General features: G+C 50.2%; 19 protein-coding genes and 1 long non-coding RNA gene across 43 annotated transcripts in view; 8 read left to right on the plus strand and 12 right to left on the minus strand.

The window, feature by feature from the left end:
* Positions 1–18,160: 18,160 nt before the first annotated feature.
* Positions 18,161–18,566, plus strand: LOC118724480 (28S ribosomal protein S33, mitochondrial-like). The gene has a single exon (XM_036447769.2). The coding sequence runs from the start codon at positions 18,226–18,228 to the stop codon at positions 18,544–18,546; it is 321 nt and encodes a 106-aa protein (XP_036303662.1). The 5' UTR covers positions 18,161–18,225; the 3' UTR covers positions 18,547–18,566.
* A 2,460-nt stretch (positions 18,567–21,026) lies between these two features.
* On the plus strand, positions 21,027–28,312 carry ZNF683 (zinc finger protein 683). Its single transcript, XM_036447760.2, is given in 6 exon segments — positions 21,027–21,321; positions 22,183–22,324; positions 22,327–22,386; positions 24,430–25,115; positions 26,557–26,685; positions 27,896–28,312. Coding segments are annotated over 6 exon segments (1,542 nt in total). The 5' UTR covers positions 21,027–21,120; the 3' UTR covers positions 28,220–28,312.
* A 1,775-nt stretch (positions 28,313–30,087) lies between these two features.
* CRYBG2 (crystallin beta-gamma domain containing 2) lies at positions 30,088–60,299 on the plus strand. The gene is made up of 23 exons (XM_036447772.2): positions 30,088–30,227; positions 32,683–32,752; positions 34,730–35,463; positions 41,284–43,789; positions 44,173–44,220; positions 44,310–44,422; positions 44,589–44,718; positions 46,619–46,758; positions 47,557–47,683; positions 47,884–47,919; positions 48,283–48,419; positions 48,554–48,680; positions 48,985–49,124; positions 49,428–49,554; positions 50,548–50,580; positions 50,687–50,799; positions 52,010–52,139; positions 55,834–55,973; positions 56,403–56,526; positions 58,168–58,326; positions 59,818–59,977; positions 60,074–60,173; positions 60,209–60,299. Exons 1-22 carry the CDS (start codon positions 30,121–30,123, stop codon positions 60,160–60,162), a joined length of 5,490 nt encoding a protein of 1,829 aa, XP_036303665.1. The 5' UTR covers positions 30,088–30,120; the 3' UTR covers positions 60,163–60,173; positions 60,209–60,299.
* Positions 60,300–60,798: 499 nt separating this feature from the next.
* LOC118724479 (CAMPATH-1 antigen-like) lies at positions 60,799–62,719 on the minus strand. The gene is made up of 2 exons (XM_036447768.2): positions 62,568–62,719; positions 60,799–61,292 (listed from the first exon to the last, which is right to left on the minus strand). Exons 1-2 carry the CDS (start codon positions 62,619–62,621, stop codon positions 60,999–61,001), a joined length of 348 nt encoding a protein of 115 aa, XP_036303661.1. The 5' UTR covers positions 62,622–62,719; the 3' UTR covers positions 60,799–60,998.
* A 15,653-nt stretch (positions 62,720–78,372) lies between these two features.
* Positions 78,373–80,098, minus strand: LOC123652630 (translation initiation factor IF-2-like). Its single transcript, XM_045583842.1, has 2 exons — positions 80,001–80,098; positions 78,373–78,834 (listed from the first exon to the last, which is right to left on the minus strand). The coding sequence occupies exons 1-2, from the start codon at positions 80,052–80,054 to the stop codon at positions 78,373–78,375; spliced, it is 516 nt and encodes a 171-aa protein (XP_045439798.1). The 5' UTR covers positions 80,055–80,098.
* A 7,066-nt stretch (positions 80,099–87,164) lies between these two features.
* On the plus strand, positions 87,165–106,672 carry UBXN11 (UBX domain protein 11). 5 transcript variants are annotated; one of them, XM_036447757.2, is made up of 15 exons: positions 87,166–87,276; positions 91,086–91,188; positions 92,102–92,130; positions 92,713–92,811; positions 93,980–94,077; positions 94,531–94,585; positions 94,900–94,976; positions 96,822–96,936; positions 103,055–103,269; positions 103,455–103,532; positions 104,509–104,623; positions 104,747–104,850; positions 106,111–106,184; positions 106,254–106,394; positions 106,482–106,672. In XM_036447757.2, exons 2-15 carry the CDS (start codon positions 91,118–91,120, stop codon positions 106,657–106,659), a joined length of 1,449 nt encoding a protein of 482 aa, XP_036303650.1. In that variant the 5' UTR covers positions 87,166–87,276; positions 91,086–91,117; the 3' UTR covers positions 106,660–106,672. The 5 variants fall into 5 exon arrangements, with proteins under 5 accessions (XP_045440947.1, XP_045440948.1, XP_036303650.1 ...); XM_045584991.1 differs by having other exon boundaries at positions 87,165–87,276; positions 92,105–92,130; positions 106,254–106,672; XM_045584990.1 differs by having other exon boundaries at positions 106,254–106,672.
* Positions 106,673–107,375: 703 nt separating this feature from the next.
* Positions 107,376–108,846, minus strand: SH3BGRL3 (SH3 domain binding glutamate rich protein like 3). The gene is made up of 3 exons (XM_036447770.2): positions 108,682–108,846; positions 107,928–108,095; positions 107,376–107,825 (listed from the first exon to the last, which is right to left on the minus strand). Exons 1-3 carry the CDS (start codon positions 108,727–108,729, stop codon positions 107,760–107,762), a joined length of 282 nt encoding a protein of 93 aa, XP_036303663.1. The 5' UTR covers positions 108,730–108,846; the 3' UTR covers positions 107,376–107,759.
* A 1,330-nt stretch (positions 108,847–110,176) lies between these two features.
* On the minus strand, positions 110,177–143,383 carry CEP85 (centrosomal protein 85). 7 transcript variants are annotated; one of them, XM_036447741.2, is made up of 14 exons: positions 143,245–143,383; positions 136,477–136,554; positions 131,475–131,627; positions 126,541–127,235; positions 125,637–125,770; positions 125,105–125,222; positions 122,721–122,906; positions 117,914–118,066; positions 117,561–117,712; positions 116,178–116,289; positions 115,235–115,285; positions 113,842–113,949; positions 112,222–112,447; positions 110,177–111,853 (listed from the first exon to the last, which is right to left on the minus strand). In XM_036447741.2, exons 2-14 carry the CDS (start codon positions 136,529–136,531, stop codon positions 111,693–111,695), a joined length of 2,304 nt encoding a protein of 767 aa, XP_036303634.1. In that variant the 5' UTR covers positions 136,532–136,554; positions 143,245–143,383; the 3' UTR covers positions 110,177–111,692. The 7 variants fall into 7 exon arrangements, with proteins under 7 accessions (XP_036303634.1, XP_036303635.1, XP_045440944.1 ...); XM_036447742.2 differs by lacking the exon at positions 131,475–131,627; XM_045584988.1 differs by lacking the exon at positions 136,477–136,554 and having other exon boundaries at positions 143,245–143,376.
* Positions 120,535–122,694, minus strand: LOC123652746. Its single transcript, XR_006742234.1, has 2 exons — positions 120,870–122,694; positions 120,535–120,631 (listed from the first exon to the last, which is right to left on the minus strand). It is a non-coding gene; the product is annotated as an uncharacterized LOC123652746 (long non-coding RNA).
* A 3,918-nt stretch (positions 143,384–147,301) lies between the features above and the next one.
* Positions 147,302–156,067, minus strand: CATSPER4 (cation channel sperm associated 4). Its single transcript, XM_036447762.2, has 11 exons — positions 155,957–156,067; positions 155,183–155,257; positions 154,584–154,727; positions 153,690–153,791; positions 151,712–151,809; positions 151,423–151,543; positions 151,107–151,240; positions 149,656–149,837; positions 148,776–148,977; positions 148,316–148,481; positions 147,302–147,748 (listed from the first exon to the last, which is right to left on the minus strand). Exons 1-11 carry the CDS (start codon positions 156,002–156,004, stop codon positions 147,698–147,700), a joined length of 1,323 nt encoding a protein of 440 aa, XP_036303655.1. The 5' UTR covers positions 156,005–156,067; the 3' UTR covers positions 147,302–147,697.
* A 104-nt stretch (positions 156,068–156,171) lies between these two features.
* CNKSR1 (connector enhancer of kinase suppressor of Ras 1) lies at positions 156,172–166,974 on the minus strand. Of its 8 annotated transcripts, none has more exons than XM_045584994.1 (23): positions 166,827–166,969; positions 166,403–166,520; positions 163,779–163,938; positions 163,495–163,676; positions 162,727–162,811; positions 162,298–162,339; positions 162,079–162,183; positions 161,236–161,295; positions 161,056–161,124; positions 160,603–160,704; positions 160,436–160,524; positions 160,263–160,336; positions 160,017–160,117; positions 159,911–159,941; positions 159,379–159,551; positions 158,524–158,597; positions 158,288–158,359; positions 157,752–157,825; positions 157,536–157,597; positions 157,354–157,453; positions 157,074–157,255; positions 156,532–156,862; positions 156,172–156,470 (listed from the first exon to the last, which is right to left on the minus strand). In XM_045584994.1, exons 1-22 carry the CDS (start codon positions 166,876–166,878, stop codon positions 156,587–156,589), a joined length of 2,283 nt encoding a protein of 760 aa, XP_045440950.1. In that variant the 5' UTR covers positions 166,879–166,969; the 3' UTR covers positions 156,172–156,470; positions 156,532–156,586. The 8 variants fall into 8 exon arrangements, with proteins under 8 accessions (XP_045440950.1, XP_045440951.1, XP_045440953.1 ...); XM_045584995.1 differs by having other exon boundaries at positions 156,532–156,847; positions 166,827–166,968; XM_045584997.1 differs by having other exon boundaries at positions 166,403–166,557; positions 166,827–166,964.
* Positions 166,975–171,395: 4,421 nt separating this feature from the next.
* On the plus strand, positions 171,396–171,943 carry ZNF593OS (ZNF593 opposite strand). The gene is made up of 2 exons (XM_045583843.1): positions 171,396–171,440; positions 171,716–171,943. Exons 1-2 carry the CDS (start codon positions 171,396–171,398, stop codon positions 171,860–171,862), a joined length of 192 nt encoding a protein of 63 aa, XP_045439799.1. The 3' UTR covers positions 171,863–171,943.
* A 226-nt stretch (positions 171,944–172,169) lies between these two features.
* ZNF593 (zinc finger protein 593) lies at positions 172,170–173,306 on the minus strand. The gene is made up of 3 exons (XM_036447767.2): positions 173,030–173,306; positions 172,550–172,612; positions 172,170–172,460 (listed from the first exon to the last, which is right to left on the minus strand). The coding sequence occupies exons 1-3, from the start codon at positions 173,227–173,229 to the stop codon at positions 172,319–172,321; spliced, it is 405 nt and encodes a 134-aa protein (XP_036303660.1). The 5' UTR covers positions 173,230–173,306; the 3' UTR covers positions 172,170–172,318.
* A 647-nt stretch (positions 173,307–173,953) lies between these two features.
* On the plus strand, positions 173,954–178,872 carry CUNH1orf232 (chromosome unknown C1orf232 homolog). The gene is made up of 4 exons (XM_036447766.2): positions 173,954–174,929; positions 176,647–176,736; positions 176,846–176,943; positions 178,210–178,872. The coding sequence occupies exons 1-4, from the start codon at positions 174,846–174,848 to the stop codon at positions 178,532–178,534; spliced, it is 597 nt and encodes a 198-aa protein (XP_036303659.1). The 5' UTR covers positions 173,954–174,845; the 3' UTR covers positions 178,535–178,872.
* A 1,099-nt stretch (positions 178,873–179,971) lies between these two features.
* FAM110D (family with sequence similarity 110 member D) lies at positions 179,972–183,594 on the minus strand. Of its 2 annotated transcripts, none has more exons than XM_036447764.2 (2): positions 182,914–183,594; positions 179,972–181,096 (listed from the first exon to the last, which is right to left on the minus strand). In XM_036447764.2, the coding sequence occupies exon 2, from the start codon at positions 181,000–181,002 to the stop codon at positions 180,193–180,195; it is 810 nt and encodes a 269-aa protein (XP_036303657.1). In that variant the 5' UTR covers positions 181,003–181,096; positions 182,914–183,594; the 3' UTR covers positions 179,972–180,192. The 2 variants fall into 2 exon arrangements, with proteins under 2 accessions (XP_036303657.1, XP_036303658.1); XM_036447765.2 differs by lacking the exon at positions 182,914–183,594 and adding an exon at positions 181,225–181,251.
* Positions 183,595–197,077: 13,483 nt separating this feature from the next.
* Positions 197,078–208,350, minus strand: PDIK1L (PDLIM1 interacting kinase 1 like). 3 transcript variants are annotated; one of them, XM_036444784.2, is made up of 3 exons: positions 208,226–208,350; positions 205,274–205,575; positions 197,078–199,422 (listed from the first exon to the last, which is right to left on the minus strand). In XM_036444784.2, exons 2-3 carry the CDS (start codon positions 205,556–205,558, stop codon positions 198,682–198,684), a joined length of 1,026 nt encoding a protein of 341 aa, XP_036300677.1. In that variant the 5' UTR covers positions 205,559–205,575; positions 208,226–208,350; the 3' UTR covers positions 197,078–198,681. The 3 variants fall into 3 exon arrangements, with proteins under 3 accessions (XP_036300677.1, XP_036300676.1, XP_045440956.1); XM_036444783.2 differs by lacking the exon at positions 208,226–208,350 and adding an exon at positions 207,699–207,855; XM_045585000.1 differs by lacking the exon at positions 208,226–208,350 and adding an exon at positions 207,204–207,649.
* Positions 208,351–222,856: 14,506 nt separating this feature from the next.
* Positions 222,857–223,414, minus strand: LOC118723149 (cleavage and polyadenylation specificity factor subunit 5-like; the record flags this gene model as incomplete). The annotated part of the gene is made up of 1 exon (XM_036445190.1): positions 222,857–223,414. A coding segment is annotated over one exon (558 nt), but the record flags the coding sequence as incomplete, so codon positions are not given.
* An 11,143-nt stretch (positions 223,415–234,557) lies between these two features.
* Positions 234,558–248,802, plus strand: TRIM63 (tripartite motif containing 63). Of its 3 annotated transcripts, none has more exons than XM_036444781.2 (9): positions 234,566–235,392; positions 236,305–236,477; positions 239,496–239,661; positions 240,408–240,503; positions 242,102–242,335; positions 243,065–243,087; positions 243,674–243,798; positions 246,460–246,528; positions 248,306–248,802. In XM_036444781.2, the coding sequence occupies exons 1-9, from the start codon at positions 235,234–235,236 to the stop codon at positions 248,314–248,316; spliced, it is 1,056 nt and encodes a 351-aa protein (XP_036300674.1). In that variant the 5' UTR covers positions 234,566–235,233; the 3' UTR covers positions 248,317–248,802. The 3 variants fall into 3 exon arrangements, with proteins under 3 accessions (XP_036300675.1, XP_036300674.1, XP_036300673.1); XM_036444780.2 differs by having other exon boundaries at positions 234,571–235,392; positions 239,493–239,661; XM_036444782.2 differs by lacking the exons at positions 243,674–243,798; positions 246,460–246,528; positions 248,306–248,802 and adding an exon at positions 243,352–243,614 and having other exon boundaries at positions 234,558–235,392; positions 239,493–239,661.
* Positions 248,803–253,694: 4,892 nt separating this feature from the next.
* Positions 253,695–263,109, plus strand: SLC30A2 (solute carrier family 30 member 2). Of its 2 annotated transcripts, XM_045585001.1 has the most exons (9): positions 253,695–254,071; positions 254,746–254,960; positions 256,327–256,473; positions 257,042–257,195; positions 259,041–259,245; positions 259,891–259,996; positions 261,424–261,558; positions 262,015–262,167; positions 262,228–263,109. In XM_045585001.1, the coding sequence occupies exons 1-8, from the start codon at positions 254,022–254,024 to the stop codon at positions 262,158–262,160; spliced, it is 1,158 nt and encodes a 385-aa protein (XP_045440957.1). In that variant the 5' UTR covers positions 253,695–254,021; the 3' UTR covers positions 262,161–262,167; positions 262,228–263,109. The 2 variants fall into 2 exon arrangements, with proteins under 2 accessions (XP_045440957.1, XP_036302080.1); XM_036446187.2 differs by having other exon boundaries at positions 253,697–254,071; positions 262,015–263,109.
* A 1,115-nt stretch (positions 263,110–264,224) lies between these two features.
* Positions 264,225–276,644, minus strand: part of EXTL1 (exostosin like glycosyltransferase 1) — a 14,559-nt gene continuing 2,139 nt past the window's right edge. Inside the window, exons 2-12 of the mRNA XM_036446186.2 lie at positions 272,550–272,640; positions 272,148–272,255; positions 270,958–271,077; positions 270,338–270,470; positions 270,108–270,214; positions 269,009–269,098; positions 268,335–268,421; positions 267,868–268,028; positions 266,477–266,648; positions 266,147–266,331; positions 264,225–266,099 (exon numbers count right to left, since the gene is read on the minus strand). Of these exons, the coding sequence (XP_036302079.1) occupies positions 266,155–266,331; positions 266,477–266,648; positions 267,868–268,028; positions 268,335–268,421; positions 269,009–269,098; positions 270,108–270,214; positions 270,338–270,470; positions 270,958–271,077; positions 272,148–272,255; positions 272,550–272,640 (1,246 nt within the window). The 3' untranslated portion in view covers positions 264,225–266,099; positions 266,147–266,154. The remainder of the gene's footprint in view (positions 266,100–266,146; positions 266,332–266,476; positions 266,649–267,867; positions 268,029–268,334; positions 268,422–269,008; positions 269,099–270,107; positions 270,215–270,337; positions 270,471–270,957; positions 271,078–272,147; positions 272,256–272,549; positions 272,641–276,644) is intronic.

The following is a 276,644-nucleotide window of genomic DNA, read 5'->3' on the forward strand; positions in this document are numbered from 1 at the left end:
AGAGATAGAAACATCAATGACGAGAGAGAACTATTGATCAGGTGCCTCCCGCAAGTCCCACACCTGGGACCGAACCCGAAACCCCCTGATTCATTGACTGATGCTCAACCACTGAGCCATGCCGGCTAAGCTAGTTACATCTTAATGTAAATAATTACTATTATATATATATTGTGCACATACTTGTCTCTATTATCTAGGACCTGCTGGATCATTTGTCCCCTGAGGACTGGGACCATACATGTGTTATTTCTTTCTGCATCATCTCCCACATCTTTACTGGTACCTAGTTCAGTGCCTGGCTCACAGAAGGTACTCAAGAAGTGTTTCCTGAATAGGTTTTAATTAAAATAAACATTGCTACAATAGTCATAATACTTATTTCCTAGGCTATTTCTCATGAGTCTTAACAATACAAACTCAGTAGGGGGTGAGGACCTCATAAATTGTATATGTAGAGTCAAAGGATTCTTTAAGAAGAAACACATGGTTCCTAATACAACGGACTCTTTATCCCCAATGGATTGCTTCCATGTGGGAGATGAGAACACCTGACCACACCTTCTGCCTCTCTTGGGTCCCTGTCTCAGTGAAAACTTGTTAGGTACCCACTGTTATCCAGTCATGGTGCAAACTCACAAGTTTGGTGGAGGAACCAGATAAATAATATGTGTTAAGTAGCATAATGTCAAAAATTTACCCCCAAAGAAGTAAAGAAGAAACACTCTGCCTTCCAAGAAATTACAGTCTATTTAGGAAGACAAGACCTGATATAGTTAAGCTTTGCAAGTTCTTGTGTATTTTTTTTTTTAAAGTAATATCTACGTAAAGGATGGGGGGAAGGGGACACTTTTTAGACAAGGCAAAGATGTCTAATATCAACACAAATAATATCTTCTCTTAAAGTAATTGGTCAAGTTCCTCTTGTGTAGGTTTATATCTCCAAAAAAGAAAGAGATTAAAGAGGTCTTAGTAATAATAATTACTCATTAAACTCATTGAGCACTTTCTCTGTGGCAGACAATGTTCTAAACGTTGGGAATACATTAAAAAACAATACAGCCCAGCTGGTGTGGCTCAGTAGTTGAGTGTCCAACCATGAACCAAGAGATCGCTGGTTTGATTCCCAGTCAGGGCACATGCCCAGGCTGTGGACTTGATCCCAAATAAGGAGTGAGTGGAAGACAGCCAATTGATTATGTTTTTCTCTCATGAATGTTTCTACCTATCTACCCTTTCCTTCCTCTCTCTTTCAAAAAAAATAAAAAATAAATAATAGTAATAATAATAATAGTAGTAGTAGGAGTAGTAGTAATTAATTAATTAAAAAACATTTTAAAAAATATATATTTTATTGATTTTTCACAGAGAGGAAGAGAGAGGGATAGAGAGCCAGAAACATCGATGAGAGAGAATCATCGATCAGCTGCCTCCTGCACATGGGGATGTGCACGCAACCAAGGTACATGCCCTTGACCGGAATCGAACCCGGGACCCTTCAATCCGCAGGCCGACGCTCTATCCACTGAGCCAAACCGGTTTCGGCTAAAAAACATTTTAAAAAATACAAACAAAAATTTGGTTTCCTCTGCAGGACTGTTGAAAGTCTTTAGTATGGCATTATGCTCTGATTCATCAGGAAGGGAATCCAGTGTGTGCAGTGTTCCCATTCACTCATTTGTTGATTCACTCAGTCACCTAACAAATATTCATTGAGCATCTTATGTGTTCAGGTGGCACTGTTTGAAGCTCTAGGGATACATCAGTGAATAAAACATATGAAATCCCTGCCCTCATAGAGCTTACATTCCAGAGAAGAGAAACAGACAACAAACAAATAAGTAAAATGTATAGTATATACAGTTTTAGCCTGTTAATTTGTGCTATGATCTCAAGAAAGGCACCTGGTTTTACCCTTTAAGGACAAAATAACAGAATTGGATTAGTTGTTAGACAAATGTTTCTTCCACTTCTGACATTCTAAAGCCATCGTGTGTGTGTGTGTGTGTGTGTGTGTGTGTGTGTGTAAGATAGAGACAGAGAGAGAGACAGAGAGAGAGAGACAGAGAGAGAGAGGAAAGAAAGAAGAAAGAGAGGTCCCTTTACTAATTACACGGAGAAACAATCAGGTTTTACCTCATGCTGTCATCTTCATCCCCCTCTAAGGACTAGGGCTTCCTTCTTTGAGTAGAATTGTGTGCCTCTCACCTCTTAGGCCTGTTGAATGGGCAGAAGGAGGATGAGCCAAGGGAGTCCCCTTCCTTCTTTCCCGTCGTGCTCCCCATGCGGGCCTTGCTTCACAGAGCAAGATGCTGGGCACTTGCCTTCACCAATAATGGCTTCATTACATTGAAAAGAGAAGAGAGTGACCTCAGTGAAATAGACTTCCTGACCCCAGCTAACCTCTGACCCTCACCCTGACAGCCTCTAAATCTTTTCCTTCTGACACATCCCCACAAGGTGCAGGCAAGAGGAGGAACTGATGAGCCTGCGATCGCCCACTGACCAGGGACTGTGACTTCCAGGTGTCCTCTCACAGTGGAACGTGTCGTGCCCAACCATCCTTTCCCTCATGGCTGCTGACCTTCTCAGTGATCCTCACTGTGACGCTACTTGGGCCCGTGGGTCACAGCTCATCCAGCTGTCACTCACCTGGTGCCCATTTGTGTGTGTCCAGTGATTGTCATGTCCCATGGAGGCAGGAGGCAGGGTGTCTAACCAAATGCTGTCATTTCTTAAATGCTGTTTTAGTCTAGCTCTGTAACCTATCTTCCCTGACGGGGCGCGAACTGTGTACCTAGAGTCCATTATAAACCAGGCATGCGCTAAGTGCTCTGTGAGTGTTGCCTCTTTCTGTCCTCAACTGTACTGGAGAGGAACTGAGACTCACAAATCACAAAGGGTGCATTGCAGTCCAGCTCACTCCAGTAGTCTTCTTTACTTTTTTTTTTTTTTTTTTTTTTTTAGAGTTAAAGTAATTAATGCATGTGGTTTAAAAAATCAATCAGTATTGAAAGAATTATAATGAAAAACAGCAGTCTCCTGACCACACCACCTCCTCCACTCCCATGAGGCAAATACTCTGAGTCATTTCTTCTGGAGGATATTTCCATATCACACACACACACACACAAAGAAAAAGAAAGAAAGAAAGAAAGAAAGAAAGAAAGAAAGAAAGAAAGAAAGAAAGAAAGAAAGAAAGGAAGGAAGGAAGAAAGAAAGGAAGGAAGAAAGAAAGAAAGAAAAAGAAAAAGAAAAGAAAGGCATGTACCTATGTTCCTTGATTTATCCATTTTAGATATCTATTGATTTCCTGTTATGGTAAGACAGGACTTACCTCTCTTACAGGGTCACCCCTGCCCCCCTCCCAGTACAGTTAAATCACCATTTCCAGTTAAGCTGATAACCAATGCTTACACTGTCATGACTACAGAAATATTCACTGCATTGCCAAGTAGTATCATAGGAAAACATTCTCTCCTTACACTGTATTTTCTTTTCCTGCCTTTCTCTCTTTCCTGAAATTTTTGTTATTGAAATACCCTGTTATTTTCAAGGACTTTATCATATTATCGGTTCCACTAAGCCCTCTTTTCCCCCAGAACCCTTTTCCTGAGGCCCTCCCTCCTGGTTACCCTCTGGGCTTGCTACCCAGCTACCACTCTGGGGCTTCCTCTCTCTACAGTGGTTAGGGCCATTGTTTCCTGGATCCCAGGTCAACCTCTTTCGTGGTTCTCCCTTGAGGAACACATCCTAAGAAAGGGCGCACGGGAGGGAAACTTTCTGGATCTTATAAGTCTGAGCATGTTTTCTTGTTTGTTTTTATCCTTACTCTTTTTGATGGTTTCAAAGCCAAGCTCTTTACCATTCTGCTATGTTGACTCCTAGCAAGATGAAGAAAGACATTTGACTTGCTTTGAAGTGAAGATGCTTTTTTTTTCTCTTCAAATTCTCAGGTGCAAACACAGAGTTATCAGAAAAATAAAAATGAATAAAAATTACAATAGTTATCCCAGCCAGCATGGCTTAGTGGTTGAACATCCACCTATGAAGGCTCCTGGATTTGATTCTGGTCAGGGGCACATGCCTGGGTTGTGGGCTTGATCCCCAATATGGGGCATGCAGGAGGCAGCCAATCAATGATTTTCTGTCATCATTGATGTTTCTATCTCTCTCTCCTTCTCCCTTCCTCTCTGAAATCAATAAAAAATATATATATTTTAATTTATAATAGTTAATGCTTTTTTTTTTTTTAAATAGAGGCAAAGTTTATTGAGGGAAGCCAGTACTGAAAAGGTGCAGCTGAGGTTCCAAGGCCAGGCCAGTGTCCAGAGCTTCCTTCCCACATTACAGTCTGGTGTTAAAGTCTACTAGTCCATGTGTAGAGTCCCACGTGGCCATTAGCCATTTGGGTGCAGTGGAGCATGTCTCCTCTTAATGCCTTTTGAAGATTCATCATGTGCCAGGCACTGCTTAATGCTTTAAATAGATAACTTATCTTACTTAATCCTCACACCAAATTTATGAGATAGGCATGGTTATGTTCCAATCTTACAGAAAAAGCTGAGCACAGAGGGGTTCACTAACTTGGTGAAGGTCACAGAGTAAGTAATAAAGACAGGATTCAAACACTGATAGAATCAGCATTCAAGATTCCATAATCTACACTTCTTCCATTTAAAGAGCCTTGGTCAGCATGCTAACCTGTTACTGTTCTGATTAAACCTAAGGAGTACCTGATTTACCGGCACCTTCCAGAGGAAAAGCAAACAGAGAGGAAGGGAGAGATATAGAAACACCAATAATGAGAGAGAATCATCAATAGGCTGCTTCCTGCATGCGCACGCACTAGAGTTTGAGCCCACCACCCAGGCATATGCCCTGACCAGAAATCCAACCTGGGACCCTGTAGTCTGCAGGCCAACCATCTATCCACTGAGCCAAACCAGCTAGGGCTACTATTCATTCTTTTTTTAGTTGGTCCGAAGGTTGTGGGTTATTGTTAAACTGATTAACATTCTTTTTTAAAAATTTTATTGATTATGATATCACATAATTGTTCTCATCCCCCCATTTCCATTCCAAACCCCTCCCCACATATGCCCCCCCCCCCCTGGTATTCATGGCCACTGGCTAGGCCCATATGCATGCACACAAGTCCTTTGGCTGATCTCTCCTCTTTACCCCCACCCTCCCCTACTTTCCCTCTGAGGTTTGAGAGTCTGATTGCTGCTTCTCTTTCTCTGGGTCTGTTTTTGTTCATTAGTTTATGTTGTTCATTATTTCCTCTAGATGTGTGAGATCATGTGATCTAAGAAATACCCTTGTAAGAACCAAAACTGAGAGAAGCCATTACTATTCATTCTTTAGGCTCCAACATAGATGCCACTTTGTTCAGGGATCTCTTTGCCTCCACTCACTCACTTACCCCAACACCTTCTCCCATGTTCTTATATACCCTGCACTTCTACATTGCAGTATTTGCCCCACTTTATTATATTTATCTATTTGTCATTCTCTCCCACTGGCTACTAGAATGTAATCTCCATGAGGCCAGGGACTACATCTGTCTCGTTTATTGTTTGCCCAGCACATACCACAAAGCTTGGAATAGAGTAATCGCTTATGAACTTTTTGTTGAATGAATAAATGATTGACTTGCCACCAGTGCGTGGTTGATGGTGACTAAAATTAGAACCAGGTTTTCTTTCTCAGTCCAAGAATTCTTTTTACAATCTTCTGAACCTAAGCTAATGCCTGCCCCTAACCGTACTGTACGCACCCGTCCCCACTTAATTCCCCAGAATCTTAGATTGTTTATCTGGAAGGAATGTTCGAGCTCACCTGACTTAACCCTTTCATTCCATAGATAAGAAAACTGAGATGCGCAGAGGTTAAGTGTTTGCCCAAGGCTATGCTGCAAGTTGTGGCCATCCTTTCTGACTACCAGATTGGTGCTTTCCACTGAGTTCACTTCAGAGCGCAGGGACTCCCAGCCTTTGTCTTGGGGGTGGGGTAATAGTCAATAATAGTCAACAATCTTACCCAAGTCCCTGCTTCCATGCTCTCTAGCACAGTGTTTTTCAACCTTTTTTGGGCAAAGGCACACTTGTTTCATGAAAAAAATCACGAGGCACACCACCATTAGAAAATGTTAAAAAATTTAACTCTGTGCCTATATTGACTATATATAAAGTAATTCTCTTGAATAGGAATCAAATAAACACAAAGAAAGTATTTTATAATTACTTTATTATGAAATATTAAGTAAACAAAATAGTGAAAAATTATAAAATTCTTGTCTTGTCTGCACCTACGGCACACCAGGCAACATCTCGCGGCACACTAGTGTGCCACGGAACAGTGGTTGAAAAACGCTGCTCTAGCACTCAAAATTTAATAAGCAATTACTCTATTCCAGACACCAAGGAACTATGCTGAGACCTCTCCCAGGTACAAGCTTCAGGCAGAGTTGGATGGAGGCGTGTGCACGCTTGTTGGGGGAGGATGCAGACATGAAAACCATGCTGTGCAGCTTGGCCCCACTGCTGTGGGGTCCCTTGAGGCTCCCACTGTGACAACACCACTCCCTCTGCCCCTGAAGCTGACCTTTGGGGCCAGAGATCAATAACCTGGGCTTTGACTTCAGTCCCCTTTAGCCCTCCAGTGAGGATAGGCTGCTCCGAAGAGCTAGCAGGACTCAGGGTCATTAAGTAACTGTCACTCTTCCTCAGCCCCACTTGGGGCACTGATGGGGGAGGGGCTGTGGAGGCACCCAGGTGTGGTTGATTTGCCCCTTTCCACCAGAGGAGGATCGACCTCATGTCTCCTTGATCCCCGCTTCCTCTTCTTACTCAAGATTTCCTCTTGACCTTTCTGTTCCCTCCTATATCCTTTGCACTGAGCCCCAACGCCCCTCACTGAACACCCAACCTCCTCTACGAGGCCCCATCCTCTTTGCTGCACTCCTCCCTCCCTCCCTGAAACCCTATATTTCTCTTAGCCCAATCTTCTTCCATGCGCACCTCCCCCCAGCCCAACTTGTGCTATCTAATCTGGAGGTATTTTACACTTTTTCACTCAAGGCAGGAGACAGGAATTCCTCATTCACCATTTCTATATAACTCCCAAGTAACTTCTCAGTCCCATGTCCTGCCCCTCCTCCCCAAGCCCCTAAGACCATAATGTTAACAAAATCCTGTTTCAGAAACACACTCACCCCCATCCCCACCTCACACCTTCTCACCAATCTTCCAGGTGCTCTGCCTACCATTTCTTCCCCTCATCCACATATGCACCTCAGTGCCCCAGCCAATCAATTTTGATTGATTAATTAGGGAGGAGGAGGAAGGAGAATCAGCGAAAGAATCTAGGCCTATTGTTAGTCAAAGCTAAAGGTCCAGGAGGGAGGGGTATTGATTGTGGGGAAGATCAGGGGATAGTCACTGTGAAGCTGAGGGTGAGGTGGTCAGTGTGGGGGAGGATGGATACAGTGGCTCTGAGGGTTGGAAGGAGAGGTGTAGTGGGGCTGATAGGAATGAGAAGGCATCAATCCGCAGGAGTTTGGCATTAGGTTTGGGTCTCCAAGGCTACCCGCAGTAGGAAATTTACCAGCCCATTATTCCTCCCAGCTCAGAGGAGCCCTGGGTCCTGGGTCTTCCCGTGTCCAGCAGGGGGCGCTCTGTTTCCACATTCTCCTCTCCTCACCCATTAGGCCAAGTTTCTTTGTTCGAAAATATTGCTTGAGTACCACTGTGTACTAGGCTCTGTGCACCAGACACTGTGCCACGAACTGCAAAAATGCAAGCATTGATCAGACAGACAGACAGACAGACAGGCAAGGTTTCAGGCTTTGTGGTGCTTTCCAGGTAGTGAATAGTAAATCATTATCGTGGTTTAATTCAAGGGATGGGAGATCAGAAAAAGCCCTCCTGAGGAACTTAAAGGGAGACTTAACAGATGCCTAAATCTTGACCCGGTGAGGATGTGGAAAAGAGGTGTGCAGGGGCTGTGTTTCAGGCAGAGGGGACAACATGCAGCAACAGGCAGGAAAGATGAGGCCCCCTCAGAGGGAAGGGAGAGCCGGCCTGTGTCTGATTCAGCTTTGGTCAGAGGTTTAACCCTTTCTATAGTGGAGCGCACACGGCTGGAGCCTTCACAGTTCCCCCCAGGGTTTTACTTTCTTGATAAGTGCTATTATTATTATTATTATTATTATTATTATTTGAGAAGAGAAGGAGAACCAGCAGGTTTTTGGGACCTTTCTAGAGTAAACCAAACTTGGGAGAGAGAATTCCTGTTCACCCCCTTCCTAAACTCTGTATGTTTTGTCCAGAAGGAGTGGAACAGAAGATTTAGTTTAAGCTCTAGGGCCTCTCCCAAGAATATGGGGGGGGGAAACCAAGTCCTATGCTCACGCATTTTGATAAAATGTGCAAAAAATGAGATATTTTAACCACAGTTTGAAATTTGAAATACCAGCAACTGGTGTGCCAGGCAATTAATGAAGACAAATATGTTTTATGATGTTTGTGGTATTTTTTCAGCTTTTAAAATTTGTGATTTTTCATCATGTCTTTTCCTGTTCTTAATAAACATTCACTTGGGGTACACATTTTATATTTATAACCATGCATTCCTTTTCTTTTTCTTAATTTTAATTTTAATTTTTATTTATTTATTTATTTTTTTAAAGTGTTATCTTAGTGGATTTTATTTTTTTTATTTATTTTTTTAAACATATTTTATTGATTTTGTACAGAGAGGAAGGGAGAGAGATAGTTAGAAACATCGATGAGAGAGTCATCAGCTGCCTCTTGCACACCCCCTACTGGGGATATGCCCGCAACCAAGGTACATGCCCTTGACCGGAATCGAACCCGGGACCTTTCAGTCCCCAAGCCGACGCTCTATCCATTGAGCCAAACCGGTCTCGGCTCTTTTTCTTAATTTTTAAAAATATATATATTTTATTGATTTTTTTACAGAGAGGAGGAGAGAGGGATAGATAGCTAGAAATGTCGATGAGAGAGAAACATCGACCAGCTGCCTCTTGCACACCCCCTACCGGGGATGTGCCCGCAACCAATGTACATGCCCTTGACCGGAATCAAACCCGGGACCCTTCAGTCCGCAGACCAATGCTCTACCGTTTTCGGCTTTTTCTTAATTTTTTTTGTGTTGATTGATTTGAGAGAGAAACATCAATTTGTTGTTCCACTTATTTATGCATTTATTGACTGATGCTTGTATGTGGATCAAATCCACACCTTGGTGCATCTGGCATGGTGCTCCAATCAGCTGAGCTACCTAGCCAGGGTTTATATTCCTTTTTTCTTAAAGAGGACTTCCTAAATTCTAAAAGCTCCAGGCCCCATTAGACCTGGGTCTGCCCAAGTGGGATTCCAGACCCTGTCCACTGGCTTCAGCCCTTAACCTGCTGGTGGTCTCTTCCTCTCTCTTTGATCAGTTTCTCCTCCCCTGGTGGGTGCTGATGGGTAATGGAGACGCCAAGGGGATAAGGAGCCCTGTAGCTCCTGTGGAGAAGCATGTTGAGGACGATAGAGAGTTGGAGCTGTGCCTTCTCAGCCCCTCCTGAGTTTGTCCCCGGAAGAGCCACCTGGGACTATCCAGGATATTTAGGCTGGACTAGGAGTACGTGTGGGTGCTGCCGTCCTTAGCTCATCCCTTCATGCTGACCCATCCAGCAGCTCTGAAGGGCCTTGGCGGCTTTGATGTCTACGTGTCAGGCCTGAGTCAGAAGCATCTCCACAAACAAGGGGAGAAGGTGCACTTGACCTGCTGAGTGTTCTGAGATGTGGGCTGGAGGTGTGTGAGAAGGGTTGGAATGATGTCATTTCTCAGCACAGATCATCTGACAGAGGGGTGCATCCCTGTCAGGCACTCGATAATACCGATCCCTCAGACCCACATGGAAGAGCCTCGGCTCTGAGGCTGGGAGGCCTTGTGATCTTGAACGGGGCTACGTTTTATAAAAGACACCCCCACACACCACTCAACCTCTGGGGGTTTCCTGGAAACGGGGTGGTGGTGAGAGTGGCCACAGGTTCCCCTCAGGGGCTATTTTGGAAGGTAACACCTTCCCTCTGCTTACCACAACCTCCTCCGAGCACCTCCCCACCTCCTAGCACCCACAGCTGCTGCCAGCTGGCAGAGGGAAGCTACAAGACCAGAAGCTGAGCTAGTCTGATGAGGAGAAGCCAGCGATGGTGGAGAGAGGTGGGCAACAAGGCCCCTGCATGGCACACCCAAGTGGGCACAAGGTAAGGGGTTCAAGGTCAGTAGGCTTTGGTGCCACAAAAGCAGCCCCATTGCCACAGGATCCCCTGCCCAAGAGTCTGTCTCTAAGGGGGCACTGAATGACAGGTTTTTAAGATGCATAGGAGCTGCTCTTCCTCACACCCATTTTAAGTCATAGAAACCAAGGAAGTGACTTGAAGAAGCTCCCAAAGCAAGTGAGTGACAGAACTGGGCTAAAATCCAGCTCTCCCAGCTCTACCCTGTCTTCCCACAATCCCAATTTTTCCTTGTCCAGGAATCCCTGGTATCCAGAATTTTCCCAAATGTTTCCTGAGACTTCGTGGAATATTCTAGAAACACAATTTCTTTTGTTGTTGTTGTTGTTGTTGTTGTGTGTGTGTTTAATATTTTTATTGATTTCAGAGAGTAAAAGAGAGGGAGAGAGAGATGAGAGAATCATCTACAGGCTGTCTTCTGCACACCCCCAACTGGGGATCGAGCCCACAACCCAGGCACGTGCCCTGACCAGAATCTAACTGTGACCTCTTGGTTCATAGATCGAGGCTCAACTGAGCCATGCTGGCAGGGCTAGAAACACAATTTCCAATAACATTTATTGGAAAATACATGTATAATAAAAACTAAATACATTTCTATGATTGGTCTTGTTATGACGTAATTATTTAATAAATGGTATGCTGTCCCAAGTGCTGTGTATGCCCCAACTGTGATGGCTGAAATCACCACCACATTCTCTTTGAGGCCACACTTCCCAGGAGTGCCTCCCAGGCAGTGACTGAGCAGGCAAGGCCAGGAATGCAGGGTCATCCCAGGAGGTGAGGGAGTCCTCTGGTGGGCAGTTCTTGGTAGAGGAATCCCCACCGGTTCTGCTGCAATTTTTTTTAGAATTGCAGTCTAAGCCTTTTCTGCCCAACCTCCATTTCTTCCTCTGTCTTCCATGAGGTGTCACCTACACCATGATCTGACAGCATTCTTAGCTTCCTCTGGCTCCTTGTCCATTTTCTTCCCCTCCCAGGTATTTCCCCCAATAAACCCCTCCCACATCTAATCCCCTCTTAAAAAAAAAAAAAAAAAAAAAAAAAAAAAAAATATATATATATATATATATATATATATATATATATATATATATATATATATATTTTACAGAGAGGAAGGGAGAAGGATAGAGAGTTAGAAACATCAATGAGAGAGAAACATCGATCAGCTGTCTCCTGCACACTTCCTATTGGGGATGTGCCCACAACCCAGGCATGTGCCCTGACCAGAATCTAACTGTGACCTCTAGGATCGAGGCTTGGTTCATAGATTGAAGTTCATAGATTGAGCCACGCTGGCAGGGCTAGAAACACAATTTCTAATAACATTGACTGGAATCGAAACTGGGACCTTTCAATCCCCAGGCCAATGCTCTATCCAGTGAGCCAAACTGGTTAGGGCCTCTAATCCTCTCTTAACATTTGCTTCTCAGAGGACCTGAATTAACACATCAAGAATTCCTGCAAGAGTCAGTGTGGCTCAGTGTTTGAGCGTCTACCTATGAACCAAGAGGTCACAGTTCAATTCGCAGTCTTGGGCATAGGCCTGGTTTCAGGCTCCATCACCAGTGTGGGGACTGTGGGAGGCTGGGAATGAATAATTCTCTCTCATCATTGATGTTTCTGTCTCTCCATCCTTCTCCCTTCCTCTCTGAAATCAATAAATATATATTTCAAAAGAAAGAATTCCTATAAGAGATTAATCAATGAACTTATATGCATAGCCCATGGACAGATAATAGTGTGGAAAGGCCAGAGAGAGGATGGAAGGGAGGTGAAGGAGGACAAGGGGGAGGGGGAGGGACATCTGTAATCATTTCAAAAATAAGAATAAATTTTTAAAACAGAATTCCTACACTATTCATGAACTATACTTCAATGCATAAATGCATTCTTTTATTTCAATAGACAGTCTTCAATTTCATATTAATGAATTCATCAACCACATATTGAATTGACTTAAGATATTTGATAATTTTACTGTTTTACAACTTGTCTTTTTATTTCAGCATGTGATACTCAATGCTTATTGTCTATTCAAAATAAGAATCAGGCTATAGCCTGTTTGGCTCAGTGGAGAAAGCATCGGCCTGCAGACTGAAGGGTCCCAGGTTTGACTCCGGCTGAGGCACATGCCCAGGTTGCGGGCTTGATCCTCCCCAGTAGGGGGCGTGCAGGAGGCAGTCGATCAATGATTCTTTCTCATCATTGATGTTTCTCTCTCTCTCTCTCCCTTTCCCTTCCTCTCTGAAATCAGTATATTTCTCACTAACCCCCCTGCCGGCCTCATCGTAAGCAGCCATATTGTGAGGGTGTGACAGTCAATTTGCATATTACCTCTTTATTATATAGGCTAGTTGACATACAATATTAGTTTCAGGTATACAACATAGTGATTCTACTTCTTTGCTTGTTTTTATTTGTCCTTTATTATTGAGTTGTGAGAGTTGTTTATATATTCTGGATACAAGTTATTTGTGAGATATATGATTTGGCAATATTTTCTTCCGTTCTATAGGTTGTCTTTTCACTAAAAAAAAAAATAATAATTGAGGTGAAATTCACATAACATAAAGCCAGCCATTTAAAGTGAACAATTCGTTGGGGTGGTAAACACAGAATACAATATACAGATGATGTATTGTAGAATTATATGCCTGAAATCTGTATGATTTGTTGTTTGCCTCAGTCTCCATCCTTCCATGTGAATGCTGACACCAAGGCTGAGTGTTCTGTACCATCTGCACCAAATTTATTTCTGGACCAGCCGATGTTGTTAACTGCATTGCTGCTGTAAGTGTTTGAGTTGGTGCTACCTGGTTACCTTTACCGAGTATTTGTTTGTTCATCTGTTAAACCGGGTTTGGCTCCATGGATAGAGCATTGGCCTGAGACTGAAGGGTTCCGGGTTTGATTCCCATCAGGAGCACATGCCTGGGTTGTAGGTTCCATCCCTTAGTAGGCAGGAGGCAACCAATCAATGATTCTCTCTCATCATTGATGTTTCTTTGTTTGTTTGTTTGTTTAAATTTCTTTATTGATTAAGGTATCACATATTTGACCTCATCCCCCCATTCCCATCCCACACCCCTCCCCACACATGCCCCCCACCCCCTGTTGTTCCCGACCACTGGTGAGGCTCATATGTATGCACACAAGTCCTTTGGTTGATCTCTCCCTTTTATACTTCCCTCCCCTCCCCTCCCTCTGAGGTCATCATTGATGTTTATATATCTCTCTCCCTCTCCCCTTTTCTCTGAAATAAATAAAAATATATATTTAAAAAACAACAACAAAAACACACACAGCTGAAGCCGGTTTGGCTCAGTGGATAGAGCATTGGCCTGTGGACTGAAGGGTCCCGGGTTCAATTCCGGTCAAGGGCATGTACATTGGTTGTGGGCACATCCCCGGTGGGGGGTGTGCAAGAGGCAGCTGGTCGATGTATCTCTCTCATCGATGTTTCTAGCTCTCTATCCCTCTCCCTTCCTCTCTGTGAAAAATCAATAAAATACATATTTTTAAAAAACACACAAACACACACACACACCCACACACACACACACACAAAACAACAACAAATACGAGGACATTAATAATTTTGACCATGGAAGATTTTGAGAAAGATTAGATAATTATAAAGACATTTGGCATGCAGGAGGCACTTAAGAAACCTATCCTTTGCTTGTTTTGCTGGCTGTATAGTATTCTATCACATGGCTATACATAATGTGTATCATTCCTCTAATGGTGGATGTATATGTGGACTTCAAATGTTTCCTCTTTCACACAAAGCTAGAAAAAGCATCCATGTGCATGGTATGCCATGTTGCATGGTAGTTAGGAGTATATTAGCTCCAGTGAGTTTGAATCCCAGCTATTGCGATCTCTTTTTACCTCCTATCTTCTTAGAATGGTAGAGATGAGAGGATGGATGGGATGACCTCAGAACTCCTTTGAGGACATATCTGCAAAATTTTCCACAGGACTGGAAAGTCAAGGGGTGCTTGCAGGGGAAGATGCAAGAGTCTTTTTTTTTTTTCTTTAAAAAAAATATTTTATTGATTTTTTACAGAGAGGAACAAAGAGGGATAGAGAGTTAGAAACATCTTCAGCTGCCTCTTGCACATCCCCCATCGGGGATGTGCCCGCAACCAAGGCACATGACCTTGACCGGAATCGAACTCCCGTGAATCGAACTCCCGTCAGTCCGCAGGCCACGCTCTACCACTGAGCCAAACTGGTTTCGGCGGAAGATGCAAGAGTCTTGAGGCCCCTTCTGCAAATGTGCGAGCAGGCTCACCCTATCTCAGGATCTCTCCACCCTAGGGTGTGAAGCCAAAGGCCAACTCATTGCATCTGACAGACTGACAGATGGAGAGAAGAGATAAGTGGGTGTCAGGCAGAGGGAGGGAGGCGTCAACCACAGAGCAAAGTGAGGTGAAAGCGCTGTGGACTGAGCCGAGCTCCCCACCCTCAGCCCTGCCCTTAGAGTGCACACACAGCCCCTCAACCCAGGACCCCCTCCTGGACTCCTTCTCTGGTGCCCTTCAGAAATATCCATGCAACAGAGCCCCATGACCTACACACAAAGCTGGCTGGCTGGTAGTGCAGCTGGCTGGCCTCAAGACTGGCCTGGCAGCCGTAGCTGGTTTGGCTCAGTGGAAAGAGCATCAGCCTGTGGACTGAAGTGTCCCGGGATCGATTCCGTCAAGGACACATGCTCAGGCTGTGGGCTCCATCACCAGTAGAGGGCGTGCAGCAGGCAGCTGATCCAGGATTCTCCTTGATGTTTCTCTCTCTCCATCTCCTTCCCTCTCTCTCTGAAATCAATTAAAAAAAAAAAAAAAAAAAAAAAAAGACAAAAAAGACTGGTGTGACAGAAGCTATAGGTTGGAGAGTTTTTGAGGTTTCAAAAAGGAAGTCGGGCTTCTGCCGGTAGTCTTATTCCTTCTCTTGATTACTGACCAAGCCAGCCTGACACCCTTGGCTCTACTTTGCTTCCTGAATCCGCACCCAAAAATAACACGCCCTGATGCTTGTACACACTTTCTATTTCAGCAACTTCCAGCAAGCCGTCTGATAACTGTAAGGATTGTAAGTTCCAAGGTCTGGATCATGTTCCTATGGGCTATGCTCCCAACAACCAGTCCAATGCCAGATACATAACTGGCAATCAAAAAATGTGGGAAAGGCCGAAACCGGTTTGGCTCAGTGAATAGAGCGTTGGCCTGCGGACTGAAAGGTCCCAGGTTTGATTCCAGTCAAGGGCATGTACCTTGCTTTCGGGCACATCCCCGGTAGGGGATGTGGAAGAGGCAGCTGATAGATGTTTCTCTCATCAATGTTTCTAACTCTCTATCCCTCTCTCTTCCTCTCTGTAAGAAATCAATAAAATATATATTTAAAAAAAGAATGCTTATCATGAATAAATACTAAATTAAAAAAAAAATGTGTGAATGGCCCCATCTAGTTTGGCTTGGTGATTAGAGCATCAGCCCCTAGATTGAAGGATTCCGGGTTCAATTCTGGTCAAGGGCACATACCTCAGCTGCAGGCTAGATCCCTGGCCCTGTTTAGGGCTTGTGGGAGGCAACCAATTGATGTGTCCCTCTCATATCGATGTTTCTCTCTCTCTCTCTCTCTCTCTCTCTCTCTCTCTCTCTCTCTCTCTCTCTCCCCCCCCCCCCTCCCCCCGTTTAGGGCTTGTGGGAGGAGGCAACCAATTGATGTGTCCCTCTCATATCGATGTTTCTCTCTCTCTCTCTCTCTCTCTCTCTCTCTCTCTCTCTCTCTCCCCCCCCCTCCCCCCGTTTAGGGCTTGTGGGAGGAGGCAACCAATTGATGTGTCCCTCTCATATCGATGTTTCTCTCTCTCTCTCTCTCTCTCTCTCTCTCTCTCTCTCTCTCTCTCTCTCTCCCTTCCACTCTAAAAAATCAATGGGAAAGAATATCCTTGGGTGAGGATTATCAAAAATATATATAAATAAATAAAAGAAAGAAAAATGTGAACAAGCCAATGAGTGAATGACAGGCTCTTGAAGTGCTTGCAGGGGTGCCCGATGCTCATTCCACTTGTTTGCTTCCTCAGTCCTTACCATGGGTTTCTGTCTCTCTTGACTTTCCCGGGGGTCCTTTGGCTCCTGAAGGGAATTCAGACCCTACGCTACCACAGTTGTGACCCTTTTTACTTCTTCATCGGCACCCCTCCAGCAGCTCTTCCCCGAGCTCCCTTCCCCTCTGGGGATGTCATAGCCCCAAATGAGGTTATGTGAGTCAATCACTTTCCTTCTCAGAGTGTCAGTTTTCTTGCCTGCAAAGCAGGGATCACGTTTTGCAGGGTCCTTGTGCTAAGTGAGTTCAGCAAAGCATGTCGCAGTGCTTTGCAGGGCTCCTGGCACATGGTGAGGGTGGAATGCTTAGAGCAATTATGATAGCAGCGTGAAGACTGGGGAAGACTGCATTGGGTGAGACCAATGGTCTCCAACCAGGCGTTATTGAACAAAGCAATAAAATGAAAGGTAGTTCATCTCTAAAAGAGTATGCTGCCTAGATTCTGGTCTTCCAAAGTGAGCCAGAAAAATCCATCACAATGTAAACACTTTTACAAAGTTGACTTGCAGATACTTGCCTGCCTAGGCAGAGATTGATGTCCAATATTAACAATATAGCCGCAGCCCGACTGGCTCAGTGGGTAGAGGTCAGCCTGTGAATTGAAGGGTCCTAAGTTTGATTCAAGCCAAGGGCACATGCCTGGGTTGTGGGCTTGATCTCCAGTAAGGGGTGGGCAGAAGGCAGCCGATCAATGATTTTCTCTCTTCGTTGATGTTTCTATCTCTCTTTCCTTCTCCCTTCATCTCTGAAATCAATAAAGAAATCTATTTAAACACACACACAGCCGAAACCGGTTTGGCTCAGTGGATAGAGCGTTGGTCTGCAGACTGAAAGGTCCCGGGTTCGATTCTGGTCAAGGGCATGTACCTTGGTTGCGGGCACATCCCCGGTATGGGGTGTGCAGGAGGCAGCTGGTCGATGTTTCTCTCTCATCAATGTTTTTAGCTCTCTATCCCTCTCCATTCTTCTCTGTGGAAAATCAATAAAATATATATATTTTAAAACACACACACACACACACACACACACACCAATATAACCCACATTCGTCAAGTGCTTGCTATGGACCAGAGCTTGATGTGAATTATCTTGAGGAATCTTCTAAAGAACCCTGTGAGGTAAAAATGATCATTACCCCCATTTGACAGATGAGAAGAGAAGGACAGAGAAGTTAAATGACTTGCCATAAGGTCATAGAGCTGGGGTTAAACCCAGCAGAGTTAATATTCCTCACCACTCTGCATATTACCTCTTACTGGAGGTCCTTTCCAGTCCTGTGTGGAACAGAGAAAAACTGGAGTCCACCAATAGAGGAACGCTATCTATTACGTCCACTCCTGCAAAAGAGTACTACAGAGTCAAGAAAAAGCAGGAGGCAGCCCTAGCTGGTTTGGCTAAGTGGATAGAGCATCGGCCTGCAGAGTGAAGGTTTTCGGGCTCAATTCTGGTCAATGGCACATGACAGGTTGCAGGCTTGATCCCCAGTAGAGGGTGTGCAGGAGTCAGTCTATCAATGATTTTTCTTTCATCATTGATGTTTCTATCTCCCTCTTCATCTCCCTTTCTCTCTGATATATATGTACACACAGGAAAAACAGGAGGCAGATATGTTCTGGCATGAAATTATGGCCATGGTAGATTGTTGAATAGGAAAAGCTGAAGAACAATATGCATCACATAATCCATTTTTATTTAAAGCAAAATCAAAAAGTCCATCTACAGCTTTCCGGTAGAAGGATGAGTGGGAGAGGAAGGTCACCACTCGGGACTCTTCCTCCTTGCTGCCCCAGAAATGTCTTCCCTTTCACAATATGCCTTGCGCATGACTTGTCTGAGTGCCCGGCTATTTGGTGAAGTTGCCAGGCCTACTGATTCCAAGTCCATGAAAGTGGTGAAGCTGTTTAGTGAGCAGCCTTTGGCCAAGAGGAAGGAGTCATATCACTGGTATCCAAATCACAACACTTATTACACGCTCATGGGAATACTGCGTTTTTATGGCCTCTACAGAGATGAGCGTCAGGACTTCATGGATGAGCAGAGATGTCTGAGGAAACTTCGTGGAAAGGGGAAACCAAGGAAAGGAGAAGGAAAAAGAGCAGGAAAAAAGAAATAGTTTTTTTCAGTGCAGAGAAAAACGTCCTCCTCTGCAACTGGGAGGAGAAGCGAGAGTATTCTCTTTGCCCATGTTGGATGACTGTAGGCTTCCTAAGCTAAGAGGAACACAAATGCTCCATGTTGAAGTCTGATCCAGTTAAAGTGTGACTGGTTTCTTGAACACATTCTAATTCTGCAAAGTTATTTTGGCCTTGGTTTTGTAATCTGAGGTTTACCTCATTCCTTAAAGAAATGAATGCAGCCCAGCCAGTGTGGCTCAGTGGTTGAGCATTGACCAAGGAGCCAAGAAGTCATTGATTGGATTCCTGGGGATAAGCTCAATCCCCGTTGGGGGCATGCAGGAGGCAGCAGATTAATAATGTTAATCAGCTTAACAATAACCCACAACCTTCAAACCAACTAGCAGATTAATAATGTTCTCTCATGTTTCTCTCCCTCTCCCTTCCTCTTTCTCTAAAAATCAATAAAAACATTTTTTAAATGTAAAAAAAAAAGTCCATCTACAGACCTGTTTATAGGTTCATAGACAAATGTCTGGAAGAATAAACACAAAACAATTCCTTTGACCACTGGGAAATTGTGAAGGAGGGGAGCTTCCATGTTTTGAAATCCCTATTTGTTTTATATGTTCATGACTCACAAGCATGCATTTTTCTGTGTTCTTGAATTATCTCTTGGGGCCTCCACTCTCTATCTGGATTAGAGAAAGGATTTCCAGGAGAGAGAGATCAGAAATGGGACGGGGAGGAAGACATGTTTGTTGCCTCCTATCTTCTCTCTCTGTGAGATCAGATTCCTGCTGTTTTCTCTGTCTCACCCAGGATCCTTCTGTTGCCTGCTCTCGTCTCTGCCTGTTCCTGTCCCTGCTGTCACCTATCTTCCCTGTCATCATCACTGTCCATCTCTGTTTCAGTTGGACCCCGTCCCCAGAAGGACCAGCTCCAGCCTCTGAGCCCTGTCTGTCCCTCTCTTGCTCAGGGTTCTCTGAGAACCAGATAGCAACCCCCTACTCCTCCTCGCTCTCACGTGCTGAAATTTCAGTGGCCCAAAAACCAGCATGCTCAATCAATGACAGACACATCCATTCGGACGGAGTAGATCTCTATGCTGGTCGTTTTATTACTCAGTCTACACATAAAGTACCTCTGACCCCTGGTCATAACTTGGTGTCCCTGAAAGGGTACTTAGCCACCAACTGAGAACCACTGACTTAGAACTGACACGTGATGTGGAAACAGGAAGGGATGCTCAATACCTGCCTAACCAAAACCAAAAGCAAAGCAAACGAAACGCCATCACGGTGCCCTCTAGAGTTGCTACGTGTAGATAAAGGCTGGTGGGCGGCCCAGGGCCCCAGCCTGCCAGCCTGCCCCCCTCTTCCTATTTGCGGCATATAAATAGGAAGTCAAAGGTAGCACCTTCCCATCATCTCTTGCAGCCATTGGGGCTTCAGTCACAGGCAGCGGCTGGGCAGCCACCAGCCCACCTCCTCCCCTCCCCAGCCACAGGGATGCAGAGCCAGGTGAAGAGCTGACGCAGGAGGCCCCTCCTCTGGGGGCTTCTCTGAGGCCTGGGCAGGGTTGGAAGGAGTCGGGGAAAGGGAAGGAGTCTGAGTTTTGGTGGGTGCTGGGGTGCTCAGGAGCCCGTGGGGTAAGGAGGGAAGGGTGGTTACTGAGGGGAAGGGGAAGGGCCGAGGGAGATGTTGTGGACTGAGGTGGTCCCTTGCTTCGTGACCATCAGTGAAAGATGGCAGAGAAGTAAGTAGACCGCTGAGCAGACAGCTGAGCTCAGGGCATGTTGCTGGCAGGCCAGTCAGGGGCCGGAGCCGCTCTTGGCCACTCTCTGAGACAGACCCTGGTGAGAGAGCTGGGCAGCAGGCTGGGGGGCAGGATCTGGGACCCCTCAGCTGCCCAGAAAAGCTGTGTGGGTGAGTGGATGCAGGGCTCTGCTTGGTGGACAGTTTCCCTTGGCGGGAGCCTGTGGTGGGGAGTCTGCAATCCCGATCCCCTCCCAGCATGGAGGAGAGTGGCTTCCCAGTTTCCTGTGGCCCCAAGCAGTCTGGAATGTTCCCTCAGATCTCTGAGCTCACTTGGGAACAAACTTCATAAAGACCTTCCTCTCTCCTTTGTTCCCCAGGAATGGGAATCAGTCCGGCTCTGCTCCTCATCTCTGATTGGCTACAGGAGCCAGGAGCACATCATTGGCTTCTATTTCTTTTCTTTTTTTAAATATATATTTTTTATTGATTTTTTTCGCAGAGAGGAAGAGAGAGGGACAGAGAGTTAGAAACATAGATGAGAGAGAATTATCAATCAGCTGCCTCTTGCATACCCCCTACTGGGGATGTACCCACAACCAAGGTACATGCCCTTGACTGGAATCGAATCTGGGACCTTTCAGTCCGCAGACCAATGCTCTATCCACTGAGTCAAACCGGTTTTGGCCATCATTGGCTTCTAAATGTCAGCACTAGAGAGTCCTTACACATCAAATAGTTCAACCCGCCCATTGTGCAGATAGGGAAACTGAGGCCAGGAGGGCCGTGACTGGCTCAAAGCCACTCGATGGTGTAATGGGAAAGCCAGCCCTTGAAGCCATGCCATCTGGAGGACCTTTGCTGCTCACCTGTGACGGACTTGTCTTCCCAGCAGGTAGTGGAGGTATGAAGGGGGGACCTGCTGCAGAATTGGGTTGTCACAAGACCGAGTCCCTGAGGAGCCCGGGGAGCTCCCTGTCCCCCAGCCTGGCCTTCCAGTCCCGCCAAGACGACCAGGTAAGGTGGAGTCGCAGCCCTGCTTATGGAGGGAGGGACGTCGGGAGGAAGTGGGGAAATTTGAAGGGACCTGGGTTCCCATGGTCCCCTGGTCCTGAGCACCCCTACCCCAGCACATCATGGGGACGGACCCTTGAGGTGCCAGACACCCTCTCCCCTGCCCCGGGGGCCAGACTCTCCTGTGGGCCATGAGAAAGAGGCGGGGCCACTTGGAGGCTGGGCTGTATGATTGTGGCCTTGGCTTTAGGGCCCATCTTGTGGGGTTTGCAATCTTCTTTGTTGTTGTTAATACTCACTGAGGATAATTTTTCATTGATTTTTAGAGAGAGTGGAAGGGAGGGGAAGAGACAGAGAGAGAGAGAAACATTGATGTGAGAGAGACACATTGATTGGTTGCTTCCCACACTCATCCCAACTGGGGCCTGGGACTGAGCCTGCAACCTAGGTACATGCCCTTAACTGGAATAGAATCTGAGACCCTTCAGTCTGCGGGCAGAGGCTCTAACCTCTGAGCAAAACTGGCTGGGGGAGGGGGGTACAGTCTTGATGAGGATTTTCTTCAAGTTGTCCTTGGCTCCATTCCCAACAGAGTAGATGGTCTGAGACTTGGTGGGACCAGGGAGGTTAGGAAGAGAGGTTGGTAAGGGCTTTAGGAGCAGAGAGAAGGCCTTTCTGGGTAGGCATGAAAGTCCCGGGGGAAAGGAACTCTGAGTGAGGGAAAGGGCAGCCATTTGAGTGACAGATATGGTGAGGGTGAGTGGTGCTTAGCTTCTCCTCCTGCTCTGGAAACCAAACGAGGGGTGGGATCATCCAAGGAACCCAGGAGTCACAGCCCCGAACCCCTTACTCCCTGCCCTCCAGGTCTTCCCAGCCTGCAGGCCGCTTCCAGACACAGTGGACACCCACGGCCCATCCTGAGCCAGCTGGCTGTGCCCCCTGCCACTGTCACCAGCCAGGTCTGCCCTGCTGGCCTGCCCCCAGAGCCTGGATCTCTACCGATGTCCCTGCAGCCGACACCCTCGGGCACAGCCTCACAGGGCCTCGGGGAGGACGCCCTGAACACCAGTAAGTCCAGGCCCCAGGGCTGCACTTGGTGGAGGCTGAGGTGGGGCACTGTTAGGCTTCAGAGTGGGAGGGGCAGGGAACCCGGTGTCACTGGGAAGGACAGAGCCTCAGGGACACTTGACTAGCACACTTTGGCCTGGAGTTCTGACCTAGGGGTGCAGGGGGCTCTCAGGCGGTGACACCTGAGCCAGAGGAGGTGGGCAGTGGGATCAGGTGTAGGCTGTGAGGATGGCACTCGCCTACCTCTTTGAGCTAGGGGAGTCTTTTTAAAAAATATATATTTTATTGATTTTTCACAGAGAGGAAGGGAGAGGGAGAGTTAGAAACACTGAGGAAAGTGAAAAATCAACCAGCTGCCTCCTGCACAGCCCCCACTGGGGATGTGCCTGCAACCAAGGTACATGCTCTTGACCGGAATCAAACTTGGGACCTTTCAGTTCACAGGCCAACGCTCTATCCACTGAGCCACACTGGTTAGGGCGCTAGAGGAGTCTTTGTCACGAGTGAGGAGCACTGCCTGGGAGGTGGGTGGAGTCCTGGTGCTGCTCTTTTAGCTCAAAGACCTGGGAACATCCCTGAGGCCAGTTTCTTCTACAAAAGTCAGCTGTCACTGTCTCTGTGTTCTAGGCTTGTTGCATTTTATTTTATTTTTAAATATATAATTTTTATTGATTTCAGAGAGGAGGGGAGAGGGAGACAGAATCATCAGTGATGAGAGAGAATCATTGATTGGCTGCCTCCTGCACGACCCCCACCAGGAATTGAGCCCACAACATGGACAAGTGCCCTTGACTGGAATCAAACCAGGACCTTTCAGTCCGCAGGCCGACGCTCTATCCACTGAGCCAAACCAGCCAGGGCGGCTTGTTGCATTTTAATACACCATCCCCCTAGGCCACTGTGACCTGGAGGGCAGGGACTGCGTGGCTGTGTCCTTTGTCACCTACCCCACCCCCTGCCAGAGCACAGAGGAAACAGCTCCGGATAACGTTGGTTGAGTGAATGAATGAGAATTCAAGCAGACAAAAGATATATATTGTTTTGACTTCACATCACTCCTGATTAGCTCCTACCTCACTGTCTGTGGCATCTCACTGCCCTTGCAAAGCTCTTCTTGACCTTCCTCCTAAATATTCACCTGTTCCAGAACTCAGTCCAGAGCCCTCTTCTCTCCCTTCCCCTCCTCACCACTCCCCTTCCTTTCCTCCTCCTCCCCTTCTCTCCTCCTCTCCTCCTCTCCACTCTTCTCTTCCCTCTGCTCTCCTGTTCTCTTTAGAGTGGCACTGTGTGCTAGAACCTCCTGCCATGATGGAAATGTTCTATGCCTGTGCTGCCTGATATCATACGTCACACCTACTGAGCTTTAAAAAAAATAAAATAAAATATATATATATATGTATATTTGATTTTTTTACAAAGTAAGGGAGAGGATAGAGAGTCAGAAACATCGATGAGAGAGAAACATCAATCAGCTGCCTCCTGCACCCCTCCACCCTCCACCCCCACTGGGGATGTGCCCGCAACCAAGGTACATGCCCTTGACCGGGATCGAACCTGGGACCTTTCAGTCCGCAGGCCGATGCTCTATCCACTGAGCCAAACCAGTTCCAGCCCTATTGAGCTTTTCTAATGTGGCTAGTGCCACCGAGGAGCTGAATTTTTATTGCCTTTATTGTAATTAATTTCAATGTGGACACGTCTCAGGTGTCCATTTTGGACACAGCGGCCCTAGTGTCATCCTCAGGTGATATCCTCTGGGCCCTGGCACCTAAATGTATGTCTCCCACTCCGGCCTCGCCTAGAAACCAACGGCCCACTGGGCTGCTCCCCGTGGCTGTCTCACAGGCGTCTCCCATGTTTCCTCTCCCTAACATGGTCCCGCCCTGCACCCACACCAGCCGCTTTTCCTGATAGGGGACTGCAGACAGGACAGTGCAGCGAGGGGAAGGTCCTGCCCGGTCACCAGCCCAGGGGGCAGGCTCGGCGGGAGCAGGGCTTCGGCCCGGCATCTGGGCCCCTGACTGGCTTCCCTCCTCTTCTCAGAGCGCCAGCCACCAGGGCCACCGGCCAGCTCCACCGATGACGACAAACTCACACCCACATCTCCTCGGAGCAGGGATGAGATGGGGAGCCAGCAGAGAAGCCCGGATGAGGAGGCCCCCTGCCCACCCTTCTCTCCTCACAGCAGCTCTTCCCCGACTCTCTGGCAGAGCGGAAAGTGCTCCGGCTCCCTGGCCTTCTGCTCCCGCCCCCCACCCATCCCCATCTCCCACCAACTCGCGTTCTGCCTCCACTCCCTCTGCCCTGCATACCCCTTTCTCCTGCCCCCACCATATCTGCTCACCTATGGGGCCCCACCTTCTGTCCAATGTCACCCTGTCTTCATGTTGCCCCAAGATACCTCCTACCCCACCAGGGCTGTGCCCAGTGTGCTGATGAGTGTCTGTGAGCCTGGGCACCACAGCCCCTGTCCGGAGACCCTGTGCCCCTACCCAGGGGCCTCTCGAGACTCTGGTCAAACCGTACTGTCCCAGGCCCGGATTCCAGGCCCTGGAGCTGCCAGGACCTACTCGCCAGGGCGGGAGCACGCTGGCAGGGCGGCGCCAGCAAAGCGGGCCCCCCTGGGCTCTGGAGCGGCCCTGCCTTACCCGCTGAGGAAAGAGAACGGCAAAATCCTGTACGAATGCAACGTGTGCAGCAAGAGCTTCGGGCAGCTCTCCAACCTCAAGGTATCGGCCCCCTGGGCTCCGCTGCCCGCCCTCCACCCCCCAGCATCTTTTAATTTAATGGTGGATTTAGGCCTTGATCTCCGTCTCTCAGCATCTAGTGCAAAGCCCTTTCCTGGACAGCCGTGCCTTCTAGATTCCCAGCGAAGTCTCCTCGTGCTTGTTTGTTTGTTGTTCAGTGGGCAAAGGAGTAGATCTCAGTGAGTCCCACAGAACTGAGGACCAGCCTTTTTCAAGTGGGATCCCACAAACCAGCGCCCAGTGCCTTTGGCATCCACCAGGGGGCGACCATGGGCACCCCTCCATGTCAGCGAAGACGGGCAGCTAGGCATGAGCTGGCGCTGCTGAGGTTGAGGAAAGGTTATGATCATTGGGGGGAGATGTCTTCTCCATCCTCTAGCCTAGGGGTGTCGAACTCAATCAGAGAAGGGGCCAAAATCTAAAATCCAGCCTAAATTGCGGGCCGAATGGTTTACTGAACAGTCATAAACTGTCATTGTGATGGAAACGCAGCGGAGTGCAGTGATGACAGCGCGGGTGTGGGCCACATTGCAAGGCCTGGTGGGACGGATTTGGCCCGCGGGCCTTGTGTTTGACACATGTGCTCTAGCCCCATGGTTGGCAAACTGCGGCTCGCGAGCCACATGCGGCTCTTTGGCCCCTTGAATGTGGCTCTTCCATAAAGTACCATGGCCTGAAGAAGTGGCGTTAGAAGAAGTTTAAGTTTAAAAAATGTGGCTCTCAAAACAAACTTCAATAGTTGTGCTGTTGATATTTGGCTCTGTGGACTGAGTTTGCCGACCACTGCTCTAGGGTGTGAGTTCCTAAACATTAATGAGCCGCAAACTACCACAAGAGCTAGTGAACATGCAGCCAGGGACTCTAATTCAGGTGGTCAGCGTGGGCCTGAGAATCTACATTTTTTAATTTTTCAATATATTTTATTAATCTGTTACAGAGAGGAAAGGAGAGGGATAGAGAGTGAGAAACATCGATGAGAGAGAAGCATTGACCAGCTGCCTCTTGCACACCCACCTCCTACTGGGGATGTGCCCGCAACCCAGGTACATGCCCTTGACCAGAATCGAACCCGGGACCTTTCAGTCTGCAGGCCAATGCTCTATCCACTGAGCCAAACCGGTTTCGGCAGAATCTACATTTTTAATGTACTTCCGGGTGATGCTGATGCTGCTGGCCTGTGGAGCACACTTTGGGAAGCACTGCCCTTACCTGGCCTTCTGACCACTGCCTCAGGGCTACAGGAGGAGGGGGTGTCTGAGAGATGGAAGAGAGGCCCCAAGGGGGGGTGACAGAGAGGAGCGGGGACTGAGAGGCCTCGATGCTGGGATGAGCTCCTGTGGAGATGCGGGTGGAGGCTCAGAGAGGCCCCCAGGCCCAGCGGGGCCCTGGGCTGTTGGCAGCATTTCTCCCCCGCCTGGCTCAGGTCCATCTGCGTGTGCACAGCGGGGAGCGCCCGTTCCAGTGTGCCCTGTGCCGGAAAAGCTTCACCCAGCTCGCCCACCTGCAGAAGCACCGCCTGGTGCACACCGGGGAGCGGCCCCACAAGTGCCTGGTGAGCCCCTTCCCCCCTCCTGCCCTCCTGCAGGCCAGTGAGGGAGGAGTTCCAGACGGGGGGGGGGGGGGGGGGGTGGGGGGGGGTGGGGGGGGAGGGCTGCAGCCTCCATTCCCAATCCTCCTGAGCAAGCGGAGACCGCACAGGAGGTCAGGGTGGGGGCAGGGAAGGAGGTGGAGGAGGATGAAAATGACCCCTCTTCGCCTGGAAGGGCCAGGAAGTGCCATTGGAGGTCACTCTGGGGGTCTGGGGTTGGGAATAGAGGTGCAAGTCTGTGCGGGAGGATGATACAGTTGGGGGTGGATACCTATTACCTTCTTTCCAGCGTTGCTGTTCTCCAGCGTCATGGCATCATGTCCTCACTGCCCTTGGGTGGTCAGAAGGGCGGGGACTCCTCCCCTGTTTGACACACACAGAAATGAAAGCAGCATAGTGGCTCCGAGTCTGAGCTGCGTGGGTTCAAATCCTCGCTCTGCCTCCAGCTTGCCGTGTGGCCTCTGGCCGGTGGCTTCCCTCCGCGGAGCCTCTGCTTTCTCGCTGTCTTCTAGGAGATGCCCTGGGACTTAGTCCCGCTTCCTCAGGGTCCCGGGGAAGACGACCGAGGCTGATTCCTAGCCTGTGGCTGCTCCCAGTAAACGTTAATTATACCCAAGGAAGCGGCAGCCGCTCACAAAGGGTGCATGTGATTATCTCGTTCAGTCCATCCTACCGAGGAGGTTAAGTGTTCATAGTCACATGTTACCAACAAGGCGAGCGAGGCTCAGAAAGGGGACGTCGCCTCGACAAGCTCATGCAGGGAATAAAGGAACCAGAAAAGAACAATAAAAATGTGCCAGACACTGGGGGGTCCCAGGGTGGAATCCTGGGGCGGTGTGTGTGTGTGGGGAGAGCTTCAGAGTCTGTATTCCAGTAAGGTGACCAGATGTCCCGCTTTTGGAGGGAAAGTCTCGATTTCTAACAAATTGTCCCGCGTCCCTCAGCATTTTAAAAAAAGTCCCGATTTTTTCCCAAAAAATCGGGACTTTTTTAAAAACGCCGAGGGACGCGGGACAATTTGTTAAAAAAATCTTTCAAGAATCGGGACTGTCCCGCCCAAAGCGGGACGTCTGGTCACCTTTTTACAGGGAAGCACGGAGGGAGTAGGGAAGGGAAGCAGAGAGCCTGAGCCAGCGGGGTGGGCAGGACTGATGCCAGTGCACGTTCCCCTCAGATGTGCCACAAGCGCTTCAGCAGCTCCAGCAACCTCAAGACCCACCTGTGCCTGCACCCAGGGGCCCGGCCCTCCCCGTGCAGCGTCTGCCCAAGTCGCTTCACCCAGAACATGCACCTGCAGCTGCACCACCGGCTGCACGCTCCACTGCCCTGCAGCCTGGCTCATGCCCGCCTACCGCTGGCATCGCTCACCTGCCTGGCCGGGTGGCACCCAGGGGCGCTAGATCTTGTGATGGTGCCATCAGAGAGGCAGGTGGGCCAGGAAGCCGACGAGATGAAGGTGTGCTCAGCATCTCAGGGAAAGCAGGGGCAGCCGGCCTGAGGAGTGGCGTCAGGACTGCTCTGGGGAGGGGCGGGGGCAGATGATTAAAGGATTTTGTCTATAACCAAGTGAGGCCTCTTGAGCTTCACCAGTGGAGGGAGAAGCCACTGTGTAGTTGCCAGATTCCACAACTCCCCCTGGGGCGGGTCAGGGCAGGCACCCTGGAGTAGGTGCCTGCAGTCACTGCCTCGGGCTTGGGTTTGGGTTCTGTTCCCTCTTGAGACCAGGCCCTTCATCTCAGCTCACTGATGGATAGTCCAGCCTCCCAGGCCTCTGCCAGGTGCAGGCTGTGCTGCCAAGAAGGGGCACGTTGCTCTCTCCTCTGTCCAGATGTCTGTCTGCAGCTTCCAACCACCTCTTTTTTTAAAAAAAATTATTTTATTTTATTGATTATGTTATCACATAATTGTCCTCATCCCCCCATTCCCATCCCAAACCCCTCCCTACATATGCCCCCACCCCCGTTGTCCATGGCCACTGGCCAGGCACACAAGTCCTTTGGTTGATCTCTTCCCCTTTACCCCCACCCTCCCCTACTTTCCCTCTGAGGTTTGAGAGTCTGATCGCTGCTTCTCTTTCTCTGGGTCTGTTTTTGTTCATTGTTTACGTTGTTCATAATTTCCTCTAGATGTGTGAGATCATGTGATCTAAGAAATACCCTTGTAAGAACCTAAACTGAGACAAACCATAATGGTTATGCTGAGAGGCAAATGAATCAGTCTGTAGTGAGTTCCCTTCTGGGCCAACAGTTCTTTTGAGTCCCAATTTCAATGTCAAACAGTTCCTTATGTGTACAAGTCAGCCATGCTATTTCAGATCTGGTTGGTGTTCCTACCACCTCTTGTCTTAGTTTTAGGAGGCCATGGTGCCCCTCAGCTGGCTGCTCCCTGCCATGCATGGCCTGTGCATGCCAGGATTGAGCCCCCTGGGTGGGTGGATGGGCAGGAACACAGGATGTCAGTGTCCACCATGCCCCAGAAGCACGATGCCCCGGGTCACCACAGAGGGCAGAGGGCTGAGGAGGTGCTGGGCTCAGGGAGGGGGTAGAGGCCCTGCAAGGACTACAGGCAGAGAAGAACTGCAGAGAGAGGCTGGGGACCTGGGACCCTCCTGGTGGCCTTCCTGAGGTCCTAGAGGATCCCCTCAAAGGTGCAAGGTGTCCCCTACCCGCACTCGAGAGGTACAGAGGCAGCAGCAGATGGCGAGGCAGCAGCTGGGCGGCAGAAGGTCCAGGCCATGTCACAGTGAACAGGAGCTGCTATTAAACAACAGCTGAACCTCCTCCAGGAGAGCGGCTTCCCCGCGGGGCTGGTGGAGATGATGGCTGTGTCTGTCCCAGGACAGAGACGTCCCACAGGGAGCCACCATGGCAGACAAGGGCAGGGTCGGCTTTGCCACCCAGTCACCGCTCTGCCCCCCCCAACCCCCCACACCCAGGTGACAGCCACTGGGTAAAGCCCCGCCCAGCCGACGAGACCCGCCCCCTCCAGCACAGGCCCCGCCCCCGCGCTCTAGCTCCTCCTTCGTGGGGGCGGGACAGAGCCTTCTCCCGGCCCCGCCTCCCGGCCCCGCCCACCCCGATCCCCATCCCCGCCCACCCCGTGCAGACCCGGCGTGGGGAATGGCTGTCTCTGTGGCCCCGGCGCCTCCAAGGGACCCCAGGGCGCGGGCAGGGCCTGGGGAAGAGGGGGTCCGTCGCCGGGGTCCGGGAGGCCCCTACTGTCCCCGGGCGCGGGCACCTGGGTGGGTCCCCGCGGCCCGCCGGTGGGCGGGCGGGCGGCCCGCTGTTTGCTCTGGGGCAGGGCCGGAGTGGGCGGTTCTCCCTGGAGCGGATCCGGGTGGGCCCGGCGGCCTGGAGCCGGCAGGTGCCCGACGTCCCGAGCCCGGGCCTGGCCCTGGCCATGGCCGCGCGGCGCGAGGGCCTGGGGGCCCGCCTGGCCCGCCGCCTGGCCGCGCTGGGGGTGCGCAGGGGGAAGCGGACCCCGGAGGAGGCAGGAGCCCGGGATAGGTGAGGGCTGGGGAGGGCCGCGTGGGTGCCCTGGCGTGTGTGTGTGTGTGTGTGTGTGTGTGTGTGCGCGCGCGCCGCGTGTGTGTGTCTGAGATTGTAGCAGATATATATATATTTTTTTTAAATAAATTTTATTGATTTTTTACAGAGGAAAGGAGAGAGATAGAGTTAGAAACATCAATGAGAGAGAGTCATCGATCAGCTGCCTCTTGCACACACCCCACTGGGGATGTGCCCGCAACCAAGGTACATGCCCTTGACCGGAATGGAACCCGGGACCCTTCAGTCCCCAAGCCGACGCTCTATCCATTGAGCCAAACCGGTCTCGGCAATTGTAGCAGATATTAAAGTAAGCATATGTGAGATGTGAGTGGTGTCCCGGAGCATAAAAATGGGTCGATTTTGGATCTGTAAATGCGAAGACGGTCTTTCTAAAGTCCCCGTGCTCTTTGGAAACCTTAAAAACAACTTTTGTGACTTCCTGAAGCCAGGCCGGCCGCCTGCAGACCGTTTCTTTACGGAGGAGATGAAAGGCAAACGCAGTCAGTCCTTCCGCCTGTGTGGACTTTGCTTCTCACCCGGCAGGCCAGTCCCTCTGGCTTCCGGGCCTTTGCTGGGAGCGGGACCGGCTCCTGGGCTGTCCGAGGCTGCCCTGCACTTGCCCTGGTGCCGCGGAGAGGGTTTCCATCACCCCAGGTGGCAGTAGCAGTCAGCCTCCCTCTGCCACCTGCTTACCGCCTCCCTTGAGAGATCTCATTGAGCCCGACGGCAGCGCCATGAGACAGGTCTTCAGTGAGATCCAGACCTGGAAGTGGGGTTTCAGAGAGGCAGAGTGCCCTGTCCACCGCGCGGCTGGGGAGTGGTGGGGCTGGAGTGCCCGCTCGGGCCGTCTGACGCCAGAACTCACATCCTGAAGCCCCCGCCGCGCTGTGGCCTTGGGAGCCTGAAGGCCCGCAAGCCAGGGGGCCGGCTCTGTCCCAGCCGCGGTGCCCCTGGCCACGTGACCGGAACAAATGAGTCCGCCTCCCCGAGCCCACTCACTGGCCGCTGACGTTTGAATGGCGGGAGAAAGGCTCTGCCTGGCTGGGAGCGGGAATCGAGGACCCCAGGAGCTCCCGGGCCTGTGTCCCCGGAGCGGGTGCGGTGTTTGTGTGTCTGTGCTGTTCAGTTACCCGGCAATTTGTTCTGATCTTATCACCACACAACTGTTTCCAGCGCACCTGGGAGGAATGGGGGCGTGGTGGAGGCAGAGGGAGTGCGGCTCTGTCACCCCGGAGAGAGAGGGGAGGGGCAGGGAGGGCCTCGCCACCCTGTGCTGGGAAGCCCGGGTGACCTGGGGGGGGGGGGGTGCCCACACCCTGCGAGTGCCATGCCCCAGCCCGCAGGAAGACACACCCTCCCCCTTGCCCTGCCTGGCAGAGCCCTGCCCACAGGCCCAGGTGGCGCTGCTGCCCCCTTCCCCACTGGGAGGAGGGGGGTTGGGGTGGAGGTGATTCAGGATGTGGAGGGCAGGGGCGGGGCTGCGGAGGCTCCTGCAGCAGAGTGATGACACATCCCGCGAACGCACCTTATTCATTCTCACCAGCTGTGAGAAGGGGACTGAGCACACGCCTCTGATCCCTGCCCGTTTCCTGGGGTGGGGGTCAGAGTGCATGCAGGAGGCAGCCAAGGCACATCCTCATCTTGCCCCCCCCTCTTCCCTGTTAGTGTGGGGATGTCCAACCAGCCTTTGACGTGGGAGGGTCCTCGTGTCTTACTTCCAAGGCTCGTTAGTCTTGTGAGTCTAGGATTCGCCTCTCTGGCCTCAGTTTCCTTACCTGAAAAATGGGAGCACTAATACCCACCTTTAAATATATATATATATATATATATATATATATATATATATATATATATATATATATATATAATTGATTTTTACACAAAGAGGAAGAGAGAGGGATAGAGAGTTAGAAACATCGATGAGAGAGAATCATCCATCAGCTGCCTCCTGCACACCCCCAACAATGTGCCCACAACCAAGGTACATGCCCTTGACCGGAATTGAACCTGAGACCTTTCAGTCCGCAGGCCGATGCTCTATCCATTGGGCCAAACTGGTTTCAGCTAATACCCACCTTTTAAGGTTATTTGGAGGCTTAAAGGAGATCACGTAGGCACAATACCCGGTGCTAAGCCTGGTATAGGGAGTGCTTCAGCAATGGCGAGCTTTTGCATTATCGGGGCGCTGTCCCTTTTCTGTATTCTGGCCCTGATACAGGCCACGTCCCCATTCTCCTCCAAGCCCATCCCTCTGTCTGTCTTTGGGGGTGGAGTGACAGTTTGGGAGGGAGCAGAGAGGAGGCTGCTGTACAAGCTTCCCCTCCCCCAGATTTTAGGAGCTCATCCAGGCTGTGGGCTCAGAGAAGCGGAGGAGAAGGCCACCTCATTCCCTCCCCCTGTGCTTCCTTTCCAGGCCCTGGGGTGGCCAGAGTTGCCCTGACCTGGCCCAAGGCCAGGGCAGCACTAACAATGTCAGCCTCAAGGTAGGAGAGAATGCAGAGGGGAGGCCGGGAAGCGGGTGGGGGGGGAGGGGCGGGTCCTGAGAACCTTGACTCCTAAGCCAGGCAACTGGAGTTCTCTCATCCTCCCTTTGTCACTTGTTCACGGGTGAACCTGGGCAGATCACTCCGCACCTCTGAACCTCAGTTTCTCCATCTGCAAAATGGGGACCACAGTACCTCCCGGGGCTGCTGTGAGAAACGAGACGATGGGTGGAGAACATCCAGCATGGGGTCTGGGTGCTCAGGAAACATGAGCTTCCTAGTGCCGGGCCCCTGGGAGGCATGTAGGGTCTCTGTCTATTCCCAGGACCCCCTTTTCCACTTCCTGCTCTAGCTAGACCTCCCTCCCATCTTTTGTCCTTTTTAATGGGTTCTTTTTTTTTTTTTTTTTTTTTAATATATTTTATTGATTTTTAACAGAGAGAAAGGGAGAGATAGAGAGCTAGAAACGTGGATAAGAGAGAAACATCGACCAGCTGCCTCCTGCACACCCCCTACTGGGGATGTGCCCGCAACCAAGGTACATGCCCTTGACTGGAATCGAACCTGGGACCCTTCAGTCTGCAGACCGACGCTCTATCCACTGAGCCAAACCGGCTTCGGCTCTTTTGTCCTTTTTAAAAATATATATATTTTATTGATTTTTTACAGAGAAGAAGGGAGAGGGATATAAAGTTAGAAACATCGATGAGAGAGAAACATCGATCAGCTGCCTCCTGCACACCTCCCACTGGGGATGTGCCCGCTACCAAGGTACATGCTTTTGACTGGAATCGAACCCGGGACCCTTGAGTCCGTAGGCTGACGCTCTATCCACTGAGCCACACCGGTTTTGGCATCTTTTGTCCTTTTAACCCACTTTCTGGCATGGACCCTCCCAGGGGTGATGCTGGGCCAGTGACTTAACCTCTGGCCACAGTTTTCCCGTCTGAGCCACAGATTGGGCAGCACCGGTGTCCTCCCCTTGGAACTGGCGCAAGCAGCGGGTGTCTGTCTATGGTCCTGAACCCCATTCGTAATTACTAACACGTAATTGGGTACTCGTTATGTGCCGGTGCTCTGCACAGATTATCTCATGAAATCGCAGCACTCCCAGCAAGCAGGTGCTGTTATTATCACGCCCATTTCACACCTGGGGAGACTGAGAGGAAGGAGGAAGAGGCATTGCAGCTAGGAAGTAGCAGAGCTGGGGTTCAAGCCCGGGCCGCCTCGCTCCAGGCCCCCCCAGGAAACCCTGTCCTCTTCTGTCTCTTGAGGGGTCAGCCCTGGCTGCACCTATTCACTGCTGAGTAAATGGAGACATTTGGGACCCAGGGTCCCAGCTAGAAGGAATGTTGACCCAGACTTGGCTTCTCTGGTGCCAGAGCATAAATCCCTCCTTGAACTGGCTTTTGGGGGGTAAGGGGACAAAGGGGGCAGTGTCCTTATGGGACTGGGATCCTGGGCCTGTCCTCTTATCCCCACAGCCAGACTTGGCCCCAGGGGAACAGCAGACACAGGTCAGGCTTGTCCCATTTCAGGGGAACCCTCTTCCCCGACTCCCTCATGTCCCAGCTATTAATACATCTCTATGCCCCCGTGTGCCTGGGATCTCAGGTGGGAGGGTCCTGGGGAGGTGGCTGCAGGCAGAGGCCGTGGGCGCTAGAGGCAGGCATGCCTACCAGCCCTCACCCAGGGCAGCTGGGGAAGCGGCAGTTGACCTGAGAGTGGGGCCCTCATGTGTGACTTTATTCATGTCGATGTCTCCTCTGGGTCGCCTTCCTCCCTGCAGAGTGGGAGCTGTGAGGTGAGTGTGGAAGGGCCCTCCTGAGCTCTGCCCCTTTGCCCAGCTCTCAGGGCCCTGGCAGCCTCTCCCGGCAGCTCTGCTTCTCCCGTGCAAGGAGGGCAGTCAGGGTGGTCAGGGTGCCTGGAGGGCAGGGGCGATGCTGTCACCGGGCCCCTGCCTCTGCTTTCCCGCAGACCCGAGCCCAGAGCCGCTCAGAGTGGGACCTTCAGGAGGGGCGCCGAGGCTCCTGGCTTTGGAAGCGACGACACAGCTCCGGAGGCCTCGCTCAGCCCCTGGGCCGCCTGCAGAGGCCGGCTGTGGGCAGCGCCTCCGACATGGCCACCTCTACCTCCATGGAGCCGGAGAGCCCAGCACTGGCCGCAGACCCTGCTGGTGCCAGGCCCCCCTCACGCCCAGTGCCAGTGCCTGGACACTCGGAACAGGGAACCCCAGACTGCACTTGCCTGCAACCCCCACACGTGGCCCCAGAGGCCCCCCTGGATCCCGAGCCGCCCCGCAGCGGGGAAGACACGCCGCCCCGCCCAGCATCCTTTCCCAAGGCAGAGGGGGCAAAGGGCAAGCCTGCCACTCCGGGGCCAGCGCCGCCAGGGCCAGCCCAGAGCCTACCGGAGCGTCCCTCTGCCTCTGCCAGGAGGACCTGCTACCACATCACTGTCATCCTGCAGGGGCGTGGGCTGACACCTGGGGAGGCGGATGGGGAGCCCAAACCGGCCCAACCAGCTCTTCACCCCTTCTGCCCTGAGGAATTCAGGGCCCGGCTGAGTCCTCCCCAGGGGCCCCGCCCCATCACGGGGTGCCCAGCCGACCCGCCCCAGGAGCCCCGGCTAAGAGCCCCACGGCATCAGAAGAGCACGGCCTGGCAGCAGGAGATCCAGGCCCCCTGGACACCTGGGTCCCAGCACACACGGTGAGTCCACGGGGCGGCCGAGGGAGGAACAGCTAGCCTGGCTGCCCTTTCTGGGGTCTCTGCCTCATCTCCGGACTTCCTCAGCTCCAGGCCCATTCATTCGGCTCCCTGAGCGTGAACGGACTCGGCCATCCCCTCTCCCCTCACCTTGCCTTCCTCTCCCTTCCCTCACCCATTCACCCCTTCCTGAACCCACTGCTGCTCTCCTCCCCCGTCCCTCTGAGGAGGGGGAGATCCTTCATGAAGAGGCTGGGAGAGGGGTCACCTTCTCCTCAGCAGCACCCACCACCCCCTGCTTCTGTTCAGGTGACCACAGAAGCCACCTGGGAATAGGCACTAGCCAAGGTGCTGGGTGTCCTGGGGCAAATTGCTTACCCTCTCTGGTCCCCGGGTTGTCCAGCAGATTTGGTAGCTGGAGAGGAGGTAGTTACAGGATCTTGCTTTGAACTCTAGAGAGACGGGCTGCCAAAATAGCAGGGATGCTTATTAATAACACCTCAGCCGCAGCGATAATTACCGACTGGGCTTGTGTCAGCGGCCACAGGAACGGGCACTGAGATTCCCAAGCCTTGGTTTTTATTTGTTTTGAAATGATTCTCCCAAATCTGCGTGGTGGGCTCAGAAGTGAAAGAGTGGATTCCCTAAAGCTCACCTGAGAAGGGGTGAATACGGCCCTGGGCCTCAGAGAGGGCTCTGGAAAGTTCCTAATGATGGCGGTGGCTGTGATTTATGGGTTTGTTTTGTAAACATAATCCTAATTCGTTCTCACAACAGCCCTGTGGAGTAGGACTATTCCTGCTCCACACCCCAATCCCTGATTGCAGCAGGGGACTAAGGCTCAGAGAGCTTCTAACACTCGCTCAAAGTCCACTAGAAAGCCAGGGCCTGAATTTGAATGAATTTCTCCATCCTGCCTCTCTCAGCGGCCTTGTTGGCCCTGTGCAGACAGGAGGGTTGAGTGTGGTTGCTGTGCGGACTGCAGGGTTTTCTCTGACCCCGTGGAGGTGGATTTGGCAGCATTGTGCCAGGGATGCCCAGGCCTCTGGGTGGGAGGCTGGGTAACTGGTCCTGTGGCAAGGAAGAGGGAGATGTGGGATCCTGGCTGGCTCCGATCTGCTCGGTGATCCAGTGACCCAGCTGGGGGAGAGGGCTGCACAGTGAGGGAAGGGGTGGGAGAGAAAGGCTTGCAGAGAGGGCAGAAGCGTAGGTTTAGCTGGGGGGCTGCGGCTGTGCCTGCCACTCCCCGGCTGGTTTGGGTCCAGGTGGATAATGACAGACTCTGGTGGAAGGCTAGGGTTCCCTTAGACAGGAGGAGGCAGACTTCCAGGAACATCACCCTTCTACGTGCCCAGGGTGTCTACAGGGGGTGAGAGGCGGGACACAGTTGGGACTGCCAGTGGGAATGCCTGTGCATTCGCGGTTGAGTCTGTGCTTGACTGTAGCCTGTGAGTTGACTGTGTGCGTGTATGTGAATGTGTGCTCATGCCATCCTGTCTGCGGCTTGTGCGTTGCTGTGTCTCTTGCGTGTTTGGAGCTCTGTGTGTTTGTGTGTTTGACTGTGTCAGTCAACATACTAGTAAGTGTCTGTGTTTTTGTGCCTGTGCTGTTCTCTGGGTCGGTGCTGGTGGCTGGCTGTGTGTCAGTGCGTGCCTGTGTGACGCAGCATGTGTTTGTGGGACGTGGGCCTGTAGACTGGTTTGGCCTAGTTTGGGGGTGACTCACAGGTAAGCGGGGAGAATACAGGACTTGTTGGGTTAGACAAGGCTCTTTCCCACACTCCCCTCCACTCCTTCCTCAGCCTCTCCCTTCCCAGCCCCACACCTTGTGCGGAGGTCACAGGTTACCCTGCCAACAAGTTCACTTCTGATATGGGGCCCTGAGAAGAGAGGGAATGCGCACTTCTGCCGGCCTAGGAAAGGCATCGTGGGTCACTGGGGTGTGTCTTCAAAGCCAGGACAAAAAGGGGGATTCCAGCATAGTTTGAGGAACATTCTAGCAGTCATGACTGTCCAGGGATCAGTCAGGCCAACTGTCAGATGGTGACCTCCCTACCCCTGGAGGTATGCAAGCAGAGGCGAATGACCACATGCTTGTGGCATGAGTGTCTATCAGGGGTGTTGTCCAGGGGCTGGGCTGGGTTGAGAGAGACATTGCATTCTGATTATTGGGAAGTCATTGACAATCTCTAATTTGACTATCAATGGCTTCCTTTGAAGAGGATTTCCTGTTCCTTTGCCAAAGCCTATGGGGCCTTCCAAACGTGGTTCCTGTTTTTATGTTAATTTGTTGACCCCTGGACTCCCTGGGCTCTTCATGGGAAAGTTGGCTTTGGGTGAACCTAATCAGAGACTAGGGCATCACCTAACACAATTAGCGCTGAATGAATGAATATGTGAATGAGTGAATGAACGAATAAATGACTTAGAACCCAGGCTTTGCCCCTTACTATTAATGCCATCAGGGACAGGGAATCTCAGCAAATGGCAGTTGCTATTATTGTTATTCAGAAATGGAGAGGAGGCCCAGGGGGGTCCCATGAGGGGGTGAAGCTCCAGGTGGGGGGAAATCCCAGCAAGGAGGACAGGGGTTCTGTTAGATGACTGTTTCCCAAAGTGTGGTACACGCACCCCCAGGGGTACGGGAAGAGTTTGGTGGGGATACGCATTGCACCGGAGTTTGGTGGGGATATGCACTGCACCATGCTTAGCTGCGCCTAATTCTATGTTCTCATGAGTACGAGGGGTACTCAGCGTTGTGAAAATTATAGAAGGGATACACGTATGTCAAAAGTTTGGGAAACACTGTAGTTAATGAAAGGGGGGCTCGTTAGGGAGAGGGTCAGGGCCTCAGTGAAGGGAGGTGGGCTTCTGACTGTCCTGCTCTCAGGAGTTCTGCCTGGGGAAAGGATTGGGGCTCCATCTCGGCCACCCCCTTTCCCATACACAAGGCTTTTCCGGGGCCACTCAGACCCTGTCCCGGGCCAGGCCACATGCTGTCATCGCTACCAGCGGCCCCTGAGTCAGGCCAGGCTTCCCGAGGCCTCAGCCCCTTTCATCTCTGCCCCCCATAAAACCTGAGTCACTGCCCGGGCCACAGGACAGGGTCAAAGTCCTGGGTTCCACCAGCTTCGCAGAGAGGAAGACAGAGATGGGGGAGGAAAGCTGGCGGCATGAGTCCACTTCTGGCCTTAACTCCCATTCTGGTGGCCTAAGGGGTACCTGGTGCAGGGGAGGAGCAGACCTGAAGACAGGTTGGGCCTGAGGCTGGGGATGGACAGATTGACTTCACTGGTCCCTGGGGCCCGAGAATGGGATTGCCCTGGTCAGTGTGACTTGGAAGTCAGAGTCGGGGCTGGATGGCCCCTCCAGGCCTGGGTAAGTCCCTTTAAAAGCACATTTCCAAACCATTGCGTCTCAGTTGACTGGGTAAATACATTAGGGAATTTTGTATGGTGATTAAGCACCCAGGGCTGGCATTCAAGTCTTGCCTCTGCTACTGTGTAACTCTGGTCAAGTTTCTTAACCCCTCTGAACGTTCCCCCTGCCCTCATCTGCTAAACAGGAATGTTTGTTCATCATTTATTAATACCTTATTCTTTAGACGTTGTCAAATGCATGCAGTTCTTTTGAGGATTCCGCAGGACAACGAACGTAAAGGAGTTAGCAAGGTGTTTGGCTCAGAGCAAGCCCTCAACAGATGGCTGTTGTTGCTGTCACTAATAAAACAGGTTCCCCAGAGAGTTTCTAGGGAGCTTAGAAGTCTCCCCAGACAGCTGTTATTATCACCCCCGATTTAATAAAGGAGGCAATGGAGACCCAGAGATCAAGGGGGTTCAGCAAAGAAATAAGACCTTAAAAGAGTGACGGTGAGCTGTGCTCTGCGGAGAGGGCCGTAGGCATAGCCGGGTGTGCTCAAAGCCTGGGCCTCGGGAGCAGGCGGGAAGAGGCCTAGACATGGACTTAGCTATCACCTCAAATCCCGGCTTGCAATTGTGCAGGTGCCTCACCCTGGGCCTGTCCCTCCTCTTCTCTGACCCTTGGTTTCCTCATGTGTACAACGAGGGAAACACTCACAGAGGAGATCATGGAGGGAGAGTGCATGCAGTCCCAAGTGCTGGGTCCCAAGGAGTTTCATTGAGAAAAATAGCGTTCCCACAAGGTCACCCACATGCTGGTGCAGGCACACATGCACACCTGCTGGTGTTCTCTCACAGTTCTCCAAGGGGACACCGCAAAGCTTATGAGCCAGCATTTTAGTTTATAAGAGGAGTTTCTGTTCTTTCTCTCTTATTTTGTCCTGACAATAACCCTATGAAGCACATACTCTTATTATAACACTCGAGGCCCTGTCCCAATTATGCCCCAATTAATTGATTATCTGTCTAGACTTAGTGGGACAAATGCAGGCGACCGGGAGTCAGCAATCACGGCCTATCCCTTGGTACTTCAATGTCTGGACAGCTGAGCCGAACCAGAACACATGACACACAGACAGAATGAGTATGCAATCACCCAGGGTTTAGTTACCTACTCCTAGTGGGTCCTAGGCTCCGGCAAAGGCCACCTAGCGATGCACACTGACGGACAGATGATGAAAACAGAGACAGGCAGGTGGCCGCAGCTGGTTCAGGCTCACACAGCAGGGCAATCAGGGGCTTGTCTCTCAGAGTGACATGGAGTCCTCCTCTTATCAGGCAGGAGACCTCAACTGGAGATGATCTTTGGGTTATCTAGACCGCAGTAAACAACTTGTGTCCTTACCAGTGTAGGCCAGACGCTGAGCCTTATGTTGGGAGCAGGGGATTTACACTTTAAGGGTGCAGAGGTTTTACATCAAGTTATTGGGGTGTTCATTAATTTTGGAAGTTACAGAGTATGGGGGGTTTCATACAGCAAACATTTCATACAATCATTATTTCAGCCAAAACCGGTTTGGCTCAGTGGTAGAGCGTCGGTCTACGGACTGAAAGGTCCCAGGTTCGATTCTGGTCAAGGGCATGTACCTTGGTTGCGGGCACATCCCCAGTAGGGGGTGTGCAAGAGGCAGCTGGTCGATGTTTCTCTCTCATCGACGTTTCTAGCTCTCTATATCTCTCCCTTCCTCTCTGTAAAAAAATCAATAAAATATAAAAAATAATAATTATTTCATACATTAGAGGGGTTACATTATTATAACAGGCCTGATGCATGAAAATCATAGGCCTTCCTTCCCCCGGCTGCCGGCACTGGCTTTCCTCTGGCACCTGGGACCCGGGCTTTGCCTGCAGCCCCGGCTTTGTCCGGAAGGACGTCTGGTCTAATTAGCATATTACACTTTTTTATTATCATAGATTTTGTGGCTGGGAGCCCTGACGCCTGAACCGGAAGCGTGGCCACTCAAGGTGATCTAGCTAGTGAGTGGCAGAGCCGGGGGAGACCAGCTCTACTCAAGGCCAAAGTCCATCTTTCCTTCGCTTCCCCTACAGTGGCAGGAGCAGGGTCAGAACCACTGCCTGGTTTTGAGCTTCCTGGTTTTCCAGTTTGGGGCTCCTGGAGGACTAGCGTCCCAGCCCCCTCCACAGACTGGTGGGCCAGACCCATCCAGGCTCAGGCCCCAGCTTCACCCATGGGAGGACGGTGGCATAGGGGGCCACCTGAGCGTGGGGAGAGGGCTCAGAGTATCATGCCCATTTTACAGATGAAGAAACAAAGGTCCGAAAGGTGACAACGTCTTGCCTGAGGTTAGCCAGCCTGGCCTTGGCAGAGGTAGCTGTTCTGTGCTACAGAGAGCCACCCTCACACCCTTGACCCTGTCTCTCTCTTTTCCCGGCACCCCCTGCAGGGAGCTGGGCCACAGGGAGCCAAGGACACGTCACGACAGGCTGCGGGGGCCCAACATGGAGGAGGCGGGTGGGCCCCCGGCTCAGGCCGAGGCCCGGGTGGTGAGTGCCAGGCTGACGTGGCGACAGCGGCCCCTGGCCGAGGAGGAGGCGAGGCATCACTTCCACAAGGTGTCCCTGGTGTCGGAGGCCCGGATGGAAGGCCCCCCGGAGGAGGCGTTTGAGCACAGCCCCCGAGGAGAGAGAGTCAACGGCTTCGCTGCGAGGAGAGAAGAGGCTGTGAATCACCAAGGCCCCCATACGCCGCCGGGGGCCGGTTCCAAGAGCTGCCAGAGCCACGGGCCCATCTTCTCCAGGAAGTACACGCTGCCCCCCAAGGAGAAAAGGCTGGTGAGGAGGCTCCGAGAGGCTGCGGACCAGGTGGATGGCAACCCCCAAGGCCCGAGGACCGAGCCGCCGAGCCTGGGAGCCAGGGCCAGGACGGAGCTCCTGGTGCCCCTGCCCGGGCCCCGGGAGCCCAGCCCCCACCCGTGCGCGGACCGCGAGGAGCGGCGGGTGACGCGCACTGTGCGGACCACCGTGGTGGTGGGTGGGCACGTGGACCGGAGGGTGACCAGCTCTGTGACCCTGGAGCCCGTGCTCGCGGGCGAGGCTCTGCCCAGGGGCCGGCACGCCATCCGGGCGGTGGTGGTGAGCCACCGGGCCGAGGGCTCGCCCAGCCGCAGCCAGGCCCTGGAGCTGCTCAGCAGCCGGCTCCCCAGGCCCGTGGCTTCCGCGTCCAGGAGTCCAGGTCTGGGCAGCTCAGAGGGCACCGCCCCGGGGCAGCTGCCTGAGATGGGGACCACAGAGCCAAAAGGCAGACCTGCCCTGGCCCCTGCGGGCATCCCTGAGGATGCTCACCCACCTCAGAACCAAGAGGCCCCCGCAGCCCATCCAGACCAAGACCAGGCCCATAAGGCCCTGAGGGTGCAGGGGGCCTCCAGCCCCACCCAGCTCCCTCTCCACACCTCTCAGGACCATGTGTTAGTACCCTCTCCTCCCAGAATCCAGATCCATCCCCCCTCCCTGGACCCAGACCACCTTCCTGAGCAGCCTACTCTTGACCACCCCAGGGCCCAGCCTCCTCTCGACCCCAGGGGACCCCAGGCCCTGCCCTCTGTGAAAGGGGAAGAGCTCCTGGACTCCCCTGATGCCACCGTCATGCCCAGGGTCCGGAGTGAGGTCGTTATGGCCTCTGGAGACCCCACGACCCCTACAAGACGACAGGCTGTCTCTAGCCCAGGCAGTCTTTCTGCTCCATCTTCCCCAAGGAACAAGGTCGCTCAGGACTCTGAAAACGCTCCTGTCTTCTCCCTCCCCCAGAAAGAGGTAGTGCGGGGCCCTGATGTTCCCGCGGACCCCTGCCCCACCCAGAGAGAGGCGGTGCAGTCTCCTAGTGCTCCCGCGGCCTCACCCCCCAAACCAGCCAAGGTGGTCCAGGGCCCAGAAGACAGGCCTAGCACCCAAAGAGAGGTTGTCCAGGGTAGTGAAGGCAGCTTCGGTGCTTCCCTCACCAAGGAAGCGTCTGTTCAAGGCCTGACTGCCCCTACTATCCCGTTCCCCCAGGAGGATGAGGTGGTCCAGGGCCTCGACTCATCTCCCACCCAAAAAAAGGTTGTCCAGGGTCCTGCTGTTCTCCCTGCCCCCTCCTCCCCAGTGGGCAAGGTGCTCCCCAGCCCAGGAGGCCCCCCTGCCCCAGTGCCAATGGAAGCGGAGGCCAGCCCAGAGTCCCGGCCTATCCCCGACTCCACCGAAGACAAGATGCTCCCGGAGCCGTCAAGGGAGGAGGAGGAGCTGGCTCTGGCGGCTGACCTGGAGATGTTCCTGGACACCCTGCGGAGCATGGAGACCCCCGAAATCCTCCGCACCCACCGGCTGCCCCGGACCCCCCGCACCTCCTACCTGGCCATGTATGCCACGCTGCCCCCTATCGAGGAGGACCAGCCCAGGCCTTGGGTGCTGGGACCCTGCCCCCAGGAGGTGCCGGAACTGGGAGAAAAGGAGGAGCAGGAGGAGCACGAGGAGGAGGAAGAGGAGGAGGAGGAGGAGGAGGAGGAGCCAGAGAACCCCTACCTGAGCGACGACGAGAAGCTCCAGCGCAGGCAGGAGAAAGCTGGGCCCGGGCCCTCCCGGGACTTCCTCCCCGCCAGGCGCCCCCAGGCCGCTCACTCTCCCCTGGAGATGATGAAGAAGCACGTCACGGATGCCAAGGGCTCCCACCCGGAGCCAGGCCCAGAGCGGCAGGCGGGCACGAGGCCCACCTCCCGTCTCGAAGGCAGCCTTTTCTTTGGGGGAATGGTGTCTGCCACCAAGGAGGCCCCCGCCTCGGAACCGCCAGGCTCAAAACTGTCCGCCCTGCCTCCCCATGGTGCACCGGGACTCAGCAAGGCGCCAGGACAGCTGCCCCTGCTCTGCAGGGAGAGGTCTCCGCCAGAGGAGCCCCCAGGCGCCAGGCCCCCCGAGGGCTGGGTGAGTGAGGCCGTGGGTGGCCAGGGAGGGTGCCAGGCCGCACCAGGATTTGGATGGCATGAGGACCATGGTACTGGGAGGCAGAGTCTTCAGACGCAGACATTTGGGCCTGAGGTATGGCTTAGTGTGACCCTGTGCAAGCCACGTCTCTCTGGGCCTCAGTTTCCCTGTCCAAACAGAGGACCTTAATGGCTGCAATCTCTTGGAAGCCGGAGAAGGGGAGCGAAGGGGGGCCAGCTCGCGGACAGGGTGGGTTGGGACAAGTGCGGTGCCCTCTGTGGGGTGGAGGCCAGCAGGGAGAATGTGGGATGCCGGAGACGGCAGGTGGTGGGAGGCAGGAAGCAGACAACCTATGAGACTTCTCATCACTGCCTCCATTCCAGAGCCGGGCCTCGAAGACCCAGGGCAAGCTGAACACCAGGCCAGGAAAGGTAGGGGGTGGAGGGCAAGCGCGTGGGAGGGGCAGCAGGAGGTGGGAGCACAACACAGAGCCTGAGGACCCCATCTGCGTTCTGTCCAGGTGATCCTCTTCTCGGAGCCCGGCTGCCAAGGCAGCAGCAGGGAGGTTTGGGAAGACACCGCTGACGCCTCGGGCTGGGCCCCCGTGGCCTCCGTCAGAGTGGTCCGAGGCTGGTGAGTGCAGGGTGCCCGGGCAGGAGGGGCCTGCCCGGGAACCTGGGGCAGCAAGCACAGCGAGAAGTGCTCAGGCCAACCTGGCAGAACCCCCCTGAGCTACCCGGAGATCCTGCCTGGCGGGGACATCCTCGCCACCCAGTGACCCGGGTCTCTGTGCCCACAGCTGGGTGCTGTATGAAGAGCCGGAGTTCCGGGGCCGGAAGCTGGTCCTGCCGGAAGGAGATGTGGACCTCAGAGACGAGGGGCCCACATGGAGCATCCAAAGCATCGGCTCCCTCAGGAGGGTTGTCCGGGTGAGTGGGCTGGGGTTGGGAGCCAGAGGTGGCCCTGTTTCCCCTGGGCCCCCGGGCCAGGAGGAGGGAGTTGAAAACTCGCCTATAGATGCCAGACCTTGGTGCCAACTGGGGAGTGCAGGCCTGGCTGGGGAGGCAGAGGCAGGCAGGGGCAAGCCCCAGCTTGGGGAAGCAGCCCGAGGAAGACTGAGCTGCCTCTGGAGAAGGGCTCGCTAGAATAGCAAAACAGGTGGGGGTGGAGATGGTGCTCCCCGACCCCCAGAGCTCTTAGGCCACAGTAAGACCCAAGGGGCCCTGTTCATTCACTGGCTCAAGGATGCTTGATGATGCCTGCTGTGTGCCAGCCTCCAGGCCAGGCAATGAAGGGTGGAGGAGACTGACCTCTGCCCTGCAGGACTCAGGGTCAGGCTAGGGTCTCAGCGTGGGGTTCGAAGCAGGAAAGTATGATCGGATTAGCAGTTTATAAACGCCCCTCTGGCTGCCAGGACAGAAGAGGCTGGATGGGATCCCAGCGGCAGGCAGACCAGGAAGGGTGGTGATTTCCAGCCCAGGAGCCCTTCTGAGTTTTGAGGGAGGGGCGTGCGGTTTGCAAAGGCAGCGTCAATCTCACAGTTTCTTATCTGTAAAGTGATAGTTCACAAACTACCAAAGTTACGTTTGACAGAACCATCTTGGCTGCTAGGGAGAACCAGAAGAGAAAGCAGGGCCAGTCAGATGTTTGTTTTGTTCTAAAATATATTTTTATTGATTTCAGAGAGGAAGGGAGAGGGAGAGAGATAAAAACATCAATGATGGGAGAGAATTATTGACTGGCTGCCTCCTGCACACCTCCCGCTGGGGATCGTGACCTGACCGGGAATTGAACCATGACCTCCTGGTTCATACATCGATGCTCAAGCACTGAGCCATGCTGGCTCGGATGTTTTGTTTTGTTTTTAATGAGAGGAAGAATAACTCTGAGTCCAGAGCTGTTGCAGCCCTCCTGGTTAGAGAATACGAGAGCTGATGGTTCTTAACTAGGGCAGTCGTACTTAACCATGCAAAGGAGAGGCGTTTTCAAAGGCTCTCCAGAAACACAGAAATGTTTGTGGACAATTTATTGTGATCTTCTCACAATAAAGCCATCCTTGTGTGGGAGGTAATGAGCTACAAGAGAAAAAACAGGGGCTTTGAAGTCGGGAGGACCTGGATTCCTTTGTTAATCCAGCACTGGACACCTAGAAGGTGCTCTGCTCTTGGCCCTACTACCTATAGGTTGTGTCCCTCGGGCAAGCTGCTCAACTCCACTGAGCCTCACTCTCCTAGTCTGCGAATGGAGTAATAACTCCCTCTGAGAGGAGTAAGTGAGAGGGGGCAGGACGTGCCCCAAGCACAGTGCCTTGCACTCAGGAGGTGCTTCATAAACACCTGGAAAGGAGTGAGTCCATGGAGACGGTCCTGTGAGGACGAAACACCCAGAATGCAGAGAGGACCTGCTGCTCGCTGGGAGGAGGGCAGGCAGAGCAGGTCTGAACAGAGGCTGGGATCGTACATAAAACAGTGGTCAGAGTCAGACCTCTGGAAGCAGCTGTCCACCCGCCTGTCCCTCCGCCAGGCCGGAAGCCAGGTTACCCAGAGGGAAGGCGGGTGGAGGGCACGGTACTTGGCAGGCTCTTGCTGAGAACTTTGGTCTCAGATCCCCAAGGTTCAGGGCGGGACCAGCAAGGGCTTTGGTCTTGGTTGTCTGGGAAACCTTAAGAATACATCCCGACTACCTCCGGGCTTCTGGGGAGACAGTCACAAAGTTTTCCCAGAAGCCCCCTGGAGCCCGGGCTGGGCAGACTTGGGGAAGCAGGTAGAGAAGGGGGTAGTCTCAGAGGGGTGGCATTTTACCCTTCATTTTTCCACCCCTCTTTTGCAGAGCTACGTTACCCCGGAGATCAGCCTATACTCCGAGGAGGGTCTGCAGGGGGAGCAGGTGAGGCTCACTCAGTCCTTGGAAGATGCCCACAGCCTGGAGAGGCCCCTGCCGGTGGCATCCGCCTCCGTGTCTGCAGGACTGTGAGTCTGGGCTGTTCTGCAATCCCTTCACTTACCATTCGCTGTGCTGGGTGCTGGGGACACAGAAGCAAAAGGATGCAGTTTCTGGCCTCAAGGAGTGCTCAGTCTGCTGGTGGGGACAGGGAAGGAAGCAGACAGCGGCAATTCAGGGTCCCAGGATAGGGAGCGCGGAGCTGTGGGAGCACAGAGGAGCACTGGACCAGCCTGAGGGCACAGGAGCCTTCCAGGAGGAGGAGACACCTGTGCTGGAAGGAGTCGGCTCAGAGAATAGGTCCCTGAGGGCAGGGGTTGTGCAGGTACCGTCCACTCGGAGTCCTTCCTGCCTGGCATGGGATGGATGCCCTAAATATCTGCTGATCGAGTGAACACGGGACAGAGTATCTCTAGAAACAGGAAGAACACTCGCAAAGGCCCAGAGGTGAGCGATCTAAGCTTTGAAAGTTCAGTGTGGTCAGAGGAAGCAGCAAGCGGAGCTGTGAGGCCCAGGAGGAAGGTAGGGGACAGGCGGAAGGGCCGCTCTGTGCAGCTGGGCTGTATTGCGGGGCCAACAGGAAGTTACGGGGACCTTCAGCAGGTCTGTGCCCTGGAAAGAACCCCCAGCTGCTGTGTGCAGGCCAGAGGAAGAGACGCTGATGGAGTGGCTGCTGCGCGAGATTATGGGGCCTGAAGTGTCCCCCGGAATCCCCTGGACAGAGGCCTCTCCCCCCAAACCTCCTCCTCCTCTCTCAGCCTTCCCTCCCACCCACCAGCCTGGGTCCCTGGGTATCTGGGGTTCAGCCACCTCTCTGCCTCCCCCAGGTGGCTGCTGTACCCCAAACCCTTCTTTGAAGACACCCCCTGCATCCTGGAGCCTGGAGAGTATCCCACCTCCAAGGACTGGGGGGCATCAGACCCCAGCGTGGGCTCCCTGAAGCCCCTGAGTTTGGTAAGGAACAGGTGGTCCGGGTCTGAGGGAAAGGCAGGGCCTGGCAGCTCCTCCTGGAAATGGGATGGGAGGTGGGATTACCCCAAGAGGTGGGGGTTTGGCCATTTTTAGGGGTCTCAGGATCAAGCAAATCCTAGGCTCCCAGCCCCATCTGCCTTCCCCTGCCTCTGGGCTGTGGCTCAGCCCTGTCTCCTCTGCAGGGCTGCCCGAGAGTGGAGAAGCCAGGGGAGCCCAAGGTAAGAGTCTGGGCTTCTGGGTCACAAGGGCCTTTGGGTGGGTGGTGTGTGTGTGTGTGTGTGTGTGTGTGTGTGTGTGTGCGCGGTGGTTCCTGTGGCCTGAGCGGGAGGACAGGAGCGGAGGGTCCTGGGAGCCAGAAGCTGGGGTGTGGAGGATGGAACCTGGTGGATTCACTGGGCAGTGGCTTTTGGTGGGTAAGAACCAGGTCAGAGGTCTGAGAAGAGACAGGAGTCAGGGCCTGGAGCTCCGGGACGGAGTGGGAGGGCGTGGCTAGGGGCTGATGCAGCGCAGAGCCATCGGGCTGGCTGGGTGTGTTTGGGTTCAGATCACTCTGCACCGACACCGCCATCCCTTTCCCCAAGGCTGTGGTGTACGGGGCCCCGGGCTTCCAAGGCCAGAGCTGGGAAGTGAGCCGAGACATCTACAACCTGCAGCAGCCAGAGGACAGCCACAGCCCCCAGCTGGCCTCTGTGGGGTCCCTGCGAGTTCTTGGAGGCTGGTGAGGACCCAGGACCCTTCCTTCCACCTTATCCTCCCCGCTCGCCCCTACCCTGGGAGTGTGGGTGATCTGGGCCGCCTGGGAGTGGGTCTGTCTGTGACTGGCTCTGTCTGTCTGCTCCCGCCCTCCCCAAGCTGGGTTGGCTACGAGAAGGAAGGCTTCCGGGGCCACCAGTACCTGCTGGAGGAGGGGGAGTACCCTGACTGGTCACACTGGGGAGGCTATGACGAGACGCTGACTTCCCTCCGGGTCATCCGGACGGTAAGCAAGGGCAACTGGGCCATCCCTCCGCTTCCAGCCACAGCCATACCCTCCCCACTGACACCCCGTCCCCTGTCTCTGCCCCTGCACCCCTTCCCCCTTTCAATTCGTGGGGAGAAGAACCCATGTCTCTCCCTGTTCTCCAGAGCCTGAGTGTCCCGCAGGTCTAGCTCTCCCTCCTGTTGCTCCCCCGCTCCCTCCCAGGCCACACCTCACCCCATCCCCGGGGGTCTGGCCCCTGAGGGCGGGAACCCGGGGGTTCAGGGGGCGGGCGGGCGGCAGACGCTGACTGTCCCGGGCCCAGGACTTCGCGGACCCGGCCGTGGTGCTGTTCGAGGCCGTGGACTTCGAGGGCCGCGGCGTGGAGGTGAGCGCCGCGCTGCCGGACGTGGCGCTGGCGGGACACGGCCCCCGCACGCAGGCCGTCCACGTGCTCAGCGGCGTGTGAGTGACAGACGGCGGGCGGGGCGGGGCCGGGGGCGGTGCGGTGGCGGTGCCGGTGGCGGTGCCGGGGGCGGGAGGGGGGGGGCCGGGGAGCAGGGCGGGGCCGGGGCGGGAGGGGGGGGGGCCGGGGAGCAGGGCGGGGCCGGGGCGGGAGGGGGGGGGCCGGGGAGCAGGGCGGGGCCGGGGCGGGAGGCGGGGCCGGGGCAGGAGGGGGGGGCCGGGAGCGGGGCGGGGCCGGGGCCGGGGCGGGGCGGGGAGCAGGGCGGGGCCGGCTCCACGCCGCTGACCCCGGTCCTCCCGCAGGTGGGTGGCCTACCAGGAGGTGGGCTTCTCCGGGGAGCAGTACGTGCTGGAGAAGGGCGTGTACCGCAACTGCGACGACTGGGGCGCGGGCAGCAGCGCCCTGGCCTCGCTGCAGCCGGTGCTGCAGGTGCGTGGCGAAGGCTGAAGGCTGGGCCCGGGGAGGGCGGTGCTGGGTGTCTAGGATGCGCCCACCTCCGCTCTGGCACCGGAGAGGGGACCCTGCTCCCAGCTGTGCGGAGGGGGCGGGGCCTCTGGGAAGGGAGGGGGGGGTCTCTGGAGAGGGGCGGGGCTAATGCAGATTTCAAACTTGGGATAGCTAAGGCTGGGTTTGGGAATTTATTGTATTTTTATTATTTTAAAAATAAAAATGTACTATATTTTATTGATTTTTTTTATAGAGAGGAAGGGAGAGGGATAGAGAGTTAGAAACATCAATGAGAGAGAAACATTGATCAGCTGCCTCCTGCACACCTCCTACTGGGGATGTGCCCGCAACCAAGGTACATGCCCTTGACCAGGAATTGAACCTGGGACCTTTCAGTCCGCAGGCCGACGCTCTGTCCACTGAGCCAAACTGGTTAGGGCTATTTTATTTTATTTTTTAAAAATATATTTTATTGATTTTTTACAGAGAGGAAGAGAGAGGGATAGAGAGTTAGAAACATCGATGAGAGAGAAACATCGATCAGCTGCCCCCTACACACCCCCCACTGAGGATGCGCCCGCAACCATGGTACATGCCCTTGATTGGAATCGAACCTGGGACCTTTCAGTCCGCAGGTTGACGCTCTGTCCACTGAGCCAAACTGGTTTCGGCAGGGCTATTTTATTTTTTAATTTTTATTGATTTCAGAGAGAAAGGGAGAGGGAGAGACAGACATCAATGATGAGAGAGAATCATTGCCGGGCTGCCTCCTGCGCGCCCCACACTGGGAATGAAGCCCGTTACCCAGGCATGTGCCCTGACGGGGAATCCGACCTTGACCTCCTGGTTCATAGGTTAACCCCCAACCATCGAGCCACACCAGCCGAGCTGGCGTTCAGACTTTTGAAACCAGAGGGACTGAGGCTGGCGGCTGGCACCCTTCTTAAGTATTGAAACTTTGGTCTCTCCCTTCAGGTCGAGGAGGAAAATCTGCACTTCATCTCTAAGGTGAGGCGCTGGTGGGGCCCAATCCCTCCTCTTCCCTCATTTCCAACCTCTCTCCCTGTTCCCGGTTCAGTCCACTCACTCCAGGCCCCTCCTTCACTCTCGTCAGATCCAGCTTTTCTCCGGCCCGGACTTCCTGGGAGACCACATCTCCTTCGAGGATGACCAGGCCTCTCTGCCCGCCTCTTTCCAGCCCCAGTCGTGCAGGGTCCAGGGCGGCAGGTGAGGGGGTGGGGGAGGGGGAGGAGGAGGCTCGGAGGTGCTGGGGTGAGTGCGGAGACAGGACGAACCTGCCCGTGGAAATCCAGGCAGGAGGAAGAGGGTCTTTGTTTCAAACCATGTCCTTACTCTCTGGCTTCCTTGAAATTAGCTATTCTGTCCTGAAGCACTCAATCTTAAACAAAGCAAAATGAAGTTTTAATGGAAATGTAAAACTACTAGGTAGTATAGTGTAAAGAATCTCAATCTTGATTCATCCATCCCTCTGCTTTTTTTTTGCTTTTTTTTTTTTTTTAGTAAATATACATTCATAAATTTATATAAAACTTTCTATATCATTTTATATATCTTTAAGAGATCATCCTCATTCCTTTTTACTGCTATGTTATACTCCACATTCTTTTTAAAAATACATATTTTATTGATTTTTTAAAGAGAGGGAGAGGGATAGAGTTAGAAACATCAATCAGCTGCCTCCTGCACACCCCCTACTGGGGATGTGCCCACAACCAAGGTACATGCCCTTGACCGGAATCGAACCTGGGACCTTTCAGTCCGCAGGCTGAGGCTCTATCCACTGAGCCAAACCAGTTTCGGCTCCACATTCTTTTTTTTTTAAATAGATTTCAGAGAGGAAGGGAGGGGGATAGATAAAAAACATCAATCATGAGAGAGAATGATTGATTGGCTGCCCCCACATGCCCCACACTGGGCATTAAGCCCGCAACCTGGGCATGTGCCCTTGACCAGAATTGAATCCGGGACCCTTCAGTCCATAGGCCGACGCTCTGTCCACTGAGCCACACCAGCTATACTCCACATTCTTAGCATATTCAACCAATCCCCTACTCATGGACATTTGGGCTGCCCCCACTTTTTGCCATTGCAAACAGTGCTGTAATGAGTGGTCGTGTTTCCATGTGTCATTTTATGTTTTTGGAGGGGGTCCTTGGGATAGATCCTAAGAAATAAGATTACTGGGTAATTGTATATGTAGTTTTGCTTGATGTTACCAAATTTTCCTTCTTAGGGGCAGGATAATTTCAGTCCTTTTTAAAGTCTGACCTTATCACTGCTGCTGCAGTGCCTGCCCACCCTTGGCTTCCCCTGGGTCAGGGGGTCACGACTAAGCCTGCACCCACTCTGCCGTATCTCGGGGGCCTGGACAGGCTCCAATCCCCCCACTCACGTCCCCCACCCTCCCCTTTCCCAGCTGGATCCTGTTTGATGAGAAGAACTTTGAGGGCGACCAGCACATTCTCTCCGAGGGCGAGTTCCCCACGCTCACAGCCATGGGCTGTCTGGCCTCCACGGTCCTGGGCTCCCTGCGGAAGGTCCCCCTGGTGAGTGCCCTGTTCCGTGTTAGGGGAGGGGTTGCTGCTGGGGGTGTCCCAGGCCTCTTCTCACTGTGCGGGGGGCTGTTGGGGCTTGAATCCTGTCTTCCCCAGAACTTCCCCAGGTCCCCTAACCCCAGGGCTTACTAGAGATTTTCCGAGTACCTGCCAAGATAGGTCCTGGGAACAATGACATAAATGAGACACAGCCCACCTTCAAGAAACCCAGGACCTCAAGATGGCTCTGCTGCCATGCAGAGAGCAGAGGGGTGGGTCAAGGCAGTGCGTTAGGATAGTATTGTAACTGTTATAAGGCAGGGGTGGGTCAAGACAGTAAGCCAGAATACATCGTGATGTCCTGGGCCACGGGAGGGCTGGAGAGAAGTGGCATGGAGAGTAGGACGTGGTGACCAGCCCTGGGGGGCCCAGCAGTGGCAGCAGGAGCCCAGCACTGAGGTCCACTGAACACACACCGTCCCCAAGCCCACGTTCCACTGAGCACACATCGTCCTCAGAGCCCACGTTCCACTGAACACACACCGTCCCCAAGCCCACGTTCCACTGAGCACACATCGTCCTCAGAGCCCACGTTCCACTGAGCACACACCGTCCCCAAGCCCACGTTCCACTGAGCACACATCATCCTCAGAGCCCACTTTCCACTGAACACACACCGTCCTCAGAGCCCACGTTCCACTGAACACACACCGTCCTCCAAGCCCACGTTCCACTGAATACACACCGTCCTCAGAGCCCATGTTCCACTGAACACACACCGTCCTCAGAGCCCACGTTCCACTGAACACACACCGTCCCCAGAGCCCACGTTCCACTGAACACACACCGTCCTCCAAGCCCACGTCCCACTGAACACACACCGTCCTCAGAGCCCATGTTCCACTGAGCACACACCATCCCCAGAGCCCACGTTCCACTGAACACACACCGTCCTCCAAGCCTACATTCCACTGAACACACACCGTCCCCAGAGCCCATGTTCCACTGAACACACACCGTCCTCCAAGCCCATGTTCCACTGAACACACACCGTCCCCTGAGCCCACGTCCCACTGAACACACACTGTCCTCCAAGCCCACGTCCCACTGAGCACACACCGTCCCCAGAGCCCATGTTCCACTGAAAAGCCCATGTTCCACTGAACACACATGTCCCACTGAACACACATCGTCCTAAAAGCCCACGTTCCACTGAACACACACCGTCCTCAGAGCCCACGTCCCACTGAACACACACCATCCTCAGAGCCCACATTCCACTGAGCACACACCGTCCCCAGAGCCCACGTTCCACTGAACACACACCGTCCCCAGAGCCCACGTTCCACTGAACACACACCGTCCTCCAAGCCCACGTTCCACTGAACACACACCGTCCTCAGAGCCCACGTTCCACTGAACACACACTGTCCTCAGAGCCCATGTTCCACTGAACACACACCGTCCTCAGATCCCACGTTCCACTGAGCACACACCGTCCCCAGAGCCCACGTTCCACTGAACACACACCGTCCTCAGAGCCCACGTCCCACTGAACACACACCGTCCACTGAAAAGCCCACGTTCCACTGAACACACACCGTCCTCAGAGCCCACGTTCCACTGAGCACACACCGTCCCCAGGGCCCACGTTCCACTGAACACACACCATCCACTGAAAAGCCCACGTTCCACTGAACACACACCGTCCCCAGAGCCCACGTTCCACTGAACACACACCGTCCTCAGAGCCCACGTCCCACTGAGCACACACCGTCCACTGAAAAGCCCACGTTCCACTGAACACACACCGTCCTCAGAGCCCACGTTCCACTGAGCACACACCGTCCCCAAAGCCCACATTCCACTGAACACACACCGTCCTCAGAGCCCACGTTCCACTGAGCACACACCGTCCCCAAAGCCCACGTTCCACTGAACACACACCATCCTCAGAGCCCACGTTCCACTGAACACACACCGTCCCCAGAGCCCACGTTCCACTGAACACACACCGTCCTCCAAGCCCATGTCCCACTGAACGCACACCGTCCTCCAAGCCCATGTCCCACTGAGCACACACCGTCCCCAGAGCCCACGTTCCACTGAACACACACCGTCCTCAGAGCCCACGTTCCACTGAACACACACCGTCCTCAGAGCCCACGTTCCACTGAGCACACACCGTCCTCAGAGCCCACGTTCCACTGAGCACACACCGTCCTCAGAGCCCACGTTCCACTGAGCACACACCGTCCTCAGAGCCCACGTTCCACTGAGCACACACCGTCCTCAGAGCCCATGTTCCACTGAGCACACACTGTCCCCAAAGCCCACGTTCCACTGAACACACACCGTCCCCAAAGCCCACGTTCCACTGAACACACACCGTCCCCAGAGCCCGCGTTCCACTGAACACACACCGTCCTCCAAGCCCATGTCCCACTGAGCACACACCGTCCCCAGAGCCCATGTTCCACTGAGCACACACCGTCCCCAAAGCTCATATTCCACTGAACACACACTGTCCCCAGAGCCCACGTTCCACTGAACACACACCGTCCTCAGAGCCCACGTTCCCGCCTTTTTTTTTAATTTTTATTTTTTAATATATATATTTTATTGATTTTTACAGAGAGGAAGAGAGAGGGATAGAGAGTTGGAAATATCGATGAGAGAGAATCATCGATCAGCTGCCTCTTGCACATCCCCTACTGGGGATGTGCCCGCAACCAAGATACAAGCCCTTGACCGGAATCGAACCTTGGACCTTTCAGTCCGCAGACCGACGCTCTACCACTGAGCCAAACTGGTTTCGGCCGTTCCTGGCTTTTTAAAAAAGGCTTTCAGCCCGGCTGGCATGGCTCAGTGGTTGAGTGTCGACCTATGAACAAGGCAGTCGTGGTTTTATTCCCAGTCAGGGCAAATGCCCAGGTTGTGGGCTCAATCCCCAGTGTGAGGCATGCAGGAGGCAGCTGGTCAATGATTCTCTCTCATCACTGATGTTTCTATTTCTCTCTCCCTCTCCCTTCCTCTCTTGCATATATATATTTTAAAGTTTTCCATATACTAAGGCACCACCACCCTATACGGTGTGTGACTATTCCCATCTCCCTTTTCCAGATGTGAAAACTGAGGCACAGAGAGGTCGTGTGACTTGCTCCAGGTCACACAGCTGGTAACAGGCAGAGCCAGGTTCTCACTGAGGCAGCCCAACTCCTGAGTCCAAGCTCTTTACAACTATTCTCTGGGCTCTGAAGGCAGTTGGACCCGGTTCTGAAGCCCAGCTTCGGGGGTTTAATCTTCTCCAGCCTCAGTTTCCCCTCTGCTGAGCAGGGATATGATAACAGGCCCCACCTTATGGGGTTGTTGAGAAGTTAGAATGAGGTCAGGTACAGTGCTTAGCATAGAATCGGGCATGAGGTAAGCCTCAAATACATGAGAACTACTGTGATCAACAGTATGATTAGTATATTAGTCTTTGACATGCCATTTACTGGGGAGAAGGGCTGAGGGGCATGGGGAGGCCTAGTTTGGCACAGGCTGCATCTGAGAGTCTGGGGGACCAGCCGGCGCTGTGCAGGAGTCAGGAGCCCTGTGGGCGCAGCTCAGCGGGAAGAAGGCCTGAGCACCCCTCTGGGAATCAGGGGGCTGAGACTGGGGCCGGGCCGCCGTGGTCTCACCCTTCCCAATGCCTGGCCCCCAGCACTTTTCCGAGCCGTCCATCTTCCTGTACGGACTGGAGTGCTTCGAGGGGAAGGAGATCGAGCTCACTGGCGAGGTGCGGAGTCTGCAGGCCGAGGGCTTCAACAACCACGTGCTGTCCGTGCGGATCCAGGGGGGCACGTGAGTGGGCTGTGGGGGGGGCAGGGGCTGGGGCTGTTAGTAAGTGAGGGCTGGTTCCAGGCTTCTTCCCTGAGGGGACTCAGAGGGACCCAGCCAGGAGGGAGGGAGGGGGTCACTGGTCCTCAGGCTTGGACCCCAGCCCAGTGGGGAAGGGGCTCGTCAGGACCCTCCTCTGCCTTGCGAACCTCCATCCTCTTCCCAGCCTCCCCCTCTCGCCCTGGGACCCCAACGCCAGGCGGAGGAGACCCAGCAGGAGAGGAAGGGAGGTGGAGGAAGTTCTGACATTCGTGCCTTCTTTTCCACCTTTCTGTCTGTGTCTGTGTGTCTGTCTGTCTGTCTGTGTGTCTGTCTGTGTGTCTGTCTGTCTGTCTGTCTGTCTGTGTGTGTCTGTCTGTCTGTCTGCCTGTCTCTGGCACTTGCTGGGCCCAGCTGGGTGCTGTGTGAGCACAGCGACTTCCGGGGCCGCCAGTGGCTGGTGGGCAGCTGCGAGATCACGAACTGGCTGACCTACAGTGGGACTCAGAGGGTGGGCTCCCTCTACCCCATCAAGCAGGTGGGTACACGCCAGGCTGAGTGTGTCCATCTGGGTGTGTGTCTGTGTGTTTCCCAAACTCAGCATTTTGATGCTTTTGTCACACTTTTCGCCACATCGTCATTCCTCTTGAACCATTATCTTCTTAATATTTTTTTCTAAATGAGCATCATTTGTTGCTACTCTATCCTTATCCTAAGGAATAATAGTCATAAAATCATGGGTTTGATGTGGATGGTTGATTTTTTATTAATAGGAAACATAATAAATACATTACCATTAAAATTTTTTTTACTGCCATTACATTTTTTTTTAGAATATGTTTTTACTGATTTCAGAGAGGAAGGGAGAGGGAGAGAGAGATAGAAACATCAGTGATGAGAGAGAATCATTGATCAGCTGCCTCCTGCATGCTCCCTACTGGGGATTGAGCCCACAACCTGGGCATATGCCCTTGACAGGAGTCGAACCTGGGACCCTTTAGTCTGCTGGCTGAAGCTCTGTCCACTGAGCCAAACCAGCTAGGGTTGCCATTACATTTTTAACCATTAAGTTTATCCATGTAGGAGTAAAAATTATCTCATGTAGTAAGCACACCTCACTTTGGACAATGCTGATTCCACATGTTTGGCCATGTGTCTGATTTCTTACCTGTGCGTTAATGTGGAGGCATGGCCCTGGGATGTGTGTGTGTGTGTGTGTGTGTGTGTGTGTGTACACGTGCTGTCAGAGGGTATTTCTGTGTCTGGACAGTCATTTGTGTCCATGTGTCTGTGTCGGTGACCTGTGGTTTGTGTGTTTATGACTCCATGTGTCTGTGGCCTGTTGAGAGTGTGTGTGTGGTCCCTGCATTCACCGGCTCTTAGCATATCAGTGCTGGGAGAAACCTCAGAGGTTTTCTCCAACGCCCGCATTGTACCGCTGGGAAAGCAAGGCCCGGAGAAGTGGACAGGGATTTGCTCTGCAATCTTGGGCAAGCTCTGTACTTCCTGGACCTCAGTTTCATCGTTAAAACAGGGTAACACATACGATGGAGCTGATTTGAGGAATGAAGAAAAATAATGTACGTAAAGTTCTTAGCACAGTGCTTGAGATTAGATGTGATTCTCATTACTGTTACGGCCCTCACCAGTGTCCGAGGTCCCAGCCGGTTAGGGGCAGAGCCTGACCTGACACTGACAGTGCGGTGTCTGCCGCGCCACGGCCCCTCTTTGGCGTGGGGGTGGGGTGCACTTCTGAACACCTCCATGCACCCATCCTTTCAGCAAACATGGGTGCCGGGTGCGGAGGCGGCTGGGGGACCCGTGCACTGGTTAGGATGTGTGAGTTTGCATGGCTCTGAGGATCTGTGTGTTTGTCTCTGCTGCAAACTTCTGTGCAACCACGTGGACCCTGGGTGCATCTGCCAGCGTGTCCCTCTGCACCCGTCTGTGGGTGTCTGTGGACACGGAACTGTATGGGTGTGGGTGTGTGCTCTGGATGGGGCTTTGGTGTTTGTGTGGAAACAAGGGCCGACTTAAAGGAGGGCCAGGGGTGGTGCAGGGGCAGGAATGCGGGCTTTGGGCTTGGGGTGCTGGGGGGTCCAGAATTATGGGTGTTGGGAGCCCAGGTGGGAGCATCTGTGCCCGGGAGCCCTGACTCTCAGCTCCCTCCCCTCCCCAGCGCCGGGCTTATTTCCGCCTCTGGAACATGGCCCTGGGGGGCTTCCTGGCAGTGCCAGACCACGTGGAAGACATGAAGGCGGGCCGTGTGGTGGTTTCTGAACCTGGAACTGGAGGTAGCTGCGTCTGGTACTACGAAGATGGGCTGCTGAAGAACCAGGTACCGGTTTGGTGGCTGAGAGAGGGACTCCAGGGCCCCGGGCATTCACACTCACCGTGGGGAGTGCCGGCCCAGCCAGGAACAGGACCCTGTGGGTCAGAGAGACCCTCAGACACCAAGAAGGTCTGGAGAATGCAGGCTGTGCATCCACCCCTGGGCCATTTATTCTCTCCTCTGGTCTTGGTCCATCATCTGTAAAACAGGGGCCTTGAACCACATGCTTCTGAGGGACTTCCCGGCTCTGAAATCCTGTGACCGAACTTGGGTCCTGGTAGTAATGGTAGATTCACTCTACAAACATCTCCTGAGCACTGTTGGCTGTTGTCATTTTTTATTTGACAGCCTGAGGGAAAAGAGGTCAGTGGCCCTGACTAAATAGTCAGGTACGGCACGTTTCAAAACTCCTTGCGACACAGTGGGTGAAAATGGCTGCAATAGAGAACCAGTAAGCGAGTAAAAGGAACAGGCAATGACAGTGGCTCTGACAAGGAGACCCCTTTCCGGGCGATGATGTCTGAAGAGGCAGCCATGCAGGTCCCCAGGGAAGGGTGTTCCTAGCAGAGGGAACTGTCCGTGCAAAGGCCCTGAGGTAGGAACATGCCCAGCATTTTCGGGGACTCGCAAGACCACCAGAGGGACTGGAGTGAAGGGAGGGAGGAAGGAAGTAGCAGATGATGTCAGAAAGGTATCCTCACGGGCTCTTAAAAGGGTTTGTCTTTGACTTAGAATGAAAGGGAACACTGGCTCTGTACCCGGTGCCATGCTAAGCCCTTCACATGCATCCCTCTTAAAAAAAAAAAAAAAAAAAAAAAAAATATATATATATATATATATATATATATATATATATATATATATAATTGATTTTTTTTTTTTTTTTACTGAGAGGAAGGGAGAGGGACAGAGAATTAGAAACATCAATGAGAGAGAGTCATCCATCAGCTGCCTCCTGCACAACCCCCCACTGGGGATGTGCCTGCAATCCAGGTACATGCCCTTGACCGGAATCGAACCTGGGACCCTTCAGTCCGCAGCCCGACACTCTATCCACTGAGCCAAACTGGTTAGGGCGACATGCTTCCCTCTTTAATCCTCAGAGGGTACTGTGGGCAGATTCCATCTGACTCTCCATTTAACAGGGTAGGAGAGCTGAGTACAGAGAATTTAGGTAAGTGGCTGAAAGTCACACAGCCCATCAGTGTGTCTGGCGAGGCTCGTCTGGTGCGAAGGCCTGTGTCTTGGGAGTCAGTCACGGGAGGTTTCCTGGAGGAACTCATAGTTTTCCAGCCCTTGTATGACTTCTCACCCTCACAACAACCCGCCCTCAGGGATTCCCATCTCCACGGAAACCAACGTTTAGGAGGATTGAGAGATTTGCGCAGGACCACAGTCCATAGGGATTTAGAGCTGGGTCTGTCGGGGGTGTCTTTCTTTGGGGGGCGGGGGTCCCTGTGGAGAGGAACAGTGCCTGATGCCCTCCTGGGGCCTCAGGTGGCCCCCACCATGAGCCTGCAGGTGATCGGGCCCCCCAGCCCGGGCTCCAAGGTGGTGCTGTGGGCCGAGAGCCGTCTGCCCCGCCAGACCTGGAGCATCAACGAACTGGGCCACATCTGCAGCCAGATGTTTGAGGGTCGGATCCTGGATGTGAAGGGTAAGGTGGGGGTGTGCGTGGGAGGAGGCACCTGAGGGCCAAGGAGTCCCCAGCTTGCTCTGACCATCTCTCTCCCCATCTCTCACTCCTCCCCAGGCGGCCGGGGCTACGACCGGGACCACGTGGTGCTGTGGGAGCCGACCAAGGACAGGGCTTCCCAGATCTGGACTGTTCATGTGCTCTGATACTCTACCCTTCCCCCCCCCCCCCCCCCCCCCCCCCCCCGCCTCCCCCAGCTCTGGAGGCTTTCTCCGGGATGGAATGTTTTTATAAGTGTGTTGTTGTTGTTGTTGTTGTGTAACATGAGTCGTTTTCTAATATCCTCCTGGGCGTCCTCCTGTCTGTGCACTTGGTATCTGCGAATGGGGTGAGAATTCCTTCACCTGCCTTGGTCTCCCTACATCCAGGCTGCCTTCTTCCCTCCCAGCTCATCGGGGCTCGGGTGTAAGGCCTCCCTCTGCCACCAGAGGGAGCCCTGGGTCCAGACTTACTAACTGGTGAGCGTAGTCTTTTCTGCAGTCACTCCAATGATTTAGCCCCCTCTGAGCCCGGTCTGGCACTGGGCTGGGGGGGACATACACATGACCAAGCCCCTGGGCCCCACCCTCAGGGAACTCACAGGTCCAGGGGAAGGTTCTGATGATGAAATGTCAGGTCTCTGCAAGGTGATCCTAAGGGGAGGAGCCTCAGGATCAGGGAAGCTGGAGTGGGAGCTCCCTGGCACCACCCCCTGCTGAGGGGGGCATGCGTGGCTCCTCCGTGCTGTTGCAGATCTGGAGTTTGGGGGCCCTTGATGTCAGTGACCACACATAGGACCCAGCTCCAGGTACACGACAACTTTATTGACCCCCAGCTGTGTGATGCTAACAGTACCTCCCTCTGTAGGCCATTGCCCCCAAGCCACTTTCTGTCAATTTCCTCAACTGGTGACCTCTGTATCAACCCCTCCCAAGGACTGGGGATGGGGAGTTTCTCTCGCCATGTCTCAGAGGACACAGGGCTAGGGCTGCGGCCTGCCACCTCAGCTGAAGTGGAGGAACTGGATGAGGGTGTTGGTCAAGAAGATGAGCACACTGCCACTGCCCAGGCCGCTGAGTGCTGGGGCTCCGCCCTTGATGTTCTTGATGGTGTGGATGGTGGTAGTGGAGGAGATTAAGGATCTGGCGGAGGTGGCGGAGGTGGCAGAGGTGGCAGATTTGGCAGAGGCGGCAGAGTTGGCGGAGGTGGCAGATTTGGTGGAGGTGGTGGGTTGGGTGGTGGTAGTGGTGGCATGGGTAGTAGTTGCGGAACTGTTTTGCAAGATTCCACTCTGTATCTGCAAGAGAAGTGGGGCAAGCTCAGGGGGCTTTTGAACCTCACGTTTGTTTAGAGACAGAGATTCCCCTACCCAATGCAATAGTGGTCACTTCTCTGTCCCATGATCATGACGTCTGTCACCGGTTCCCATGGAGACAGTTGGCTGCTTCCTGCCTTGATACAGTCCCTAGCCCACCTCCCACAGAACCTTCCTGTCATCTCCAGACCCCCAGTTCCTCCAGCTGCCTTCTCCCCTCCCAGCTCATCTGGGACTCCGGTGTAAGGCATCCCTTTACCACCAGAGGAAGCGCTGTGTCCAGACTTACTAACTGGTGAGTGTAGTCTTTTCTGCAGTCACTCCAATGATTTAGCCCCCTTGACCTTACCAGTTGGGCCAGAGGCTTAACCTATCTGAGCCTCAGTTTGCTCGTATTCTGAATGGGGAGAAGAGCGCATTACAGTGGAAGGGGTGGAGGGGTGGGGGGTGTCACATGGGAAGGCACCTGCCAAAGTGTGGGTGGGTGGATGGAAGGATGGGGAGAGTACAATTTCCTGCCCGAGGACGTGGCCAGATGGTGATCAAACTGTTCTCAATGCTTGATCAAGCTGCAGCTAAAGCTGCTCTCGATGGAGATGAAGCTGTTTTCGATGGTGCTCAAGCTGTTCTTGATGCTTCATCAAGCTGCTCTGGATCAAGAACTCGATGGCTCCCAGCTCTTACACTGACCAGAGCCCTCTGGGCGCGGGAAGCTGCTAAAGCTGCTGCTGGAAGAGCAGGGCTTTGAGACGTCGCCCATTTCCGGAGTGGGTGACTTCTCCCTTCTCTCCGTTCAGAACACCTAGCCTTCTCTCCCTGGGGGCTCCCCGCCACCTCCCAAAAGGATCGGGTTCCACACGGTCATTTCCTGGCCCCTTCCAATCAAACCACTGCCCCAGGTTCCTTGTGGGCTGATGCCACCCTCACTCGGGGCTGTCTTTCCAGGCCTCTAAGTTCACCAGGACTCCACAGCGCCCCTCGGGTGCGTCAGGGTTCCTGGCACCCTGAGCGTGCTCCCAGCCTCGGGGACAGGCTTCTGTTGGGGGCAGCCTCAAGGAAGTCTGAACACAGCCAGGAGGGCTGGGAGGTAGGGAGCCAGACCCCCTTGGTCCTTGGTTTGCCCCCTGGACCCTTTCTGCCTCTGTTCCCCCGGGAGAAGACGGGGTGCCCAGGAGTCTGTGGACACCTGCTTCCTCCGACGCAAGCAGGTCTGGGGAATCTTGGGCAGTGGTGCCAAGGGCTGGGTGCTGCTCTTACCTGGATCATAATCAGGAAGATGGTGGTGACTAGGAGGAAGTAGAAGCCCTTCATCTTGGGAGGATCTTGGTAGCAGCTTTTGGAAATGAGCACAGTGCTGCCTGGTGCGCTGTTTTTGAACCAGAGAGGCGGGGTGAAAGGGAGAGGAAGGAGGGCCTAAGGGGGGGAAGGGGGTTGTTGCTTCCTTTTTTTTTTTTTTTTTTCTTACAGATTTCAGGGTTGAGGACACTGGCCCTAGGTTCTAGGACCCTGGTGGACGATGCATTCTGGGTTGGGACCCAGACCCATCTGAAGGGATAGGAGGTGGACAAACAAGGGGCAGCTGTGGGGCAGTAAGCTGGGGCTCCGGGCTTGGAGCAATGCCTACTGGGGATGGAACCCTAGTTTAATTACCTATCAACTCTGGAACCCTAGGCCAGAAACTGTACCTTTCTGAGCTTTTAGCAAAAGAACAGCCATAGGATTAAGTGCAATATAACCCATTTAAATGTGTGAACACATAGTAAATAGTATATACTTAAGAAAAAAAATCCCTAGCCAGTTTGGCTCAGTGGATAGAGCATCAGCCTGTGGACTGAAGGGTCCCGGGTTTGATTCTGGTCAAGGGCATGTACCTGGTTGCAGGCTCCTCCTCAGCCGGGCATACAGAAGACAACCAATTGATGTGTTTCTCTCACATTGATATGGCTCCCTGTCTTTCCCTCTCTCTAAAAAATCAATGGAAAAATGTCCTCATGAGGTGAGGATTAAAAATAAAAGTAATAAGATTGGGGCAGGGTTAAGGAGCTAAAAGAGAAGAGGTTGGGATAGATTTAGATTGAGAGGTAAGGTTGTATGTGGCTCCATAGGTGCAGAACATTAACATTTGGGACGGGGTGGGAGGGTAGATTTCTGTGAAAACAGAGGAGCTTGGTGTTAGTAACCTGGGGATCCAGCTTTCAGTGGGCCCATTTCCTTTCAGCTTCACATTTCTCATTTCAAATAGGAAGACTATAGCGAACATTTCAGAAGTTTCTTCAGACCTAGCATTTTGTGATTTGGGTAAAGAATATAGCACATAGCCCAAACTGGTTTGGCTCAGTGGATAGAGCGTTGGCCTGCAGACTGAAGGGTCCCAGGTTCGATTCCGGTCAAGGGCATGTACCTTGGTTGTGGGCACATCCCCAGTGGGGACTGTACAGGAGGCAGCTGATTGATGTTTCTCTCTCATCGGTGTTTCTAACTCTCTATCCCTCTCCTTTCCTCTCTGTAAAAAAATCAATTATATATATATATATACACACACACACATACACACACACACACAGCGTATTTTTCTGGTGTATAAGACGATTCCCCAATTTTACAGTTAAAACATATTCGCTGTATAAGACTACCCCCCACTTCAAAGAAAAGACTTACTTTGCTGTCAAGATCTGCAGGTAATTTTTGTGTCCTTCCGAAACGCCAATCTGCTGGGAACCCAGAGACCTCGGAAAGATATTCAGAACCCTTTAAATTAGGGAATAGAGAACTAGAGGTCAGACAAATAAATATTAGATGAGGTCAGACTCTCATTTTCTTAACTTTGTTTTTGGGAAACATCTTTTTAAAAATAACAACGTGGCAAAGTTATGATACATTTAGTTTACATAATCATCCCAAGAAGTAGGCTTTTATTAGGATCTCTATGACAGATACAGAAACTGAGGCTCAGAAAAGGGCAGTCGCTTCAGCAGGAACAGCCAGCTAGCATGTGACAGAGCCCAGCCTCCTAGACTTAAGTTATGCTGACCCATAGTATAGTCTCATCTATAGCTATTATTATTTTCCAAATTTCTACAATGGAAATGCTTCCTGTCATAATAAGTCTCGAACTTACCCCAATAAACGTTATTAAAAAATAAAATAAGCCGAAACTGGTTTGGCTCAATGGATAGAGCGTTGGCTTGGGGACTGAAAGGTCCCGGGTTCGATTCCGGTCAAGGGCATGTACCTTGGTTGTGGGCATATCCCCAGTAGGTGGTGTGCAAGAGGCAGCTGATCGATGACTCTCTCATCAATGTTTCTAACTCTCTCTCTCCCTTCCTCTCTGTACAAAATCAATAAAATATATTAAAAATAAATAAATAAAATAAAATAAAATAAAATAAAATGGCCTGCCAGGCTAGAGGGCTCCCATCTGTCTCACACACACTAGATGCTTGCTGAGTGCCTGCTTCAGGATCTCTCAGGGTCCTGGGTAGGAGGAAGGTACGTGGTAAAGCCTGATGCCTAGGTATCTGCCAATTCATGCTCCCTAGTCTTACTGTGCGGGAAGCACTGAACAGAACACAGCAGGTCTCACGAGGCCAGAGCACTTCCCTTACCAGCATAGTTTTTTTGTTTGTTTGTTTGTTTGTTTTTTTCTGCATCAGATTGGTTTAATGGATATTTACTAAACATTTTATCCCAAAAGCAGAGGAATATACATTCTTCTCAAGTGCCCATGCAACATTCCTTTTTTTTTTTAATATATATTTTTTATTGATTTTTTACATAAAGGAGGAGAGAGGGATAGAGAGCTAGAAACGTCGATGAGAGAGAAACATCGACCAGCTGCTTCTTGCACACCCCGTACCGGGGATGTGCCCGCAACCAAGGTACATGCCCTTGACCGGAATCGAACCCGGGACCTTTCAGTCCACAGACCGACCCTCTACCACTGAGCCAAATCGGTTTCGGCCAACATTCTTCTCCACCCCCCCCCCCCCCCCCCAGAAAAAAACACACTCTATTTCAAGAACAAGGAATTCTACCTAATACTTCTGGCTATTTTAATTTTGACACCTGAGATACTTCTACTCATGCAAGTCATATCTTACATCCTCCCAATAAGACAATGAATGCGAATAACATTCATTGTACCATAATTTCACTCTTACAATATTCATTCATTTTAATAATGGTGGTTCTCTATTATTTGAATTAGCATTATCATCACTTTATAACATTTGATTCCCATCCATCACTTCATATCATTTGATTAAAAAAATTATGTGATCAATGTAAGACTACACAAGAATATATAGAAATTGTTATGTAATCACTGACTTTACTACCTGCATAGTCTTAAGCAAGTCACTTTATCTGTGCTTCAGTTTTCTCTTCTGGAAATCTCATAATGTTGGCATTGGGCACTTGAAAGGCACTCATCAATTGGTAGCTAGCTTCTTTCAGCCTCCAATTGGTGTGTCAAGAAGGCCTCAAAGAGCCTGCCCTTCCCTGAATGCAGTAGACTAGAAAGTCAAATCCTATATAATAAAAGTTTAATATGCTAAGTGTCCAGTCATCCAGTTGGCCATTCAACCAAAGCATGCTATGCTAATGATATGCTAAGGCCACTCAACTGCTTGCTATGATGTGCACTGACCATCAGGGGGCAGATGCTCAGACCTCTAGGTTAGCTTGCTGTTGGGATCTGGCCCAGCAGGACTGAGTGAGGCTAGCTGGACACAGCCTGGAGACTTCCTGTGGTCCCTCCCCGACTGGCCAACCTCCTGTGTCCCTCCTTGGCCCCAATGTGCACCATTGGGGTCCCTTGGCCTGGCCTGTGCCCTCTCACAATCCAGGACCCCTCCCAAGGGGGGGGGGGCGGTCAGAGAGCCAGTTTCAGTCCAATAGTGGAACAACCGGTTGCTATGATGTGCACTAACCACCAGGAGGCAGATGCTCAATGCAGGAGCTGCCCTCTGGTGATCAGTGCACTCCCACAGGGGCAGCACCACCCAACCAGATGCCAGGCTTATGGCTGCGGAGCTCCTGGCCCTGCAGCAGCACTAAGAATGTCCAACTGCTGCTTCCTGTGGGGATTAGGCCTAAGCCATCAGTCGGACATCCCCCAAGGGCTCCTGGACTGTGAGAGGGTGCAGGCCAGACTGAGGGCCCCCACCCTACCTCTCACTGCACGAATTTCGTGCACCAGGCCCCTAGTGGGAAAATATTTGAAAACGCCATCTTAGCCACACAGAGAAAGGGCTTTGGTGGCTGAGCCCATGTCATGGGTGCCTGAGATCAGAAGTCACAGAATCCCAGACCATCACAACTGAAGGTTGAGGGACAAAGATGATGGCAGTGAAAACTTACGCTGCATGGGTGTTGGGACAGGTACCTTGGATGAATCCTCTCATTTGATCCTCATGGAAACTCTGTAAAGTGGGTATTATTATCTCCATTATATAGAGTAAGAAACTAAGCTGAGTCACTTGCCCAAGTGCACGCAAGGCAAGAGCCGGCCCACAGCCTAGGTTACCGGATCCAACCGGCATCACAGGTCCTGGAGGTAGGCTAGGAGGTTTTAAGAGAAATAAAGACAAGAGAAAGCGGGGCTTCAGGAGGACTGCTAGTCCATGATGAGACTGCAGTAACTTTATTAGTTGCAAGCGTACATTTATGCGGCTTTTCTGGGCATTTCTCCAAGTGCCCCTTTCCCAGGACAAGGCAGCCCGACAGCTCCTCAAGACATTCTTGGAAAAGATACATAGAGTAAGCATCTGGCTAGATATCGTTGAGAACAGCCTAGCTGAGAACATCCAGATAAGTCGTGCATCACGCGCACTCTCTAACAATGGGGCTATGGTCTGCCCTGTCCTTGGATGACCCTGAAGGCTTAGGGGAGAGCAGGTAGGCGTCCCTACCCTATGCTCCATCCTTGCCCTCGGGCCCCACGGAACACGGCTTCCCACAGCTCCCCCTTTTTAATTTATTACAACTTAAGCGGGATGCTGTCCTTCTCTTGATGTAGCTGAAGTAGGCGGATGTCTATGGCTAACTTGTACATTTGCTTACAGATTAATCTTATACAGAAAGGCAACAACATGCATAAAAGTACCAGGAAACTTGCTTCTGCAATTAGGCCTATTACTCCATGAATGAAAGCACTTATAGTTGGGATGTTGTCCCGTAGCCGGGACACAAACTCCGAGGCTTCTCTGGCTATATCTATATCAAGCTTTGGTGCATTCAGCAAATTTTGGATTTCTCCATGCAACATTCTCAAATCAAGGGAGGTGTTTGCATCATGCCATATACCCTGAAGATGCCTTTTGACATTTCCCCATGGAAACCTAGAATCATTATATTCTTTTGGGGTTATGCAAATCCATGAGAATGCGGCGTGGCATTTTAGAGAGCTTTTCACCTCCAAGCTTACAATTTCATCGCCTAGGATTTGTACTGCATTATAGAGAGCGTTCACCCTTTGCTCTATTTTCTTGTCCCAGTTCTCTTGGGTTTGTAGTGCTTGCGTTACATTGTAAGCCAGGTTGTTCACATAGTCTGCTGTCTGAATGGAAGTTGTTAATGATATGGCAGATGCAGTGGCAGAAGCAATTAAAGTGATTAAGGCAGTGATACCCGCTATTAACAATCCTACAAATCTTTTCGTTCAGCCTAAGGCTTTTCTACTGTCTGAAGCACAGCAAGCCCCGTGTCAGAGTACCACTCTTGGGTGGTGTTAACTGGCAGGAGGACAAATACAGGTTGATATAAGATTAACAAGGAAGGGGTAGTGCTATTAATGCAATTGGTTAGACTGCAATTATTACAGGCGAGGCTGGTTATTCCAGTTTCATTATCTAGACTAATACTAAAATTACCCAGTAACAAGGCATAAGGTTCAGGTACACATGCAGATACGCTCACATTCCAGCTGCTCCCCGAGCCACTAATGACTCCCCTTTGTGGCTGCACCGTCACATTCTCCTTCCCGACAGTGATATAGTCCATGGCAGCCACCATTTTCCACAAATCTCTTTGGTAAGTAATATTGTCCATTGTCCAAAGTCCAGTCACTAAGTTCTTTGGCCGAAGATTGCTGTTCGTCTCGGCCCAATCGCGTAGGGACCTGCGGCAGACCGTTTCATTCGCATGACATGTCCGCCATATCAGCCCAAGGTCATTTGTAGATGGCCCCAGAGGCCCACAAGGTTTGACTCCCTGTGGGTATGTCCCAGGACCACGGCGTGCTGTGGTGCCATTTTTAGCAATGTATCTAATAATAGCTATCCATACTCCAGTGGATACCTGCAGAGTGATTGGTATCGATATCAGACAGCCTCTGGACCATGGTGCAGCCTTCTTTATCCTCAAAGGAAAAACACACTGGTGTCCCTTTGGTAACTCCTTGATAATTGTACCCTTCTGCCCAGGCTGGGGAAATGTGGCCCGAGGACATAAGCCCCAAGACCTTGGTGTCATTAACATAAACAGGAATGTTCTTATCCTCCCAGGTTGCTGGATGCAGCAGCGGTGGGTTGGGTACATACGCCCAGTAAACAGCAGCATGCACAGCCATCAATCGCGATAGTAGCCATAGGAAGGAAACCAACTGCGCAACCACACGGATCTCTGGCAGCTTGTCACGGTGAAGGGAAACTCTCCATCGCCGGCCCCCACGCTGCCTCTTCTTCTGACACATCAGGCCGTTCAGCTGGGCTCGCAGCCGCGCGATTTTGCTTTGAGGCATGTCGAACCCACCGCTCTGGCAACCACCACGGGTTATCGTCTCCTGTAGGGAAAACACAAACATAGCCTTGACCCCGAATTAGTACTGGATCCGGCCCATGCAATTCCCTAGTCAGTGGATCTCTCCAGTATACATCTGGAAAGCGCTTTGGTGTGGGCTCCCAAAACCGCTGAGCCGCTGTCTGGCCGTCTTTGTCCATTTGCAAAAAGTTTAAAATAAAGATTATATGATTAAGTAAATTCCTGGGGGTGTGGGTATAATACTCCCCCTTTTTAATTTTAAAAAGCTGATTTTTGAGTTCTTGATGAGCTGGCTCCACAATGCCTTGCCCTGTGGGTTGTAAGGAATGCCATGTTTAAGGGAGATTCTAAAAGTTGTGCAGAACTGCTGAATATTTTTTACTGCAGTAGGCAGGTGCATTATCAGTCTTAATCTGCTGTGGAATACCCAAAATGGAAAAACAATATAATAAATGATCTATGCAATGCTTGGCTCCCTCACCTGTCTGAGGTGATGCTAGGATAAAGTGAGAGAAGGTATGTAAAGTTACATGAACATATTTCTGCTTCCCAAAGGAGGGAACATGCGTAACATCCATATGCCATAACTGATTGGGCTTTAAACCTCGGGGGTTGACCCCAAAATGAGGTACAGGTAAGAGCTGTGGACACTGAGGATAATTTGCCTGGCGGCCTCACGTGAGATCTTAAATTGCCATCGAAGCCCTTGTGCTGACTGATGATGTAGCGCATGAGAGTCTTTTGCTGCCTGGACTGGATCAGTGATGGCTAGGAAACAGCCCTGCGTTTGACCGTCCGCAAGCTCATTACCTTCCTCTAAAGGTCCTGCTAGCTGAGAGTGACCCCGAATATGCCCTATAAAGCAAGCTCGTTTGCAAGAGCGTAAAACTTCTTGAATCTCCTGAAACAATTGCTGTATTGTCTCATTGGCAGCAGCAATATGGGGTACTGTCTCTATTAGGTTTAGAGCTAACACAGCATACTGGCTGTCTGAGTAGATATTGATAGGTTGAGGATATATTGTCAAAGCCTGCTTGATGGCGAATAATTCTACCTGCTGAGCTGAGGTATAAGTAGTATTCCAAGAGCGCTGGCAATCAAAGGTAGTGACTGCCGCAGTCCCATTTGATGACCCATCAATGAAAACTAACAACGCCTGGGGAATGGGCTGAGCTTTTACAATTGAAGGAAAGATGAACGTTGCTCTAGAAGCAAAGTGAATAATTTTATCAGGAGGGTAATGGTGCAATATTTTTCCCGTGTAATGAGCCAAGGCTAGAGGAAAAGAATTAGTCATGTTTAGCAACCAGTCAAGTTGTTTGTCTGTATAAGGAATAGCAAAAGCAGCTGGTTCTTGTCCAAGGTATAAAATGCTACATTTCCTTCCCTGCTGTATCCTTTCGGCCACAAGCTCATAAAACGGTGGCAAAACTTTAGAAGGGGTGGCGGCTCCATGTAACCACTGAAGCACCCCGTGCTGATATAGGACACCTGTTGGGGTAAGGGCAGTTGCCAAAATTAAAAGCTGCCAAGGTTCATTGTGTGAACAGTAAGTTAGCTGGGAGTTAGTAATGGCCTGTTCAACCTTTTGTAATCTCTGCCTAGCCTCCTTAGTGAGCTGCCTTGGCGAAGTAGGATGAGAATCACCTTCGAGTATGTCAAATAGTGGCTTTAGCTCTCCTGTTGTGAGTCCTAAGGTAGGACGAATCCAATTTATGTCCCCTAACAACTTTTGAAAATCATTCAAAGTCCTACGGTCTGCCATTCTAATTCTGATTCGCTGCGGCGCGAAATGTCTGGGGTATAATGTATAGCCCAAGTATCCATATGGATGCTGTAATTGCACCTTTTCATTAGCCACTTGCAGACCATTCTGCCTTAATCCTTCCTGCATATGCCCATAGGCTGCTGTCAACTCTTCATGCTGTTCATGAGCTAGTAAGATATCGTCCATATAATGGATGATATATACCCCTGGATGGTTCTGCCTAGTCTTTGCTATAGCTATTTGGACAAACTTCTGGCATAAAGTTGGACTATTAGCCATGCCCTGATGATATCTAGTCATTGGCTCTTTCAAATTAGCAGACTGTACACTAAAAGCAAATCTCTGGCAATCCTTTGGGTGCAGAGGGATAGTATAAAAACAGTCTTTTAAATCCACAATTATTTTAAAGGTTTGAGCTGGTATGGCCATAGGTGATGGCAATCCGGGCTGTAGCGCCCCCATCATAAACATGGTTTCATTAACTTTTCTTAGGTCCTGTAATAGTCTCCATTTCCCTGACTTCTTCTTAATGACAAATATAGGTGAGTTCCAGGGAGAATTGGAGGGCTCAATATGCCCAGATTGTAACTGCTCCTGCACCAGTTGCAGGGCTGCCTGTAGTTTCTCCTGAGTCAGAGGCCATTGATCTACCCCTACTGGGTCATCAGACTTCCATTGAATCTTATCAGCATGAATAGCAGGAGAATCAATGGCCTCTGCTAGAAATGTCCCAGGCCTGCTCTGTCTAGCTTCCACTTAGGGAGGATAGGTTGGGTTATATCTTGCCCTTCTTTACCAAGGCCTTGATCAGGAGCAGTCCTTGATTCATCAGCTGATTTGTCACAGTAGCATTTGGACTCCAAAGATACATACCCATTTTCTCCATAATGTCACGTCCTCACAGGTTAACGGGCAGAAACGGTACTACACAAGGCTGGAAACTACCCGACACCCCCTCTTTATTCTTCCAATTCAGTATTCTGCTACTTTGCTGGGGCAATTGACTCTGCCCTATCCCTTGTAGGAATGTACTGGTATCTTGTAATGGCCATGCGGCAGGCCAATGATCAGCCGAGATTACTGAAACGTCCGCGCCAGTATCTAGGAGTCCAGTGAATCTTTTCCCATCTATCCATAATTCTAGCTCTGGCCTCTCCTTTTTTACCTCCTTTATCCAATAAGCATCAGAAGATCCAAACCCACTGGTACCTCTTCCCCATCGGCTCTGTAGTAAAATCTGTTAAGGTATAAATAAGAGCTTGTATTTCTACTGAAATATGAGGTTTGAAGGATCTTTGCTCCTTTGCTGTAGTATATCTAGCCTTTTTAGAACTGGATCTATATGTAAAAATGGTTAATACTTGAGATAAAAAATTTATTTTAATGTGGTAGTTAATACTATTCCTTGTGTTAGAAATAAATCAAGTCCCTAAGCCAGGGTTCCTTGTAGAATATAAAATATTAAGTATTTTGACTTCTATGTAGAAAGGTGTGTACACCGACCTTCCTCTTGGGCAACTTGTAGTAATGTACAGGTGCTGACTGCTATCATGGTAAGGTATCTTTACTTTAAAAATAAAGCAAATTTACTTTTGAATTCATAAGCTATAAATGTTGCCTTGCCTTTAGCTTAATTAAAATGTAGGTGGCCATATACAGTTAGGATTCAATTATTTATAAAACATTGGCTTCTCATGTAACTTAATTTATATGATATTGATTATATTGCAAAAGCTAATTTATAAAGTAACTTAAGTAGGTATCTTTAATTTTAAAAAAAATGGCAAATAAACTTATTCAGTAAAACTTATAGGTTTGATACTTTATTGGTCTGATCTAAAAGCCTGGCTTTTGTCTTTCTTGAAATTCTACTGCTGTTGAAAAATTTGGCTATATTTAAGAAATATATTGTTTTTGCCTTTCTTACAGGTGAAAACTTTTATAATATTTAATATATTTCTATTAATTTTTATTTGATAAGGCTTTCCATGCAATTTTAAGTATATTAGATCTGCTTTAAAAAGTTTTCCTATAAGAAAAGAGAATAAATTTCTTGCATTACTCCGGGCCCTTGGAGCTTTCCAAGAATCATCTCTGTTAATGCCTTGAAATTTTAACATGGAAAAAACCATCAAATAAATATCTATATATGATTTAAATATTTTAATATTAAAATATTTGTTATTATTTGTTATTATTATCTATTATTATCTTAAGATATCAATTAGATTTAGACTAGTTTTTGTATAGAAAATTTTGGCTGAGATCATAGAATTAATCCTCTTTTTAATTAGACCAATAATAAGCAACTTATTTTGAATTCCTAATTATTAGAGGAAATATAATATTTTATTTTCTTTTTTTTTTTTTTTTTTTTTTCCATAAAGTGTTTCCATTTTTAATTTTTTTGCTTTGATAAATCAATTGCTTCACAAAAATCCCTTTTCAAGACAACAATCCAAGAAAACATAGTTACAGTATTCACGTTTTAAAGATTGTCATTCATAGACCAAACATAACTAAAACAAAGGAAGATTGCTGAGTCATTTCTGTCACTAACTGCCAAAAACGGGCCTGTCACACCTTCCAGGTATGTCTAAGTTTGAAAAGAAAAAAAAAAAATGTGCTTCAGCACTTTTCACACAGGTCAGAGTCAAGTCACCCAAGGGTGACACAGAACCGATTCCTTCGCATATGGAGTAAGTGCTGGAACGTAACTTGCCATCTGGAACCGAAGGCTGGAAGCTGGGTTAGTCCATCAGTTGGAGTTGTCTGGGTGCAGCAAAGCCGGCCAGCTATCTGCTCAACAGCTGAGCAGCAGGGACAACATGCTTACCTGGGATCTCAAAACATTCAAAAGCATCCTTCCTAAGGAAAGAACTGGACAACAAAGGATCTGTCTGTTACAGTGAAAATTCAGTGAAGAGGTACTTTCACAGGTTCTCTCCGATGCCTGGAAAACGGGTGTTGATAAGGAGGAAAATGACAACCAGGGCACCGGGCAGTTGTTTTATGACCCAAACAGCCATGCAGGTGGTTAAATGGGGAGGATGTTAATAAAACCACTGGCTGCGCCTGTCCATGAATATTTTATTTTCTTAAAAATAAGTTTTTATGCTTTAAGTATTTAATCACTACAACTCTATAATTTTTTATAATTTAATTTGTACTTTGAACTTTTAAAGCTGGCAAGTTAAATATATTTAGTAGTTCTTAGATTAATAACACTTTATATTTCTAAGAAAAATACAAGACATAATCAATTAATAGATTCAATTCTGTCCTCTAGGTTTTTTATGAGGCAAATTTAAACTTTAATTTTTATTTGCCAGTGGCTCTGGGAAACTAGGTTTTGTTTATTTGACTGTAAATTATCACATTCTTTAAGATGGCTACTGGCAGGACACTATATTAACTGTCTGCTGGGGGAAGGGCCTTTACCCTTTCCTCCCTCAACAAAGGATGTAGCCAGTTACCTGGACTACTTAGACCTTTAGTATTAATGCATTATTTATTCATCTATATTTTAATAATTTCTTTGAGATTCTAGAATCAATTATAATTATTTTAAGGTATTTACTTTGGATAAATTCTATGACAGAGACAAATTTATTTATTTTCTTGAAGGCCTTAAAAGTTAACTTTTCAATAAGGTTCACTAGCATTTTGAAAACTACTCTTTATTATGGAAATGCAAATCTTGTTGCTGGAATTAACTTGAATTTCTTTCAAGAAGATTTTTTCGCTGTTTTTCTCAGGAAAAAGAATCAGTTCTGGGTTTTTCATTTCTGTAGCTCTTGTAAAGAGTTAAAGCTAGTTCAAGACTTATCTAATATCCGAAATCTGACATGCGCGCATTCTGTCTTATACTAGCTTTCTCTTTACATGTGTACAGATATCCCAGACGCATTTCTAAATTTTCAAAACTTTTTTATGGCGAGAAAGGAAACTTATAATTTATTATAGTAGGAGAGCGGCTTCTATATTGGATCGCCTCATGCCTCTCCCTTCCCCCACATCATGCTTACTTCAGGGGAAGCATCAGTAATAGATCTGGCTGAATTTCTTTTCATGCTTAAAAGATAGACAGATCTCAATTTTTTTTTCTTCCTTTTTGGCTTTCTGAAATAACAACTAATACCCAATTTGGCCAAGATTTGCATTTCCCTGTGAGTTCTCTTATAATTTTTAAACAAGGCATTAAGCAGTCTTATTGCAAGTAATCTTAATGTGGGAGAGCAGACGGCCCTTCCCTCTCCAGCTGCCTTTGAATTTATCCGCATCAGAGGCAGTTTCAGCAGTGGAGTTCCACTTACTACAGATTTTAAATTCCATACATATACTAAGATTCTAATTTCAACAATAAACAACATTATTTTGTGATCACATAGACTTCGACATTCACTCTAAAGAGCACTTTTACTTTGTCCCATGCTTTACACAGGCACCGTGAGACAAAAGCATGCTGTGCAGGACCTGTATAAAAAGATCCCTGCTCTGTTCTTGCCCCATTTTATTACTCCTGAATTTAAGAAAAACCCAATCCGCCGTTACTCACTGTTCCGTCGCGACCTTTACCCACGGCGACCTTCCTACTCGTCCCAGTGTCTCCAGGTCCCTGTTCACGGGCGCCAGTTACCGGATCCAGCCGGCATCACAGGTCCTGGAGGTAGGCTAGGAGGTTTTAAGAGAAATAAAGACAAGAGAAAGCGGGGCTTCAGGAGGACTGCTAGTCCATGATGAGACTGCAGCAACTTTATTAGTTGCAAGCGTACATTTATGCAGCTTTCCTGGGCATTTCTCCAAGTGCCCCTTTCCCAGGACAAGGCAGCCCGACAGCTCCTCAAGACATTCTTGGAAAAGATACATAGAGCAAGCATCTGGCTAGATATCGTTGAGAACAGCCTAGCTGAGAACATCCAGATAAGTCGTGCATCACGCGCACTCCCTAACAATGGGGCTATGGTCTGCCCTGTCCTTGGTTGACCCTGAAGGCTTAGGGGAGAGCAGGTAGGCGTCCCTACCCTATGCTCCATCCTTGCCCTCGGGCCCCACGGAACACGGCTTCCCACACTACGTTCCCTGTTCTTCGCTACATCGTTGCTCTAATCTAACCCCTTAATTTTATAGATGAGGTTCGGGGAAGGGACTTGTCTCACGCGAACTTTCACACAAAGGAACTATAACAGTTGCGTCCCTTCTGAGTCCCGTCTGGTCAAGAAATTTTCAAAGAAGTTCAGATTTAAGAAACATTTATTCAGCACCTGCATCATTTCAATTCATACTCAAAACAGCCCCCTCCAAATCCTGTGCGGATTAGAGGGGGAAACAGGCTCAGAGGGATAATTCACCCCCAAGTCAGTTCAGCAAAAACCGCGGCACGGGTACCCGCCTGCGTCCCCGCTGGTCGCGCAGAGACCCCGCCCCCTCGGATCAGCCAATGAGAAGCAGAGGAGCCTGGTCGCCTGGGAAACCGCGGGACAACAAGATGGCGGTGCCGCGGGGCGGCTCCTCGGCCCTGCCTGGTGAGTCCCGCCCGCCCGGGGCCGTTTTGCCCGCGGAGTACTCCACGCATTCCGGGGCCTGGCCCCAGAGAACCGCGGGCCCAGAGCCCAGCGGGCCGGCTTCCCCTGCGGGCTCCCTGCGTCCTGGGATCGGATTGGGGTCCCACCCACCATGGCCACGCGTGGAGGGGGCGACGCGGCCCCAGGGCGGGGTTAGGTGATGAAATTGGTCTCTCCGAGAGCACTGTAAAAAATGGAAACCCAAATGTCCATCAATGAATGAACGAATGAATGAATGAACAAATATGGTATGTCCCTATAATGGAATATTATTTGGGGGTCTGGGGTGCAGCTTGCCGGGCCGGCAGGCTCTGGGGGCACCCGGACTTGGGGGAGCCAACAAGGGCATGTAGTGATGAAAGATGTCAGTCAGGCACAGTCTTGACTCGGGCCCCAAAGGTGTATAGAGGCTCAGAACACAGCTTTTCCCTCAAAGCCCAAGCCTTAAGGGGGAAGCAGTGCAACCTTTAGGCTTCCCAGGGAGGGCGGGGAAGACACAGTTTGCCCCCCGGGAAGTCTCCAGGTGACATGGGATCCCTATCTTCAGGGATCCCAGGTCTGAATAGGAGACACAGCCCCAGGGGCAGGGGGCCCCAGACTGATGGAAAGATGTAGTCAGGGTACTCCTATAATCCTGGGAAATCTTAGCTGGAGACATTGTTGGATTGGCCTGGAGTGAGAGTGGAAAAAGGGAAGTCAGTTGTGGGCCATTGTGACTGCCCCAAAGAAGGACAGTGAAAGCCGCACTAGAATGGCCAACAGTGGGCATAGGAAGGAGGAGTTATGTGTGATAAACATTGGAGGTTTACCTTCAGGATTTGGTAAAATCCTGGGATTGAGAGAAGGAAGGAGAGAAAAATGTTGTGGTTGGATGGTGAGGTCCCATTAAGAGGGGGAAAGATGTTGGGTTTGGCTTGGGGACCAGGTCCCCCACCCTCCCCCATTTTTAAAAAATATATTTTTATTGATTTCAGAGAGGAAGAGGGAGAGATGGAGACATCAATGATGAGAGAGAATCATTGATCCGCTGTCTCCTGTATGCCCCACACTGGGGATCGATCCCAAAAGCCAGGCTTGTGTTCATAAGTGAATGATCCCTTAACTGGGATGGAACCAGGGACCCTTTAGTCTACACCACATGTGTCAAACACAAGGTCCGCGGGCCAAATCCGTCCCGCCAGGCCTTGCAATGTGGCCCGCACCGCGCTGTCATCACTGCACTCCGCTGTGTTTCCATCACAGTGACAGTTTATGACTGTTCAGTAAACCATTCGGCCCGAGATTTAGGCTGGATTTTAGATTTTGGCCCCTTCTCTGATTGAGTTCGACACCCCTAGTCTACACAGACTGTTGCTCTATCCACAGAGCCACATCGTTGAGGGCCCCTCCCCCCCCCATGGTTGATTTATTGAGATATAAAATATAAATTTCAATAGTTTTTAGTATATTCGTAGGATTGTGCAACCATCACCCCAATGAATTTTAGAACTTTTCATCGGCCAAAAAGGACACCCTGTATGTACCCTTTAGCAGTTACCTTCCATATACTCCACAGCAGCCCCCAGCCAGAGGCCAACACTGATCTGATAGGTCACTATATGAAGTGCACATTCTGGACATTTCATATAAACCGAACCATAAAAATATGTAGTCTTTTGTGATTGACTTCTTCCCCTCAGCATAATGTATTCAAGGCCCACTCACTTTGTAGCATGTATTTCATTCGTTTTTATTATTATTCATTGATTTCAGAGGGGAAGGCAGAGGGAGAGAGAGAGAAACATCAGCGATGAGAGAGAATCATTGATTGACTGCCTCCTGCACGCCCCACTCTGGAGATGGAACCCGCAACCCCCGCTTGAGCACACTGCCATTGCCCAGGCCGCTGAGTGCTCGGGCCGGCCTTGATTTTCTTGGTGGCGTGGGTGGTGGTAGTGGAGGTGATGGAGGAGGTGGCAGAGGTGGCGGATCAAGCGGAGTTGGCGGAGGCGGCGGAGGTGGCAGATCTGACGAATTTGGCGGGTTTGGGGGAGGCGGCGGAGGTGGCGGATCTGGCGAATTTGGCGGGTTTGGGGGAGGCGGCGGAGGTGGCTGACCTGGCAAATTTGGCGGGTTTGGGGGAGGCGGCGGAAGCGGCGGAGGTGGCTGATCTGGCGAATTTGGCGGGTTTGGCGGAGTTGGCAGAGGCGGCAGAGGTGGCGGATCTGGCGAATTTGGCGGGTTTGGCGGAGTGGGCAGAGGCGGCGGAGGTGGCGGATCTGGCGAATTTGGCGGGTTTGGGGGAGGCGGCGGAGGTGGCGGATCTGGCGAATTTGGCGGGTTTGGCGGAGTTGGCAGAGGCGGCAGAGGTGGCGGATCTGGCGAATTTGGCGGGTTTGGCGGTGGCACTGGTGGTAGGTGCGGAACTGTTTTCCAAGATTCCACTCTGTATCTGCAAGAGAAGTGGGGCAAGCTCAGGGGACTTTTGAACATCACGTTTGTTTAGAGACAGAGATTCCGCTACCCAATGCAATAGTGGTCACTTCTCTGTCCCATGATCATGACGCCTGTCACCGGTTTAGCTGCTTCCTGCCTTGACACAGTCCTTAGCCCGCCTTCCACAGAACCGTCCTGTCATCTCCAGACCCCCAGCTCCTCCAGCATGTGGAAGACAGGGGAGGCCGTGGCCCCCAGCCCTCCTGACCTTACCAGTTGGGCCAGAGGCTTAACCTATCTGAGCCTCAGTTTGCTCGTATTCTGAATGGGGAGAAGAGCGCATTACAGTGGAAGGGGTGGAGGGGTGGGGGGTGTGACATGGGAAGGCACCTGCCAAAGTGTGGGTGGGTGGATGGAAGGATGGGGAGAGTACAATTTCCTGCCCGAGGACGTGGCCAGATGGTGATCAAACTGTTCTCAATGCTTGATCAAGCTGCAGCTAAAGCTGCTCTCGATGGAGATGAAGCTGTTTTCGATGGTGCTCAAGCTGTTCTTGATGCTTCATCAAGCTGCTCTGGATCAAGAACTCGATGGCTCCCAGCTCTTACACTGACCAGAGCCCTCTGGGCGCGGGAAGCTGCTAAAGCTGCTGCTGGAAGAGCAGGGCTTTGAGACGTCGCCCATTTCCGGAGTGGGTGACTTCTCCCTTCTCTCCGTTCAGAACACCTAGCCTTCTCTCCCTGGGGGCTCCCCGCCACCTCCCAAAAGGATCGGGTTCCACACGGTCATTTCCTGGCCCCTTCCAATCAAACCACTGCCCCAGGTTCCTTGTGGGCTGATGCCACCCTCACTCGGGGCTGTCTTTCCAGGCCTCTAAGTTCACCAGGACTCCACAGCGCCCCTCGGGTGCGTCAGGGTTCCTGGCACCCTGAGCGTGCTCCCAGCCTCGGGGACAGGCTTCTGTTGGGGGCAGCCTCAAGGAAGTCTGAACACAGCCAGGAGGGCTGGGAGGCAGGGAGCCAGACCCCCCTTGGTCCTTGGTTTGCCCCCTGGACCCTTTCTGCCTCTGTTCCCCCGGGAGAAGACGGGGTGCCCAGGAGTCTGTGGACACCTGCTTCCTCCGACGCAAGCAGGTCTGGGGAATCTTGGGCAGTGGTGCCAAGGGCTGGGTGCTGCTCTTACCTGGATCATAATCAGGAAGATGGTGGTGACTAGGAGGAAGTAGAAGCCCTTCATCTTGGGAGGATCTTGGTGGCAGCTTTTGGAAATGAGCACAGTGCTGCCTGGTGCGCTGTTTTTGAACCAGAGAGGCGGGGTGAAAGGGAGAGGAAGGAGGGCCTAGGGCGGGAAGGGGATGTTTTCTTTTCTTTTTTTTTCTTACAGATTTCAGGGTTGAGGACAGTGGCCCTAGGTTCTAGGACCCTGGCAGACGACGCATTCTGGGTTGGGACCCAGACCCATCTGAAGGGATAGGAGGTGGACAAACAAGGGGCAGCTGTGGGGCAGTAAGCAGGGGCTCCAGGCTTGGAGCAATGCCTACTGGGGATTGAACCCTAGTTTAATTACCTATCAACTCTGGAACCCTAGGCCAGAAACTGTACCTTTCTGAGCTTTTAGCAAAAGAACAGCCATAGGATTAAATGTAATATAACCCATTTAAACATGTGAACACAGTAAATAGTATATACTTAAAAAAATTTTTTTAGCCAGTTTGGCTCAGTGGATAGAGCATCAGCCTGTGGACTGAAGGGTCCCGGGTTCGATTCTGGTCAAGGGCATGTACCTGGTTGCAGGCTCCTCCTCGGCCGGGCATGCAGAAGGCAACCAATTGATGTGTTTCTCTCACATTGATATGGCTCCCTGTCTTTCCCTCTCTCTAAAAAATCAATGGAAAAATGTCCTCATGAGGTGAGGATTAAAAATAAAAGTAATAAGATTGGGGCAGGGTTAAGGAGCTAAAAGAGAAGAGGTTGGGATAGATTTAGATTGAGAGGTAAGGTTGTATGTGGCTCCATAGGTGCAGAACATTAACATTTGGGACGGGGTGGGAGGGTAGATTTCTGTGAAAACAGAGGAGCCTGGTGTTAGTAACCTGGGGATCCAGCTTTCAGTGGGCCCATTTCCTTTCAGCCTCACATTTCTCATTTCAAATAGGAAGACTATAGCGAACATTTCAGAAGTTTCTTCAGACCTAGCATTTTGTGATTTGGGCAAAGAATATAGCACATAGCCCAAACTGGTTTGGCTCAGTGGATAGAGCGTTGGCCTGCGGACTGAAGGGTCCCAGGTTCGATTCCGGTCAAGGGCATGTACCTTGGTTGTGGGCACATCCCCAGTGGGGACTGTACAGGAGGCAGCTGATTGATGTTTCTCTCTCATCGGTGTTTCTAACTCTCTATCCCTCTCCTTTCCTCTCTGTAAAAAAATCAATTATATATATATATATATATATATATATATATATATATATATATATTAAAAGAATATAGCACATGGGTTGTTTGTGTCAATCTAGGATGGATGGAAGGGGTGGCTAGCGGAGGGACAAGCAGATAACTAAACTGACTTGTCCAACTGACTTGCCCAACATAATAAATGGTAGAGCTAGTCTCATTTGAACTTGAATCCAGATCTCTTGAAACTACATTCATGTATGTAACCTATGGGGCTGCTTAAGTGTCTTGATTCCCTGTAAATTTCCATCCTGGAGGATCTAGATGTTGGCTCTGTAGCCCAATCTCCTTCTCTTAGTCTGTTTGGTGCCTAATTTGCATACCAATTCGTAAAAGAAAACCCCCTCTCACTTCCCTTTGGGCCTTCTGTTGCAAACCTCCTATTGCAAGCCTTGGAGAAACCTGAGTAGGACCTTAAGGGCATCTAGCCCTGGCTACAAAGAACTGAGAATCCACTGGTGGGAGGAAGTCAAGAAGTGCAGAGGGAGGGGGCAGAGCTTTCTATAAATGTATGGGACTAGAGATAGAAAAACTATTGTTCAAGATCCACTAAGAAAAGGTAAAGTCCCTCACCCCCAACTAGGCTTTGGGTTGGGTCCATGAAATACATCGGAGGAGTGAGAGTGAATAGGAAACAACAGCCCAGTCCTCACAGAAACGATAATACAAACAATTACATGGAAGATCCAGACAATGGAATTGCCAACTAAACTTTTACATAGCAATGCTCAGTATATTCAAAGATACATAAGACAAGATTGAGAACTGGAAATTGTTGAAAGGAACCAAATGGAATTTCTAGAACATAAAAACACAATAGTAGAAATTAAGAACTCAGTAACCAAGGTTTATCATCAGATTGGACACAGATGAAGAGAGAATTCGTGAACTGGAAGCTAGATCCCGAGACAATGTTATAGCATAATGTATTTCTTAAGTGCCTGCGGTGTGTCAGGTACTGGTCTAGGCAATGGGTACAAGGAAGGGAACAAAAAGGCGGAGTTCCTGTGCTTATGGAACAGACATTCAAATGGGGGAAGACAAATAAAAAATTGTGGCAATTCGGGTTTCAGTAAATGCTATGAAGAAGTCAAGAGGGAAAGGTAAGAAAAGGGAAATGAGAGAACACTTTCTAGGTAAATGTTTGTGTGTTGAGACCTGCAGAACGAGAGGGACCTAAGCATGTAAAACACTCAGCCCACTCCCTGTTCCAGATTCACGGTGTTCCTTGATGACTGTCCCCAAGGCCCGTCGCAGTGCCACGAAGGGCAGGTGCTCCGTGTGGCCTTGAGCTCAGTGATGGAATGAAATACTACAAGCGTGAAGGGAGGGGAAGGGGGTGACAGCGTATCTTACAGGATGATCTGCTTGCATTCTTTTTTTTAAATATATTTTTTATTTTTATTTTTTTTAAATATATTTATTGATTTTTTACAGAGAGGGAGAGAGAGGGATAGAGAGTTAGAAACATCGATGAGAGAGAGACATCGATCAGCTGCCTCTTGCACATCCCCTACTGTGGATGTGCCCGCAACCAAGGTACATGCCCTTGACCGGAATTGAACCCGGGACCTTTCAGTCTGCATGCCGACGCTGTATCCACTGAGCCAAACCAGTTTTGGCATGAAGGTACTTTTAAAAAATATATATTTTTATTGACTTCAGAGAGGAAGGGAGAGGAAGAAATAGAAACATCAATGAAGAGAGGGATTCGTTGATTGGCTGTCTCTTGCAACCCAGGCATTGTGCCCTTGACTGGAATCAAACCCGAGACCAACTTGGTCCGCAGGGTGATGCTCTCTCCACTGAGTCAAAGCAGCCAGGGCCCCAATAAACTCTTTAGTCCCAAAGGGGTCATGACTGATAAAGATCTTTAGGAAATTACCTAAAAGAAAAGTGGACTATGTCTATTCTGAAGAGAAGGGACTTCTAACTCCAGGGCTGGGGTCTCCTACAGGTGGGAAAACAGGCCTGGAAAGATCCTCATTTAGGACCTCTCTTTTCCCAGTCCAGGACCTCCCCACCATTGTCAGGCAGAGGGCATCCTCTGTGGGACGGAATGAAGAGGCCAGTGGCCACCATCCTAGAGTCAAGGGAATCCTGGGTGAACTTGGAAGCTGGACAGATGGCCCTCCAATGTCCTCCCGAAACGCCAATCTGCTGGGAACCCAGAGACCTTGGAACGATATTCAAAACCCTTTAAATTGGGGAATAGAGAAATAGAGGTCAGACAAATAAATATTAGATGAGGTTAGACTCTCATTTTCTTAACTTTGTTTTTGGGAAACACCTTTTTAAAAATAATAACATGGCAAAGTTATGATACATTTAGTTTACATAATCATCCCAAGAAGTAGGCTTTTATTAGGATCTCTATGACAGATACAGAAACTGGCAGAAAAGGGCAGTCGCTTCAGCAGGAACAGCCAGCTAGCATGTGACAGAGCCCAGCCTCCTAGACTTAAGTTATGCTGACCCATAGTATAGTCTCATCTATAGCTATTATTGTTTTCCAAATTTCTACAATGAAAACGCATACTTTCATAATAAGGCTCCAACTTCCCCTAATAAACGTTATTAATAAAATAAAATAAAATGGCCTGCCAGGCTAGAGGGCTCCCATCTGTCTCACACACACTAGATACTTGCTGAGTGCCTGCTGCAGGACCTCACAGGGTCCTGGGTAGGAGGAAGGTACGTGGTAAAGCCTGATGCCTAGGTATCTGCCAATTCATGCTTCCCACTCTTACTGGGCAGGAAGCACTGAACAGAACACAGCAGGTAGGTCTCGCGAGGCCAGCGCGCCTCCCTTCCCCCCTCATCCCCCGCACCAGTTCCCATGATGTTGTCCTCGCTGAAGGAACACAGCAAGGTGACAATATAAAGCTGCTAATCCCCTGACCATGGCTCCAACCCACCCAGAAACGCTTGGCCCCAGATGACCTCTTAGCTCATACATCAAGCCTCAGAGAATTTTCTGGGAGCAGCTCAGCAGTAAGAGAGCTCTCCCAGGTCCAACTTCCGGTCACACTTTCTACTGAACCCCTTCTTTGGCACGGGCACGTACCAGCTACAACTTGGCTTGCCTTTGCCTGCCTGTTCCAGACTCTAGAGACAGGCAGTTCTGGGTCTTAATCTACTTCTGATGCTTTCTACCTGCGTAGTCTTTTTTAAAAAAAAATTTATTTCAGAGAAGAGGGAGAGGGAGAGAGAGATAGAAACATCAATGATAAGACAGAATCATTGATTGGCTGCCTCCTGCATGCTCCACACTGGGGATCCAGACATGAGCCCAGGAATCCAACTGTGACCTCCTGACTCTCAATGACTGAGCCATGCAGGTGAGGCCTACCTACATAGTTTTTTGTTTTGTTTTGTTTTCTGCATCAGGTCGGTTTAATGGATATTTACTAAACATTTTATCCCAAAAGCAACAGAATATACATTCTTCTCAAGTGCCCATGCAACACTTTTTTCCAGATAAAAACACACTGTCTTGCCGAAACCCGTTTGGCTCAGTGGTGGAGCGTCGGCCTGCAGACTGAAAGGTCCTATGTTCGATTCTGGTCAAAGGCATGTACTTTGGTTGCGGACACATCCCCAGTACAGGGTGTGCAAGAGGCAACTAATCTATGATTCTCACGATGTTTCTAACTCTCTATCCCTCTCTCTTCCTCTCTGTAAAAAATCAATAAAATATATTAATAAAAACAAACAAACAAACAAACAAAAAACACTGTCTTCATTCCAAGAACAAGAAATTCTACCTAATACTTCTGGCTATTTTAATTTTGACACCTGAGATACTTCTACTCATGCAAGTCATATCTTACATCCTCCCAATAAGACAAGGAATGTGAATAACATTCATTGTGCCATAATTTCACTCTTACAATGTTCATTCATTTTAATAATGGTGGTTCTCTATTAGAGTTAGCATTATCATCACTTTATAACATTTGATTCCTATCCATCACTTCATATCATTTGATTAAAAAAATTATGTGATCAATGTAAGACTACAAGAATATATAGAAATTGTTATGTAATCACTAAGTTATTAGACTTTACTACCTGCATAGTCTTAAGCAAGTCACTTTATTTATCTGTGCTTCAGTTTTCTCTTCTGGAAATCTCATAATGTTGGCATTGGGCACTTGAAAGGCACTCATCAATTGGTAGCTAGCTTCTTTCAGCCTCCAATTGGTGTGTCAAGAAGGCCTCAAAGAGCCTGCCCTTCCCTGAATGCAGTAGACTAGAAAGTCAAATCCTATATAATAAAAGTTTAATATGTTAAGTGTCCAGTCATCCAGTCAGCCATTCAACCAATCAAAGCATGATATGCTAATGATATGCTAAGGCCACTCAACTGCTTGCTATGATGTGCATTGACCATCACGGGGCAGATGCTCAGACCTCTAGGTTAGCTTGCTGCTGGGATCTGGCCCAGCAGGACTGAGTGAGGCTAGCTAGACACAGCCTGGAGACCTCCTGTGGTCCCTCCCAAACTGGCCAACCTCCTGTGTCCCTCCTTGGCCCCAATGTGCACCAGTGGGGTCCCTCGGCCTGGCCTGTGCCCTCTCACCATCCAGAACCCCTGGGGTGGAGTGATCAGAGAGCCAGTTTCAGTCCAATAGTGGAATGACCGGTTGCTATGATGTGCACTAACCACCAGGAGGCAGATGCTCAATGCAGGAGCTGCCCTCTGGTGATCAGTGCACTCCCACAGGGACAGCACCACTCAACCAGATGCCAGGCTTACAGCTGCGGAGCTCCTGGCCCTGCAGCAGCACTAAGAATGTCCAACTGCTGCTTCCTGTGGGGATTAGGCCTAAGCCATCAGTCGGACATCCCCCAAGGGCTCCTGGACTGTGAGAGGGTGCAGGCCAGACTGAGGGCCCCCACCATACCCCCCACTGCACGAATTTCGTGCACCAGGCCCCTAGTGGGAAAATATTTAAAAACGCCATCTTAGCCACACAGAGAAAGGGCTTTGGTGGCTGAGCCCATGTCATGGGTGCCTGAGATCAGAAGTCACAGAATCCCAGACCATCACAACTGAAGGTTGAGGGACAAAGATGATGGCAGTGAAAACTTACGCTGCATGGGTGTTGGGACAGGTACCTTGGATGAATCCTCTCATTTGATCCTCATGGAAACTCTGTAAAGTGGGTATTATTATCCCCATTATATAGAGCAGTGTTTTTCAACCTTTTTTGGGCAAAGGCACACTTGTTTCATGAAAAAAATCACGAGGCACACCACCATTAGAAAATGTTAAAAAATTTAACTCTGTGCCTATATTGACTATATATAAAGTAATTCTCTTGAATAGGAATCAAATAATCACAAAGAAAGTATTTTATAATTACTTTATTATGAAATATTAAGTAAACAAAATAGTGAAAAATTATAAAATTCTTGTCTTGTCTGCACCTATGGCACACCAGGCAAGTGTGCTGCGGAACAGCGGTTGAAAAACGCTGATATAGAGTAAGAAACTAAGCTAAGTCACTTGCCCAAGGGCACGCAAGGCAAGAGCCGGCCCACAGCCTATGTTCCCTGCTCTTCGCTACATGGTTGCTCTAATCTAACCCCTTAATTTTATAGATGAGGTTCGGGGAAGGGACTTGTCTCACGCGAACTTTCACACAAAGGAACTATAACAGTTGCTTCCCTTCTGAGTCCCGTCTGGTCAAGAAATTTTCAAAGAAGTTCAGATTTAAGAAACATTTATTCAGCACCTGCATCATTTCAATTCATACTCAGAACAGCCCCCTCCAAATCCTGTGCGGATTAGAGGGGGAAACAGGCTCAGAGGGATAATTCACCCCCAAGTCAGTTCAGCAAAAATCGCGGCACGGGTGCCCGCCTGCGTCCCCGCTGGTCGCGCAGAGACCCCGCCCCCTCGGATCAGCCAATGGGAAGCAGAGGAGCCTGGTCGCCTGGGAAACCGCGGGACAACAAGATGGCGGTGCCGCGGGGCGGCTCCTCGGCCCTGCCTGGTGAGTCCCGCCCGCCCGGGGCCGTTTTGCCCGCGGAGTACTCCACGCATTCCGGGGCCTGGCCCCAGAGAACCGAGGGCCCAGAGCCCAGCGGGCCGGCTCCCCCCGCAGGCCCCCTGCGTCCTGGGATCGGATTGGGGTCCCACCCACCATGGCCACGCGTGGAGGGGGCGACGCGGCCCCAGGGCGGGGTTAGGTGATGAAATTGGTCTCTCCGAGAGCACTGTAAAAAATGGAAACCCAAATGTCCATCAATGAATGAACGAATGAACGAATGAATGAATGAACAAATATGGTATGTCCCTATAATGGAATATTATTTGGGGGTCTGGGGTGCAGCTTGCCGGGCCGGCAGGCTCTGGGGGCACCCGGACTTGGGGGAGCCAGCAAGGGCATGTAGTGATGAAAGATGTCAGTCAAGCACAGTCTTGACTCGGGCCCCAAAGGTGTATAGAGGCTCAGAACACAGCTTTTCCCTCAAAGCCCAAGCATTAAGGGGGAAGCAGTGCAACCTTTAGGCGTCCCAGGGAGGGCGGGGAAGACACAGTTTGCCCCCCGGGAAGTCCCCAGGTGACATGGGATCCCTATCTTCAGGGATCCCAGGTCTGAGGGAATAGGAGACACAGCCCCAGGGCAGGGGGCCCCAGACTGATGGAAAGATGTAGTCTGGGGACTCCTATAATCCTGGGAAAACTTAGCTGGAGACATTGTTGGATTGGCCTGGAGTGAGAGTGGAAAAAGGGAAGTCAGTTGTGGGCCATTGTGACTGCCCCAAAGAAGGACAGTGAAAGCCGCACTAGAATGGCCAACAGTGGGCATAGGAAGGAGGAGTTATGTGTGATAAACACTGGAGGTTTACCTTCAGGATTTGGTAAAATCCTGGGATTGAGAGAAGGAAGGAGAGAAAAATGTTGTGGTTGGATAGTGAGGTCCCATTAAGAAGGGGAAAGATGTTGGGTTTGGCTTGGGGACCAGGTCCCCCGCCCTCCCCCATTTTTAAAAAATATATTTTTATTGATTTCAGAGAGGAAGAGGGAGAGATGGAGACATCAATGATGAGAGAGAATCATTGATCCGCTGTCTCCTGTATGCCCCACACTGGGGATCGATCCCAAAAGCCAGGCTTGTGTTCGTAAATGAATGATCCCTTAACCGGATCGAACCCCGGACCCTTCAGTTCACAGGCTGATGCTCTATCACCCACAGAGCCACACCGTTGAGCGTCTCCCCCACCCCCGTTTTTTTTCCGATGGTTGATTTATTGAGATATAAAATATAAATTTGAATAGTTTTTAGTATATTCATAGGATTGTGCAACCATCACCCCAATGAATTTTAGAACTTTTCATCGGCCAAAAAGGACACCCTGTATATACCCTTTAGCAGTTATCTTCCATATACTCCACAGCAGCCCCCAGCCAGAGACCACCACTGATCTGATAGGTCACTATATGAAGTGCACATTCTGGATATTTCATATAAACGGAACCATAAAAATATGTAGTCTTTTGTTATTGACTTCTTCCCCTCAGGATAATGTATTCAGGGCACATTCACTTTGTAGCATGTACTTCATTCCTTTTTTTTTTTTTTTTTTTTAATTGATTTCAGAGAGGAAGGCAGAGGGAGAGAGAGAAACATCAGCGATGACAGAGAATCATTGATTGGCTGCCTCCTGCACTCCCCACACTGGAGATGGAACCCGCAACCCCGGCATGCATTCATGGGTGAATGTTCAACCACTGAGCCATGCCGGCCGGGCCACATTCCTTTTTTTAAATTGTCAAGTAATATCCCGCCGAAACCGGTTTGGCTCAGTGGGAGAGCGTCGGTCTGCGGACTGAAGGGTCCCGGGTTCGATTCCCGTCAAGGGCATGTACATTGGTTGTGGGCACATCCCCGGTAGGGGGTGTGCAGGAGGCAGCTGGTCGATGTTTCTCTCTCATCGACGTTTCTAGCTCTCTATCTTTCTCCCTTCCTCCTATCTGTAAAATATCAATAAAATATATTTTTAAAAAATTGTCAAATAATATCCCATTATAAAGTTATACCACGTTTATCTATTCATTGATGGATGGACATTTGGGTTTCCTCTTTTTAGCTACTCGAAACAATGCTGCTATGAACAGGTATACAAGTTTTTGTGGGCACATAAGTTTTCATTTCTCTTGGGTATATGCCAGGGGTGGAATTGCTAGGCCATAAGGTAAGTGTGTTGGATCTTAAGAAATGCATCCTGTTTTCCACAACAACTGCACCCTTTTACAGCCCAACAAATTACAATCCAATTACCCTGTGTCCTCAACAAGACTTAGTTTCTGTCTTATTTTATTTTACTTTTTCCAACACCATTTATTGCCTCTATGCCCTCTTCCACCTCTACCCCTCCAATTTCTGTCTTTTGACTAGTTTCTTTTGAGGGGGTCATGGTGATGCGAATTTGGAGAAGGAAGGGATAAGCAGGTCTGGTGGGAGATGATGCAGGCCTGTGCATAGGGCTCGTTAGAATAATGAAAATGCTCTAAAATTGGTTGTGATGAGAACTCTGTGATTGTATGTTATTTTTTAATCCCACGGGTAACCCTCCCTGATACTATTCTCACCCTCCACTTTATACCAAAGGAACCAAGGTTGGGGTTACACGGGTGAATGAGAACCTGTCTAGAGCCTGGATCTTTTATTTTTTTAATTTTAAAAAAATTTATTGATTGATTTTAGAGAGGGGGAGAGAGAGATACACACAAACTCATTGATTTGTGTCCCATTTATGTATGCATTCACTGGTTGCTTCTTGTATGTGCGCTGACTAGGGATCGAACTTGCAACCTTGGTGCATTGGGATGACACTCTAACTAACTGAGCTACCTGGCCAGGGCCAGCAGCCTGGCTTCTTGACCTCCCTGCCATGTGGACTGTGTCTGGTTGAATCCTGCCCTGGGGTTGCCCCTCTCTGGCTCTGAGGAGTAGCACCTGGGCTCTGACGGGAGGGGAGGGGACACCTAAACTGTGTGTTGACCAGCTCCTTGATGGCTGGACAGAAGCCCCAGGCGTCTTGGGCAGTCTCATGACTGGACTCTAAGTTTGGGCAAGTCCCAGGCTTCTGGCACATTTCTGCAGCCTACTCCACCCCCAGTGACAGAGGCCCTGGGTTCCCAGCAGAGCGCGGGACACCTGGAGGAGCAGGTGGATGTTCATCCCCGGGATCCTGAGGCCCCGCTGCCTCTGGAACCTTCAGCAGGAGTGGTGGGAAGAAGTGGGCTGATACTCCCTGGGAAGGTAACCAAGGAAGAGAAAGTCTCAGGCCACTTCCTGGTCCTGAGGGAGGGCTGACTTTTTTCTTTTTTCTTTTTCCTTTGTTAATCCTCACATAAGGATATTTCCTCCTTTGCTGTTGTAGAGAGAGTGGAAGGGAGGGAAGCAGGGAGAGAAAGTGAGAAACAGATATAAGAGACACACATGACTGGTTGCTTCCTTGAGGGATTGAACCTACAGCCCAGGCATGTGCCCTTGACTGGGAATAGAACCCTTGACCCTTTGGTCTGACTTCTTTTTTTTTTTTTTTTTTTTTTTTTTTTAATATAGTTGATTTTTTACAGAGAGGAAGAGAGAGGAATAGAGAGTCAGAAACATCGATGAGAGAGAATCATCGACCAGCTGCCTCTTGCACACCCGCTACTGGGGATGTGCCTGCAACCAAGATACATGCCTTTGTCCGGAATCAAACCTGAGACCTTTCAGTCTGCAGGCCAAAACTCTATCCCCTGAGCCAAACCGGTTTCGGCTGGTCTGACTTCTTTCTTTCTACTCAGGGAGTTCCTGACAACTAAAATCTAGAAGAACTATGAGCACACCTTTGTCCTCCCTTGGCAAGACCCGGAAAGTGCCCCTGCTGTCGGAGAATGGGAATTCAGGGTAGGAGGCTGGCCTCCGAGTCCTTTGTGTTCGTGCCCCCGCCTCTTCCTTGCTCCTCCCTGGACAAGAAAAATGACTCCTAGTGTCTTGGGGAGAGCACTGAGGATTCACGTAGCTTTCCCCGACTACCTTATCCTTCTCTAGCTTCTGAGAGGCTCTCCGTAGTCAAGCACACACTGGGCTGTGCCCTCTAGTAAGGTTTGGGCTCCATGCGAGTAGCTTAGCATCCATCTTCTTATTCATGCGCATTAATTGTGCAAACACTGGTGGTGCACCTGTTCTGGGCCCTGGCATGTGGTGGGCTCTCAGTAAAGGGAACACTTTACATCTGTCTAGCATTTTCATCTTTCCAGAGAGGAAGGGAGTTGGGGAGAGAGACAGAAACATCAATGATGAGAATCACTGATTGGCTGCCTCCTGCCCACCCCTTACTGGGGATAGAGCTCATAACCTGGTGTGTGCCCTGACCGGCAATTCCTCCTGGTTCATAGGTCGATGATCAGCCACTGGCCAAACCAAATACTTTTTAAAAAAACTTTGTTGCTGTTATGAACACCACTTGGATCATTCGTAGTGCCAGGGGATTCAGAGAGGTTGAGTGACAGGCCTGGGGTCCCACACCATTTCAAAGCAGAGCTGGGGCTGGGCTCCTTGACTTTGGGACCCTGTCTTCCACCCAAGACTCTGCCCTCCAGCTCCCCTGTCCTCCGCTGGGAGGAGGTGGATTCCCTGAAGCCTGCTCGTCCCAGTGCCAGGATGGGACTGGGGGGTGGACGTCCTCAGGAGGCAGAGGCCCACCCTCCATCTCCTTCGTGCTTGGCTGGGGGCCTGGTGCCCAGGGCCTCTCCCCTGATGACATTCCAGGGGGTCCTAACGTGTCTGTCTTCCTTCTCCTTCCTGCCCGGATCCCCAGGAGGCGAGGGGTAAAGCTCTACGGAAACGGTGAGTGAGGGCTCTGCCCTGGTGTCTTCCTCCCCACCTCTCCTTATGGACGGGCAGATGGAGAGAAAGCACCTGGGTATTCTGTCAGCCAGAGCAGCTGGCCCAGCCTCAGTTTCACCTGCAGCTCCCACCCCTGAGGACAGGGCTTCCTCTTGGCAGCTCCCGGAGGCGGCCCCACACCCCCAGCGGAGATGTCATCCCTAACATTTGAACCCCTCCTCCATCTTGGGGTTGACTGTTGTGTGCTGAGAACCCAGAGGGGGCCAATCCCCAGCCCTCCTCCCCCTCCAAACAGCCTCCTCCAGCCCATGACACCCATTTCTCCCGGAACCCCTGTCCTCACATCCCTGCTCTGACTCCTGCAGGCTGAGAGCTTTGCATCTCAACCCCACTCTTGTTCCCACCATGGCCCCCAGGAGCCTCTAAGGAGAGGCCTGTTCTCATTGGATTCGTGCTCGCCAAGGTCCCATTTTCTATCCTCGTTTGTTTGGGGCAACAGAATACAGGCTGCTGCATGTTGGCCAGGGCCCCAGCTTGCTCTGGGCCTTCGCCCCAGCAGTGACCTGGGCTCTGTGTCTGCAGAAGATTCAGTGAACGTGCTGAGTGATGGACAAGACTCGGAGGAAAACTTCTCCATCCCTTCCTGCTATGGTGGCATAGGAGCTCCTGTGGGTAGGCAAGGTGAGAGCAGAGGCCCAAAGGGGTCTGGGTTCCCAGCAGCAGGCAAGGGCCCCAGAGGAGAGAGGCCCAGAGGGACATTTCTGGCTGACCATGGCCATGGGCCTGCCCCCCCCCCCCCCCATCCAGGGCCGGGTTTGGCATAAAGCTAATTGGGCCCCACTCTTGGCTCAGGAGGTGTGACCACGCCCCAGGCCAGGCTGTGGCTAGTGCCTCTGGAGTGAGCCTGGCTGGAGTCAAGCGCAATGTCAGTGCCCAGGATCCAGGGTCGGAGGAGTGAAGGGCCTGTGGGTGAAGGTCTGCCTTCAGCTCTCTGCGTCCTGCTTTGCAGGGCTCTGGGCAAGGCCCAGTCCCCTAGGTGGCCCTCCTGGCTGGGCCCACACCGCCCCACAGGGCTTGGTGACCCTGCGATCATGCAGGTGCCTAGAGGGGGACGGGGCCCAGCAGGGGAACTTTCCAGAGGAGGTAGGATGGATGGGGCCTGGCAGAGGGGAGGCCTGCAGACAGGAGGAGCTGGGCGGAGCACTGGGCAGGGGCAGGGCGGAGCTGGGAGCGGAGGAGCGGGGATGCGGGTAGAGTTCTCCACTAGCTGTGCGTCTCAGATAAGCTTCTTCCTTCTCTGCATCTCCATCCCCTCCTCTGTGACCTGGCCCGGGGACACCCAGGTCAGCGTGTTGAGGTGAGGATTCGCTGAGGGGATCCCAGTGAATAAATGGTAGGAGGGGCGATGAGATGGAAGAGGAGGCAGAGAGAGCCTGGCCCCACCCCCAAAGCCAGTGTCCTCCCCACTGGGACTCAGGAGTGGTCACAGCGAGCAGCTCCTCCACTGCTCTCCGGTTCCTTCTCACCAGCATCTGTGTCCTCAGGGCTCACCTGTCCTCTCTCCACTCTGCACAGAGCAGTCCACACAATTTGTGCTCCCTCCTCAGGGCACCCGCTCGCACCATTGGACAGTTTACTGACTCTCTGTGCCTCAGTTTCCTCCAGCAGCACTTCCTCGGGGGCATGTTGGAAGGATTGGACGAGTTGACAGGAGTGTTTAGAGTGGACCCCCCTATCTGGGCGGCAGCTGTTGCTACTATTATTTCCATTCCTGGGGCTCCCCCTCCCAGGACCCCCACACCTCAGCCTCGGCTCTCGCCGTGGCTCCAGGACTCTGTCTGATTGGCAGCTACCGGGTCCCACAATGAGGAGCTGCTGACCATGGCAAGGAAGGTGCAGGACCTGGAGGAGCGGGTGAAGACCCAGGCTGACCAGATGCTGTCCAAGGTGGGACCCCAGTGGGGGCACGGCCGGGGTCCAGTCTGAAGTGGGCGTCCACTGAGGCTACTACTATTGCAGTGGGTCAGGGTGGGTGGGTTCCAGAACCATCTCCACACCGAACTGCCCCGTCGAGGGCCTGGCGTGGCCTGAGACCGATGGGTCCCTGTGACCTGAGGAGAGAGGCCAGGGGTGTTCCCCACAGCGGGGCGAGGCCCGCAGGCCTCGGAGTTCGGGGCACACCTTCCCCTACCTCGGTGGCACCTCACGGGTCATCTGAGGTGCGGGAGCAGTGGTTATGGCAGAGGGGGCAGGGCTTTCAGCTCCCTGGTGCCCCACAGAGGGACACACTCCAGATCTCCCCTCGGGAAGGGGCTCCCTTGGGCCCTTGGAACCACCAGGCCTGCCTGTCCCTCCCCCCCCCCCCGCCCCCGATCCCAGCTCCCCGTCTTGTCGCTGCAGGATGAGAGAATACAGTCCCTTGAGCAGCTGGTGACGATCCTCGAGGAGCAGAAGGGTAAGAGGCTCTCTCAGTGGCTGATCCCGTGGCACCTGCCCTGGGCCGGTGGCCCCTGGGCACCCGAGCTCCACGGCATCCGGTGGTGGGGATGGTGCCCTCCGACCTGGGACTGAGTCCCCCGAGGGCAGGCGCAGCCTCAGGAGCCTCGCTTCAGGAGGGGCGGCCTCCTCGGGGTCAGGAGGGCCTCCCTCGTCGGGGTCGGGGAGAGGGGACCCCCGGAGTCTTCAGATGACCCTCAGGGTAGAGCTGGCCCAGGCAGCCTGGCCGCCTCCATGCTGGGGCAGCGGAACCCCTCCCCATCTCTCCTGAAGGCAAGATGTCCCTGCAGCGGCAGGAGGAGCTGGAGACGGCATGCGAGCAGCTGCGGCGGCAGGTCCAGGAGATGGAGGTGAGAGGCGGGAGATGGAGGTGAGAGGCGGGAGATGGAGGTGAGAGGCGGGAGATGGAGGTGAGAGGCGGGAGATGGAGGTGAGAGGTGGCGGCCAGGGCAGTCCGCCCCTCAGGATCGGGGTCAGAGCCCACCTCTCCGGCCCCCTGGCCGCACCCTGCACCGAGCCCTGCTCTGGGGTCCCCCATGGGGCTAACCCGGAGCTGACAGAGCCAGAAAGGTGTCCGGAGTGGGGCACACTCCTTCCGCCTGGGCTTCCCCTTCAGTTTCACCTTGAACCACACTTCCCTCCGGCCACGGCCCTGCCTCTGGTTCTCCGACCACATTGAGCAATTTCTCACCTCAGGGCCGTGGCCCAAGCCAATCCCTCTGCCTGCAGTATTGCCCACCTTCCCCTGGCGAGTCCACTCATCCTCCCTCCAATCAAGGCAGGGCCTCCCAGGAGCCCCTCTCCCACTGGGCAGGGCCGGCTCCGCGTCCCCTGCTTCCTTAGGCCCCATCTCTCTCCTCCCTCCCCCAGGGGGCTTCCACCCTCCTGTCCTTGCCGTCCGCCCAGGACCTAGCATGACACCTGGCCATGTGTGTCTGCTGAACTGAACGTGGCATCTCAGCCACCCTTGTCGCTTGCCTTGCCCCATTCATCTAGCAGGGCTCACAGGAGGGACCCACGTTTCAGGGAGGGTCCTGGGGGCAGGCTTTGTCAGTGCCTGTCACTCCCGCTGGCCCACCAGAAGCTCCTCCTGGGGTCCAACCTCTCCCTCCCCCTCTCCCTCTCCATGTAGGTTGGCTTCCAAAGCCCTGACCTAACTTAAGGCCACAGCAGCAAGCCCACTGCCGAGCCAGCTGAGCGCCCGTCCCGGGCCTGCTCACGCCTGGCTGTGGGCTCCTCTGAGGTATCACAGCCCCTCTGGTCATATCATTCACACGTTTATTGCTTCCTTAACTTAAAGAACTCATACAAAGTACCTCCTGTTTCCCAGCCACTGGGAAGTAGATGTGGTCCCGCCCTCATGAGGCTGAAAGTGTGGAAGGGAGAGACAGAAGCAAGGACACGGGAAGACACACAAGAGCACAGACATGATGACACTCTCAGTGGGTGGCACAACAGCGATTTGGTCCACCCTGCGGGTGACATTGGGCAAGAGATCTAGAGGTTGTGAGGGGGCATCAGGGGAAGAGTCCAGGCTGAAGACATGAGCAGCTCCCTCCCCCCCTCCCCCATAGGAACTTGGCTTCTGGTGGGTGTTAGCCATCTCAGTGGGGACGGTTGGCAACGTGGAACCAAAGAGGAACCGCCTGTGTTACAAGAGGTGGAGACGGAAGTGTGCCCACTGGCCTGGCACTGAGCAGGCTGTTGGGAGCTGCACCTGAGCCATGGGCTGAGGAGGGAGAGGGGGATGAAGAACCAGCAGCAGGAAGTGTAGACAGTTCACCAGTTTTCCTGTGGGGAGTTGTGAGAGCCAGCCGCAGGGAGGCTGTATGCGGGTGGTGCACCCTCCCGTCCTCAGAGCAGGTGTCCCTGCCCCTCCTCCCACCCAGCCAGCTCCGCCTGGCTCCCGCCGCCCTCCTGGCTGCCCCGGAGTCCCTGTGCCGGGCGCTGTGCGGGTACTGAGTCCTCCTCACAAGCTCATGGGGCAGGTGCTGTCCTCTCCGCTGTGTAAGGAGGAGCCGGAGGCCCTAGGGGGTGAAGTGGCCCCAATTTACAGCCACAAAGTTGCCAAGACCCTGAGCCCACCCCCTCTGCCCAGCGGGCTCTGGGAGCGGAGGCCTGAGGCTGGGGACTGGGCCGAGCCGCCTCTCTCCCGGAAAGGGGCCGAGCTGACAGGCCCCCGCCTCTCCCCGCAGCGCTTCCTCGGGGACTACGGTCTGCAGTGGGTGGGCGAGCCCAGGGAGCACGAGGACTTGAGCAGCTCAGAGGATGACGAGGAGTGGATGATAGCCAAGAAGTTCTGGAAGCCAGGTAGAGTGGGGGGTCACCCAGCCCCTCCAATAAAGGGAGCTCTCCAGCAGCTTCCTTTCGGCCAGAAGCCATCTCGTTCCAGCCCCGCTGCCTTGCACAGATGCCTGGGACAGCCACACCTGCCACTGCCCCCGACAGGCAGGACGGGCCTCGGCCCCATCACTAACCCGAACCTGCAGCCGGCTCCTCCTCTGGTCTCCCCTCACACGCTGCCTGTTCAGCTTTCACAGGCCCAGAGACATAAGATGCAGTGAGACCTCATTTTCCTCAAGCATCGTGGTTTACAAAAGGTCATCCATCCAAAAGTTGTTGCTTTTAAAAGCCATCTCTCTGCATTGGATGCTGGCCCTCAATTCCAGGCTCAGCCCCCTCTTTGGGCTGCCTTTCCGGAATCATTTACAGGCAGACCTGCTTCTGTGGGACTCACCACTTTTGTTTTTAAATATATTTTATAGATTTTTTACAGAGAGGATGGAAGAGGGATAGAGAGTCAGAAACATTGATGAGAGAGAAACATCGACCAGCTGCCTCTTGCACACTCCCGACTAGGGATGCACCTGCAACCAATGCACATGCCCTTGACCGGAATCAAACCTGGGACCTGTCAGTCTGCAGGCTAAAGCTCTATTCACTGAGCCAAACTGGTTTCAGCCACTCTTTTATTTTTTTAATTGATTTGAGAGAGACAGGGAGAGAGAAACATGGATTTGTTTATGTCACTTACTTATGCATTCATTGGTTAATCCTTGGTGTGTTGGGATGCCACTCGAGCCAAATGAGCTACCCCACCAGGAAACCACTTTTTATTTTATAAATATTTTATATATATACACCAGTATAAATTTAAATTTTAGAGGAGGGAGAGGGATAGAGAGATAGAAACATTGGTGAGGAACATCCATCAGTTGCCTCCTGCTGGGATTGAGCTGGCGACCTGGGCATGTGCCCGGACTGGGAATTGAACCGGTGACCTCTTGGTTCATGGTTGATGCTCAGCCACTGACCCACACTGGCCATGGCGCCACTTTTTATTTTTAATTCGATTGCTAATAGCTAGAGAGATTTGGGGTCGTAGAACGAACTGACTGTTTCTGAAAGCCGGGTCTGTTCTCTTCAAAGAGTGGGCGGTTGTTGCCTCCATTCAGCTCTTCTGCCAGAGGAGCAGCTTTTGCTCCTGGGATTCTGCTCCTGGCTTCGCTCCACCCTCCCCTCCACTGCCCGGTCCCCAGATGCCAGCCTGCTCCTCCCCTGGGCCCCTCGGATCCACAAAGCTGGCTCTTGAGGGCCCTGATGCTCTGGTTCTCCCTCAGTAGGTTGGACACCATGTCCTATGGGCCTGGGCTCGTCTCAGGGAAGAGGGCCCAGCAGGGGGGAAGCCTTGGGAGAGCTTGGCCTGGGGCTGGATGATTCACCCTTCCCACCAGCGCTGAGCCTCAAATGGATGCTTGCCTGAGCTTCAGGTATTGGTGCTCCGGGGTATTCGGAGACATGAAAGGGACAGGCCTGCTCTGGTCACAACAGGTATTGAGCCTCAGGGCTGAGCACTCCATGAACTCTGAGCTCACCATCCCTTCCCTGACCCCCTCTGAGCTCCTCACCCCTTCCCTGACCCCCTATGATCAGTGCCCCCACCTTACCCCCCACTGACCTCCTCATCCCCCACACCCAGTCATGCCCTCCTACACTCCCCTCCCCCTGCCAGCTACCTCCTCTGCCTACCACCCTTTCTCCCAAACCTCAGCCTTTGTTTATGTAAAACCTCCCTCCCCTGCTCAGGCAGCACAGACTCCATGGCTGCAGCAGCCTGGCTTGTCCTTGGGCAGCCTTTGAGCCCCTGGAAATGGCCTTACCTAGACCCCAGGCAGCCTACTCTCCTCCCACCCTCACTTCCCCTTCAGGCCAGTGCTGTGTCCCTTGAGGTGCCTTGTTCCCACTTCTCCCCTCTGAGGCTCAGCTTAAACAAGTGCCGCGGAGTGCCTGCTCTGTGCCAGGCTCTGTGCCGCCTGCAGTGGCCCACGGGCACGTGGGAAGGGGCTGTGCATTAGCGTCCTCCTCTGTAGAATGACTGACGTCTAGGCCACCGAGAGCATCGATGCCACAGTGCGTGTGATTGCTCTGCAGGCTGACCCTTGGCAGATGGACAATGACCATGAGCCGTTGTTGCTTAGCTTTGCGATGCCCCGGAGAGGTCAGCACCGTGCTTTGCCCATGGGGCTGGCATGTGCACATGCATGTGATTGGTGTGTGGTCCCCAGGTGCCCAGGTCTGGGTGATCGGAGCAACGGCGACGCTCAGCAGGGGGGGCCAGCGATTTGGGGGTGGCCCTGGCAGAGTGGGGAATGTGGGTAAAGTCCCCAGAGCAGGGCGTGACTTGCAGGTTTGTGGAAATAGTGGGTCCATTTCCGGTTCCCCAGTCTGAGGTGGAGAATGGGACATGCTGGGCACCGCCTTGTCTTTCATGGCAGCAGATGGTCCTCCCAGCGAAGGTGCAGAGAACCCGCTCAGGGCAGGCCCACCGCGCACCTGCTAATGGCGCCAGGGTCTGCCCCCCTTCCTCTGGGCTCTCTAGCTTGGAGAGTGGCACTTACCAATGCCATCGTCACTGATTGGCGCCCTGTCTCCACTCAAGTATGGACCCAGGGAGGGCAGGACTCTGGGCCTAACAGGTTCTCTGAGCTGCTGCTTGCGCAGCCCCTCTTGGTCAGGCCCAGGGCTGGATGCTCTAGCCTGGGTACAAGAAGTGTTTGGGCCCTGGCCGGTGTGGCTCAGTTGGTTGGAAAGTCCTCCTACACACCAAAAGGTCACGGGTTCGATTCCTGGTCAGGGCACATATCCTGGTTCAGGTTTGAGCCCCAGTCAGGGCACCTGCTAGAGGCAACTGATTGATGTTTCACTCTCACATTGGTGTTTCCTTCTCTTTCCCCCTCTCTCAAATCAGTAAAAACATGCCCTTGGGTGAAGATTTTAAAAAAAAGTGTTTGGTGTGGTTGGAAAGTCAAACAAATTACAACAGCCTGTGGCACCTGTGGCCAGGGCCAGGGAGTGGCTCTGGGGCTTCAGGAACCCGGAGCACCGGCCGGCCTCAGGGGAAGGGGCTTCCGGCAAGGCTGCTCAGAGTGGGTGGTGAAAGAGCAGCCCCAGCCCAGCGATGAGCAAGAGGATGGGGGCTAGTGACACAACCACACCTGCCAGCACTTCCTCAAACAGCCCGTGCAGCGGGGCTGTCATTGTTCTCATTTTACAGAAGAGGAAACTGAGGCCCAGAGAGGTGGGCCCACTGCCCAGGGCCACGCAGCTTGGAGGCAGTAGCCCTGGCCCTGGGGCTCCAGAGCAGGAAGCGAGACCATCGAGAGAGCAGTCCGGGAGCCCAGGCTCTGCCGTCCCCAGAGTTGGACCCAGGAGTTTGAATTGCTCTCCATGCCTGCCTACTCCCCTTTTTATTATAATAAAACCACGGGCCCTCGAAGCTGGGTGAGGCCTCAGGGATGACCTTGCTGCACCTCTCCTTGGAAAGGGACCCCAAGTGAGCAGTGTCTGAAGAACCACATTGACAGGCAGCGTGTGGTCACTGAGAACAAAGGCTTAGCGACACCTGATCTTGCAAGCTGCATGGCCCCGGGCATGGTGGCTTCCGAGGCCCAGCTTCCTCGTCTGCAGAACAGGAGTGGCACACCTGCCTCTGGTGCTTGCTATGACGTGAACACCGAGTCATTATCATCTCGGGAGACAGTTGGACTTTGTGGGTAGGATGAGGATTCCTCTTATCTGCCCATTCCATGCAGAGGAAAGCTGCCGCTCAGAGGGGAAATGCCTCACCTGACCTCTGACCCGCCTTATCCCTGGTCACCTGGCTGCACCGGGCCAGGCTTCTGCCTGCTTGGGTTGGTTCTGACGGGCTCTTCCTGCCTCACCCTCTCAGCCCTGCTTTGCCCAAAGCGGTGATTCCTCCTTAGGGACTCCGTGCCTCACCTGCAGTGTTTCACCCAGCACCGCCCTGCCACCTGCTTTCACTTCTCCACTCACAGCCACGGGCTGACACCTGTCGGGCTGATTTTCTCAGCAAACTTTCCCCCCCACACTATTATTATTATTATTACAAATGTTTTTTATTGATTTTAGATTGAGAAAGGGAGAGAATGAGAGGGATAGAAACATTAATTCTAGAGAGAATCATTGACTGGCTGCCTCCTGCACACTCCCTACTGGGGATCCAGCCCAAAACCTGGGCATGTGCCCTGACTAGGAATCCAACCATAACCTCCTGGTTCATGGGTTGATGCTCAGCTTTTGAGCCACACCGGCAGGACTCCCTCTCATATCTTCTTGGCACCACCCCCCTGGGCTTCTGCCTGCCTCTTCCCCTGCAAACACCCCATGTCCTGTCAGCTCCCAGAAAGAGCCCCCTGGCCCCAGGAGGCGCTGGACTCTCAGGCAGCAGATCTGACGGCCCTCCTGGCCCTGCTCACGGGGTCTGCTTGGGCCAAGTCGGCTTGGCCTCACCTTTCCAGGCCTCGCTTTCCCCACCGGTAAGAATGCAGGGACCAGGGCAGACCTTGAAGCCAAGCTTTTCTGTTGTTATTTTTAAGTTTACCATTGTGTTCTGAAAGTAGTTGTTAAAGGGAAACGGTGTCCTGACATGGTTCTGGCTCAGACCAGGGATGTCGGTTCTGTGACTTTTCCCGGGAGCTCAGGGCCTCCGGGACCAGCCAGGGCAGTGCAGCCCCTCTAGCAGTAGAGAAGAGGGGGGGGGGGGGGAGGACAGCAGGAGCCTCCTGTTTCAGCAGCACAAAGGCAACAGGAAATGGCCACCCACATCTGTACTTCCCCCGGTGTAGCCACTGTAGTACTGTGGGGAAAGGAATCAGGTCTCCAGAGCCCTGACCCACATCCTGTGGCGGGGTGGCTGTCCTGGTGAAAAACAGCTTCCAAGAAGGCCCAAACAGTTTGGTGAGGATTACACGCTAGTAGATGGCTTCCTGGGGAAGGACTGAAAACAGGCCCCTGCCTTCTGCCCTTTCTGCTCTGGCATCTGTCCCGGGCGTCCCACCACCCCTTCTGCACCCCCTGCAGCTTATGCACGGCTGTCTACGCAGCACAGTTTTTCAGAACAGGAGGCCAGAGCTTCTGTCAGCTTCTCAGAGGGTCTGTGACCCAGAAATAGTTGCACACCCAAGATCTGTCCCACATCTGTTCCGCCCAGCAGCTGTTCGGACATCTTCCTTAGTAGCCATCTGTCCTTTCTGCGACCTCTTTCTCCTGATAGTGCAGGTGGGTGAGAGAAACAGCCTCTAGAGTCAGCCCCTCCTCTCACTTTCCTGAGGGCCTGGGGCAAGTCATTTTTTATTTTATGTTTTATCTCTGTGGGCCTGTTTCCTCGTGTGTAAAACGGAGATAACCCCTGCCTCATACCCTCTGGGTTGGCCGGAGGTCCGTTTTCTGCCAGATGGAGTAGGTAACAATAGCTAACGTGGGCAGCGTGCTTGTTCCCAGCTAGCCCTTACATGGTCATCTTCTTGGAATCCAGCTGCTAACCCAGCACCTGACACAGATCAAATCCTGCTCTTGCCTCTTCCTCTGTGCACCCCTAAGCATGCCATTAATCTTCTCTAGCCCTCAGCTTCTTCATCTGAAAAATGGACTGATTATAGCCCTACAGCACAGGGTTGGAGGAAGAGAGAATGGGATAATGGATATTAAGCCCCCAGCACAAAGTCTGCACTCAATAGCCCAGCCGATATGGCTCAGTGGTTGAGCGTCTACCTATGACCCAGGTCACGGTTCGACTCCTGGTCAGGGCACATGCCTAGGTTGCAGGCTCAATCCCCAGTGTAGGGTGTGTAGGAGGCAGCCAATCAATGATTCTCTCTCATCATTGATGTTTCTCTCTCTCTCCCCCTCTTCCTTCCTCTCAGAAATCAATAATGATAATAAAAAGTATGTGTTCAATAGAAGATAGCTATTAATATCATCCAGTGTTAGCTGTCCTTCCTCCTCCTCAGGTGATCACTTAAGGAGATGCTAAAGCCACTGCTCATTATGGGAGAGGGCATGGAAGCCAGGGCTGCTAGGGCACATGGCAGCCAAGAAGAAAGGCTCATAGGTGTCTGTCCTCTACCAGCGGACTCAGTGGTGCCCCATGAAGTGGACTATGACAGGCTGCTGGCCAGCCTGAGGAATCTCGGTGAGCTGGTGGAAGACGGTGACACCCAGGTGGAGCCAATGCCCAAAGGATCACAGGCCCATGGTCTTGAGCCCATCCCACTGAAGCTGTACCGGAATGGCATAATGATATTTGATGGGCCCTTCCGGCCATTCCGTGATCCCTCCACACAGGTAAGAGCTGGGGGAAGGGAAGACAGGCCTCTGGTGCTCCCCACTCTGCTCATCCTTAGTTGGAGATGGCGGGGCCCAGTTTATCCCTACGGGTACTCAGTCCTATGCAAAACTTGCAGAGTTCCTATCCCACCTCTGCTAAATGAGCCTGAGGCCCAGTCCTTACCTTTCCTCTCCCCCAATAGGGCTGCCTCCGAGACATATTGGACGGCTCCTTCCCTGCAGAGCTCCAGCGCCTGTACCCTGATGGGGTCCCCTTTAAGGTGATGAGCTGCTCCTCAAACCAGTCAGCTACTCCCTAGGTGGGGACGTTGGAGGTGGTGGGGATAAGCAGTTTCCTCAGGCATCATCCAGTCTGAGGTTTGAAGCAGTTGCCCCCTGAAAGCAGTTGCCCCCCTTCAGAGGACCCGATCTGATGAGCTTCAGGAAAGTGAGCCTGAAGCCGGGAGTGGGGCTGAAGGGAGTGGGGCTGCTGCCATGGCCACAGCTGACATAGCAGCAGCCAAGACAGCCTGTAGCTGAGCAGCAGGCAGCGCCCCCCCTGCTGGCACTCTGAAGGCACAGCCCTCCACCACCGCCCCTCCTCCAGCATTTGGGACAACTTGATTGCCTGGAGTTCCTGAGGAGTCTGTGCTCCCCCTAGAGGCTCCGGGAGCCATCTGATTGGGATGGAAGGTAGTGCCATTGTGGGGCGAGGGGCAGGGCAGAGGAATACATTGGGGCTAAAGCACATGAGATGGAGCTGGTCCCTGCTGGTGTGTGATTGGGGCACATGAGGCAACGTCCTAGAGGGTGGTGTGTTAGTTGCACCATGAGAGCATGTGAGGGAGTGTGGACCACCATGGCTTGGAAAATAGTGGGAGTCATGGTTGGGGGGCCTTGTCAAGACAGGGGATCAGGAGGTGCCTTCCTGGGGAGGTGAGATGTGCAATGATGGGGTCTGCACTGCAAACTACAGGCAGCAAGAGCTTTGCCCTCTCCTAACACCCTCATCCCTCCCCTCCCTGCAGGCTCCCGAAGGGGCTTTCTGAGGAGGTTGTCAGGACTGTGGTTCCAGGGAGGGCTTGCAGGAAGGGCCCATGTACGCAATAGCATGAACTACAACTCTCTTGCTGTCCCAGAGGTTGCATCAGACTCTCCCTTGGGCCTATTCCTGGGGCCTGGGGCAAGCAGGGGTGGGGGTGGAGCCAGTACTGAAGATCTGGTCCTGCCGCCGCTGTCTCCCTTCCTTCTCGTCAGGTGAGTGACCTGCGCAATCAGGTTTACCCAGAGGATGGGCTGGACCCATTCCCAGGAGAGGACCGAGTGACAGGCATGCAGAGGATTCGAAAGGCCCCACTCATGGAGCACACAGGTGAGGCTGGCCCTGAGGCTGAGCCAGGTGGCAGGGGTGCTGACAGGACAAGGTCCAGCTGGCCGCCTCCGTCATCACTCACAGCCCCTCCCTGTTACAAGGCTCTCACTGCCCTCCCCACAGATTCCAGAATGACCCCTGAGAAGTTTCTGAGCAGGCTCCCCAAACTTGTGATCCGTCAAGGCGAGGTGATTGATATCCGGGGCCCCATCCGGGATGCCTTGCAGGTGAGGCCAGCCCTAGCTCCCCCAGTCTCCCTCTCCCTTTTTTAAAGGCAAGATTTCCTTTTGTTTTTTATAAGTTGATTTTAGAGAGAGGGAGAGAAACATTAATCCATCGCCTTTAGCATGCGCCTCAACGGAGCCACACTGGCCAGGGCACCTCCCCATCTTCTTAGGGGCTTTACCATCAACCCTGGCCCTGCCTATCACACAGTGTTTGTGTGGAGGCCCAGCCTTGGGGGTCCCTGAGGAGGGTCTAGGTGGAGAGATGGGTGTCTCAGATCTGTCCCACTGTCTTCTAGAAACGAGTGGTGAGGGCTCAGGACTGGGACTGAGAGCAGCTGGGTTGGCAAGGGTGTGGCTGTAAGAAGGGGGAAAGTCAGCATCTAGGCTGGAGGTGGGCCCAAGGCCTAGGCCGCCCCCTCAAGTTCCAGCCCAGAATAGCCTGGAGAGCCCTCTGGGCCCTTACACTGCTCATCTTCCTCCTCACTCCCCAGCTGCTGCTCCTCCCTGCCTCCACCTGTGACAGGCAGCAAACCTGTTTCCAGGACTCTACCTCGTTTGCCCCACACTGCCAAGTCCTATCTGAACTTCTCCAGGGTCCATCCTTCTCTCCCTTCCCAGGCCCCCCATCTTAGTCTAGGCTCCAGAATGCCTCTCCCCCTCAACTGCAGTGGTCTAACCTCCCGCGTCCACTCCTGACCTGCCAAACATCCTCCCCTAACCAGCCTCCTTTTAAAAATGTAAACTGGATCTTGGCTTTGTATTGAACCCTCTGGTGGTTCTTGGGTAAGTCCTGTCTTTTTACTCCCCCCCTGCTCCCACTCCCCACTCCTAACCTTCTCTTCCTTCCAGTCCAACCTATTCCCAGCTTCCGTTCCACAAAGTGGCACTTCCCCAAAGTATCTCCTCTCAGTCTTCCCTGTCTGGGACCTTCCCATGCTGCCTGGAATACCCTTTCCATCTCGTAGGACTCCTCCTCTTCCTCCAGCCATTCCCCTGACCCACCGGCCTCAGCATCCAGCCTGGTCATCATGAGTGTGGGGTTCTGTTCCCTCCACTGCACTTAGGGACCTCAAGTCTTCTTTGTCCTAAAGCTTCCGTTCCATCGCCTCTGCCTGCCCTCTCCTCCACACAGAACACCCACCTCTCCCGGAGGCTCACTGGTTTAATGAATTCCCCGTCACAAACAAGTCCCCTCTAAGGGTGGGGTGGGGTGTGACTGGCAGGACTCAGGGCTCTGTCCACTCCACCGATGCCTTCCAGAACTGCTGCCCGTGGCCTCAACCGGTCCAGGAGGTCGTGGTGGAGACGCCTGCCTTGGCTGCTGAGCGTGAGAGGTGAGGGCAGAGGGGAGGGGAGAACCTGGGGGTTGGGCTGTGGGGCACTGAAGGCCTTTGGGCCCGCAGGAGCCAGGAGTACCCCGAGTCGCCTGTGCCCCCGTTCTCCATGCTGCGCATCAAATCTGAGAACGGCGAGCAGGCCTTCCTGCTAATGATGCAGCCTGAGGACACCATCAGGGATGTGAAAGCCCTGCTAGCGGAGGCCAGGTGGGTGCAGGGCCGGGACAGAGGGTGCAACGGGCCTCTGGTCCCAGGCCCCACGACCTGGCCTGATGTATTCTGCCCGGTCCCCAGGGGCATGGACCCAAATGCCTTTGAGATCTTCAGTGCGTTCCCGCCCAAAGTCTACCGCGAGGATCAGCTCACGCTGCAGGAGGCCGGACTGGTGCCCAACGCAAATCTGCTACTGCGGCCCAGCCGGGCCCCGCCGCCGCCTGCCAATGGACCCCAACACAACCCCCAACCCAAATAAAGCGCCCGGCCCAACACCAGCTGCTTCCCGAGGCCCCTCTGCCTGGGGCCGCCAGGCGCCAGGGAAGGCTGGGGCCCAGCTGGGCGGGGGAGGGGGCGGCGCCGACCTGCCCTCTCGGTAACTTGAGCCCCAGCTGGCAGGCCTGGCGGCTGGGTCTTTGTCCTCTAGGTTCCTCTTTCTCCACAGAAGGGTTAAGCGGATCCAGCGGAGGGAAGGCGGGCCCAGCTGGGGCAGCCAGCAGATCCCTGTACACAGATACGCACAGAACCACAAGCAGGTGGGGACACTGCAACACTGTGCACAAAGCACGGCCCCCAAACTGGCCGAACTACAGCTGTGTACCCGTTCCCATGACACACCCACACTAAGCCAACCTGCTGGAACACAGGCAGACAGCCACATGGCCCCGCCACATTATTGACAGACATGCAAATGTGCGGTACACACCAAGACACAGGTGTGTCACGGGCCATCACATGCATATGAGCTGGAAGGGGCCCCACCCAGTTTCCAGAAACCATTGGTCCACACTGATACGTGTGTGTTGGACACGTATCCAAACACATGCATTATCACACACAAGTGCCACACGGGGGTACAGCTCAACCGACCTGCCCTGCCCACAGCAGCACAGCCTCAGCCGCCTCACACCCACCGGCCTTGCTCAGAGCGGGAACTCGGGATGTCTAGGCAACACCAAACAGACAAGGCACCAATGGAACGGGACATTTAATTGTCTCTAGGGTGCTCCCAGGTTGGGGATTGCGGGGCCTTTGGCAGAGCCCAGGCTAATGGAACCAACCAAGATGCCCATTAGCCAGTGCCAGGCAGGGTGGCAGTCCCAGGGCCAGGTGGAGACAGCCAGCACTTGGGCTGTTGCTTAAGACAATTTCTGAAACTGCCGGGTCAGGAACGCTGCCTCTGAATGCGGAGAGGGGGCTACAGTTAAAGGGAGGAGGAGAGGCTTGGGTTGGGGGACAGGGCTCCAAGGTCAGAGGTTAGGAATGACAGGGAGTTGGTCACGAGGTCCTTCATGGCCCACAATGGCTGGGGGCTGGGGAATGCGGGGAGGGAATGCAGTTGGCGGGCTTGGGCTTGGCTCAGGCCAATTTCAGGAACTCCTGCAGCGTGTTTTGTTCCACCGCCTCCACAAACAGCTCATAGTCCTGGGGGAGGGATGAGAGAGGTGGTCACCTGAGTGCTGGCGCTGTCTCAGGTCTGGCTCTGCCACCTATAACACCCCCCAACCCCTACCCCCAGGCCCATACCCCACAGTACTGATCTCCATTAACAATCTGGGGTGGGGTGGCCTTGGGGTTGCCCGCCAAGGCTCGCATCTCATCCCGTAGGGCGTTGTCCTGGGAGATGTCCACTAGCTGGTACTGGATACGCTTCCCATCCAGGATGCGGGTTACTTCGCTCTGCTGGGATTTGATCTAGGGGCAGAAGGTGGGTGGGGGTTATGAGCAAGCTGGAGGGCTTGGGGTGGAGGAAAGGAACCCTGGGCAGACAGGGAGTGTGGCGAGGAGCTTCTGTCCCCCTGTCCTGACCACTGGGACTTTTGAGGACGAGCCAGGCTTGCGGTGCTATAGGGGGAGAGGGACCACCAACCATGGAGAGGGAAGTCAGAATGCAGGGAAGCGGGATCAAGCTGGGGGGTGGGGGGGAGGTAGAGCTAGGAGCTCAGCGGTGGGGAGGCAGTGTAGGCCTGGGTAGAGGCTGGGAAGGGACCACCCCTTCCCAGGTCCACGCATGGTGAGAGAGAAGGGGGGACACCCGGAAGGGGGTGCAGAGAATGGGCGTTCGAGTGACGGAGGGCGGGCGCGGGCAGCTCATGCTGGGGCTGCTGAGGCCCCAGGATGCGCGATGAAGGCTCTCATGTCGGGGCCGTGAGAGCTCAAGGTGGGAGCGGAGCCAGGAGGCCGTGCCGGAGCCTCGCGGCCCCCGCCCTCGCCCTGGGGGCGGTCCCGGCGCCCCCGCTCCATCCCCCCCCCCCCGAGTGGGCCCCCGGCAAACACTCACTTCGCGTGACCCGGTGACCGACGTGCTGTAGACTCGCAGGCCGCTCATGCTGGGGAGGACGGCGGCGGGCGGCGGGCGGCGGAGGGCGGCGGTGGCTGCAGCTGCACGGCCGGGAGACGCGGCGCTGGGGAGCGGTTTCCTTCCTGCTCAGCCCGGAGTCAGCGGCTCCGGACCAATGAGCGGCGCGGGCGGGGGCGGGGCGGGGCGGGGCGGGCCTGCGCCACCCCGCCCCGCTCAGCGCACGTCCCCTCCCTCCCCCTCGGGGCTGGGTGCTCGGGACCCCAGTCCCACGCCGGACTGGCCCTTTCTCTCATCGGGACGGTGTGAGGCTGGGGAGGCCGGGAGGGCAGGGGCGAGGGTTCGGCAAAGGCCGCCTCCACAGCCTCACCGGGGGTTGCCGCACCCAACCACCCATCCCCGGTGCCACGACAGCACAGCGCGGCTCCGGGCTTTCAACTTTGAAGGCTGTGCTCAAACCTCAAGTTCCCAAGCTAGGGGACCTGGCTCCCAGGGGCCCTTCCACCAAGTCCACCAGGAGACACCCAAATATGGCTAACCCCTCAGGACAGGAGGCACACCAAGCAGCGACAGCCCCTGCTTTGCCCAAAGTTCCTCTCCACGCTTGCAGGTTCAGACCGGGAAGGGAGGCGGCAGGAGACAGGGCCACGCCCTCAGGGAGCCAGATGGAGGCCAAGAGGCTGCTAGTTCTGGAAAGTCAGTGTCAGGACTCCTGTTAAAGACCCACAGCTGCCCCGGCGAGCTCCGTCTGTCTGAGTGGATGGAGCGTCAGCCTGCAGACTGAAGGGACCCAGGTTTGATTCCTGTCAAGAGCACCCGCCTGGGCTGTGGGCTCCATCATCAGTGGGGGCGTGCAGGAGGTAGGTGATTCATGATTCTCTCCCATCACTGATGTTTTTCTCTCTCCCTCTCCATTCCTCTCTGAAATCAATACAAATATTAAAAAAAAAGGATCCAGTTGATCTTGAGATAACCCAGCTCAACCCCAACTGGAGCTGCAGATGGCACTCTGAAACCACTACTACTTCAGGAAAAATTCAGGGGGCTCAGAGGGAGCGGACTCCAGCAACCAACCCAACTTTAGAGACTGCTATCTGCCTGGGCTTGGGCATGTTGCCCCTGAGCAGTCTCCCCAGCAGGCAATCCTAGCACCCTGAAGCAAACAGCGCCCTGCCTCTGGGGAAGCCACTTCCTCATGGTGGCAGTTGACTTCCTCTCTCAGAGGATCACTGATTCCTTACAACGGCAAATTTGTTCTATGATTCACGGCAGCTTTGCTCAACAGAAAGTTGTGTGGGAAGAGATCTAATTTTTCCCGTAGAACAATAGAGAAGTAGAGATACAGACACGAGGCTGGGCCTGCCAACGGTCCCTCCTTGCTGTCTGGGAACTTGGCTAAACTCCCAGCTTTGACTTCAACAAGCCAAAATAAGGGGTGGAGCAAGGGGCCGTGGTGATGGAAGGCAATGGAAAACTGGAGTCTGTAAATTTTTATTTTGTAATCAAAATAGGCAATACAAACCAGGTGAAATAACAATTCATATAAATAACTGCTTATAAACTTTATGAGGAAAAATACCCGTGAGCATGGTGACTGGGCTTCCAGCACAGGGTGGAGACCAAGGAGGTGGTTCTGCTTTCAGGAGCGGAGGCAGGAGCCCAGAGGCTAAGGGGATGGCTGGGTGGGGCTGCTCTGAATGGAAGGGATAAGTCACTCCATAAATAAAACACAACTTGTAAAAACACTTAAGGAGTCTCATTCAGACCCAGGAGTGAGGTCTAGGATATTGCCCTGGCAGCACAAAGCTGAGCGAGAATCTCATGGTTGCTGTTTGAGGCTCCTATAACTGTTCGGTGCTCCCCATACCTACACATGGCCTCCACTTGGCTGGGCTCCAGCTCTTACGGGGCCTGGGCCCAGCTGGGTAATCAGATACAAACAACTGTGAGATAGATGCTCCTTAAATGAGGAGGCAAGAGAAAACCGAAAGCAGAGTTCCGAGGCCCCAGAGAAACAGACAAAAAAACCCAGAAAACACTGAAAACTAGACCTTAAAGCTAACCTGTACTGGGTACTCCAAACTCTCAAGGAGCCCAGAGCATTAACAGGAGCTCCCCCAACAAAGAGGCACAAATTAGGGCTGGGCATTGGCTCCAGGCCCAGGGTGAGGGGATGAGCAGCTTGACAGTTGCCTGTGGTATTTTGGGGGAAATCCTGCCTAAACACAGAATCACAGGGAAGAGTTTGCACTCAAAATTCAAGGGGGCTACCTGGGTGGCTGAAAACCAAGAAGGGAGCCAAGGCCATAGGGCAGCTGCAGAGTGGGGTCTCCTATAAAATGGCACAGATGACGGAGCCCTGGCTATAATCCTTGGCCTCCAATTATGTGGGCACTATGCTAACAACTAGATCACCCTGAGGTGTCTGTGACAAGAGCCCTGAGAAAGCAGTGGGACTGGGCCTAAGCAAGCCCAGAAAGCCAGCTCAGCTCCCAGGAAGGCTGGCACTGGGGCCTGAGAATTCTTAAATGGCCATTGTTACTGTACTCTGCCTTTCCAGGCCCCTCTAATGAACTCTGGGCAACAGCAGGACCAAGGTATGGAGTGGGAATGAATGTGGATCCACCCCAAAGGATGGAGAAGGGAAGTGAGCAGCCTGTTTGTCTTTGACATCAGCCTGGGGCTGGGAATAGTCTGTGAAGACTTATCAGGTGACCTGCAAAAGTTAATTAGTAACTCAGCCTCACAGAATGAGTCAAGATGGCAGGACAAATGCAATCCAACAAGGCAAAGCCAGTGTGTGACAGGGCAGGCACAGTTCCCTAGTCAGCCCCTGGCCCCAGATCAGGCTCTTACCTCCCTTCTACACCTTCTCTCTGGGAATAGCAGCAAACAGGAGGCAAGAGATTGTCAGGGCAGGGCCTGCTGGACTGGGCTCTTGGCACACCAGATTCTTTCTTGGGGAATACAACCTGACCCACGCCCAGCAATCCTCATTGCGTGACACAGTTTTCTCCCATGTCCTGGGCATATCTATCTGACATGGTGGTCCTTAAATCCTCAATGTCATGGCGCAGCTGTTGAACTTCTTCTAGTTTCCTCCTGATTACATCCGGCTTCTGTAAATCTAGTGGAGTCCCAGGGTGCTGTGCAGCTGGGGAGGAGAGCATTTTGAGAGAATGTCAGTCAAGGGAAGCTTTCAGGTGGAGGGAGTAAGGCCCATGGTCTTGAGACACAGCACTTTAAAACAGCAGCTGGGGATAGTGGGCTGAAAACTTGCTGCCTAAGGGCCACTTTTTGTTTGTCTCGTACCCAGGGACACCCGCTCCCCCCAAAGATGCCTATATCCAAAACAGATTTTCTGAACGTCTACTTTACAAAACACAAACTCTCGGAGGGCACTGATCAAGCCTCCATAGCCCTGTTGCCACGTTACCATAAAGATGGGAAAGGTGGATGAGGATGAGAAGAGAATGAAAGCCATTTCCCTCTCCTGGGTCCCAGACTGGTCTGAGGACTCACAGTGAATGCCCAGGAGCAAGGAGAGATTGGGGTCGTGGCCCTGGGCCCTCTGGGTCACAATGCTACAGACAGCTTGCAGATCTTGAAGACAACTGGCCAACTCCTGGTGCAGCTCAAATGCTAGCTGGGCCATGTCTGGTGAAGATGGGCACCCTGGTTGAGCTTGGCGCAGGTGTTCCTGGAGCGTCAGATTCTTTTCAATCAGGTCCTGATTCTGTGCTGAAAGCTGAGTGGATAGATGGGCAAGAATATTAACTCAGGCCCAGAGAAAGGCAGTGTATTTGTATCTGATAGTGGATATACATGTGAAGGGTGTGAGTCAGGTGATGTCCCTCCTCCCCATTCCTACTTATAGACTTAGCATTTCCACTTCCTTCTCCATATCAGGCCTACTTCCTCCTGTAGGCAGGCCAGGCCCACAGGACTCCCGAATTGGAGAGGAAACCACTCCCTAGAAGACTCTGAGTCATCAGCGTCCAGGTTTCTGGTCAGGAACCAGAGAAGATACTCCCGCCCCTCGGAACTCTATCTGAAGCCAGTCCCTCAGCCAACACTGTTAGCCAGGCTATTAGAGAAGGCTTAATGTGAACTGTGAAATCTGAGGAGACACTGGTTTCAATCTCTCCCTGCCACCCTGATAAAAGTGGCCACCAGCCAGTCTGATCAGAGGGTGTCAGAGAAATAAAAGGAGCAATAAAGACATGACAGTTAGTGGACACTGGGTGGGGAGCTAGAGAGGCTAGGAACCTGGAGTACAGTGTTGTAATTTATCCTTCCTTTTCGGACCTTCACCTCAGTGGAGTTGGGCTCACTACACAGACCAGTTACTCACGTATTACCTGTGTCTCTTTCCTTCTCTCATCCTGAACAGCTTTACCCACTCTGCTTCCCTCCCTATTTCTATTCTATTTTAAAAACTCTGAACAATTCCCCTTCCGATTCCAGCCCTTCACCCACAGTGAGCCATGTGACAATCCTTGCAATGGCAGACTCCTTCCTACGTACTTGGCCATTGATCTCGGTTGCCCCCCGGTTGATAGCTGTTTACTCCATGAGGACCACCAACCCTCAGTCTTTTTTTTTTTTTTAATATCTTTCATCCACAAACTTTTTTTTTAAAAATATATTTTATTGATTTTTCACAGAGAGGAAGAGAGAGGGACAGATAGTTAGAAACACTGATGAGAGAGAAACATCAATCAGCTGCCTCCTGCACACCTCTTACTGGGGATGTGCCCACAACCCATGTATATGCCCTTGACCAGAATCGAACCTGGGACCTTTCAGTCCGCAAGCCAACGCTCTATACACTGAGCCAAACCGGTTTCGGCCAACCCTCAGTCTTCTTGAACCCTTCCCTTCCCAACCCCATAAATCTGTGGCTGTAGAAAGACAAAGGGAAGAGTGACTTTCCACATACAAAAAAGCATTTCTGGGTAATTATGGCCACTTTAAGACAGGCTTAGGACCTTTAATATAAAAGATGATGCAATGTCCCTTCTTAGTCCTCTGCCAAAAAAAATAAAACCCTCAGGCACCTTTCAAACATGGGAGCTCATGTGGGGGTAGGGTGGTAAGGGTACACAGAGAGTACCAGAAGGACTAGCTGATGCTGCTCACCTCTTTCACAGCTGTGCGAAGCTGCTGCAAGGCTGTCTCCCTCTGCTGGGCCTCCTCTTTCAGGGCTTGGCTGGTTCCTTCTTCCTGAGCCACTTGCTGCTCTAGGCTCTAAATTCCATGGCAAAGAGTGATGGGAGAGCACACAGGGGTAACAAGTCTGGTTCAGACCATATCACATCTGGCCTGGACTATATAGTAAAGCCCTACCCTGCCTACACACTGCTCTAAGGGATTATGTTAGAACAGCCCTGATTGAAACCCTCCTACAGCCAGTGACCATGTACAAAGTAAGAGGCTAGTTCCTCAGCGGGGCATTCTAGGCCAGTCAAGCCCTTACCTACTTTCATAGCTGTATCTCTTTTACCCTCCACACGATCTCCACTTTAGCCACACCGAATAACTGGCTATCCTTCATCCCCAAAAGCTCCAGCTTCAATACTGTTGCCCACTCCTCTTCTCCTTCACCCAGACTTTTCTGTTCTGCCTGTCACCCAGGAAACCTCCTCCAAGGCCACCCAAGCTTTCCTCAATGTGCAAATCAGATTCACCTTGCTACTCATACCTCCCTCAGAGATCATGAGTGCTTTTGTTGGTGGTGCACATGATTTCTCCCTCCATTACTTTCTTTTAAAAATATATATATATATATATTTTTTATTGATTAAAGAGAGAGGAAGGGAGAGGGAGAAATATCAATGATGAGATAAAATCATTGACTGGCTGCCTCCTGCATGTCCCCTCCCCCCACCTGGGCATGTACCTTGACTAGGAATCTAACTGTGACCTCCTGCACCCCCCCCCACTGGGGATGTGCCCGCAACCAAGGTACATGCCCTTGACCAGAATCAAACCTGGGACCTTCCAGTCCACAGGCGGACATTCTATCCAGTGAGCCAAACTGGTTTTGGCAAAACATATATATTTTTTAAAAAGCTAACTTAATTGGAGAGACAAATTCCTCCCATAGCTCAGTTCTCCATTCACCATCTTACTTCAACAACATCACACTGCTTGCACCTGCTGTTTCATGCCTCCATGTTCCTACCTGTGCTGTTCCTTCTATTTGGAGCTCCAATACCATCCCTTCCAGCTCTACTTCTCTGCCTGCCTAATTCTTCCTCCTCCCTCAAGGGTCATAACCTCTAGAAACCCTAATCTCCTCCTCCCCAACCAATTCTTCTATGCTCCCCTAGAGTAACATGAACACTGCTCTCACAGTATTGCGCTAAAATCCTTTCTCAACAAGATTGCAGGCTAAGAGCACTGACTGGATCTCATTCTTGTATTCCTAACACTGAACAAATTGTATGGAAGAGAACAGAACAGTGTTGGCTGAATTCTAGAGATTCTATTATTAAGTCCCGCCCACCATATCCCAAGGATTCCAGCTCACCTGTACTTGGGAGTGTAACTGACCCATTTTCTGCTGTTGCTTTTCCACAATCTGAAAGGCAAAGTTACCAAGGAAGGCTATAAGCACAGGTTGATATTGAGGTAGGAGGCAAGAGGGCAAGAGGCTACACTAGGATCTGTAATCTGGCTATTAGCCCTACTGGCTACAGCCAGCCAGTCAATAGTGAGATCAGGATGAAGACAAGTTAACACAACCTACAGAAATATAACCCAGATTCCTTATCCTAACCAACTTCACACTCCTGTGCTCTAATCACACACACACAAATGAGTGTGGACTTATTACTATTGGGGGTGAGAGACAACCTCACCCTGATGATGGTAGGCCAGTGGAATTAACTTTATATATAGCAAGCATACATTCTTGTTCTTTGATCAAGGACATGACTAAAAATTCAGTTGAACAAAACCTGCCTTATCCAGGGCTGTGATGTTTGTTACTTATAGCCTTCTCACACTCAATGTTGAAGGAGAGGACCTGTACAGGCCCAGTTTCCTGTTCTTTGAGACCTCAGGTATTCTCTGAACTATTTCTGGGTCTTCTTTTTTGCTGATTTGTGATCAGTCTCAACAACAAGCCCTGGACTGCTCCTTCTCTACTGAATTAGGGCCATATCAGTGGTTAGACCTCTGTCCAGTGCCAGAGATTCTGTAGAGGGCTGGAGCAAGGAGTGAAGTTTATCATTTTGGAGCATTCAGTCTGAATGTTCAGAGGCATGTCCTCCCATCACTTTCTTACCTGTCATAAGGATGAATAACCTAAAATGCAAACTTATCATGCAAGAGTGACTTCTCGGAAAAGAGGGAAAAGCTCTGGGTAACATAGATGGCCTGGGGCCAGAAATTCATGGTTCCTTCCCAATATACATATTTCTCTTTCCTCTTAGCCTACCACCTGTTACAGCCTGGATACCCTCAGTCACCTTTCTGAGAGAATCACATTCCTTCTGCCAGGACTCCATTTCCACTTTTGGACCTTCTTCCTGTTGGGCTGCACTTTCTCCACTGGCCTCCACACACTGCTTATCTTGCAGGCTGAAAGACAGTGGCCTCTTTAAGAAGTTTGAAATCAGAGAGATGTGGCTGTGACTCCTGATCTGCTTGTATGTTTGGGACAAAACACTTAGGCCCTTCTGAGCCACAGCTGAGGATACATTAGGTCTGTTGTAATGGAAGGTGTGCCACCCTGAAACTACTTAGTCTATATGAATTCTCTTTCTTAGAAGCCAATGTCTAAACAATGGCCACCCGCCCACGGCTTTTATTCTTTGTTTTGATATCTAAAAATATACATTCATCACATGTATTTAGATGATAAAAGTCATACATGTATACTGTAGAACTTTGGAAAACACAAAAAATCTCCCTTTTTCTTGGTATACATAGTTTGGAGCAGAATCAACTTTGTCCCCTAACTTCACTTATGACTCCAAACAATGATCTCCCCCAAAGGATCCTCACAGTCACTTTCATCCTGGCCCATCTGCTAAGATAAACAACAGGCTCACTGTGGTATATTGGGATGAAAAATCCAATTCATCCCATTAGAAACTCAATTTGGTCCAAGAAGCTGTTGAAACTCAGCCATCATGTTTTCAGAAACTGCTATTAATATGAAGGAGGCTCCCAAGACACCCTGAGAGAATATTATGGTATTTTGTTTGGTTCTCAGAACCTGTTGTAGCAATCAAGAGCAATCCCTAGTGCGGAGGAGAAACAGATTCTGCTAGTAGTCTTTAGCTTAAAAGGTTCAAAATGTGGATAACCCCCAGTTCTCAGCACCAGGATCTACTTTTACAAATATACAGACAACTTATTTCCCAGCTTATAAAGTGCTTTCATTCATTCAACACAAATACTTAGGATTATTATCTAGGATTATTATGGCAGGCACTGATTGGACCTTCTAAAGCACATGTGTCAAACACAAGGCCCGCGGGACGGATTTGGCCCGCAATGTGGCCTGCACCTCGCTGTCATCACTGCACTCTGCTGCGTTTCCATCACAATGACAGTTTATGACTGTTCAGTAAACCATTCGGCCCGCGATTTAGGCTGGATTTTAGATTTTGGCCCCTTCTCTGATTGAGTTCGATACCCCTATTAAAGGATAAAATGACAAGTTCTCATTGTACCATTATGTCCCCCATACTCCATCTCAAAGGCCTAGATCGTTTTTCTATTATTCACAAACCAAACAAAACGAAGCTCAGAGAAGTAGAGATCAGAGCAGTCACACAAGTAATATGGAGTAGCCAGGACCAGAACCTAGCTCCCCACTTCCTCAACCTCATAGGGATCTTTACCTATGTCCAGTGGGAAATTCTGCTTCTGTCTGTCTCAGACTTTCCAGTTGAATCTCCTTCTTTCTGCAGGCTGCCTGGGTCTCCTCCAGCAAATTCTCCAACTCAGTCACTCTTTCCTGCAGCTCTGTGATCTTCAACTCAGAATCCTTAAGCTGAGAGACAGGATTTCATGCTTAGGTCAACAAACTAAAAGAGACTGTCTGGGTCTTTTAAAACTTCTACTCCAGTTGTGTCCTGACATGACTGGGGATTTTCCTTTCAGGAAACCACGGGGTAATTGCATACAGCAGAGGCGGAGAAAGTCCACCTGGCCACTCCCTGCTTGCCCAAGTATGCCCAGATATTGCTGCTACCTGCTGGCTCTGCTTCTGATGGTCTTCCAGGGTGGGCAGGTCAGCCAGGTAGCGCTCCAAGGTTTCAATACGCTGCTGCTTCTCCCGGTTCTGCTCGGATTCCTTCTGACATTTCTTTTTCAAATTATTGATATGTTTATCACGACCCTTGACCTAGGGAAAGAAATGTCTAGAATCTGTCCTCCATCGAATCCTCCAAGAACCTGAATATAAACTTTATTTATTTATTTTTATTTTATTTTATTCTAATGAACATTTTAATGTTATGTATAACAGAACATTATGAATACAATGGAAACAAATAAACTTTTTTTTTTTTAACTGACCATTGTCTCTGTCCTTAGAGCTGTAAATATTTTTCTACTACAATGAAGGCAGGAAGTGGCTCAAATTTTGCCATTTGAGGTTAGGGGATAAAATGCAGAGTTAACACACCTGAACTTTCCAATCAAAGATAAGGAAGAAGAGCTCCCTGGGTTGTTTTCAAAAACTGCCCAAGTACTTCTGCATAATAAATAATTTGTCTGGCCCTAGCCACTGTCCCATGCATTCCGGTTTGATTCCTGGTGAGGGCACAAAACACCAGTAGGGGGCGTGCAGGAGACAGCGATTAATGTTTCTCAGGTAGATGTTTCTTCCTTTCCCTTCCTCTCTAAATAAATCAATAAAAACTAACAAACAAAAAAGTCAACAGAGAAGGAGACAAAGTATATGAGATATTTGAATATATTTTCAGAAGATGAAAGTGGATGGAGGGATAAATGACTTGGAGAGGAGTTTTAATCTGCAGTGGGAATTAAAATTTAGAAAACAATGTGCTCTTCACAACTCCCAATGACCTCTGTACTGAAGGCACCAGGTACTCCTGAGGCAGGTTTCAGTCACAGATGTGAAAAATAGGGGATTTACTGCAAGTCTATATACAATTTAGCTGGATACCATCCTCATCCTAGGTTTTCCCAAGAGGAGAACGGAGATTTAATCTCTAGAAAAATTAAATGAGAGATTCCAGACTCAGAAATATCAATCACAGCAGGCAAAGAGTGAAGTTGAAAATAAGTATAAGTAAAAATCAATGTACAGAACTGTGGGACTCTAAACCTAATCTTGTTCTCAGTGTCAAGAACCTAATGGCTAAAAGCATTCCTGCTCCCAGCTGTTCCATGGAACAGGCTGAAGATTCTTTTCTAGAGAAAGACATGCAGACACTTATATTTGAAGGTTCACAAGAGAAACGACAGTTTAAGTCTGAACATACTATAGACAACTCTACCAGGCAACTACCATGAACCCAGAGCTTCCATCTACCTTTTAAAATATGAATATCCAACATGAAAGCCACCAAAGAAAATAAAAAGCCCTGAAGGAAACAAGAAACACTATAAGTAGGTGCAGATATCCCAAAAGGTATAACAATATAATCAAAAAAATAAGTTAACTGCATCCATGAAATAAAAACAGTGTAAGTCCTAGTTGGTTTGGATAGAGCGTCGGTCTACAGACTGAAGGGTCCCAGGTTCGACTCCAGTCAAGGGCACATTCCTGGGTTGTGGGCTTAATCCCCAGGAGGGGGCATACAAAAGGCAGCCAATCAATGTTCTCACCATTGATGTTTCTATCTCTCTCTCCCTTTCTCTCTGAAATCAATAAAAAAATTTTTTTAGCCGATACCGGTTTTGCTCAGTGGATAGAGCATTGGCCTGCTGACTGGAAGATCCAGGTTCGATTCCGGTCAATGGCATGAACGTTGGTTGTGGGCACATCCCCAGTAGGGGGTGTGCAAGAGGCAGCTGATCAATGTTTCTAACTCTCTATCACTCTCTCTTCCTCTCTGTGAAAAATCAATAAAAATACATTAAAAATATTTTTTAAGTAAATAAATAAATACAGCAAAATAGCAAAAAAAGAATACTATTCATATATGTAAAGGTATATATCAAGAGAAAGAGAAGAGTTGAAGATAAATACCTTTATGGAGTGGACTAGGCATAGAACTACTTTTATTATAAACTTATTGGTATTTGATTATTTACCTTAGATATATGTATTATTTAGATTAAAAGTTTCTTTCTTTTAAATATATTTTTATTTATTTCAGAGAGCTTAGGAGGAGGGAGAGAAACATTAATGATGAATCATTGATTGACTGCCTCCTGCATGACCCCCATTGGGGATCAAGCCCACAACCTGGGCATGTGCTCTGAGCAGGAACTGAACCGTGACCTCGTGGTTCATAGGTCGACGCTCAACCACTGAGCCACGCCGGCCCGGCTAACTTTCTTTTATAACAAGCCTCTCAAAGTCCTTGTTGTACCAGAGGCACCAATATCACCTGAGAGCCTCTTCCCCTCCCAGAACTACTGAAACTGGATTTGCATTTTAAACAAGATTGCCAAGTAATTTTTAAAATATATATTTTTTATTGATTTCAGAGAGAGGAAGGGAGAGGGAAAGATAGAAACATCAATGATGAGAGAGAATCATTGACCGGCTGCCTCCTGCATGCCACCTACTGGGGATCAAGCCCACAATCTGAGTATGTGCCCTGGGACCCTTCAGTCTGCAGGTCAATGCTCTATCCACTAAGCCAAACTGGCTAGGGTCAAGTAAATCTTTTTTACTTTTCCTACCCCTAACCGAAACTAAGTTTAACCTTACTCTTAACCTTAACCATATACCTAAGCCCAACTTAAACCTAACCCTAACACTAAATCATACCTAAGCCTCTTTTTTTTTTTTTTAATTATATGTTTTTATTTTTTTTACAGAGAGAAAAAGATAGGGATAGAGAGTTAGAAATATTGACGAGAAACATCAATCAGCTACCTCTTGCACACCCCCAACTGGGGATGTGCCCCCATAACCAAGGTACATGCCCTTGACCGGAATTGAACCTGAGACCTTTCAGTCCGCAGGCTGATACTCTACCCACTGGGCCAAACCGGTTTGGGCATACTTAACCCTCTTAATAACCCTAATACTAAAAACCCTAACCAAAAAACTCTCTAACATCTCTCACCAAGAGAAATCCTAACCTTATGCCTAAACTTATCTCTAACCCTACACCAAAACTCAACCCTATCTCTAACTCTAAATCCAACCCTACCCACTATAGCTAACCTCAACACTAACCCTAAACCTAACACAAAAGTTAACCTGATGTTTAACCTCAACCCTAACCCAAACTCTACACTAACACTATGATCCTAAACCTAATCCTAACAGTAATTCCATACCTAAACTTCACCCTAACCATAACACTAATGCTAACAATGTACCTAATCTTACACTTAATCCTAACCTAATCCCAGCACTATAAAATCTTCTTCATAACTCTAACCCTAACCAAAATCCCAATCCAAACCTATATCTACCAACACTAATCCTAACACTAATTCTAGACCTAACTCAACTCTCTATCACTAACTTTAACCACAAACATAACTCTATACTACCCTCAACCCTAACCCTGTCCCTAAACCAACTTCAACCCTAATACTATATCTAATCCTAACTCTGTACCAAACTCAATAATTCTGACTCAAAACGTAATGCTATACCTAACCTCAATCCTAACCTTATACTAACTTCCATACCTAACTTTAGTCCATAACAATATTATACCTAACCCTCTCTTAACCCTAATATAAATCATAGCCCTAAACCTGTTTCTTAACTTTGTCCTTAATCTAATTCTAACACTAACTCTACCAATATACCTAATCTCAATTCTAAACTTAATCCTAAACTAACCTTACACCTAAACTCAAACTGAAATCCAACCTTAACACTAACCCTATCTCTATACCAAGCTTCAACCTATACCAAACCTTTACCCTAAATCTTACCCTATCCCTAACAGAACTTAACCCTATACCTACTCTCAGCCATAACCCTAAACCTAGCCCAAGCTAACCCTAAACCTAAACTATACTTAACTTTAATCTAAACTTAACATTAAAACTAGGCCTATACGTGAGTCAACTCTAAACTTACCCTAAGTGACTTTTAAGCACATTGAAGTTTAAAGTTTAAGCAACTGTTCTAGTTGGTTTTGATGTACATGGTCCAGAACTAAACATTACTAAACTGCCCCAACTGCCAGAACATCGGCATTAGAGAAAGCTGTGAATAGAACCAAAAATTTTTACATCAGCCCAGGCTGTGTTCCCAGTGGTTGGAGAGCAGGCCATGCACCAGAGATCATGGGTTCGATTCCTGGTCAAGGGCAAGTACCTGGGTTGGTTCTCCGGCCCATGTGGGAGGCAACCAATCATTGTGTTTCTCTACATCAATGTTTCTCTCTCTCCCCTTCCCTTCTACTCTCTCTTAAAAAAATAAAAGAAAAAGATTTACAATCAGCTCCTTCTATGACAACCAAGCTCACTCAAAGATAATTCTAAGAGCAATGGCAAAAATGTAAAAACTCCCAAGCTGGCTGCACAAATAGAATTCTTCTCCTTTTTAGGTAGAGTGAAGAGAAACCAGGCTGAATGGTGCAAATTTACCATAGGTATTTAAACATCATGCAATAGTAGCATCTGGTATGACTGCTCAGGCTGGTTTTCCACCCAGGTCACCTGGTGGCCCATCACACCTGAAGCAGTGAGGGCTTACACTGTGGTAGCTTTGTGGAGACGAAACGGAAAGAAGGAGTTCCATTTCTAGCAGACCAGTTCTGCATGAGAAGTCAATGCAGGGTCTGACCCAATTGGCTCCTCTGGTTCTAAGAAACAAAGAGTTTGAAAGGAGAATGCTGACTGTCAACTCCTTAATGAATTAGAGAGCTATTAGCTCCTTAGCTCACCCTATCTTCTTGTTTCTTCCCCTCCTCTGAATGCTTCTGCAACGCCACTCTGAGAGACTCTCTGATGAGTTGGACTTCAACTTCCGAAGCAGAAAGTTTCCTTTCAAGCTCGATCTTTTCCTTGTTCAAGGCTTCTGTCTTCTGCGCAAACTGTGCACGTAAGAAGGTGTTCTCTCGTTGCAATTCCTGCAGAAAGATTCTCAATATATCTATTCCTTACACTTACAGTCCCATGTAATTTACTTATTCCAGCAGACTTCATGGTCAAATATTATCTTTCTCTGAAAATTTCAAGCAGTGCTTCTCAAAATGTGATCCTAGGACTATCAGCATCAGTATCACCTGGGAATTTGTTAGAAAAGCAAATTCTTGACCCCATTCTCCGACCCACTGAATCAGAAACTCTGGGGTTGGGTCTTAATCTGTGTTTTAAAAAGCCCTCCAGGTTCCTGGCTGGAGTGGCTCAGCTGGTTGGGTGTTGCCCCGTGCACCAAAAGGTTGCCAGTTAGATTACTGGTCAGGACACACACCCGAGTGGTGGGCTCAATTCCAGGGAGGGGATATTCAGGAGGCAGCTGATCTATATATCGCTCTCACATAATGTTTCTCCGTCTCTCTTTCTGAAGATCAATTTAAAAAATATTTTTTAAAAAGCACTCCAGCCGAAACCGGTTTGGCTCAGTGGATAGAGCCTCGGTCTGCGCACTGAAAGGTCCCAGATTCGATCCAGTCAGGGGCATGTACATTAGTTGCAGGCACATCCCCGGTGGGGGGTATGCAAGAGGCAGCTGGTCGATGTTTCTCTCTCATTTACTTTTCTAGCTCTCTCTCTCTCTCCCTTCCTCTCTGTAAAAAATTAATAAAATATATTAAAAAAAAAAAAAAAAAGCAAGCACTCCAGCTGAAACCAGTTTGGCTCAGCGGTAGATAGTCAGTCTGCGGACTGAAAGTTCCCAGGTTCGAATCCGGTCAAGGGCATGTACGTTGGTTGCAGGCACATCCCTGGTAGGGGGTGTGCAAGAGGCAGCTGGTTGATGTTTCTCTCTCATCGACGTTTCTAGCTCTCTATCTCTCTCCTTTCCTCTCTGTAAAAAATCAATAAAATATATATTTAAAAAATGTATTATAAAAAAATAAAATAAATAAAAAAGCACTCCAGATGATCCTGATGCACATTCACATTTCAGAACCACTGCCGTAAGGCAATACCTGAGGAGTTATAATATAACAGAAGGAACACAGGAAAGATATAAGACCTCAACTCAAGGGCTTAAGGCCTGATTGTCCTGCACTCTTTCTCTAATCTAAAGGATCTTCCTTTCTTGAGCCTCAAATTTTTTTCATCAGTAAATTAGAGAACTGAACTAGATTTTATCTAACAACTAGAGGCCTGGAATTCATGCACAGGTGGGGTCACTAAACCTGGCTAGCCACCGGGCCAATTGGGGCCAGGCTGATCAAGGCCTGCCAGCTGGGGGAAAGGATGGGAGTGTGGGACTGAGGGAGGGTGGCCGCCGGCCCCCAAGGAGGAAGCCGGCCCTTGGCCCCCTGGGAAAGGGGCTGCGTCCACCACCACCTCCCCCAGTTCCCGTCCCAGCCCGGGGCCCAAAGGTCCCAGCAGGGTCAGGAGAGGAGGCCATGGTCGCCAGGCCAGGAGTGGGAGGAATGGACGCTGGACACCGACGCCATATCAGAACCCCACCACTGCGCTGTTCCCCACCTCCCTCCTTCTCCTTCCCTCTCATAGCAACTGGTCAACAGGTCATCCCAGTTGTTTGGCAGTAACGGTCACTTAGAATTTTATATATATAGATAGATAGATAGATAGATAGATAGATAGATAGATATAGATTTGATTCTATAAGATGGAACAGTCCCAACTAGGTGGCAAAACCAGTACTATAATCTCTCTATATCCATCACTCAAAAGCCCAAATTGCAGAGAAGCTTGGCCAACAAAGCTGGCTTCTTCTAGAGCCATTGACCTCAGCAAGAATATGGTTTCAAACTTTAGTTGCTCCTACACATGGAAGATAAAAATTAAAATGGCTCTAAATACACTGTTACATCTGCCTCTCCTTCCATTGACCAGGGCTGGTAGATTAAGACTTCTCAGAACATCACCCGACTCTAGGACCTTACGATGTACCTTGCGCTGCCTTCCTTTTCTCCCAAGTATGTCCTGACACCAAAGCATTTGGACTTCCACCTGATTTTACTCTCACATGGGCAGGACAAGAGATGCTTTATAATTAGGATGTTTATTACTCTTTGAGGGAAGGGACACCTTATATCACTTGGTTTCTTTTTATTTCCTGGATACCTAACAGTGCCAAGCATAGCTAAGATACAAGCAGAATGCCAACCTAATTGCCAATGCTTACCTGCAGCCTCAGCAAGCAGACATCCCCAAAGGGGGCAGGGCGGCCCAAAAGGGCACTGTGGACTTGCAGTTCACTCTCTCGCACTTTCTGCTCCAGCTGAGAGATGTGTTTTCTCTGTCTGCAAAAGCCAGAAGAATAGGTCCAGGATTCTAACCAACTTGCAAACATAAGCCCCCACTTTCCCTAGATGGATATAATCGATACTATATATGCAAGGACCTTGGATTCTGGGCAGTACTGTTTTGCTGGAGGAGGAACAAATGAGAAAGCTGACTGAGGGGAAAAGAAGAAAGATCAGCTGCAAAGAACCTGCTGCTTACTTTAGGCACTCCCAGACCCCTGCAGATACATAATTAGTCTATCACATCAGTCAGCTAGAGGACTAGGCTGCTTATCAACCTCGCTCTACCATGAGGCAAGGAGTGAACATAAACAGAGGGGAATGTACTTCCCTTGAGAATTCATTAAGTGTCCTCAGTGGGGGCTGAGAGAACAGAAGCTGGCCTATGGTAGGTACCCTTTGCTCTCTTACTTGTCAATGAGGAGTTCCTTTTCCTTTAGTAGGTGTTCATTACTGTTCAAGATGCTGACCAGCTGAGCAGGTTCTAACATGGGCAGTGAAGAAGCAAATGCAGCAGGATGGTGGCAGGTGGCTCCATTCTGAAGCTGAAAGACAAGCAGGTCCAAAGGGGCTTGATCTTAACTCACAGGCACCTGAAAACACCTGAGCCGTATCCTGGGTCTGTAGTCAAGGCTCATTTTGGCTCAGACCAAGAAGGCCCAGTGTTTACGAAATAATTTTAGCTCTGATGCATGACTGGAAGGAACCTGCCAGGGAGATTTCAGCCAACTGGACACAGCTCAGAAAGGCTCTAGTTTCTAAGAAAAGGTCAGTTATCTTTCATTATCTGGCAACAGAAGCAAACCAAGAGCTAAGATAACCCCAAAAACTATGAAAAAAGAATATGTTCAGCTTCTTTCCTTCCCACTCTTAAGTAGCATATGGACTTTTTAAAAAACACAAAACTGGTATAGTGGAAAAAGCATAGGGATTCAAAGACTTTTAAACCCTAGCTCTGTCACATAACCAGCTTTGTGACACTGGGCAAATTACTTAGTCTAAGAATATGGTAAATTTCTACATATACCTCATCAAGACGCTATAAGGATCAAGTAAGATTCTGTGTGTAAAAGTATCTAGCCTAGTGACTTTTTTTGGGTCTTCTTTAACCCTTTACTTTGGAGAACCTATCTGGTGTTTAATTAGACCACCAACAGATTCAATGGCATCCACAAGCCTGTTTCCTATCTATAAACATTTCCCCTCTTACTTATAAATGTTTTCTTTATAGTCAAAACTTAGAAGACACAACCTACACAAGTTCAAAGATCTGTACCAAACCCCAAAATCCAAGGAAAGAAGCACCTCTACTTACCTGCATTTGTTCCATCTGTAAACGAATCAATTCCAGATGCTGCCGGCAAGTGCTGAGCTCACAAGACCGCTCTCGGGGATTCCAAGGGTCAGAATTTGGCTGCCACACCGGAGAGGATAGAGGCTTGGAGAGTCCAGGAGCAGGCTGGAGTCCCAAAGGGAGCAATCCACTGCTGCTAGGATGTAGTCCATTCCGCTCACATACCACACCACTGTCTGGTGTCTTCTTGGTCTCAGGCAACCCTTTGTATAACTCCTTGTTTGGGTCGGTTCTTAGGTTGTGGAAGTGGACTCTGTAACGAGGATCTGAATAAAGTGTCTCCATCACTGCTGACTGATTAAGGGTAGACTCCATGCTGGGAATATCAAACTTCCTCATCTCCTCTTCTCTTTCATGGCCCACTGCTGGAAACCAAGACCGCTCAATTCCATTTTCTCCAGCAGTACCACAATGATACATGAAATCTCTAGATAAGCCTGGAGAATGTTTCATTCCACCGAGGTCTCCATTTCTTGTCATCCCCACACTTTCAGCCAATCCTGACAAAGGGATTTTGGAGGAAGAGGGTCTGGCAGGTGTAGAATTTGGCTTGGCAGGAGAGGTCCCCAAAGTAGAAGGCATCACATGGGCTGTTGGAATGGTCACATGGCTTTTGATGGGCTGGAAAGACGGACTGCTACTTGAGCTGCAAAAATCTGTGGAGAGAATAGTCTTCCATAAGTCAAAATCAAAGTGGCAAGCTAGGTTAAGTTGAGCTGCTATGTCTGATGTTCTCTGCCTATCCTGAGACCAAGGAGAAAGACATTATCATCACAAATATCAGGCAAAATGACACAACAGCTTAATTAAGAGATGTGTGTTCTAGGTTCTCAAATGCTATTCACAAGGTAAACCAACAAAAGGCAACACTGGCTTCACTTTCCATTTAAACTCTATCCCTTGTATTTTAATAGAAAACCTTGCCAGTCAACAAAGCTGAAAACTGAACTTAAAAATAAAATCAGCCCTAGCTGGTTTGGCTCAGTGGATAGAGTATTGGTCTGCGGACTAAAGGGTCCCGGGTTCAATTCTGGGCATATGACTGGGTTGTCAATGTCAATCCCCGGGGGGGAAGGGAGGCGTGCAGGAGGTAGCCAATTAATGATTCTCTCTCATCATTGATGCTTCTCTCTCTCCCTTTCCCTTCCTCTCTGAAATCAATAAAAGCATATTTTAAAAAAATAAGAAAAATAAAACTTAAAAAAAAAATCACTTACTTAAGGGAAATGGATTAGGTCCTACTCTTCTGGGAGCTGGGTGCCTCTAAGCTATAATCCAATCTAATAAAAGTATCCTTTCCAAGATCTGCAATATCCTCTGTGACCTCCAAAAGCTCCCCAGTGAAGGTGAAGAATGAGACTAGATCATCTGAAGAATAAGGCAAACTGGATAGTGCCGCTCTATATCCAAAGCAGGGAATACAGCATCTGAATCAAGATTCTGTTCTCTCTCCCACACACCAGAAGTGACTGCCTGGATATGTGAAGTTATTCTTAGTAACTCTCAGGTTTCACTCTAGCACAGTGAGCATTCTCAAGTGGGTACACACTGAAATGCTCTATTTTATATTTTGCCTTTCACTTACCCCTTTGTTTGTATCCAAGTGTGATTTTTCCCTCAGACTGGACTTATGTTTCTTTTAGCTCCTTCCTAGTCTTGGAAGACAACTCTTATTAGCCCTGCCGCAGAAGGTTCATATTTCCAACTTTTAAGCGCTACTCTGAAGAAGACTACAAGGTCACAGTACCTAACATGCCGCGGTAGTGGACTACAAGAAAACAAGTAAGAAAACATACCTGTTACCTTACTCAGGCAGAAAATTGAATAAGGGGACAAGGAATATAAATGTCTTCCCTTTTCAATTATGTCCAGCACTCTTTTCTAAACCAAACACATCTACCATGAAAAGAATGGACTACCAATCTGTTTCTTTTTTTCTTTCCAGCAACCAACACAGAACACACTCAGCTACCAAGGACAGATACTATAACTTTTCTTAGAATTATATGAGTACAGATAAGTGACCATCTTTTCATATGAGTTTGTTAGCAGCTCTTTAAAAACACAGGCAAGATAAATTACCCCTTATAATGTATGCAAAATATCTAATTTCCTATTCTCAGATGATCTTAGGAATATATACAAGGCAAACAACAAGCAAATAAAACAAAAAACAAGTAATTTTTAATAATATGTGTTGGTCTCTCAGGACCAAGAGAGGGGATATTTCAAAAAGAATGTTTTTGATGTCCCACACCTTAAATACAGGACTAGTCAACAGGTAGACTGGTGATGATGAAGACTTCCAAGACCAGCCTAGCTGGTATGGCTCAGGGTTGAGCTTCGGCCATGAACCAGGAGATCACTGGTTTGATTCCCAGTCAGGGCACATGCCCAGGTTGTGGGCTCAATCCCCAGTAGGGGAAGTGCAGAAGGCAGCCAATCAATGTTTCTCATCGATATTTCCATCTCTCTCTCCCTCTCCTTTCTTCTCTCTCTCTAAAAAAAAAAAGAATCAATAAGAACACATTTAAAAAAAATAAAATAATATGTAGGTTGTGAAACATTTCAATAGTGAGTAATTTTGGTTTTAAAAATAGACTTCCACCCCAGTCTTTAGAATTTAGTCTTTAGGATTTAGGAACAGATAACTGATTGGCCAGTTCTTTGTCCTGAGGGGCCAATCAGGGTTAGCTGAGGCAGTGACATCACCACTGACCTGAGTAAAACCCCTGGACTGGGCGATATTCGCTCTCTTCCGCCATGCTGCCGGCGTGAGTGGGACAGCCCATGCTAGCATGGAGATGGCTCTTTTGTTTATTGCATCGGACTCGGCTCCCTGGTAGTCCTTGGGGATCACAAATTCGTCTGGTATCCCCAGCCAGGACCATGAGGGACCCCGGTCCGGAGAGCCTGACTGGCCGCAGTAGGTGTGTGTTTGTCTGTGTTTTTGTGTGAGCTCTCTGGAGGGACTGCCCCTCCATCGGGGCTCTCACCTGGGTGTTTGCCGGCTGCTGCGTCAGCCAAGGTTTGAGCCCGGATTCGAATCTGTAATAAATGCTAGCATGCTTAATCAAAAAAAAAAAAATAAATAAATAAATAAATAAATAAATAAATAAATAAATAAATAAAAATAATAAAAATAAAAATAGACTTCCAAGACTAGGAGGCTCTCTGCTTAAAATCCTCCATTAATGCCTGGCCGGTGTGGCTCAGTGTTTGAGTGCTGATCTATGAACTAGGTCAGAACTAGGAAGTCATGGTTTGATTCCTGGTCAGGGCACATTCCTGGTTAACAGGCTTGATTACTGGTGGGAGACGTGCAGGAGGCAGCCGAGCAATGATTCTCTCTTATCATTGACATTTCCCTCCCTCCCTCCCTCACCCCCCCTCTTCCCTTCTCTGAAATAAAAAAATATATTTTAAAAAAATCCTCCATAACAGCACAATAGTATCCATTCTCACCAACAGTTCCTGCTCCCAAAATATAATTTTGGACAGAGAGAGTGACTGCTACGGAGGGCTGCTAATATGTTGAAGTTAGTTAGCACCTCTTTCCATTCTCCATCCACAGCATCACTCTCTCTCTCTCTAGAATCACCAGATCCAGTTTTGAGCCCATAACACCTAAGAAGTAATGCCAAAATGAAAGCCAAAAGGTACTATCTGACCCAGGAGAATATAGTTTTTCTAATTTCTTGGTGACTCTGGTCCACCTATGGATGACAGAAGTGAAGTCTTTGTCAGCATTTGTTATTTGTCTATTGGATTTGTTTATTTATATTAAGGAAACTGCCTGATTCTTACAAAATACTAAAATGTTATACCTGAGGTATGTTTTTAAAATAGAAGCACTTATTTTGAAAGGGCTCACTACCTTGCACAATTTTCATAGGCCTTCAAAATTTAGTTTATGGGATATGTTGTTTTTATTTAGAGAAGTCTGGCTTTTACCTGAGCCTCTCCCTGAAAACTACTAGCCATTCTTTTAACCACCTTGAAAGCCTTCTCCCATGAACTGACTAAATGTAAATAATAAAGCTTTCTGTAGCAAAAACAAAACAAAATTCAAACAAACAACAAAAACACAGGTGGGACAGGGTAAGATCACAAGAGAACTGAGGCCTCTGAATTTTATCCTGTAAATAATGGGAGCAAGTGAGGATTGCAGAAAAGGGAAATTATAAAATCAGGCTTTTAGAAAAATTAATCTAAGATTTGGAAACAGCCTACGTGTCTGGCAGCAGATGACTGGATCAGAAAACTATGGTATATCTCTACAATGGAATTCTATGCTGCCATAAAAAAGAAGAAATTCTTACCATTTGCAACAACCTGGATGGAACTGGAGAACATTATGCTAAGTGAAATAAGCCAGTCAATGAAATAAAAATACCACATTATCTTACTCATTTGTGGATAATAAAGAATATTATAAACTGATGAACAAAAAGATATAGAGGCAGTAAAGCATCAAACACTATCAAATTACAGTGGGAACATTAGGGAGAGGTGGGGAAGATAAGAGATCAACCGAAGGACTTGTATACATGCATATAAGCAAAACCAATGGGGGGTGAGGGCATGTATGAGAGTTGGGGGGGGGTGGCAATGGTAAGCTATGTACACATATAATACCTTAATTTAAAAAATAGGGGGGGGGAAAGAAAGATTAATCTGGCAGTAGAGGAAATGATTTGAGGAAAGAAGTTGTTTGTGATAGGACAAGCGGTAGAAGTTGAGAGGAAGGAACCAGCTGTGGGAAGCATGGAATAAGAAGAATCAGACAGACTTAGTGGACTGACTTATAAATATTCTGGAAATGACAATACACCTAGAACATAATCTGAAAATGACAACACATATTGGTAATCAAATTATTAATCCAAACTTACCCTCTGTCATGTCTGAGCATGACGTGCCAATGGCTGTGTCCCCACTGTCAGTAACACTTGAACAGCGGCTGAAGCGGCTCCGAAAGGCCTCCGAAATAACTGGAGTCTGCCATTCACAACCCAGAGAACTGTTTTTCTTCATCACAATGGAACCTGAAACAAGGAGCATTTCTACCTTTAGAGTGAACCAGCTGATGCAACCCCACAAGACTGTTTTTGAAAAACCACTTAAACTTGTGAGAAATAGTAGCATCCCACCCCCTTCTCTCTCCTATGCTATTTCAGCAACTCTAAGTTTGTTAATTTTAAGTGGAAATAGCATGAGAATTGAGAATGTTCAAAGACAGAACAAAGACCTATCAGTAATCCAGGAGTACTGAGACAGAAAACAATATTTGATAGTAGCTATCATTTCTGAAATCTAGAAGACACAGCACTTTATAAATATGATCTCATCTACCTATTTACTGAAAAGTATTATCATATTAACACCACTATTTTACAGAGGATAGAACTGAGATTGGAACCTAGGTTATTCTAAAATCCCACTACCCACATTCTTTCTTCTTACAAGGTTTCTCAACAGGTGCTGTTAGCCTACTGGGCAAGACAATTCTTCAATGTATAAAGAATGATTTAACATTCCTGGTCCCCAACCACTAAATACCACGAGTAGCCCACCCCATCCTACCATCACTGTGCAACCTGAAACTATCCAGTATGTTTCCGAATGCTCTCTAGAGTAATAGGGAAACCATTGCTTGACTGAACCACAGGGCCCTCATGAGCAGAGTGAATCAAGATCAAGGTGAGTCTTGAAAGTCAATCTGAAGAGCTTCTGAGGGCAATGCAAAAACAAACACCCCAAACCAACCAAACAAACCACTAAAGTTTCTGAATGGGTAAGATATAAGGCTGATGAAATTTACTTGACTTTACTAGCGAAGATTTAAATTCTATTTATTTATTTATTTATTTATTTATTTATTTATTTATTTTTACTTATTGATTTGAGAGAGAAACATAGATTTGTTGTCCCACTTGGTTATTGGTTGATTCTTGTGTGTGCCTTGACAGGGAATGGAACCACAACTTTGGCATATAGGGACAATGTTCTAACCAACTGATTACCTGGCCAGGACTCAAATTATTATTTTTTAAAATATATTTTATTGATTTTTCACAGAGAGGAAGGGAGAGAGAGTTAGAAACATTGATGAGAGAGTCATCAATCAGCTGCCTCTTGCACGCCCCCCACTGGGGATGTGCCCGCAACCAATGTACATGCCCTTGACAAGAATTGAACCCGGGACCCTTAAGTCTGCAGGCCAAACCAGTTTCAGCTTAAATTATTTTTAAAAAAACAATATAATTTTTCTAAATTGTAACTGATGACCCATGTAACAAAACAAACAGAAAAAAAGCAAAAACAAACAATAAAAGGTAATGGCAGTTATTTGTTTTTTTTTTGTTTGTTTTTTACTTAACTCTTTAAGATATCAGAGTTTAAAGTGAAATCAGAAAATCTGATCTAGCAGAAAGCTAATAATATTTGAACACAAATCATCTTATTCCCTTCTTCCAAGCCACCTAATTCCTTCTACTTTTGCTCCTTTTTTTGCTACCATTACTTCTGCAGTCTACTAAAGGAAACCTAATTTTACCCAAAGACTCTTTTTATCCTTTGGGTAACAGTGAACTGTCTGATTTGAAAGAATCTATATACATGAAGTATATTGTAATAATCTTTTTTTTTTTTTAATGAAAGTCTTTTATTTATATTTATTTTTTTAGAGAGGAAAGGAGAGAGAGAAACATGGATGTGAGAGAGAAACATTAATTGGTTGCTTCCTATACATGTCCCAACTGGAGATCCAATCCACAACTGGGACATGTGCATTGATCTAGGATCAAACCCACCACCTTTTGGTGTACTGGATAATGTTCCAACCACAATGGTCACGGCATATAATCGTATATAATAAAAGGGTAATATGCAAATAGACCAAATGGCAGAACAACCAAATAACCAATCAAAGCTTAATATGCTAATGATATGCTAAGGCTGCTCAACCATTCACTATGACCTGCACTGACCACCATGGGGCAGATGATCCAACCCGTGGTTAGCTTGCTGCTGAGGTCCGGCTGATCAGGACTGAGCAAGATGGGCTAGACACTCCCTGGAACCCTCCCATCCTCCCATCCCGCCCAATTGTGCACTGGTGGGGTCCCTCTGCCTGTCCTGTGCCCTCTCACAATCCGGGACCCTTTCGGGGATGTCGGAAAGCTGGTTTCAGCCCAATCCTACAGGTCACTCCCCTTGGAAGGTGGCACTGAACTGAGGGTTTCTGCCCTATCCCTGCAGACCACCCAGAGGGACCCCACCCATGCACAGATCTGTGCACTGGGCCTCTAGTAATCTGTCTACATGAATAAAAGAGAAACATGCAAATTAACCATCACTCCACTATACCCACAAGCCATGCCCACTAGCCAATCAGGAGCGAGTATGCAAATTTACCCAACCAAGATGGCAGCTGACCACAGAGCTGGAGTAAACAGGAGGCTTGGGTTGCCCTGGCAATGGAGGAAGCCAAGCTTCCCTCCTGCCCTGGCCAGCCCTGACCTCCGCTCAAGGCTACAAAGTTTCAATTATAAAAAATAAATAAATCCTAGATACTTGCTTCCAGCGGGCCCTGGCCTCCCCTCCAGGAGGTGCTGAAGAGAAAAAAAGAAAAAAGAAAAAAAGGAGGGGCTGGGACCTTGGGTCGCTGGAGGATGATCAGGCCAGGATGAGATGGCAGGGGGTGTTGAGGGTAAGCAGACCAGCAGGGGGGACAGTTAGGGGTGGCAGGCCATCAGTTGGGGTCAGTTGGAGGTGATTAGGACGGGAGGGGGGGCAATTTGGAGTGAGTAGGCCAGCAGGGGGCCAGTTGGGGGTGAGAAGGCTGGCAGGGGAGGGGGCACTTGGAGGCGAGCAGGCCAGCAGGCAGAGTGGTCAGGGTCAGCCAGGCAGGCAGGTGAGCGGCTAGAGCCAGCAGTCCCAGATTGTGAGAGGGATGTCTGACTGCTGGTTTAGGCCCAATCCTTGTAAACCTGCAGTAGGACATGCTTCAAAGGGTCCCAGATTGGAGAGGGTGCAGGCCAGGCTGAGGAATATCCCCCTACCACCCTGTGCATGAATTTCGTGCACTGGGCCACTAGTCTTTAATAAAAGACATAACCAACAATCAGATCTTCTGATCAGCATAAGTTTAGCCAGTGTTAACTATACTAAATTAGTATAATTCTAGTCAGAAGCAAAGAAATTTGACCTCTTGGTGAGTCTATATAGTGTTACCTTTCTAGTCGGTGTACAGTTTACCAGGCCTTTTGAAATAGTAAAAATTTATTGAGAATCTATATTACCATGTTCCTGGCCTCCTGCTAGAAACCTCTCCCTGTTATTACTAATCTTCCATTCTTCACCACTAACCACTTTTCTCATGCACCCACTCCATATATCCATTCTACTAAAAAATACATATTTGCTAAAATAAAAGTATGTTTGGTATATAGAGGCTTATGTTTATTTCAAAATTCAAGTATGAAAGCTGAAATTTTCATATCACATGTCCTATCAGTAGAATCCTTATCAAACTTTAACCATTATTAATGAAATGAAAAACTACTGAAGACAAAACCATAAAAAAAAGTTGAGTTTTTTTAGGAATTGCTACATTCCAGAAACTTGCATTATACACATAATTGTTACAAGAAACTAGAGGCCTGATGCACGAAATGTGTGCAAGAGTAGGCCTTCCTTCCCCTGGCTGCTGGCACCAGCTTCCTTCTGGCACCCAGGACCCGGTCTTTCCTTTGCCCTGGCTTCGTTCAGAAGGACATCTGGTCTAATGAGCATATTACCCTTTTATTATTACAGATTATTATTATAAATTGTACAATCCGGCCTAAGACAGTGCATAGCACATAATGGATGTTCAAATAGTTGCTGAATGAATCTTAAATTGATTCAGCAAATGCTTTTCAAAGTGCTTACTGTAGCCGGGACCGGTTTGGCTCAGTGGATAGAGCGTCGGCCTGCGGACTGAAAGGTCCCGGGTTCGATTCCGGTCAAGGGCATGTACTTTGGTTGCGGGCACATCATGCAAGAGGCAGCTGGTCGATGTTTCTAACTCTCTGTCCCTCTCAATTCCTCTTTGTGTAAAATCAATAAAATATATTAAAAAAAAAAAAAAAAAAAAAAAAAGTGCTTACTGTATACAAGGCAGCATGCCTAGGCAAATAAAACAACTATTTACCAAATGTCTGCTTTAAGACACCATGGGATTTTAAAGTTAAATAAAATATACCCTTACTTGAATAAAATATATCCTTTTTTTCATAAATATCACAGAATTCAAAAGGTTATTTTTGGAACGATTTTTCCTATTTAAATGTACCATATCTATTTAATATGTATTTTGTGTATATATTTATCAGGTTTAATATATATACTCAATACATCCTTTTAGTATATCTACTGAGTTTTCAAAATCTTGTCAATCCATTCTAGAGACAAATTCCTGTGTCTCTAGTGATAATACAACTGAAACTGTTGGCATTCAAGAAGAATTCCAATCTTTGTGGGCTAGCAGATGACTGACCCACTCACAGAACTACAAAGACAACATAGAACACAGTAATTTATGCTGTGTTTTTCTGATTTCAAATAGCACTATGTTCCAAAGTCATTCTGTTCCAATCCTTTATGTGTCCTCCTGTCTCAATCAATCACGTGGTCTTGTTGTAAGCCATGTAGGACCAGACATAATCTTGGAGAGACCTCTTTTTCCTTTCAATATAGCCCCATGTTATTGAACTCAATAACAAAACCAACAATTAAGTATTAATACCAGCATCTCAGCAAATATTTGCTTGCTCAGTTTGTCCTTTAAAGAAAGTTTCTGTTATAACAGAACAAAGGTCAGAATTTACCCAGAAAACTTCAACTACTCACCTGGTGAAGTGGAATGAGAGTTTCTCTCACCTGGATATTTTTCCTGCATGGCCATCAACACAGTTATTTGAGCCAACTCTAGAATGAAGGAATAACCAGTCAGATCTCTCCACTATCTTTTAATTCTCCACAACTCATTTCCATTCAACTAAAACAATCAAAATCACACAGAAGATGCAAGTATTCTTCCACGTTTACTCTTAAGAATGTTTTTAAGGCAAACCAACTCCGAATACTCCACCCCAGTTTTCTTCCCAAAGCAAGGAGAAAACAACCTAGACTCAAAGAGACTCCCAACACTAACCCTATATGATCTTAGAACCCCTTCAATTGTTGCAAAAATTAAAAATAATTTTACTTTTAATTAAGCTTTGCCATGGGGATAGGATGGGAGGATGGGGTGGAAAAAGAATTAACCAAACCAACAATAAAGTATTATGACTTCAATTATGATTAACATAAAACAGAATTCCCTTATTCTTTCAGTAATCACATGATGCACAAAAATGGACAGAATTCTTGGTCTTTAGCAGAATCCCAGTCCTTAGGTGGGAACATGAAGATTTCTTCTCATTTCTCTACTCCTTAAAATATTTATATTTACTCTAATGTAGGTTCTGAGAATTCAGCAGAAATCTGGTTTTGTTTTGCAAACAAAAGCTTTAATTAACTGTAATAATAGCAAGTAGTAATATTTTATATTTGCATAATATTTGAGAGGCAGTAGAGAATTGTTTCACAATTTGAACTTTATTTCTCTATAATACTCTTTAATACTTTATTGATTTTTAAAAATATATATTTTATTGATTTTTTACAGAGAGGAAAAGAGATAGAGAGTTAAAAACATCAATGAGAGAGAAACATCGATCAGCTGCCTCCTGCACATCCCCCAATGGAGATGTGCCCGCAACTAAGGTACACACCCTCGACCAGAATCGAGCCGGGACCTTCCAGTCTGCAGGCCTAGCTCTATCCACTGAGCCAAACCGGTTTCAGCTGATTTTTTTTTTTTTTTTTTTTTTTTTTAAGAGAGGGAGAGGGATGGAGAAACATCAATGTGAGAGAAACATAGATGGGTTGTCTCCTGCACACCTCCTACTGGGGATCTAGCCCAAATATTGGGCATGTGCCCAGACTGAGAATCGAACCAGAGACCTTTCGGTACATGAGAAGATGCCCAACCGAGTTATACCAGCCAGAGTTCACAATATGGACTCTTGATCAGACAGCTAGGGTTTGAAGTCTGGCTTAGCAATTTATTTGCTTTATAAAGAGGGTAAATTTTTTAAATATCTCTGCACCTCAGTTCCTTTACATAAGCATGAGGATAATGACATCACCTAATTCACATTAATTCTTTTAAAATTAACTTACAGCAGTGCCTGAAACATATTAAGTGCTTCGTTAGATTTTTTTAAAATTACACGTCAGTAAAAGTGGTAGTTTGGTCCCTGGAGGATAAAGTATAAAACTGGAAACTTGGAATTCATAAGATCCTACAAAGAGTTTAGAACAAACTCTTAGAAATGAAATTAAACTTTGGAGAGGAAAAAAAAAGAAGCTATATGGTACTATTTCTCTAATGTACTTTACTGACCTCTACAGTTTTCTTTTAGTAACAGTGACCAAACCCTCACTAATTCACTGCATTTACAACAGAAATCCCAGATCTTCACATACTGAGTAAGAGAAGTTTTGTTCAATAATAAAAGCTTCAATTTATGGCTAGTATCATTCAGTGTGTTAATGGTGACACAGAAGGATTAGATTACTTACCTACTAGTGATATAAAAAAGTCAATATCAAAATCCTTTCATTCCTTTCTTTTAAAAAATATATATATTTTATTGAATTTTTTTACAGAGAGGAAGGGAGTAGGATAGAGTCAGAAACATTGATGAGAGAGAAACATTGATCAGCTGCCTCCTGCACACCTCCTGCTGCGGATGTGCCTGCAACCAAGGTACATGTCTTTGACCGGAATCGAACCTGGGACCTTTCAGTCCACAGGCTGACACTCTATCCATTGAGCCAAATTGATTAGGACCAGCCCTTTCTTTAAAGTAGAACAAAATGACAGGCCCACTGGATTCTGAGATCTTTCCAATTTAATATAAATTGAAAACAGGATGACAATGGAACTTTCAGTTAAACAAAGAGTTACCTTATGATTCAGCAGACCCACTTCTAGGTATATAATCTCTTCAAAGGAAATAAAAATATAGGTGCACACAAAAACTTGTATGTAAATAAAATACAGCAGCATCCAATATGCAAATTGACTGTGGGGAGTGGGGCGGGTGAGTAGGTGTCACCAGGCCAGCCAAGTGGGGAGTGGGGAGTGGGGCGGGTGAGTAGGTGTCACCAGGCCAGCCAAGACACATGCCAGCGGACAGAGGGAGGGGACAGTGGTAGGGTGGGGTGGGGGACATCAGCAACCAGCAGTGGTGGGGTGATGGGGGCTGGCGCCATCACCGATTGCCAACCTGGTCATCTCCCGTAGAGGGAAGTCAGACTGCAGCTTAGGCCTGCTCCCCTGCTCCTCACTCCCCTAAGTTGTCAGTAGGACATCCCCGGAGGGCTTCCAGACTGTGAGAGGGGGCAGGATAGGCTGAGGGAATTTCATGCATTGGGCCTCTAGTTATTTGTAATAGCCAAAAAGTAGAAAGAATTCAAATGTTCATGAACTGATGAATGGATAAATAAATGTGGCAATAAAACAGAATGAAGCAGAGAAAGATTAAAAATGGAGACAGAGCAGGAAGATGCCGCAGACATGCTCCCAAGAACAAGCTGGAATTACAAATGAAATACAGAAAGGTTTCCTGAATAATCAATAGAAAACTCATAGGATAGAACCCTGATACCCAAGACTGAAGGTGGAGACCGCACAGAAACTGGTAGGAGAGGCAGAGACGAGAAAAGGCTAGCTGAGAACCCACCAACGGCAACTGAACTCCTGGAGAGCTATCTCAGCTGTGGAGGGGTGCCACCGAAAACTCTGGGATCTAATCCTTAAACTGGGCTCTCTAGCAGAGAGCACCAAATCTGAGGAGGGTACCCACATGACATCCAGCTGTGAAAAACAGTGGGGTACTGTCTGCCAGGGAATGGCAGCTAAAAGTTAGGGCACCCTCTTGAAGGGCCAATGAATAAAAATTACCTGTGGAGCCACCCACTTTGTGCTCTGGCAGAGGGAGGGTGAAGTGGACTGGAGTTATGACAGCAGAACCCAGGACTGGGGACTCTGGAGATAGAGCTCAGAAAGCAGACACCCCAAGTTTCCTGGGCTGAGCCATTCCCTCATACAGCGCAGAAGCAACTGCTCCACCCTATTGAAAAAACTCTTGCCACACCTGATGATGATTACCTGGGGGCAATTCAAGTCAGAATCCTATTAGTCTGTGGACAGGCGGTTTCTGAAGGCTTTGAATCTTTGCCTGATCCAATTAGTCAGAAACAGTCTTTAACACTGTTATGCATTAGAGATTGAGGAGTAGAGGATTTACAAACTCAGACAACCAAAATGAGGAAACAAAGAAACAACACCCAAATGAAAGAACTCTAGAATTCTCCAGAAGAAGAGACAAATGAAGCAGAGATAAGAAACTTAATCTGAAACAGAGTTCAGAGTAATTATGTTAAAAATGTTCAACAGTATGAAAAAAGATATAGTAACTATGAAAAAAGAACAGTCTAAGATAAAGAATGACATAACACAAATTAAGAATACATTGGAAGGGAAACACAGCAAATTAGAAACTGAGGATAGAATCAGTGAATTAGAAGACAGAGATGACAATATCATTCAATTAGAGAACCAAAAAGAAAAAAATAGGAGGACAGCATAAGAGAGCTGTGGGACAAAGTAAAACCTAACAATATTAGAATAGTAGGTACACCAGAAGAGGCAGAAAGGAATAGAGAAGGTGTTTGACAAAATCATGGTAGAAAACTTTCCTAACTTGGTAAAGGAAAAAGTCATACAAGATCAGGAGGGCACAGAGAACCCCAAATAAGAAGAACCCAAACAGACTCACACCCAGACATATCATAATTAAAATGTGAATACTTATGTCCAGAATTGTCAAATCCATAGAAACAGATTATTGGTTGCCAGGGACTAAGAGGAAGGTCATGAGGAAACAGGGAATGAATGCTAATGAATATGGGGTTTCTTTCCAAGGTGACCAAAATGTTCTGAGATTAGATAGTGGTAATGGCTGCAGCAACCTTGTCAATATACTAAAACCACTATATACTAAAACTATACACACACAAAGTAAAATTTTATATGTGAATTACATCTCAATTAAGAACTCCTACAAGGAGTAAAACAGTACAGAATAAATAATTCTGACTTTTCCCCACTAACTTCAGAAGTAGATGGGTTACTGAAGATAAGATATTATCTGAGATAAAATCAAGAGAAATAAAGGTATGAGAAGCACCACAAATAATCCATTGTATAGCCAAGAAAAGTAGGAGTGGCGTGATTGGTCTGGCTCAATGGATAGAGCGTTGGCGTGTGGACTGAATGATCTCAGGTTCAATTCCCGTCAAGGGCACGTACCTTGGTTTCGGGCGCATCCCCAGTATGCAGTGTGCAGAAGGCAGCTGATCGATGTTTCTCCCTCATTGATGTTTCTAACTCTCTACCCCTCTCCCTTCCTCTCTGTAAAAAAATCAATAAAATATATTTAAAAAAGAAAAGTAGGAGTGAATGGAAATAGAAAAAAAAGCACCCAACATTGATAACTTCTATCTTCAAAGCCCTTTAAACTACAGAAATATTCATTCAATAAATTTAACATGTGTTCAATGCTTACTACCCATCAAGCACTGAGCTAAACACTCTGTAGGTATCCTGTCTTATGTTTAATGCTCACATCAAACCTATGAGGTAGTTACCATTATTATGCTCATTTTCTGGATGAAGAAATGAAAATTTAGAAAGGTGAAGATCAGATGGTTAGGAAGAGGCTTCACGGTTAGGACTGTACTCTAATGCTATAGGAGTTTAATCAGCATTCTTTCTGAGAAATAAAGGAAGTTCTAAGCCACTAGAAGTTGAAATTTCTGTCTCAGATACAGCCAGATTTGTAAGACCCAGAGCAATAAGGAACGGGGATAGCTCATATAATTTCTTCACTTTGCCCTTGATAACCATCCAGGCTCTATTTTCCAAGTTGCTACCCAAAATTAAATTTTTACTGTTGTATTTCTCCCCTTGAAGAATTACAATCTTAGTGTGGAACGTCACACTGGGCAGCTGTTGAGAGAACCACATCAGAGGAAAGAATTTGAAGGGATAATGCAGACAGCTGACACAGACACATTAAGAATCTCACACCATCACACTGTTTTCATGGCCTTGATAGCTCATTAAATCAGATCTAAAGAGAAGCCAAACCATTGCCAAGAAATTGTCTTGACAAAGAACAAGTCCTGAAACACACACAACAGCAGATCATTATAAAACAGACAAGGCCTAAGGGCAAATAATGAGGTATGGTTATCTTATTCAGCTTAGTATCACCACTCCTCCCTACCTAGCACACTATTCAATTTATCAATCAAAATTTACTGAGTGCCTACTATCTGCCTACCTCTATACCACGTGGTGAAAATATATTGGAGTAAAAGACAAACAGAGCCCAGCGGCCTGGCTGTGGCTGAACATCCATCTGTGAACCAGGTCAACGTTCAACAGTTCCATTCCCAGTCAGGGCACATGCCTGGGTAGTGGGTTCGTTCCCTAGTGGGGAGCGTGCAGGAGGCAGCCAATCAATGATGCTCTCTCATCACTGATGTTTCTCTCTCTTTCCCTTACTCTCTGAAATCAATAAAAAAAAAATATTTTTTAAAAAGACAGAGCTCTGATCCTCCCAGGTTTTTTGTGAGGAAGCAAGTACTAAGGACCCTCTATTGAACAGATAAGTTTTAACACCCTAAATGCCAACAGCTCCTCCTTGTCTAAAGCAGGGTTCCTCAACCTCAGTACTACTGACATTTCGGGTCGGCAAAGTCTTTGTTGTGGAGGCTGTGCTGTCATGGTAGGATTATTTAGCCGCAACCGACCTGGGCTTCTAACCACTAGATGCCGGGAGTAATCTCGAGTTGTGATCATCAAAAAAATCTCCAGACGTGGTCAAAAATCCCATGCGGAGAGCAAAAAGGCCCCGGCTCAGAAACTCCAGCCCAGAGCCCTCACACCTCACAAGTGCCCTCGGTCCCCCAAATCTATTCCTTCTTCAAATCTCAGCTCAAACTTCATCAAGAAGGGTTCCCAGCCCTGTCAGACCACGCCCGCAACTTGGATTCCGTGCTTCATACTCCACCCCTCACCACTGAGTAACAGTCCGCGTAACCACGTCTGCTTTCTCCCCGGGCTGTGCGCAGCCTGAGGGCAGGGACCCCGCTTCCCGCCGTCCGCCTGGCATAGGCCTGAGGCCCCCACTGAGGTACGGCGACTGCTGAGGCGTCAACGACGACGGAGTAGAAAGCAAGGCGATAAACTCCAAGGGGCGTGTGCGGGGCATTATTTTAGGAAACCCGGCAAAGGAGACCGAGGGGGACGGCTTAGTGACCGCGCGCATGCGCTTTCGCTTTCGCTTAGCCGCGCCATCCCCGCTCCCCCCCCCCCCCCCCCCCTTTCTCCTGAGAGGTAGGTAGGTCGTGCGTGTCTGAGGCTTCTCCAAGGCTCCCCAAGGTGGGGTAGAGTTTGTCAACCCGACGGAAGTCTCCGAGTGGAGGAGGACTTACGTGGGCCCGAAAACAGGCGGCAAAATACCTCACTCAGGGACACCAACTGCGGCCACCACGTCGGCCACCGGCGCGCCGATCCCGCCCCTGGGTTCTCCTAACGGCCGTTGCACGCCCGCCTGGCCGCGCGCCTCCCCGGCCCCACCCCTTTCTGCGCGCCTGTGGCCAATCAGGAGCCGGGCCGCGCCGATGTCCCGCCCTTGCCCGCTGCCCTGGGTTCCGAGAGCGGGCGGATCCTTCTGCGCATGACCCCGCCGCCCCAGCCAGCCTTCGGGTCGGCCCCTTGCCCGGGTCTCGCCTCTGGGCGGAGTCCTGCCTGGAGTAGCTTGCTGGGCTTGTGTAGATGGAGAAGCTGGCGGCCAGGACAACTCACTTGGGAGTCCTATTCAACTTGCCCTTCCCTTCTCCGGTTCTCCACTCCCGAATTGTACTCCCACCTGAAAATAGGGTATGGGTCACTGCTCACAGGTCAGGGTTAGGGCTGCTGGGGCTGGGGTCAGGGTTTGGGCTGAGTCAGTTGTCAGTTGTGACCAGTACTCAGGTTGAAGGATCAGTCTTGCCTTCCTACCCAAATTCAGACCCCAGGAAAAGGAATTAAGTTCATTGCATTAATAGATATGTAAAAATCATACTTGAAAATTGTTTAAAGAAGGAACAAAACCATCAGCCGAAGGATAGTGAAATTCCAGGGAATCTGGAAACCTGACTTAGGAGGGAGAGATATTAAAAAGCTGTGTGATTTTTTTTTTTTTTTAACTTTGAAGAACCAGACTAAAGAACTTTAATTACTGGATCAAATTCACTCTAGATGGGAGGAAGGAATCTGGGATGTGTTCCAGGGTTCTATCAGCACCCTCATATTTTAAGAATATAGAAGGGCCCTCGCTGGTGTGGCTCAATTGGTTGAGCATCCTCCCATGCACTTGCTGGTTTGATTTCTGGTCAGGACATATGTCCAGGGTTTCGGGCTCAATTCCACCATGGAATGTGTGCTAGAGGCAGCTGATCATATTTCTCACAGATCTCTCTCTCTCTTTCTTTCTCTCTCCACACCTCCCCACCATGGAAAAAATATCCTTTAGTGAGGATTAATGAACTAAATAAATAGATAAAATAAGGGCAAGAGTTAATGCCTTTGGCAACAGGGATATTTAAAATCTACTCCAGACCTGTAAAGTCAATATGACTTCCTAATAAAATGTAATTAATTGTACTGATTTAATAAATGTCTGACTTTGTTGTATAGGAAAAATTTATTTGAATTGATCATTTAAGTTAATGTTTTTCAGGAGCTGTTAAAGCATTAAATGGCAAGTTTTTTTTTTTTAACTAAAACATTAAGACGGTTAGTTAAATTTAACTTTTATTTTATTGCTTGTACCGACATATTTTCCCAAGAAATATCCTCAGGTGAAGATTAACAACAACAGAAAGGAAGAGAGAGAGAGAGAGAGAGAGAGAGAGAGAGAGAGAGAGAGAGAGAGAGAGAAGAGAAGAGAAGAGAAGAGAAGAGAAGAGAAGAGAAGAGAAGAGAAGAGAAGAGAAGAGAAGAGAAGAGAAGAGAAGAAAAAAGAAAAGAAAGGGAAGGAAGGAAGGAAGGAAGGAAGGAAGGAAGGAAGGAAATGCAAAACTGTAATTCTTCAATTCTTCATAGCATTGGATATCTTGCTTCTCAGTATTTGTTATTAGTTTGAACTAAAAAAACACTTATAAAAACTCTCTATGGGTTTAGACGTTCTTACATTGACACTATGACTACCAACAACCTCACAATAACTCATGTACTGCTGAGGCGGCTGAGACTCCAAGAGGGTAACTGACTTCTCCCAAGTCACAGAGTTTATCAGAAATAGGATCCAAGATCAGCACCTGCCAGAACCCAGCATGCACCCCCAGGCTCTGGTGCAATTCCTATGTACCAACCTGCCGAATTCCTGCTGCAGGAGGCATTGAACTTTAAAACCACATAGAAAGTTTAAGCTTGAGGAGCCATCCTGACAGGACAAGGGCAGCACACTCCCATCATTTCATCAATATTGGGCAAAATGGCTAACCCCTTTTTGAAGCTGGGGACTCACAAGGGTGTAATGATAAACCTGCCTCTGTTAAGAATAGACATACTAAAGACATAGGCTTTCCCTTGAGGGTGGGATCTTGAGAGGATTGTCATGGAATAAGAAGAAGGGAGAGACAGTTTCAGACCAGCAAGAAGGATTTTCAAAAACAGGCTAGCACAAGGCAATAACAGATTGGGAGAGTTATCCAGAGTGTTAGAAAGGTGAGAATGGGAGGAGAGCCCTGCAGGCGTGACTCAGTGGTTGAGCGTTGACCTATGAACCATTATCTTCCCCCATACTGTCCTAGGAGCTCAGGATCCAGGGCTGCCTGGCGTCTTGGGCTCAGCAGAGCTCTTTGTTGGAGTAGGGCAACAGAGGGCAGCAGGTGTCCGAGCTCCTCGGCTCTCCATTCTAGGCCAGCTTGGGAGAAAACTAGCCAGCTGAGACCCCAAGCTACTGGTCCAGCCCCAATGGGAAGGACAGACAAAAAGGGGGAGATAGCTGAGATGACAAAATGGAGGCAGTAGATAGATGAAGCTAGCATCCTAGAAGATGGATGAGCAAAGCCAGAAGCCCCTTGGAGGTCATCCCATCATGCTTCTGTCTCCAAACTCGTTGGTGCCCAAGCCTTTTAGCCAATTAAAGGGTGGAGTGGAGGATGGCTATGCACACATTATAGGATCTTCCTGAGGATACTACCTGATCTTCTTCCCCTCTTTGGCCAGCCAGACAAGGAGATGTGAGAGTCCCCAGAGAAGGATAGATGGAAAGGGTGTATGTAGATACTCACCAGGCAGATTGAGGGCTCGATCTCCAGCAAATAGCAGCAGCAGCAGTAGCAGCAGCAGCAAAAGCCACTGGCTGCCCGTAGCTCTGTTGGTTGATGATCCTGGAGGGCACTGGAAAGCAGTCCGGGCCCAAACATCAGCTCCAAGACAGTGAGGCACTGCTGTCACTGGGGCCACCTCTCACCTGCCTGCTGAGTATACCACCCTGTCCGGGGTGTCCAGACTTTTTTCCCTAGGAGACCCCAGAGGGCTTCTCTGGAGTGAAGCCAATGCTGATGGGAGGGGGGTGGAGGGTAGAGTTTCCCCATCAGCTGCAATCAGTGGGTCTCTGGGGATGCCCATTCAAGTTGATGAATATCCCCAAGGTCCCTAATTTGTCAGTCTTTGCTAAATAGCTGGGCAGAACTCTGGGCCTTCCAGCCTTCTCCTTTACCCAACACCAGGAACCCGAGTCTCAGTGATGTGGCTGATTTCACTGGCCTCCCCACTCCTGGGCTCAGAGCGGGCCGTTTGATCTTAGAGCTGGTAACCAATCTCATCCTCTCCTCATTGCACAGATGACAAGGCCCAGTGACTTGCCTAAGGACCAGAATTCTGTCCTCCAACATCTCTCTTCCTGTTGCCCATGACTGCCACAGCTTTCTTAGATTCTCTGCGTTGCCTAAGTCTGGAACCTGCTATGACTGTAAATGGTGTTTGGTTTGGAAGTCCCAAGAGGCCTCGCAGGTCAGAGGTTCCTCACCAGACTTCATTATCCTGGTCCACAAACTTCCTGTTGACTTCCAGTAAGCTTCAGCTCTACTCCTCTAGCAAGCCTGCCAGGACCCACAGTGGGCCCAGTCATTCTCCGTTGCCCCAAGATGGAGCTTCCTGTATCTGCATGACTTGGTCAACCGTGACCCCATTAGACTAGAATTCCCCAGAATGAGGACCAGTCTCTTCTGCCTTCAGACAGAGTAGGTAGAACTGTCTCCTGCATCAGGCAGGGCCTCTCAGTCGCCAAATTTCAGGTCTCTAAGCACATGAATTATATCTCTACCATTTAGTGACAGTTATGTAGGGTGCAAATTCTCTCTCCCATTAGACTGGAAGCTCTGAAGGGCAGTCAGTGACTTTCCCATTAGACAAACAGATCTGTCTTGCCCCTCAGACCTGGGGCAAGGTTGCTCCAAGGTGTTGGAGATCCACAAATAAGACAGATTGATCCCAACATAAAACTTTATTGTCAATACACAGATGCCTGGCCTTACTGGCCTCAGCTTTCTCCTCTTAGTTCTTGGGCCCACAGAGGCCCCATCTAGTTCTGGCCTAGAGCAGGGGGCCAGGGATGCCCCTACCTAGGCCAAATCCTGGCTGCCTTGGCCAGCACCTTCTTGCTGTAGGGCTCCCGCTCTCATCCAGCGCCCTTCTCCATCCTGGCTCCTCTGGACCTGGAGCTCACAGGCACAGGCCCCTGGAGAGGCCACCACCTCCTTGGCTCCAGACATCACCCCGGGTGGAAGGGAGAGGATGGGCTCAGGCCAGGCTTAGCCAAGTCATGCTTGAGATGCAGGAAGATGCAGCAGCTGGGCGTGTGTGCACAGGCTCCTTGGCTCCCCTCCTGCCCTCTCAGGGGCTGCCCCTCTTCTTTTTAACTAAAATTGTGGTAGATTCCTGAACCTGCAGGCCAAGAAGTCTTGTCAATACCCTACCCTGCCATGGCAGAGGCTCCTTACCTCCCTCCTCCAGCTTCAAGTCTGCCCCATCGAGGCCTCCGAAGGAAGTCCTGCATATGGCTAGCCTGCCTAGTATCCTCTCTGAGCTTGGGAGCCCAGGCTGTGGAGCTTTACAGTCACAGTCAGACGGTGTGGGAAGCAGAAGCTAATGTGGGGGAGTGCCTTTTTCTCCCCAGAGGCTTCCTCCTCAACAGGACCCAGGGGTCCTTTGCCATCAGTGGGCGTATCTGCCGCTAAGCAGGATCTGAGCTGGCACAATCTTCTCTAAGGAAGGGTAGGTTTGAGGGCACTAGAATCAGAAGTGGCTCAAAGAGAGGAATCTGATGGGATTCCCAGACCTCTTAAAGAAGAAAAGGTGGAACCTAATTAGATTGGCCCATTGGCCTTGACTGCTGGGGCTTGGATTCTGGGGGGAGGGCCTTGGAAAACTTGGACTAATTCCTCAGAGACTAGGCTGGGCTGGGTACGGTGGCGGGATGAGCACAGATCGGGTAGGAGAGGGAAACGGCACCTTTTCCCTGTGGGCGAGCGCAGAGATCAAGTCTTGCTGGCTAACCATCTCACGGAGGTCTATGGAGGACCTGCTCCCCAGCGACTGGGTCTTTGACAAGTGCCGTTGCAATAGCTCCTCCTCCTGCTCCTGGTTGAAGCGGATGGAGCGTACTTCCTCCACTATCCTGGGGGCAGAGGGGTGAGCACGTTCAGGGTAAGGGGAAAGGGGCCATTCTCCCCTCCGTTCCCTGGTGTCTGCCCCTTCACCCTCCCTGTTCACGCTGACAGAGATCCAGGCCAAGCCAGGAAGTCTGGATTCCAGCTCCTCCAAAAGGCTGGAGAACCACGGGCAAGTCACTTCATCTCTCTGGGCCTCAGGACCGCAGTATAAAATGGCGAGGACATACAGCCAGAAGAAGCTGAGGCTCTGCTCAGCCCTGACTCACGGGGCTCGGGGGTACCCCCAGGACCCGCCCTACGTGTTGAGCTCATCTCGGATCTCTTTGTACTGCATCAGGTTCTCCTGTATTGCCTCGAGCACCAAACAAAAGTTGTCGCAAGCGCTTTCCGAGAGGTTGGACAGGGGGCCCCCCATAAGCGGCTCTTGGGGAACGCCAGACATCTCCAAACGGGCCACCTCGCAGTGCACCAGCGGCAGGTCCTTATTCCCGTACTCCACATCTTCTCTCTGAGGAAGGGGAAATGGAGAGGGGATGGACGGCTCAAGCCAGCACCCTCTGCCCCAGCCCCTTCCTGCTTGGCTTCAGAGAGGATGAGTCTCTTAGGACACCAGGATTCCAGTGTCCCTCATTTCAGCTTCCAACAATCTTAGCCTTCTCGCTCCTGCTAAATCCTGCTAAATCCTACCCAGCAAACTTCTAAAGCCACAGCCCAGTGACTTTAACACTGTGGGAAGTACTACGCCATTGACCTTCCCAACCCTTTGGAGGGTCTAACCCTGACTAAATAACACTGTAGCCAACATTTAGTGAGTCTTTAGTATGTGTCAAGTACTATTCATTTACCCATGCCATTCTCATAATAGTACGTTGAGGTAAGCACTATCATTATTCCCATTTTACAGAGGAAGAAATCGAGGCTTAGATTGGTTAAATGCCCTAAGGTCACCCAGGCTACTCAGTTTGAGTTGCCATAGAAATAAGACATCCAGCAAATCCATAGCCCTCAGAAGCCCCAGTTGGTGAATCGGCACTCAAGGTGGGAAATGATGCCTCTGGGTCTCAGGCTTGGCTTTCTCCAGGCACTTGAATGTGTGAGCACACACACACACATACCCCCATGCTCAAGTCAGCACTCAGGCATACACCCCCTCTCCTCCCTCTGTCCTCCCCATCTCACTCACCCCGCTGAGGTTTATCATTTTATTCTTTCGTCCCTGCTCTGCCTTCATCATTAGCTCCAGGTTGGTGGTCACCACGACGACCAACAGGTTGATGCCAATAAGGGCCCCGATAGTGATGAAGGTGATAAAGTAGAAGGCACCTGCAACCTCCATTGCGTAGTCGTCGCTGGCCTTCGTCCTGGAGATGGCAGGTAGGGGCCCTGTCACCGCCCTGGCCCTTTGAGCTGTTTCCTCATCTATGAAATGGGGAAATTATCTCAAGGCCTACTAGGACTTCTGCTGCCTCACTGCTATGGTGAGATCCAATGCCTACTTCTAATTGTTACAGCAGCTGCTCTTTACTGAGCACCTGCTGTACTGCCAGACAGCAGGGTCCTCAACCCACCCCTGCATTATCAAGTCTAACCTATTGGCTATACTCTTTCTTATTAGTGAAGATAATTCAAGCTCATTATAGAAAGAGTAGAAAAAAAATATACAGGAAAAATCCCACCCACTGTTAATACCTATTGTAAATATCCCATATTTCCTCTCCCTCTCTCTCTCTCTCTCTCTCTCTCTCTCTCTCTCTCTCTCTCTCTCTCTCTCTCTTTCTCTCTCTCTCCCCCCCACCTTGTGTGTGTGTGTGTGTGTGTGTGTGTGTGTACTATGCCAGGTTCTATGCTAAGAGATTTTATATCGATCCTCACAGCAATTTATGACATAGCTAATATTGTATTGTAATCCTCAATTGACAGATAAGAAAACTGAGGCTCAGAAAAGTAATTTGCCCAAGGTCATATGGCTAGTGTGATAAAGACTCAAAAGCCCAGTCCCCCTTTATTGCACACTCTGTGTTTCTCTACCACCTAAATCACAATGGATAATGACAGTAGAATCACTTTACCAATTGAGCTTCTACTCTCACATGAATGGGATAAAAATGATAAATCAGTGGCTCAAATCCCTGGAGTGGACTGGAAACAAATATTGTTTCGTCTTAATGGGAAGGGGTAAAGGACAGAACCCAGGCAGCCACCTGTGGCCAAACGTGACCTTGGGCAGTGAGTCCAGGCAGCTTGGTAGGCTCCAATGTGGGCTGGGAGGCTGCCCTAAAGCTCTAGTGCAATCACAGACAGCTCCCGTGCCCAAGGCCTGCCAACCGGCTGAATAGCATGATGGGAGAAACATCCATGACTAGGCCTGTAGTGGGACTTAGACTGTGTGAAGTTTCAAGGGGACAAGGCTTCAAGTGGTCCACAAACCCAGAGGCCCCAAACTCGGTAATCTCTTTCCCTTCTTTAAAGCCCCGAACCCCTTTCCTGCTGGGACATCCTCATCCCCAGCCCTGGAGCTCCACACCCACCTGAAGCCCTCTCCCCTCTCCAGTCAGTATTTCGTTTCATGAGAGCCCAGCCCCTGCCTTGCCTGGATGTGCTGGGGAATCAGAAGGCTCACAGGGACTCACTGAAAGTCATTGTAGATATCCACCCAGCCATCTTGGGTGATGCAGATGAAGAGGGTGTACAGGGCAACCTGCATGTTCTGGAAATGCTCGGGCACAAATGCACCAAAGAGAGTGACCCCAAACACGGAGAACACCTGCAGAGAGACCGAAGACCCATCTGACTTCACACAGAGCCTTGGAGACAGCACATACAAATGAACGCTGCCAAGGGAATCACAGGGATTTGGGCCCATAAACCTCGCCTCTTCTCCAGACACCCCTGTATCCCCAATGACCCATTGGGAAAGGGAGTGGCTGGGGTGGGAGAGGGACTGACCAGCATGAAGAAGAGGATGAGGGCCAAGATATTGGCCATGTCAGGCACCGACTGCAGGACGACGCGAATGATCCGGGCCAGGGGCTCCACAGCCATGCATACATGCACGAGACGAAGGACCCTGTAGCAGAGCCTCTCAGGGATGCCCCTCAGCCCTCCCCAGACTCCTCCTCCTCACTGCCATCCTACCTTCCCAGACAGGTAGAACTATCCCCAGTCGGAAAAGCCCCCCATCTCTTTCCCAGGGTCCAGGCAGGTCCCCCTCTTTTCTCCAGAGTTCCCAGCTCACCTGAGGGTGTAGGTGATAGAGGTGACATTGAGTTCATCAATGAAGAACCCCAGGACCAAGATAAAGATGATAAGGAAGTTGAGGATGTTCCAGCCGTCCTGGGGGGTGGGGTGGGCCAGCCCCATCGGGGTCTGTCAGGCCCAGCCCATAGAGACATCCTGGGTCTGCCTTCCCCCACCCCCCAAGGGTGAGGGGATCAATGTTCTCACAGCAGGGCCAGTCATCTGCCATTCACGGTTGTTACTCATTCTATTGCCGACAAAACATGCCACCCAATAGGCATGCACTTGCTGTCTCATACATGTGTCAACAGCCAAGTGCAGCCTCAGAGACACACAGTGTTTGGTTGCACACACATACAAGCTAGTTCCTAAGCTGAGCACCCGCCTTGGTCAGTGCACTGCTGACAATGGCCTTGCCCTACAGTGACAAGAGAGTGTTTGGATGCTCCAGCCTTTGTGTGACACACACTCCAATGAAAAATAAAAGGAAAATAAATACTAATGAAAACATTAAAGACCACTGCTTCAGTAGCCAGTTCAGAGGTGAACTAGCTCTCACTGTATGACAGAGACAGGAAATTTTTACAAGCCCTTTGTCCAATAAGGCACAAACTCATCTAGGAGTGGGGACGGGGGAAGGAAGCTCTCAGAGATGAAAACTCAAGCACAACTACTAAAGAGGGGAATTTGCTCTGTCTAACAAACAATATGTGCAGTGACCTTTTGACCAGTCATCCCACTTCTAGACACCTGACCCACAGAAACCCTAGTTCAAGTACAAAATGACATTTGTAAAAGGTTGAAAACAACCAAAGTGTCCAGCAATTGGGCCCTAGTTGAATAAACTATTACACATTCATTCATTGGAATAGTACTGTTTAGCCATAAAAAAAGAAAGAAAGAAAGAAAGAAAAGTAAAAGATCTTCATGTACTGACATAGAAAGTTTGCCAGGATCCATTAAGTGACAAAAGCAAAGTGCAGCCCTAGCTGAAAGAGAAGGGTCCCTGGCTGGTTTGGCTCAGTGGATAGAGCATTGGCCTTCAGACTGAAGGGTCCCTAGCTGGATTCCAGTCAAGGGCCATACCTGGGTTGCAGGCTCAGTCCCCATTAGAGGGCATGCAGGAGGCATTTGATCAATGATTCTCTCTCATCATTGATGCTTCTATCTCTCTCTCCCTCTCCCTTCCTCTCTGAAATCAATAAAAACATATTTAAAACAATAAAAAAAGCAAAGTGTAGAACAGTGACAATAGTATGCTACTGTTAGGAAAGGGAGGACTAAAAATATATACTTGTTTGCTTATGATTGCAAAATAGACAGAGGAAGGATAAGCAAGAGACTATAAATACACAAAGATTACCTAGAGAGAGTGGGGGTGGAGAGAAAGGGATGAAAGGGAAGAAATAAAAGCAAGAATTCTGTGTACTTTTCAATATAGTTTTGACCAATATGTATCTGCACTAAATATTTTTTAAACTATTTTTTAATGAAAAAAATGATCTTAAGTCCAATAAACACAAGCTCGTGCAGTATTCCAAGTTCAGAATGTCTGTGGCTACACATCCATAAGGAGACACAAGTCTGCCTGTCTACCAATCCAGTATTAAACTCACCCTATATGCCAGACCCTGAACCAGATTCTAAAAACACAGGATTTCTGCACTTCTGGGCTCACAGCTTATTTTGTTTTGAGGGAGTTGGACAGGCAGTAAACATTAACTCTAAGTGAGAAAGATAAGCACATAATATTAGAGAGACACAGAGTGACAACCAATCTAGTCTGGAAGAGATAGGAAGGCTTCCTGGAAGAGAGGACATTTGAAGTAGTCTCTCTAACACACACACACACACACACACACACACACACACACACACCTCAATCTTCAGGGCCAGGAGCACAGGGATGGGGACTGGATGGGGTACAATTCCTAAGGAGGGGTAGGGACAATGGCAGGAAGGGCTCAAGATCTCACCTTCCAGAAAATCCAGAAGCCATTTAACCAGCCAAGGAGAACCTCACAGATAAGGATGGTCAGCACAATGTCATCTATGGTAGAGAACAACTCATAGTGTCTCTACATGGAAGACAGAGAAAAAGAGAGGGACAGAGAGGTCAGTGGAGTATGGGACTGGGCAGGGCCAGGGAGAGAGGACATCCTGGGGGGGAGGGAAGGCCCATATTCCTGCTGCTCTTCATCCTTAGCATCTTTGTAGCTCCTTTATTTTATTTTATATTTTTTAAAATATATTTTTTATTATTTCAGAGAGGAAGGGAGAGGGAGAGGGAGAGAGAGATAGAAACATCAGTGATGAGAGAGAATCATTGATCAGATGCCTGCACACTCCCTATTGGGGATGGAGCCACAACTCATAGTTGGTTGGCCATCTTCTCACGCACTAGGATATTGCTAATTCCATTCCCAATCAAGAATATATGCCCACATTGCAGGCTCGATCCCCAGTGCAGGAGGCAGCCGATCAGTATTGCACTCTCACATCCATGTTTCGCTTGTTCTCTCCTCCCTTCCTCTCTCTCTAAAAATCCATTAAAAAAAAAAAAATCTTATAAATAAATAAATAAATAAATAAATAAATAAAATGGGATCCCCTTCCATACAAGGCATCTGCTTGCCCGTGTCTGCTCACACTGTTTTTTCCCCCTGCCCTTCCTGTACAAATGCAATGTGTTCCTCAAAGCTGGGCCCCCTCCACCACCAAGGCTTCCTTTATCTCTAGACCACTGGAAGGTCAGTGCCAGCAGGCCTTGAAGAGCAGCAGATCCAATCATCGCAGACAGAGGAGGAGCCTGAGGCCCAGAGAGGGAAGCGCCTTACCCGGGGCCCCATGAGGTCAGGCTAGAGTCCCACCTGACCAATGATGTAGTTGGTGCGCAGTGCGATGGTGATGGCGTTGACCACCAGCAGCGTGGCCAGCAGCAGCTGAAACGCCCAGTGCCGGAGCAGCTGCTTGACGTACATTCGAGTGAAGAACTCCTGCATTTCCCAGGCATCCTGGGAGAGGGCGAAGGACCTTCCTTCAGGCAGGTATCACCGTAGGAGGCCACTGCCTGGATGTTTGCGCTCAGTGAATGGGGTTCTCTGAGGAAGGCCACTCTGGGGGGAGGGGGCCTAAGAGGGAATCATGGTATGGGGTATCAGTGTAGAGGTCACTACCTAAGCGGCCCACTGCTGGGGGATCTTTGTCGGAGTCATTACAGGGGAGACTCTTTTAGGATCTCTTGTTGGTAGGAGACTGTCAATAGAGAGGGGTTCCTATGCGGAGCACTGACAGGCAGTTCTAACATACCATGGGGGCGGGAGGGTTGTCTGCAGGCACTACTGCTGGGGAGTGTCCTCTGGAAGGACGGTTAGAAGGCAAAAGGGACCGAGTGATTGTGAGGCTTGTTGCCACCCGGGCACAGCTGCAGAAGGGTCCCTGTGGGTGAGGTTGGACCACCTGTCCTTACCTTTCTGTTAATGATGTCTCCGCGGTTGATGAGCACTTGCTCCTCTGGCCAGAAGTAGGGATCATAAGGGGACCTCTGCAAGGGCAAGGAGAGGGCCCATCAGCGCAGCCCCTACCCCTCTGGACCCCGCACAGTCCTCCTATGCCCCCCCCCCCCCGATCCTGGGATGCCCAGATTAAATGGCAGAGCCAGGCAGGGGTCATCTACCATGATACTCAAAGACTTGATAGTCCTTCGCTTCCATAGGCTATCTGTCGCCATCGTTGCTCAGTCTCCTCCTACGAGTCAAAGAAACTTTATTCCATGCCGTCTTGCTCCCCCTCGTGGTGATATCATAGAGGCCTCTGTGACTCCAGCCATTTGCATTCCACCAAGGAATTCCAGTCTCGAGAGGAGTTCCTGCCACTGAACTCCCTTGACATCCCACCGAGAAAGCCAGGGACACGAAGGACCTTGGCTGGGGTCAGAGGTCAGAGGCTGACAGAGCAGGTCAGGTCTCCTCTACAACCTGGATGGAGGGGAGTGTGTCCCTACTCCAAATCCAGGAGCTGGAGGTGACACTGGGCTGAGGAGAGGAAAAGCATGTTCACCTCAGGGCCTTCCTCCAGCTGAGACAACCGGCAACCGGCATCTCTCCCCTCTGGCTATGCCATCTCACTACCCTGGCCTCCAGGAGCCCGCCCTGCCCTTCATGCAAGGTAGGTACTCCATCTAGGGAAAGGCTGGTCTCTGTTTTCCACTCTGTCTCCCCTGAGACGGGACAGGAAAGCAAACCTCTGGTCTACAGGACTGGGACAGATGAGCACGAGTAGAAGCCCCCATGAGGCACAGATTAGCAATCCTCCTCCTGGGGGACAGGAGCCTCACGCACAGCCCCGGCCAGTGGGCTGGTGACCAAGAACGCTCACCCCCGTCTGACAGCTTTTCACCCCAGCCCCCCTGGGGAGCCAATTCCTGACGCTAGTATGGAAGTCCAGCACAGATGTGGGTTCATTGTAGAGAAATAATTGGCTTTATTTGGCTGAAGGGTCTCTTGTGTAAAGCGAGGAAGGCCTGTACAGACCGGTTTGGGGAGGGAGAAGTGCCAGAGGACGGAGGGAGGCAGGTGTGTGCCCCCACCGGTCAGAGGGCAGACAGGAGGGAGTTTCTTGTAGCCTTGCCTCCCATTCTTCTGTTGCCAAGGTGGGAGAGAGTGGCACTGAGATCTCATTACATCACCCCACTCCAGGGCAGAAGGGAGCAGAAATGGTGGCCGCTCAGGCAGGAGGGGGTCCGCTGGGGAAAAGCCATGGACCACTCCTACTTCCAACCTTGCACAGAACACAAGGACACTCGGTCCTAGACATGTCTGAGGCCAGAGGCGGAGGTGGTCCTCAGGGCCGGAGGTCAGGAACTCGATGCTGGTCAGGGTCGGAGGTTGCTCTCTGGGGTCAGGTGGCAAAGATGGGAGTGTTCCTCAGAGTCAGGGGACGGGGGGCGGGCAGAATGTTCTCTGGAGCCAGAGGCCTGGGCCTGGGGGCCGCTCTCGGCCTGCTCCACTCCCCAGGCCCCCAGGCCCTCTGAGTAGAGCTCCTGGTTCTGCTCTTTCCACCGTCGGAACTTCTCTCCCGTCAGCTCAGCGTCGCCCAGCACTTCTTCCAGGGCCTGCAGCTCCTGCAGCTTTGCCTGTAAGGAGAGTCGCTTAGGGGCCGTGATCGCCCAGGGAGGGCAGCAGAGCCTAATTTGGGAGTCTAGTGCCTGGAACACGGCCCCGGACCTGGCTAGCCCTGGTTCTCAAATCAGGAACCTAGAACTTGGCCCACTCCACAACCGAGCCCAGAGCTGCGGGCCAGCAACCAGAGCCAAAGGCGTAGAGCCCAGCCCCCTGCCACGCCCAGTGCCCCCCGCGGACCTTGAGCGTGCTCTGCAGGGCCCGCACACGGTGCGCCCGCTCGTTGAGCTGGGGGTCTCGGTTGCGCCGCATGAAAGAGCTCCGCCATTGTTCGTGGGTGAGGGGCTGCGGCTGGCCCAGGAGGGACACGCCGCCCTGCCTCAGCCCCCGCACCATTCCTTCCAATGTCCCCTCGCTGCTGTCTGTGAGAAGGGGGGGAGGAGGGGGGGGAGAAGAAGGATGAGGATGTGCCTGTCCCAGGCCCAGCTCTCCACCTCGGCTCCCGCCCCCAGCACAGCACCTGTTGGGAGGCCAAAGGAGGTCCGCGGGCTGCCCTGCATGGGGGTGGCTGCAGGGGATGCATCTCCACGGGGGGGACTCCCAGCGTGGCCCTGGCTGGGCTGTGGGCACCGGGAAAGGAGAGGAAGGTATCAGTCTGAGCTTTGTGCCCTGCTACCCACCCCCCACCAGACCCCGACTCACCGAGGCTGAGCGGGACCCAGCCTCATCGTCAAGGTCTTCCACTTCTGTTTCGCTGTAGCAGTCTGGGGTGAACAGGGGCAGTTGGGGAACCCACTAAGCTTCACAGGGTTTTGGGGGGCAGGGAAGTGGGTGAGGGCATTTGAGCTCCCAGCCTCTATCCCAGGAAAGGCAGAAGCTCGGGTGAGACACAGGGAGACCCACCCTGCGAGCACCCACCTTCCTCTCGGGGCGGGGCGGCCTGGCCTGGAGACTGGTACTTGGAAATGCAGGTGATGAGGTGGCGCACCCACCTGCGGAGGGCAAATGGGTCTGAGGGAGTTTCCAGGTGCTGTATGCAAAGGGCCTTTCCCCTGTTTGATCGTCTAATCCTGTGGTCGGCAAACTGCGGCTCGTGAGCCAATGTGGCTCTTTGGCCCTTTGAGTGTGGCTCTTCCACAAAATATTATGGCCTGGGCAAGACTATTTTGAAGAAGTGGTGTTAGAAGAAGTGTAAGTTTAAAAAATGTGGCTCTCAAAAGAAATTTCAGTCGTCGTGGTGTTGATATTCAGCTCTGTTGACTAATGAGTTTGCTGACCACTGGTCTAATCTAATTTTCAGAGCAACTCTGAGAGGTAGGAACTCTTATTAGCCCATTTTATAGATAATGAAACAGAGGGTTAGGAAGTGAGTGCCTTGATCAACCACTATCAGAGAGCCGGGATTTGAATCCAGGCTCCCGTGGAAGCCTGGGAGTGGAGAGGGTGGCACTCACATGCTCAGATCCGCCAGGGTATCGGCAGCGAAGATGAAGGGTTTGTACACGTCATGGGTGAGCTGGAACACACTGCCGGGGAGCAGAGGGCCTTCCCTCAGCCTGGGGTGCCCATCTAGAACCCGGAGAGGCCGCACCGCAATCCCAGCTCCCTGCCGCCTCCACCCTGCCCCTACCGCCACCCGGTCTCTCCCGTTCTCTTCCCGCCACCCAGCCCGTCACAACCAGGACTTAACTATTTTTTCTTCTGATCATGCCCACTTTCCAGACTGTAGTTGGAGACATTGATGAGGCCCTCAGCCTTCTCATCCTGGGGGGATCACAGTGAGGTCAGCACAGAGCCACATCCCACGGGGGCATCTGCTGGGCTCTCTGGCCACAAACCTCTCGGTGTCGGGAGCTCAGGGCAGACATTTGGGGGGTGCGGAGGGTGTGACCACCGAGTGGCTTTGAGCCAGGAAAGGGGAGGCAAGGAGATCCAGAGAAACAGCCTCAAAAGAGGAGGCTGCACCCACATTTGCTCCGTCAATAGGCACAGAGGAAGCCACCTCGTGCCACTGAGCCCTGCAGAGGCTGCTCTCCCTCTGGCCGCTTTCTCCTTCCGCCTGACTGGCCCTCAGGTGCTGACTTCCCAGGGACCTGCGCCAGGCCTCAGGCTGGACTGGCCACCTCTGTGGGCTCCCCACCCAGCCCCCATTCCCTGGGCTTTTCCTTTGTCACAGCGTGTGTTCCCTGCACTCTCCTTGAGCGTGTATTCACCCTCCCCCCACCCCAGCCTGGAGTAGCAAGAACTCCCCAGTGTCCCAGTCTCCCCTGTGTCCTCAGTGCCCAGCCCAGAGCTGAGTGACAGCGGGCACCTGCATGTTTGCTGAGGAATGAATGGCCTATCACTAGGATGGACAGAACAACAGAAGAGGAAGGAAAGGTGCTTTTAAACACATACCAGCTCCTTCCTCTTGGAAGCGTGTCCCCATTAACACTGAGGCTATCACATGAGTGTTTGTGGCCCACCCGGGACCGCAGTGGGAGGAGGAACAGGAACTGTGGCCCTGGGGTGACCCACCTGCTTCCACAGGGGTGTGGGGTCTCACCTGGGGCTGGCGGTACCAGTAGAGCTTGTGTCTCTTGAGCACAAACCAGCAGCGGCGCCAGCGGGGGCCCATGAAGCCCCCGGGCACCTTGCGCAGCAGCAGCCAGCCGTCGCAGTCGGGCTGGCCCAGCTCCCGGCAGGACACCCGCCTGCGGCTCAGCCGCGTCGCCACGCCTGCAGCAGCACAGCCCGGGCATCAGTGAGGGACCCCCGAATCCCTCCACCAGGAGAGCACCCCCTGATATGTCTGAACCCATTCTCTGTGCTTGGAATGAACCACCTGTCGGCTCTGTGACTCTCCGCATTGTGGAGGCGAGGAAATTAAAGAGCGGAGGACAGGCTGTTAGCTCGGTCTCAGAGCGCAGAGGCCCGGGCTGGGAGCACAGGTCTGTCTGATCCAAGAGACAGCTCTTTCCCGAGGGGCTGGGTGTAAAGTGTGTGTGTGTGTGGGGGGGGGGATTCCTGCCAGGCCTATGAAGACTTCTTAGAGCTGCTCACGTCAGGGACCCCCGCACGCTGGGCGCATCCCATACCTTTCGATTTCTTCCGATCACGGACAGGACTCTGAAAGGACCACAGCGGGTTAGAGAAGGGTCTGGATTGGAACCACACCCCTCCTTGCTGAGCCCCTCAGCTTACCTTGTCTTCTAGGGGTTCAGGAGTCTCTGCTCCCCCTGTTGGGAGTGTGGCTGGGGGTGCAGGGGTGACGGGCAGGGGCTCAGGGTCAAGAGAGGCAGAGTCTGTCAGGGAAGGAGAAGAGAGGGGAGTCCATGAGCCCAGTCCAGGCCGGGCAGTAGGGCGGGGGCATCAGGGTCCAGGGGTCAGAGCCAGGCACCCCACATGTCTTTCCTAGGGCATCACCACATTGCGGGACTTTGAAACCACCTGTTGAGGCAGGGCTGGACCCAGGGCTTGGGTTTGAAGTCAGGTTGAAGGCAAAGATGTCTTCAGATGTGGTCCTGGGGAGAGGAGAGCGAGGGGAGATGGGAGGAGAGCAAGGAGAGATGGGATGAGCCCATGGCTCCCCCACTAGACGCACCCAGGGCAGAGCCTGTTACCTGGGAGACAGTGGGCCCAGAGCCAGCGATGGGACCCTCGGCTGTGAGGAGCTCAGGGGCTGTGGGGAGCCCAGGGCCTGCGGAGGGGACTGGGGAACAACCAGAGCAGGTGATTCAGTGGCAACAGGAATCTGAAAGTGGCTGAGGGCAGGTCAGGGAACAGGTACCTGGGGAGGTGTCTCCGGCACCGGAACCTTCTTCAGCACTAAGCTGACCTTGGCTGGTTCCCGAAACAGCTCCCTCACGACATTCTTATGGGGCCAGCCCACCTGGGGGGCAGGACAGGGACACGGGGCTGGGTCAGCTGGGCAGGAGGCTCTAAAACAACCCAACAGCCCCCTCCCTTGGAGCACTCTCTCAGCCTCCTGGTTCTCTTCCTCCTCTTTCTCCTCCTCCTCCTCCTCTTCCTCCTCCTCCTCCTCCTCCACCTCCACCTCCACCTCCACCTCCTCCTTCAGGAAGCCTCCATGAGCCCCTTCAGCTTGGCTCTGCTACGGCCACTCTAGTGTAAGGTAACTCCCACAACCCTGGTCTCGGCAAGAGTCCCTGCCTGACCCACAGCCCTGGGTTCCATCCGGCCACCCCTTGGCTCCCACCATGTCGCTCTGGTTCTCACTCACCACCACCTGCTCATTGACCTGGACAATCTCATCTCCAGGCAGGATCTGCAGCCGCGAGTTGGGAGAGACCTGGTGTGGGAGGTGAAGCTCAGAGCGGGCACCTCTGGGGCCCGGAGCCGGCGTGGCTGCTGGTGAAAGGGCCTCAGGGGGTGGGCGGCTGAAAGGGTGTGGGGTTCTCACCTGGGTGCCCACCTGGGACACAAAGTGCAGGCAGTTGCTGGTGGTGTGGATTTCCAGGCCCTGTGAAAGCGGAGGCTGGAGTCACCGTGGGTGCGGGGGCGGCAGGGCCAGTGAGCAGGGCCCCCCGCCAGGCAACAGAGTCCTTGGGTGGGCAGGACTGGGGAAAGAGCTGGCACTGCCCAGCTTGCTGTGTGACTTCGGGCTTGTCACTCCTCTGCGGGTCTCTGCCTCTTCCCTTCATAGGATCAGAGGGAAGGTGGGGCGGCTGACCCCTCAGGTGTGACATCCTCAGCGCCTCTCCTAAGGGATGAGCAGGGATGGGCGGGCAGGGGCCGCGCTGGGCTCTGGCTTTCCCCTCTGGCTTTCCCAACGGGAAAGGTTAAAGCAGAAACATTCATGTCCTCTCCCCTAACTTTCCAGGTCTGTATCTCAGGGCTAGAATGTGTCAGGTGAGGATTGGAGAAGGTGCTGAATACTATGGGACCCCAGGAAAGTCCTCTAGGCATTTTTCTCTTTCCTTTTTTTGGTTCTTCTGTACAAAAAAAAGGCCTTCTAGCCATAGCAGTACAGGAACCCATGGGATCCTGGAGCCATGTTTCGGGGCCCAGGCCAGGTTGCCAATAGGTGAGAAGGGAGCCCTGGCCGGAGCTCAGTTGGTGGGAGTGCTGTGCCAATATGCCAAGGTTGCGGGTTCAATCCCTGGTCAGGGCACATACAGAAAGCAAACAATAAATGCGTACATAAGTAGAACAACAAATCAATATTTCTCTCTTTAAAAACACACCAATAAATAAAATTGAAAAAGAAAAGGCAGGAGGTCAGAGGTCAGAGGTCAGAGCTCACCAGAGGATCCTCCAGCTGTACGTGTTCCAGCACAGCCCTCTGCTCCAGAAGCTCCTGGGGGCTGCAGCTCAGAATGCTGTGGCAGATCCCGGTCATGTGGCTGCACTGGGGTGGGGAGCACAATGCCCAGACTGAGCCCCACCCACCGCGCCCTCGCCCCATTCCTCCCCACCCCCCAAACACACACACACACACACACACACACACACACACACTTACGATCCTCAGGACTTGGCTCTCCCTCTCCGCTGCCGGGCTGTCCTGGAAGCAGTGAGAGCAGGGCCTTCCCTGAGCAGGGGCACTGCCTTCTCTGGAGGGCGGGGCGGGCTCCCAGCAGTCCCTCCCCGCCTCCACTCCCTGACCCCCTTTCCAGAACTACTGGGCCTCAGAGCTCTGTCCAGAACTACACGGCCCTCAGAGCAGTCACTACATATGCCTTCTCCACTCCCCCCTCCTGAGACTCAAACTCCTGGGGGTGGTCTGGCCAGCTAGGAGACCCCCTGCCCCCATTGCCGCCTACCCAGTGGCTAGGCACCTCTCTTCCTGCTCTTGCCTCTTCCTGCCCTCACACCCAACCTTGTGCTGATTCACAGGTGCTTGACCTGTCTCTACAGCCTGGGCCAAACCTGGCCCCTCGCGTCCTCCTACCTCCTGCAAGGCCAGGCCCAGCTTTCGGCACAGCTCCCCAATCTCCTGGCAGGCCGAGAAGTCATTCAAGTGGGTGAAGAGGTACCTGGCGGGAGGAAAGGATGGAGCAGTGGTTAGCAAACCGTGCTTAGCAGTCAATTCACAGACCACTCAAAGCCAACTACTCATCTGAGAAGGGACAATACCTACTCTGATGGGCTTACCACAGCAGCTAATACTGTCAGGCTCTGTAGGCGCTGGGGGAGTCAGGAGTTAAATAGATAATTCCATCAATAATGATTTAACTGCACTTGCTGTGAGTGCAGGGAGCTGAGACTATACACCAGGGAAGGCTTCCCTGAGGAGGGGACACTCTGAGGGGACCTGTGGGACAAGCGCAGCCAGCGGAGGGGAGGAGCTCTCTCTGCAGTTGTGTGTTTTTTGTTGTTTTGTTTTGTTTTGTTTTGTTTTTTGTCTTTTCTCCTCCTTTTAATTTTTATTTGTTTTATTAAATTACTATCTGTGTACATATTTTAACATTGCCCACCCCCTCCCATACATACCCTCTATGCAGTTGTTGATGGCCGCTGTCACTACAAGCTGGGCGGGGTGGGGCGGGTAGGAACCCAGGTGACCCAGTGCCCCCAAGCAGACCAACCAACCTCCTTGCCCCGCGCCACCATATCTGAGCAAGAGCCAAGCTCTGTTTTTCTTTCCTGGGAGCCAAGGATGAGAAGGGTCCCCCCATCAGACACCCCAACCCCGTACGTTAGGAGGAGACTGAGGTACCTGTTGAGCCAGAAGAGGAGGGTCCGGGCCTCACGCACCAGCTCCACAGCCGCGCTGAGGACGTCAGCAGGCGGCTCGGCACAGCCCCCCAGGCGGCCTCGGACTGAGCTCTGGAAGACACGGGTCCCCTCCAGCAGCCTCTCGGTCAGGCTCCGCAGGTTCTCTGTCTGTAGCCCAGAACTCTGTGCCAGAGAGGGAGCTGGTCACCCCCCTGGCGGTGGCCAGCCCCTCAGACACCCCCAGGTGGGTGGGAGCTGCGGCCGGTGTGGCCACCCTTCACTCACCAGGGCCCGGAGCTGTTCCACCCCTTCCAGGATGAGCTCCTGGTGGCCCAGGGGGCGCACGGCCAGAGCCTCAAGGCTGCGGGGGCAGAGCTGCAGCAGGTACTTGCCAGGCAGCTCCCAGTCCTCAAAGCAGTAATCCTGCAGGCAATCATCGAGGCCTGGAGGGACAGCAGGGGTCGGCATGGGGGAGCCAAGGGGTGGCATGGCCTTTCTGGCCACTTCTTCACTCCCATAAAGCCTCCTTCCCTCCCATCTGTTCCTAATAACAACCCTGAGACCTAGGCTGTGTTCTGCCCATTTCATAGATGAGACTACTGAGTTGAGAAGTAAGATGGTTTCCCCAGACCAGCAGCAGCCTCACTGGAGAGCTAGAAATGCAAGTTTTTGGCTCTATCCTGCACCTGCTAAATAACACAGGGGTAGGGCCCAGCAGTTCTGGTTTCAACAAATTCTCCAGTTGTTCTGATGCTTGCTTGTCTACCAAATGGGGCGTAAGAACATGGATGGACTTTGGTATCAGGAAGGCTTGAAGGTCAGCACTGGAGCAAGTAATTTAATTGCTCTGAGCCTCAGTTTCCTCACCTGTAAATGGTGACAATAAAAGCATCTACCTTCTAATCATGTGTAAATGACATGATACATGTCAAACACTTGGCCCATTTCCTGGCTTATGGTAGACCAGTGGTCAGCAAACTCATTAGTCAACAGAGCCAAATATCAACAGTACAACGATTGAAATTTCTTTTTCTTTCTTTCTTTTTAAAAAAAATATATATTTTATTGATTTTTTACAGAGAGGAAGGGAGAGAGATAGAGAGCTAGAAATGTTGATGAGAGAGAAACATCCACCAGCTGCCTCTTGCACACCCCCACTGGGGATGTGCCCACAACCAAGTACATGCCCTTGACCGGAATCGAACCGGGACCTTTCAGTCCGCAGACCGATGCTCTACCGCTGAGCCAAACTGGTTTCAGCTGAAATTTCTTTTGAGTGCCAAATGTTTTAAACTTAAACTGCTAACGCCACTTCTTCAAAATAGACTCGCCCAGGCCATGGTATTTTGTGGAAGAGCCACACTCAAGGGGCCAAAGAGCCACAAGTGGCTTGCGAGCTGCAGTTTGCCGACCACAGTGGGAGACCATCAGAAACAGCACTTATGGCCAGAGTTTTGACCATGGTCTACAAGGCCTGCGATGATTGGGCTACCCCGTGCCTCACCAGCCTCATCACTTGACACAGCCCCTCAAGCTCGACACTTCAGATACAGACACTAACTCCCTGGCTGTGCTCCTGTCCCAGGGTCCCTGGAGGTGCTACTACCCGTGCCGGGACTGCACTTCCAGCTCCTCCCCTCCCTTTTCATTCAACTCCTGCAGGAAGTGCTCCCCAGCTCTCCAGGTTGGGGCGGGGCCTCTTCTGCTCCCACTGCTTGCTGTGCCTCCAGAAACACCTGCAACTGAGCACCAGCCTCTCCCACTTTGCCAAGAGCTCTTCAGGCAGGGGCCTTAAGTAACCGTTCATCTCTCACTCCAGCCCTTGCCTGGCACAAATGAGAAGACTGTTTACTGAATGCTTACTATGAGCTGAGCAACATTTTAAGGGCTGTAAACACACTTAGGATGTGAAGGTAAGCTCGCGGTCACATCTGTCACCCCACTGATCCCCAGGGTCGGCTCAGTGACCTGGCTGACTAGCAGGTGTCCCCTCCCTCCCTCCACTCCTTGTGCGTCCCTCCCAAAGCTGCATGTTCGAAGAGGATGGCCTTCCCCAATAGAAGAGAGGTCCATTCGTCAATCAAGGGTTAAGAATAATTAATTAACTCACTAATTAATTAAAAATAAACATATTCAGAATTTGATCCTCACCAAATCTAGAATGCAGAGACTACTGTCATCCCCATTTTACAGGTGGGAAAACGGATGCAAACAGAAGTGAACAGTTTGCTCACTCTTTGAAGGAATTCCTCCCATTCAAGCAAGCCAGGTTCCTCCCCTGGAGACCCCTGAGTGTGATCGGCAGCTCTCCCTCGCTCCCAGGGTGACAATTAAGAGCACTGAACAGGAGTTCCTGGGAACTCCTGGGAAGGAACTGGCTTGCTTGAATGGGAGGAATGCCTTCAAAGAGTGAGCAAACTGTTACTCCATAGCTATGGGCCCTTGAGCAAATTCCCAGGTACAATGGATGTGCTGTGCTGCCTCCTACACTGAGCTACCTACACATCCCAGGCATTTGTCAGGATCGTCTCATTCTGTGCGCTTCATGACACGTGAGGTGCCGTTCTCATTTTATGAGAGGGAAACGGAGTCCTATGGTCACAGAACTGGTGAGCGGAGGCGCTGGGCCTGAAACCCTGAGTTTCAGTCTGGGAGTCTGAATTCAACCCTGAATCCTGCTGTTATACGGTTAGTCACCCTGAACCTGACCCTGGTGTACTCATGCTGCCCCTCTAGGAGAAACTCACCTGCCCTGACTCACCTGCCCCTCCCACCTGCACGTCAGAGGTCTCCACTTCTCTGAGTCTGTGGGGCGTCCGGGACTTTCCCATCCATTTGGGCCCACTGAGCCTGAGGGGTATCTCCCTTGGAGACCCCTGGGCACAAACGGGGGGGGGCTGTGCCAAAGTTGCATCGGGTTAGGGCTCTGCTTCACACTGGGAGTCTCAGGGTGGAAAGAGGGAAACAGGGCAGGCTCTATTCCAAAGCCAGAGCAAATCACTTCCTGGCTCAGCGCGTCAGTTTCCGCTTCAGAAAAATGGGCTTAATAACAGCCCTCTACGCCCTGGGGCCACCCCTCTGTTTGCATTCCCCGCCGCCTCTCCATCGCCTCCCCCGCAGCCTCTCGGGACGGTGGGGCAATGGGAGACCCTTCTGGCTCCTCGGCCTCGGGGCTCACCTCTGCCTGCACAGTCGCCCAGTTCCAGATCCCAGGCAGACGCTAATCCACTCTCTGACAGCCTGGCCACCTGACAGCCTCAGCAGGCCTTTTCCTTTATTTACCTCCCCCGGCCCAGCGCCCCTCCCGCCCAACTCTGCCCCGGCCCCACCCACCTCGCAGCCAGGCTGCCACCTTCCCGGGGGTCCAGGTCTCTACAGGCTCCATGGTGAGTCCAGTCCGCCCGCCCGAAGGGATCCAGGGATCTGTGCCCGCTCCGTCCCGCGGGCGCAGGAATTTCCGCTCCGGAGCCCAGGGGTGGGGAGGGGCGGGGCGGGGCGGGGCGGGGCGGGGCGGGGCCGCCAGCTTACCTGGGCCCACGTGGTTGGCCAGGTGAGGCGCGCAGCCAGCCATTGGCCCACCGCCGCCGGCCTCCTGCCCGCCCTTCAGGCTGTGCCCGGGTTGCTGGGCGGCCTGATGGGAGGGCGGTGCCACTGGGGTGTAACCCCTGTGACCTGAGTCCACCTGGGGTCCAGCCCCAAACTGGCTTCACAGGGGGGGACGTTGACCTTTAGGCTCCTCAAAAAGAGGCTGAAGCCCGGCCGGTGCCCAATCTACCGCAGCTATGTTGCAAGTCTCCTGAAACAGTGTGATTTAACGGTGGGTTAATAACGATCATAATTTAAAATATTTTTTATTGGCTTTTTAGAAAAAGAGGGATAGAGAAACATTGATGTGAGAATGAAACATTGATTGGCTGCCTCCCTATCAGGGTTTGAGCCCAAAATCCAACCATGTGCCTTGACCAGGAATCAAATTGGCAACCTTTCAGTGTGCAAGGAATGACACCAACCAACCGAGCCACACCAGCAAGGGCAACTATCATGATTTTGAAATAGTTATGAGCATAAATATTTTTAGATACTTGCAATAACTACAATTCATTATAAAAATACTAGAGGCCCGGTGCACAAAATTCGTGCATGGGTGGGGGGTAGGGGGGTGGATTGTGTGTCCCTCAGCTCAGCCTGCACCCTCTCCAATCTTGGATCCCTCTCACAATCCAGGACTGCTGGCTCCCAACTGCTTGCCTGCCTGCCAGCCTGATCACCCCCTAACTGCCCTCCCCTGCCAGCTTGGTCACCCCTAACTGCCCTCCCCTGCCAGCCTGGTCACCCCTAACTGCCCTCCCTTGATGGCCTGGTCCTCTATAATTGCTCTCTCCTGCTGGCCTGGTTCCTCCCAACTACCCTTCCCTGACGGCCTGGTGCCCCCCAACTGCTCTCTCCTGCAGGCCTGGTGGTCCCCAATTGCCCTCCTCTGATGGCCCAGTCACCCCCCAACTGATGGCTTGATTGCTTCCAACTGCCCTCCCTTTGCAGGCCTGATCCCTCTCAACTATCTTCCCCTGCTGGCCTAATTGCCCACAACTGCCCTCCCCTGCAGGTCATCTTGTGGTGGCCATCTTGTGTGTTGGAGTTACGGTCAATTTGCATATTACCTCTTTATTATATAGGCTATGTGATTTCTATTGGTGACAAAGCCGCAGAGACTGCTAATACTTTAATCCATATGGAAGGGAATGCCAAATTTTGATTAGATGTTAGTGAAAATAAATATATTTTTTTATAAATATCTCTCCAAGTTTCTGGGATCCCTGGATTCTAAAACCCAGGTTAAGAGCCTTCTCTTAGAACAGTGTTTCCCAAAGTGTGGTACGCATACCCCCAGAGGTACAGGAAGAGTTTGGTGGGGGTACGCGTTGCACTGGAGTTTGGTGGGAATATGCACTGCACCGTGCTTAGCTGCGCCTAATTCTACGTTCTCATGAGTATGAGGAGTACTCAGCGTTACGAAAATTATAGAAGGGGTACACATATGTCAAAAGCTTGGGAAACACTGTCTTAGAACATCTGAAATGTACTAAATGTTGCAGTTATCATTATCAGCACAGCCAGCCAACAGACTCCCAGGACTTTGGAATCAGACCCAGTTGCACTTGCTGTGTGACTGGGCCCAAACTCTACCCATCTCTGAACTTATTTCTTCTTCTCTAAAAGGGGAACACCTAGACCTTAGTGCTGCGAGGGGTCCTTTAAGTATTCTGAAATCTATAACATGAAGTAGAGCTTTAATTTTACAAGGAGGCCTTCCTAGAGCCTACCCCTTTGATTGAGCCACCTAATTTGAAATCTCTACCAGTGCCCCACAAATAGCCTTCAAAGCCCATTACTATTTGCCTGTTAACAAAACCTAAAGGCTGAATTTGGTCTGTCGTCTGTGTGCGTTCATTGCCATCATTTATTAATTATTTTAAAGTATTTTTTTTATTGATTTCAGAGAGGAAGGAAGAGGGAGAGATAGAAACAGCAACAATGAGAGAGAATCATTGATCAGCTGCCTTCTGCAAGCCCCCTACTGGGATTGAGCCTGCAACTCAGGCATGTGCCCTTGACTGGAATCGAACCTGGGACCCTTCAGTTCGACAGGCCAACACTCTATCCACTGAGCCAAACCAGCTAGGGCCATTTAATAATTTCACATACAGCCCTAACAGGTTTGGCTCAGTGGATAGAGCATCGGCCTGCGGACTGAAAGGTCCCAGGTTTGATTCTGGTCAAGGGCATGTACCTTGGTTGCGGGCACATACCCAGTAGATGTGTGCAGGAGGCAGCTGATCTATGTTTCTCTCTCATCGATGTTTCTAACTCTCTATCCCTCTCCCTTCCTCTCTGTAAAAAAATCAATAAAATATATTAAAAATAAATAATTTCACATACAAATTGAGTTCTATGGAACTTGGCTAGCTCTGCTGACCCCGATCCCTTCTTGATAAGTGGCATCAAACACAAGTACAGGCCATCAGTTGCTTCCTTCAAAGGGGACTCCCTGGCTCAGCTTCCGTTTCTGAAAATGGATCAATAACAGCCCTCTCCGCCCATCTCATGAGTCCCCGCAGGTCTAGCTCCCTCATTTGTGAACCAGGAGGCTTCAGATATGCCACATGGCCCTCACCTCTCTGACTTTGTCCTTCAACTCACATTCTCACACCCTGCAATGTGTCCCCTCCAACCCTCTTCCATGCTGAGTCCTACTTTAATGTTTTGCTTTTTCCCTCTCTTCCTTCCTACAATAGTCTCCCTATGGCAGTCTGGGAAAGCCTAATAAACAGACCCATCTCCACCATCCATCAAACACCTCCCCTGAGATAGCAAAAGACATAGAAAGTGAGAAGCCAGCCAGCCTCTGCCCTGCCTGAACTCACAATCCTGTTGGGGAGAAACAGTCAAGAACTCACCACTTGTATCCGTGTATTCTCTAGAACACATGTGTCAAACACAAGGCCCGCGGGCCAAATCCGTCCTGCCAGGCCTTGCAATGTGGCCCGCACTGCGCTGTCATCACTGCACTCCGCTGCGTTTCCATCACAATGAGTTTATGATTGTTCAGTAAACCATTCGGCCCGCGATTTAGGCTGGATTTTAGATTTTGGCCCCTTCTCTGATTGAGTCCGACACCCCTACTCTAGGACTGGGTCCTAATAACCACAATAGTGTCTATACTCTGTGACCCTAGCACCTGGCATGAGTAGGCAGTTAGGGGCATAATGAAGGGCAGCTTCTTTTTATTTTAATATATAAATTGATTTCAGAAAGGAAGGGAAAGGGAGAGAAACATCAATGATGAGAAACATTGATCAGCTGCCTCCTGGGGATCAAGCCCAAAACCTGCGCATGTGCCCTTGACCACAATCAAACCTGGGACCCTTCAGTCTGCAGGCTGCCGCTCTATCCACTGAGCCAAACCGGCTAGGGCAGCAACTACTTTGAAGTTAAGAGTTTAACAAAAGTTCTTTCTACACATTTGCTGTAAAAATTTCAAAGGTCATTACATAACAGTACTGTAGTTCATTAGGTAAAAGGAGAACCTTTCCCCCAGCATATCCTTAGCCATTACACAGTGGGGGCCGCTGTTACATTTGCTGGGTGTTCTTGCATTGTCTATATATGTAGATAATCAATCTATACACTATTCTATAAACAAGCCTTTTTCATTTTATGAGATAATCAATGCCAAGTAACATAGGTAAACTTAGAATACTGCTTTCTAGAACGTGCTAAAAAATAATAGCTCTTTAAATTGGTATATACAAATCTTTTGTTGTTTCAAGCTGAGGGTAGGGAAGTCCTGGCAGGAACTCCCACCTTGGGGAAAGGGGTGATGTGTGCCCTCTCCCAAGGGGTGGTCGATCTAACCCAAATCTAGTGAAAGTGTCACTGTTATGGTGGGGGGTAAGGCACCTTTCCCACCTTTGCTGAGAGCTGACTGGTGACATCCAATCACCTGGGGCGGGGAAGGGCCAGGACAGGGCTGCAGAGGCCCTCTTAGTACCTGGTTCAGGCCAAAGAAGCCTGAGTGCTGTCAGCAGGGCCTCTGCCGCCTACCAGCCTGCATGCCCGGTGGCTGGGGGAGGTGCTGCTCAGGCCTGATGCTGATCTCTCCTGACAGCTGCTCCTAAGGCTGGCAGGGCAGGCGGGCAGGCGGGGGGGAAGGGACCAGATTTATAGGTCCAGTTGCCTGGACAGACCTGGGAGGGCACACTCTGGTGAGCATCCTCTGAGGGCATGGCTATGAGAGGTCAGGAACCACTCTGCCCTCACCTTTCCACTTCTTCATACCAAGAGTACCACGGGTGCTCATTTCTGCCTACACCCCACAGGCTGCCAGGGAGACTAGTGGCACCCATGCGACTGCCACGCCTGACCCCTGGCTACCTCCGGGTGCTACGGGTAAGTACCTCTAACTCAGGGTTTCTGGGACCGACCCCTCCCTCCCCATACTGTAACCGGGCGGTGGGCCCCCAACAGCCAGGGAATGTGGTCACGTTGTCTGCCGCCTGAGCTGCCAGGACCCAGATGGGCACTGAAGCGAGAGGGAACGGGGTGGAATCTCCCTGGGGCAGCCATGGCGGCCGTACCTCCTTCACCCAGCTATGCCTTCTCAGCCCCTTCCCTTCCTGGAAGCCTCAACTGACCCTTCCGGCGGACCCTCTGTACATCCCCAGATGCAGGTAGCCGGGAAGCTGAAGGCAGAGCCCCCGTGTTCACTGACTGGGGTTGTGGCTACACTGATGGCTGTCCTCGGACTGGGTGGCTCCTGCTATGCCGTCTGGAAGATGATGGGACAACAGCCACCGCCACGGGCCCCGTGACGAAGTGGGCAGCCTGTCACCTGGGCCCTGGGGGTAGGTAACTCCGCAGGGACTGCAATCTTGGGGTCCCACTTCATTTCTTCCCTCATCGGAAGCAGAGCCGTTTAAACCTGATTCTACGCCCCCTCCCCCCTCCTCCCCACTGTACCTGGGCTCTGCCTGGTGGCTCCGGGCAAGGATGCGGGTTCCACAGCTGGACCAAGTAAGGAACAGACCCCCTGGGTGCTGCACACAAGAATGGCAGAGAAATCCTTACGGGGCAGGCGTTTGGGGGAGACCTGGAGGCTAGGGAGTCAGAGGCAAGCACTCTTTATCCAGGTCCTTTATTTGAGGGGGAGGGCACCCAGAAGAGGCCATCCACTTGCAAATTCAGGGCCAAAGAAGGATGGCACAGTCTCTCCCGGCCTAGCCCTGCGTCACAGTCCATGGGCGGCCGCTCTGCCCTGCATCTTCATGTCAGGTCGACGTGTCCATCTCAGGGACCTCCGTGGATACTTCTGTGGGCACTGCCAGCCGCTTGGGGGCCACATAGGAGCCCATGCCTGCTGCCCTCTCAGCCTCTTCCTGAGTGTAGGGCTCCACGCTCAGCTGCTTTAGCCTGGGAGAGAGAAAAGGAGATGGGAGCTGCCCAGATGGGAGCCCTGTAAACAGACACCCACCCTCAACCCTCTCCTCGCTCCTTCATACCTTTTCTTGTGGTCTTTGGACCGGAAGTGGGTCTTCAGGTTGGCAGAATCGATGAAGTACCTCCTAAGGGATGAGGGGTAAGAGGAGAGTGATCAGGGAACGATGTCTCTCGGAGGTATCTAGTTCCCTGACCACAGCTTGTTCTTTATATGTATATATATATTTTTTTAATTGATTTTTTACAGAGAGAAAGGGAGAGAGAGAGAGAGCTAGAAACGTCGATGAGAGAGAAACATCGACCAGCTGCCCCTTGCACACCCCCCACCGGGGATGTGCCCGCAACCAAGGTACATGCCCTTGACCGGAATCGAACCCAGGACTTTCCAGTCCGCAGGTCCAGCCACAGCTCGTTCTTGGACGCAAACTTTGAGTCTGAAGGGCTCGGAGGCCCGCAGACCCCGCGCGCCCGGGGGCCCGGACCCCACACCCCCGTCCGGACCACGGACCCTCCTCCTCCCGAGGCGGCGCGGCGGGACTCACGCGCAGGCCAGGCAGCGATGCAGGCCGCCCCCGGGCAGGTCCGGGTCTGGCTGGGCACCCGCGTCCGGCCGGGGCCGTGAGGGAACCTGGGGCCGCAGCTCGCGGTGGATCTCGTCCAGGTCCGGCCGCCGCCGCTTCGCCTTCATCTGGCGGCCCAGAGAGTGCGCCCGGTGCGCGCCCGTCCGGCGGGAGCGGCCCATGGCCGGCGGCGGCGGAGCGCGGGGCCGGCGCCGCGGAGGAGCTCACGTGCGCGCGCTTCCGGGTTCTAAATGACGTCAGGTGACGCCAGGGGGCGGGCAGGCGCCACCGGGCTGCCGCTGATGACGTCACTTGCGCGGACCGCGTCTTGAGCGACCCCTGGCGGCCAAGTGTGTCAGTGACGGTGCCCGCTGCAGAGCCCAATGACGATGCGTCCCAACCTGAGGGCAGGGGGTGGGGGGGGCCTGCAGCGCCGCTGGAGAGGGTGGGGGTGCATGTCCTTGGGGGTTCCAGGGCGTCCCGCTTCCCCGCCCACCCCGTCCTGCACCACCTCTCAGCGTTATCCTCTGGCCCCATCTCCTCCTTGCTTGCCACATCTTCGACTTCGCGGAGGAGGAGGAGCATGTGCCCGCAACCAATGTGCGTGCCCTTGACCGGGATCGAACCTGGGACCTTTCAGTCCGCAGACCCACACTCTATCCTCTGAGCCAAACCGGTTGAGGCAGGAGGGGTATGTTTTAAGAATCTCTGGGAGGCACTGAAAAATATCAGTGAAGTGAATAAATTGATAAATGAACGAGCGTGAATAAGTTTGGGATGCCGGTCTCCATATGGCTTCCTGAGATACCTCCATTCCCTGGCAAATCCCTGCCCCTTCTCACTGCTCCTCAGTTATTCCCTTGGGTGTCCACTCCTTATCCACCCCCAGACAAATCCGTGGGGAGGTGGGAAGGGGTGTTCCTCCCCAGAGATCACAGTGCTCAGGCAGTGTCTGATGTAAGAGGGATCAGCTCCTTCCACAGAAGAGGTGCTCACAGGAGGGCCTCCCATCTCTGCCCCTGCCTCTGAGCCCTGGCCTGCCATGCGCGGGCTGGCAACAAAGGCAGAGAGAGAGACAGCCTAGGTGTTGTGTGCTCCAGAGTAGGGAGAGGGCAGAGAAGCCTCTTCCCACTCACCTGGGCCTGGTGCCTTCCAGGCGGACCAGAGGAGCTCAGCAATAATTCAGGGGCTCCAGCTCTTTGGAACTTGTTGCCAGGAAACAGGGAGACAGGCACGTGCATCCCTGGGGAGAGGAATCGGTTTCCAGCCCAGACAGGGCAGTGAAATGTAAGCCCAGGGCACTGCCTGGGGGACTCGGGACCTTCCCACTCCAGTTCACAGAGGCTACGTGGGGACATCGGGCAGGGCCCTGCTGACGGCACAGCAGGTATGGCTCTAGTCACAGGGGCGCCAATGTGGGTCCCGGGTCCAAGGATTTGGAAATGGACTCAGTGAAAGAAGAGGACTTTTCTGAAGCCATGCCAAGAGATCAAATTTAAGTACTCCTGCGAAGGAGGCCTCTGCGGGGAGATGTCGCTATTATGCTTGGCCAATATGGGTCACGGCAAGGGGCCGAGCTGGCAGGAGCCCGCTCTGTCCCACCCCCACCCTAGACTCCTTGGATCCGTTCACTTGCTGGGCACTGTGCCAGCTGGGGAGGCTGGTGCATCTTTAATGAAGTCACCAGATCCCTGGGACAGGCTCTCAGTCTTACCAAGTTCCTAAGCCAGACCCACTGGGTGCCCGCTGAGCCGCTGCCTCCCTGTACCCCGGTGCCAGGCCCGTTTCCCCTGCAGCTATGAACCAGGCCTTCTGGAAAACCTACAAATCCAAAGTGCTGCAGACCCTGGGTGGGGAATCTGAGGAGGAACTGGCAGAGGAGGTGAGTACCACCCCTGCTTGCTGAGTGGGGCAGGGGCAGGGGGGAAGCAGGTACAGAGAAGGGCAAGGGGCAGGCTCAGAGAGAAAGAGAGGGTGGGGTACGTTGTACAGAAGTAATCAGCCCCCTCAAGGATGACAAAAGGCATGGTACAGTGTCAGAAAGCCAGGACGTTCAAGAAGAAAAGACTTGGGGGAACAGCCACTATATCCAGAGGTCTCCAGGATTGCCACAGGGAGAAGATCCTTCTGGGTCCAGTGGGCAGTGGCCACACAGGTACACTCAGCTTACTTACAGCTGGGCAGAGCTGAACAGAAGGGGGATGGCTTGCCTTGAGGAGAAGTGGAGCCTCCTGATACCGGAGGTGGGAACAGAGACACTTAAAAAAAAAATATATATATATATATATGATTGATTTTTTACAGAGAGAAAGGGAGAGAGATAGAGAGCCAGAAACACTGATGAGAGAGAAACACCAATCAGCTGTCTCCTGCACACCTCCTACTGGGGATGTGCCTGCAACCAAGGTATATGCCCTTGACTGGAACCGAACCTGGAACCCTTCAGTCCACAGCCTGACGCTCTATCCACTGAGCCAAACCGGTTTCGGTGGAACAGTGACACTTTTATTTTGAGGGTCACTGACAGCATCAGAGCAGAGCCACACATGTTTATCCTGACGTTGAAAAAAACACAACAAAACTGAAAAGGCTCTGACAATTCTTACACCTAGAGGCTGTGATAAGTAACAATTGCAAAAACAGACGTGGCAGGGGCAGGAACACGCTCTGTGGTGTGTGTGTATGTGAATTAGTGTATGTCTACACAGGGCTGGGCATGTGGGTCAGGGTTAGGATTGGTGTCTGTGTGGTGTCCCCGGTGAAGGTGTATGTGCCGGTGTGAACCAGGCATAGGTGTTTTCAGGTGTGTGCCTTTGAGCAGAGTCTATGCCTGCATGGCTCTGCACAGGTTTGGCCGGTGTTCTGTTTGTTCATTGTGTGTGTGTGTGTGTGTGTGTGTGTGTGTGTACATCTGTATCTTGGTGTCTGAGGGTGGGTGGGAAGGTTTGTGTGCTGTGGGAGGGCCTCTATGCGGCTGTCTGCACAAGTGTGAATGGTATAATTGTGTGTGTGTCCTTGTATAAGTGCCTCAGTGCACAGAACCACATAGAGGTGAAGAGCAATAGCCATGTGGAGGCATGCTCATGCACAGGTGTGTCTACATCAATGTGCATGCCCATGTCCACATGTTTTTGGGTATATATGGACGTGTCTGTGGGCGGGCACATATGTGTTTCTGGAGGAATTTTTCTATAAGGTAATGTATGTGACCGGTAGCTTTGTCTAGAGCACATGTGTCAAACACAAGGCCCGCGGGCCAAATCCGTCCCGCCAGGCCTTGCAATGTGGCCCGCACTGCGCTGTCATCACTGCACTCCGCTGCGTTTCCATCACAATGACAGTTTATGACTGTTCAGTAAACCATTCGGCCCGCGATTTAGGCTGGATTTTAGATTTTGGTCCCTTCTCTGATTGAGTTCGACACCCCTAGTCTAGAGGAATACTTTTATGCATCTGTGAAGGGCATGAGAAGACTCGGTGTATGTCCAGTTCTGTGGAATTTGGGGTGCCTGGCCTAGGTGTACCAGGCTAGCAGTGGGAGAGGGGGTTCCTATGCCTTTGGGACCTCTCTCATGCTGGTGGGGGGTCTTGTGTCCCAGAGGGAGAACCCAGCTTTAGTGGAGTCTGAGACAGAGACAGCAGAACCGACCTCAGAGCCCTTCAATCCCATGTCACAGCTGGCCCGCCGGGTGAGTCCTCCCTTCTTCCAGCCCAGCCCCGGGGAGCCCGGAAGAGGCTGCTGTGGGTCCTGGGAGGAGGTGCTGTGGCCCCTCAATGACTCCCAGGCCTCCCTCCCAGGTTCAGGGGGTCGGAGTGAAAGGCTGGCTGACAATGTCATCTCTGTTTAACAAGGAAGATGAGGATAAGCTGCTGCCGCCAGAGCCCTGTGCTGACCAGTATGTGCGTGTGTGAGGGGGAGGGGGAGGTTCTGGGATGGGCCTGGGGTCGCCTTCTCTATGGCCTTTCCATATGGTCAGTTTGTCTTTCTGACCACGGAGGGTTGGGAAGGCCCCCCCCCCCCCCCCTTTCTGTTTCTCTTAGCAGGAAAGAGGCCAAATCAGTATCTCTGGGAGATTAGGTTAGTTTACAGGAGGAATTTAGCAAATGTTGGGATTGAGGCGCTAGAAGGTATTATGGCCGCTCTCTCTCTGTCCACGTGGGAGGGGTCATCTCCCTAGATTCAGGGAACTGAGCAGAGAACCTTTGGGTGTTCAAAGATTCGGATTCAGCAGGTGTGGGCTGAGGCCTGGGATCTGGATTTCAGCAAGCTGGAAGGATCCGAGGCACACCAGTTTAGCAACCAGTCTTGTGGGTCTTCGGTGCTGGAGGGTTAGGGGGCAGGACCCAGGCCTCAGTCTTCCTCCCAGCTCTCTCTCTGGCACACCCTGCTCCTCTGCCCCCTCCTCCAGCCCAGTCTGACATGCCCATATTCCTTCCTCCCCTAGGCCCCCTCACCCTCCCAGCTCTTGTCCCCACACGTATCTCCTCTACTTCTCAGCTCTTGTAGGGGCTCCCCCCAGACCTCCTCAGGCCGCATCCCCGCTCCTTGTTTGCTCTTCCCCCACATTTCCGGGCTACCTCCAAAGTCCCCCCTCCCTCCTTCCCTGAGCCTCCGATTTAGACCTTTCTCCTTCCCTTGGGGTCTCTCCACCCGTCCGTCTCCCGGGTTCCCTCATTTTGCTGGTCCCCCTTTACTCCCAGCCCAGAGCCTGACCCCAGGCCCCACCCGCCTGGGTCCCCAGGGCCCACCTTGGCTCTCCTGACCACGGCTTCCCGGACCCGTTCCTTTCCGGGATCTCCCTCCCCGTCCCTAGCCACTCGCTCGAATCCTTGGCCCTGCCCCTTTCTCAGGGCGCCGTCCCCAGCTTCCCAGACCTGGTGCCTCTCTCTGGCTTTCCTCCTCTGGCCTCTCCCCAGTCACTTTCCTTATCCCGAGACCCTGCCCCACCCGCCCCCCTTCGCGGGACGCCTGAGCCTCCCCTGGTCTCCACACCCTGACCTGCCCCGGCTCCCGGGCCCCTCCAGCCCCCCAAAAACCCCCTCCTATCCCCCCACGCCCCCACCCCCCGGGCTCCGTTACCGGCCCCAGACCCCGCCTCCCCTTCTCCGTCCGCGGCCGGACTCCAGCCCCGCCTCTGCCCTCTGATGCCGGTGTCTTGCAGCCCGCTGGCGGCGCAGGCAGCGGCGGCCGCGGAGGCAGAGGCGGCGGCGGAGGCGGCGGCGCAGCCCCAGCCGCGGGGGCTCGGCTTCTGGGACGCCTTCGCCAGCAGGTGGCAGCAGCAGCAGGCGGCCGCGGCGTCCATGCTGCGCGGCGCCGAGCCCGCCCCGGAGCGGGACCCCGAGGCCGAGGCCGGCGAGGAGGCCGCGGAGGAGGCGGCCGAGCAGCCCGGGCCGCGGGAGACCGACGCGGCGGCCGACTTCAAGTGGGGCTTCCTCACCCACAAGCTGGCCGAGATGCGGGTGAAGGCTGCGCCCAAGGGTGACTAGCCGGCCGGCCAGCCTGGGCGCCCCCTCCTCCTGTCCCACATAAAACCCTGGACCCACAGCCCGTGTGACCGCGTGGTTCTGTGTGTGGACGGTCGGGAAAGCTGCTTTTTTTTGGAGGGCAACCTCAGGGTGAGGGTCCAGCTGGGGGAATCCTTCCTGATCCCACAAACATACAGGGAGAAAATGACCAGGGACAGCCAGGGGATCCGGATGGGTTGTGTTAGATTTAGGGTACAACTTTCCAAGAAGCTGGGGGACCCCTGAGGACAGACTCCATCGCTCTGCCCAGCCTCTTTTATTGATTTCAGAGAGGAAGGAAGAGAGAGAGAGAGAGAGAGAGAGAGAGAGAGAGAGAGAGAGAGAGAGAGAGAGAGAGAGAGGCATCAATGGTAAGAATCACTGATTGGATGCCTCCTGCACACTCCTTATTGGAGATCGAGCCCGAAACCTAGGCATGTGCCTTTGGCCAGAATGCCCAGCCTCTTTTAATTTGGCAAACATTGTCTGTGGCCCTACTATGTGCTTTGTCCCTGTAGTAGGAGGCCACCGACTAACAAGAGGACTCAGACCACCAGTGGGTCCCACACAAGGTGACAAATGGAGGATCAAAATACAGGGCTGTGCTTGGGAGCTCAGAGATGAGGCCCACGGGAGAATCTAGGAATTCCTGAGGGAGGATGAACGTATATAACCTTAGAAGGATGAGTGGAGAGAAAGGACAGGGTAACCCAGGCAAAGGAAGGACCGTGAACCAAGACTCAAGGATGCAAACCTGTGAGGAAGACAGGAGACCTTGTGGTGGTCTTTGAGGGAAAGGGCAGGATGTGAGGTTTCAGGTTGGCCAAATCCTCGTTTGGACGGTCCTTGCCTTTATTATCCTCAGTTCTGGTCCAGTCCTTCCCACCGTGCGGCCAGAAGCAAACAGTAAAACTCTAGTCACGAGTGGCCCCCAGATTTCTGGAGGAGGCCCTCCCCAGAACCTCCTAAACACTCCATTCCCTCTTCCCGGCTATAGTGCGGGCCCACCTGGGGGTCGGTGAGTGGGCACTAACTGATTCGCTAATGGTTAGAGCAGCTTTCCTTCTCTGAGCGCTCCTGAGTGCGGGGAACACTCCTCCGACAGGGGCAGCGAGCACCATGAGCTTTACCGCTATTTCACACACATGATCACCGAGGGGTGCACCTGCCGTCCGGAGAGGTCAAGTGCTCACCCAAGGAGTCACCCAGCCTTGAACCCACACTCCAAAACGCACGCAAAACACACTCGCAAGCCCGTCAGGCCACCTTCCTCAACATCAACCTCAGGACTCGCTTAACCGTTTGCCTTTATTCAACAGGCTCTGAGTTCTTCGCTCCCCAGACCCGGCCTGCGCTGGGGCCGCCGTCTGCACCGGGAAGGGCCTTGGGAGTGATCTTATCCGGGAAGGGCCTTGGGAGTGATCTTGTTCGTGCGCCCACGGTCACTCGGAAAAGCCACGATCCAGCGGGGGGCGGCGGGGCTTGCCAAAAATCCACCTGCGCGCCAGAGGCGGGGCGTCACTGTTGGTGCCGGGTCCAGCCCGGCGCTGGCCCTCTGACCCTCCCCGGACGCCAGACCCCTCGGGAGCCCCCCGGACGCCGGACCCCTCGGGAGCCGGCTCCCGGGCGGCGCGGCGCGGTCACACGGCGGACTCGCGCGGCGGGCTGCGGGCGCGCTGGCAGCCGTACAGCCACTGGATGACGCGCGCGTTGCGCTCCACCACCGACACCGGGGGGCGCCCGTCCCGCGCCCCCGCCGCCTCCGAGCCGCCGCCGCCCGCGTGGTCCGAGCGGCCCGCGCCGCCTTCGCTGGAGGCCCAGTCGCTGGTGTCCCCGGAGCCCGGCGGCGGCGGCGTCCCGGGCGGGGGGCTGGCGTCGGCGCCCCAGCTCCGCGGCTGGAAGCGCTCGGCGCCCAGCACCTCCACCAGCGCGCGCTCCAGGCCGCAGTAGTTGAAGAAGCGCTCCTTCTCCGACAGCGGCAGCGAGCACGTGGGGCACAGCGCCCGCTTGCCCGCCGCGTCCGGGGCGTCCTGGGGCGCGGCCCAGCCTCCCGCCGCCGCGGGCCGCTCCGCTGGCCCCGGGCCGCTGGAGGGCGCGTCCCGGGGGGCGCCCAGGAAGAGGCGGCGCACCAGCCCCTGGCCCTTGGCGTTCTCCTTGTCCACCAGAGCCTTGCAGTCCCGCTTCTGGCGGTAGAAGATGAGGGAGTCCGGCCTGGGCAGCCGCCGGCCGCTGCCCCGACGGGCCGGCCTGGGCGTCCGGGGCGACGCGGGCCCCCCCAGCTCGTTGCAGGGGTGCGGCATGAGCGGCCCGGGCCCCCCGCGCAGCGCTGGCTCCTGGCGTCGGGCGATCACCTGGTGCGTCTTGACATACTTCGCTTTGTCCGCCTCCAGCCTCTCCACGGCGCTGGGGGTCCGGCCCCGGGATGGGGTGGAGGGAGAGGCCAGGAGCATCTTAGCAGAACCGGGCGGGACGGTGCCCCATAAGCCACCGGAGTCAGGCAGCTAGTGGCGCTGCTGAGGGCAATTGGCTGGGGCTCCCTGAGTCCTGCAGGGAAAGAGGAATGGTCAGGGGGAGAGTGGATAGCCCTGCAGGCATTCCCGGGAACAGGACCAGCCAGTCACTCCTCCCCGCCCAAGGCCGTCTGGAGGGCAGAGGCTCTGGCTGTCCCTTACCTCCATTCCTCAAAGACATGGGGCAGGATTGCCCCAATCTGGCCACAGGACCCTGCCAAGCACGCATCAGCAAGCAGGACACTTGGGAAAGGAAACGGGGCTGGTCCAGGCCCGATTCCCGAAAGTGACCTGGACCGGAAAAAATACCTCTTCCCAAACCAGCAACTTGGAGTCCAAGACAAGGAGCTTCCCAGCCACAGGCTGGCTCCAGCGGGGCCCACCCTTCCCACCGCGAGCGCCGAGGTCAGGGACATAATGGCAGTGTAGGAGGCTCCAGTCATCGGGGCCAACGGCCCTGCCCAGGCCCAGGAGGGCCATTGAGGAGGGCAGGGCGGTGATCACCAGGTCATGCCAGCCAGCCGCCTGCTGCCCACCCACTCCGTGCCCCTGCCAAGGGAACTCCAGATGCCCTTGTGTGTAAACATCCCCACCTCTGCCTCTCCATTCCACAGAGTGCGGCCCTGGCGCAGAGATGAAGGGGCTTGCTCAGGGCTTCCTGAGAATTAGGGCCTGGGACTGGGGCTCGGTCCCTTGCCTTGCATTCCAGAACTGGTTCAGGTTGGATCTCTCACTTGCCTGTCAGAACATCCCTTTTTTTCTTCCTTGTACTCCCGCTGACATACAACCAAGCAATTTCCGATAGAGATGGGGGCCTGGCCTCATTTAAAGTGTCCCTGCCATCGATTCTTCCCGAAACCTGCACTCCTGGAAACCTGCCCTCAGGGTCCCGGCCTCCTTCTCATCCTGAGACCCCGTGACCCACCTCCCGCCGCAGGGGAGAGGGGCCAGGAGGGGTTGTAAATCAAGAGCTGACAGTTTCCTTGGCAGTCACAGGATGGGCCACCCACACAGCTCAGCACTCCCCACCCCACCCTGCCGCCTCCATCCTCCATTCAGCTGAGAGGGGCACATCAGTTCTGGGGCTTAGAGGACCTAAGTCTGGAGGCAACAAAGCAACAGAACTTGTCAGGGATGAGGGGAGGGGAGCCCTGGTGATGAGCCATGAGGCAGAGACCCTGCCAACCCCACTCACACACACACACACACACACACACACACACACACACTTTCACACACACACACACACACACACACACACACTTTCACACTCACACACACACACACACACACTCCCCCCCCCCACACACACACACACACACACACACTTTCACACTCACATACACACACACACTTTCACACACTCACACACACACACATCAGCCCATAGGTGACTGGGAACCCAGGACGCAAGGGGAGTCTGACAGTGCCTGCCTTCCTGGCTCCCAAGGATGATAGCAGGCACTGGGTCATTCCAAGGTCTCGGAGGGCACTGCATTTCTCTGACCCCATGGACACCCTCACATCTCCTCAGCCCCTCCTCCTCTCCCAGCCCCTGTGCAGAGGCTATAAAAAGCCCCTAAACACAGACACCAAAATAGCCTGCCGTCCACTGCCTCTCCCCCGCCTTCGGGGCTGGCCTTGCCCGACCACAGACGTCCGCCCTAGATGCCTGGCAGGCATCCCTGCGCCCACTTTCTCCCAGCCCCGGGGTTGGTGGTCCGAGCTGTGTCCAGGCTTCTGCTCCAGATGAGGGCTGGGGAGCTGAGCTCATTAGCTTGGAGCCAGGCTCCCTGCCTTTGGATGCCTCCCCAACCCCCCATCTCAGCACTGGGCTGGGGATGCACTCACCTCGCTGTGTGGAGACTGAAGGCAGGGGTCCGAGGGCAGGTCCAGACTGAGGGCAGGAGGGACAGCAGGGACTAGAAGTAACTTTGGTGGCAGCCAAACCTCGCTCTCCACAGGAAAAGCAAAGGGAGCCTCCACCCCCCACCCCGCCCCCCAGATTAACCCTCGCCTTCCTGACCCAGAGCCTGGCCTCCATTAACTCCTTCCTGATCACAGTCTGTTGGCGAGGGCCACTAGCCGGCCCAGCGCCTTTGTGTCACAGGGGGTCACACAGGCCCTGATAGGTGAAGTGATTTGCCTGGAGGCACCGGGAGCTTGGGGCGCAGCCAGGACCCCAAACACATTCTCCCGATTCCTCAGAGGCTCGGGGTGGGGACATGCTGTTCACGTGGGGTCAGCCCCCGCTGGGCCTTGGCGAATCCTCCTGGTTGGCATAGGAAGGCAGAGCAGGGTTCTCATAACTGTGCCTTTCCCCTCCGTGCAGGCTTAGACCCGTCCCGGCCCCGGTGTGTGGGCATCCAGCCGGCCCTCCGCGGGCGAGGCCAGCACTCTGCAGCCTGAGGGTGGGGTCAGTGGCGCTGCCGGTGTTCAGGGTGAGCCTGTCCCAGCACGTCTTGGCGGGAAGGTCGCCTGGGAGCCACGGGAGGTGCCTCTGCCCAGAGTCCTCTGATGGCAAAGGGGGTTTGTCTGGCCCGAGGAAGGTGAAGGGATGATTTTGGGGTCAAGTCTAGGTCCTTTGACCTCCTTCCTCCTCTGTCCCAAGGAGGGGGCTTCTAGAGCGGGCAGGGTTCCTGGTCTGGCACCTCATCGTCTCCCCTGGCAGGTAACCTCTGTAGTGCCCAGAATTCAAAGACCAATTTCCTGCCAAGGGTTCTCGCCCTCCTCTGCCTGGCCTCTTTCCCTCCTTTCTAGCACTTTTTAACATTTGCAAAACACGTTCATACCAGTGCTCTCCAGTCTCCTCTGTCTCTCCCAGGGACCCCAGACAGGGCGACCAGCGGGGTAAGGAAACCGGATGAGAGAGGGGAGAGACTTGCCCCAACCCAACTCTAACCCCAAACCACCCCTTCGGGCACCCTCTGCCTGTCAGGTGAGGAATGGGTCTGAGAACCAGAAGGCCCATCCCCTGGTAAGAGATTTTTATTACCTAGCAAGGATTATTACTATTTTGTCCGTGACCGTTTCATAAGGTGCTGTTACTTTACAAGAATGCGTCCATGTACTTTGTCCCAATTCATCCTCAGGACAATCTCAGGCGGGCAGGTTTTCTTATTCTTCCCGTCTGACAGCGGAAGAGACTGAGTCTCAGAGAGGGAACATGACTGATCCAAGCTCACATGGTTAGGAATGATAGCTAACGTTTGTTGAGAGATCAATAAATACGAGGCACTGTTCTGAGCATTTCAAACGATGAACACATGTAATTCTCAAAACAACCAAATGGAGTGGGTACTTTCACTCTTCTAACGTTATAGATGAGGCAACCCTGAGATCTGGCCACGAAGGGGTTAAGCTTGGAGGCTGGGCAGGGCCCAGCTGGGATGCTGTCAATGGCAGGAAACCTGGCCTGTGAAGGAGGGGGAGGATGGGGCTGCTGTGTCTGGCTCCTGACACAACCCCCATCCTTTTGGCCTTAAAGGAGCATCCGGGTTGGGTGGAAGGGCAGGGGCCCCTTTCTCTTCTCTTGTTTAGGGACCAAAGGCAGATGCTGGGCTACAGAAAGGGGACCGCAGGTGCCGCCTGGGGGCAGCCCCCAGTCCGTGAGGTGACCGGAAGTGACCCGGCTCCCTGCCTGAGTATTCTGTTAGGGGTGAGGGAGCCGCAGACTCACCCTGAGGGAGGGCCAGCTGCTCTGCTCTCAGGAGCCTGAGGAGGAGGGTGGTCACGGAGCCTTTCAGGGGATCTCTGTCTGGGATGCCAGGGGCACAGACCCTCTATCAGGTCCTGGTGGAAAGGTCAAACTGGATTGGCTTCCCGGGTGAGAGAGGCTTGAAAGAGTGAGGGGGGATGGGGGGATGATTAGGGGGAGCTGCAGTGGCCTGCACACACACACACACACACACACACACACACACACACACCGTCTCTTGGCCACACTTGCTGTGACTGGATCATCTGTCTTTCTGGTCATGGGTCCCCAAGGAGATCCTTAAAGTGGCTCTTTCCGGCCCTAGAGCCAGGGCCTGGGGGGTTGGGGGGGGGGGTCTGAGAGATGTTTCCTTCCTGCTTTGGAGCTCATTCCCGAATCACCCTGAGGATCAATGGGAACAGGCCTGAGTCAGAACTGGCTCCTGGAGGAGAGGTTGGTGGGTCAGGGAGCCCTTCAGATCCAGCCTCAGATATCCGGGACCTGCATTGTCACAGGGGAGAAAGGTGTTAACCCTCACCGGGCAGCCCCTTGCCATAGCCACCCACACCTCTGCCCACCTCTGGTTCTGATCCTAGTCTACCACCACTGGCTGTGTGGTCTTGAGCAAGAACTTAACCGCTCCGAACTTCCTTCTGTGTAGACCGGCAGAGAAGAGAAAGCACCTGATGCTTCAGGGGATCCAAATGTTAGATGAGTCTGGCCAGCATGGCTCAGTGGTTAAGCGTCAACCTATGAACTAAGAAGTCACGGTTCAGCCGAAACCGGTTTGGCTCAGTGGATAGAGCATCAACCTGTGGACTGAGAGGTCCCAGGTTCGATTCCGGTCAAGGGCATGTACCTTGGTTGCAGGCACATCCCCAGTGGGGTGTGTGCAAGAGGCAGCTGATCAATGATTCTCTCTCATCGATGTTTCTAGCTCTCAATCCCTCTCTCTTCCACTCTGAAAAAAATCAATACAATATATTTGGAAAAAAACAACAAAAAAAAGAAGCCACGGTTCAGTGGTTCAGTTCCCCGTCAGGGCATGCCCAGCTTGCGGGCTCAATCCCCAATGTGGGGCATGCAGGAGGCAGCTGATCAATGAATCTCTCTCATCATTGATGTTTCTGTCTATCCAACTCCCTTCCCCTCTATAAAAATAAAATCAATAAATATATTTTTAAAAAATGCTAAGAACAGCCGAAACAGGTTTGGCTCAGTGGATAGAGCGTCAGGCTGTGGACTGAAGGGTCCCAGGTTCGATTCCGGTCAAGGGCATGTACCTTGGTTGCGGGCACATCCCCAGTAGGGGGTGTGCAAGAGGCAGCTTATCAATGATTCTCATCGATGTTTCTAACTATCTATCCCTTTCTCTTCCTCTCTGTAAAAAAACAATAAAAATATATTTAAAAAAACAATGCTAAGAACAATGTTAGATGTATCTGATCTTAGCTCTTGCCCTCCGCCAACACTGTCCTGACAACTCTGGCCTAAATCTTTTTAAACATTTTTTTATTTTTTATTCCCACAGTCTCACTCTCAGCTGTTATCAACAAACCATTCTGAACACTGCCCTGTGGCCTGGGGTCAGCAGATGGGCTTTGCTCCAGGGAGCTCAGCCCGCCTGGGGTGGAGGTGGGGGCAGCCGAGGTGTGAAGGACTGATCACAACTTCAGTGAGAGCAGGGCTGCTGAGACAGCGACACGGAAAGCAGGGGCGTGGGGAGGGGGTGTTTATTCTGTTGGGTGGAGTCGGAAGCTTTCAAAGAGGAGAGGGTATCTAGGCCTGGGAGGGATTTCTGATGGGGTGGGTTGGGGTGGGTTTTGGGGGTTGGAGGGCAGAGGGTAGGGGAATTGGGGGGGGGGATAGTGAGAGCAATAGGTCTAGAGGACAGCAGGAGCCAGAGGCTCAGGAGGGGGCTGCTGGGTGGGGGCTCAGGAGGGCTTAGAGAGAAGATGGGGTACAGAGAAGGGAGGGGTTTTGTGAGCTCAGTGAGGTGATGGGGACCTGAGAAAAGGTCCTGAACGAGGGAAGGGGGCTCAAGGCCACCGGTGGTTCAGAGAGAGGGAGGGGCTCCGGCCATAAGAGGAGCCCTCGCTGGCCACGTGTGGGTCCTCAGAGAGATGAGAGCAGCCATCCTCTCAGCCAGGGCTTTCCGTTTCGGAAAGAATTTCAGCCACAACAATAGCCTGGCTCCACTCTCCCTCTGAGGGGCGGCTGGGGCAGAGCCAGGTGCCCAGCACCCACTGCGCAGTGGCCACTGCGGGCGGGTGGGCGGGGCCAGGAGGAGTGGCCAGAGAGAGAGGAGGGGGCAGTGGGTGGTGAAGAGGCAGATATCATTAACCTTTTTCCCCGGAGCACCTAGTATGAATAAAATAGATGGGGTTGCTCAGCCGGTGTGGCTCAGTGGTGGAGCGTTGACCCATGAACCAAGAAGTCGCTGGTTCTATTCCCAGGTCAGGGCACATGCGGGGGGTGTGGGCTCAGTCCCCAGTGGTAGGCATGCAGGAGGCAGCAGATAGATGATGTTTCTCTCTGATGGATGTTTCTATCTCTGTTCCTCTCCCTTCCTCTCTAAAACATCATTGAAACTTATTTTAAAAAATAGATAGGACTTCTACTGTTCCCATAACAAAACCAACTACATCTGTTGTTTACTATGTGCTAAGCACTTTGCTAAGTGCTTTCTGCTCAGTGCCTCACTCACTTCAGACAAAATTCTATGTGAGGTGGGTGAGAAAGCAGGCGGAGAAGGGTGGGTGACTCACCGAGCCTCACACAGCGTGTGGATGGGGCACTGGGGCTCCAGAGCTCGGCTCTTAGCCAACGACTCACCTGCCACCGCAACTGCTCCCCAGGCCTGGCTGGAGCGAGTCCCCTCTCACCACCCGCCGGCCTTTCTGCCTGGCTTGCTCTGTTGCTCCCGTGCTGGATGGAAGCAAGAATTGGAACAAGAGGGACCTCAGCTCGGTCCTTGCTCCAGTCCTTGTCACCTGCACGTCCATCACCACATCTTCATCAACTCCATCATCTCCATTTTCCACCGCTGTCTTCGTTGACATGCCTTTCGATGGAGTACAAGGAACAGGAAGCATCCAATCTAGTCTTAGTAAAACACCTGGAGAAGAAGCGAGGCTTTTTCAGGGAATGTGGGGGCAGGGGATCTGCCTCCTGTCTTGACAGCTACACTTTCATATGGAGGTGCCGAAAAATGTTTAGATTTTTTAGATTCTTTACACAGAGAAAGTCGTCAAAATACCAAAGACGACTCAGTCTACTTATCACTAAGCACGCATGGGTGTTTTATTAAAGGGCCAGCAGTGTTGAATGAGTAAGAAGATAAAGATGTAAATAATTCATAAGTGATTACACCATTATCCCATCAAATCTATTTTTCTTCCTTTATTTCAGCAAAATTGCTAACTGTCAGAGGGAGAGGTGGAGCCAGGCTATTGTGGCTGAAATTCTTTCCTATAATTAAGGTTTCACATAATGTGCATTCTACTGATAGAAATGCCTCGTTAAATAACCTCTCTTTAGTCTGTGTTTTATTTTCAGTTATTTTATTTGAATTATTTATTTTTAAAAATATTTTTATTGATTTCAGAGAGGATGGAATAGGGAGAGAGAGATAGAAATATCCATGATGAGAGAGAATTGGGGATTGGCTGCCTCCAGCAAGGATCCAGCCCACAACCCAGGCATGTGCCCTGATCAGAATCGAACCTGGGATCTTTCAGTTCTCAGGCTGATGCTCTATCCACTGAGCCAAATTGGCTAGGGCTTATTTTTAGTTTTTTAAAATTTCAATGTGGTGAAACTTTACTCTACTGAGGTGGTAGCAACTAGAATTGAAAATAAAATTCTGAAAGCAACATTTACATTAGAGATGAACTATGAATGTTACATAACATGTTCAAACATTTAAATGGGGTGTATATGATAAGTTATCGTTAACAACAGAAAATATTACAATATATTTTAATGGCATCATGTGAATCCCTACTTCTTACCTCACCATTTTCACCATCTCCTAAAGCCATTGGCACCATGCTTCTTGCATATTGCACCTAAATTTACAAATAAAATATATTGCCCTAACTGATTTTGCTCAGGGATAGAGCATCAGCCTAAGGACTGAAGGGTCCCAGGTTCGATTCCAGTGAGGGCATGTACCTTGGTTTCGGGCACATCCCCAGCCTATGGATGTTTCCCTCTCATCAATGGTTCTAACTCTCTAACCCTCTCCCGTCCTCTCTGTAAAAAAAATCAATACAAATATATTTAAAAAAATAAAAAATATATCGTTTAATAATGCCGCATGACCCTCAGCCATTCTATGCTACTATTGCAAATACTATGCTGCACATCGGAACATAAAATGAAGCAAGAAAATGGACACTGGCGCTTGCTGGGGAACAATAGTGCCTTGTGCAGGAATCTCCGGCATTCCTGCTCTCTGAGAAGAAGGACTGGACAAGTTAATTAATTTGCCTCTTCTCTTACCTAAGCGCTTTCACCACTGAGTGTTCCCCGCACTCCACACGGTAGCTGTTGGCAGCAGCACGAACTTCATGACATCTGTATGCAGTCATCTCATTTTGAGGATTCAGGGCAAGAGGTGGGGAGACGTGTTTGTTTGGCTCATCAGGAGATTCGAACCTGGGACAAATCTTGTTTAGTGATACTGTGAGATCTGAGGTCAACCACGTACTCTTTAGAGACTGCCCTAACAAGACTGTGGGGTTAGGTGAACTTGGCACTTCGTGGCACAGTTCCCCAAATTACCCCACCCTGTCCTATTATGACCGCAGGAAGCAAGTCTGTGGAACTGAGGGGAGGTCGAGACTCCGTTTGGGAAGTGCTTTACCCAAGGACAATGCCACTCTGATTGTGTTTGGGCAAGGTGTTCTAGGTCCATCCACCAGAGGGCAGGCTTTATCCTTCCAGAAGCCTTCCTGATCCGCTTTTCTCTGCGGGCTCTTTCCTCCGCTCTGGTAGCCAAGGGCCCTCAACTTAGCTCTGTGGTTCCACCTGGTGACCGCTCCCAGGGTTCTTTACTTTGACCCTCGGGGCTTGGTAATGCCAGTTAACCCGTAAGAGCAGTACATCCTTTCACATCCTTTCATTTATTTGGCGGGGCTGACCAGCAGCCCCTGGGCGATGGATGAACAGACTGTTTTAATATATATATTAAAACTACTGGGGATGTGCCCGCAACCAAGGTACATGCCCTTGACCGGAGTTGAACCTGGGGCCTTTCAGTCCACCTGGGACCTTTCAGTCTGCAGGCCGACGCTCTATCCACTGAGACAAACCGGTTTCAGCATGTTTTAACATGCATTTTTGTGGAAGACAAGGCTAAGGCATTACTTGGCTATTGTTGCCAAGTAGTTTTGTTTTTCTGCCTTCTTTGGCTTTTATTGTCACAATAGCTTGAACTAAAATTAACCTTTAGATACAATCAGCAGGGTAAGCATTCTTGAGAAAGAATATGCTTTTACAAGGTTGGGTCTAAAAGACGAAATATAGAGATTCTAGAAAAGCGCCCTGGGGGACTCGGACTTGATTGGAAAAGCCGAGGTAGGGCTGCCCCTCAGAGCCCCTCAGAGGTCCCCTGCCTTTCAGAGAATCCCCCTTACAGACTTTCCAGCCAAGTCCTGGGCTTCCCCACACATTTATATTTTTTTCTTATTAGTTTATGAATGTTATTCTCATTTGGTTTGCAAAGCAACTTGGAAAAATAATTATGGCCACTTTTTAGAAGTGGTAACTGAGGTGAAGTGGCTTCACCAAAATCACATGGTCCATTCCCCTGCTGCTGCTGCTACTATCACTGACATCTGTTCAGTACTTGCCGTGGGCCAAGGGTGATGTTAACGGTTAATTTATTTAATTTCACAGTAATTAAGACAGTGACGTATTTATATAGGGAAAGACATAGGTGACTGGACATAGAGAGCTTATTCATTGCAAGGTTCAAATCCCCCATGTCCTTACTGAAGTTTTGTTTGCTTTTTTGATCTGTCAGTTACCAGGAGAGGTGTGTTAAAATATCCCACGATGGCATGGCAGATTTGTCCATTTCTCTCTGACATTTGAGGCTGTGTTATTAGATTTGACATGTTATCTCTCTGGTGAATTGCCCTTATCATTGTATAGTGACCCTCTTTACTCTAATGATGCTTTTTGCTTTAATATAGCTATTCATCCTTCTCCCCTCGCAGTGTCTCTTTTTCCAAACTTTGTCCATCTGTGTTCTTACGTTTTCGATTGGTCTTTGTGAACAAAACAGCACTGGATTTTATTCGATTAGCTTCGAACTGGAGAATTTAGCTCATTCATTGAGATCAATACATTTTTATTTATTTCTGTCATCTTACAATGTGCTTTATGTTTGCTGTACTTTCCTGCCCCCACTCCCCTTTAAAAACATTTAAAAGTATATATATATTTTTATTTATTTCAGAGAGGAAGGGAAAGGGAGAGTTAAAAACATCAATGATGATCGATTGGTGTCTCTTGTATGCCCACTACTGGGGTCTGAGTCTGAAATCAAAATCCAGGCATGTGCCCTGACTGGGAATGGAATTGTGGCCTCCTGGTTCACAGGTCAATACTCAACCACTGAACTATACAGGCCTGGCATTTTAAACATTTAAAAAATTTATTTTTCTTCCCAACCCCTTATTCATTTGGAAGTTAACCATCTGTCTTCTAATGGTTACCTCAGCAGTTCTAACCTAATGATTAGTTTGTCTACTGAGTTTTCAATTTCAATTAGCATATCTTTTCATTTTCAGAAATTGTATTTGGTTCTTTTTTCAAACTTACTAGTTCCCACGCAGTATCAAGCTTCTCTTCATTTCTTTAAACATATTAAACAAGGTTATTTTATACTGTATGTCTGGTAATTTCTGTATCTTTGAAGGTCTGTTTCCACCGTCTCTCGATTCTACTTGTTCTCTCTCATGGTGCCTTATTACGTTATATGTTTTTAACACGTTAAGCACCAAGCCTGTCTTGCCTTCTTTTTTGTTTATTCCACGATATCCGATTTCATCGATATGCTTGCTGCACCAGTGACAGACCGGTCTGGATGGGAAGAATAGTGTCAGCCACTGGTGACTGACATGATACTTAACGTGTTAAAAAGATGTTTTTTATTGATGAGAGAGAGAGAGAGAGAGAGAAACATCAAGAGAGAAACATCATTGATCAGCTGTCTCCTATACGCCTCCCACTGGGGATTGAGCCCGAAACCCAGGCTGGGCCGACTGGGAATTGGACCATAACCTCCTGATTCATAGGTTAACACTCAACCACTGAGCCATACCGGACAGGCAGAATCATTGAATTTTAGAGGTGGAAGGATTCTTGGAAGTTATACTTAGTGCTGACAGTAATTAATTATATGAAAATCAAAGACATCAGTCTATTGAACCCTTTTGGTCCTATATCCTTGAAAGAAATCCTAAAGTCAGAAGTTTCTCCTCTAAGGACTGGATCTAGGATAAAAGATAAGTGCAAAAAACATGTCACTTAACACCCCCACTTTTTCTAACACCACTTCTTCAAAAATGACTTCTGCACATGGGCCACGAAGTTTCAATCGCACTGCACATGGTATTTTGTGGAAGAGCCACACTCAAGGGGCCAAAGAGCCGCATGTGGCTCGTGAGCCACGGTTTGCCGACCACTGGACTAGAAGAACCAGTGTTTCCCCCATCCACTGGTACTAACATCACTGGAGGGGTTGAGGGCCCACAGATCTCACATAGCTTTGGGAAACCCTGTCTGCTAAACTGGAAAACACAGGCTGAGTCAAACCTCTGGAGCAGACTGGTTAGTTTGTGAGCCAGCTGGAGAAGGATCAGATCCCCTGCAAACACACGTAGCTGTGTTCTGACATGTAGACCTAGACAAGAATGGGTACTTTCCAGTAGACAACCAGTCAACTCCAGCTTACCTTGGGCTAATCTCTGATTTAGCTTCTGAATCCCTTTGGTGTTCTTTCTTTACTTTTCAACATCTGCTCCATTTATCCTGTACCCAAAGTTTTCATGCAATGGTTCCTTATCTATACTAGTAAATGGTAATATGCTAATTAGACCGGATAGATTGAACTTCTGGTCATCTGGTCCTCCTTTGGGACAAAGGCACGGTGGCGGGAGCTGAGGCAGAGGCGGTTAGGGGCGATCAGGCAGCCAGGCAGAGGGATTGGGGTGCTCAGGCAGACAGGCAGGTGAGCAGTTAGAAGCCAGCAGTCCCTGATTGTGAGAGGATGTCTGACTGCCAGTTTAGGCCCAATCCTGGGATTGGGTCTAAATCAGCAGTCAGACATCCCCTGAGGGGTTCCATATTGGAGAGGGTGCAGGCTGGGCTGAGGGGATCCCCCCCTTGCACAATTTTGTGCACTAGGCCTCTAGTGCAACTATAATAGTGGGTCTTAAAATGGTGGAAATAGTTGTTCAAAGGTCTTTTGAACCTTTTCAAGAATATGAGAAAAGCCTTAGCTGGTTTGGCTCAGTGGATAGAAGGTCTGTCTGCTTGTACTGAGGGGTCCCAGATTTGATTCCAACCAAGGGCACATGCCCAGGTTGCAGGCTCAAGTCTGTTTCCTGATTTCAAAGTCTGTGTCCTTTCCCTCTGTCTCTGAAACAATTGTCTAGGTAGTCTTTAGCTCCAATGTACATACATTTTTTCTTTAAATAAAATTTTACTGAAGTATACATACCTACAAGAAAATATATAAATTGTAAGTGCAGCTTGATGAATTTTTACATTATAAATATACCTGTCTAACCAACCCCCAGATCAAGAAACAAAACAAGCCTGGCAGGTGTGGCTCAGTGGTAGAGTGTTGACTTATGAACCACAAGGTCATGATTCAATTCTCAGTCAAGACACATGCCTGTGTTTCGGGCTGAATCCCCAGTGAGGGGTGTGCAGGAGGCAGCTGATCAATGATTCCCTCTCTCATCATTAATGTTTCTCTCTCTCTCTCTCTGTCTCTCCCCCTCCCTTCCTCTCTGAAATCAATATATATATATATACTAAAAAAAAGAAGCAGCAACTGCAAAACATACTCTCTGGTGTATTTAAGATCTTGCTCCTCAGCATATGTCCAGTTTGGCTCAAATAAACTCATAAAAATTTTCTACAGGTTTGACATTTCTCACATTGACATATATATTATCTCTGACTCTTACAAAAGCCCTAAACTGTAAATATCTCCATTTTACAGATAGGGGAACTAAGGCTCAGAATCAAGTGACTTGTCCAATACCACACAATTAATTATGTAGGTGTCTGCAAAAGCTAGTATTCAATATGAGATTTGCTTCACCAAAACACGTGCTTTTGCTACTAAGCACGATGCCTTTGGCAACAGCAAGTTGCTTAACTTCTGTTCAGGACAAGCTAAACTTGAAATACTAGGGCTGAACAGGAAATGAAATTGTGAAGTCAAACAAAAGCCCAGGCGTCTTTTAAAAAACCCCACACATAGGATTTTTCTAACCAATGAAAAATCATTGCAAAAGGGAAAGTACTACCTTTGAAAGACGCACTTTGCCCTCAAGAGGTGTGGCCAGTAGGCTTCCTCCAGTAGGAGCTATTATCTAACCACAAACCAACTGTCTATCATTACACTGCACTTTAGCAGACACCTATGATTGGCCAACGAGAGCAGCTTTTGAATTCAAAGAAAAGATCCAAATAACCACAGGTTATTACTCCAGTGAGGAAGATAAAGCTTTGTTGTTAGAGGAAACTCCAACTGGGGTCAGAGATTAGGCACTCAAGCCCTGTAGTAGGGTAAAACTATTACCTCGCTAACTGGTGTTATTACTAGAAAATTCATCAAATCAGCCCTTATTTTAAGTAAAACCTATTGAAAAGATATGCAAAACCTTATGAAGTCATTTTGTAAACTGCAAAGGATTACAAAAAGGCTAGTAATACAAATATTTATAGTTTAAGAGTCAATTTAACACATTAATCTTTAAAGAGAAAGTAAAACTTGCTTGTCTGTAAAATTTGCTTGACTATATCAGGAGTGGCAGAGTCAGAAGCAGCCACAATTCCTGATGCCTTCTTTCCTACTCATCACTAATCACATGTAAAGTTAATGTTCCTGTCTCCCATTTTCCCTCTGCTGTTCCTCTGCTTTCCTTATCTGGAGAAGACATACATAACAAAACCTATAAAGGAGAGAAAAAAGTGAACCAGATGACTTTATGAAAAAGAAACCATGGTCTCAAGTTATAGACAGAAAAACTGCATTTTCTTTCTTTCATTCTGAGTCTGGAATGAATGATCAGCTTAATAAATAGAAAGATAAATGAAAAAATTTTCAGCCCCACCAATTGGATCAGTTGGTATCTGGGCATCAGGTTTCATCCCCAGTCAGGAAGTATACAGAAGGCAACTGGCTGATCTTTCTCTTTCTCCCTCTCTCTAAGCATGTCCTTGGGTGAAGATTAAAAAATATAGAGCCCTAGCTGGTTTGGCTCAGTGATAGAGCCTCGGCCTGAGGACTGAAGGATCCTGGGTTCAGTTTGGTCAAGGGTACATGACGGGTTGCAGGCTTGATCTTCAGTAGGGGGCATGCAGGAGGCAACCAATCAATGATTCTCTCTCATCATTTAGTTTCTATCTCTTTCTCCCTTCCCCTTTTCTCTGAAATCAATAAAAAATATTTTTTTTAAAAAAATATATATATACACACATATATATACAAGTTCCTCTGACAAATTCCGCAAAATAGGAAGCACTAAAATTTTAGAGAAGTTAAAATGCTGAAAAGAACTTTATAATTCAATCATATTTCCCTCAGCAATAGCTTCTAATATAGAAAGTTTAATCAATAGATAAGGCTGAAAATGACAACATTTTAAATTTTATACCCTGTATTACATTCATTAAATGAAGCAATATGGAACTACTCAGAGAGCCACTAAACCAGTAATGTAGAGCATTCAGAGTTGTTTTTGTTGAAACTCACTTTATTAAAAAAAAAGTCATGAACAATAAATTACAATCATTTCCCCCCCTTTTATAAATTCTTCATAAAATATATTTGACAATTTTAAAAGAAAAGTTCAAAAGTTGCTTTCATTTTTGAAGTGCTGATGACTTATTTTTTGACCATTTTGTCATGCTGGTGAGTTATTTTGTAGCTGCTACAATAGTTTGATCAACATTTTACAGTTAAAAACAACAACAAAGAGGAAAAAACAGACCAGCAGAAAAACTATTCAGTGTGCTATTTATCTGACACTTAACACTTACTTCATCATAATGATAAAGTATCCCTTAGCACCAAAAAATCTACAGGAACCCCATCTTTCTAAGTGACAACTAGTCCAAAATAACATTCTAGGAACTAACTGTACAACTCCATATTTTAACTGGTCACAGCTGCCTACAAGCTTATTTTAAATATTTGGTCTTTTTTTAATTAAGACAAATTTCATAAAACACTATAAAATCATGGCAAGAGACTCTATGAAGAATAATTGTTTATTGAGTACCTATTATGGGCAAGGCACTGTGCACAAAATCTTTCATTTTTCCTATAGCAAATATCCAAGAATTTTCAAGTATTGCTAATCTCTTATTTTTCTTACTCCAGGCTGGAAAAGACCTATGGCTATACACCATTTAAAAATTGTCATTTTATCAACTGATGTTTAGTGCTGAGCACACAGTAGGTACTTAATAAATACCTCCTGATTGAAAGGACAAATAATGACAAAGAATTTACTGTCGTTTTCCTTGGTATCTAAGGCTATTTTAGGATACAAAGACTTGAGAAAATTCCAGAAGAGGCTTCCTGACCACTTCACACCCTTACCACCAGTGAAAGAAAAGAATTTTACCTCACAGGTTAAATCTTTCAAAATAAATTATAATCATCAACTTTTAAATGAAGTAGGACCAAAAACTGTATACTTAGAAAAGGATGGCTCCGAGCACATAGATATTTGAAGAGCTTACCATCACCTGAATCATCATAAGTCTGTCATGTTATTAACAGACATTACAATGATGCTCTTTACTTCCAGTATCTCAATCTCCTTGGCCAGATCTATGTTATATTAATTTGGTGATCTAGAGAGTCAGTTATCATGAGGTGCCAGTATATTGTTCCACCTCTTATTATCTTGAAAGTGATGTTAAAATTATTTTTTTGTCTTCATTTTAAAAGACGTTATTTCAATAAAACCTTTTAGTCCAAGTTTTAAACTTCCGGATCAAGTAACACATAGTTCAGAAAGTTTATATACTCTTAATTTATTTGTGCTTTTTTACCTTTTATAGTCCCCTGAACAAATTTTAAATAAGAAAGTTATGATAGCAATATTCCAGAAGTTGTGGAAGTTCAAAAGGAACATCTGAAGAGACAACACAAACTATCAATTATTTCAATATTCTAACTTTTAAAAATACTTTTGACCAAAGGTTCTAGTGCTTTATGAAGATCAACCTAGATACGGTCTTAAGGTCTCTAACCTTAAAGGCTAATGTTCTGGCTTAGGAAAACGTTCTTTCCTTAGATATTAACTATCTGCTTTTACAGGAAAACTGGAGACAACCATGTACAGTTAAAATCAAATTGACTTCAAGAGGAATAATGGTCTACTGGTTTTTGACATAGACCATACCAATGATTGTATAAAATCTATAACTTTTCTACTTGAAAGATATAGTTGATGTCACAATATATTATCCATTTGCCAAACTATATAGGTATCATCTCGGTTAGAAAAAGGTGATCAACATTTAATATAACTATATCATTACCATTACTGTGTCAAATTAGAAAAGAAAACAGTATTAATACAAAAATGAAAGGAATTCCAGTGATGAAACAAGAGACGATTCAGGGTAGGTAAAGTGAGGATAGAGCTCATTTGGTTTCTTCAATTTTATGCTGAGGCTTAGACAAATTCTTGAAATAAAAAGTAATGTATCAAGTACTATTGTACATATATATAGCAATGATTTTATAAATAGAAGAATCCTGTGTTCAGATTGCAGATGCTCAAGTGCAAACATGTCCCAATGCAGAGGTTTAATTGATAATTTTAATGCTTGGTTACCCAAAGAAGGTATGACTGAATCATCAATATCCTTGCCAACCTGCTACCACACACTGCATGGCTAGTTCTACTGCTGCAGCTACAGGACACTGGAGAGCTCAAACATATTCGGCAGCTTTGATCATTTAATTTCACTTAGGTTTAATCAGATTTTTGTAGGCCCTCCAAAGTGATGCCTTTAAAAAAAACCTGTATAATTATAAAAATAAAGAACTTAGGATGATTTCATTAGAGGGAGAGATAGGGTAGGAAGATGAAGGAAGATTATTTTATTTTTCATCACTGATTTCACCAGCAAATCTCAAAAACCCAAACCTACATCAAATAATTTAAACAGAAGTGGCATTTTCTTCATATGGAATGCAAAATGCACACATTCACATACTTACATATACATAAATATATACATATATGCTTCCTTTACAAAGCTTCAAAGGTTGCATTACCAGCACGCAAACCTCTTCTTCCATGGAAATTGCTAATACTGACAAGGAATGTCTAAAATACTTAGAGACATATTTCCAGAAAACTGGATTCTCTTTTCTTCTTGGCTCTTAAGAGAATTTTCCTGCCAAACTTCTACCAATGATCTTTAAAAAAAAATTTACACCTACATTGGTAATACATTTAAAACATACTAACAAAGTGGCCAGCTCAGACTTAAGAAAAATGAGGAAAAGAAATCCCACAATTAATTTTTACCCTTAGAAGGTGAGGTTCAGCTTTTTATATTCTTTTTCAACCACATTATGTTGCATTACTGTGAAAACAGAAGCAGCATATCATCCAAGATATTTGCAAATAGTGTATGTGTCACGTTTCCCAGCTGCTATCTTTAAATGCAATTTGTACTAATCTGAGTTCTAGTTCAAAAGCATCTGGACGATCCTGAGGGTTTGCAGCCAGCATTTCCTTAATCAGTTGTTTCATTCGCCCATTCATAGACTTTTTCTTCACAGGAATAAGAAGTTCCATTTTGGGATTTTCCAGAAGCGCCTCCCCAACAGGCACAATCTCAGTTCCTTGTTTCACATAACTCCCCAAGAGTTCCTTCTTTGTCTCTGTGTCTATGAATGTGATCCTCTCCAGCATGGCCCAGATGATAATCCCCAGAGCAAAGATGTCAGCTTTGGCTGTGTAATGTCCCTCCCAGACTTCAGGAGCCATGTAGAAATCTGTTCCGCAGGCTGTGGAAAGGAAACACTTGTTTACACTGACAGGTTCTTCTGGGTTCTGCCCAGAGGCTGAACACACTTTACTTAGACCGAAATCAGCCACTTTCAGTGTGGGTTCCAAGTCACTGGTATCCAACCTGCTTTGAGAAATCAAGATGTTATCAGGTTTAAGATCTCGATGGATGATCTGGTTTTTATGTAAGAAAGCCAGGGCACTGCTCAGCTGAAGCATGAAGCTGGTGTTAGTTTTACGATTGGGTTTCCTGGACAACAGATACTCATTCATATCTCCTCCATCACAAAAATCCATTACAAACCACAAGTAATAGGCGCTTCTGGGATCAAAGGCAATTTCTCCTTTTAATGAAGTCTCTACGAGCTATAAGAAGAAAAAGAAAATAGTTTATATAATTCAGCTATAAAAAAAAAAGTAGTCGGTTAAGGTAGTCTCCAATTTTATGTGAATATTCTGTAAATATTTTATTTGGTCAGTGTTTTAATATGCGCATGCTATTTTAAACTTCAGTACTTGAAACTGTCGCTTTGTCCCTAATGAGTACACACCAATCTCCAAGTCAAGAGCTAAAAACTTATTTAAAAATAGCTTTACTTTGAAAAGTATCCAACTGCATGTGTCAATGGAGTTGAACTCTACCCACTTAGCTAATAGCTTCATGAAAATATTGATGTTTAGCAGTTAGATCCTGGGAGATTGCCAGCTGGCATATAAACACCAATTAGGAAATATTTCATGAAACTGCCTGAAATATTCTTCTTCCTAACAGAACATAGGCTATCAACATCATCTAAAAAATCGAGAAAAAATGATCAAGAAACAAGTGGTTATTACAGAAATAAAGTGCTCCTGTAGTCACTGATGAAAAAAAGGACACATTACTCTATTCACTTCTACAACCAGAATGCAAATGTGTTGGCTCTCTGAATCACTGATGGCTTTTAAAAATCCAATTTATAAAAATTGTATATTTCGCCGAAACCGGTTTGGCTCAGTGGATAGAGCGTCGGCCTGCAGACTGAAAGGTCCCGGGTTCGATTCCGGTCAAGGGCATGTACCTTGGTTGTGGGCACATCCCCAGTAGGGGGTGTGCAGGAGGCAGCTGATCAATGTTTCTGACTCACTATCTCTCTCCCTTCCTCTCTGTAAAAAAATCAATAAAATATATTTTAAAAAATAAATAAAAATTGTATATTTCTTTGATATTTCAGCTGAAAATCTGGAATAAATTAGTTTATTTGTTATTACCTAATTATAAATCTCCTATTATCTAAAATTCAAGAATATTAATTTCTTTACTGAACATGAACTACCATTCTAAAATACAGGTATATAGCCCTGAATGGTGTGACTCAGTGGTTGAGCATCCACTGACCTATGAACCATGGGGTCCTGGGTTAGATTCCAGGTGAAGGCACATGGCCTGGGTTGTGGGCTGGATCCCCAGTGTGGGGCATGCAAAAAGCAGCCAATCCATGATACTCTCCTCTCTCATTATTGATGTTTCTATCTCCTTCTCCCTCACCCTTCCTCTCTGAAATTAACAAAAAAAATATTTAAAAATAAATAAAATATAGGATATAGTGCTTTGAAAATATATGTCCTATAGTGTCCTCTTTAGAACCATGGGTTTAAAAGAAACTCAGTAGGGAAGCAGAAGAACTCTTCGTTGTTGAAGAGTGAGTGAGCTGCCAACTTTACTTTCAAATCTACGGGTACTTCCTCTTGTCACTTTGGCGGGCAGAAGCAAAAAACAATTCTCTGGGCCATTTCCCCCCATGGCAAACAACAGTAATTGCAAAGGTCTGCTACTGTCCTTTTTGCCTGCATTTTCTTTGTTGCCAAGTGTTTGCCAGTGAAACCAGAAAATGAAAGACTATATGATAGTTATTTACCAGGTGCATTGTTACTAAATATGCTGAGAGTAAAGACTAGTACCATCACTCTTACTTCACTCTCTTTTTCTGCCTTTACTCTCAAAAGCAAACTTCCTAAATAGTTTAAGCAATGTGAAGACCCAGCATTCAAAGAATGGTTTAGAGTAAGGCCAGATAGTAAATACATATTTTAGGCTTACAAGTCACATAAACTCTCTGTTTCATGTTCTTTGTCCTTTCATTTTTTTTTTAAATTCTTAAAAAATATAAAAACTATTTTTAGCATTTAGGCCATACAAAAACTGGTCTAGGTTAAAGTTTGAGGTCCTCTGATTGAGAGCTACAGCAATACAGAGCTCAATTTGCTTATTTTCATGTGTAGAAGATGTTAGTCACTGGCTCTCTTGCCTAAAATCCTTCAATAGCTTTCCTGTTCTCTTAGGATATAGTCTAGGCCAGTGGTCGGCAAACTCATTAGTCAACAGAGCCAAATAGCAACAGTACAAAGATTGAAATTTTTGAGAGCTGAAATTTTTAAACTTAAACTTCTTCTAATGCCACTTCTTCAAAATAGACTTGCCCAGCCCGTGGTATTTTGTGGAAGAGCCACACTCAAAGAGCCAAAGAGCCACATGTGGCTCTCGAGCCGCAATGTGCCAACCATGGGTCTAGGCTCTTTAACAAGGGCTAAGGGCTCCTGTGTGCTCTGACCTCTGTTGCACTTTCTAGCCTCATCTAAAATAACTCATCCTAGCCTAGTCGGGTGCAACTCAGTGGTTGAGCGTTGACCCAGGAACCAAGATTCCTGGTCAGGCTGGGTTGTGGACAAGATTCCCAATTTAGGGTGTGCAGGAGGCAGCCGAACAATGATTCTCTCTCTTCATTGATGTTTCTATCTCTCTCTTCCTCTCTGAAATCAACAGAAATATATATTTAAAAAACCCACACCAAAACCTCATTCTATACACTAAAATCTTACTATTTCTTTCAATTCTTAGAACGCGTCATACTTTTTTGCTTCAATAGATTTGTATGCATAGTTCTTTCTGCCTAGGAAGTTTTCTTATTCACCTGGCTAATTCCACTTCACCCTACAAGTTTAGTTAAAGCAGTAAGCAATTACTGAACCCCAGGATGTCAGTTTCCCTTTTATATGTTCCCATGCTATCCTGTACTTCTCACTCATGACACTTACCACAAGTATGCAGAATGGCCACTAAGTTCCTATGCATGAGATTGTGTCCTCTGTTAATTACTTGTTTTACATTTTCTTCTAGGTGAGGTGGTTAGATATCAGGAACTGATTACTTTTTTTTCTTTTTAATCCTCACCTGAAATTATTTTTTTCATTTATCTTTAAAGAAAGAGTGGTAGGGGAGGAAGGAAGAGAAAGAGAGAGGAACATCGATGCGAGAGACACATAGGACTATTTGCCTCCCACATTCGCTCCAACCAACCAGGGCTGGGTATCAAACCTGCAACTGAGGTATGTGCCCTTGACTAGGAATCAAACCTGCAACCCTTCAGTCCTCTGGTAGATGCTCTAACCACTGAGAAACCGGCCAGGGCAAGAACTGATTTAATGATTCCAACAGACAACAAAGAAGCTATCTGGAAAAACATGGAGAAAAATAAAAGATTTATATCGAGAAATGAGAAGACTATGCATAGGAACTCTGTGGCCACTCTCTAGATTTAATTGTCTTTACCAGATATAAATATTGGTTGTCTTTACTAGATATAAATTTAGATAAACTAAATGTATTGATGAATATCTGGTTAACTAAACAAATCTATAGAAAAGACAATTTTAATAGGTTTACCTAGCACTGAGTACTCCTATATGTTAAATATTGTATCTGCATCACTTCTAATTTTGACAACTCCCATGGAAGGTAGAAATTATTATTCATATTTTATACACAAGAGGTAGATGCTGGGGAAAGGTAGATTATTTATTTATTCAAGGTCCTATACCTACCAAAAAGGGCCGCAAGTAAAACACAAGTCTATCAAGCTTTAAAAGAGATTACCGCCGAAACCAGTTTGGCTCAGTGGTAGAGCATCAGTCTGCGGACTAAAAGGTCCCAGGTTCGATTCCGGTCAGGGGCATGTACGTTGGTTGCGGGCACATCCCTGGTAGGGGGTGTGCAGGAGGCAGCTGGTCGATGTTTCTCTCTGATCGACGTTTCTAGCTCTCTATCTCTCTCCCTTCCTCTCTATAAAAAAATCAATAAAAATATATTAAAAAAAAGAGATTACTAAACAAAAAGGTGTTTTAGATTTAAAAAAAATCATCACTGCCCTGGCCAGTGTGGCTCAGTTGATATTTTGTCTCATACACCAAAAGGTGGTGAGTTCGATTCCTGGTCAGAGCACATACTCAGGTTTTGAGTTCAATTTCATTACCATCTTTCTCTCTCACATTGATGTCTCTCCCTCCTTTCCTCTCTCTAAGATCAATTTTTTAAATTTTATTTTATATTTTACTGATTTTTTTACAGAGAGGAAGGGAGAGAGATAGAGAGCTAGAAATGTCGATCAGAGAGAAACATCGACCAGCTGCCTCTTGCACACCCCCTACCGGGGATGTGCCTGCAACCAATGTACATGCCCTTGACAGGCATCGAACCTGGGACCTTTCAGTCCGCAGACCGAAGCTCTACCACTGAGCCAAACCGGTTTCGGTTAAGATCAATTTTTAAAAAAATCACTGAATCAAGTTTGGAAGTACTTCTATCTTAAACCTTGAAAGACCAGCTGATACCTAGTTACTATAACGCTTGCTTGATCTGGACTCAAGGATATCATTAGCACTGTCATGTGTTTAAATGTCTTGGTCTCCAAAATTCAATGGAAGGTTCTATACACTTTTAAGAGCAAATTTGGTGGTAAGAATGTTTCTGATATTTTCTGAGTGTAACTTACAAAATAAGCACCTTTAGAAAAGTAAACGAAACCAAATAGAGGCAAAATAGTTGTGTTTTATGTTTAGTCTTAGAAAACTTCAGGGAATAGCATGGTAAACTGCATATTAAATTCTCAAGATTGATATTTGTTCACCATACAGTAGAACTAATTACACATACACGTATTTTTCTCTAATCTGTAAGCCTTTGTTGTTTTAAAAACAGACTTTTGCCTAATGGTAAATTCTGAATTCAGACAGACTCATGGAAAATTGTTTCCTTTCCCAAGAATGACTGGACTTAGAAATTTTGTTCTGGCCTTTAACTAGCTATGTCTTAAGAATCTTTTCTCTTTAGTGAGTATATAGTTACTAGAGATTTTGGTCAATGGCAGAAGCCAACCTAAAAAAAAAACTAACCTTTTCTGTTTTCCTGTTAATGTTTTCCCCAAGTCTACAAAAGAGTGACATGGAGGCAAAAGAATAATTTGGAGGTTAAGAGAGCACAATTTTTTAGGTTCCAATTCTGATAATTGCTAGCTATGTGACTCTGTATGTAATCTAAACCTCAGTTTCTTCATTTGAATGTAGATGATAATAGTACTTTTCTCATAGTATTGTTCTGAACAACTGCCTTTAAAGCACTTAGCACACAGCATGGAACTAAGTGGGAACCCAATCGGTTAGCTTTAGCACTGTTAATAACATTCAGGTGCTAAGTCACATACTTCATGAAAATTAAGTGGGACTGAATGGTTTAAAAACTATATCATCGTCTAAAACAGCAAAGGCTTATGTTCAAAGCAGTGTCCTATGGTGCTGCTATTGACTATGGAGATTTTTTTTCTTTTATCTTCAGTTTTAAAAAATTGATTTCAAATAAGTAAACTTATTAGGATCCAGTTCTGATCACTTCTCTAGCTCCTATGTTGCCCCATTCCTATGCAGACTGGCAAATATCATAGCATAACAGGTGGCTTATATTATTTTTAGGTATTTGCATCATGGTCTAAATAACACCTTGTTTTAATACATTTTTTAAAATATATATTTTATTGATTTTGTACAGAGAGGAAGGGAGAGAGATAGAGAGTTAGAAACATCGATGAGAGAGAGTCATCAATCAGCTGCCTCTTACACACCCCCTACTGGGGATATGCCTGCAACCAACGTACATGCCCTTGACCGGAATCGAACCCGGGACCCTTCAGTCCCCAAGCCGACGCTCTATCCATTGAGCCAAACCAGTCTCGGCTAAATAACACCTTGTTTTAAAGCAAACATCTATTCAATCTTTGGCAGACCCCTATCTATGCCTAACTATATAAGCACCTGCATTTGAAAGTAGTTCATCTGATTCTTTCATTCCTCTTTTTGCTTTCCAATGCTACATTCAAATCATTTCTATTTCCTCTTTAAGCACACATACCTGTAAATAGAGGGAAGAATTAGAGCCATGGGACATCTTTTGCACCATCCCATCTTTTTGTAGAATGCATTCCTCCAAGTGAATCACATTTGGATGTTGGCTCTTGATACTGCTTAGGGCCCAGAACTCTCGCAGGGCTAGTTCAACATTCTCAGGAGCATGGCATCGAATTTTCTTCACTGCCACGCGTGCAGAGGTCTTTCTGATGACTGCTTCATACACAACACCGTAACTACCTCGGCCTACCTCCCGTATTAGATCGTACTTTGGCTGGCTACTCACCATCTTCAAGGTCAAGGCTTCTGGAAAAATCAACAAAATGCTTTACTGAAATTAAGCACACCTACTGGCTTGTATTGCTTCTTATGTACGATTTAGCTATCGTTTCTCTCACTGTTTGCAATGCTTGAAAGATATTTGCTATGCCTTGGGCAAATCTAAACATTTTAATAATAATAGTAAAAAAGCTAACATTAATGTAGTACTTACCATTTTTCAGGAACCGTGTCAAGCAATTTTTAATAAGGTTGGGGCAAAAGTAGGTTTACAGTTGTGACTAAGCAAAAGTTTACTCTTTTAAAATATATATATATAATTTTATTCATTTCAGAGAGGAAGGGAGAGGAAGAGATAGAAACATCAATGATGAGAGAGAATCATTGATTGGCTGCCTCCGGCAAGTACCCTACTGGGGATCGAGCCCACAACCGAGACTGAATCCAGGATCCTTCAGTCCAAAAGCTGATGCTCTACCCACTGAGCCAAACAGGCCAGGGCAAAAGTTTATCCTTGTATTATTATTTATTAATTATTGTATTATTTTCCAAACGAACAACTGTAAACCTACTTTTGTCCCACTTTGTATTCTGGATATCAACCCTTTGAAAGATATTTCTATTAATCCACTTAATCCTCATAATAATGCTCTGAAGTAGATACTATTGTCATTTTAAGGTGAGAAAACTAAAGCATGGAGAGTTTAAGCAACATGCCCAAAGTTGGTTAGTAACTGGTGGACCTGAGATTTGAAACCAGGACACCTGGCTCTGACATCAGTAATTTTAACCATTTCACTATAGTGCCTCTTACAAAAACTGCTTCAACAGTCACTTTAAAAATAAACCAAAAAATTCAGCATTCTTACTTACTGATCACAAAAATAAATAAAAAACTCTAGCTTCTCTTTAAAGCTCACACACACACATACAAAAGGTCATAAAACAGCAAAAACCCTTCCTAGTTAGAAATACAAACACCTGGCTTATGCTTAGGGGCTGAAAGTGAACCAGATCACATTTAGAAATGAAAACGTGTCAAGTCAAAATGTATATGTTCCTATTTTAATGTTATGTTACTTCCTTATTTCTTGCAAACTAAATGAAAATAAAGTCTGTGGAGGGAAAAAAAACACAAACGTTCCTTTCAAAATAAAGGAAGCTCCTTAGAATATGATTACCTTCCTGTCGTTGGACAACAGTTATTTAGATCTAGGTCATTTTTTTGCCAACAAAAAGTGTCCTACATATCAAGGGGCTCTCTTTGTTTGTGGGAACAAAAAAGCTACTGATCCTTGAGCCTGAAAGATTGGGAAACAGCTACTTGAAGTCCACAGGGATGATTGAATAAAGAAAACGAAAGCTTCTGAGATTGCTTCTCGGCCCCACGTCCTCTGATTGGACACCCACCCTTCAAACTCCTGCTGCACTTCCTCGCGCCTGATGTCCCGGCCCGGAACCCTCTGCCCTAACCACACGGCAGACTTTCCTTCCCGCTTTCCACGGATGGCCAAGTGTTGCCCATCTCCAGGTGGCTGTGTCTTTGAGACCGTCCCATTTACCCGTCCCATATACCTCCAGGAGGGGGAGGGCGGGTGTGTAGGAATCCTTGCGATCCGATCAAAACACAACAAGGCGATGCTCCCTGTGCTCACCTCCGAGCCTGAGGTGGGCATCCGGGGCCCTCCCGCCCGCTGTGCCCACTCGGCGCCCGGACGCGGGCCGGCCGGGCCGCACACCTGCCGGTGCCCGGGGCGGGGCGGGCCGGTCCCGGGCAGAGGTGCCGCCAGACGCGGCAGCGGCGGGCCCAGCTCATTGGCCAAGGAGCAGGCCCACCCCCTCTTCAGCCGCGTCCAAACCAAACCCGGAGGGAATCCTCCCGAGGCCCTGCACCCGCAGGGGCCGGTCCGGCGGCTGCCCTGGCTCCCCGGGGGCTGGCGGCCGAGGCCCGGGCCCGGGGGAGAGGCCACAGGCGTTAAGAGGAGGCCGGTGGCAGGTGTGCGGGCCGGAGGCCTGAGGGGCGCGAGGCCATCCCTGGGAGGGAGGACTCCGCTGACAGCGCGGTGACAGGTCCCCTGGAGAGGCAGGCACCTGCGAGGCCCTCGGCCCTGCAGCGGGGCCTCCCCGCCGGGCTGGCGGGCCGGATTTACCTCAGGGGAGCCGCCGCCGCTTCTCCCTCTCACGGGCTCTGCAGGCCGCCATTATCGGGCAGCTCGCGCCTCCTCCGCCGCCGCGGCCTCCCGTCAGAGGCCGGCGCGCGCCCCCGTGCTGCGCGGACTCACCACCCGGCTCCCCGGACCCCGCCCCCTCCGGCTTTCCGTAGCGCGAGCCGCACGCAGCGCCGTCCCCATTGGGCGCGCGAGCCGCACGCAGCGCCTTCCCCATTGGGCGCGCGCCCCGTGCCCCGCGCTCCCGGCCACCCCCGCGCTCCCCGCTCCCCAGGTTTCCAGGAATCGGGAGCCGGGAAGGTGTGCGCGCCCCGGCACAGACCACTCCTGTCCCCCCACGCAGGGGAGGTCGGGCCCGGGGGCGAGGAGGCCACGCCACGCTTGGGTCTCGGCCGCGGCGGGAGAGCACGGCCCGGGCCCCGGCGGGTCCTCGGCAGCAGGTCTGGGCGCGGGGCGCACGCTCTCGGCGCGGCCACCCCTCTCCCTCTCGCCCCTCCACTCCGACCTACCCCGCTGCGGGCCGGCGTGCGGGAGTCGCTGGGGCTGGACGCCCGGGGCATCTTCCTCGGCGCGGGCCTAGCGTGCGTGCGGGAAGCGGAGCGCCGTGGCGGGCCCGCGGGGAGGGAGGCTGCCCCTTTGGTCAGCGTCTCCGGGCCATGTTGGCGGGCGGCGGCGCCGGGCTGGGTGCGATCCTCTGGGAAGACGCCGTCCCCTGCCCCGCCGGCGCGGTGGTATCTTCCTTAAAGAAGCCGGCGCCTCATTCACTGTTCGTGGGCCGCGGCCGCCGGGAATCGGGGCGCCCAGCCCGGCGCGTGGAGGAAGGGACAGGGGCGCCCGCACCTGGCCGCTGTCACCCGCGCATCTCCTGCTGGACAGCCGTGCCTGCGGGCTCCTGGGGAGTCCACATCCGGCCGGTGCGCGGCGAGAGGCGGCGAGCGGAGCCGACGGGGCCGGGGTTGGCAGAGAACAAGCGGCGCTCCCGAGCCGGCGGGCAGCCGGGTCACTGGGCCGCCGGCAGCCGGCAGTCTGCTCTCCGCGCGCATTCGCCCGGCCCGCCCGCGGCTGTCAGTGACTCGGGGACCAGAGCCACTAAGTTATTCAGATAGTTACACAGCTGAATAAGCATCCGCCAGAAACGTCCATTCCTTCTCCACCTGTCGGGCACCTCCTGTTGTCAATGAGGCGGTGGTTCCTCCTCCCGTTGCTGTATAAAAGGCACGATTTGCAAAGAATCCGCCACCGCCTTCAAGGATCCATTACCCATTTTATTTTCTGTCCTCCATTTATTGACCTGTCTGAAACTGACTTTAGAGAAGTTCTAAATGATCTCACCTAATCCTAACCAAACCCCGCAGGCTTTATCATTAACCCTATTTTTACAAAAACGAGGAAACAGACTTCTGTCTTATTTGATCTGAAGGTGTCTTTTTCTGAGGGGGAGGTGCCTGCTTTGAATACTCACACCCCTAGTGTAACACTCCCCTCCCCCATCCTACCCCCCAAAAAACTGATCTGTAATCTTGTCCTGAGTGCCATGTACAAGTCTTCACCTTTCTACTGGGACTACGGGGGTCAGCAAAGGTTTGGTTTCTAGTCTTGAAAGTAGAGGGGAAAATACGGAAGGCCGTGTAGACAGCTAGCTACCTATATGGATAATTGATCAGAATCGGGATGGATATCTAGGCCAGAGGAGGCTGTTTTGTTTGTCTCAATCATTAACTATAGGAGCCCCTTCTTTCAATTTGGCTCCAGAACAGATGTGAAGTCCACCCCCTTCAATCCCCAAAGCACGGCTGAGTCTAGTCTGTGAGGTGGATTCAGGACTTGTGTAGCTTGAAACAATTTAGGGTATCCTCTTTAGGAAAAAGACTACAAGTTGGTCATGTAAACACATTGCTGGGGCCTTGGAAAGGGTTTCATTTTTTATAAATATATTTCTTTTTCAGAGAGGGGGAGAGAGAGAAACATCAATGATGAGAGAGAATCATTGATCACCTGTCCCCTGCACACCTCCTACCTGGGCATGTGCCCTGATGGGGAATCTAACTGTGACCTGGTTTATAGATCGACACTGAGCCACATCAGCCAGGCAAGAAAAGTTATTTTTATAGAATTCCAACTAATAAGCACAAAGGAGATTATAGCATTAGAAAAGTATGATTTTGCAAACCATAATGAAATACTGCATCTAGGCAAAGATCATGTAATGATGCTAAAATATTTGGGTGAAAAATTGTTGGGTAACTGTAATGGAGAGCTTAGGCTGACACAGCCTGAACCCATTAACCTGTCTTAAAATCACTAAGTGCTTTTCATGAAATATTGCAGGGAGGGGAAAAGGAGAATCTAAGCCTAATTAAGTCAAGATCCAGTTACTTGGCCCTAACCGGTTTGGCTCTGGATAGAGCGTTAGCCTGCAGACAGAAGGATCCCAGATTCGAATCCGGTCAAGGGCATGTACGTGGGTTGTGGGCACATCCCCAGTGGGAGGTGTACAGGAGGCAGCTGATTGATGTTTCTCATCAATGTTTCTAACTATCCCTCTCCCTTTCTGTAAAAAATCAATAAAAAAAAAAAAATTTTTTAAAAAGATCCAATTACTTGGCTAGGTTACCAAAAATATGAGAGGATATCACCACAGTCAGCCAAACTCAAAATGTGGGGCATTTAACAGGACAAGTGACCTGGTTTCTGCAACAAATTCATGGCAGGAAAATAAAGAGGGAAGGTAGAATATTAAAGCATCAAAATTAAGACTTTACCAAAGGCAAAAGCATTTGGATCCTGATTCAAGTGAGCCAACTGTCAAAATGCATCTTTATACAATCAGTGCATTTTTATATGAACTGATAAATTAAGGACTTTTAATTTTTATTTGTTAGGTATGATAATGACACCTTGCTTATAGAAATTGAACCCCCTTTTAAAAAAATTAGAACTGTGCACTGATGTATAATGGATAAAATAATGTCATCTGGGATATGCTTTAAAAATACCCCACAGGCAGCATAGCAAACCAAAAGAGGAGGAAGAGTCGTAGAATGTTGATAGTTGTTGAAACCCGGTACTGGTAACATGGGGTTTGTTATACTATTCAACTTTTGTGTACATTTGAGTTTTTTCTTGAAAAGTTAGAAAACCATGCTCAAAACATGAACGTGTTGATTAGGAACTTGGATGTAACATTCCAGCCCCCTGCTGGCAGGTTCTATTAGCACAGCTACTGCCCCAGTCACACTGAATTCCCAGACCTATCTACAATAGAAGAGAAACGTTACCAGTACTTACATATCTTACAAGAACCTACAAAATGGATAGTATTAGCATACCATTTTATAGCAGAGGAAGCAGACTCAGAGGGACTCAGTAATTTATTGTATTTATTTTAAGAAATAGGTTTTTATTGGTTTCAGAAAGGAAGGAAGAGGGAGAGAGAAACATCAGAGATGAGAGAGAATCATTGTTCGACTACCTCCTGCACACTTCCTCCTGGGGATTGAGCCCGAAACCCTGGCATGTGCCCTCATCAGGAATTAAACTTTGACCTCCTGGTTCATACATCGATTTTCAACCACTGAGCCACACCAGCAGGATGGCTGGATGGGACTCAGTAATTTCAGTTCCTAATAAGTCAGGGGAGCCAAGATTCCATGTCCCAATTACAAGATTGGTGCTTCTGGATCTTTTTCTACCTGAGCAAAGGGTTACTTGGGAAAAGGCAAGTTGAGATGCCCCTAATGAGAATGTATCCACAGGAAGCATATCACCTATGAACAATAGATAAAGATAAATAGGTAATATGAATAAGTCAGGCATAGTGCAAAGTGCCTGTCTGTGCATGATTCCATTTACTCTGCAGTTATCCTGCGAGGTACACACTTATTTCTCCCCTTTTACAACTGAGGAAAAAGAGGTCCTGAGAGATGAGAGGACTTGTCCAAAGTTACATAGCTAGGAAATTCCTGAATTAGAACTTGAACCCAGGTCTGACTATAATGCCTGTGTTTTTTAAATAATTTTTATATATAATTTACATATGGTAAAGTGCTTTCATAATGCTTCAGTTTTCATCTATAGAACTATTTATATTGCTTGTCTATAATACAAATATTAATTTTTATGGATATTGTACTACTTTTGTTCCTAAGTAAGAATGGAATCATGAAAGAGAAGAAACTGGTCAAGAAAGGGAAGGTGGATAGGTAAGGTCAAAGTTCACAGTTCTGCCCAGTGCTGACCATCCCTCTGATGGTTTCTTTCTTTCTTTCTTTCTTTCTTTCTTTCTTTCTTTCTTTCTTTCTTTCTTTCTTTCTTTCAGGGAAGGGTAGCTCCTTATATTCTTATCTCTTATTCTTTCAGTGGAATCTATATCATACCCTCTTAGCTGCTCAAACATACAGTTAAGTCATTGGTTCTCAAACAGGGTAATTTGCTTCTACATCATACCCTCTTAGCTGCTCAAACATACAGTTAAGTCATTGGTTCTCAAACAGGGTAATTTGCTTCTCAAGGGACATCTGTCAATGTCTGGAGATATTTTTGGTTATCACAAATAGGAGATGCTACAAGCATCCAGTAGGTAGAGACCAAGATACTGCTAAACATCCTACAGTACAGAGGCCAGTGAACAAAACACGTAAAGGGCCTGCTCTCAGGGAGCTTACCTTCTCATGGAAAGGGACACGTATATACAGTTGTGGAAAGTGTTAGGAAGAAGTAGCTCTAGATACCACAAGACTAATAGGCAGGGAGTGGAGGTAAGATGGGTCTTTTGGGTCACCGAAGGCCTATCTGAGGATGTGATATTTATACTAAGAAATAGCCATGCAAGCTGCGGAGAGAAGAGCATCCTAGATGGAAGGAATTTATGTGCCCAGCTGCTCTACCAAAGCCTGAGCTGGGTGTTAAATCAGGATTTGAGGGAAGGCAATGGATGGAGGCAGGTATTAGGAAGCTCTATTGTGGCTATAGGTGCATGCCTTGTCTCCAGCCCAGTGTTATCTATATATTAAAAGGCTAATAGCAAAGCAACCAAACAGCAAAATAACAGGTTGCTATGACATGTACTGACCACCAGGGGGCAGATGCTCAATGCAGGAGCTGTTAACTGGTGATCATGTGCTCCCACAGAGGGAGTGCTGCACAGCCAAAAGCCAGGCTCGTGGCTGACTAGCACAGCAGCAGAGGTGGGAGCCTCTCCCACCTCTGCGGCAGCGCTAAGGATATCCTACAGATGGTTTAGGCCTGCTCCCCATAGGGGAGCCATCAGTCGGACATCCCCTGAGAGCTCCTGGGCTGCAAGAGTGCAATCCGGGCTGAGGGACCCCTCATCCCACTCAGTGCACAAATTTTGTACACCGGGCCTCTACTTAATAATAAAACCTATATTTTTCTCTTACCATCTATCTTCCATTTCAATTTCCTAATCGGTCCAGATCCCAACTGATTGGGGGAAAGGTGTGATGTTCAGCTCAAAACCACAACATAAGGCAAGGGCCAGATCTGGTAAAGTCATGTTGACCATATTAATGGGTCTTGAAATAAAAATATTGGTTCATTTTTTAAAATTGTGGCAAAATATACATAACATAAAATTTACTGGTTTAATAATTTTAAGTACACAGAGTTCAGTTGTGCAAGCATCACCACTGTCCATCTCCAAAACTTTCATCTTTCCGAAATGAAACTCATATACCCATTAGCCCTAACCTGTTTGGCTCAGTGAATAGAGGGGACTGAAGGGTCCCAGGTTCGATTCCGGTCAAGGGCATGTACCTTGGTTGTGGGCACATCCCCAATAGGGGGTGTGCAAGAGGTGGCTGATCGATGTTTTTCTCTCATCGATGTTTCTAACTCTATCCCTCTCCCTTCCTCTCTGTAAAAAAAAAAATCAATAAAATATATTTTTAAAAAAATAAACAATAATACCCCATTCCCTCTTCCACCTCACCCACTGGCAACATCTACTGTCTATATATTTGACTAATCTAGATAATACATATATGGGGGACCACACAATATTTGCCCTTATATATCTGGCTACTTTCACTTAGCACAATGTCTTTAAGGTTCATTCATGTTGCAGCAAGTATCAGAATTTATTTTTAAGGCTGAATAATCTTCCATTGCGTATATACAGGTTGGGGCAAAAGTAGGTTTACAGTTGTGAGTACACGAAAAGTTTATTTTTGTATTATTTTATTATTGTATGATTACTTATCAACTATTGCATTACGAACCTACTTTGCCCCACTCTGTATAGCACATTTAGTATACTCATTGGTTTTTGTTTATCCATTCCATCACCACACCCTTCCATCCCCCAAGAGTTTTTAAGCAGAGATTTAAAACATTATCGGGTTCCCAGTTTAAAAGATCACTTTTAGCTGCCAGGTGGAGATTGGACCAAGTGTGGGCAAGAGGAATGTGGGGAGGTCAGCTGCAAAGGTCTAGGTGAGATGATGGTGGCCTGGACTAGGCTGTGATCAGGCAGATGGGGGGGAACTAGAAAAGTGAAGGGCAGGTGGGAGAATGCACAGGATCTGGGGTTTGGAAGTTTAGGATGGAAAGAATGAATCATCAGAGAATGCTGAACTGAACTCCATTTTCCTTATGGACTCAGAGCTGAGGGAGTCCATTGACCTGAATATGAGTGCCCTCTCTCCACATCTCAGTGCTTCTTTCCCACCGGCCTTACACTGTTCTAACATCATAAAGCTGAGTCCCAAACTCAGGACCAAGAGAGTCGGTCATGAAACTTCTCAGGAGACATGCTGCTGCACCACAGCACCATATGCCCAGGATTCCAGCTAAAACAGCCCAAGATTGCCCTGGAGTCCAGTTACACTGTGTGCCCATAGCTTGTTCCTCCCACTGTTGGAAGAGTAATCTGTTGATATTTACCAATCATCACTCTCACTTATCAAAGTCTAGCCTAAGGAGATAATTAGGAACGTGGCACTCACTGTAGTACCATTGATAACAATAAGAAACTAAAAGCAAAATATGTGTCCAACAATATATCCATAGGACAGAATATTCTGCAGCAATGAGAAAACAGGCATTCTCAAAAGAGCAGATGCTGTTCTTAAACAGGTGAAGTAATCTATGTTGATAGAAGCCAGATTAGCTTGAGGGGAGAAAGGTGGCTATTGATTAAGGTGACCAGACGTCCCGCTTTTGGCGGGACAGTCCCGATTTTTAACAATTTGTCCCGTGTCCTGCGGTGTTTTAAAAAAGTCCTGATTTTTTTTTGCCAAAACTGGTTTGGCTCAATGGATAGAGCGTTGGCTTGGGGACTGAAGGGTCCCGGGTTTGATTCCGGTCAAGGGCATGTACCTGGGTTGCGGGCATATCCCCAGTAGGAGGTGTGCAAGAGGCAGCTGATCAATGACTCTCTCATCGATGTTTCTAACTATTGAGATATCTCCCTTCCTCTCTGTACAAAATCAATAAAATAAATTTTTAAAAAAAGTCCTGATTTTTGGGTGATTTTTAAAGTTTCTTCGATGAATGTCTTTTTTCCATTCTGACTCTGATGGGGAAACTGAGGCACAAAGAAGTTAAATAACCTCATCAAAGCTACACAGCCCTAAGTGACCTGGGAGGGAGGCCTAGCCAGAGCCTGGCTCCAGAGGCTGCAGGTTGGAACCAGGAGGGAACACTGCCCCTCAAAAGCTAACGTCAAAAGCCTAAATTCAAGGCCTTTGTGACCACAGCCTCTGGACAAATAGGCCTCCTCTCCCTGTGATTGACCCTGTCTCCTGGGATGCCCCCAATAGTCAAGCACCTCAAAGGAATGAAGAGGTGAGTGAGGGTGGAGGACCAGAACCAGAAGAGGTGAGCAGAGGGGTCAAGACCTGCTCCAAGCAGAACCATGTGTTCCCTGGGTCGGAGCAGATGTTCCTCTCATCCGATTCTCCAGAAGCCTTGGGAGGGCCTTGTTTTTGCCCCCTGGGGCTGTCCTGAGGCCTGAGCCCACAGGTGGGGTTCTGCTGTCCACTGAAAGGGTGGATTCCTGGAAGTTCCTCCTGCCCCATCCCAGACAACTCTGTTCCTGGAAGTTAAAGGAACTGGGCTGCAATGTTTACTGTGCCCTGAGCAGAATGCCTGTTATTGGCTCTTAACCCCCCCTACACACACACACACACACACACACACACACACACACACACACACACATGACGGTTCAGTGCTGCTGGCAGATAGGATTTAAGTACCTGCCCAGCCGTTCACCTGCTGTGTGATCTGGGGCAAGTTACTTGACTTCTCACGAGCCTCAGTTTTCTTATATATAAAACAGATGCTAGAAGTCTCTGAAGGGATTGAATGCAACAATGTGAGCGACACAATTGGCACCCTGACCTGGCACCCTACAGCACTCACAACAGGGTAGTTATGATTATTGTTTTCCTGCCACCCTCGTCCTCTTCGAGGCCATGAAAGGCTTGGAGTGATGGGCTGAATAGGCATTCAAATGTCGTGGCTGGCAGGAGAGAATGGATTTCTAATTAGCCCAGTTGAAAGAACTCAAAAATTGGAGTCCGGAGGCTTTGGCTAGAAATAAATAATAAAGATTTATTCCAAGGCCTTAGGGTTTGCCAGCTGGAGGCACAACTAGGTAATACTCAGAATGTTCCAAAGGGAAAAGGAAAGCTAAGCGTTCTTAGTGAAAAGTACGTTGTTGGGAAGATCAGCCCTGTGTTCTTAGTCTCTGGGTTGGACCAAGATGGTGATCCTCTATGACAGTCTAGACAAGCGTGTCAAACTCATTTATTTGGCCTGTGTTAGCCTTTGAGTTTGACATGCTTAGTTTAGATGATGGATGTCAGGTGGTCTGGATACCTCAGTCCTTCAGGTGGTAATCAGATAGTTATCTGGAGGTTTAACCTATATTCAGGCATTGATACAGGACCGAACAGTTAAAAAAAAAAATCAGTTCCCAGGCTAGTTAAAACAGGAATAGATGCCCGGCCGGTGTGACTCCATAGCTGAGCATTGACTTATGAACCAGGAAGTCACGGTTCGATTCCTGGTCAGGGCACATGCCCAGGTTATAGGCTCTATCACCAGTTAAGAGTCTTCAGGAGGCATCGATTGATGATTCTCTGTCATCATTGGTGTTTCTATGTCTCCTTCCCTCTCCCTTTCTCTCTAAAGTCAATAAAAATATATTTTAAAAAAACAAGAATAGAATCATTTCTTCATGCCTCAACCTACTTGATTTTATAATTTAGCAGCTCTACTATAGTGATTCCATTTTATCTCTTCACTCTGTTCCCCAGCTCAAACATCAGAATCTGGTTATTAATACCCCACCATTCCCACCAGCTATTGGATTTAGCATTCCAAAAAGGAGGTGGAGAGGATGAGGCTGGGAACAGGTGGCTGAGGGCTGGAGGAGGAGCCCTCCCTCTCCATGGGAACAACCCTTCCCAGCCTCGAAGGCTGCTTCTCTGCCAGACACTCTCCCCCTGCAGGCTAGGGTCTGGGAAGGCGTGAAATTCCTGCATGAAGTCAAGCTCCAGGCAGTCCAATTCTCAGTCCCCTAAGGGCACAGCACTGTCCCTCCAGGGATCCAATGCCCAAGTAAGCTGGACCCCCAACTGGGCCCCCAGAAGAGACAAAACAATTCATGGAATTGTGGAATGTTGAAGGCAGAAGGGGGCTGAGAGAGCCGCCAACCTGCCCTAATGGTTTAGAGCTCAGTCTTTGGGCTCAGATAGATAGGTAACTGGGATGATCTGTGAGTGCCTTGGGTGGGGCTGAGGCTGGTTGACCTATTTGGAAATGTCTTTTGTGTGAAATGTATCATTGGGCATGTGGTGGTATTATTGATATGAGAAAATGCTAAGTAACAGATTTACTATCTGAAAAGGGATTTACTATCGGGGAAAGGGAGGGAGGAAGAGACTGAACATAAACTGTGCACCTATAGATGAGGACAATGGGGGATGGGGAGGGGGCGGAGGGTGGGGTGGGAACCTGGTGGAGGGGGGAAGAAATGAGGAACCTTTGTAACAATATGAACAATAAAGATTGATTAAAAAAAAAAAAGATAGGTAACTGGGAAAATCTATATCTCTTGGCTTCAGTTTTCCCAGCTGTTAACAACAACAACAACAACAATAATTTTGCCCTGGCCGGTGTTGCTCAGTTGGTTGGGTGTCATCCTGTGCACCAGGAGGTTGTCAGTTCAGTTCCGGTCAAGGGCACATGCCAGGGGTTTCAGCTCAATCCCCAGTCAGGGGCATGCAGGAGTTAGCTGATCAATGTTGCACTGTCTCCCTCTCCCCTCCTCTCTCTCTAAAAATATAAAAATAAAAATAAATAAAAATATTCTTTAAAAAAATCTAAATTAAAAAAGAACTTTCAACTCTTCGTGTAATATAAACATTTCCATTTGGCTGTTGAAAGAAGAAATGATTCGAGTAAAGCACAGGGCTTGGCACACATTACCTGCCCAGCAGGGAATAGCCCAACCTCCTCATTTCACACAGGACTTTTTTCTCCTTTTCCTGGGTGAGTGGTGGCAGACCTCGAGGAACAAAGACCTTTCAGGAATTTCCCATTCCCTACCAAAGCTAACAATCATACCAGACTATACTTCTTTGTTTTCTTAAGTTAATTTTTTTCAAAATAAATAACCTTTATTTTTTTAGAGCACTTTAGGTTCACAGCTAAATTGGGCAGAAAGTACAGGAGTCCTCATATAACACCCCCCTCCATTTTTTATCACCCTCCCCCCCCCCACCCCCGCCCCCCAAGCTTCCCCCACCATCAACATCTGCACCAGAGTGGTACATTTGTTACAATCAACAATCCAGCATTGGCAGGTCATTATCACCCAAAGTCCATAATTTACATTAGGGTTCACTCTGTGTGTGTATGCGTTTTGACAAGTGTATAATGACATGCAGCTACCAGTAAAATTTCATACAGAATGTTTTCACTGTCCTAAAAATTCCCTGTGCTTCACCTGCTAATCTCTCCCTTTCCCCCAAACCCCTGGCAACCACTGAACCTTTTACTGTTTCCATATTTTTGCCTTTTTCAGGATGTCATATGGTTAAAATCATACCTTATGTAGCCTTTTCAAATTGATCATTTTTCTTCTTACTGGTTTTAGAGAGAAAGAGAGAGAGAAACACTGACTTTATGCTTCAGTAGTTGATTCTTATATGTGCCCTGACTGGGGATTGAACCCACAACCTTGATGTATCGGGATGATGCTTTAACCAACTGAGCTTTTTGACCAGGGCCAGGATGATTATTTTTCACTTAATAATATGTCTTTAAATTTCCTCCTTGTCTTTATGTGGCTTGAGTAGGTTGTGTGATTATTTTAGTGCTGAATAATGTTCTGTACCATCGTTTACTTATCCATTTACCTAGTGAAGGACAGTGTGGTTGCTTCCAAGTTTTGGCAATTATGAATGAAGCTGCTATAAACATAAGTGGACATAAGTTTTCACTTCATTTGAGTAAATACCAAAGAATACGATTGCTGTTTTGTATGCTAAGAGTATGTTTAGTTTTATAGGGAACTGCCAAACTGCCTTCCAAAGTGGCTGCACCATTTTGTGTTCTCATCAGCAATGAATGAGAACGCATGTTGCTCCACATCCTTGCCAGCATTTGGTTGTCAGTGCTTAGAATTTGGGTCATTCTTTTTTTAATTTAATATATTTTATTTATTTCAGAGAGGAAGGGAGAGGGAGAGAGGGACAGAAACATCAATGATGAGAGAGAATTACCAATTGGCTACTTCCTGCACTCCCCCTACTGAGAATTGAGCCCACAACCTGGGCATGTGCCCTTGATCAGAATTGAGCTTCAGTCCACAGGTGGATGCTCTATCCATTGAGCCAAACCGGCTGGGGCAGAATTTGGGTCATTCTAATGGGTGTATAGTGGTATCTGATTGTTTTTAATTTGCAATTCCTTTAGACATGGTCTTGAGCATCTTTTCATAAGCTTATTTTCCATTTGTATATCTTCTCTGGTGAGCTGTCCAGATCTTTTGCCCACGTTTTAATTGGGCTGTTAATTTTCTTGTTGAGTTCTTTTTTTTTTTCTCCCCCCAATGTTTTTATTGATTTCAGGAAGGGAAAGGGAGAGAGCAATAGGAACATCAATGCTGAGAGAGAGTCATTGATCTGCTGCCTCCTACATGTCTTTTACTGGGGATCAAGCCAGCAACCTGTGCATGCGCCCTGACCAGGAATCGAATGGTGACCTACTGGTTCATGAATCGATGCTCAACCACTGAGCCACACTGGCTAGGCTCTTGTTGAGTTTTAAGAGTTCTCTGTATATGTTGGATACCAGTACTCTATCAAATATGTCTTTTGCAAATATTTTCTTCCAGTCTGTGACTTGTCATCTTATTCTCCTTATTTAAATGACTCAATGTTTCTTTTTGTGCTATTTTTAAAAACATATTTTAATGTTTTTCTTATTTTTTACTTTTAAAAAAGCACAGAAACAATGTGATAACAGCAGATTTTTTAAAAAGGAAATATTTTAAAACCACCCACAATTACTCCACTTCAATAAAATAACTCACTCTGAGAATTTTGTCTATCTAGCAAAGGTTGGGACAAGGTGTATGCAGGCACTAGAATAGTTATTCTAGTGTTTCATGTCCAGGTTTTAGCCTTCAAAATGACATTTTAAAATGGCCACATAATATCCTATCTGTTCCTCAAATATGCCAAGCTTATTGCCTGGCCTTCCCACTAGCTGCCAGGACTGACAGGCTTCTCCACATCATTCAGGTCACCTCCCAGGGGCAAAGGGGTGGGGCTTCCTTGAATGTCATATCTAAAGCAGTTCCCCTGACTGCAAGTTTATTTCCAACCTATTATCCTGCTTCTTATCTTTTAAATATATATATTTTTTATTGATTTCAGAGAGGGAGAGAGAGAGAGAGGGAGAGAGAGATAGAAACATCAATGAGAGAGAATAATTGATCAGCTGCAGCTTGCATAACCCCTACTGGGGATAGAGCCGGAAACCTGGGCATGTATCCTAATGGGGAATTGAACCATTACCTCCTGGTTCATAGGTCAATGCTCTGCCACTGAGACACACTGGCTGGGCCTGCTTTTTTTTTTTTTTTTTTTTTTTTTAAATATATTTTATTGATTTTTTACAGAGAAGAAGGGAGAGGGAGAGAGAGTTAGAAACATAGATAAGAGAGAAACATCAATCAACTGCTTCCTGCACACCCCCTATTGGGGATGTGCCCGCAATCAAGGTACATGTCCTTGACCGGAATCGAACCTGGGACCCTTGAAGTTCACAGGCTGATGCTCTATCCACTGAGCCACCAGTTAGGGCATGCTTTTTTTGCTTGATAGCATTTATTACTATCAGAAATTATATTTATTTATGTCTGTCCTCTCCCACAAGAACATAAGCTCCTTTGCTCTGTATCTCCAGTACCTACAATAGTGCCTGGCACATAGAAGGTATTCAATGAATACTTCTATATGTATAAAAGCCCAATCGACTGACTGGTTGACTGGTTGCTATGACGTGCATTGACCACCAGAGGACAGATGCCCAACACAGGAGCTTCCCCCCTGGTGGTCAGTGCGCTCCCACAGTCAACCTCCCTTGGCCCCAATTGGGGCCAGGCCAAGGGACCTCACCTGTGCACAAATTTGTGCACTGTGCCTCTAGTATTTAATTAACTCAAGAATTAAGAAGACCACAGTTTTCCAAGTTGGTTAATAGATAATAAATTTTTTACTTTATTAGTTGATGCTGCAATAGACCTCTTGAGGAATCAGTTTATCAAAGGACTTGAGAGGAGAGTTTTGGTTCCTCTCTGACCTCTATCGTTTACTAAGTTTGGTGTTGGCCAGTATATTTAACTTCTCTGAATCTAGGTTTCTTTATTTGAAACTAAGGTAATATTAGTGCCTACCTCATAGGGTACCGTGAGGAGTGAATAAAAATAATACATGCAAAATGCTTAGCACAAAGGCCACAAAACAAGAGCAAGTAACATCAGCCATCCATTACCAGCACTCTGAGTACAGTCAAGCCTTGATGACAGAGTGGTTTAGAAGGTGTCTTTGAAGAGGTAACATCTCAGTTGAGAAGGGGAAGACTATTCTAGGCAGAGCACACGGCATGTGCAAAGGTCCTGAGATAGGTACTACAAAGAGGGCTTTCAAAACCTGGCAGAAAAGGGTCTCCAAGGGTCTCCAAGGGTTGTAAGTTCAGCCAGACATTTCAGCCATTACAGTGGACTCTTCCCTCCATCTCAGTCTGATTTTCTTATAAGTTCAGCTACCCTTTTCCACCTATCTGCTGGTGGATGCCACAGAGTGGTCACCTCAAAGTCATGTGTCTTCTCCAATCAGCTTCCTAGTTCCAATTGTCCTATTTCTCTACACTGTCCCAGGCTGTTGCCAAGCTCCTTAATTCTTCCTTCTTCATTCTCTCACTTCTATCTCATCTTTGGTCATCTTCCTAGACCAGGAAAGCAGCCACATTCTGTGGTCCAGTGGGCCATACATAGCAAGCACTTTGGAAACACACCGATCTGGGTTGAAATCCCAGCTTTGCCATTTAGTTAAATTCATTGGGTCTTGGTTTACTGGTCTCCAAAAGGGAGTTATACCTTGCTGGTAGCTCGAGAGTCAAATGAGATAATGATGTTGGTGACAGTAGCTAGCACATAGTAGTTATCTGATAAATGACAGTGTTTTACCTTTGCCCTAATAATGTTGGGAACTCTTGTTTTCATACCTTGGCTCTTCATATTCGGGAAACAGAGTTGGTAAAGTTCTGGAATACCCCTGGCTCCCTAAATATCTTTCTGGAGGGAACCAAATTCTCAAGTATCCCCTTTCAAAATTATTTAAAAATAATAATTTTACAAGTTTAATGTGAAATTAAAAAAACACAAAAACACATAGAAGTCCACTTTCTTTAATGTGCAAAACCATATGAGTGGAAACAAAAGCAAGTTAAACATTATCATATTTGTTTACACCACTATCTAGTTCTTCATATCAACATTACTATTCAAACAATAGCAAGCAGGTGGCAATTAGGTGTTGGAAGAGAGATAAAACAAAACTTTTCTAACCATGTTTATTTTATATGGTGTAGAGCTGTGCTCACAGAGACGGCTTCTTTGACTTCTCCATGAACCTGCTCAAAAGCTGAAGCAGACTAGAAATGTTGGATCTGTGTCCTGGTGTATGGTCAAACAATTCTAACAATGGTGCGGCTACCAGCTTGTAATTTTTAGGGATTGCAAACAAGGCTTTCTGTTGAAGTTGAACTGAAAACAACTTCCTATGTTCCTTAGGTTTTGTAATATGTGCAAGAATATATGGATACTGAGGAGGTTCAGAATTTGGTTTCCACCAGTTACCAATGTAGTTATCGGTGACCCAGTCCTGTAGGATTCTGCCATGGTGACCAAATGTCTCTGTTACTAAGCATTTCAGTCCTTCGACTTCATCTTCTGGGTTAAATTCACCATCAGGTAGTGTGAAAAAAGTTGTTCCCAGCTGTAGCAGTAACACATGGGGTAACCAGCGCTCATGTACAATCAGAACCCCTTCCATAGTCCTTCTTAATCCAATTTTATCAAATTCCTCCCTCATGCATTGAAACCTGGCTACAACAGAGCTGTCCTCAGAGAAGGGCTCTTTTGTTCCCAAAGTATAATGGGTAATAAAGTATGGTTGTTATCATAGTTCATTACCCATTATACTTTACCCCACAACAGTAAGAGGGTAGAGGAGGATGATTCACTCAAAGGGGAGGGGTTTGGATTGTGGGATGCACTTGTTTCTAAACTGGTTGATATCCCTCTGTCCTCTCCCACCCCATTCTTCCTGGGCCAGCTGGTCTGTGAGTGATTGGGTGGGACCATGACAAGTTGGCCAGTACTGGCAGCTAGCAGAAAGGGGTGAGTCAGGGAGACTTTCCCTGTGTGGGCAGCTTTCTCTGCAGCCTCCACCTGTCATTAACATGAGAACCTTATATTATAGTATTTTAAACAGACTTTGATTGGTAATCATAATACCGTTCATTACCTGAGGGTTTACTGCATGCTGGTCACTGTGGAAATGACTTCTGTGCACTCTCCTTCTGACAATCTGTGAAGGTATTTCCATTGTTATAGTTCAGGAAATGGAGATTCAGAAAAGTGAAGTGATTGGCTTGAAGTCACACAGCTAGATAAGAAATGAAATTGGTACCCGAAACCTATGTGTGTGCCCAACCGGCAGGCCATCCTGCCTCGCAGCCCATTAGCAACATGGTTCATTTCCTGAATGACAGGAAGCCCAGAGAGGGGAGAGATGTTCTCAGAATCCAATAATGGGCTGGACCCTCAGCCAGGCTGTGGTGGACCTGCCACAGAGCCCAAATGTGCCCCCGAAGAGCAAACTAGGAGGCCTGAGACCTCAGCCTGGCCCAGACCTCCCTCCCCAGAGCAACAGAGTCATAAACACTGAGGCTGAGTGAGTCACGGAGTATTTATAGATGAGCCTCCTTTCTTCTCCTCAGCTTTGCCAGGATTTATCAGGTTTATTCGGGGCTTGGAGGTGACAACTTGTTTATCATCCAAGGTGCCCAAAGGGCTGTTGGGACATCCTTGGAGAAGGAGGTCTGGAAGACTGCCCATGTTTAGACCTAACCTGACCCGCCCTCCCCTCCCCCCCGCCCCCAGGATGAGACAACTCTCTCTACCCCAGTTGTCCCATCTTCTCCCAAATACCACCCCACCATGCACCAGCCCCATCACAACCACACACACACACACACACACAGTGAACTCACAGTCTCAGGCTAAAATGGGACAGAAATGCTGCTTCTCAGGAATACCTCTTGGGTTGATCTGAGAAGTTTAAAAACTTTCTGTAGCCCCACTATCTTTAAAAAAAAAAAAAAAAAAAAAAAAAATATATATATATATATATATATATATATATATATATATATATATAATTGATTTTTTACAGAGAGGAAGAGAGAGGGATAGAGAGTTAGAAACATCGATGAGATAGTCAGTGATCAGCTGCCTCTTGCACACCCCCTACTGGGGATATGCCCGCAACCAAGGTACATGCCCTTTGACTGGAATCGAACCTGGGACCCTTCAGTCCTCAGGCCGACGCTCTATCCACTGAGCCAAACCGGTCTCGGCAAATTTTAATATTTTTTTATTTATTTCAGAGAAGAAAGGAGAGGAAGAGAGAGATAGAAACATTAATGATGTGAGAGAATCATTGATTGGCTGTCTCCCGTAAGCCCCTAACTAAGCCAAACTGGCCAGGGCAACATTACCTTTTAAATCCTCACAATTTTATAAATTGGTTGTTAATTTAATATGATTTTTACAAATAAGAAAACAGGCTCAGAGAGGTAAAGTAACTTGCCCAAGACCACACAGGTCTAGGTTAAAAACTGAGGCCTTCCTTGGTTCCAGAGTCCAAACTGTAGGTGACCTTGAGCAAGTTACTTCCCCTTCTGATCTTCAGTTTCTTTATCTGTAAAACGAAGACACTAATACCCACCTTTCACAGTTGTGAGCACTGACTCACACTGGTACACAGCGGGCTCGCAGCCACTGCTGCCCCTGACCCCCAACAATCACTGAATTAGCTTATTCTAAGCTGCTTAAGACAATCAGCCAAGTCACAAGTCACAACTGGCTCAGACTTCAGGGACTTGAATCCAGGACCCAGGCTATTCCAACCACACGCCTGCTGCCCCACCCTTTGTGTTTTTCCAATGACCAGGCTGCATGTCCCTAGTGACTCGGAACCCAAGGGTTGGCAGGGGAGGGAGGCAGCTGTGAAAGGGAGGGATGAAGGGGGAGGGGGGTAAAGGATTAGCTTGGTGGATGTGCCCAGAGGCACAGTGGACTGACCAGGCAGGCGTTCACTCCTGGGATCTATTTTGGATGGTGCCGGCCTCTAGGCTGCCAGCAGCTGGAACTCGAGGTGTCGGTGCTGAGTTAACAGAGCGGCCCCAGGAGCCAGATTTAGTGGTTGAGACCTGACCCCAGAAAGGTGGCCTGGCTGCAGGCACAGGGTAGAGCCTGCTTTTGTGATTCCTGGTTGGTTGGTGCTCCTGAGGCTCTGAGCCCTGTGGACTGGGTCTCTGAGTCTTGCTCCCTGCAATCTCTATCCTCTCCCTCCCCAGCCCAGGGCAGAGCCGCTAACTGGAGGTTCAGACAGATATGGATTCAAGGTCTGGCTATTCCATTTACTACCTGTGTGATCTTGGGCAACATACTCAACCTTGGCATCCTGATGTATAATAGAAATGGAGACAATCATAATAACCTTATCGGGCTGTGCTAATTAAGTGGGGTTCCTGGGTAGGGGTGTGTTCCCTTTTCTGCCCCTTCACCATCACCACTGGGGCCCACAGAGGCAGGGTTGTCCTCCCCCTGCTCTGCAGGGGCCTTTAAATACACTCCCCCAGGTGCTGACCTGGCTATTCAGGGGTCCGGAGGCTGCTCACCTCTCACAGTGTTTCCAGAAACACTGGTCCTAAGTGCCCTCTGGCCCATTGGCCAGGGCTAGGCTCTGACACAGGTGAAGACCCAGCTCACTCAGCTGTAGCTTACATTTCCTCTTGGGCTTCAGTACAGGGCCCCAGTAAGGAGCCCCAGCTCTTTGAGTTCTAATCCATAAAAACTGACTTTTAAAAACTCGCCCAGCTGGCATGGCTTAGTAATTGAGCGTGGACCTATGAACCAGGGGGTCATGAGTTCAACTCCTGGTCAGGGCACATGTCCGGGTGTGGGCTTACTCTCCAGTATGGGGCGTGCAGGAGGCAGCCAACAATGACTCTCTCATCATTGACGTCCCCCTTTCTCTCTTTCCCCCTCTCCCTTCCTCTCTGAAATCAATAAAATATATTGATTAAAGGGAGAGGGGGAAAGAGAGAGGGAGGGACATCAATGATGAGAGAGAATCATTGGTCAGCTGCCTCCTGCATGCCCCACATTGGATCTGAGCATGTGCCAACCGTAACCTTCTGGTTCATAGATCAATGCTCAAACACTGAGCCATGCCAGTCAGGCAAAAAACAAACGAACAAACAAACAAAAACAGTGACTTCTAATCTGGAGATTTTCCCCAGCCATTTTCTATGCCAGCATAAAATTTTTAATATATAAATTTATTTACATACACACATATAATTTTTTCAATAGAAAATAATCAGATTGCATATAAGTGACATGTACTTCTTTTTGTGCCTAACAATATATTGCTGACATCTTTTCATATTAAATTTAATAGAAAGTGCAATGTCTGTTTTCAATTAAAGAAATATTTATGTATATATTTATATTTATTTTTCCTCTAGACAGTTGGAATGTTTATTGGGGTACATTTTTACTTTATTTTTTAATAAACTTTTTCTTTAAGTATAATATGCATTCAGAACAGTGCACGATTCATAAGTGCACAGTTCAAGGCATTTTCACAAAGTGATATGCCTGCAAAACCCGAACACTAGTGAAGAACAGATCATTACTGCCCGGCTGGTGTGGCTCAGTGGTTAAGCATCAACTGATGAGCCAGGAGGTCATGCACGGTCAGCTCCTGGTCAACGCACATGCTCAAGTTGCAGCAGATCAATCCCCAGTGGGGGGTGTGCGGGAGGCAGCCAGTCAACGATTCTCTCTCATCGTTGACATTTCTATCTCTCTCTTTCTCTTCCTTCCTCTCTGAAATCAATGAAAAAAAAGTTTATATTTTGAAAAGATCAAATCATTACCAGCAAGCTCGGAGCCTCGCTTGTTCCCTCTTCCAGCTCCCTACTGAATTAACAGGATACTGACTTCTACCAGCTTAGGTTAGTGTGAGTTTCTTGTGAACTTTATAATGACGGAATTATATAATACGTACACTTTTGTTCCACATTCTTTATGAGATTCATCTATGTTGTTGGATGTGGCAATATTCACTCATTCTCATTGCTCTATAGTGTTTACTATGTGACCACAGGACAATTTATTTGTTCCACTGATGGAATTAGGGTTTGTTTCCAGGGTTTGCCACTACAAACAATACTGCAAAAGAACTTTTGTATGTGAATAGATCTACTATGTTGTACACCTAAAACTAATGTAATATGATATGTCAACTGTAACTGAAAAAATTTTAAAATTATAAAAATAATCTATATATCTGAATATCTATTTCTAGCTAGCTGACTATATCTTTTTGTCATCTTTCTAGTATATATATATATATATATATATATATATATATATATATACTTAAATACATTTTTATTGATTTTTAGAAAGAGGGAGGAAAGGAGAGGGAAAGAGAAACGTTGGTCAGCTGCCTCCTGCATACCTCCTTCTCTGGATCAAGCCTGCAACCCAGGCATATGGCTGACCGTGATCAAACCAGCAACCTTTTGGTGCAAGGGATGATGCCCAACTGTGTACCAAACCACACCTGCCACAGCTCTCAGATAAATTTCTCAGAATACAACTACTGAGGCACATGTATGAATATTTTACATTTTGATTTTGTCAAATTGCACTCCCTAAGGTCAAGTGTAGTAGCAGTGTCCATTGCCCTACACTGTCACCAACCTTGGTTATTATTACTGTTTCCTATTTTTGTCAATCTGATAGAAGAAAAATCAGATCTTATTGGGTTTTAATGAGATTTGTAACATTAGTGAGGACAAGCACCTTTTGGTTTTGTTTTGGGGGGAGAAGGCACTAGCATTTATTATTTTTTGTGAATCGCCTTTTCTGTATCCTTTGCTTGTTTTTAAAACTTAAGTGTATTGTGGGGATCGACACTTGGTCTTCACCAGTGTTTCTACTGTTTTCTCCCAAGGGTCACTTACTTGTCTTTTAGCTTTGTTTATGAAGCAACTGCCAGTTTAAATATAGTTTGTTTTCCTCCTGCTTACTGCTTATGATCTGGATCGTCCAGAGTGTGTGTGTGTGTGTGTGTGTGTGTGTGTGTGTGTGTGTGGTGGCAAACCCGAGGTGCAAGCTGGTGGGGGTGGGGAATAGCAGGCCAGGTGCGATGGGCAGCTTGCCCCCAAGACTGTCTCTCTAGGATACAAGAACCTGAACCTTTGGGTCAGTACTGAGCCCTGGGCTTTGAGTTTGCCATGAGGCTTCCTCCAGTTTCTTTTTGTTTTTGAAATATATTTTTATTGATTTCATGGAGGAAAGAGATAGAAATATGATGAGAGAGATCATTGATCAGCTGCCTCCAACATGCCCCACAGTGGGGATCAAGCTCACAACCCTAGCATGTGCCATGACTGGGAATCAAACCGTGACCTCCTGGTTCATAGGTGGACGCTCAATCACTGAGCCTTGCCTGCTGGGCATCCAGTTTCTTTTCCAAGTTTCCCAGTGTTGACTGGCCCCATATTAATAAAAGTCTCTCCCCAGAGCCCAGAGGCCAGACAACTGAGTCAGGATCACTGTTCATAGGGCCACAGAGGGAAGGAAAGTTTAAGAGTGAGAGCTAAGATGCCCAGCTTTCTGAGTTTAAGGCCTGTCTTAGTCTCCTCAGGCTGTCATAACAAAATACTACAGGTTTGAGGCTTAAACAATAGGAACTTTATTTCTCACAGTTGTGGAGGCTGGAAGTCCAAGATCAAGGTGATGGCAGGTTTTATTCTTAGCCTTTTTCTCTTGGCTTGCACATGGTTGTCACCTCCTGTGTGCTCACATGGCCTTTCCTGAGAGTAGGCTCTCTTGTGTCTCTAAGGACTCTAGTCCCATCAGATGAGGGCCCTACATCATGACCTTATCACTGAGTTACCTCCAAAGGCCCCCGTCTCCAAATACCATCTCATTAAGGTTTAGAGCAACATTTTGGGGAGACACAATTCAGTTCATAAAATGCCCATTTCCTAGAAATGTAAACTTAACCAATTTACCTAATATCTTTGTGACTCAATCTGTAAAATAAGGATGATAGAAATATCAATAGCTCCCAGCCAGTGTAGCTCAATGGTTGAGCATGGACCCAGGAACCAATGGTTGAGCATGATTCTCAGTCAAGGCACATGCCCTGGTTGTGGGCTTGATCCCCAGTGGGGGGCGTGCAGGTGGCAACTGTTTGAATATGTTCTCTCATTGATATTTCTATCCCTCTATCTCGCTCCCTTCCCATCTCTCTAAAAATCAATAAAACACATATTTAAGAAAGAAAGAAATATTGACCTCATAATTAACAAATAAATCAATAGCTATAAGATACTTAGAGCAGACTGTGATAGCTGGCCTCCAAGATGGACCTCAATAATTCTTGCCTCCTGTAATTCATGCTCCTGTGTGCTCCCCTCCACACTTCATCAGGGTTGTCCTATGCATCCAATAGAATACAGTGGGAGTGATGGTGTGTGATGTCTGAGGCTAGGTCATGAAAGACATTGCCACTGCTGTCTTGCTTTTCTGGGTCACTCTCCAGCCACCATGCTATGAGGATGCTCAGGCAGCTCTATGGAGAGGAATGTGTGTTGAACTCATGCCTCTCACCAGCTGCTCACCATGTGAGTAAGTCACCTTGGAGGTGAAGCCTTGAGATGAACTGACTGCAGCCCCAGGCAACATCTTCAGCCTCCTTGGAGATACTGAACTGAACCACCCACAGAAATGGGGTGAGATAATACATATTTATTATTGTTTTAAACTGCTAAGTTATAGGAAATCTATTATGCAGCAGTAGCTAATACACAGGTCATGGAGTTATCCACAGTGACTTTAGTAAATGCCAGCCCGTATTATTCCCCTGAATGTGAAAATATTTTTTAAATATATTTTATTTATTTCAAAGAGGAAGGGAGAGGGAGAGACAGATAGAAGCATCAATGATGGGATATAATCATGGATTGGCTGCCTCCTACATGAGGATTGATCCAGAAACCCAGGCCTGTGTCCTGACCAGAAATTGAACCTCAACCTCCTGGTTCATAGGTCGACACTCAACTACTGAGCCACGAGAGCTAAGTTGACTGAAAATATTAACAACAATGTTTGCTGAGTGTCTGTCATGTGCCAGATATGTGCCATGTGCCTGAGCAAGTGGACTCCCACCTTTACCATCAATTTTCTGCAAGGGATAGAGTGTTGGGGGCAGTCACTCAAAACCCAAGACTCTCGGGGCTAGAAAGGTCCAGAGATATCATTATTCTAGCCAACTCTCATTTATAGATGAGGAAACTGAGACACAGTTAGGTAGCCTTCCCAAGGTAACAGAGTTGATACTTAAAGGAGCCTAAACTTGAACTTGGATTCATTAGTGCCTGGGCAGCTTCTTTGTTGTTGATTTGAACTCTCAGGGCCTTATAGTAATGGTTTATTATATCTTGGTCTATAAAGCACTTTCAATACTTTATTTCAGGATCATCCTTGTAGAGCCCCCTCCAGGCCCTGTTGACACCCCATGTTCCCTGGACAGTCCTTTCTCTAAGGCCACTCATTCCCCAGAGCCCTGTAGCTGTCCACAGCAAGAGTCTAGACTAGGGGACAGAGGAAGGAGGCCTGAGGGGCTTCCAGTCCTGAGTGCTGAGTCCCAGGACTCTATGTTCCCCTTCCATGGCACGTGGGCCAGGCCCAGGGGACTTTGGCCTGGCATCTGGGGCACTACATCGTGTCCCAGACCCCATGGACCTACCTCTGCCAACTGTGGCTTTAGCCTCTGGATCAAATGACCTATTGGTTGATCCCTTGATTAAGGGTGATTCTTTTATGAGGATGACTTTGATCTCAAATTGTAGGGAAATAAGATCTCCCCCCCACCTTTCTGAGGCACCACAGAGGCTTGAGGGGAAATCCAGAGGAAGAGGCACGGTGGGCCCCACCCTCCAAGGGGGATCATGGGGGCTGGAGGGAGAACAGCACATACGTGGAAAGGAACACCGTGATGTAGCAAGGAAACATGCAAGCAAGCCCAAGTATGCGGAAATGAAAGGGGAGACGGAGGGTGGTACATCCCACAGGCCTGTTGTCATCACGGGGAAGAGCTCCTCCTAGAATCCTGCTACTGGGGATGGGGAAGGACACTCAGGGATCATCTCTCAGTTGCTCCATTTGGCAGATGAAGAAACTGAAGGTGGGTGTGGCTTTCTGGGCATCACATTGCTGGTTTCTGGTAGAGCTAAAGATGGAGCCCAGGTGTCCAGGCCCCAGGCCATGGTTCTTTCCCCCAACCAAGAGGCCTCAAGATCTCAGGTTTCTAAAAAGTCCCCTCTCTAGTGACAATCAAAAGGAACATAGACTTTGGGGATAGACAGTGGGGTTAAATTGGCTTATTCCAGCTCTACCTACGCTAGCCATGAGACTTGGGGCAACTCCAATCTGTACCTCAATGTCCTTAGCTCTAAAGTGGAGATAAGTATGTCTTACTGGTGTTTGTTGTGACAACTGACTGAAATAGTGCCAGGATGCCTGGCCACTTGTAAGCAATAAATCAAAAAATAATGCTGTACTGTAATTGCTGTCACCTTCCATCTCTCTCTTTTCCTTGTCAAGCCAGACCATTTTCCCTGCTGCTTTCCCTGCCCTCTCAATCAGCTGAGACCTGTCTCAGATAGTAAAGCTCCTCCCATTAGTAACACAGACTTTTTGGGACAGTACCAAATAAGAAGTCTGTCTCTTAGCTGTGCGATGTTCCACAAGTCACTGCGCCTTTCTGAACTTCAGTTCCCACTATGTCAAAGTGGGAATCACAATGCCCGGAATCATTCTCTGACAAACCAGTGGTGTAGAAGGATGGGAGGGAAGGCGATTGTTATAGATTAAAAAAGACTGATGAGACAAAATCAATAATACGCCCTGTCTCAGATCTTATTTGGATCAGAATTGGCAACTAACTGTAAAAGATATGCGAGATAGTCAACAACCTCTGGAAATGATTTGGGATTCTGTCAGTCTATAATTTGATAGAATGTTCTAATAACTGGTAATGATACTGATTTATAAGTTCCTACTTCCGGTGCTGGCTCTGTCACTCACTGGCTGGCGGACTTTGGCCAAGTGACTTAACTTCTCTGAGCTGCTGTAGCTCGGCTATAAAACAGGGAAAAACATGACTATTCCTGTCTCACTGAGCTATTTTGAGGATAACAAGAGGATGAATGGAAAGAGCTTTGCACAGTGCCTGGAATGCAATAAGCAGCAATAACTGCTTCGGTGTGAGGAGTACAGGTTTAGGAGGCAGGCTGCCTTGGATGTGAACCCCAGCTCAGCTCTGCCAATTGTCACTTTGGCCAAGCCCTTAATTCTCTGAATCTCATTTCCTCCTGGGAAAAACGAAGATCATAATACGTCCCTTGCAGGACTGTTGTGAGGATTAAATGACAGGACATGTTTTGATGCCCAGCATGACCCATGTGGGAATTTCCCTTTCCCACCCCTTGACTTTCAGCAGTGCCAGCCTTGCCAGCTCCCAGGCTGGAGTTGATCCCACTGTCCATTTGCTTGGCTTTTGCACCTGGGCTGCCAAGTGTGGCTGGAGAAAGTCAACAGAATCATGTGAATGACTCCTCACAACTGGCAACCCTGTGCTCGGAAACATCAGCGAGGCTCTTCTGCTTCCAGACAGCCCTCCCCCCGCCCCCAGGGCACTTCCTCCTGTGTTTCACACTGTCTGGTCCAAACTTTTTCCACCACCCACTCATGCTACCCTTCTCCCTGCCTCTGCCTCTGAAGTTGACCTCAACTCTCTGGACTGAAGTGGTCAACATGAGCCCCTTTCTCTCACCTTTCCAGCACCTCTGATTCTCATGTCCATCTTTTCCTCTCTCTTATCCTCCCATCTCAAGTATCAGATTGTCCTTCTTCTTCCAAAAGCTTCAGAATTTACTCCATCACCCTCTCCCCAATCTTCCAGTACTTTCTCCCCACTGGCTGCACCATCGCAGACAACACATATAGACACACACACACACACACACATACACACACACCCACACTTGGTCAAGTACTTTGATCTCCCCCAAGTCTGACAATGACCCTGCTGTTCCCTTGTTTAATTCACACATTCACTTGTTCACCCATTTAGGAAACATTTGTTAAGTGTCTATTATGTTCCAGGCACTGGAGGTAAAGGGATGAATAGATGCAGTTTTGTTTTTAAAAAAATATATTTTATTGATTTTTCACAGAGAGGAAGAGAAAGGGATAGAGTTAGAAACATCGATAAGAAATTGTTATCGACCAGCTGCCTCTTGCACACCCCCTACTGGAGATGTCCCGCAACCAAGGTACATGCCTTTGACCGGAATCGAACCTGGGATCTTTCAGTCCGCAGGCCGACGCTCTATCCACTGAGCCAAACCGGTGCCGGCTAGACACAATTTTTGCCGTTAAAGTCTTCAGAGTCCAAGGGAGAGTCAGACTCACAGATGGGATGATACACAAGTGACATGTAAAGATGGACCCATGCTTGATGCTGAGATTGACTGAGTGTGCAATGGGAGAGGGGGCAGCTCAAAGATGGCTCCCAGACATCTGGTCTATGCAAATGGGTGTATGGGCTTAGCGATATGCAAGCACTGGGGTTACATGGGGAAATAGCCAAAGGGTAGACCAAATGGTCAGTTAACAGGTAAGCAGCCTGGAGTCTTGCAAAGGCCTGCAGGTATGCAAGAAGGTCTGGGGATCTTAGTGATTCTGGTTGTTAATATTTCCATGATAATAGGCAGCTCCAGGTGGGGAGGGTGAGCTGCATTTCCCAAGAAGCTCCCAGGTCCTGAGTGCAGCTTCTAGCCAAGTAAGAATATGCTTCTCTAATCAGAATAAAACAATCACGGTTAACAGAGCATGGTTAATAGTTCTTACAATACTAAGTGATTCCCCAGCATTCTGTTTCTGCCCCCCTTTCAGGAGAATGGTGCCCCTGGAGAGGGCATGAAAGTTCCATGCCCCTCCCCACACCGCAGATCTGACACAGAGGGATGGGCTCAGAGAGAGGGGCTGCCCTGCTCCTATCCAGGGAGCTGCCAAGGACTCCAGAGGAGGGATGGACCTGATGATGGCCGGTGAGGGGGCACTGGCTATTAACCCTGACAATCCCAGTGGCCCATTCTCGGGGTCCCATCTCTGGCTCACCAGCCTGATGTGGGAGGAGACTAATTTCTGGAAGAAACTCTGGGTCCCAATCCTCCCCCAAGTCTGCCCACGAACAGGCTGTTCTTGTTTACGACCCCCGGCTCAGGGGAACAGTGATTGCTCATCCCCACATGTGATGTGAGAGGCCGCTCTTGCAGGCCTGGAGGAAACTCAAGCCCCGCCAGCCAGGCGTGCTGGCACCGGAATGCTCAGCTGGTCCCCTCCTGGGCTCATGTGACCAGGGTCCAGCTATAAATATCAGAGGGGCCTCAGACCAAGACAGAATTTGGGCGCCAGGAGAAGAAGGTCAAGAGGCTCCGGCCGGGTGTTGTGTGACAAAGGCAAGACCCCAGGTCTGCTCAGAGATAGGCAGGTAGAGGAGGCAGCCAGGTGGGCCCCACAGCGCTGGACAGTATGGATTATAAATCAAGCCTGATCCAGGATGGGAACCCCCTGGAGAACCTGGAGAAGCAGCTGATCTGTCCCATCTGCCTTGAGATGTTTACCAAGCCGGTGGTCATCTTGCCATGCCAGCACAACCTCTGCCGGAAGTGTGCCAATGACATCTTCCAGGTGAGTGCTGGGCATGGCCTCCTTCTGGGGGCTCAGGGGGGTCCTCAGCTTTCCTGTGATGAGAGCTCTTTTCTCTTAGCCCAGGATCCATCCTAAACCACTGCCGGGCAGGTTCTCTCCCCGGCAAAGGCCTCAGGACCGGGCTGAGGGGGCTGGGGCGGTGGCTCTGGCTGCCTGATTTCATTTCCATGACGCACGTTTCCCCTCCCCACCCTGCCTGCAGCTCTGCCACCCGCCACCTCTGTTCCGAGCACCGCAGTTGACTCTTCAATCAGGAGTCAAATGCCACGAGTGATAAGTGGGGGAGGCAGGGGAGAGGAGAAAGAAACCAGACCCCGGGGCTGGAGCCAGCTCCCTGGTGGAAGGGGGCCCAGAGCTCTCGGAGGAGGGAGGGTGGGAGGCTCTGAGCAGTGGAGGCATTTTCCCTTTCCAGGCTGTTCCCTCAAATACAGGGCGGGAGGGGCTTCCTCTCCTAAGAAAGGAAGGAGAATGGATGTCCTAGCTGGGAGGCAGGACTCAAGGTTTCCCAGAAGCACTTGATAAACGTTCTCTCACTATCTTCTCTCTAAAGTATTGGCCCTCATCACTAGCTCTAATTAAAATGCCCATTCAATGAATGGACAAACTGAGGCTGGGGGGAGAGGGGATAAGGTTGCTTGCTTGCCCAAAGTCACTCAGACAATAACCGCGACTTGAACCTAAGCCTGCTGCCTCTCAAACCTGCCGATGGCCTCGTGCTTACCAGGTGCTCCCTGTGTAAGTGAGCTGGCTCTCATCTCAGGACAGGGGCTGCCGGTCATGATTTGACCAGAGAATGGTTGGGGTAAGCTGTGGGGAGGACAACCTGGAGATTAGAAGGGGCAAGGGCTGAGGAGGGAGCCCAGGCCTCACCTCTGCCCTTGCCACCCACAGGCCGCAAACCCCTACTGGTCCAGCCGGGGTGGCTCCATGTCCATGACCGGAGGCCGTTTCCGCTGCCCGTCCTGCCGCCACGAGGTGATCATGGACCGCCACGGGGTGTACGGCCTCCAGCGGAATCTGCTGGTGGAGAACATCATTGACATCTACAAGCTGGAGTGCTCAAGGTCAGTTCGCCCGCTGCTGGGAGGCCGGCCTCCTGCCCTCGCTGCTCTGCCCAGCTCTCCCAGGCTCCTTCCCCCTCATCTGCTCCAGATCCAGTCCCCTGGGTGGACGAGCCAACAAGCCAGTCCAGAGAGTGTGTCCCCCACCCTCAGGCAGGAACAGAGGCTTACTCTCTCCCCCAACCCTGGTTCTCCTATCTCTCAGCGATTGGGAGGGGGCCCAGGCTGTCCTCCTGAAAGATACGGTAGGAACCAGAGGCAAGACAAGCTGTGAGAGGGACAGAGAGGCACTAGGGACAGCTAAGTGGCCCTGATAAGCAAAGAAAGTGCCCAGTGAGGACATAGTCAGTTTCCCCGTAGCAGCCACTTTCAGCTGGTGTGCCATGGCACACTGATGTGTCACAAGAATTTTTAAGACATGCAATACCTGACCTCCTTTCCCCTTAGATTGTCAAATAAAAGATAATAACCAACACAACACTAGCCATTGGTGTTAATGAATCAAAATTATACCTTTTTTTTTTTTTTTGGTCAGATTATCAAAAAATTATTTTGATGTGCCACAGAATTTTAGTAACTAATTTATATATGCCATGAGATGAAAAAGGTTGAAATCACCCAGCCAGTGTGGCTCAGGGGTTGAGCATCTACCCATGAACCAAGATATTTGACGTTTGATTCCCAGCTGAGGTCCAATCACCTATGGGGGGTGAGCAGGCAGTTTCAATCTCTCTATCTCTCCCCCTTTCTCTCTCTCTAAAACACACACACACATATGAAAAAGGTTGAAATCATTGCTCTATAATGATAGCAACAGCTAAGGTCCCATGTGCTGGGAGGCACAGCACCAGGTGGCACTGGGAATGCTTTTTCCTGCTGCTTCACAGCACCCCTGTGGATCAGGCATGGCTATTTCACAGATGAAGAAGCTGAGGTTCAAAAAGGTGAAGTCAGTTGTCCAAGGTTGCCCAGCTGGGAAGTGTAAGAGCTGGGAGTGGGACCAGTGATGGAGTTCTGTCTCCCTAGTTTTAGAATAGCAGTTCTTTCTCAGGCAGAATTAGTGAGTGGTGGAGGTTGTGCGGTGTTGGGCCTCGAATTGGACAGAGACACAGTTGCAAGGGGGATCTTTACAAATCAGGGCATCCTGACAAGGCTTCCCGGCTGCTGACCTCACAGCCCTATGGTCCTACAGGCAGTGTCCTGCCCATGGAAAGGTGACAGAGCAGTCCTAGTGAGAAAATTCCAGGCCTGGGTACCGTGTTTGCTAGTCTGACTGTTACTAATACATTGTAGGATCCTGGGTAAGTCTTTGGCCCTTCATTTCCCTTGCTTGCAGAGGGAGCAGTAAGATGTGTTTTGTGACTGTATAGGATTTTGATGGGAAATGTTACAAATATCAAATATTTATTGAGCACCTACTGTGTATAGGCTCTGTACTAAGTATGTCCCATGCATTATCACTATTTAATTCTTACAATAATCTTGTAAGACATTCTTACCCTCATTTTGCAATGAGGGGGCTCAGAGAGGTTCAGAGATTTGTTCAAGGCTACTCAGCTCGCAAGTGGTGAAGCTGAGAGTGAGTGTCCCATGATGAATACTTCTAACTGCTGTTGTCTCTCACTTTGCTAGGGCTCAACACTACAAAAATGCAAATATATTTTTGATCATTATAATCGTAACAAAATATACATTGCACCAAAATATTAGCCCATCCAGTGTTGACCTCTGAAGAGCATGTTCTGTTGGAACTCTTTGAGGCCTTCCTGAATAGTTGGATGACAATGCTAGCTGCCCTTTGGGGGGGAGGGTCTGCCCTGTGCCAGGCACCACACATTCATTACAGACAACTGCCATGATCCCAGTAGCTCTGGGAGGAAACCAAAGCTCAGGGGAGTGAAAGCACTTGTCCAAGGTCACAGAATGAATACATTCAGGACAATATGGATTCAAACCCAGATGTGGAAGCCCGGGCGGGGGAGGTGCCTGCTCTGTTAGGGGCTGGGAAGTCAGAGGTGGCACAGACACAGCGTTGACTCTAAATGAGTGCGGGGTGTAGCTGGGGAGGTAAGACCTAGACCACATGTGTCAAACACAAGGCCCGCGGGCCAAATCTGTCCCGCCAGGCCTTGCAATGTGGCCCGCACCGCGCTGTCATCACTGCACTCCGCTGCGTTTCCATCACAATGACAGTTTATGACTGTTCAGTAAACCATTCGGCCCGCGATTTAGGCTGGATTTTAGATTTTGGCCCCTTCTCTGATTGAGTTCGACACCCCTAGACTAGACCCTGGAAACACACACACACACACACACACACACACACACACACACATATATATATATAAAACAATCTCTGGACTGGAAATCAGGCTTGTTCTGGGCTGTTGGACTGCCCTGAGCTACCCATGTAACGGCTGTGTGACTTGGGACACACACACTGCTCTCTTCTCTGAGCCTCGGGACGCCCTCTTGTGCTTGCGTATGTACCCCCTCCTCTGCGCAGGCACTGTACACTGCAGATTCAGGAGTGAAGAGAATAGGCAAGTTCCCCTGCTTTAATGGAGGTTACCGTCTGGCGGGTTAAATATAGAATTCAATGAGGCCATGGGAATAAATTATTTCACTTAGCGCCCAGCCTGCAGAAACCGAGAGCTATGGTGACTATAATCAGAGCAAATGAACTTTAGCCTCCCCTACCCTGACTTGCTGAGTGACCTTGGGCAAGTCAATTCACCTTTCTGGGGCCCAGTTTCCTCCTCTTGGAACTGTCTCTAGATCGGATGACTCTAAGATTCTACCACCCTTCCCATGACCAGGCCAACTGGTCTACGGAGACAGCCTTGGTGTCATTGGCTTCCCTGGTCCTGGGTCCCCAGAGGATTTAACAAAAAGGATGAAGGACATCTAACCACTGAGAACTTGGGTGATAGATGTGAGGAGGAGCTGTGATTGGCGCTGAAGGAGGAGGCAGAGAGTCGGGACCCTGCCTTTTGACTTGTGACTCCTCCACTTCAGTAGGCCCCTGCAGAAGGGCAGCCACCCCATGTGCAAGGAGCACGAAGACGAGAAAATCAACATCTACTGCCTCACGTGTGAGATGCCCACATGCTCCATGTGCAAGGTGTTTGGAGCCCACCAGGCCTGTGAGGTGGCCCCCCTGCAGAGTGTCTTCCAGGGACAGAAGGTACTGGGCCGAGCCGCTTCCACCCCCAGCCTGGGCTGGTGGGCAGGACCCCATGATTCAGGCTGTGGATTTGATCCCTACAGACCTGCTGAGCCGGCCTTTCAATAATGATCCCTCTGAAGGGACTGCCCAGGCTGCAGGCACAGCAGTTCTTGCCTTCCTGGGGGAGGCGGCTGAGCTCATGGGTTATACTTAGAGCCACTTGAGAGCACCTGGGTGTGGCCTCAGGGGAGAGACCAGCCCCCAGGGCCAGGCCACCAGGGAACGTCTCAGGCCATGAGTTCTACATCCCAGTGTGCTCTGGGCCCCGGTCCTCTCCTCTCGGACAGGAGGAGGGAACACCAGTCTAGCCAGCCAGATCAGCCGAATCAACCCTGGCGATCAGTGGGGTGACAGATGTCACAGCCAGATAGCCCTCACATATGATTTCACTATTTTAGAACTCCCAACTGTATTTCTTTCCTTCATCCCCCCTCTTCCTAGAAAAAAGCCCCTCCTCTCCCAGTACCTTGCTGTGTATTTTAAGCAGCTCACTTCCCCTCTCTGTGCTTCATCTGTAAAATAAAGAAAGCAGCATCTGATAGTCTCTGCTCTGGACCTCGGGAAGAGGGGCCAGACGGCTACTGCAGGCTCTCGCTAGCAGAGAGGGGAGTGAGGGTGCCATTGTGCTGCCAAATCCCAAGAGGGCAGGCCCTGAGACTATTTCTGTCTCTCCTCTCCTGACCCCCGCCCCTCCTCCCATCTAGACTGAACTGAGTAACTGTATCTCCATGCTGGTGGCGGGGAATGACCGCGTGCAGACCATCATCACCCAGCTGGAGGACTCCAGTCGAATGACCAAGGTGAGGGGACAGAGCAGCTCCGCCTGGGGGTTTGAAGCCTCCAGTGCAGCCATGGCTTGTAACTCAAGGTTGGGGCCTGGAGTAGGGTGTTCCAGTGGGAATGGTGAGGAAGGACGGACGAATCCACTAATTCACGAATCCATTAATTCATTATGCATTATCCATTAATCCGCTCACTCAGCAAATGCTTCTTGAGCACAGCTATGTCAGCCCCTGCCAAAGGCTCTGGGGATGGGATGGTGAACAAGACAGACCCCCATCCCACCAATAATTCCCAGTGTTCTTTTGTTAGCATTGGTAGTTTTTATTTTTTTTAATTGATTTTTAGAGAAAGAGGAAAAGAGAGAGAGAAACATCGATGTGGGAGAGAAACACGGATCAGCTGCCTCCTACATGCCCCCTACCAGGGATCAAGCCCATAACCGGGCATTTGCCCTGACAACTGTACTAAGAAGCATGGGACGATGCCCAAGCAACTGCTCCACACCTGCCAGGGCCAGCATTGGCAGTGCTTAGGCCATTGCTCTCTGTGTGCTATAGACCAAGGTTTTAAACTCTAAAGTACATACAAATCACTCTGGGGTCTTGTTAAAATTTAAGTTTTGATTCAGTAGCTCTGGAAGGAGGCATGCGATTCTGCTTTTCTAACAAACTCTCAGGGTTTGCCTAAGTTGCTGGTCCATGGACCACACTTTGAGTAGCAAGACTGTAGAGGCAGAAGGAAACTTCTATTTCTACAAAAGCATCTATGATTTTTCTTCACTTGGGATGAGGCCCTGGAAATCAGACAGGGGGAGGGATCACTGTATTGTTGATAGACAAAGAGTGTGTGTTAGATAGATTCGAAGGAAGGAAGGGGACATCATTACCCCTCGTGATGGGACTCCCAGACTGATAAGTAATGTTAGAACGTGAGTCTGATGAGATGCTATTATTATACCCATTTTATAGATAAGAAACTGAGGTGTAACATCTGTGGTGATGAGAAGAGGGCCTCAATGACGAGGTCTTTAGGGGAGGAGTTGCTTCTCCTCCTCTTCTAGGACCAAATGATGCAGAGCTTCTTGAATCCAGTCTTGGTTTTAAAATGGGAGGAAGAGTGAGATTTGGAGACACACAGGAGGGCCAGAATATATATCATTTCATTTGTCCTTAGAGTCTCTATTTTTTGAGGAAAAGGGCTGCTTTCTCCATGACACCAGACTCCAAACATGTACCAAGTAGCTATGAAAACTTAGTAAGTGCTTTCTTCTTATTAAGCCTTCATTTTATTTTGTGTAAAGTGAGGGTGTAGAAAAACCTTTTCCAGCTTTTAAAAAATATTTTTTATTAATTTTTAGAGAGAGACAAATATCGTTCTGCTGCCTCCTGCCCGCCTCCCACAGGGGATGGAGCCCACAACTCAGGCATGTGCCCTGACCAGGAATTGAACCCTGACCTCCTGGTTCACGGGCCTATGCTCAACCACTGAGCCACACCAGCCAGGGCAGACGTCTTCTAGCTTTAGGGCCTCTGTTCCTAGTACATCCACCCTAGGAAGGAAGTGTTGGGGATAGGGAGGACCCCACAGGATGTGACTCCCAGATGTGTGCCCCCAGGAAAACAGCCACCGGGTGAAGGAGGAGCTGAGCCAGAAGTTTGACGTGCTGTATGCCATCCTGGATGAGAAGAAGAGTGAGTTGCTACAGCGGATCACGCAGGAGCAGGAGGAGAAGCTCAGCTTCATTGAGGCCCTCATCCAGCAGTACCGGGAGCAGCTGGACAAGTCCACCAAGCTGGTGGAGACAGCCATCCAGTCTCTGGACGAGCCTGGTGGAGCCATCTTCCTCTTGGTGAGCAGGACCAGGAGGGTGTGCTCAGAATCACGCCAACTCAACCGCTCGGTCTAAAGTTCAAGTTGTGCTCCTCCACTGACCATCCATACGCCCTTGGGCAAGTCACTGAAACCTCCCTGAGGCCCATTTTCCTCTTCTGTAAATTGAGCCTGAGACAATCCCTATGTAAGCCGATTCATTGAGCACCTACTATAGGCCAGCCACTGAGGTAGAGACACAGAGACCCTGCCCTAGAAGAGTTTACTGGGGAGACAGAAAAGGATCAGCTATAAGATCCTACAGTTCCGTTCTTTCATAAAAATTTCCTGATCACCTACCATAGGCCAGGCTTTGTGCTAGGCATCGGCTATAAAAAAGTGATTAGGATAAGATTCTCATCTTGGAGAGTCCAGGGATTAAGGTGTTTAGACTGATATCCCTAAAATCCAAGCTTCCTGTCAGGACAATGGGAGGGGCCTAGAGCAGGGGTGGTCTGCGCACCACTGGTACCCATGAGGTCCAAAAGGTTGGCGACCACTGGCCTAGAGTAATCACCAAGACCTGTGCAGACCATGGACGGAGGAAAGATCCAAGTTCTGTTCAACTCAGGGTGGGGAGCAGGTCAGGGCTAAGCTAGGAAATGGTACCAAGGGTCCATCTACAGCAACCAGTCTCTGGTTTTGCTGATTTCCTGGAACTAATGCAATCCTAATGCAATCCTGACCCTCTGCTCTCTCTCCCCCACAGAGTGCCAAGAAACTCATCAAAAGGTCAGTGTCTCGCCGGGACCGGTTTGGCTCAGTGGATAGAGCGTCGGCTTGGGGACTGAGAGTCCCGGGTTCGATTCCGGTCAAGGGCATGTACCTTGGTTGCGGGCACATCCCCAGTAGGGGGTGTGCAAGAGGCAGCTGATCGATGACTCTCTCTCGTCGATGTTTCTAGCTCTCTATCTCTCTCCCTTCCTCTCTGTACAAAATCAATAAAATATATTTAAAAAAATAAAATTAAATTAAAAAAAAAAAAAAAAAAAAAAGGTCAGTGTCTCCCCAGGGCTGTGATCCAAGGCCCCTGCTCCCACCAGGGCCTCCCGCTTTGCATTAGGGCTGCTGGGAGGGTTTCGCCCAGGCTGGCTTTCTGGCCTTGGTGTGATTCCCTGCTTTCTTGGACCTGTACTTGCTTGTGACTGGAGAGGAATTACTCCACCACTCCAGGGGGGCTCCTAGGTGCAAGGCCTGGGTGTGGCCATAAGCATGTGCACTGGTGTGCTTGGCGCTAAAACACCTCATTCCTACACTAAACCCTCTCATCTCTCTCTCTCTTTCTCCCTCCACCCTCTCCACCCCACATTCCCTACAGCATTGTGGAAGCTTCCAAGGGTTGCCAGCTGGGGAAGACAGAGCAGGGCTTTGAAAACATGGACTACTTCACTTTGGATTTAGAGCACATAGCAGACACCCTGAGGACCATCGACTTTGGGACAGGTGAGGGGAGAGGTGACTTCTCTATTTCCCTGCTCGACCCCTGGAAATCAGCTTCCCTTCCACTGCCTCCCATGTGGAAACAGATACACTAGCAAAGATGCCCACATATCAACCATCTTCTGGATGCGCTGAGAGCTGAGCACAGTGCCTGCTACGTAATTGTTGCTCAACTAGTGATCCTTGTTGGGAGGTGTCTTGGGCTGTAGGAAGAGCATGGCGTCTGGAGACAGGCAGACCCAAGTTTGAATCTGGAGCTGCCGTTTGTTATCTGTATGACCTTTGGAGAACCCCTCCACCTCTCTGAGCTCACTTTCCTAACTTTAAAAATCAGATTAGCCCTAGCTAGTTTGGCTCAGTGGATAGAGCGTCAGCCTGGGGATCGAAGGGTCCCAGGTTCAATTCTGGTCATGGGCACATACCTTGGTTACAGGCTCCTCCCTGGCCCAGGCCTTGGTTGGGGCTCATGCAGGAAACAACCAACTGATGTGTTTCTCTCACATCAATGTTTCTCTCTGTCTTTCCCTCTCTTTTCCACGCTCTCTAAAAATCAATTGAAAAATGTCCTCAGGTGAGGATTAAAAAAAAAAAAAAAATTAGGTTAGAAGTGGGCCTGCTAATAATGACTACTTCTTGGTGCTGTTGCAACAACTACTGTAGGATATTGATAGAAAGGATTTTATAGAGTACTAGACATGTACTAGTTAGGGCCTAAAGCCTGCCTTAGCTTCAGCTTTTCCATGCTTTAATCTATGAAAACTCAGGTGCCTTAATTCATCTATATCATGTCCTCATTTCTGTGTATAATTACTCTTCCATAGAGTACTCATAATAATTGTAACAATGTAACCATAACAATAATAAGGGAAAACGGAGGCAACCCCGTAAAGAACAAAGATGCTAATAATTTGCTTAAGATCACAGTTGAAAGGTAGCTACTTAGCGACAGAGAAAGAGAGAATGGGATCCAATTCTGCCGAATGTTGCATTGTTCTGAGAGGTGATGCTTCAATGACCAGGACAGAGAGGGGCGTCAGGAATAGGGAAGAATTGTACCTGGGCTGGCATGAGAAAGCTCTGCTCTCCCACAAGCCTGCAGAATCTGGTGTTGCATCTATTAACAGAGCACCAGATGCACCTCGTTTGTGGGTGAGGACAAAAATGCATCCAAAGCTGAAATGTTGGCAGACTTGGGTATAGCCATTGCAGTAGATCACCTGTTCAGCTTTACCCTCCTGAAGCTAAGATATTAAAAAAAAGATTCTTCTGAAGACCTGCACTGCCTTCTATCATCTCCCCAAGCCTCAGTTTCCTGAGAGGAAAATGGGAAGAGAACCACCCAACTGCTACTATTTATTAAGCGCTTTCTATGTCCCAGCACTAAGCCCTTGACATAAATTCGGGCCTAAGCCCTTGACATAAATCCTATCATTTAGTACAACTTCATGAGGTAGTGTCTGTGGTCATCTCCATCGTGAAAGTCAAGGCAGGGAGAGTCTCCTGGAGGCCACACAGCTAGTAAGTAGCCCACAAGAATGCCACTGAGGGCCATCTGGCTCACAGGCCCTCGTGAGGATTATATGGGACAATGCGTGTCCAGCGCTTAGCACTTTGGGCACATAGAAAGTCCTCAGCACCGCTGCTGTGAGTAGTTGTGCATAGGTCCCTGGTAGGTGGCCGAAATTTTGAGCTGTCATTTTGGAGGCATTTACTCCTTCAAGCCTCTTCCCAGACACTCTGGACAAATACTCTGACTCTGTGGTGACCCCCTCACAGCCCCAAAGGAGTGAGGACTGGCTTTGGAGCGGGGGTGGGGAGGAGCCATGTTCCCTGCTGGCAGAGCTTGAAGGTGATATCCCAGGAGGGGAAAGTGAGGACACAGGTTGCAGCTCGGTCAGTCTGTCTGGGGCTCAGCTCCAGAGAGCCAAGGAGCACGAGGCCCCAGAAGTGTTCCCCACCCCCAGCCACTCCCAGTAGGCTGAGGAATGAGGAAAGGTGGACAAGGAGTGCTAGGCTAGCAGATTCCAAAGGCTGGCAAATTCCTTCAAAACAAGGACTCTGCTTGCTGAGAATTAAGGTGCTCTTGTCCCATCTCCACGGGTGATGTTTACCTGTCTCACTGAGAGGTGGGCAGAAGTCCAGGGTGCCCACCAAAGTCCCCTTTGGTCACAGGCAGATCAGGTGACAGCAGCTGCTGCAGCTGTAGGAACAAAGGAGCGTCTTGAGCCTCCCTCCTTCGAGGTGCAGGAGGGAAGGGGCGGGAAGGGACAGGAGGAAGCCTACCTCTGTGCAGCTTAGGTTTGGCAAACCCATCACCTCCTGGGCTACTGATGTCTTGGCATGGCCAGTTGACCCTGAGTGGGCATCAGAAAGGGTTGGGATGGCCCTAGCTGGTTTGGCTCAGTGGATAGAGTATCGGCCTGTAGACTGAAGAGTCCTGGGTTCTATTCCGATCAAGGGCACATGCCCAGGTTGCAGGATTGACCCCCGGGGGGGGGGCATGCAGGAGGCAGCCAATCAATGATTCTCTCTCATCACTGATGTTTCTATCTCTCTCTCCCTCTCCCTTCCTTGGGATCAGTGTTGTCTCCAGCCAGTCTTCCTCTGAGCAGCTCCTCTGAGAAACCAGCCTATCCTCATACTGTTGTTCTTTGTCACACACAGATGAGGAAGAGGAAGAATTCATTGAAGAAGATCAGGAAGAGGAAGAGTCCACAGAGGGCAAGGAAGAAGGTAAGAAATCCATCTTCATTCATTCATTCAACATAAGATGTTGTCTGTGTGCAAAGTGCTGTGCTGGATATGGGGGATGATGCCAATATATGATGATGTTCCCAATATGTGTAAACCTTTTAAGGATAAAGTCCTGCTCCCTGTACCCTTAGAGAAAAAAACTCCAAACTATTCATAATAAAAAGCTCCCAGTTTTATAGCTGAATGACCTATATCTAGCCTGGCCAGTGTGGCTCAATAGTTGAGTGTCAACCTCTGAACCCAGTAGGTCACAGTTCGATTCTTGGTCAGGGCACATGCCCAGGTTTCAGGCTCGATCCCCATTGTGGGGCATGCAGGAGATAGCCAATCAATGATTCACTCTTATCATTGATGTTTCTCCTTCTTCCTCTCCCTTCTTCTCTGAAATCAATAAAAATATAATACAAGCCGAAACTGGTTTGGCTCAGTGGATAGAGCGTCGGCTTGTGGACTGAAGGGTCCCAGGTTCGATTCCAGTCAGGGGCATGTGCCTTGGTTGAGGGCACGTCCCCGGTAGGGGGTGTGCAAGGGGCGGCTGATCGATGTTTCTCTCTCATTGACGTTTCTAGCTCTCTGTCCCTCTTCCTTCCTCTCTGTGAAAAGTCAGTAAAATATATTAATATATATATATATATATATATATATATATATATATATATATATATATTAAAATAAATAAGTAAATAAAATAAATGACCTATATCTATATGCAAAGCAGTGCAGCATAACAGACATAAATGACAGAACACTCATGAGCCAAGCTTGGTCCACTGAGGTATTTTATTTGGCCAGCACAATGTTTAAATTTTTTTTATCCTAAAAAAAAAAAATTTAAACCAGTTATCCACATTTAAAAAATTAGGAGATTATTTTAAAGGATTATTTTATTATTTATTATTAATTTATTTATTTTCATGAATCCTCATCTGAGGATATTTTTTCCGTTGATTTTTAGAGAAAGTGGAAGGGAGGAGGAGAGATATAGAGAGAGAAACATCGATTGGTTGCCTTCCACATGCACCCTAACCTGGGATTGAACACACAGTCTTGTTATGTTCCCTGACTGGGAATTGAACCCACCACCTTTAAAAAAAAAATTCTTTATTGTTGAAAGTATTACATATGTCCCTTTCCCCCTCCCTCCATTGTCCTCTTCCAGCCTGCCCCTGCTCCCCCAACCCACCACCTTTTGGTGTACGGGAGGACTCTTCAACTAACTGAGCCACACCAGCCAGGGCTTAAAGGATTTTTTAAAAGGAGACTTCAAGGCAGGGGAGGGTTTGTGGGTGGGATGAGGTCAACCAATGGATTTGTATGCATACATGCATAACCCATGGACACAGACAATAAGGTGGTAAAAGCCTGGGCTGGAGGTCAGGATGGGCTAGAAGAGATCAATAGAGGAAAAAAGGGGGAACATATAATGCTTTCAACAATAAAGTTTGTTGTTGTTGTTTTTTTAAAATAAATTTTAAAAAGACATTTCAGCTGAGAATCTGGATTTTCTCCTTGTAAAATTTTGGGAAGAGCTAACAATGTTGAGCTTGAACCCCAGTAGGGGATATGTAGGAGGCAGCCAATCGATCCATGATTCTCATCATTGATGTTTCTATATGTCCTTCTCCCTTCCCCTCTGAAATCAATAAAAAAAAAAAAAAAAAAGGAAGAGGCTAGGCAGGAATTGGAGTTTGATCATTTTGTCACTACAGCTTATCCCTGAGTCCCCGTCTCACTTGATGTTTCTTTCTCTTTTCAGGACACCAGTAAGGCGTTGGATGAGGAAGAGACCTCTAGATGCAGAGACTGGGAAGGGTGGGATGGGCCCGGCTGCCTTGGTGACAGGCCCAGGGTGGGAGGGGTCGGGGCCCCTGGAGGTTCCCCGGGGAGAAGTGTCTTCTCTCTGCTCCTGAGAGCAGGGACTAGGAGTAGGACCCTCACCGCTGTGTCCAGCAGCCACCGAAGCAGAGTTGGAAATGTGCTTGAAACAACCACACAGGACACTTTTCTACATTGGTGCAAAATGGAATATTTTGTACATTTTTAAAATGTGATTTTTGTATATACTTGTACATGTATGCCAATTTGGTGCTTTTTGTAAAGGAACTTTTGTATGATAATGCCCGGTCATTGTGTGACTGGCAATTGTTAGATGAGGGTAACGTACTGTATTTCAGTGTCTATCCCTGACGAGGGGATGGTAACTGAGTTTGTTACATGTTGTTTCAATAAATGCACAGTGCTCTCTTCCTGTTATTGCCCAAGGAGTTGGGGTTTCGTAGCCTTTTTTCTGGAGACTTCAGCTGGACAGAGGCCTGACAGGAAGTGTGTGGCAGGAGGGAGACAGGAATGGGCTTCTGTCCCCCGAAAGGAGAGCTCTTTACACCAGCATTTCCCAGTGGAAAACTGGCCCTGAGGTGATCCCAAGACCCAGGGGAAGGCCCTGTTCTCTGCTCTTTGGAAAACAGAACCTGGGGCAAAACTTAAATGTTTTAGTTTAGATACAATTCAATGAGGGAAAATCAAAGCAAGGTGGATAGAAGAGAAGCAGTGTCGGAGAAACCCGACTCTTTGCTCAGTCACATGAGATGTTTCTAGCCAGTCATATGAACACAGCCATCTCAGAGTCCCTCAGAGAGAAGAAGGGAGATTTTTTTTTTTTTTTTTTTTTTTTTTTTTACCTCCTGGCTCCTTCCATCTCTTGTCTCAGAATTGAAGTTTGTCTCCCAAAGTGTTAATTCTCTTACACTTCCAGGTTGCATCTCTTGGCCCCTTTGGGCAGTTGCTGGGGTAGCTAAACTATTGCAATAGATGGCACACCAAATTGACTCTGTGGGCATGGGAGGAATGGAACCTCCGTGGTCCAGTGGGTTGGGCATGGGTGCTGGGGTCGCACAATGGATGCTCTGCTGGTTCCCAAGTTTACTCTAGGGAAGGTCAAGATAGCCACCAGGAAGAGGTGATGGCCAAGGCCAAGGCCGAAGTAGCACCAAGGCTTTCCATGAACAAGGAACCAAGGGGCTGGGAGAGAGATGAAACTGATTGAATCAAAGATGGTGCATTAATTGGGTCTGAGACACCTTGAGCTTATAAATGTGAGGAACACTGCAGAGTCTGTCCCACCGTTCTGACATTCAGAACACAGTAGAAAGTTAAGGGCTCTGAGTAGTCCTGCCATAAGCAAAGCGATTTGATGTTAGACAATAACTGGTCCATCAAGTTTATAGTGTTTGGAATACTGCCTGATCTTTAAGGCTCTTAATAGTTGTTTTTTTTTGAAGGGTAGAACTATATTTAATCTGTTAAATGAAAATAAAACACACAATTTGCTTTGTACTGCAAAAATTAGCTTCTGCCTCATTTTCAACCTCTATTTAAAGAACTTTGATTTCTCAATAACAAGGCATCTGATCTGAAGCAGAACATTCCCAAGACAGATTTGCAAATGTATATTATGCAGGCATGCATTTTAAATCTGGGCAGAGATTATGTGGTATTTATCTGTCTAAACCATGAAGATATAACGTACTTTGCCAGTGGTGAACCCAAGTCTTACAAAATCATCTGCCTTTTTTTTTTTTTTTAATATATATTTATTTCAGAGAGGAAGGGAGAGGGAGAGAAAGAAACATCAATAATGAGAGTCACTGATTGACTGCCTCCTGCATACCCCCCACTGGGGATTGAGCCCACAACCCTAGGCATGTGCCCTTTACTGGAATCTTACCAGGACTCTTCAGTCCATAGGCTGACACTCTATGCACTAAGCCAAACCAGCTCAGGTAGGCTCATAATAGTTTTTGCTGGATTGAATATTTATTTTAAATTTTATTTTTAAAACATATTTATTGATTTCAGAGAGAAAGGGAGAAGGAGATGGAGAAAGAAACATCAATGATGAGAAAGAATCATTGATCAGCTGTCTCCTGCACACACACACACACACACACACACACCCCCCACTAGGGATCAAGCCGGAAATCTAGGCATGTGCCCTTGACCGAAACTGAACCCGGGACCCCTCTGTCTGCAGGCCGATGCTCTATCCACTAAGCCAAGCTGGCTAGGGTTGGATTGAATATTTAACCAGCTAGGGCTGTTCTGAATAATTTTTTAAAAAAGTTATCCATTTCCCAGTTTATTCATTTATGTGACATCCTCCAGAACTAATGTTCTATAGAACTCATTTTATGAAAGTGCTTGAAACTGTTAATGTAAAAAACAACATTGAAACCTGTAAAGAATTTCAGTGAGTTTATTTGAGCCAAACTGTGGACATATGCAGGGAAGCAGTACTTCAATGAATTGAGATAATGCTCCGGAGATTGGGGTGTTACATTTGCATTTATACAATGCAATCAACGGAGGGACATAGGTGGGTTGTACATGAAATTCATTGGTGATAGATTAAGAAGGTGGGATAAAACAAACCAGGAGAAACTCCTGGGATTGGGTAAAAAGTAAAATGATGGACACATACTTAGGTGGGTGCAGGATCAATTAACATGATAATGAAGGAATTTGTGGTATCTGTCCTGGCGCCTACCACATTTGGTTGTGCCCCAGGGGGTCCAGAAAAAGGGAAGTTACAAGTTACCCAGACATTTCAAGGGCATGTTATCACAGATGCAAAAAGACAGATAGGCTCAGTTAAGGTAAAGGTTGACCTTGTCAGTGAAGACACTGGCCTAGGATGCAACTGCTACCATAATTGCCTTTAGGTCAAGTTTAATTTCAGACCATCCTTTGTGGTTACCTTAAGTCTCTGAGTTTGCAAGACCGCCTGCAGGCCTCCCTTGAGCTTGTCAGGTCAGCATGTGGCTTCTTTCCTCCACAAAACCCTCATACCCTGGCCCACTTTCACTCTGGTTTTTCCAAGGCTAACTTAGTCCCTAACTTTGAATTTCAGTGAATCAGATTTTTGTTCACATTTCTAGTTCTTTCTCAAGTTCTGAAGCATTTTTTTCTTGTTAATCCACACCCAAGGATATTTTTCCATTAATTTTTTATTTACTTTTTAAAATATATTTTTATTGATTTTAGAGAGGAAACAAGAGGGAGAGAGAAAAAAACATCAATGATGAGAGAATCATTGATTGCCTGCCTCCTGCATGCCCCCTACTACGGATTGAGCCTGTAACCCAGGCATGTGTCCTTGACGGGAATTGAACCTAGGACCCTTCAGTCTGCTCTATTCACTGAATCAATAGAGGACTATACCAGCTAGGACTATAGGTTTACTCTCTAAAGTATCCTCACATACCCTGTTTCCCTGAAAATAAGACAGTGTCTTATATTAATTTTTTTCTCCCAGAGATGCGCTAGGTCTTATTTTCAGGGGATGTCTTATTTTTCCATGAAGAAGAATACGGTACACATTTATTGTTAAATGAAAATAAAGGAAATTTATTACCTGTATACGGTACGCTAGTATGGTAGTTGTCAACACAAACCAGACAAACTGTGAATCCTACAGTATCAAGAATTTACTCATTTATTCAATGACAATCATGTCATCATCTTCTGGAACATCATCATAACCAGTTCCTTAATTTCCTGGTGAATTTCTTGTAACTCCATTTCTTTCAGAATCAGTGGACCAAATCTCTCATGTTTAGCCTAGGGGGGGCCTTATTTTTGGGGGGATGCCTTATATTTCACTCAGAAGGAAACCTGTAAGTAGGTCTTATTTTTGGAGGATGTCTTATTTTCGGGGAAACACGGTAGTTCTGTCCAGTGTGGCTCCGTTGGTTGGGAGTCAACCTGTGCACCAAAAGGTTGCTGGTTCCATTCCCCCTCAGGGCACATGCCCAGATTTGGGGCCTCAATTCCCTGGTAGGGGTGTGCTGGCGGCAGCCCCTTGACTCACATATTTCTCTCTTCCCCCACCTTTTATCTCTCTCTAAAATTCAATAAAAAATATTTAAAAATAAAAAAGTAGACCTAGCTGGGTTGGCTCAATGGATACAGCATCAGCCTGAGGACTGAAGGGTCCCGGGTTCAACTCCAGTCAAGGACACTTACCTCAGTTGCAGGATCCTCCGGGGCAGACCCTGGTTAGGGCGTGTGCAGGAGGCAATCAATATTTTTCTGTCTTTTCCACTCTCTTCCATTCTCTCCAAGAAATCAATGGGAAAATATCCTGGAGCGAGGATTAAAAAAAGAAAAAAGGACAGTATCCTTCGAGAGAAGACTGAAGGAATTTGAGGACAGAAAGCGCATTTTGCTGGAGATCCTGTGAGCTGCGGGTCGGGGGGAAAAGAGGTGGTGGTGCCAGCTCTGCCCAAATGCAGACTGACGCCCAAGAGCGACGCTGCCCGGTGAAGGGAATGGAGGTGAAACCGGTCACTCCAGACTTGTCGGAGCGCGCAGGCGAGGAAGCGGAGCTGCTCCCGGGTCTGGGATGGGTGGGGCAGCCTCAGTCAGCCCCAAAGAGGGCCAGGGCCCACCCGGAGGGAGCAGGCTCGGCCTCCGGAACCCTCCTCAGCCTAGCGGGGAGCAGCGGCCGCAGATGGCTGCCGCCTGAGGGTAGAAACACGCCCATTTCAAAGGCGCAGGCGGCTCCCGCCGGAGGCGAGGACACCACCCCAGCCCCGGGAGCCACATTCCCTCTCCCTGGACCCAAAGCTCATTCCTACAAACCGCGAACTTCTGGCCCCCGAGCCCCGCAGGGAAAAGCGGACCAGACGGCGCGTAGTCCCAGCTCAGCCTTTTACCGCGAGCAGCGTGAGCTCCGGGCCCCGGGACGCGGGGATGGGGGCCGGGTGGGGAGGGGGCGGCAGCTCCTGGGCATCCTTTGCACCCGGCCGCCCCATCCCCCTTCCCCGAGGGCTTTTGCACACGGCGGCCGGCGGCCGCTTCACACGGGGCGGCGAGGCCGGATAAAGGGCTGGGCGCGCGGGGCCGGGCGGAGCGGAGCGGCTGCGGGACGGTCCCGGCGAGAGAGGGGCGCACGGGGGGCGGCGAGCGTCCGGCTGGGCTCTCCCCACAGGTGAGCTCTCCCCACAGGTGAGTTCTCCCCGCAATGAGGTCTCCCCGCAGGTGAGCACACCCCGCAATGAGGTCTCCCCGCAGGTGAGCTCTCCCCGCAATGAGGTCTCCCCGCAGGTGAGCTCTCCCCGCAATGAGGTCTCCCCGCAGGTGAGCTCTCCCCGCAGTGAGCTCTCCCCGCAGGTGAGGTCTCCCCGCAGTGAGCTCTCCCCGCAGTGAGCTCTCCCCGCAGGTGAGCGCGCCCCGCAGTGAGCTCTCCCCGCAGTGAGGTCTCCCCGCAGGTGAGCGCGCCCCGCAGTGAGGTCTCCCCGCAGGTGAGCTCTCCCCGCAGTGAGCTCTCCCCGCAGTGAGGTCTCCCCGCAGGTGAGGTCTCCCCGCAGGTGAGCGCGCCCCGCAGTGAGCTCTCCCCGCAGGTGAGCGCGCCCCGCGCATTCCAGGTCTCACTCCGGGGAGTCTGCGTGCGGCTCCCCACCGGGCGCGGGGCCATGAAGACCGTGGACAAGCAGCGCCTGCTGGACGCCAGGTCCGGGGCGCGGTAAGCGGGAGCCCGGGGAGGGCGGGGATGGGGCAGCAGCGGACGATCCTCCTCGTTCGCCGGCCCGGGACGGTCTGAGCGGCGCTGGGACCGGGCACTCACCGGAGGGTGGGGCGAGGGGGAAGGAGAGGGGAACGAGGGGGAAGGAGAGGGGAACCCAGCGGGACGCTGGGACCAGTCCACCTTGGCGGCGGGCCGCGGAGCCTAACCACTGCCCCCTGGTGCGGAGCGCGAGGCCTAGACCCCGCCCACGGTCGGGCCGGGAACTTTGCCCCGGGCAGCCTGGCCCTGGAGGGCCCGTGTCCCCAGGTGCACAGATGGGGGTTTGCCGTCTGCCAGGGCCTGAGCTCTGTTTCTTCTCCGTGCTCCACTGGACTGGGTCCGCCCCTTGGCCAGTTCCCAAGGTCTTGGCCTCCTCTAGGCCCTGGGAGGGATGGGGGAGAAGTGAACATCCGGGCCACGGCCCTTAGACTCCTGCAGACTGGCCATTCCCCAGCACCCACCTGCGGACATGGGCCTCTGGTCGCTCCTTGGGACTGTGGAGCTTGGAGTGTCCTTAGCTAGTTCTCAAACTGTGCACCTGGGAACGCCCAGGTCCCACGGAGAGAGCGGAGTGGGGTCGGCCCTCCTGGTCCCCATCTCAGCGCTGAGTCTACTCTTTCCTCCCTGGCTAGGTCTTACATGGGGTCTCTGTGGCAGAGCGGGGCTGGCTGGATTTCCGTGTCACGACCCGAGCTGGACTTGCCATCCATTGAGCTGCCGGCGGAGAACAGTCACTATTGCCACTCCCAGAAGGGTCCTGGCAGTGACCCCAGGAAGGAGCAGGCCCGACGACAGCTCTACGTGGCCTCTGCCATCTGCCTGGTGTTCATGGTTGGGGAGATCGTCGGTAAGGACTTGTGTGCTGATTACATGAAACCGTCACGTGGGTAGTCTGGATGATCCAAAGACTTTTCTCCTGAACGTGCTGGCAATATTAATGCAGTTGACACTTGAACAGCGGAGTGGGGGTCGGTTTTGGGGCGACTGCCTGCACAGTTGAAAATCCAGTAACTTCTGACTCCCTGAAAACTTAGCAACAGTTGGCTCCTTCTCATCCATTGACTCAACCAACTGCAGATGGGAAACCGTGTTTGGGAAACCGTGTGTGGGGATGTGAAAGTACTGTTTTCCAAGGGATGGTTGAATTAACAGGTGGGAAATCCATGGATATGAAGGGATAATTGTACTGAAAAAAATTTCACATAGGAATAAAACCCTTTCAGTTCAAACCTGTGTTGTTGAAGGATCATAGTTGAATACTGAAGACTATGTTCTTTTTAATTTTTTTATTTAAGAACTTTACTTTTTCAGTTACTATAGACATACAATATTGTATTAGTTTCAGGTGTACAACCTAGTCATTAGACATTTATATATCTTACAGAGTGATCAGTCCCATAAGTCTAGAAGCTGTCTGATACCATGCATAGTTATTACCATATTACCGTATTTTTCAGACCATAAGACGCACTTTTTTCCCCCAAGAAGTGTGGGGGGGGTGGGAATCCCTGCGTCTTATGGTTCAGATATAGCCTACACATATTCTTTTTAAAAAAAGTTTTTTTACTTGCCCGGCTCTGTGTGGTCTCTGTGTGCTTGCCCAGCTCTAAAATGGTTCTAAATGCTGCTGTTTACTTTACAGGATTGATTACATGTGTTAATGACTGTGATGTTGGGTTTTAATGCACATAAAATATTTTAGGACACTATTTGTTTCAGAATCTTTTTTTCTTCATTTCCCTTCTCTAAAAACTGGTGCATCTTATGGTCCGGTGCGTCTTATGGTCCGAAAAATACGGTATTTCCTATACTTGGTTAAGTCTTTTAAATACACGTTATCTCATGCAACCCTCAAAACAACCATTTGCTGTCACATGGGTGCTGTTAGTCTCCTGATTTCATAGACTTTGAAACAGGTACATTTAAGTTATGTAATTTGCCCAAGATTACACAAAACTAGCAGGGCAGGGAAGGTCTGAATGCCTGGAAGGAAGGAGCACTTCCTGAATGTCTACTATGCTTTCCTGGCCCTATTTGAACTTGATTTTCACGTTCACCCTGTAAGTAGATGTTGTTAGTCCCATTTCACAGATAGTAGAAATTAAGACCCAGAGAAAGTACTTGCAGTGATCATACAGTGATGGGTGAAGAGGTCACCCTGTGTCTCCTTGGGGAGCTGATGAGGACCCTCCATTCTTATCACTGCCCTGCAGGTGGGTACCTAGCACATAGCTTGGCCATCATGACTGATGCAGCCCATCTCCTCACTGACATTGCCAGCATGCTCACCAGCCTCTTCTCTCTCTGGATGTCCTCCCGGCCGGCCACCAAGACCATGAACTTCGGCTGGCAGCGAGCTGGTGAGGGCCCTGGTTTGAATGGGGTTGGGGTTGGAAGAGTGACAGGTCAAGATATGGTTTCTTAGGTAGATCCCCTGGGTGAGGCCAGGAGAGCAACTTTCATGGAGGACGGACGATAATGTCCAACTTCGCTTCTGTCCCCTGGGAACTCCCAGTCTCGGGGGGTGGAGGTGGTGGGGTGGGAGAGGTTGTGGAGAGGAGAATTCACCTTCCAATGAAATGAAGTGGGCAAACTTCCAAGAACAAATCCGGGGGTGTGGGGTGGGAAAGTTGGGAGGGGGGGCGGGGTGCAGGAAAGGCCAGCAGAGCTTTCTGGAAGACACCGGCTTTAAACGGGTATAAAGTCTTTTTCATTCTTAAAAATAATTATCAAAAGTAACTTTCATTGCATGTAAAACAAAAAGTCTTGAGCCAAAGGAAGTAGACTCCTCGCTCTGATACTGTCAGAGGTTTGAGTGGTGGGATGAGGTGCAGCAGGGCCCAAGCAGACCCAGGCCCTGCCTTGGGACAGAGGTCTCCTCAGCCTCAGGGCTCCGGACTAACTGGTGTTGGGTTGGTTTTTCCTCAGAGATCCTGGGAGCCCTGCTCTCTGTGCTGTCCATCTGGGTGGTGACGGGGGTGCTGGTGTACCTGGCGATAGAGCGGCTAATCTCTGGGAACTATGAGATCCAAGGGAAGACGATGCTGATCACGGCGGGCTGTGCCGTGGCCGTGAACATCATGTGAGTCCTCCCTCCTCCCATGTCCCACGTGCGTGCCTGTGTGCCTTCTGGTGGAAGCAGGCCGCCTGGACTCCAGTTCAGGAGCTCAAACTCAAAGGCTAACAAGGGCCAAATAAACAAGGTGTAAGTTTATGTGGGCCGCAAAAAACCCCCGAAAGCTTCAGTTTCCATAGAAACGTAGGTTCATTTTGATAGAGACATGCTGAATACAAAAAGTGAAATAAATGTGTAATCGTTAACATAAAATGATAGGACATTTTAATAAAAAATTTATATATTTTTTTTCTTGGACATTAACTTACCAGACACTGAGTAACTACGCAAGTTAATAAGCGTAATGCAAGTAAACCTATTTTTCTTATTTTCCGAAAGCGAAATACTTCCTGTTGCGCACACCAAACAAGTCAGTACAAGACTAATGACGTGGCAGTCGGCTGCTAAAATATTCACTGCTGGTATTAGTGAGAGACATGGTGCGCCTGTGCATAAGGCACATAAAGGAAATGAATGCAACACAACTATAGTAATCAGTCATTAGAGAATGTTGTAGTTTGTTCATTATTGATAACTAGAGGCCTGGTGCATGAAAATTCATGCAGTGGAGGGGGGTTCCCTCAGGCTGGCCTGCCCCCGCTCAGTCCAGGAGCCCTCAGGGGTGGGAGGCAATCTGGTGATCAGGGAAAGACAATGCCCCATCACACCTCTGCTGCTGCCACTGACAAGACCATGAACTTCGCTGGCAGCTAGCTGGTGAAGGCCCTGGAAAGGCAGTGCAAGCCTCAGCCATCCCTGGTTACCTGACCTTCAGGGGGGCCTGGGTGGGTGGGCAGCTGCCATCTAAGGCTTGCCTGCACCTTGAGCTGCCCCTAGACAGCTGGGGGCTGATGGGACTGGGGGACTCTGGAGGCAGGCGTCCCGGTGGGACCAAAGAGACTAGGCGCTCCATCTTGTGGCTGTGGGTGCCGCCATGTTTGAGGGTGTGGCAATCAATTAGCATATTCCCTCCTTATTGGCTGTGGGTCCCACCATCTTCGGCTGTGTGAGGGTCAATTAGCATATACCCTCTTCATTAGATAGTATTAAAATAACAAGGTATTAGAATAACAAGTTACAGAATTTTTATTAAAATGTTTCTTACTTACCGTTATATTGGCTGGGCCACAAAAATATTCGTTGTGGGCCACAAGTTTGACCTGCTCGGGCTACAGGAACAGGATTTTCCTAACGGTCTGAGCTCTGGAACACCTGGGCTCTGCCTTAGGCCTGGGCCAAGTCCATCAGGAACTGTGCACCTGGGGCAGCATCACCTCCACCCACTCCCACCCCACCCCACCCCACCCCGCCCCACACATGTTGGTGAATAACCTGGGAGGCTTTATACCTGAAGTGGGAGGGATTAGTCTAGTTCTTGCAGGAGCAGATGTCCCTCGGAGAAGATTCCAAGTTCTTTATCAAGCGGATGTGGTTGAAGTTGGTCTCAGTGAGAGGCAGGGTGTGGAGAGCGTCTGTCTTATTTAGGTTCTCTCTCCCTGGTTCAGTGGCCTCGAGCAAGCCACTCCTCTACGACTCAGCTTCCCTGTCTGTGGCCTGGTGGGGGGAACCGATGACTCCATGGTCTTCTGCTCTGAGGCGTGGCACTGGGGCATCTTTGAGCCCAGATCCAGCCTGGCATTGGAGTTCAGCCCTTTCTCCTGGGACTCTCTGAGCCAAGGCCTCATGGGTCTGGGTCAGGGTTTGGGGTTTTAGCCCCACAGGGAGACCAGCCCTTATGGGGAACCTTTACCTGGCTGATCTGAAGCCGCTGCCCTCCATCTCAGCCCTTTAGCTTTGTCTCCACTTCCGCAGAATGGGATTGACTCTTCACCAGCCTGGCCACGGACACAGCCACGGCCAAGGCCACGGACACAGCCACGGCCAAGGCCAAGGGCACAGCCAAGACACCATTCAGCAGCAGGAGAACCCCAGTGTCCGAGCTGCCTTCATCCATGTGATCGGAGACTTGCTGCAAAGCGTGGGCGTCCTGGTGGCAGCCTTTATCTTATACTTCAAGGTCAGAGCTGGGGACGGAGGGAAGTGGGCTGGGGAGTGGGGTGGGAGGGGCAGGGGGTAGGTCATCTTGGGGCTCCTCTCTGCACAGGACCCTTTCCGGATTCTAGCCCCCTTCCTAGCTCCTGCCAAAAGGGTGGGGAGAGGGAAGGAACGTCTGTCTACCTTCTGGTGCTTTCTGCAGCTCAGAAAGGTTCAGTGACTCACGTAGCTGGTAAGTTGTGGAGCCAGATCCAAAGCCGGCTTTGCCCGTCACATACACAGAGGCAGTGCGGTGCATTGGAAAGAGCCGGGCATTGAGTTTGAAGCCTGGCTCCACCCCTGGCCAGCTGTGTGATGAAGAGTGAGTGCCTTGCTCTAACTGAGCCTCAGTTTCCCTAGCTGTAAACTAGGGGTGGTGGACTAGATGGTGCCTAAGATTCCACTTAGAGCTGTCCACGTTTCAGCCCCTGGGCAAGGAGGTGGGAAGGGACTGTGCCTTCTCTGAACTGTGGTCTGGCTTGCCTGTCCTTCTGGGTGCAGAATAAGCTGGGGGGCAGGGCCAGGGTAAGGCTCACACCCACCTGCAGAGAGAGCCCCTCTCCCCTACGCACTGTGAGGCTGAGGGGTGGATGCTGAGCCCTAGCTCTGCCTTCCCTCCTTCCCGCAGCCAGAGTACAAGTACGTAGACCCCATCTGCACCTTCATCTTCTCCGTCCTGGTGCTGGGGACCACCCTGACCATCCTGAGGGACGTGGTCCTGGTGCTAATGGAAGGTAACCGGGCTCGGGGCTCCCCTTCTGCTCTCGGCTCTCCGGCTCTCGTGGAAGTTCCAGGGTGGGAGGTGGATCCCAGCACGCTGGCGGGGAGCCAGGGTCTGGAGCCCGGCATCACCCAGGGCCCCAGCCGGTCTTGGCGTGGAGCTGGGCCCTCAGGGAGGCCGTTCCTGGAAATGTCCCTTGGGCTGTGCCTTCCCTTCCCCCAGGCACAGGTGCCTCCTCCGGCTGAGACGCGCCCTTCTTGCCCAATCAGGTGGTTTCTGGGTCAGCCCCTGGCACGCACTTCCTCAGGCTCCGTTTGCCTTCCCTCAGGCAAAGAGAGGGTGGAGGGTCATGCTTCCCATTGCACAGGAGGGGAGACTGAGGCTCCGAAACGGACGGTCAGTGTTGAACAAGGCTGCTGAGAACGGGAAGCCGTTCAGGCCTTCTTTTCCGAGGCCCCGCATCAGCAGGATGTAGCTGGACGTGGAGGGATGCAAGGGAGAGGCAAATGGTCTGCTCTGAGTTGCCACACTATTTTTAAAAATATATATTTTAATTGATTTTTTTCAGAGAGGAAGGGGGAAGGATAGAGAGCTACCGTGTTTCCCCAAAAATAAGACATCCTCTGAAAATAAGACCTAGTGCATGGAAAGATAAGACATCCCCTGAAAATAAGACCTAGCGCAACTTTGGGAGAAAAAATTAATATAAGACACTGTCTTATTTTCGGGGAAACAGGGTAGAAACATGGATTAGAGAGAAACATCGACCAGCTGCCTCCTGCGTATCCTCTACCAGGGATGTGCCCGCAACCACGGTACATGCCCTTGACCGGAATTGAACCTGGGACCCACCAGTCCGCAGGCTGATGCTCTATCCACTGAGCCAAACCAGTTTCGGCTTGCCACACTATTCATCCGGCTTTCTTGGGCTCCAGGTCTTGGGGTCGTGGGTCTCCGTGTGGGAGGGTCATCTGGATCCTGGGTTGTGGTCCGCAGGAAGGTCCAGCTGCAGGTCAGAGCTTTTCCTCCAAGAAAGTGACAGACTCAGATCAAAGTGACAGTGATGATGCCCCACGCGGGTGCCGCTTTCCACGAAAAAAGGGAAACCTCTTTTTATTTAGCACCTGCCGTGGGCTAGGCCTGTTCCAGACGCCGGGGATGGGAGGCGGTAAATATTATAAAACAGACTATGCTGCTTTCATGGAGTTTCCATCTTAGAGGGGGAGGCAGACGAGAAACCAACACATAAGTTAATTCCAGTGCTAAGTGTGAAGAGGAAAATACATCACGTGATACGACGGAGGTCACGTGGGAGGTGGGGCTGACAGCAGATCTGCTGGCCAAGGCGCGCTTCTGAGATGACCCCGGAGGAGCAGGAGCCAGCATGGTGGGAGGGAGCAGGTTCCCTCAGCCCCGCCCCCCCAACTCCGCTGTCCCCAGGGACCCCCAAGGGCGTGGACTTCACGGCTGTCCGGGACCTGCTGCTGTCGGTGGAGGGGGTAGAAGCCTTGCACAGCCTGCACATCTGGGCCCTAACCGTGACCCAGCCCGTGCTGTCTGTCCATGTCGCCATTGGTGAGTGGTGGGGACACGTGGGGCGAGGGGAGGGAGGGAGGCAGCCAGAGACGCCTGGGCACCCCTGTCGGGTCCAGGCAATCCCAGATGCTTCCAGCGCCCATGTTTCGAACCTGGCCCCAGGCGGAGTGCTTTGTACGCATTATTCCATTTGATCATCACAGTCCCATTTATAGATGAAGAAACTGAGGCTGGGGGGGCTGGGGTGAGGGAGTGGGGGTGGTAGAGGAAAGCCTAAAGCCAGTGCCTTCGTGTTCTTTCGGGCTGTGGCAGGTATGGGACCTGGGGGTCGGGTGGGGCGGGAATCCGGTGCAGGGGTGGACTCTGGGCTTTCTGAGTGCTCACGCTCATGCATCCAGCTCTGCTGGGGGCAGCGCGCGAGAGTCGGGCTCCTGGCTGTTTCTAAGGGGCCACGAGTGAGTGAACGTTTTCCCTGTGCGTCCTCCTGTCTCCCAGCTCAGAACACAGATGCCCAGGCCGTGCTGAAGGCCGCCAGCGCCCGCCTCCAGGGCAAGTTCAACTTCCACACCATGACCATCCAGATCGAGGACTACTCTGAGGCCATGAGGGACTGCCAGGCGTGCCAGGGCCCCTCGGACTGACTGCCCGGCCCGGTGCCCACTGGGGCACGGACAGGACCTGCAGAGGGTGGGGCCCTGTGCCCCCCAGGCCCAGCCAGGACTCTGCTGACCTTGGCTGTGGCATAAACCAGATTCCTCTTCAGACTTGAGCTCCGTGTTCAGCGAGAAGGAGCCTTGCCGGCTCCGGGGAGGGGGCTCCTCCCTGCCTCCCCTCTGACTCTGGCAGCCCCAGGAGGGGGCTCGGCAGGTGCAATCCCACTGCCCCTGCTCCCGGTCCGTTCCTGGTGGGGCTGGCTTTGGGCCGACCCCTCCGCCATGCTGTCTCACCACCAGCCTCAGGGTTAGGCAGTGGGGGATGCTGGAGGGGGCCTGGCTGCAGCACCCCCTGCCTATCTGCCTCATTTCCCATCGTCTTGGCCTTGGAAACCTGTAAAGAAATCTTGGGACTGAGCCCCCTCCCTCTGCCTCTAACACATCTGGTTTAAGGAGGCCGTGGGGGTTAGGGAGTTAAGCCAGGACAGTGGAATAGGGAAACGGAGACAGACAAATAAATGGCCAAGCTGGTTCCAGCCAGCCGTGGAGGAAATCACAAAATCCCATCTCCCCTAGCCGAGGACTCTTAAGAGTAAATGGTTTGCACTTCTCCCCAACCAGAGGATAAACAGCTAAACTCTCAGGAAGACGGATCACAAAACCAATGAGTGCCATTTATACCAACCGCACCCAAGCACGGGCGAAGCTAGGGGAATAAGTCTCACGTTGGTGCATCAGCATAAAGCTGACTAGTCGTCTATTGAGAGCCTCCCCTCAACTCCCAGCCTTTAAAACCCTCAGGGTGAAGGACTTAGGAGCCTCTTCCCCCCCCCCTCCCCCCCCCCCCCCCCCCCCCCCCCGCGCATTACCCCTGCCTCTCTCCTAAGCTCCAAGGGCCCTTCTGTAAGTTTCTAAGTAAACTTTCTCTTAACATTTGTGTCCTTGGCTCTGAAATCCTTCTCTGCTCAACTCAAGCACTGGGTGGTGTCCCTGCCAACATTAGCCTAAGGCCCCAGCCCTCTGCTGTGTCCCCCTGAGGGGGAGCCAGGGGGCACGGAGGCCCATCCGTGTGGTTCCCTTTCGGAAGGGAGGGGCTTCTGACCAGGTAAGGGCCTGGCTGGTTCCTCTTTGCTTATCCCCCTCCCCCGGAAGCTGTGCCAACACAAAGGCACCCTGGCCATGGTGGGGGAGGGGGGGGGAGAGACAGGAATGTCACCCTGGGTCCTGCCCTACCCTCACAGCTCCTGGGCCGCTTCCCAGCCTGGTAGTGGCCTTGGGCCAGCTGCTTCCTCTCTGACATGACCCTCTGAACTCGGGGATGGAGGACAGAGCGGCCGTACCATTGGGACAGGACAGGAGGGTGGCTTCCCGGAGGTTGTGAAGGTTCCTGAATCGGGGTGGCTTGTGTATAAGATGAAGGGGAGACCTGTCCCCAGGCTCTCAGAAGGCTGCATGCCCGGTCTGGTGGTCCGCCTGCCATAGCCAGCAAGCGCCCTGTCCTCCGGCAAGTCGGCCTGGCTGTGCCTCTCATTCTCTGAGAACGTGAACACCTACTTCCCAGCCTCCCCGGGGCCGCACTGAGTTTGACTCTGTCCTGACCCTGGCAGGAGGGTGTGTGTGAGGGGGATGGGTGGGGAGGGGTGTCACTCCCCAGCCCTCTGAGCCTCTTCTCACCTGTGAAATGACATCTTTGTGCCTTTCCAGCACTGGCACCCAGGGCTGCCTGTGACCTAGGCCAGTGGGTTCTGCCCTCAAGATCAGCGGGGAGTCACTGAGTTGGGGGGTGGGGGTGGGGTGGGGTGGGAGGACTACTGATGGCCGTGCTCCACTCCACACTGCCCTCTGGGGAATCTAGACTCCCTTCCCTCTCAGCCCCAGCAGCGCCAGGAACCTGGGCCCCTCTCAAGACAGTCATTGCGATGCTCCATTTTTTATTTTTAAAAAGTTTCTTATTGATTTCAGAGGGAGAGATAGAAACATCAATGGTTGCACACCCCACACGGGGGATCAGACCCACAGCCTGGGCATGTGTCCTGACGGGGCATGAACCGAGACCTCCTGGTTCATTGGTCAACACTCAACCACTGAGCCACGGTGTCTGGGCAGAATTCTTCATGTTTGCAGAGGAGAAAACAGAGAGGTTGTGTCACTTGCCTTAAGTCACACAGCCAGGGTGAGGCAGGTCTGGGGTTTCTGCCTCGTTCCCCTGGGCCTCCCCCCACCGCGGGGGCTGGGGGCCCGCTCAGAGCTGCGTGTTGTTACAGTGTGAGTCCTTGGGCCTTGCATGCCCTCCCACGGGCAAGGCTGTGCCAAGGCAGCTTAGGGTTTTGGTTGCTGCAGCTGTGATCGGGGTGGAGAAAGGTGACTCTTTCCCTGGCCTGCCTGGCACTCGGAGCCCTCCACCCTGGGAAGGCGGCCTGGGCTGCAGCTGTGTGCTCCCTCACCCACTCTCAGCTGCTCTTGGTCCTGGGCCAGGCTGCCTCCCTCCCAGTCCCCCCTCCACCTCAAGAATCTTCCAAGGGAGAGCCTTCTCAGCACCCCAGCTGTGACTGGCCCCAGGGAGCAGAGGTCAGGCTGGAGGCTGGGGATGGGAAGCCTTGGAGAGGCCCCGGGGGACGGCGTGTTCTGGCCCGCGAGCTGGTCACGGGAGTTTCCACAGCGGCGAGGCCATCAAAGCAGAAAAACACCTGACACCCTGGACCTGGGCTGGACCCATGGCCCCTACCCGTCTAGAGCCGTCCCCCTCGCAGGCTCCTCCCTCGTGCAGCTGCTGTAGGAATATTTATAGCCTCAGCTCGAGGGGGCACGGACAGGCGCTGTATTTCGGAAGCGATAATTCCTGTTCCAGGTGGATGAACCCGGGAGAGCTCAGCGTCCCCTCCCCCGCTGCACTTTCACCTACAGGCACTCCAGTTTCTGCTCCCACCTAGCCCACTCCAGACGGCCCTGCTTAGTGTGGGCTAAGGCGTGGCCTCCTCCTTCAGTTAGTCCCCTCTTCCTGGTTTTGCAGACTTCAGGCTGCACACCTCCAAGCCTCCTAGCGCCCAGGCTCGCTCTCCGACCGGAGGGAGCTGAGAACTGCATTCCCGGTCCCGGAGGAGGGAGCGCGGGGCGGCGCTGCCCTCTAGCGGTCCTGCCTGGTAATGCAGGGCGACGACCGAGCTCGCGCCGAGAGTCCCGGGCCCGCCGGGGCGGATCGCCTGCGTTCTCATCTCTTTTCTCCCCTCCCCATTCGCTCCGCCCGGTAGGGAAAGCAGCGCAGAAACTGGCTTCCCGGTGCCTCTTTGCTTCATCGCTGGGACGCGAGGATGGCGCCTGACAACCCCGGCGTCTGCGGAGAGTTGCCTCCCCGCCGGACTAGGAACCACAGGGATGGGGACGGAGGTTGGTCTTCTCCCTCGGCACATCCTGTCCACCCTCCCGGCACCGTCCTCCCAGGGCAGGTGCGCAAAGGATGTCTCTTCCAATGGTCTTTTCGTCCAATATCCGCAGCGCTACCTGCAAGGCCAGAGAGAGGAGGACACGCCCCGGGGTGTCCAGACCGTCCGGGGGCCGGCGGTGGACGCGGCCACAGTGCCGGGACTGCGGGCACACGGGGCTGTGAACGCGCAGAGGAGACCAACCGATCCCGAGAGGGGCTGGGGGTCGGGCAAACCCCGGGGGAGGCGAGGATTGGAGACGCCAGCTCAGCGGAGGAGTCCGCGGGGCAAAGGCACGGAAACAGGATAGATGTCGCCTCGCATCTGAAAACAGAAGCTGGCTGCCGGGCTGGAGTCCCGCCCCCGGCTCTATGATAGGCCAATAGGGGCCTGACGTATTGGCCACTGGGAGCTCTGATTGGGTACCTGGTGTCTCGGGGGCGGGGACACCTGAGCCGAGCCTCCGGCTCCGAGCAGACTCCGCGCTGCGGGCAGTGAGGCAGGGACCCCGCGAGGCCTGCTAGGGCTTCTCCCGGCTCCGATAGGGGCCCCCGGGGTCCCCCTTAGGGCTTCTCCAGGCTCCGGTACTTCTTGCGCAGCACGGACACCGGGTCCTTGAAGAGCACCGGGTCCAGGCGGAGGCGAGAGGACACCAGGGGCATGTGGCCGAACCCCGCCGCCAGCTGGTCGATGCAGTCCCGGGCTGCGGGCTGCGGCGCGGGCCCCAGGCCCCCGGGCGCCTAGGATGGGGAGGGAAATGCGTCCGAGGTTTCTGTCCTCCGGGACCAGCCTCTCCCCGCACCCGCCACAGGAGGGCCTGGTGCTGACCGCCCAGGGAACCCTCCCTCCCGGCTCCTCCCGGGGCCCACCAGCCCTCCGCCTCACCTGCGGTGGCCCGGCCTCCGCGGGCCGCCTCCCGCAGGGCACCTTGATGGGGGGCAGCTTGGTGGCCGCTGCCACCAGGAAGTTCATCAGGACGTCCGCGCAGCCCGGGGCGGCCTCGGCCCGGCTCCTCAGGGCCGCGGGCAGGGAGTGGGTGAACAGGGTGTGGTAATACCTGGGCGAGGGGGGAGGCAGGCAGAGGCTGAGGCCGAGTCCACCGCCCCCATTCTGTTTTCCCAGGCCTGACCTCACTGCCCCTTGGACCCCCTTCTCCAAGCCTCTGAAGCCTCTGGCTAACACCCCGCTCCCTCTCTGAGCCCGGCCACTTCAGAGGGAGTACCAGCAGCCCTCTCCTGTCCTGTGCTCGGCGGCTGGTCTGAAGCCAATGGTGCATGTAGCTCCTGCTTCCTCCCTCCCAGTCCCTGGGCCCCCGCCCCAGGAATGAACTCAGCCAAACTGGGGGTGGGAGTGTGGGGGAGGGAGGATCAGCTAATTCCAAGGCCATCAAACAGGGCAGCCCAGAGCCAGCTTCTAGAACACATGTGTCAAACACAAGGCCCGCGGGCCAAATCCGTCCCACCAGGCCTTGCAATGTGGCCCGCACCGCGCTGTCATCACTGCACTCCGCTGTGTTTCCATCACAATGACAGTTTATGACTGTTCAATAAACCATTCGGCCTGCGATTTAGGCTGGATTTTAGATTTTGGCCCCTTCTCTGATTGAGTTCGACACCCCTATTCTAGAAGGATGTGGATTAACTGAGATGAGCCCTCCCACGGCCCTGCAGACATGAGTGTTCTTCACTCACTGAGAACACATGTGTCAGGAACTCCTCTAAAGAAGTTCTTCAGGATTCAGTCCCTGCCCAAGACTGGGGTGCTAGGGCAGCTCCCCAGCTCATCACACACACTTTAAAAAAAATTGATTAAAATTTTTTTGATCGTTTGATTATCACAGCAGCCCTGTGAGGTGAACACATTATAGGGATGAGGAAGCTGAACCTCAAGAGAAGTGAGGATATCCTGGCCGGGTTGGCTCAGCAGATAGAGCACTGGCCTGCAGACTGAAGGGTCCTGGGTTTAATGCCAGTCGAGGGCATGTGCCTGGGTTTTGAACTCGATCCCCAAAGGGGAACGTGCAGGAGGCAGGCGATCAGTGATGCTCTCTCATCATTGATGTTTCTATCTCCCTCTCCCTTCCTCTCTGAAATTAATAAAAATGTATTTTTTAAAAAGAGAGACATGTGAGGAGACCCGCCCATCTCACAGCTGGGACATGGCAGATCTGGGCCTTGAACCTGGATCTCTGGGCTCTGGGCTGACTGCTGTGCTCCCTCCATGCTCCCTGCTCCTGGCTGAAAGAGCCTCCGATCCCGGCGCCAGGCCTCCTGTACCTGTGGTAGAAGGCTGCCGAGGTGAGGACCATGGAGAAGTCGTTGACCCTCTCAGCAGTATAGCCCCAGCCGCCCTGGGCCTCATCCCAGAAGTGGCTCCATGTCTGAAAGCCCACCATCCGCTCCGGGAAGCTCTGCCACACCCCGAAAGCAAAGTCCACCTGGGAGATACGTGAGTGAGGAGTGAGGAGGAGCATCCAGAGACACGGAGGCAAAGCCAGCCTGGCTGACCAGGCCAAGTGGGGGGTGGGAGGTGGGGGGGGGAATGTGTAGGGGAACTTTTTCAGCTGGTAGGAGCTGAAAATAATGTTTTTGAAAGAGTCATTAGAAAGCTCTTCGATTCCAAAGGCAGAGGCTGAGAGGCTTGCTGGGTGGTTTCAAAGGCGAAAGGTGGACTCTTGACACCTGGCCCTCCCTGCCCAGGGCATCCGAGGAGCCGCCGGGGCCCTCTGGGGCCCAGCCCTCACCTCACTGGTGGAAAGACTGCTGTGGGCATCGAGGCTGAGGATGGCGTCGGTGCTGATGGCACGGAACGGGAGGAAGCGGTCACTGGCCTGCAGGGGAGGGCGGTGTGGGGTGAAGGACGGGCAGTGGAAACAGCTCTCGGACCCGAGACTCCTTTCACCTCTCTGGAGCTCAGTGTCCTCTTTGGGGGCAGTTGGTACTTAGGGGCCCTTTCAGTTTGGACATCTCAGGATTCCTCCCTTGTCCCATTGGACGCCGATCTCAGCTCTAGAGGGGGTTGTCAGGCATCCTTTGTTGGAAAGAAACCGGTCCAGAGAGGAAGGGACTTGCCCAGAACCACAGGGCAAGCAGGTGACTCATTCCATACCAGGTTCACAGAAGACCCCCCACCACCCCCCACCCCCCACCCCCGCTCCCGGCCCATGTGCTGCCATCCGGCTGTTTCCTCAGCATCTCGGGCTTCTCCTCCATCCCTCCATCTGAAACATCAACATACCCCAACTCCTAAAACCCCGTTCTCTGGAAGCACAATCCACAGGGGCCAGGGATGGGAGGGAATCACACCTGCTAGGTCCTCCTGATTTCTTCAGGCCCAACAGAAGGACCCGCTCTGGCTCAGGCCCACGTAATCGCCTCCCCCAGTTCCCACCTCTCCCACGCCCCTCCCGCCCTTTACCTTCCTGTGCCCCTCCATGACTGTCAGGGGCACTGCTGTCTCAGGCCAGCTGGATGGGGGTGGCTTGTCATTGCTCCAGAGAACCAAGATCTAGGGGAAAGGGGGTGCTACTGAATCCAGGGCAGTAAGGTCCCAGGAGCCATCTTTCTCAAGAAATACGGGTGAGCAGCTGTGTAGGTGAGTTTGGGAAGAGCTTGGCTGGAGCCACAGTCTTTTCATTACTGCCCAGTTCTGCCTCTGGGCTTCTGGAGGGCAGAAGGTCCAGTGATGTGAAGGTAGCTTTATTGATAGAACTGGGTCCTGACCCCAGGCCCCACCCCCATCTTCTCAAAGAGTTCATTCTCCTGCTCCATTAGCATTCCCAGCCCAGGTGTTGCGTTTTGCTGCCACTCCATCTGTGCCCTGGCTGAGCTCAGTGCTTCCCTGCTCTGCAAGGACCCTCGGGGGTTTATCTGCTTCTCTGGAGGGGACATTTGACAGTCTGTGTCCTAGGAAACACCAAGCGAATCAACTGCGGGGCAGAACCTTGCCTGCTTTCTCTCTGTATCCTCAGCACCATGCCCAGGGCCTGTGCTCAGAAAGGGACTGCTCAGTGGGCGAATAACTGAGTGGACACAGGTCCATGCCTCAAGAGGCACCTCTTTCCAGATCAAGTCTTCAGTTTCCATGGGGAGGTAGAAAAGAGGGTGGGGGACAGTGTAAGGGACCTGGGACTTGCCTGGTGTGGCTCAGTGGTTGAGCATCGACCATGGACCTTGACAGTTCAATTCCCTGTCAGGGTGCATGCCTGGGTTGTGAGCTCGATCCCCAGTAAGGGAGTGGGGGTGCAGGAGGCAGTCCATTGATCGATGATTCTCTCTCATCATTGATGTTTCTGTCTCTCCCTCCTTTCCTCTCTCTCTAAAAGTCAATAAAAACATTAAAAAAAAAAAAAATAGAAACGTGGGACTTACAGGAAAAGGCAGCCAGGGCACTTGAAGAAGTCCTCCCGTGCCTCCTCTCCCCCAAATGGTGGATATCTTTGGGGTCTAGGTATCCTCAAGGGCCTGCCCTTTCCCCCCACCCTGGATCCCAGGACCCCGGCTGGAAGGGGGCAGACCTGGGCACAGTGATGGGAGCCTGCCACTGCCCGGATGAGCTTCAGGGGGGGCTGGCCTGTGGCCCCCACCCGGATGAGGGCGCTGAACCTGCCTGCAGGGCGAGAGCCTGGGGGGAGGATACAGGCTGTTAGGGTGGGAGGGGACCCTGGGAGCCGGGATGTGCTGGGGACTTGAGGGGGCTCTGCGGATGAGACCGGGAGGAACTTGGGGGGAGCTGATGAGGACATACCCCGCTGGAGGTGATAGAAGGGGAAGTGTGAGGGGCTTGTGGAGAACGTGGGCAGGGCCAGGAGTGCCCCCGGCGGGCTGTTCCACATCAGCAACGGGCGAGCGGACACTCCAAGGATCCGGTCCTGAATAATCTGCAAAAGGAACGCAGGCTCTGCAGAGGGAGGGCGGGTCTGAGGGAGTGAGGCCTGCCTTCCCTCTCCTCCCCCTTATGGCTGACGGGGTGGGGGGGTGGCAGTTGCATCACCTGATCTCTGGGGACAGAAGGGTTCAGAGGCGGAAGTCCGGAGTGGGGGGCACTCGGGGATGGTGCCCACAGTTGGCAGATGTTGGCGAGCTTGCCCCCCTCTCCTTCCTCACTCGTGACTGACATCACTACCAGCTCATGACATCCTCTCCAGCCCCAGAACCCCTCCCAGCACAGCCCCCGCAGCCAGGACCTGTCGGCTGGAGTTGGTGCCTGCACAGCCGTCCCTGTGCAGATGGGGAAACTGAGGCCAGCATTGGGGAAGGAAGGTATCCAAGAGCTCCAGGCTCGGCCTCAGCCCAGGAGCGTCTTTCAGGGGGAAGCCCAGACAAGGCAGAGGAGGGGCCGGGAGAGGGGCGCGGAGTCCCCCTTACCTCGAGAGTGGTCCGGATGACCTTGTCCACGGAGGAGAAGTAGGTGTCCCACAGGAACTGGGTCTGCTGGCGCAGGGCGAGGACCCGCGTGGGGGGCATCTCCTGGAGGGCGGCCACGGCCTGGGCCCCGGAGGGAGCGAAGGGGCAGGCATGCGGCCTCGTCAGCCCTGACTGGCCCTCGGGTGGGGACAACCTGGGCTGCAGGTCTGGGAACCGGAAGCCCTCTCTCCGAGGGTCTCCCGTTAGCCGCAGCCACCGTGGTCAAGTCCCAGGGCACAGCAGACGGAGTTCCCGGGTCACGGAGAGCTGAGTGTAAATGCCATTTAGTAACTGACGGGGACACGTTACTTAAGCTCTCGGAGTTTAGTTCCTCACCTATAAAGTGGGGAAAACCTTTGAACCTGCCTCGGGGTGGTTGTGAGGATTACATCAGCACAAATGAAGTGCTCAGCACCATGTGGCAGCTCAATGAATAGTGGATGTTATTAACTCTCTACCAGGGGTCCTCAAACTTTTTAAAGTGGGGGCCAGATCACGGTCCCTCAGAGAGCTGGAGGGCCGGACTATATGAACTACTAATTCCTACTGTAACACCTCGGCTGCGCTCACTGCCCAAAAAACCTGGCGGGCCGGATCAGACTCCTCTGCGGGCCACATGTGGCCCGCGGGCCGTAGTTTGAAGACGCCTGCCTGAGTCTACACCATCCTCACTTCTCGGCAGATTCAAGGCTCACACACATTTTCCAGAGCTGGGCACAATTAGTTTCATCAGATGGAAAAGTCACTGTGTCTTTTCCTTTGTCACTCATAGCCATGTGGAGGCACTCCAATTCTGGTGTGTGTGTGTGTGTGTGTGTGTGTGTGTACATGTGGTCTTCCCTTACATTGGGTATTTAAGTAGCCATGGACCAGTGGGGCTGAGCCCAAGGAAATCACCTGGTCTAACGTATCCCATTGTGCATATGGGGAAACTGAGGCTGGGAGAGGCTCAGGACCTGCTCTCAGAACCCTCAGAACTCTGCCTCCTTCGGGTTATGGAATCCCAGAGGCTTGGTGGGGGGAGGGGGCGGGGGGAGGGATCCTCAGTATACTACATTAGAGGGGGCCTGAGGCTAGCCGGGCGCTGGCATCCTGGGGTCCCTCCCATGCCCAGGTTCAGCCCCCACCCCATGGGCAGGGCCCTCAGCTACCTGCAGCGGGAGCCTCTCGTCTGCCACGATGGCAGCCTTGGTCCAGTCGATGACCTCTGCGAAGGGCAGCTCCCAGCGAGGGCTGAGGAGCACAGGGATACAGCCGGCCTGGGGGGCAGGGGTGTCACTGGCGGGCCCCGCCCCACCCTGCACACTCACCCACCTCCCAGGTCCAAGTCAGCAGCTGCTGCTACTGGGGGCGAGAAGCAAAGAGGAGAGACGTGTTTTGGGGGGCAAAGAGGAGAAAAGTGTGGGTGCTGTGCAGAGGGTGAGACGACTATGGACACAGGTGCACCTGAGTCCCAGAGCAAAGAGCAGCTCCTACCAGGGCCCAGAGAACCTGGCCGCACAGGAGGGGGGTGGGGGAGACAGGGACGGGGAATGCTCCAGTTGGGGTTGTACCTGCAGGGCTTGGAGGAAGCGCAGGGCATCAGGACGGCGGCCTGGGATGAGGCAGAAGGTGGCGTTGGGCAGCGCTGCCCCAGGGTGGGTCCTGAGGAGGCACAGGAGGCCTGAGACACTGCCTTCCCCCACTGGGCTCCCGCCGTGACTCCCAGCCCCACACCAACACGCCCACACTCCCCACGCACAAACGCGCCATCGTGCTCTCAGGTGCTGGCAAACACTCAGGACACACGATGCACAAGCGCCAGGGGCACACTCGGCCTCACCCACACCTCAGGCCCAGGCCTCTAGCTCCCCGTCTGGCCCTGCTGTCTCAGTCACCTCCCTTCTCTCCTCTGGGCCTCAGTCTCCTCATTAGAAAGTGGGAGGCAGTGGGACCTGACTTTCCAAGGCCCAGCCTGGTGTGGACATACACGTGTCAGCCCTCCCACGGCTCTGCCACACGCAGAGTCTCCGGCCGCCGACACCTGAGTGGCTTCCACTCCCCCCGCTCCCCCTCCCGAGAGCCAGGCCCGTGAAAGGCTCCTCTGTCACAAGGCGGGCTGGGCCCCCGCCTGGAACCACACAGGAAGCCGCTGCCAGGGGCCCCTCGCCCAGAGGACAGGCCGCCTCTGTTCCTCCGCCTCCTCCCCCCGCTCCAGGGCCTCACTCAGGCCGTGTGCCTGAGGGGCAGGGCGGCCACAGCCCACCCAGAGAAGTGCCCATGACCTCGCTGCTGGGAGGGAAGGGGCGGTGGGCGGGCAGGACTCGGGTGCACAGGCCTGAGTGTGGACAGATGGATGGGGCCCAGAGGGTCCCGGGATCCTCCTCAGCTCCAGCCTATCAGGTCCTGAGTCTGAACCTTCAGGAAGCAGTCCCGGGAGTCTTTCCGAGGGGAAGACTGAGTCTCAGACTCAGAGGAGCTCAGGGTCTCAGCGAGAGCCGGGCAGAGCTGGAACTAGAGTCAAGGAGCTAACTCTGGGCCCCGGTGGTTTGAACGACTCAGAGCTGCTGCTGGGGGCTCCCAGGGACCCAGCCCTCTTCCTCCAGTGCTTTTTCCCTGGAAGAAGCCACAAGTTCAACAACAGAACACCCTCTACCTCGTTACAAGGGGCAGCACCAGACAGCTACGGCCACCCCCCACCCCCTGGCCTAAGGGATTGCAAGCGCCTAAGGTTGAGGCTTCAGAGAACCCAGCAACAAAGAGCTGAATGAGCTACACCCCTCAGTCCTCATTGGCCTCGGCAGTTCCCTCTCTGTGTGTCCTCCTCCCTCAGCCTGCAGCACCCCTCCATTGCCCTGCAGCCCAAGGAATCCTACTTGATCTTGATATCACACATCACCTCTTCCAGGAAGCCTCCCTGATTTCTCTAGAGATGGCGCCCCTCTCTCTGCCTCACCGCCTGTGTGCCCTGGAGTGGTAAGAAGCCAACTAGCCTTTATTGAGCACTTACTTTGTGCTCTACGTTCATTATCTCAGTTCACTCTCACAGCAACCCTATGAGATGGTAGGTGTGTGATGTTAGTATCCCATTTTACAGGTGAGCAAACGGAGGCCCGCAGAGGTCACATAGCTCTGAAGCACAGCAGCCAGGCAGGCAGCTTGCACAGCTTATCTCTGCATAACAAAGAGTCATCACCAGGGACCTGTCTGTCTCTCCTACGAGGCCGAGCTACATGAGGACGGGGCTGTGCCTCCCGCATCTCAGTATCTCCGGGGCCTGGCAGAGTGCCTGGCAGAGAGCGGGCACTCAGTAGGTGCTCAGTGAATGAATTCCCTGTGTGCCTGGAGGCTAGACCCAGGACAGATGGATCCAATGCCTGAAAAGTGAGCTTCAGCACAAATTCTAGTAACAGAGCTGGTTGTAAGTAGCCAGTAGTGGGTGGCCCTGGGAGGTGGTGAGTTCCTCATCAGTGGAGGTAAACAAGCAGAGACTAGATGAAAGAGAGAGAGAGAGAGAGAGAGAGAGAGATGGAAGGGTCATCGTGGTATCTGCCAATTAAGCCTTAGGGTTCAGTGACCAGGTAAGTGTTTGCCACGGTCTCAGGGCTGTAGTGCCCGAGGCTGGCGTCAATGTGGCTCTACCTACTTTCAGACGCCAGGCACTTTTCATGGCCCCTTTGCCGTGAAAAATTATTAAAAAAATATATTTGATAACTGTGCTGATATAAAAATGAACATATTCATATTATAAATGAAAATATTTTCTTCTACCTAAAAGTTCATTTTTTCCTCCTGATTTTTTTGGGGAAAAAATGAAGATAATTTCACAGGCTCCCATAACTATCATGGGCCCTGGGCACTGCACCCCCTGGGCCCAGCAGAGATGGGCCAGGGGACTTTAAACTCTGCATTGAAGTTGTAGATAAATAAGTAAAGACCAGGGAGAGCGTGCACACATGTTGCTTGTACCCACACAGAGCCCCTCAGAAAGCACACCAGAAGCAGCGGGGTCTGGTTCCCGGGAGGAACGCGGGGTGGCCAGAGACGGGTGGGAGGGCGTTCTGACTGCATGCCCCTTTGTGCCTTCGGAATGTGTGCCGCGGGAATGAATTCCCCATTCATACAAACACGTAACAACTTCAGTGGGTGGAGGCTTGTTCCAAAGCAGCAGGCGTCTGTTCAGCAAAGGTGGAAAGACACGGGCTTTGGAGCCGGAGCGCAGGGTCTCACCCCGGGGCCAGCGCCTGGTCAGACACGTGAGGGAGGCCGTGGTGAACCAGGGGGCTTGTCACCAAAGGCCCTGGGCTGGCTCCCTCCAGCTCTCTGAGCCTCAGGTTCCTGTTCCTGGGCACAGGGATACGAATACCGCCCCTGAGGGTGCATCAGAGGGCTGGGCAGGACTTACCCACAGCACCAAGCCCAGAGCGAGCTTTCCCCAGATACTCGCTTCTCCCCTCCTCCTCGCTCCTGCCAGAGGAGCGAAAGTGGGCCGTGGCAGGGACTGTGAGTCGCCTCTTTCTCTCGGCATTGTTTACTCAGGCTGCCTTCCAGGGGCTGACCCCACGGCTGTAGGCCTCTCTCTGTGACTCTGTCCCTATACTGTCCGGCTCCAGTAGGGAGCTACCTGGCACTTCAGGGAAACTGAGGCTCAAACTACCCCAGAGATTAGAACTCCTGCTGCCTACATTCAGAGGACAGTATTCGAGCCTGCCAGGCATCCTACCTTGGAACTAAGCTTATCAAACATGCTATTCAGAGGGTCAGAAAGCTGATTAGAAAACGTTGGCCAGTTCTGGCCAGTTTTGGGTCAATCAGTAAACGTTTAGTGCGCCCTTACCTACCCTGTGCAGTTCCCTAACTTTCAGTTTCTCAAAGAAGTTGAGGCTGCAATAGCTTTCAGATTCACCAATAACCAATTGCATTCAGCAGCAACTACAGTCGGCTGAAAGAACGTTCTATAAGCAAGAGCAGCTAAGAGCCGGGTCAGAAAAGGGCGTGGGGTACGGCGATGGAGGAACCTTGTCACCAAAGGTGACACCTGGGCCTGAGGTACCTGGGGGATCTGGCTTTTCGGGTAGCTGCGGGGGTGGCTCCTGGCAGAAAGGATGCGGGAAATTCTGTCCTTTCCCTGGCGGCGTTGGGGTGCTCCCTAAGGGAGGCAGAGGGACTCATTCCCACACATGCCCTTTGGCGGAGAGAAGCCCCAAAAGCCCCAGGCGGGGGCGGAGATGGAGTGTGGGCAGGTGAATGATTCCTGGGAGGGAAGTGGAGCTCAGAATAGCGCATGCTGCTCCAGGAGAGGACAGGGAGGTGCCTGGGAGAGGGAGAGGGCGTTCTCTGCTTTGGGGACCCTGGACAACTTCAGGATTGATATAAAAATGAGCATATTCATCCCGAATAATAAAAGGCTAATATGCAGATAGACCGAACGGCAGAACAACAGAACAATCAGACAACCGGCCACTGTGATGTGTGCTGGTCACCCTGGGCCACGGTCCTGCCTGGTGCTGGCACCTGCCACCGGTACCAGCCCCAATTGCTCTGCCCCAGCAGAACTGGCATCATCGGGGTGGCAGCAGCGGGGGCGGAGGCTGCCAGCAGACAGGGGACTGGGGCCACAGTGGGAGGGGCCAGGCAGGGGCGCAGAGGATGGGCTGAGACCCGCTCCT

The sequence above is a fragment of the Pipistrellus kuhlii genome, unplaced genomic scaffold, assembly GCF_014108245.1.
Source record: "Pipistrellus kuhlii isolate mPipKuh1 unplaced genomic scaffold, mPipKuh1.p scaffold_m20_p_2, whole genome shotgun sequence".
Lineage (NCBI taxonomy): Eukaryota > Metazoa > Chordata > Mammalia > Chiroptera > Vespertilionidae > Pipistrellus > Pipistrellus kuhlii.

Excerpts from the sequence above, each read along its gene's own strand:
- SLC30A2 (XM_045585001.1), top strand. The coding sequence starts at position 254,022 with ATGAAGACCGTGGACAAGCAGCGCCTGCTGGACGCCAGGTCCGGGGCG. Across the intron at positions 259,246-259,890 it reads CCTTTATCTTATACTTCAAG|CCAGAGTACAAGTACGTAGA; the intron begins GTCAGAGCTGGG and ends TCCTTCCCGCAG. Across the intron at positions 259,997-261,423 it reads GGTCCTGGTGCTAATGGAAG|GGACCCCCAAGGGCGTGGAC; the intron begins GTAACCGGGCTC and ends CGCTGTCCCCAG.
- CRYBG2 (XM_036447772.2), top strand. The coding sequence starts at position 30,121 with ATGGCCGCGCGGCGCGAGGGCCTGGGGGCCCGCCTGGCCCGCCGCCTG. Across the intron at positions 46,759-47,556 it reads GCCTCCGTGTCTGCAGGACT|GTGGCTGCTGTACCCCAAAC; the intron begins GTGAGTCTGGGC and ends TGCCTCCCCCAG. Across the intron at positions 49,555-50,547 it reads CGCTGCAGCCGGTGCTGCAG|GTCGAGGAGGAAAATCTGCA; the intron begins GTGCGTGGCGAA and ends CTCTCCCTTCAG.
- CUNH1orf232 (XM_036447766.2), top strand. The coding sequence starts at position 174,846 with ATGAACCAGGCCTTCTGGAAAACCTACAAATCCAAAGTGCTGCAGACC. Across the intron at positions 176,737-176,845 it reads TGTCACAGCTGGCCCGCCGG|GTTCAGGGGGTCGGAGTGAA; the intron begins GTGAGTCCTCCC and ends CCTCCCTCCCAG. Across the intron at positions 176,944-178,209 it reads CCAGAGCCCTGTGCTGACCA|CCCGCTGGCGGCGCAGGCAG; the intron begins GTATGTGCGTGT and ends GGTGTCTTGCAG.
- LOC118724479 (XM_036447768.2), bottom strand. The coding sequence starts at position 62,621 with ATGAAGGGCTTCTACTTCCTCCTAGTCACCACCATCTTCCTGATTATG. Across the intron at positions 61,293-62,567 it reads TCTTCCTGATTATGATCCAG|ATACAGAGTGGAATCTTGCA; the intron begins GTAAGAGCAGCA and ends CTTCTCTTGCAG.
- FAM110D (XM_036447764.2), bottom strand. The coding sequence starts at position 181,002 with ATGCTCCTGGCCTCTCCCTCCACCCCATCCCGGGGCCGGACCCCCAGC.
- ZNF593 (XM_036447767.2), bottom strand. The coding sequence starts at position 173,229 with ATGGGCCGCTCCCGCCGGACGGGCGCGCACCGGGCGCACTCTCTGGGC. Across the intron at positions 172,613-173,029 it reads CATCGCTGCCTGGCCTGCGC|GAGGTACTTCATCGATTCTG; the intron begins GTGAGTCCCGCC and ends CTCATCCCTTAG. Across the intron at positions 172,461-172,549 it reads TCCAAAGACCACAAGAAAAG|GCTAAAGCAGCTGAGCGTGG; the intron begins GTATGAAGGAGC and ends TCTCTCTCCCAG.
- PDIK1L (XM_036444784.2), bottom strand. The coding sequence starts at position 205,558 with ATGGTGAGTAGCCAGCCAAAGTACGATCTAATACGGGAGGTAGGCCGA. Across the intron at positions 199,423-205,273 it reads ATTCTTCCCTCTATTTACAG|CTCGTAGAGACTTCATTAAA; the intron begins GTATGTGTGCTT and ends TTCTTCTTATAG.
- CATSPER4 (XM_036447762.2), bottom strand. The coding sequence starts at position 156,004 with ATGGGGGCTTCTACTCGTGCTCATCTGTCCCAGTCCTGTAGACCAGAG. Across the intron at positions 151,544-151,711 it reads TCTATCACCTACACCCTCAG|GGTCCTTCGTCTCGTGCATG; the intron begins GTGAGCTGGGAA and ends GCTCTGCTACAG. Across the intron at positions 148,482-148,775 it reads ATCCGAGATGAGCTCAACAC|GATAGTGGAGGAAGTACGCT; the intron begins GTAGGGCGGGTC and ends CTCTGCCCCCAG.
- SH3BGRL3 (XM_036447770.2), bottom strand. The coding sequence starts at position 108,729 with ATGAGCGGCCTGCGAGTCTACAGCACGTCGGTCACCGGGTCACGCGAA. Across the intron at positions 108,096-108,681 it reads CGGTCACCGGGTCACGCGAA|ATCAAATCCCAGCAGAGCGA; the intron begins GTGAGTGTTTGC and ends TTCTGCCCCTAG. Across the intron at positions 107,826-107,927 it reads ATGGAGATCAGTACTGTGGG|GACTATGAGCTGTTTGTGGA; the intron begins GTATGGGCCTGG and ends TCCCTCCCCCAG.
- TRIM63 (XM_036444780.2), top strand. The coding sequence starts at position 235,234 with ATGGATTATAAATCAAGCCTGATCCAGGATGGGAACCCCCTGGAGAAC. Across the intron at positions 236,478-239,492 it reads TACAAGCTGGAGTGCTCAAG|TAGGCCCCTGCAGAAGGGCA; the intron begins GTCAGTTCGCCC and ends CCTCCACTTCAG. Across the intron at positions 243,088-243,673 it reads GCCAAGAAACTCATCAAAAG|CATTGTGGAAGCTTCCAAGG; the intron begins GTCAGTGTCTCG and ends CATTCCCTACAG.
- ZNF593OS (XM_045583843.1), top strand. The coding sequence starts at position 171,396 with ATGCGACTGCCACGCCTGACCCCTGGCTACCTCCGGGTGCTACGG. Across the intron at positions 171,441-171,715 it reads GCTACCTCCGGGTGCTACGG|ATGCAGGTAGCCGGGAAGCT; the intron begins GTAAGTACCTCT and ends GTACATCCCCAG.
- CEP85 (XM_036447741.2), bottom strand. The coding sequence starts at position 136,531 with ATGGCCATGCAGGAAAAATATCCAGGTGAGAGAAACTCTCATTCCACT. Across the intron at positions 131,628-136,476 it reads CTCTCATTCCACTTCACCAG|GTTCCATTGTGATGAAGAAA; the intron begins GTGAGTAGTTGA and ends TCCTTGTTTCAG. Across the intron at positions 117,713-117,913 it reads ATCAGAAGCAGAGCCAGCAG|CTTAAGGATTCTGAGTTGAA; the intron begins GTAGCAGCAATA and ends CCTGTCTCTCAG.
- LOC118724480 (XM_036447769.2), top strand. The coding sequence starts at position 18,226 with ATGTCTTCCCTTTCACAATATGCCTTGCGCATGACTTGTCTGAGTGCC.
- LOC123652630 (XM_045583842.1), bottom strand. The coding sequence starts at position 80,054 with ATGAAGGGCTTCTACTTCCTCCTAGTCACCACCATCTTCCTGATTATG. Across the intron at positions 78,835-80,000 it reads TCTTCCTGATTATGATCCAG|ATACAGAGTGGAATCTTGGA; the intron begins GTAAGAGCAGCA and ends CTTCTCTTGCAG.
- UBXN11 (XM_045584990.1), top strand. The coding sequence starts at position 91,118 with ATGAGCACACCTTTGTCCTCCCTTGGCAAGACCCGGAAAGTGCCCCTG. Across the intron at positions 91,189-92,101 it reads TCGGAGAATGGGAATTCAGG|GAGGCGAGGGGTAAAGCTCT; the intron begins GTAGGAGGCTGG and ends CCGGATCCCCAG. Across the intron at positions 104,624-104,746 it reads CCCACTCATGGAGCACACAG|ATTCCAGAATGACCCCTGAG; the intron begins GTGAGGCTGGCC and ends CCCTCCCCACAG.
- CNKSR1 (XM_045584994.1), bottom strand. The coding sequence starts at position 166,878 with ATGGAGCCTGTAGAGACCTGGACCCCCGGGAAGGTGGCAGCCTGGCTG. Across the intron at positions 166,521-166,826 it reads GGTGGCAGCCTGGCTGCGAG|CGGAAACTGACGCGCTGAGC; the intron begins GTGGGTGGGGCC and ends ATTTTTCTGAAG. Across the intron at positions 163,939-166,402 it reads CAGAGCCCTAACCCGATGCA|AGGCCTCGATGATTGCCTGC; the intron begins ACTTTGGCACAG and ends TGCTGTCCCTCC.